The 233293-nt window shown below is 43.5% G+C and overlaps 10 protein-coding genes and 2 long non-coding RNA genes across 27 annotated transcripts; 5 read left to right on the top strand and 7 right to left on the bottom strand.

Moving 5' to 3' along the window:
• Positions 1 to 2831: 2831 nt before the first annotated feature.
• BFSP2 (beaded filament structural protein 2) lies at positions 2832 to 22909 on the top strand. The gene is made up of 8 exons (XM_052794967.1): positions 2832 to 3350; positions 11132 to 11282; positions 11676 to 11754; positions 13659 to 13815; positions 16205 to 16366; positions 21131 to 21262; positions 21738 to 21958; positions 22728 to 22909. Exons 1-8 carry the CDS (start codon positions 2895 to 2897, stop codon positions 22729 to 22731), a joined length of 1362 nt encoding a protein of 453 aa, XP_052650927.1. The 5' UTR covers positions 2832 to 2894; the 3' UTR covers positions 22732 to 22909.
• Positions 22910 to 25470: 2561 nt separating this feature from the next.
• Positions 25471 to 29608, bottom strand: LOC128145205 (uncharacterized). Its single transcript, XR_008236388.1, has 2 exons — positions 27762 to 29608; positions 25471 to 27167 (listed from the first exon to the last, which is right to left on the bottom strand). It is a non-coding gene; the product is annotated as an uncharacterized LOC128145205 (long non-coding RNA).
• A 189-nt stretch (positions 29609 to 29797) lies between these two features.
• Positions 29798 to 46739, top strand: CDV3 (CDV3 homolog). Of its 5 annotated transcripts, XR_008236385.1 has the most exons (6): positions 29799 to 30274; positions 32343 to 32422; positions 34556 to 34692; positions 35753 to 35915; positions 44568 to 44644; positions 46156 to 46739. XR_008236385.1 is itself a non-coding variant. In XM_052794927.1 (5 exons), the coding sequence occupies exons 1-5, from the start codon at positions 30038 to 30040 to the stop codon at positions 37143 to 37145; spliced, it is 744 nt and encodes a 247-aa protein (XP_052650887.1). In that variant the 5' UTR covers positions 29798 to 30037; the 3' UTR covers positions 37146 to 37444. The 5 variants fall into 5 exon arrangements, 4 of the variants coding, with proteins under 4 accessions (XP_052650887.1, XP_052650902.1, XP_052650896.1 ...); XM_052794927.1 differs by lacking the exons at positions 44568 to 44644; positions 46156 to 46739 and adding an exon at positions 37019 to 37444 and having other exon boundaries at positions 29798 to 30274; XM_052794942.1 differs by having other exon boundaries at positions 44568 to 46739.
• A 1483-nt stretch (positions 46740 to 48222) lies between these two features.
• On the bottom strand, positions 48223 to 73604 carry TOPBP1 (DNA topoisomerase II binding protein 1). Of its 3 annotated transcripts, XM_052794918.1 has the most exons (27): positions 73122 to 73604; positions 72413 to 72547; positions 71679 to 71822; positions 70719 to 70900; positions 70388 to 70581; positions 69366 to 69545; positions 68187 to 68356; positions 67484 to 67647; positions 66720 to 66967; positions 66111 to 66430; positions 65144 to 65316; positions 63906 to 64117; positions 62350 to 62639; positions 60539 to 60712; positions 59425 to 59534; positions 58185 to 58308; positions 57661 to 57807; positions 57042 to 57150; positions 56277 to 56469; positions 55239 to 55465; positions 53943 to 54106; positions 52929 to 53043; positions 52231 to 52394; positions 51186 to 51326; positions 49919 to 50008; positions 49266 to 49427; positions 48223 to 48868 (listed from the first exon to the last, which is right to left on the bottom strand). In XM_052794918.1, exons 1-27 carry the CDS (start codon positions 73200 to 73202, stop codon positions 48725 to 48727), a joined length of 4557 nt encoding a protein of 1518 aa, XP_052650878.1. In that variant the 5' UTR covers positions 73203 to 73604; the 3' UTR covers positions 48223 to 48724. The 3 variants fall into 3 exon arrangements, 1 of the variants encoding a protein (XP_052650878.1); XR_008236367.1 differs by lacking the exons at positions 48223 to 48868; positions 49266 to 49427 and having other exon boundaries at positions 49923 to 50008; positions 51186 to 51322; positions 52227 to 52394; positions 73122 to 73209; positions 73469 to 73596; XR_008236366.1 differs by lacking the exons at positions 48223 to 48868; positions 49266 to 49427 and having other exon boundaries at positions 49923 to 50008; positions 51186 to 51322; positions 52227 to 52394.
• Positions 73605 to 75209: 1605 nt separating this feature from the next.
• Positions 75210 to 83553, bottom strand: LOC128145159 (C-C chemokine receptor type 5-like). 3 transcript variants are annotated; one of them, XM_052794885.1, is made up of 3 exons: positions 83413 to 83553; positions 79432 to 79591; positions 75210 to 78755 (listed from the first exon to the last, which is right to left on the bottom strand). In XM_052794885.1, the coding sequence occupies exon 3, from the start codon at positions 78742 to 78744 to the stop codon at positions 77674 to 77676; it is 1071 nt and encodes a 356-aa protein (XP_052650845.1). In that variant the 5' UTR covers positions 78745 to 78755; positions 79432 to 79591; positions 83413 to 83553; the 3' UTR covers positions 75210 to 77673. The 3 variants fall into 3 exon arrangements, with proteins under 3 accessions (XP_052650845.1, XP_052650857.1, XP_052650835.1); XM_052794897.1 differs by lacking the exon at positions 83413 to 83553 and adding an exon at positions 83198 to 83386; XM_052794875.1 differs by lacking the exon at positions 83413 to 83553 and having other exon boundaries at positions 79432 to 81105.
• Positions 83554 to 89836: 6283 nt separating this feature from the next.
• On the bottom strand, positions 89837 to 101058 carry LOC128145145 (C-C chemokine receptor type 5-like). Its single transcript, XM_052794854.1, has 3 exons — positions 100632 to 101058; positions 93908 to 94067; positions 89837 to 93231 (listed from the first exon to the last, which is right to left on the bottom strand). The coding sequence occupies exon 3, from the start codon at positions 93218 to 93220 to the stop codon at positions 92150 to 92152; it is 1071 nt and encodes a 356-aa protein (XP_052650814.1). The 5' UTR covers positions 93221 to 93231; positions 93908 to 94067; positions 100632 to 101058; the 3' UTR covers positions 89837 to 92149.
• On the top strand, positions 98892 to 106691 carry LOC128145149 (uncharacterized). Of its 2 annotated transcripts, XR_008236359.1 has the most exons (4): positions 98892 to 98966; positions 102595 to 102689; positions 102932 to 103002; positions 106326 to 106691. It is a non-coding gene; the product is annotated as an uncharacterized LOC128145149 (long non-coding RNA). The 2 variants fall into 2 exon arrangements; XR_008236360.1 differs by lacking the exon at positions 102595 to 102689.
• Positions 106692 to 114466: 7775 nt separating this feature from the next.
• On the bottom strand, positions 114467 to 120441 carry LOC128145139 (C-C chemokine receptor type 8-like). The gene is made up of 3 exons (XM_052794840.1): positions 119880 to 120441; positions 118920 to 119127; positions 114467 to 116664 (listed from the first exon to the last, which is right to left on the bottom strand). Exon 3 carries the CDS (start codon positions 116653 to 116655, stop codon positions 115600 to 115602), a length of 1056 nt encoding a protein of 351 aa, XP_052650800.1. The 5' UTR covers positions 116656 to 116664; positions 118920 to 119127; positions 119880 to 120441; the 3' UTR covers positions 114467 to 115599.
• A 29910-nt stretch (positions 120442 to 150351) lies between these two features.
• Positions 150352 to 151615, top strand: XCR1 (X-C motif chemokine receptor 1). The gene has a single exon (XM_052788033.1). The coding sequence runs from the start codon at positions 150352 to 150354 to the stop codon at positions 151366 to 151368; it is 1017 nt and encodes a 338-aa protein (XP_052643993.1). The 3' UTR covers positions 151369 to 151615.
• Positions 151616 to 162724: 11109 nt separating this feature from the next.
• Positions 162725 to 218514, top strand: FYCO1 (FYVE and coiled-coil domain autophagy adaptor 1). Of its 7 annotated transcripts, none has more exons than XM_052794815.1 (18): positions 162725 to 162845; positions 173245 to 173429; positions 174950 to 175056; positions 176198 to 176323; positions 180572 to 180678; positions 181538 to 181681; positions 182441 to 182534; positions 182949 to 183833; positions 186632 to 186724; positions 187761 to 187879; positions 189298 to 189465; positions 189898 to 190047; positions 191519 to 191724; positions 192069 to 192213; positions 210389 to 210484; positions 212536 to 212746; positions 214047 to 214156; positions 214585 to 218514. In XM_052794815.1, exons 2-18 carry the CDS (start codon positions 173375 to 173377, stop codon positions 214658 to 214660), a joined length of 2892 nt encoding a protein of 963 aa, XP_052650775.1. In that variant the 5' UTR covers positions 162725 to 162845; positions 173245 to 173374; the 3' UTR covers positions 214661 to 218514. The 7 variants fall into 7 exon arrangements, with proteins under 7 accessions (XP_052650775.1, XP_052650721.1, XP_052650765.1 ...); XM_052794761.1 differs by having other exon boundaries at positions 182949 to 185570; XM_052794769.1 differs by lacking the exon at positions 162725 to 162845 and adding an exon at positions 163550 to 163689 and having other exon boundaries at positions 182949 to 185570.
• On the bottom strand, positions 197639 to 201853 carry CXCR6 (C-X-C motif chemokine receptor 6). Its single transcript, XM_052794828.1, has 2 exons — positions 200881 to 201853; positions 197639 to 199580 (listed from the first exon to the last, which is right to left on the bottom strand). The coding sequence occupies exon 2, from the start codon at positions 199555 to 199557 to the stop codon at positions 198520 to 198522; it is 1038 nt and encodes a 345-aa protein (XP_052650788.1). The 5' UTR covers positions 199558 to 199580; positions 200881 to 201853; the 3' UTR covers positions 197639 to 198519.
• A 3056-nt stretch (positions 218515 to 221570) lies between the features above and the next one.
• Positions 221571 to 224636, bottom strand: CCR9 (C-C motif chemokine receptor 9). Its single transcript, XM_052787886.1, has 2 exons — positions 224619 to 224636; positions 221571 to 224122 (listed from the first exon to the last, which is right to left on the bottom strand). The coding sequence occupies exons 1-2, from the start codon at positions 224634 to 224636 to the stop codon at positions 222959 to 222961; spliced, it is 1182 nt and encodes a 393-aa protein (XP_052643846.1). The 3' UTR covers positions 221571 to 222958.
• Positions 224637 to 233293: the final 8657 nt, after the last annotated feature.

The raw sequence follows: 233293 nt of genomic DNA, 5'->3' as shown, positions 1-233293 counted from the left end.
GCCCAGTGACTCATAGATTATTTCCTGCAGAGCAAACAGCCTCAAAAGAAGACACGTAGTTTCCCCTTCAACAGAACAGAAACTTCCCTTGAATTTATCAGAAATCTTGAAATCTGGTGACTAGGGACTCCCACCAATTCAGTGCTGTGGCTTTGACCACATTTCCACTTCCCCACTGTTTTATTTATCTTGTGTGCTGAGACTGCTAGTGCCACAGAATCAAGTTTCCTCATATCCCCCTCTCCTCTCTGAGACTTTCCTTCCCCCCTTAGGAATGAAACCGCAGTGTTTCAGAGCAAAATGGCATTTCAGTCCTACCCAGTTAAGCACTAGATTGCAGGCTGTAATAGTGTTAGGGGAATAGTAGGGGTGAGCAAAGCTTAAATGATGGATTAAAAAATAGGTTGTTACAAGGAGAGGCTAACATGGCACATGGAATGACTTTGCCTAAATCGATGCTCTCTCTGAGTAACCCAGAACTGTTACTGTGGGACCAATTTTCAGGTTTGCTTCTCAAATTGCCTTTTTTGTATCGTTCGGCAAGTGAAATGGCCTCCGTCCTTTGAGGTCTTGGCCGTCCTCTGCCCGCCTCTGGCCATCAGTCCTTGTAGATTACTTTCTACCTTCACTCCTGACTTCATGGGGAGCAGGCTGAGAGGCAGCAGGGAGTTTACTCCCTGCTCCAGCTGGCTGCTCTGTGCCACTGGCTGCTCAGGTTTATCGCTTGGTTGCGTGGAAGGGAAGCTCAGGCAGGACAGGGTTAGCATAGCATCATTAACCATATGCCTTGTTCAAGGTGAACCACGGCTGGTACCAGAAAAGGGAATTATAGCGGCGGCACATCTGGTCCAGCTGTTCCCACCTGCCAGCAGTGTCCCAGTGGCTGAGGTTAGTCAGAGCAATCTGACAACTTTACTAAATGATGGCTGGAATCAGACCAAGACATGAGGCATTGTCACCCCTCCTTTCTCCCTGTCCCACACGTGCACTTCTGCTGTGCCGAGGCACAAACCTGAACGTGGGCCACAGGCTTCCTAAAATTAGAAAACTGTAATGTTGTAGGGGCTCTTCTAGATACTTGATTTTCTGCTCAGAATCAGAGAGTCATGCACTGCCTCCCTGCGAGGTGACTAGGGCAGGCAGGAAGACATGGCTGTGCATGGACATGGATGGGCACTTTGGGAATATATCTTTTCACCATGGGATAAACGCTACGCAATATGATATCTGCAATCCTCATGATCAAACAATAAATGGCCTCCTGGAAATCACTGGTTGATTGTAGAGTAAAAACTTCCTGAGGGTCTTGCCAAGAGCGAAAGCAATCCCCTGAGGACCTTCATCTTCTGTTTCAACAGGGAGGTGGAACAGGAGAACGAGGTTACAGAGAACTAAATTCAGTTCTTTGCAAAAAAAGTCCGTATTTTTACATTTGTTTTCTGTATGAGGTATTGCTTTTGCAAGGCAGATTTTTTTTTTTTATTTGACACAGGGCAAATACACTGAAAATGTTATGTAAGAAATACTGGAGGATTCCTCTCATTTAGCCAGCACAGTTTGCTTGGTAATCTAAATGCAGAATGCCTAGAAACTAGCCAAAAATATTTGCAAAGCTGTGAGATGCTGCACTGTTCCCAGGCTTCACACAACTGGGAAATGGCGACCTGACCGTAGGCAGTCTCGCAGCTCTCAAACTTAAAAAACAAGTGAAACAAACTCCAGCCGTAAACCCGGCAAGCCAGGATTAGGCACTCGTGGAAGACAGGGATTTCTGATTGTATTCCATCTCGCCAAAGACTCACCGCCGCCCCTGTACAAACCTACACCACATTAGGGCAATGCCCAACATCAGCACATTACAGGCATGCCTACAAAGATGCGCACATGGTAATCCTACACTGGAACAAGTCTGGCATCCTGGCTGTGAAGCATCCCTGTGTGTAGGTAGAATAAACTATACCTAACATCGTATAGTGACATATCCCGCTGCACCACACACGCGTCCTACTTACGTACCTATAAACTACCCACCTGATTTCTAGTTGCTAAAGATAAGTGACATAAAAAAAAGAGCAGGGGAACCCCCCCCCTCCCCTGCAGTAAGTCTCAGGGATTGTTCCACCCTTTTCTTTTGGTTCACAGTTGCCTCACTTTGTCGCCAAAGTGAAATGGGCCCTTGTTGAACAGACCGAGTGCAGTTGATGATAACGTGACGTTAAACCGACTGAGCGGGGGTAGACGTGAGGGTGCTTGTTCCTAGTTAAAATCTGCTGGGTTTGGGGCAACGTGCCTTGGCTGAGTGGTGAAGCCAAAGTGCAGAGAAATCCAGAAGCTGCAGGAGGGCCGAGGGAGCGTTCGAGGCTCTGCGGCAGTGAAAGGTTGGCTCGGCTTGGCTCGGCCGTGGCCCTGCTGGCTCCTCCGAAGTTTGGGCTTTGCTAACTTTAGGTAACGTCTTGCTGCAGGAGACTCTGCCTAGAGCAAGCACGGGTGCGAGCAGCCAATGTATTTGTAAAGTACATCTAGATACCTGTGGGCATAAGGATAGGAAATCATCCGGGTGTCAGCGCAGAAAACACCGCTGGTATTTTAACACGTACGTTGCACTGAATCCCCGTCCCGCTGTCCCTGTAAACAGCATTGTGCTTTTCATCTGCCACATTTGCAGCAGCAGCAGCAGGGAGATTTCCCCTGAAATGGGATTGCTGACCCAGCGGCCACCCAGACAATGTGACGGGCGCTCCCGGGCAGCACAAAGCCCCCCTTCCAGAAAGCCGTCGCACAAAGCCGAAACCCCACGGTGAGCCCCAACCTGCTGGGCTCGGCACATCCCTCCCGCCAGTGCGGGCCGAGGCGGCCGGGCTGAGCGGCAACGCTCGGCGGGCTGGAGCAGCAGCATGCCCTTGCCGAGGCGCCGGTCGTCCTTCTTGGGGCAGCAGCCCTCTTCCGCCGCGGCCGAGGGCTCGGGACCGCCCGGCCGCCGGGTGAGCGTCGGGGGCGGAGGGAGCCTGTCGAGACCCCCCGGCGTCTACGTGGGCACCGTCCCCACCGGCGGCGTGAGCAGCTTGGGCACCCGAGTGTCCCGCAGAGCCCTGGGCATCAGCAGCGTCTTCCTCCAGGGTCTGCGCAGCTCCTCCGCCGCCGTGCCCCTGGCCCCGGGGCTGGAGAAGGGCAGGGGCCTCTCCTACGAGAGTCTGAACGGCTGCTTGGTGGAGTACATCGAGAAGGTGCGAGCTCTCGAGCAGGTCAACCAGGAGCTGGAGGAGCACATCAGAGTCTACCTGGACAAGAAAGCGGCCAGCGTGGGCAGCTGGGGAGCGCTGCGGGAGAACTGGGAGGCGATTTACCATCAGGTGAGGGCCGGAGCACTGTTGGCAGCGAGAGGGGGGACGGGGGGAGCTTCACGAGTCATCGGCAACCCTGAGCGGTGAGGGTTGATGCTGGTGATGAACGCTGCCTGATTTCAAGGCACGGTGTGCTAGACAGAGGGTTTTAAATCTATCTTCATGATAATTAGCATTATCATTTCACAGTGTGTTGTGGAAAATGCCTATTAAGCAGGAGAATTGCCTCAGGCATCCTGCGCATGGGGGTGACTGAAATGCACCCCAAGGCGCAATAGGCTTGGCTGATTAAAATGGGTGATATTTTTTTTTCCTTTTTTTTTTGTTGTTCTTAGCTGTGGTTATTACACTGAGCATCAAAATTATTAAAAGAAAACTGCTAGGACTGAATTAGTTTATCCCTCAACATGATAATATTACAAGCACGTTGTGTTTTTTTTTTTTTAATTAGCAATTCAGATTTTTACTTTATTCCCTCATTTGCTTAATCACATTTTCAAAAGCTCTATTTATTTAAAAATAATAATTACATGGCTACAAATGAGTGACTCCTTTCCTTCCCTCTGTCACCACCCCACCACCCTGTACTCCCACCTTCTCGGTACAGCGCAAGCTGCAGGTTCTCCAGCAAAGTGTTTATTGTGGGTGTGCAAAATGGTTTTTGCATTGACCTCACGGACAAGAAACAGTTCGTTTTGCTGACCAGTAAGACTTTGCAGGCTGATGCCCTGCTTGCAGCGAACACCGGGCTCTGTCCCCCGAGGTCTCGGCGCAACTCGCAAGTCCTGGCTTCCCGACTCCCAGCCAGCGGGAGCGGACAGGAGCCCCAAGAGCCGGAGCCCGGCATCTTGCACATCTCTTCCCGGCGGCACTTGTGCAGGCGCAGAAAATGCCGCCGGCGGGTCTTCAGAAAGCCCGTAAGACAACTTTAAGTTCCCTGGAACAATTGTGTGTTTTACCTTGGGCTGGCCAGAGTTTTACTCTGGTGTAGGAAAGAGGGGGCATTTTTACTGTGCGCTGCATTTTTAGGGCAGGTCTTCACCCAGACCCCTCCAAATGTCGCCTGAACCCTGAATGTGGCGGCATAAGCTGTTGTACAAAGATCATGTCAGCAGAAACGCCCAGTTAAGCACCGACTTTTAAAGTTGTTATCTTTTTGTATTGGTAAATGACATTGCTGCCGCTAAGCCTAAAAAGCTTCCTGAAGGGACCAGCTGCTGAAGGCACTGGGTGCTCTGACTCTGGGGTGCTTACGAAAAGCCATACCCTCGGACCTACCATCTCGCTGAGGTAGATGGAGACTTTGAAGTGAGATGGGGGGTTAAAGCTTTGCAGCCGCCATCCCCTGTTTTCCAGACGAGTGTCCCCTTTTGCGGTTGTAGACCTCACCTGTAAAACCTACCGGGGCTTATGGTAAAGACCGAAAAAGTAGGACCATAGTAGATACTTCAGGAAGGACTGTTTGATTTTTCTTTATACGAAACCCCAACACTGCAGTGCAGATGTACCTACTCATGTAATAATTTTTCATCCAAATTGCTTTCCTTTTAACCTTCCTTTATATTGTCATCCTGCCACCTTGCCTCTACCTCCCTTTCTTATGAGTAAAGAAGAGCAGCCCATAATGAAATCTAGCTTGAATATTGAGCTTTTCATATATAAAACCAGAAAAATAAAGCTATGTAGTAATAGCATTTGCAAGTATCATAGAAAATAAGAGAAAAATATTAGCATCATCCGTATCTATTTAACCATTAAAACACATTAGAGAATACATAAAGTTTTCCAAATTACTTCAGTTAAATCAATAAAAGAGACATCACTTAGTGGGGTTTGACTTTCTCAGATATAATCTGAGCTGTTAGGTACAATTCTGGCTAATAGGTTTCTTTGCTTTTTTATATTAAGCATCTAACCAAAAATGAAAGTAGGACCTCACCCAGCCCAAACACCGATTAAGTCACGCATCCTGGAGCTAATTGGCAGAAGTATGCCGGCATCAACACCGAAACTGTCACATTTATTGAAACAACATCAAAATCAGTTGCTGCAGAAACGGCTGCAATCACACAAAGTCAGTACCCTCCTGCCATGACATGTGCCAGTGGGAAAAGTAAAAGGTGTTCAGGAGCGAGGCGTAACAGAAATGAGAGATACCTGGCAGATACATTTCTAGATGTAATTTTTTTAAAATATATTTAGATTTTCCGTAGATGTCCACATCTGCCTTAACATGACATATCCTTTTTTCAGCCTCCTGCAAAATCTGAGGATTCATTTTGATTCCTGGCCAGCCCCGTGCGTTCAGCCAGGAGGGATGCCCAGCAGCTGTAAAACCCCTTGGTGCCATTCACATGAAGCAGCTGTGAAAGTTTTGGGGCAGAAAGCCACTTGAGCAGCCACCTGGTTTAACGCAAATGCCCATGATAGGAACAGTTTTTGAACAAGAAGCAGCAAAATACACAGTTTGGGGGCGGGGGGCTTAGACAGGAGCCCCTTCCTCTTGCCCTGCTAGTGAGAAGACAAAGATTCGGCCACGTAGGACTCTCCTGGTCCCAAAATCAGGAATGTGACGGGCCCATCTCTGCAGTGGGGTAGGAGAGAGTCCAGCGGACCTGAGGTCCCATTTCCCTCCTGCCTTTCCTGGGATGTGCTCCAGCAGCCCAAATTTCGGGTAGTTGTCCTCCCAGCAATAACAACTGGGTGCCAGCCTTTTGCCCAAACACAAAGCTAGGGGAAAAAAAGTGGCAACAAGTGCCTCAAGGGTACGAGTGGAGGGTACCTCCGGGGAAAAAAACCACTCGTGTTTCATTGCAGTTGTTGGACCTACGAATGCAGCAGGGGATCACCGACGGAAGCTGAATGATGGGAAGCCACTATCCAGCTCACAGCCTTAATTATCTGCCTGGGCAGCTGGTTTTTAGCAGAGCAGGTGGGCACATACTAATTGGGGCAGGCGCAAAATGGGAGGATTTTTGCAGGAAATGAGGGAAATGAGGAATCCTTGTGGAGAGGAATTCCTGTGACAGAAGTACAAATTCATCTCATTTTACCCTAGGCATACTCCTTTTCTCCAGGCTTCATCCCAGTTTTCTTGTGGAAAATCCTCTCTCTAATCAAATGTGTCTCTTCTGCAGACCAAGAGGTTGTTCGTAAAGGCAATTCCTTCCCACGGAGCAGGGCAGCACCCGGGAAAAGTGGACGCTTGAAATAATCTCAGAGAGTTTACAGAGAGGAGAGGGTAGCTCAGCCTCCGTGACCATTCAATTACGGCTGCGTGGGAGATACAGAGATTTGTTTTGTCTATGAGGTGGCACGTAGCACAGTTCAGATCACAGGAGTAAACACAAAAGCAGAAGAAGGAATCAACATCCTGCACCAATTTTACCACTGCTGTGACTCCTGTGCATGGTTGGGAGCATTTGAAAGATCACCAGAGTTTTTCTTTAGAGATACTTTTATTTGCACCGGCCTTACTGTCAGCATTTACTCAGTGTTAGTATTAAGCCTGGAGAATATACAGGACTGAGACCCTGAGGAATCACCACATTTGGACTCACACTCAGTAATTTATTTGCCGCGTGGCCAGGACAGCTGCTGAGTATTCCCTGTAACACACTCTGACGCAGCACAGTGCATGATCAGTGTCTGCAAATGGGTGAAATAGCATTCTGCTGCTATATGAGGGCACAACAAATTCCCGCAAAATGGCACAGAGCTTGGTCAAACACCGTACAGATGATGGCAATAAATTAGTTTTAATTATGTCCTCTCAGCCACCTCCAACAGCGTAACCTTGGACTACCTTCACATACAGCTGTGAGGTGGGGTGAGATTTCTCCTTGTGCTTAGGCAACATTACAGTTTTTACGGATTGTTTCTGTAGGAGGTATCTCCTGCTTTGAGAACCAGGCATTCTTTGATGCAGTCCCATTCACTTATAAAGCATTCGATGTAGAGATGAAGTCGTGCTTTCCTGGATGCAGCAGGAATCAGCAAAGGACCCATCAATGTTCCCAGCCTCTCTCCAGGTATTACCTTTCCCAAGGGGATGCAACAAATGCCATTCTTGCTGCCTTTGAGTTTTCCTTCCTCAGGAAAGCATGACCAAAAGCGTTACAAGTTTACTGCTTGGCACCCAAGCAGCAGGCACTGGGTTCCATGCTTTGAGCTGGATTTAGCTGTGAATTGCAATGTGTTGGAGGCAATGGGCTGATATCAACCATTTCTTTCTCTGTGCGGAAGGAAAGACTAGACCAGCATCTTCTGGTCTTTCTCCATGGAGGCATCATTTGCTTTAACTGAAGTGAACTTAAAAGCCAGATAATTTTCCATTACACGAATAATTAAACCATGAGTCATTATCACAGGCCACACTTTAGGCCACAAATTTAGCAGCATTCACAAAGGATTTAGGCATTTGTAAGAGCAGCAAAACTGTACAAAGCTATCGATAAAGCATAGCTAAGAACTTGAAAGGTGTAGTAAATCTTGCAATGCCAAACTTGATCAGATCTCTGTTAAAAATCAAAAGTAGCCAGTCACCAGGGATAAGTTCTCCTCGTAAGTGGGATGTATCACATCCCACTTTATCGAGGCCGGACTCTGCAAACTCCCTTGAAGCAGCTGGTTTTCCTTGCTGCCAGTCGTAACCCAGTAAACGGGCCAGTACGTTGATGCAGATTTTGATAAGTTTTTTTTCTGCTAAAAATTAAAATGGTGTTTTCACGTCCATAAAATCACAGTGAAATCAAAGACAATTGTTGCTGCTTTCTAGTTAAGATGTTTTATATCACAAATATTCAGCGTTAATTCAAGAGCTGAAAAAAAAAAATCCTGTTCAAAAGGTATATGTGTGTCACAGGTGCGCATGTTGAAAGACAGTATGTGACTTAAAGGAGCTATTATTAGTAATAATATTTGCATTTTGATAACACTTCCCATCTTCACTGTTTAAATGCCACATGAGCATCAGTGAATTAAGCCTCCCAGAAGCCCTGCGAGTCAGGACAGCGTTGCCTTCTGCTTTACAAGCAGAGGAGGCAATGTCCGAGTGCTTGTGGCATCGCGAGCCCTCTCGTTTCCAATGCACATGAAGAAGGGTGTTTCCTAAACTGCTGCATCATGCGTTTTAGTACGTGTGTCAGCAAAGTGGCTATGAATCCGCCTCACTAATGCTGCGTGTTTGTACCCAGCTGTTGATTATTAGGAGAATTAAATCAAACAAAAGAGCCACTAGATGGAAGTCTTACATCTCTTCTCCTCAAGCCTAGAAAAGGGCTTTCATAGCTCATGCAAATCAGGGAGAAGTTTTCAGGAAACCTGGTTTCTACGTAGAAGCTACCGTGTAATTATTTAACCTTCAGGTTCACTGTCGGATGTAAAGCGCACGCAGCTCATTTCTAGGAGAGCTGCAAGGCTAATGCCTGCTGGCTCCCACTACAACACTCATCCCTGAAGCCTTCCGAACATCAGATTTTTTTATACCGTTTTTACTTGCACAGCACAGTTCAGGTTTGTGTGCAGCTTTGGAAAGCCTCAGACTTTCTCACTGAATGTTTGGCATTAGCTGCTGGTCTGTGAAGGGGGGAGTCAGGTATTAACCGAGTCCTCAGGGGTACCAGGGCTCTGGTAGGGACATCCACTTGTGGGGCAGGTAAGAAGCCACCTCAAATGCTTCAATAAAGGCACAAGATTACTACTGAAAAGCACATTTAAAAACCAGTTTTCCACTGCACAAAGGCAGAAATCCAGGCAGCGGAAAATCACCAGCTATTCCCTGCTTCTCCTTTCAATGCAGCCCAAAAGCCATTTTACACTGGATTCAGCCTCTAAACTTAGCCATTAACATACCTCTGAGTGACACTGTGCAGCTCACAGGACTTAGTGTTACATTTGCTCGTGGGATCTTCCCAATTCCCTTAAAGACATTCATTTTCATCAGTCTTTAGGTCAGATATTGGAACCGCATGGGCTCACTGCCGGCGTCGAATGGGCTTGTTTTGACAGGGCAGCGCAAATCACAGGGCAGCGCTTCTGCTCCCTGATTTGAGTCAGGAAAAAAAACAAAAGCTTCTCTGAAGATCCACACATGTATCAGTTGGCAGGAAGACAAAATAACTTCTGCAGGAAAAAAGAAAAGGAAGAAAAAAAAAGAAGAAAAAACCCCCAAACAACCAAAAATTCAGAGTTTGGGGCAAAGAACTGCCTCTACCTCCATGCTGCTGCCATGTAAAAACTAAATGTCTTTTCTCCATCTTTCAGGAGAAACTCAGGTCTCCTGGTGCAAGGGGACCTGAGGACGGCAGAGCAGCATGTCCCCAAAGTCCCGGCTCTGCAGAAGGGACAACCCGGGGGCTGGGGAGTTAGGCCAGTGCTGGTAAAGTGGGGTTGCAAAAAAGCAGGGAGAAGGAAATAAGGGGTTGAACAATGAAGAAGAGCCAGTTCTGTGTGCAAGAGAGCACATAAAAGAGGTACCATCTCTTTGCCCACACCTACGGCTTTCCTAACATCTCAGACTCCTGTGCATTCGCTACGCTCTCAGATTTTCTCATGCCAAAACTGGGATTTTTTTACCCAGTGGCAGTATTCACAGGACCTCTCTCCTCTGTCTAGGTGCTATTTTCATGAAATGTGTTGGAACTGCATGTCTCTGAGATGGCCTATCCCTCTATCGTATCAGTTGGAATTGGCCAAGAAATCCCAGTTATTAAAGAAAAATTCATGCGATGGCATGAACTCTGTTTCCTTTGGAAGCCAAGCCCCGAGCTGGCACTGGCAGGAGCGGAGATCCAGCCCCAGGCTTCCAGCCACAGCCACCTTCCCTTTTTGCTCCTAACAGTAGGTGAGAAGTAAGCAAACCACTTTTTTTTTTAACTCTCATGCCTCCTCAGACTTAAAAGACGCAGAGTGCTTTTAACTTCATGATCTATTATGGACTTCTCAGTGTGGGGAATAGGTTATTCCTCCAGATTACTCCTTATCAGATGCCTTCACATATTTCATGTTTGTTTGTTCAAGCATCTGTAAGACATTGGGAGCAGTAAGCCGCTTTTCGTGAGGATGAGTGTTAATTACCACATAGAAATGCTTCAGCCTTGCATGTCCACCTCCACCCCATCCCCAAGCAGCAGGCCAAGGAGCAGGTAGGACCATTCTAAGGCAACAATCCCACTTGCGGTACTTGAGATAACTTGTCCAGACGAAGCCTCGATGCCTCCACATTGCATGGCCTGTTTCACCTCCGGGGAGCAGAGTGCTTCGGGGGATTTGCAATCTCATTTAGTTGCAGACTTAATTATCTAAAGAAAGATTTCTGCTTCAAGAACTCTCCTGGCCTGCTTAAAAAGCTGCTCTTACTCATGTGGTGGTTTAGTTTCAACTGCAAATCTCCTGAAAAAGACCAAAGAGGTGTTCAGCTTAGCTCCTCTAGAGTGGCGGCATGGACCCTGGCATGGCTGGAGCCCCCAGACAGTTTTTTGCAGAGATGATCGCTCTAATCCTGGTACCGAATTCAGCATGTCTTCACTCACCTCCATAGCTCCATGCACGTGTGAGTCCAGGGCAGGCAGTGGTCGTCTTTTACCTTTCTATCATTTTTTATAACGCTTTTGAATCAGAACAAGCTGATATGTCACAAGCCTTTCAGGTTTGCTCACCCCTCAAGTGCCTCCTGGGCATTAAAGATCCCCCCCCGAGCCCTAGCAATGATGCCACAGTCTTATTTGCACAATCTTTCCAAAGCATTTCACATTCAATGTAATAATCTTTGAAGACTGCCTGCTTCTCAGGTCTCATATCTATCACAAGAGCTTACAGGATCCCATCAGAGAAGAAAAACGATGCTCTGGGAGCTGAGGACGGCTCGCAGGCGGCATGAGCAACAAGTATTCCTTGGCTCACTGAAGACGACGACCCTGAAGAGGACTGCTGATATGGGAAGTAGAATAGGAACTGCATAAGTGTTACTTAAACCGTATCTAGGAAATATAAGCGGGACTTAAATGATGAACGTACCTTGCGCACGGTAACAAATTTTGCCCCTCGCGACCAGCTGACGATCAGAATAAATGTGTTTCCACAAGAAGATGAAAGCGTAGGAGCAACGAACAGTTTGATGACAAATTACAGCCTATTTGCAGAGAATTTGTGAATTTATATGTACAAACTTAATTGATTAAATTATCTGGAATGAGTCACTTGAACAGCCCTAGGCTAAAGGATTATTTTCAGAATCAAAGCTATACATCTGCTTAAGGCATGTGTATGGTGCACACAGCTAATATGCTGAAGCTCTTCATTGCTTGAGCTCTGTTGTCTCTTTCTCCTAGGTAGGCGAAGCAGTCCTTGAAAATGCTCGTCTTATGCTGCACACCGAGAACATTCAAGCCTGTGCTGAAGACTTTAAAGACAGGTAGTCTCGTGGTGGCACCTAGCTGGCCACGTTCTTTGAAACTTTGCCTTGGCAAACGCTTATTCTATAAGGGAATAATGCCTAGTGAGTAGAACAGGCTCGTTCTTTTAAGTTGAATATTCAACCACCTGACTTGGGAGGGGGTTGGTAGCAGTAAAATAATTACGATGCTAACAATGTTTTGGAAGATTTTGAAGATTTATAGTAACAAAAATGTGCACTAGCAAAATTACTTAAGCTGTTCTTTGCTAGACGAACATTGATCTCTTACTGAGAGATCAGTATTCATTCAAATTTGGGTTGACATTTTATAAAGGCAAACTTCCATGTGGTTTTTAGTTTTAATTTTCAGTACCACACAAGTAGTTTTGGAAGTAACAATCATTCTGCTGCAGCAGCTGGAAAGGTAAAACTGCACCACGACAAACGTCAGCGTGGAAACGTTACATAAGAAAACAGAAATGGGCTGCACTGATTTTCTTTGTCTTTACTGAGAGAAATGAATAGTAAAAGATGATCTTAAATACTGGCAAACTACTTTTTTAACATCTTTCTGTTTGCAAAGCTCTTTACATTTTACTCAGGAGATGTGATCCTTCTAGCTTTTACTCATAATGGACTCATTCATTTACGAGTAGTTTTTTGCAGAACCTGACACACAAACTGTATTTCAAACTAATTTATTTTTATTTGCTATGATTTTTATCATCCCTTAATTTCTGTCTCTCTCTCTCTCTGGTATTATTTTATTTATTCATATCAAAAAGTGTGTTAATCGTGTTCTTAGGTTTGCCTTTATTTCAGAAAGGTACAATTCTGAGATACTCATTTTATGGCTTTACGTCCAGCAAGCCATGCTCATATTTTAAGTAGTTTTAAAAAAGTATTTTTTAAAAGTGTCGGCTGACTTGGACAAGCAGTCTGCATAACAAAAACAATGTCAAATCAATCCACTGCATAGTAAAAGCTCCTCATTCTCACTGGGACCAGCTGCCACTTTCCCAAGCTATTGAACTCCCAGCAACGAAGGTGGCTCTCAAGGGGCAGAGTGCAGGACTTGTTTATGAAGCTGGCTCCTGTTTGACCTGCCAACCCCCTTGTCTGACCTCCCCAGCCACCAGGTCCCCAGGTTGGATGGGTTTGACACAAAAGCCTCCCACTCGAGGAGATTCGCCATGCAACTCAGCCACATTTTCAGTGGAAAGCCTAAAATGAAAAGGTACAGACAAGAGCGACGCAGCAAGCAGTGCTGTGGAATAGTAACTGCCTGCCACAATTTTCCCTACCATTGCAGCCACGGTTTAGAAATGAGCTGTTTTCTGTAACAGCAATTCTAGTTGACAAACCAAGCACTCGGATTTCCTCTTTATTTTGATACTACTGGGATTTGGCCTTAAGGAGGGGCTGGGACCCTGGAACATAGACCAGACTTCCATCAGCGTGTCCGTTAATAAAAATCATGCTCGATGCATGCGTGTTTTCTTTAACCATTGCTCTGAAAAGTTTTTATGTAAATGAATGAGGCGTTATTCTCATTGTACAGCCAAGCAAACAGAGAAAAAGCCCCCCCATAGTCATACTGTATATAAATACCAGATCTAGCAAGAGACCACATGCTTCTCCATGCTTATTCAGGAATCCTATCAGGCTGATAACCACCACAGCGCAGACTGCTAACTTGGCCAGTTTTATTACACTCGGAGGTAATGACAGGGTACTTCAGGCAGTTAAATTCAAGTACAGTGAGGCAAGTTGAGAGCAAAGTATCCCTTCTGTGTTTCTGTGCGTCTGTCTGGGACACATGAGCTAAAATTAGCACAATGGTGTCATTTAAAAAAAAATGCAGGTGTTTCTTGCTGAGCTGTGCTGTATTAAGGTTTGGTTTGTTTTTTTTTTCTCTGCAGGTATGAAAATGAGCAGCCATTCAGAAAAGCAGTGGAAGATGAAATTAATTCCCTGTATAAAGTGATTGATGATGCTAATTTAACTAAAATGGATCTGGAGAGTCAGATAGAGAGCATGAAAGAAGAACTAACTCTGCTGTCAAAGAATCACGAAGAAGTAAGTCCAGACTCGGGACACTGCAAAGCCCATGTGTGCCTGTTTCATCCGGCTGGTATCGTACATCTAGTGCAAAGCAAGCACTAAAAGCCTCTGCCTGCCATGTCTGGCTGGGGGGATTCTCCTGAAACCCCCTCCTATTTCTCTTTTCTCTGTTAACTTAAAGCACTAATCTCTGAGGCGTGATCAAATTACTTACATTTAAGCTTTAACTCTTTCTTATCTGATAAATATGACATGGAAGAGATGTCATCATTTCATTTCTTGCTAGACACCGCATGATGGTGATGGGGTTGCAGAGTCACGTATGTGGAAATCTCAACAGTGAGGTCTGATTCTCAGACAGAGATGTAAAGAGAAAACGCGTGTGCGGCTCTGGGCCTGCCACACTAATGCTGAGCATTAACCAGGTTCTTCCAAAAATACCCTGCTTGGCTTACCAAGCTGTGCAGTTCACAAAACCGAGTCTCTCCTGAACAACACACCACTGAAGCAAGCCACAGGGACAGGCAGCTAGAAGGGAAGCCCATTACTAGCCAATTTTGCAATACTTCCCCTCTTACTCATTACATTCACCAGCACTACTTGCATGAAGGTGGTTTATTCCCTTCAGCAGGATCGGACCCAAATCAGCACCTTTACTGATGGGGGCTCGAATATGGAGCTACTACTAATCCCACATTAGGCACAGCAAGCAATTGTGCTGATGCCTCAAAGGTAAAGGAGAGTTTGAATTGAGATGGGCCACGGAAGTGAGGCACTATCCTACCTTACATTTCTTATGTGTTATTTCTCCAACCACAGGATTTCAGCAACGTTGGCAGGTATATGGACACTTGGCTTGCCAAGCTGAGGTTGCTTCATCCCCTCCCTGCTTTCATGAATCTAATCCCAAGGCTGGCATTTTGCAGAAAACAATCAGTGGCTTCAGCACCACTGCAGAGCATGAGAAACATGGAAGTCCTTTTAGATAAGAGGGAAAACAGAAAATTGACAGAAATACACAAGATCCCCTTTAAACCTCCGGGTATTGCAATGATTGCTGTGAAACCAGAAAAGCTGGCACTGATGCTGTTCTCCGCCCATCTATATGGCATAAGGAGAACACCTTTCCAACAGCCTCTCTCGCTCTGCATTTAGCCAGCGAGGAGCCCTTGCAGGGTGGAAGGATGCTCCTTTCTTTACCCATTGGGAGTACCTGAGCACTCGCAGAACCACCTCAGCACAGATCTGGTTTTCTCATGGCAGCAGCACCAGGGGAAGCTGCTCAAGAGAAGCCACAGAATAAAGGCTGGAAGCAACTATTGCAATTACTCCAGCTGAGCTCTGGCACAATAAAGTCCCAGGGACTTCCCTGAACTAATTCAAACCTTTCTTTCCTCCAGTGCCCCCACACAGAAATCCATGTCGAGTCCTTTTGAAGCTTTTGCGCACTTGGAGTGGGCACATTTTGAGGTTTTCATTCTTGCAGGTTCAGAAATCACGTAATTCCCATCCACTCCCAGTATTGTCACTGTCAGGGGTCATTGCTTACACACACAATTCCCAGATGCTTTTACACTACTTTTATTGCTTAGGCCAATAGCACATATAAACAGGTTGATGTAAAAGGATTGTGGTGCCAGACAGTTCAGATAGATGCGCAAATCTCATTTATTCATGTGTTCCTGGACACAATGTACAACCAATGGGCTACCTCTAAGTGTGCAATTCTGGACACACTAACTCTCTACTGCTTACATGTTTTTGGAGCCCATGTATGTAAAGAAGGAACAGAGTGCTGTCACAGAGAAGGAGAGTGCTCTTCATCTAACACCATGCACACACATAAAAGCACACGTGGCTCATGCAAGCTGCGAGGCTGCAGAGCTCCTGCTGTTTTGCACAGCTCCTTGTCTCTCCCAGTAGATCCATGCCAACGTTACTGCATGGTGCAGCACAGAGGGAAGAGCAGGGTTTGATTTGCTGTAAGCTGTTCGTTCCTTGACCCAAAGTCCACACTGCAGCTTTACTGGCAATATAGTTGTGGTGGGTTTGGGTCCCTTGTGCGCAGCGTGTCAAGCTCTGACTGCCGGAGAAACTTGCCACTGTGGGAGGGCTGCTCCAGGCAGTGCCTTGGTGCAGGGCTTCAGTCTCCTTCCACCAAGGAGAAAACCACTTCCAGTACCCCAGACCTGCAGCAAGACTCCCCACGCAGAAGCAAGGCAAATCCACATCTGAAAAAGAAACCTTCCAGTGTACTAAATCATTAATGTAGAGTCACCTTTCAGGACCAAATTTAATTACTCTCCCTGTTTGTGGCACTGAAAGAGCTCTTCCTTGAGCCTCTCTGAAGCTACCATTCAATTGTCCAGTTCACCTTCTTTTATGTCTGTTATTTTTGTTCAAGGATGTGAAGGTGTTATACAAGCAGCTTGCTGGATCTCAGGTGGAAGAACTTGATGTTCCCCTGGGAAGTGGCCTGGACGACATACTGGAAAAAATCAGAATCCACTGGGAGAGAGACATTGAAAAGAATCGCGCTGAGACAGGTGCCCTGCTCCGTACCAAGGTAAGCACTCTATAACCAACTCCAACATTACAGGATTTGAAAAAAACCACAAAATCTGTCTGATACTCTGCAGTAAGTTTGAGGGTTGGGTGTTTGTTTTTTTCTTGCAACAAAAAAGATGGTAAAAATCTAAAGGATTTTGGTCTAAGTCCATGGGAAAATACACTCATAAACATCAGTGGCTTTCTTGGGATGCACAGAGTTAAGCAGCAGTGGAAACAGCCCTGCTGATATCACAGGTATCTGTGGGAGCCTTCTAAGGGCTCTGAAATGTTCGCTAAGAAAAACAAATGTAATCAGTTGATACCTTCTGTGTAGGATAAACCACAGTTGTTATACCCTTCTTACTAGGGCCGTTCCTCCACTGAACAATTTACAGGGGTCTATAAATCAAAAGGGCAAAACACATTGCTCTACACTAATTATGCAGCTACAGACTCCTTGCAGGTTTCTCCTTGAAACTGTTTCCTTTGGCAGCAGTGGGAAAACTAGATATTAACTTAGAAATTAAAAGTGATGATAATAGCCATTCCCTTTAAAATGGGGAATGGCTATTGTGTCCTTTCCTGATGCTGAGTCTGAAACAGCCTTTTAATGCAGCTTTTTCTCTGTCATGAAGGATCACTTATTTTCCAAAGTGGCTGGCTGAAGTAAGTATTTTTGCAGAGCTGAAGCATTAAGTTCAGTGGACAATCCTATATGTTAGTAGCCATTTCATTCCAAGCTGCCTATTACAGCAGAGCACGGCACAGCAAATCGTAACTTCAGCTGTGCTATAGAAATATTTAGCAAAAATAGCACCCCCACCACCGTTCCATGGTACAGAGCTGCCATGAGAGAAGTAGGGGGTAGTGAAGGCAAACAGCAAGAAAAAGAGCAAGAAATATGTTTGCAAAGATATATGCAAGCTCTGAGTAGGTGTTTATTTTGAAAATAAAGAAGAAAAATCCTGTGACAACAGTGATACCAAAGGTGCTAGGCAATGTACAAGAAGCTAACCAGAGGAGTTTATCCCAGAGGTCCCATCAAGTTTGTGAGTGTGCCAAACTGTTACTAAGCAAAGTTTTCATAAGGCTGGTCTGCGGGGGCCTGATCTTCAGCTGATACAGCCCAAAGAAAGTCAGTGACACAGTAATAAACTATTTGAGCCCGGAGAGTGCCTCCATACAAAGCATATGCAGCCTTGGAAAGCCAGAGCATCCTCAGTAGACTCCTAAGCTTTTCTCAGAAAATCTCTTCCTGGCCCACTGCCAGGTTTCAGCAAAATGAGAATTACTCTGATGGCACCAAATTCTTCAGTGTCCTCACTTTCCTGTCCTGTTCGTTCTGCCTCCTCCTGTGCAAACACACCCTCACAACTTTTTTCTTCCTATTTCTTTCATACCTTCACTGTCTGGTCTTTCAGCTGCTCAGAGGTATCATTTGGGGAGAAAACCGCCAGCTCATACTAGACTGATCATTGGATCCCACTATCATATCTGATACTTAACCCCTCCCTACTTGGCCATCTTAGTCTAAGCTCTTACTAGTTTAAGTTGTTCCTGTTTTGGTTTGTTTTTTTAACAGGAGGAGGAATCAGAATATCACAGATTTCTGGAAAGATCAGTTCTGGTTCTGAGCAGGTTCCAGTATGACATTCTAGTGGGTTTTGTCCCCAGATACACCTCTCATTACACCCAGATGATGCAGTTTTGTATCTCGTACAGTTTTGTATCATCTCACACAGACCTATTCAGATTATTACTATTTATACAGATAACAAGAGTTCAGCTTTTTTTCAACTAAGCTTGTGGACTTACGTCATCTTATGTGGCTAAGTTGCACCACTTGGTTATCCACACTCTGAAAAATTTGCCCTTACTCTTTCGTGACATCAGAGGAGGAAGAGCCCTTCCCTCCTCTCCTTTGCTCTTCATTACTAGTTTCTTCAGTCTCTCTCCGTGAGGTTTTCCTGCGTCCCTAGTACTTTAATTTCCTTTCTCTGTACCCACTTTCTGGCGTAGCTGTGACCAGGTGAGCCCAAGGTATTTCAATTGATGGCCTAGCACTGACTTAGATGTCAGGGCAGTATTTTTGTTATTTTTCTGACTAATTCCCTTGCCTCATTTGCTTTGTCTTCTGACTAGACTTGCAGTCTTGGCTAGATTTTTTCATGGGTATTCAGGCACCAAAACATACGGATTTACATTCATACCTAAAATGGGGTTTCACATGGGACTTTTTTAGATGAGTAAGTAACCTCAAAAGTCGAGTCCATTGGTTTGACCTCTGCACTTTTTGTCCATAATGCTCAAAACCTTTCCCTGAATTGACACAAGTGATTTAAACCCTTGTAAGGCATGCAAGCTGTTTAATGTTTTCCACTGACAAATGCTTTACTTAATGATGTGGTGCTGTTCACTCACGTAGTTTGATTCCACACATCCACCCCTGCTCATTGCTAGTCTGTATTGTGTTCTGCCATCCCTAAATCCTTCTAGTTCATGATTCATCCCCATGGCAGTAAAACTTGAGGCATCAAGCTGTTAAGCTTCCGCCATAACGGAACTAGACTTTAATCCTCCTCTTCATGTCCTGTCCCTTGACCAGCTGTTGATCCATGGCAATGCTCTGCCTGGAGGAGACGATTACACAGCTTCCTCTGTCGTCCCCTACGCTAGATCTTGTACAAGGTTTTGAAAAGTCTTGTGAATGATGTAAATTGTTTCTCCCTTCTTTGCTACTTTGCTAACATGTTCCCAGAACTCTTAAGAGCTTATCAAAGCCACTTTCCTTCTGCAGCTGTCATGCTGATCAGACTCTGGATGTTGGTGTACTACCCCTAATCATCCTTTAATTATCTTGATTCCATGCAAAACAGACTAATGAGAGATTCTGCACTCTTGCACAATGCCTGGCTCAGAGCTGTACAGATGTGCTTGAAGTCCACACAAAATGATAGAGATTCTGGAGGATGATTTCATCTCCTCCCTCCATTAATCCAGCTGTTTGTGGACACCACAATTCAGTATAACCTTTCGCTTCTGGAGCATCTCTGGAATGGGAAGAGCAGAGCCCCCAGAAAACACAAATTGCCTAGTGAAGAGGGCACAAAGACTACGCCTGCACTTCTCTACAGAAGGAACCCCGAAGCTGAGGCCAAGTGTCATGCCCAGCAGCACCCTCCACAGGGACTCTTGGGGCGACTCAGCTGGTAATCCTAGGAGGATGGGGAAACATTGTGTGTACCAAAAGCTTTTGAGCTCATTCAGTATGTGCTTACTTGCTGTGTCCTCCTCAGTATTTAGGGTCTGATGTGGCCACCTCCATCCACTCTATCTGCCTGTTCCATCATTCACATCACTAATGTTGGGTAGCTGTGACAACTTAGGGTAACTCCTGGACGAGTTTCAGCATCACCTGTGGTGAGGGCAAGTTGGATGTATACGTAGCATTCGGGCCACCAGCAGGGTAAATGTGAATGAGAGATGCCAGGCTTCAGGCAATGGGTGTAGGCTATAACTATAGATGCAAAGGCACCCTCTCTGCCCTATGCATCTTTTTAAAAAGAGGCATTCATAATCTTTGTACCATAATAACGTGCAGACTACAGTCTCCACGCAACTTAGGAGATACACGTTACTCCAGAGTGGCAGGTCCATGAGCACTAGGCTGGGTTCCCCAGGACTAGTGAGGTGGGATTATGTCTCTCTGAAGCACAAGCCCCTATAAAGTACTTCTGAAAAATACAGGCTCCGTGCAATTTGCTGGAAAGGAGGGTTTTGACGTTTGGATTGAATTTCAGCCCTCTGCAACACAGGTTCCTAAATCCTAAGTTCTGTTTGAGACTTAACTGGCACTTAAATGACCTTTTGCTCCTGAGATGATTTCATTCACAATGACCAAGGTGTGAGATTCACATGATGGTACCAAAAAAAATTATAGAAATAATTTCTGGTGCATGGTCCCAGATTTTTTTTAAATTTAATCTTACTTTTAAAATGAAAGAACGCATAATCAGAAAAACAGGACAGGGTCAAGATGAATTTTCAGAGTGGAATGGAAGTATTTTGCATAGTTAAACTTTAGCATCAACCAGAAGAAATGTAGGTTTTGACTGAAGAACTGTATTTGCTAGAGAGCCCAGAGCACTGGATTGAAAACCTTGATCTCAGCCTTCATTAAAAAGTATAGAAATTTTATTTTTACTAAGGTACCTTCTCCTTCACCTATTTTCAAGGAGCCTGACCTAAACACATATAAAAACCCACAAGCAACAAGACCAGGAAATTGCAAGAGAATATCTTAATTAAATTAACAGAAGTTATTTTTCTGACCTCTGTGATATGACTTGCTCTCTGACTCATAGAATCCAACGTGAAAAATCATGGTGTGAATACTTCCGAAATCCAAAAGACTAAGTGAAAAGACTTAACTTCTAAAAAAATATTATAGTAGAGCTACAAAATGAAAAATTACAGCAACATTTTCTTTTTATACGTAATTTTAAACATACTAGTTTGAATGCCGAACAGCTTTTGTTGACATAGCTAAAATATATACGCTTATCTGTACAAGCCACTTTACAGCAAATGCATAGAAAATACGATAATTTTGACACTAAGAAATATCCAGAATTGTTCAGCTGAGGGATTTAATATACAAGAATCAAACGTAAAGTCAGAACTGCCACAAACTGTGAAAATATTAAGTGTCAGTTTGGTATGTAAGGAAACAAAAACATCATTTGAGTAGGCTGAGATGACAGTTGCAATCTTTTACCAGCAACAGGCTGAAACGACGGCTGCCGTGCGAACCCAGGAGGAAGAGCTGGTGGAGGGCCTGAGAACCGAGTTCCATGAAACTGCCTGCAAAATACAGAGCTTGCAAGCAGAAACTGAATCTCTGAGAACCTTGGTAAGTAAGGTTGGGTTTTCAATGGCTATATTTGGTGCAAATTCAACATGCCTTCTGAGGAAAACATTCCCATCTTGGGATGCAGACTTTAGAATAAATCCCATTTTCCAGCAGATACTGTTTCCAGACATTTCTGGGCTCTTCTTGATTGATGTGGTGCACTAAGTGTACCACATTTGACAACTGAGGCCCAAATTGCAATCTTCAGTGCCTTCATACTCAATGATAATTTCACCGAGATTGCTGGGTGGGTAGTACTTGACAATGTGAAGAATATCTGCGCCTTGTAACCAAAGTAGTTCAACCTTTGTAATGATAATACACATTTTTCAAAGTAACTAAAGGAAGGAATTCTCAAAATATTACATCTCCACTTAAGCATATTCAATAGAGATATTGGCCAAACCTGAATAAAAAATCACTATGAAGCATATGAAAACTGACTGGTTTAATGTCTGCTGTCCTGCCCTTACAGAAGAGGGGTCTGGAGAACTCTTTATACGACGCCAAGCACTGGCATGACATCGAACTGCAGAACCTAGGCTCTGTCATTTCCAAGCTGGAGGCAGAGATGGGAGAAATCAAAGTAGAAACCGAGCAGCAGCAGCGGGATCGTGAAAATCTGCTGACCAGCAAACAACAGCTGGAGAAAGACATTGCTGCATATCACTGCCTTCTGGATGGAGAACAAAGCAGGTACTTGTCCTTAAAAGCAAGTGTGCCACGAGAATGGAGAACATGTGCTCCCCGGGAAGGGCTTGTGAGGTTGCTGGAAGCAGGAAGACTAGGGTGGTTCTCATGTTTCATAAGGCTGGGTGGTAGAAGGCGAGGTTTGGAGAAGCTGCCAAAGGGGAAGAATACCCCAAATCCAGTCATGCAGAGATTCCCGATGCGTTGGAGACAGGTGGTTTCCAGCACTGCCAAGCAAGAACGAGGTTTAGGAATACACCAGTAGGTCTATGAGTTTCACTTCCCTGGAGATTTGAGGTGTGAGATTAAAAAGCTGCTACAGCATCTGGGGGCTGCAGTAGTGGCTGCAAAGGAGCTGTGGTGGTGTTTCTTGCCGGGGGTGCGTTATGCCTTCCCTCTTCCTCCCACTACACAGTCCAAATATTAAAGCTGTGATCCTGGGGAAGCTCCATTACTAAGAACACAAGTTCCCCCCGAAGTCCAAGGGCTCATAACATTTGTCCTCTGGGAATAACCTGTGAACGCCTTTACAGTGGCTGGGTTGTTTGGTTGGGCTTTTTTAAGATCCTTAATCACCATCAGTCATGGAACCTCTGAGAATCTGATCCACAGATTACGACTTCCTCTTCTGCTCAGGTCAGGGAGAAATTTTTTTATACTTGGATCCTGCTGAAGTTGATGAGATTTCACCAGCTGAACTGAGGATAGTACTTCGTTCAGCAATTTTCCTATTTGTAGTAGTGACCAATTTTTTAAATTTTTTTTTTACTTTCAGCTGATTATGAAACTTCCAGCCCACAGAAGACCATTGCCATTAAAGCAAAAGAAGATGTCACTGCCAATTATATTCGTGGAAGCTGAAAACCCATCAAAGCAGCCTGCTTTATTCAGTTTGATTCAACAATCGAAGTAGGTTGTAGCTTGAACAACTTTATTAGACTCTCCTTATGCAATTGCTTTGCTTACAGATTTCAATTTACTCAAGTTGTCAAAATTATAATAAAAATAAAGAATATCAGGGTTCTCGTTTGACTTTTTTTTCATTCCAGTATTTTTCATGATAGCTGAAGGGGGTTGGGTCAAGAACATAGGCCCTCCACTTCCCAGCAAGTACACTCTTTATAGTACAAATACATCAAGACTGAACTACCCCTCCACTGTGCACACAGCATCCACGTGGAAATGGTGAGCACTCTGGTGTGTCACAAGACCATCAGCTCACTAAGGTGAAATCTAATTCGAGTAACGCTGAAGCAGTTCAAGTGTGCTATTAACTCCATGCGATTAATTCTGCAATAGGTAAGCCAGCATAAGCACTAATGCGAGCATCCCAGCAGTACTTTTAATAAACACGTTTTTAACTCTAGACTAAACTTCTGGAAAAGTTGAAGGTGCAGGAGGGCAACAGCAGTTCTGTCTGCAGTCCAGGTCACATCCTTTTACTGTATACTGAGAGTCCTAGCCGGGGTGTCAGCTTGTGCAAATGTGGTACTTTTCAATATATGGGTATATTTTTATATTTGTTTTTATATGCTTGGCTCACTTTTGATATCAACACCCCTTAATGCAGGTTGGCCAAACTTCTTTTGAACAGGCATCCGCATAGCATCAACATGTGAGTGACCCTAGGTAATTTCTCTTATTTTGGTGTTATCATGATGAAAAAGATTTGCCATCTTTCACTTCTGACTTCCTTTTATATTTTAAATATTGATATCCTCACTGTATTGCATTTGCAGTATGGTCACATGAAGTGCCAAGATGGATCCTGCATTTTCACAAGAAGGTAATGAACCATGGTCCCTATCACATAAAATCTTAGGTAGATGGCTGGCTTTCCTTCGCAAGTCCCTGCACAGGAACGAAGCTGGCCATACGTGTGTTTGTTGGATTAGGACTTTACAGTACCAACGGTTACGCAGGGTGACAACACAGTTCATTACGTGGACTCCAAAGACTACTGAGAAATGGCGTATGTTAGAGAACATAATGGCATACAGCATGTATGAGAGGTAGTCTGCAGATATCTTGATCTTTAATTGAAACAGTTTTAATGACTGATAAAATCAAATACACGCCGAACCCACTATACTTGATCCACCAGTGAATAACAGGAATCAGCACACAAGGGTTGTCAGGCCTTTCCCTGCACATTCCCCCACACATGGAAAATCCTTCCCGATACAGTTACTTGACAAACAATTCCTCACTTAATCTCTGCAAAAAGGCCATTTGACATGTACCACCTGCAAGATTTTGATCAAAATATTACTGGATTAAGAGATTACCCAACAACAACCAAAAAAGAAAGGCAGATGATGACAGATTCCCCTTTTTTCTCACAGAATGCAGGCTCCTCAGAGCAGCAATAACACCTTCTTACATATCAGTGCAGAATTTATCAAGCTGAGACTCCATCAAGAATAGTGATGATGAGAGACAATGTGCATAAACGGTGGTACAAGCAATGAGAAGGCACAGACCCTCGGGCTGTTGTTAACTAGATGCTATCTAGGAACGGTCACTTTTTGACATTAGTGAAACATAATCTCCCCCTCACTCCTGACACGTAAGAGACAACAGTTTCTCTAAGATTTCAGCAAGAAGAGGGAATTTACAAATGATTTGTGTATTTTTTCATAGCAGCCCCCTGATAAGTTTTCAGGTGTTCTTTCTCTCTCACGTGTGCTGTAATTATAGACAGCAGCTTCTATAAAGAATCAAATGAATCGTATAGCACAAAAATATACAGTGCGACATCAGATCTCTTCATTATTTTCTAGTGATGCTTCAGGTATGAAAAAACACTGCTGGCTATCCCACTGTGAAACTGTTCTTTATAAATGTCACTGACAGAGATAAACCTGGTGAAATTATGAGTCTACAATCATACTGTGATGTGAAAGGAAGGATTTTTTAAAGATTCTTATATGCCATTCCAAGTTCTTGTTCCAGCAAAACCTGGATCATAGGTTCAAAAGATCCAGCATATTTCATAAAAATTAGATTAGATTCCTACTGAGATGTTTATTCATTGGAATGGAAATAGTTTCTTGCAAAATCATCAAGGTAATCCAGTACGGGGAAACGGCTGGAAAAGAAGGAAGCATCTAAGCATAAATAATGAATTTCCAGTAGCTTTTCTCTCTATCCCTAGCAAAGACCAAAAGCCACTAAAAGATTATTTTTGCAAATAGCTCATCAGAAGTCAAATGTAGCACATCTGGCCCTTGTAAAACAAAGTGCCTTCCTACTAATGGTCTTGTGAAGAAACCTCTACTTTTACACAGATTGCCACTAGCTACCTAGCTAGCTGCGAAGCCCCTCCAGCATGCCTTGCCAACCTGAACGCTACCTAAGCGTTAATGGTCTTCACCATCCCAGAGAGATGGGAGATTGAGACCATGAAAGACTAATGGCTTTCATGACTATTTGTCAGTGCTAAGGTTCATAAACTGATTTATCTTTATATTTATCCTCTAGTTTAGCAGTTGCTATATTAAATACACATTAACACGTTTCCAACTGGTTTTCCTAAGAAAACCAAAACCAGATTTTATTATCTCCTACTACAGTATGTATCTCACACCCGTATTTCCACGTAGGCATTTGTAACATTTGCTGTTAGGAGGACTCAGGATGCAGTCAGAAGGTACAGAAAACACAATCTAACAGCCAGCTGCTGCATAGAAGAGTATTTCTGCTCCCCCTCCCTTGCTATGCCTTCCCATCACCCTGTTTTGTGTTAGCACCAACACCTGTCTGATGTCTCAGGAGACAGTTCAGGAAGCAAGATCAGCAGAAAATTAGCCCTGCAAAATGCAGGGAAACTTTCCTGCCACTCAGCTCCCTGAATCAGGCCACTGCAGGGTCAAACACGTACCAGTAGCAGCACAGGGACGGAGTGGGGAAAGAGACTAGTCAGGGCTGTAAAACACAGCCGCCCCCCTTGGCAACAGCTAGTCACTAGGTCCGATTAGCTGTACTGTCAAACCACATGCATACTTCATCTTCCTCCTCAGCCAGGCGCAGCCTCTTCTGCACCGCAGCTTGAACACATGCTGCTGCATCCTCGGGGGAAGCAGAGGGTGCCAGCCCATGCTTCATTTCACATTGCACACCGAGTAGCAGCATACCCCACCAGCTAGGAACTGGTACTCTGGCCTATCATCCTACTGTTTACATTTTAGCATAAGCATTATTATACTATTTCTATGGTTAAAAAATTATTTTTAAGGTGACTTCAAGCTGGTATTGTGTAAAATTTAGTATTTCAACAAAACAGCATGCACTGCTGCCACCACTGCCTGCTTTCAGCTGGCAGTTGCTGGTGGAGAAAGGGGCACGGTAACACTTCTGGCTGTAGAGGTCTGAAATTACAGCAAACTCTTAGCACCCCAAAGCTGATAGGAAAGTTAAACTCCTGAAGAGAACCAGGGCCCATGCTGTGGCAAGGACTCCACCAGAACCCTTCTGCAAGCTGCTCTGCACCTACGGGCACCTTCTCCAATTTCCTTAAGCAGGCGTCTGCCTAAGAGTTATCGAATGAAGTGTTCCCCTGCTTGTGCTCTGCAAATGTCAAAGCAGTTTGCAGTGCTATCACCTTCATGTTGCAGAACAGAGATAATCAGGTACGAAGAAACAAGGGTAAGACAAAACACGGGGTGACTGGAAAAAGAAGTCTGCTCCTAACTCTTGCCCAGGATTTGCATCATCACCCACAACTCACTTCGGCTTTCCTTTTTCCAGTTTCCCCACATAAATAGTGGCTGCTGCATCATTTCCCCTACATGCAATAGTGCTTCATTCCTCCATCTTTATAAAAGGCACCAAGAAGGACAGGGAAAAGCATCATGGCAAGACTCATCATAGCTAGAGGATGGCGATGAGAGGTGGACGGACACCACTGTATGCCACAGCAGGCATGCTGTAGCGTGCACGGCTAACGTGGGGGAGGAAGGAGACAAAGTCCTTGGAGTCCTCCGGGTAAACATGCACCTGAGCAGAGGCATTCAGAGCACTGTGTCTTGCCAAAGGTTGGTCACACAGGACAGTGACATGTAGTACAAAAGAAAGCCGTCTGCTGAGCTCATGCTCCCATCACAGCGATGTGGCATTCTGGATATATTCCTTGCATTACAAACATTACTTCTGCCAGTCCATACCTGCGAGCCATTCTTCAGCCAGATGTCCCCTGCATAAGTATTGAGGATTGCTGAATTTGAGAGAGGAAAAGAAAAAACAGAAACACTGACCTTTTTTTCCTGCATCTAACATTTTACAAAGCAACAATCTTAACCATAAAAGCTAAAGCAATGCATTCACAGAGAACTACAAATGCTGTGCATCAGCACATTTTCACAATTTCACATAAAAATAAAACCAGAGGTGGGAGGCAAATCCAAGCATAACTGCATAACTAATACTTCCTTTAAAGTGCCAACTGAGACATGTCTTTAAATCTGGATCTAAGCCTTCCGAGGCCTAAAATGTTGCTGCTATTTTCCATGGTTTCCACTGAGTCTTTTCCAGATATAACAGCTGAAATGTTTCTTGGTGCTCTGCTCCTGACAGGTACTAAGTTTCTAATCCAGAGTTGGTCATTCCAGCCTTGCAGTACTGTGTTTGCAAGGGACAGTGACGCAGGCACTAAAAACAGCAAAAAGGCATCAGGTTCGCAGTCTTCAGCCTGATACTAAGGGTTATCCATAATAATGCAATAAAAATATTTTACCAGCTGCTGAAATTCAAAAAAAGTGTAGCTCAGAATCAGACACAGCACTGTACTTAATGCCCGTTGTTAGCTTACCTACCACAAAAGCTGAGGGATACAAATTGTCTGCTTAGTTGCATATTATTATCAGTGCTGAGGCTGCAAGTCACAGCATGGTGCAGTGCGGAGGTATGTCAGCTTCCTGGGCAGTAATGGAGTACAAACGCAAGGGAAGACAGCACTTCGACAAAAGGAACATCAAACACTCTTTCACGCTCAGCTGTCCTGTGTCACATCTTCCACGCGACCTTCTATCCACCGAAGGGAGTAGGAGAGGAGCCCGGGTGCACCAAGGAGGCACAGAAAATGAGACTTGGCTACCAAATTTGCTTTCTACATCAGTAATTATTCTGTCACGAAATAGAAAGAGTCATTGATCACGCAGCATTCTCGGTGTTACCAGATGAACTGTTGTCCTTGCAATTTTTAGTTCTCAGGGCCTGCTCTGTAGGGGATCAAATCCTGTAAGTGCACAGAACGTCAAGGGTAGGTGAGAAATATAGGAAGAACACAGCATGACAGACATAAAAAGTGGATTGTAACAAATCTCCCAAATGCAGAACATTTGACCGTAGAGATTCAGTTATGGCTACAAAACGCTTCAAGAAGACACAGAGTATTTAACCTCTTTCTGCAATATGACAATAGCACCTCCCCTGTTTCTTCAAAGAAGCCGAGAATTATGGATGGAAAACACTAAATAACAGTATTTTCATGGACACAGATTAAAGAGACTGTCAAACACTCTCCAAAGTCCAGAAAAACTTTTCATTTATATCTTAATATATACACATGTACATAATGATTTCAAGAGAAAATATTACAAAGCATAAAATAATACTAAATAAATCAAGAATACAAACACGCTTGCTTTTATATTATTATAATACAAACCAATGCTTATTTGACAGGTAATTCTCGTTTGGGCTCACGCTTTAGCAGCAGGAACATCTGTCTCCTTTTGGTGCCTGACCAACAAAGTCAGTCATCAGAAACAATGTTTCATGTAATTATTTATGACTCATGACAGCCTGAGGCTGTTGTTCAAGATGTCCTGCCTCAAAACTTTTGAGAATGCATTTTGAAGCCACGGTGAACTTTCTAAACACCCGTGGTTTGGTTTTCCAGAGCTAAAGGTCACTACAGCACACAAAGCTAGTGGCGACAGCCTGCAGACAGCCCCTGTGAAGGTTGTTTCCCAGCAGATACTTCGCCACGGGTCAGGAAGGCAGCTAGGAAGTTCACGCCGGCACGTCCGGACATCCCAGACAGAGAGGCGTTTCAAGCCTTACTCACGCAACCACACCAATTCCCAGCTGAAAGCTCAATTACTTCCTCGCATCCTTTACCCACGACAGTGTAAGCGCACGGCCCTTTCCCGGGCGCGGGGGGGGGGGGGGGGGGGGCGGCGGGAAGAGCCTTAGTCGTCTCGGCCCACGCTAAGAGCAAACGCCACTTCGCCTCCAGAGTGGGGAGCGGGGCACGAACCCGGCCGGCCCAGAAGCCCCCGGAGCCGGGAGGCCTGGCTGAAGGCAGGGGCCGCTCCAGCGGCCCTCTCGGCCTCCTCGGAAGCAGCTCCCACGGCGCTCCGTAGGGACAGCCCCCCCCCCCCCCCGCCCACACCGGGGCTCCCAGGAAGGGCTTGCCCCGGCGCGGGGAGCAGCCGACGGTCTCCCGAGGAGCCCCGGCCGGTCGCGACCCAGCTGCCAGCCCGCCCACGGGCCCCGCCGGCTCTCCTCAGGGGAAGGCGGAAGCGGCGGAGGCCGGCGCGCGAGGGGCAACGGCCTCCGGGCGCACGCGCCGGGCTGCCCTCCGCCCCGCCCAACCGACCCCCGCGCGCCTTCCCCCCCGCCCGGCTCGGCCAATCCCCAGCCGCGCCGCCACCTCCCCGCCCGTCGCGCATTCTTACGCCGCGACGTCAGGCGGCTTGCCCCTAGAGACTTCTGACTGGCCGGCAGGCACTTCCTTCCCTTCCGCTCATTGGCCGGGGCGCCGGGGCGCATGCGCGGGAGGGATTAGAAGGCTCCGCCCCCTCCCTCCTCAGCCCGGCCCCGCGGCGCGCCGCCTACCTTCCCTTCCTCCCTCCTCTCTTTTGGGCCGTGTCAGGCGGCGGCCGCCAGCGTGGGGCGCGGAGGCCTCCTCCCGCCGGGCGTGTCGGGCCCGGCCAGCTGCAGCCGTTAGCGGCCGCGCTCGCTCCCCTCTGCGAGGGGCGGGAGGCCGCGCCGCCGCTGCGCGGGGCTCACCTGTTGGCCCGGGACGCCCCCCACCCCCACACACACACACACTTCGCCCCGCCGTTGGGAGCGGCCGCCATGGCGGAGACCGAGGAGAGGAGCCTCGACGACTTCTTCGCCAAGCGGGACAAGAAGAAGCGGAAGGAGAAGAGCAGCCGAGGGGCCGCCGCCGCCGCCTCCTCCTCCAGCGCCTCCAACCCCGCTTCGAACGCCGCGGGGGCGGCTGTGGCGGCGGCCGGGGGACCCCGCCCGGCTGAGGGCAGCGGTTCCGGGGCCGCCTCTTCCAACGCTGGCTCCGCCAAGACGGCGACCAAGGTGCGGCCGGTACGGGGTCGGGGCGAGGGCGAGGGGGAGCGGGCCCGCTCCGGCGGGGCGGGGGGAGGGTCACGGCTTCCTCTGCCGGCCCGGGCGGCGCCTTCCTGCCGGCAGGGGGCGCCCCGCGCCGGCCCGCGGGAGCGGCGCCGCCCCCCCCCCCCCCCCTCCCCCGGCCATGCGGACGGCCGCGGCCCGCAGCCGGTGGGCGGGCGCTGCCGCTGGGCGGGAAGGGCCGGCGGGCTCCGGGCCGGGCGGACTTCGCACCCGCCCTGCCCCGGCCTCTGCTCGGAAGGCGGATTGTACCCGCGTGGAGGGCGCGGGGGGGGGGGGGAGGGGCTGTGAGAGCGGTGCCGGTTCCCGGTCTGCGGCTTCGGTTCTGCCCAGCAATCCCTGGTTTGCGGGTGTTGGGGCAGGGCAGCGGCCGGAGGTGGGGAGGTGGCCTCCGTCGGCCACCTGGGTTTGTGGCGTGTGGCCTGCGGACGTTGGCGATGAGGTCCCCTGGCTCTGCAGGCGAAGCACGCCGAGCTCTTTGCCTTCCTGCCAGGAAGGGTTTTTACTGCCAGCAATTTTCTTGTACCGTATTACAGTGAAACGATGAGAGTGCGAGAGAAGCTTAAGTGCTCGTAGTTGAGTTGGTGCCTTACAGCTGGCCATGAGCTGTAGGTTTTTAAAACGAGTTTTAAGAAATGCTCTGCTGTTTCCTGATGGTGTTTAACTTGGGGAGCTTGACACCTGCAGTAGCTTTCTAAGTAGACCAAGGTCAGTGGTAACCTTTCAGCTGCTCTTCTGCTCAGTTGCTTGTCAAATAGAGTCTGATTTTGACAGAAGCTTGCGCTTGGATTAGAAATAAAGATCGTTAAACGTGAAAGGTACATTAGTTTGGAAACTGTGATGTTTCCATGGAGATGGGAATATAAGAAATCTCAAAACATTTTAGAGCTGTAGACTCACACTCTTCCAAAAGACTGAATCTTCAGCATGTGGTGCAGTAACATGAGGTCACTTTCTACTTCTGCCGTTGCTTTAAAGCAGGTCAAAAACTTCCTGCTAGAGGTTGATAATGTAGAAGATCCTAGGACAGGGCTCCTACAAGAAGCTGCATTCCCAGCTGTTCAGCAGAAAGGGGGCTATACCGTCGGCAGACCTTGCTTGCATGGTCTTTGTATTTAAAGCAATTTAACTGCATTTCATGTAGGGTGTAGGAATTATGTAAACTACTAATTAGACTGTGTGTGTCTTAAAGCTGCAAGTAGGAACATGGGAGGACTGCTTCTCTGTTCTGCTCCATTTCTGGCCTACCTTAATAACCCCAGAATCTGCTGATTACACCGTAGGACAGCTCTGCTTAGGTGGGTCCCTCTTTCCACAAACACGTGATCAAACTCCCCTCTTAAAACCTTAAAGCGGTGCTCTCCTAAGACTAGTATTCTACTATTTTTGTGTACTAAGATTGCTGTGGTTTTGAAGCTGACCTTTTCACTATTACAAAAACATTATTAAGAAAACAAGAAAGGCTGTAAATGTGGTTGTGAATGTGGAAGAGTCAAATGTACCAATATTAATCTTTGTCATAAATGCTCTAAGCTATTCCAAATGTTCTTTACTGTTTGGCTCTTGATATAGGTGATGGAAAAGCAAATCTAAAGCTTCATGTGCATTCAAGCTGTCATAAAAGCTTACTGTTAGGAAAAGGGAGAGGTCTTGCCCTTGTATTTGCCTGGTCTTGATTGCATGGTCTTGTTCCCTACTTTGTGTTGTCCCTTGGCTTCCCGCTGGATTTTTACTGTGATGATGTGGTTTTCTTTCACTTGAATGACTTTTTTGCCTGGGCATTTCTTAGCTGTTCTAGTGAGTTAGAGTCGGCTCACAAGTGCATCCTAGATGACATACAGTAAGTTAGGGGAGGAGGGAGTGGAATCCTTTCCCCTCTTGGCATTGGTGCACACGGATCAGTTTCCTATGGAACTGCACCTTCAATCTTAGTTTTCTTTGTATTATCTTAGTTACATTCTTCTTTTCTGTCTTCAGTGTAAAGACGGTAACAGCTTATATTTTTCTTCTCTTACAGGAAGAGGATGATTGGAAGGAGTTTGAGCAAAAGGAAGAAATTGATTATAGTGGTCTTAGAGTTCAGTCCATGCAAATAAGGTACTACTTTTTTTCTTTTTCTCTCCAATATAACCATTACCTATGTCTAAAAACTACGTTCTTCCTTCAGAGTGCCTTCATGGAGTCTAGTTAAACAGAGGTTTGAAGTGTTTCTGCCGACGTTCTCTTTATTTTCTAAACCTCTGTTGATATTCTAGGTCCCTCTGTTTTGGTTGGGTCTCAGATTTTTATTACAAATGCCTAACATTCCCCTCCATAAAGATAGTAAAGTTGGAATTCCTCAGAGAGGAGTGCAGCATAGTAACTCTCACTGAATCATTTGACCCCTGAAAGGGTATCTGACTCAGTTTATTAAGCATTATTCAGCATCTCAGTTTGGGGAGTGAATTCCTGAACCATTGCATTTTTATTTCAAAAAAACCCAAAAATATAGTTGTTAAAATTAGTATCCCATGACAAGATCCCACAGGACTGCATTTATAAGTCTCATCCAAGATTCTTTGCTTTTTCATTAGATTGTTCCTGTAGTCTGGTCCAAAGTAAGTCTACTTAAGTCTGTCCTGGTTAAGAAAAACGTTTCATCAGGACCTTAGTCTTAGACTGAGAATGTCACGTAATTCTCATTGTCCAGGTACTGATGATGTTCAGAATAATGCCATCTTAAAATCATCTTACCTGTAACCAGTGCAATAGATGCTTTCTTCTGCTAAATGTTTGAGCAGGTCTTACATATTCTTTGGTTTTTTTATTTTTTTTTCTTTTACCCCCCCCTCAGTTAATTAACTTCAGTTAACTAGTTCTTTTAGGCCGTTTACACGTATTTGGTCCACAACCTCTCTGTACCATTGAAGTGTCGCAGCAGATCATCACATGTATGAATGGACAAGTAACAAGTGGGCTGCTGCTTCACTGACTGCTAGTACTGTTTGATTGGAAAGCGAGTACTTTGGTTTTCCAGACAAAGGCTGGCATTCTGAATGCTTTTGATGCTGTGGCAGATTTTCAGGCATGTGGAAGTTTCTGACACAGGATTTTGTAACTGCTCAGTTAGTGGATTCAAGGGGAGAGTGGAGAAGTAAATGGAAGAAAAACCCACTGGAGGTTATAAATTACCCAGCTCTGGAGATCTCTTTGCTGAAAATAAGACACAGAGTATCGAGTGGGGGTGGGATGTTATGTATTACTTACTTTGTTCTAGCCAGTCTGTAGGCATCTGCTTCTGACTAGTTTAAAATAGAACAGTGATGTGTTTAGGCCCTCGGTCCAGCTTACTATAATTGTTACTGTATTTGGATGAACAGTGAAAGGCTGTTTAATTTTCAGAAATGATAGGTATTTTTAACTGTTCTCTGATTATTACTTATACAGAAAGCTTATCCGATTATGATTAGTAGGATTGGGTGTATTATAAACTTCTGTATTCACGCTTTGCTGCTGCTGTTCAGATCAGTGTCTTGGGTTTTTTAACAGCCTCACTCTCCGTGTATGTCCCATTATACCACACTGCTTTCTGTACTAGCTTTGTATAGCAAATTATTTTGAGTCTCCGACTATTTCTGTGCAAAATCAAATAGTCCAAATAAAATACAGTCAGGCTTTTGCATAGGATTTATCTTTAAAAAATGGCATATTTTTCTGTCTGTATTTTTTGATTGCCTCCTTAAAAAAAATCTGGGTCGGTTTGTAGGTGATATTTGTATGGGTAATATAGGAGTGTTTCTCAGGTGGTTGTGGTTATAGGGAAAGGGAGCTCAGGACTTGCTTTCTGTCACTACTTCTCCACAATTTCTTCCTCTTGAGTAAAGCAGTTTATGGAAGCTGGACTTGTAGCACTTTCCTGCTTTATCTTCTCATCACTTCCAAATGCATGATTCTCTTAGTATGAGAAAAGTCTTTAAGCTCAAAATAAGAAATCGATTTATTTCACTTAGTACAGTTTGAATTTGTCTTTTTTTAAGAACTTTTTTCCTTCTCAGTTGCCAAGTTGTGTAGCAGTGTGCCAAAAATTGTTCAGGTGGAAGTACTAATACAGTGGTTACAGGGCTAATGTAGCCTGGTTAAATCTAGTATCTTCAGCACAGCAGCCGTGAAGTCTTGTCTGTGGTGATTGTGTAATCTCTGGCAAATCTTAAACCTGTTTGTAAAATGCTGCTTACCGTTTCTCTTTTATAGTGAAAAAGAAGATGATGAAAGTGAAAAAAGAGAAGAACCTGGTGACAACTGGGAAGAGACTGGTGGTGGTGTAGACAGATCATCTGGTCCTTGGAACAAGTCAGCTCCTGCACCAGCACCTATCGTTGAACCAATTGGTAAATTTAACTCGAGTTGTTTTTTTCCCATCAGAAGTGTATCAGGTTGAATTAAGCTGCTCAGAGGGTAGAGCTCAAGGATCAGTTCCTATTCAGGCACCTTATAACATACTAATGGCTTGTTTGGCCTACTAGCAAATGAGGAAATTTTCCCATGAAGGGATCTGAGGAACTGAATTGATAGTACTGTCAGATTGTTTAAATAAACATGAATGGAGGGATTTTTATTTCTGACTTTGAAAGGGGGTGGGGGAGCATTCCATCTTTGAAGGAGATCCCTCTACTTTGCAATCTGCAAAATATCTGTTGGAAGCATTTCTGCTGATCTAAAAATATTGCTTTGACAATTAAGTGGATGTTTAACCAATATTTGATGTCTGATATGGCAGTTCTTGAGTAGGGTTCCATGGTTAGTAGTACGCTTTTCAGATCAGTTCTTTGGTACAGAGAACATGACATTGCAAAATTGATTCTTGAACTGGGATAGGACTTCAGTTTTGATTAAATACAGTTTATTAGTATCAGCGGAGATAAACTACTTAGCTGTGATCTGAGTTCAGACTATTCTCTTCCATTGAGAAATTAATTGAAAAGTGGCCTGCTGTGTGTTTTCTTGTTTGTATAGGCAAGGAGGTAGAGTTAATTAATCAGTGTTATTTCATTGTAGATTGTTACCTTAAATACGAACTATTTGGATATTCTCTTCTGTATCTGGAGAGGTGCTTTAAATAAGATTTGGCAAATATATAATTATGTGTTTAAATCTCTAGTTTTAAATGTAAGCTGCTAATAAATTGTAAATAAGGGACGTGAAGTCCTCATCAGTGGTTTTGATTCCCTGAACTTTGTAAGGCAGTATACTGGAGCCACATTTTAATTTGACTACTAAGTATATGTTAAATTACGTGACACCTGATCTCCTGCCTTGTCTAAAATATTTGCTTCCAGCACTTTAAAAGGTGCAAAACATAATTGTAAGATTCTTTTTTTTATTTGTGGGGTTTTTTTCAGATATGAATGCAAACTTACTCTCTCGTCTAAATCTTGTTCTTATAACTAGTTACAGAAACCCCAGAACCAGTTCAGACCGGTGGTGTATACAGGCCGCCTGGTGCCAGGGAGGGTGGCAGGCCACGGAGAGCACAGCAAGGACCACCAGAAATCTATAGTGATACGCAGTTTCCATCACTGCAGTCCACCGCCAAGCTTGTAGACAGTCGAAAGTAAGTACATTCCATTAAGTCCCTATTTTAACTGCCTTCTCCAAGTTCTTACTTTGTTTTAGGGCTTAAGCCTGAATCTTTCCACAGAGGAAGGAAATAACTAAGAAATTATTCTTTTTGGTAAAGAGATATGGGAGAGGTCTTAGCTGTGTTTTCCAACTCTCGGAAGGGCTTCCTGTGAAATAACTTTCATAGGACATAGCCCAGTGAGATAGCCGAGCAAGACTGCCAGTTACCTTATTGCTGACTTGCTGAAGGATTTCCCTGAAGCAGAATATTTCTGTGCTTGATAGCATCTGGTTCCCTGAGATACTAGCCATGGTGAGGCTCTGTGTTACTACCGTCAGGAGGCATGAGTAGGATGTCTTGAGCACACTGCCTTCTCACTAGAGGTGCGACGGTAACTTAAATGGAGGAATGGGGTTTAATACAAATATAAATCAATAAACTTGCTGTCTGAGCTGTGGTTTACAATGAGCCCCCCAATTTTGCTGAAGTGTTTTGTGTTTTGGGGTGCTGAAGACTTGAGTCTCATCCTGCTTTTGAGTCCTGATCTCCCCATAACCTCATTCCCTACAGAAGAGATAGCTAGGCCAATACCTAATTCACTTGGGGTTTGGGGTTTTTTTGTTTGTTTTTTCTGATTGCTGTGTTACTGACTAATACAGCCTAGCAGAAGCTTTGTTTCTTTTTTTTTTTGTGTGTGTGGCTTTGTCTGCTTCGCAAATGAGACATGCTGTCATTGATGCTTTAGGGTTTGAATGGTGCAAATTGAGCTAAGATGAAACTCTGAGTGAGCATTCTAGAAATGGGCTTCTGCTTTCTAAAACCTGTTTTTCATAAATGTGCTTAAATTTACTTTTAAGAATGCTAATACTGAAATTTAGAATGTAATCTAAATTGTACTGGGTGATGAGCTTGACTCTGGAGATAAGGTTTTTACAAGATTTGCTTTGGGAATGTTTGGCTGTTCTGTTAAAACTCTGGACCTTAGTGTTCTGTGTTCATAATGCTTTTGTTGGGATGGGGTGGAAATCGACTAGAAATTCACAACTCACAAGCTAGTGATAAGATATTTACTGATTACATTTATTTTCCCTTAGGGATAAAGAAATGGAGAAGAGCTTTGAAGTAGTAAAACACAAAACTAGAGGTAGGGATGAGGTCTCAAAAAACCAGGCACTTAAACTTCAGCTAGACAACCAGTATGCTGTGCTTGGGGATCAGTAGAGCTGCATACACAGTACAATTAAGGAATGCTTTTTTGGTAACCCTTCTACTAAGGTAACTAAACTACAGCTAACGGCTATGATGAACGTGCCACCTTATTTCTGCTGGATCTACTGCAGCAAGTGCAGACTACTTTGGCGTAAGTGATTGGTTCTCCTGCACTATGGAAGCATAATATGTTACAACTTCTCCATTGGATGTGGGGCAAATTAATGTAAATGATTGAACAAGAGTCACCAGTGTTCTTTAATTGCTCAGAAAGATACCTGCAGCCAGTGGTCATTTCAAAATCTTTTTATGTTCAGATACTGAGCCTTCGTAAAGGTTGACTACCTCAGACTTGCTGCACTCATTGTGGACACCATGTGGATCACAACTTCTGGAAGAGAAGGTTACAGCTGTTTTAGTGGCCACCTGAAACTTGAAACCAGCTCTACTGGATTCCTGTCAGAAATCCTGCAGAAGTCAGCCATTTGGTTCCAATTTGCTATAACAAAGATTTAAGTGACCTTAATGACAAACCTATTCTGTTCCCCTTCTGAGGAATCCTGTCGTGTAGCCATAGCCTGCTAGAGACTTCTGGAGCGTACCATACCACTCATACTATCCAAGTATAACAGAGCTGTAGTTTGTTTACCTTTTTAGATAGCTGTACTGAAGTAACTGCAAAACAAATTAAAACTCATTCAGTATCAGATTTGAGGAATTATGGGTTTGAATGGTCTGTTTGTGTTAGCCGTTTTCACAGTTGTCTGTTTAAGCTTTTTTTTCTATTCTCCACAAAAAAAAAAACCTGCCTTGTTTCTGGTATCAAATTGCAGTATATTTAAATAATGATGAGATGTTGTAGTGAAATAGGGTTTATTTTGTTTTTTTGTCATGAGGTTTGTCTTTTTCACCCTAAAGCACTAAGACTGACGAGTTTTGATTTGACACAGAGGTATCCAGACTCCAACTACAGTCTTCAGAAATTGTTAAAAATGAGATATGTGGCAGTAGTGATACTAGATAAAAATTTCTCCTCTATTAAAAAGTTATTTGCTTGTTGAAGAGTAATGGTTACTTGATAACTACAATAACTTAGTATGCAGAGGGATAACTAGAGCTGGAAAGCCTTATTTGTTTGGCTACTTCTGTGAAGCATGCAGGCTTTTTGAGGCAGAAATTCTCTAACTAAAACTCATAAATGGTCTTTATTCAAAGTCAGGAAGTTTAGTGATAATGGAGGGCAGTGACTTCTTTAAGTTGTCATCTCTGACTTAATTTAGTGGCAGTAGGCAAAATGGCACTGATACACTAAGAATATAGAACATTGCCTGTAACTCTGATTCGATGAATGAAACCTGTCAAGTACCAAAAGTGTCCTGCTATAACTGTTTTTGTCTTCTCTGAATTGTTACACCAGAAGCAAAATGAAATATGATAGTGGTGTGCTCCAGTGTTGAGGTTTCTCAGAGTAAATGCCAAAAAATAGACCCAATATCTATAAGAGTTGCCAATGGCAAGAAAAACAAGGGAACAAAACAAAACTTGCTTTTGTGTGCGGGAGTAGTGTGTATGTGCAGAAGATGAGGGTAGTGCAGGAATTGCCTGGTTGGGTTCCCTTTGACTAACCGCTGACTCGCTTTAAATCTACTTCTCTGAGGCCAATGGGAATTTTGCTGTTGACTTCAGTGGGGCTGGGGTTTCACCTGGTTCTTTTGTGCACAGACTAGAACTGGCCTTGCCCTTGCAGAGTTAACTGTATCTAAAACTTCTGCTAGAAGCTGCTATTAAAGAGAGGGCTCATGAGACTATTCTTAGAATTGGAGACTTCATTTGGAAACAAAACCCCACTGAAAGACTGATACCAATACCTTGGACTCTGAGCCATGTATCTTCCTTGAAAATAACATTTTTGCCAGCAAAACTGTTGATTTGTCACTAAAGATTTCTGTGGAATTCATGGTAAATGGACATGTCACTTGATGTGGGAGAAACGTGAAGTCTTAAAACACTTTTCCTGATGCTCTAAAGTGATTGAGATCACCAATGCACATGAATCAAGTTTTAGTCTACTGTATGAAGGGTAGATGAGACTGTCCATTGTACCGTCTTTATTTGAGGTTTTGGGCATGAATTCTGGCAGTTCAAGAAAACCCTGTAACAGTTTCAAATCAAATAAAATGGAAATATACATGGATTCTGGAGTCTAATGAATCTTTACCTTTAGTTCTAGCTTATGATCATACAACAGCTAAGGAAACACAGAGCGTTTGGATCTCTTAAGGGACAGGCCGTGGAGTGGGTAGTCAGCCTTATGGTCAGGTGGGCTATGTTTGAGAGCTTATAGCAGTGCATATGAGTGTGACTTTTATTTATACATAGAAGTTTAGTTTGCTACCTGTCAGAGTGTCTTCTGACTCCCACCATCTAGGACTGGTTTGAGATTGTGAATTAAGTATGAATGAAGCTTTGATTTGCTTTTCACTTGGAAGTAGCTCTGCTAAATTAAAGAATGAAAAAAAAAAAAACCAAAAACCAAACAAAAAAGCCCCTCTGGATGGTTACTGTCACTGGAGTCCATCAGCTACTGATAACTAGAGGTGTTACTTTGGGGGCTTTTCTTAAGCATATCATTCCAGGTTCTTTCTGGAGGCATAAAGGAAAAAAAATCAGAAATGCAGCAGTTTCCATAGTACAGAATGTTAAACTAATTTAAAGTGTTTCTAGTGTTAAATACCGCTGCCAGCAACTATCAAAATGCCAGTTGTCAGTATCTTCCTTATAACAATTAATTGTTCTGCATGCCTGAAATTTTCAAAGTCAGTCCTCTGTGGAAGCTCAGTATGCTTTTGAGACTCTGAAGTCCAACTTCATCTGGTTTGTTGTTGCATTCATTCCAGGCATGCTAAGAATGTCCACTTCATTCCTTCAAAATCCTTGTTGAAGGCTCATTCCATAAGTGAAGGATTGTCAGTTGTAGAAACGAGATTCTTGGTACCAGTCAGTAAAATGCAGTTGTGTGCCGCTTCAGGAACTTCCTAACCTAGCCTGTAACATGCTTTTATGGTGGTTAGTTATTAATTTCCAATTTAAATGTTCCATTTTACTGTCTCTGTCTTAAAATAAAAACACAGCTGTATAGTAGAACATTTAAATGTCTAGTACTTACTGGGGAAGGAACAACTTGGATTTGTGGTTCTTGGTGATACAGTCTGTATTTAAGGAATGTTAAAATGCCAAAACCTAGATAATTTTAATAAAGTTGGACTTCCCAAATGCCCACTGTAGGAATCTGGCATCTGTATTTACTTGAGCTGTGATAATAAATGTAAGAGAGGACTAGGTTTGCTCACACCCCACCCCCACCCTCCTGCCCAGTTCAGCTTTGCCCTGGTTAATCTTGCTCAGAAATGAAGAGGAATTGACAAAAGTGACGTGTGTCCTGCTACTTCAGTTTTGTCTTTGTAGCTAGCTTTACCAGTCATGTCCAAAGTAACTCTCTTACAAAATTTAGGAATAGATGAATTTTTAATGGTACAAATTGTGTTAGAGACCTGACTCCACAGGGACAAGGGTTTACAGTGCCTGACTGCATCTGGTGGCTCTTGGAAACTCTTTCATCACCACAACATGGCTGAGACACCTGTGCTGTTTAGGTCAAGTAAACACAATACAAATTTGATAGGGCTGCACATCTTGGAGTTTGCTTATCTGAGCTTTTGCAGTAGTTCTTTTGTCTTTCTAATTTCAGCTTGGTTGAGCGGTTCTAAACTTGCTTGTGGTTTTCTGTCAAATACCATGACTAAAATGGAGCAGATGATTCTTTTTTTAGACTAATAGGCCTTCATGTGCTTAAAAGGTGCTTATTTACAAGGTAGTAATATTATTCTTCCTAATATTGACATGGTCAGAGAAATTAATACCTCGTATTTTACATGACCAATTTGTATCGGAGGCCCAAGAAACTAAATTTTACCAAAAACACCTCAAGTACTTAAAAATACGTATGAATAGCCACAATCCAGGTTTTGTTGCCTGACTGTAATTTAGTTCCCAAATTGTCCCCTTCTGTTTTCAGCTTTTAATTTCACAAATTGGTTTTAATGGTAAATAGGGGCTTTATTTGGGAATACAAGAAAATAAGAACATGCATATTTAAATTTCAGATATATAAATTAGGTATGTACAAAGGGGGAGGAAATCTGACATACATTTGCTGATAAATTCTTCAGAAGTTAGAAAGTCAGCTTGTCTGTATCAGGATTCACATGAGAACCTGCAAGCTCTAGCAGATGGAGGAAGACATGACAGCAGAAAAGAGAACTGAGGAGTCCAATCCTGATTCAGATAAGTCTGTCTACCCTGTATCTAGAGTTTGGCTTCTGAAGCACCAAATGTAGTTCTGTTTGAAGTGAAATAAAACAGAAAGGAAGTTTTGTGGTTTTTTTTAATTAGGGAGAGTGGAAATTATGGGAATAAAACACAGGAGGTATAAGAGAGGGATTAGGAAGGCTGTTTTCTAAATGATAGTATTAAATGCATGGCCTGAGGTAGGGAGCGGAGTGCAAGTGGCTGGATAGGAGAAGTGCTGTGTGGGTCAGTGCTGCTTTCACAAGTGGCAGATCCACCTGACTTCAAATCAGCAACTAAGTGTTTCAAGTTCAGTACCTGGGGAAGGCATCCCTTTAAAGGAAAGAATTAGGAAAACCTGTACAGAGAAGGTAGAATTTTGCTTTGGTACAAAGCTGTCTAACCAGTTGCCCAAAGACAGAGCCGAGAAAGGACAAATTCCAAGATAGTTCAGCAATCTTATTAGGAAATAACTTGTTTCATACTTAAGAAAGCTTTTCACTTCTGCATGATAAAAAGCCGAGACACTAATTCAAATGGCTATGAAGACATTTCCTGCTTTGTGAAGCATCTTCTAATGGTACGTATGTCATGGGTTTATGTTCAGTTGCTTAGAACATATGTTGATATAGCAAGGTTAATGAAGTTCAATGGGCTGCTTAGCCAGAACACAAATATTAAAACCGTATCACAGTATTATTAATGAATCACCAGAAAAAGCAGTGCATCTGGAACACTGGAATGGAAAGTATCATCTAAAACAACTGTGGGCACTGAAGAGAAGCAAGCCCATTTTGTAGCAAGAGCATAGGACCAGCAGAGTGGGGTTTGGCCTTGGTTTTCCACTGAGCTGCTGTGTTAACTTCAAGTAATTTAGGTTCACTTTGCCTCAGTTTCCCCAGCTGTACCAAAAACCCCAACAACCTACCTCACAGGGGTGTTGTGAGGCCAAAGCTGTTCGTTGTCGAGGGCTGGGGCCAATGGAAGGTGCTACAGAGGACTAAAAGTTTGTATTAGAAGATCTTTATATTAGCTTTCACTACAGTATTTTAATACTACTTTGGGAAAGGCTCATTTCTACAGAACGTAATATGTGTTCTATTGAAGTATTATGTAATTAGACTTATTTTAGTATGTATGGGTAAGGAAAAAGTTCAGGCTGAGCACTCTAACTGGTATTTCCTCTCTTTAATTACCTGTGCAACCTGAGTGGTATATTAATATGAGACTTTCTGGTTTTATGTGAAATACATTAAAATCAATATTGCTATGTTTTGTAAACCCCATGACTGAAATAAAACCCTGCTCACAGTTGATAGCCATCTCTTATAATGTGGCTGTTTTAAAGTTTGTTTGAATTACGTGAACTAGAAATGTTCACTCCTGAAAGTATGTATTTGTGTCAGGATACTAAGTGGTATTTTGTAGTAGGAATGTAGTTTTCTTCCCCTCTCCACATACAAACACACATCTGTCCTACTCTTTATCCTTTCCCATATTTAAGTTGAAGTAGCATGCAGGTACATGAGAGAGAGAGTAATCTTAACGTCAGAACTTTTGAAAATCTGGTAAGAAGGCAGGCTGTGGAGGAAAGAGATGAAGGGAATAAAATAAAAGGAAATAGCTGCCCATGGAGAGGTTTCTGTGAAACAGATAAAGGAAAGAAATGATCAGAAGAGAGAACTGAGAGGGGGAAGCAGACGGGTGGGCAGGAGAGGAAGGGATGCAGATCCAGTAGAGGTGATTACCCTATTTACTGTTATCTCCCATTTTATCAGTTAACTGTAGCTGAAGGAACAGGAAGAAACAATTTTTATGAATATGCCCTTGTCTGCTGTTGCTGGTGATTTCAAGGTTCATCGCTCAGCTTTTACAGGGGGCCTCCAAATAGAAGCAGAGAACATGATGGTGGCATGCAGGCAGACAAGTCAGACCTCTGGAGGGTACTGGACAGAGATGAGGCGCAGCAGCTCTCTTACTGACGTTTTTATCATTGCAGCACCTCTAAGAGAGTTGTTAATGTGCATTAGCTGTGACATTTCTCTGTCAGGAAAGATTACTGTTAAATTTCAACGAACTATTGCAGTTGCTTCAGAGGAAATGCTTAACTAGCTGAATAATAAGCATTAAAGACTAACACGGGGCTTTTTGGAATACTTAGGGTGATGATGATGACGAGTGATATTGAGGTCAACAGATTGGTAGGTGGCTTAAAATGACTTTGAGGTGTGTCCCCCTATATGGTGGGGAGGAGAATTACTTTTAAGTTATATATCATCAATTTTCCCCTCCTAACAAATAAACTACCCTGGTCTTACTGTCTTTCCAGCTACGAAGAGCTGCTTCTACCATTCTCTTATCACTTTCTTCCCTGTATTTTTCTAATATGTTACTTTTTTTAAGGTGCTGATGAAACAGCAAATGCTCGTTGAGGACGTCTAAGAGAAATACATGCTGTAATATTTTTCCATATTGTTCTGTCTTTAATACAGCCTAACATCTTATTCGCTTTCTTGACTGCATCTACACATTGAGCAGATGTCTTCATCAAGCTGTCCATGGTGATGCCTAGATCGTCCCCTTGAAAGATCACAACTAATTCAGAATCCACCAGAGCATGTATGAGTAGTTCTAAAGCCTTTCCAGTGTTCATTGCCTTGGGTTTATTTTCTGTTGACATTCACTTGCCACTGAATTGCCATGTTTACAGAGTGAGTTAGCTTACCCTGGCAATCGCCATCTTCCCCCCAGTGCTCACAAACCTGGTGATTCTCTGTGGGCATTGGCTTTTGCCATCCGATACGCTGAAGCCTTCAGTTTCATGTATGTAATTCACTCTTCTTACAGTGATTGGCATGGCATGCACTTACTAACTATTACTCAATCTGACCTTTTCTGTTCTGTTTTTTTGTCTCCTATCTTCTGTATTGGATTTTCTTTCTAGCTCAGTTACAGCATTGAAGTCATCGAGTTGTAACTGTCTGTTTTATTTCAAATAATTTGCCTACAGAAAACTGTTAGTTAAAATGTTGTCATAAGCTTCCTTTTTTTAATTAAAATAAATCACTTATACTGTATCTCTTTCAGAGTATGTACAACCATACCAAAATGATTCAAACCATAAAAACAGGCTGATACAAGAGTACAAATGCATTGAGAAACAGGTAAAGCATATGTGAATCTGATCTCCCAGAGCTTAACTTCATTGGTTAACTCATTCTGTGGAGTTATTTCTGTCACTTGAGATCAGTTTCATTAAAACTCGATTTGAGATCTTCTCACTTGAAGTCTAGATACAACAGCCAGAATTGAGCACAAGTGAACAAGCCCAGAGCAAACTTGTTTTCAATTTCTGGGTTACTCTGCTCTTTGTTTGTGGCACAGATGAAGCAGATGTATTACTTGGTCTCCGACCAGCAACCAGCCACGCTTAGTCTAATATACCTGTTGTGGTACATAGCTGGACATGGAAATGAGAGTACAGGTTTTGAGATGAAGATGAGTGCAGCAACACTGGGGGGGGAGGCTTAGTCTTTGTGGTTTGTTTCATCTCTTCACGTCTCATCTTGTACTTTAAGGTTAAGTCTTTTAAGTGCTGACTGCTTTTACCAGTAATGCTACGTTTATAAATACAAAGGAGGTGTTGTAAGGGAAGACTCAAGCCTGTTAGGGCGTATAGCCTACCACATAAGAGCTGCGTTGTCTATCAGAATATTGTGTCACAGAGAACAGCTGCTTTCGAGGACTAACAGTGATACGTGGTTGAGAAGAATGTACCTTGGATTTTGCATCCAGATAAATGGTATCTGTTAGGTGTTCTATTACAGCAGTTACTAGTATTCTGCCAAAATGAACTGTGGCTGCTGGGGGTTTATGAAGTTGGCAAATTGGAGCTGAGGTTTTTTTGTTACTTCTGAGGGGGATGGGGGGAATACAGCAGATGCAGCAAGATTGGACAGTTGTTCGTACCCTCTCCTGCACAGCTGACTCATCTCTGCTGCTACACTCACCAAAGCCCTGTCTTGATGCTGTAAATCCATACTGTGTTACTTACTAACCACCCAGCAACCTTCAGGAGTGAATAGTTCTCTGACTGTGCACTGTGTCTTTAATCTGGGAATCAGGTAAAAGGCAAACTGGTTTTGTAAACTGGCATGACAGTGTTTTCTAGATAATTGGCTCTGCTAATTGCTTTTTCTGCAACTCAAAGCCCAGCAAAAATCTCTTGATTTGACCTTTCTTCACCCTCTAGAGTATTCCCTTCTTCTTTTGTTCATCTACATTATTACCATGCCAAGGATTTCTAGTCAGGTGCCTGAATTATTCACCACATCTTTAGAAAGCAGCTCTATAAGCAAGAACTACTGAGTCTTGGTGATGCTGTATTTCTTCAGTCAGGGCTCTAGCATCACAAACATGGCTCCATCTGTTGCAAAACTGCTTAGCAAGTAAATGTGATCTCCTTGGAGAATTTAAACCTAGACCCTCAAAAGCTACACGGGAGCCTAATTCCCACAGAATACAGCCAAATGAAGGCAGTAGCATTGGTCACAGTACAACGTGGTTCAGCTATGAAAGAGAATAGGGTTGCATGACTGGTAACATTCTAGCTCAAAGAAAACTCTCTTATCTGGACAGCAGGGTCTAGCCTAAGGCATTTTTATTTTTTTTTAAGGAAGAGATGACTGAGTGAAGAATAGTAAGAGGACATCTCTGTAAGTGAAAAAATAGGGAACTGAATTTGCTTTTAGCAATGTACCAGAATGTCTCGCCCCCACACATAACCTGAAGAAATGAAGATAAAGCCATTTTGAGTGCTTATTGTAGTGCAAAAGAAAGGACAGTGTCTGCCTGGGAAAATGGTTGGCTGGGAGCCCCATGAGCACAGCAGACACCGTTTCAGCAAAGTAGAATACAATATGATCTACTCCTGAGAATCCCTGTGTGGCCCCCACAGTTAACACAGGAACCTAATGGTGCCTGTATATTTATATAATTGTATGTTTATAGTCATAATTTAAGTTCAGAACCTGAACTATATATATTTTTTTGTCAGTAGATTTTTTTTACCCTGGTTTACCTATCATGGCTTCTGCATATGACAACTTCTAACTGTGCAGCGCACACACCTGTTGTCCTTTTGTCCCATGTTAGAGTAACAGTATCAAACTCTGTAAAGCACTTTTGTGATGTTTCCTGTGAAGAAAGCTGAAGAAAATAAATTTATCTTGGCAGCACCAAGTGAATTTATACCTCCAAGTTTGTCTTGCTGTCATTTTGTTCCCCCCGTCTCTTCGGCAACTTCAAGCCATTGCAGTGGCAGTTGGTTGGTGTGAGGGACAGCGGCGTGCTGGTTCCGGGGGGGGCTGATGCGTGTCCAATGTTAGCTGCTCCCCTTCTACCCTGCCCCCAGGATTCACAGGAACTGCACAGCTCCAAGGCTTCTTTAAAGGTTAGCTAAGTGGGTCAAGGGAGTGGTATCTTATCTGCAAAGCAAGAATAACAGTACTACCCTTCCACAGCAGCTTCTTCTGCAGACTGGAAAGAATAAAAAATACAATAAAGTACAGGACCCTTAAGTCTCACCTACTGACATCCACCTATTTAAAATGCCTGCAATGCAAAGCAGCATTTTGGAGGTAGAGCAGAGAATTGCCAGGGAAACACAAAGTTAATTCAAAATGCGATTTAAGGTGTTAACAGCAGCATTATTTTCAGTATGTGGACTTGGAGCATGTCGGTGATGTCCAACATCCACGAATAGCAAAAAGCATCAAGCTGCTACAATCAAGAAAAGCAAAGCAGGTGGTTAAGACTGTAGTCACTGCAACTCAACATCACAATCTTGCCACAGCCTAAGCCCCATGCCACCACCACCCCCCCCCCCCCCGATAGGGGCACAGATCTCACTTTTTAAAAAGAATCAAATCCCTCACATTCGTGGGCATCGCTCAGTCCCTCTTGACAACTCCTTCAGGTCATCCCAGCAGCATGTCGCAGAGCTCACTGACAAACCCTACCCCATGCTAACGCAGGAAACAGAAGCACAAAGCGCAGCCTTGCAGGTAAAGGCAAGCTGCCTTCCTCCTCTCTCTCACCTGGAGACTCCCAAGGCTTAGGCCCCTTGTCCCTGCCCCCAGCAGCAAGGGGTTAGTTCTCCCCACCTAGAGCAAGGTTCTCCAGATTGCACAGGGCTTAGATGCTTGTGTCTCCTCCTGTCTTATATCTGCAACTGAAACTGATGCAAAGACTTTCTATAGAACTGAATTCTATAGAATTCAGTAACTAGAAAACAGAAGTAGAATATGCCCCCTGCCAAATAATAAAGAGGTAAATTAAACAGACTTTTTAAAGATGTTGCACGTATTACCACAGACAACTCTGCTGGTCCTGTGCAACTGGATGCACTTCTCTGTTCAAACAGGCTGCAGCAATTCTAGCTGCTTCAGTATAGCTCCTCAGATTTCATAAGCACAAACACTTTCACCCAGACTAGCATGGTGCAACTCGCATACAGTAAGTTCAGTAAATAGAGACCCAGAGTTACTGAAAAGTCAAACACTGTGGCAGTCTGACTAAGAACAGTTCAGCTGCTGAAAACTAAGGTCTTTGTTCTGCCTCTGGTTCCTGTCACAGACTCCCAACAGGGAGGATGGTCAAACTTCACCTCTTGTCAAATGCAGTTGGTTCTATCTTTGCTGAACAGATTCGTTAGCACACTGAATGGCAGTACCTCAGCAGCCTGTTTTACAGAAATAATTTATTACACCCTCTATCAGTATAAAAATTCACAAGCCAGTTCTTTTAGTCTGGTTTCCCTTTTCCCCCTCCAACAGAAAATATCAAAAGAGGAAAAATTCATGTAACACCTAAGTCCATTGCTGTGTGAGAAATGCAACAGAATTCTTACCAACTGGTATTTTCCCCACAACACACAGATAAAAGATGTGATAAGCATCTCACAGGGTATTTAACTATTATTTATTATACAATGATGTCCCTTAACAAAATCATTAGTGGGATAGTTAGGACATTTTGGAGACAAAGTATTTTTTGTATGAGTTCTTGCCATATTTTTAGATGCTACTGGTAACCAAAGCAATCTTTCCCATGAGTATTACTGTAACATTATTTTAATCTCAGGACAAATTAGAAGTTAAAATCAAAGCTTTTAATTTTTGTGGTGAGAGTGAAAAAACATAAATATGAATTTAAAAATGTACAAGTTAAAAGCACGAATTTGCTCAGTGTATTCTGGATCGCTTGACTCCACACATTTCTCCCAGTGCTTTTCTTTTCTGGGATAATCCAGTTCCACGTTCTGTGTTATTCTGAAGGCAAGATTCAGCTTGCGGCAGGCAGTAAGACTCCATTGGGGGAGGTGGATCCTTCAATAGAGGGGAAAAAAAAAAAAAGTGGTTTAGCTCAAGAAGCTTCTGAAAAGAAAGGAACAGCTCATTAGTTTTCTAAAACTGAAAATAAAACGAACATTGCACACCTACATTTTGAATACGTTTTGCAAGCTCCCTACCCTGCAACAGATCCCAGTGCCAGCACTAGAACAAGTCATGTTATAGCACTTAACATTTGAGGCCACGGATCGAAATACTCGGTGTAGGTGCTGGTGGCCACAGCTTCTGGAAAAGGAGGCACACAACCAGTAGAGCAGCAGTCCCTTCAGAGGCTTCAGGTGGCAGGGGTTGCTGGAGGCAAGGGGCTTGCCCTGCTGCCCCTGGGGTAGGTGAAGAGCACCCGTGAGGCGAGCGCCCACGGGCACGCACGCACCTGGATGAGGTAGTCGGCAATGTACTCCGGTTTCAGGCAGTTCACTCCTTGGGCTGCTGCCTCTGCCACGTCAACCCTGGTATCCTCTGGCTTCAGCTTACTGAAGTCAGCAAAGAGATGAGTCGCTTCTTTGAAGAGAGACACAGAATGACCAGAAAACACCTATGGATTAAAGCACGACAGGCAAAAACGAGGTTTTTTTTTGTTTCTTCCCCAAGACAAATGCAGTTCATGACCTGTAATTTTGCTCATCAAATTAACTAGCAAACCAACGGGAAATAAAACACCATGTACAGCTGTGTTCTGTACCATCACGTACCTTTCAAGAAGGGTGATCCTTCTCATCAGAGGAGGCACAGAAATTCTACCCTCAGTTCCCACCAGCACTACTGACTTGTGTGACTGCAGACAAGCTGCTCTGCCTGACCACTTGCAAAATGAAGATGACATAGCTTTTTCCTCCCACCCTTTGACCATGTCTCAGCTATCCTGTATAAGCAATTTTGTTGGTTAAGACCTTTTACTCACATGAAAATGCCCAGCACAGAGTTTAACAGAAAGGAGAAGGGGGGGGGGAAGAGAGAGAGAGAAACATATGTATATGTAATTTAATTTCTGCACACCCCCCTGCCCCCCAAAAAACGCCTACATACTTTTGCTCCTCCTGACTGAAGAAGGCGCCTGAATCCCGCTTCCTTGGTTTGATCAACATTTAGGATCACTTTCCAGCCACTGAAAGCTCCCTAGATAAAAGACTCAATTTAGTCAAAAGTATGTTGGTACTAAAAAAGTGTAAACACTTAATAGATTTATAATTTGCCCCTTTCAGGAATATCCATCAGATAAAGATTTGCTACCATCTAGTTTTGTCTTTAAGTGTAAATGGCAGAAAAAAACCCCACAGAACGTACAACTATTGAGCCAACACCATACAGTCGGGCAACTTGCCACCAAGCCCTTTCACCTGCGCAGCAAGATGGGCAAACTGATCTATGACAAGACCCTTGGCAATGAGTATTTTTTCCAGAACACCAGACACTCGTTTACAGAAACACATCTTAAGAAAAACAGTTCCTTGGAAACAACATTTCCCCCCCACCCCATACCCTATGTTATCTACTCAGTTACAGTAACAACACCTAAGGCCAACTGGTAGCCTCACACAAGCACTCACTGTCGTTTCCAAGTAGGCAAGGGGTACAGAGGATTTGTTACAAGCACTCATTTTAAAGAGGTTATCGTAAAATACACACAAGTCAAGATTTATCCTGATGTGACTGAAACATCAGCAGCATTTCTACCTTTCAAAGAATACTTGACTGCAATGCCCGATTTGAGAGTTAAAAGGCTTTGGGGAGCCCAAGTCCCATTTTCAAAAATCTCACTGAAAGACTATGGAACTTGCACCGTAAATATCACGGAAGGTGCTTTAGGAAAGGTGTAAATTTGTGCCCTGTTGGAAGCGCAGCAGTATGCTCGCTGCTAGAGCTATAAAAACGCTGTCCAGAGAGCTGTATTCACCCATACGACACAGCACAGGATTTCTGTTACTGCGAGTACCAGTTGTGGTTTCCCAGTAAAGCCGAGTTAGGTTAGCTCCCCAGTCAGAGCTCTGAAGCATTAACATCATCTTCCTGGCTGAGGGACATTTACGTACATATGTAGCCACACTCCAGCTTTGCAAAACATGAACGATGGTTCAGGAGGAGATTAAGACTTTTAATATACCAGTGCTAGAAGTTTTTTAAAAACAAAATTACTTAACTAGAATATATCCAGCTAAGCCGTTTTGTTCTTAAGGCAGATTACCTTTCCCTGCCAGTTAAGTTTCCAAGTTTCTTGGTGACAATCCCTGTGCTGTCCACCCACACTGTACAACTTACATTGCATGAGTATCTAAATACCTCAACAATACCATACCTCAACAATTCCAGTTTCTTGCCTCCCTTTATGAATTTTTTTCCTCCACCTCATGGCTGCAAGTGCTAGTTTCTTCTGGTTTACATTGATTCCAGGCAAAACATTAAGTATGGAATTACTTCCCCACTCGTAATCTTCTTCCTAGAACAATCATAAGCTTGAATGACAAAGCAGTCCTGCCAACTTTACCAGCAGAAAAATAAATTTAAAAAAACCACACCAAAAAACAAACAAACAAACAAAACAAACACCAGAACAAACCCCAACTCAGTCTAGCTTTATAGATTGATTTTTTTCTGACCAAAACAGCACTAGGTAAAATCAGATAGGGCTCTTCATTGCACCTATGTACCTAAATCAACTCATGTTTTCTGTGACATCAAGTCATGTGCACAACCAGATTCATCTTGCAGTTATCTACAATGGAATTCAACAGCAGGGCAAAGCAACTCACTACTCTGGACACCATTGACGCTACATTTCTGCAGCGTCTTCCAAAACCATCAAAGTTGGTTTTGATACATAAAGATATGAACCAGTCTACAGGCATTATTTTAAAGTTAGCCTGGTCAATGTAAAAGAACTGCTAGACCCAGGAGAACTGTGAAGTAACAGTTAGGGAGTTGGAAGAGATAGTGTTCAAAAATATCTATGTACATGGTTATAGAGTTGGATTATTTAAAACTATTATATGTTCATTTATTGAAAGGATCAAGATTTAATTCCCGGTGTAACACGATCCATGTAAATTTAGCTGGTACCAGTAAGAATTTACCAAAAGGTACTCAAGCTTCAATTTTCAGAAATAACTATAAAAACTGTAGGTATTTCATTTATCCTATGCCAGGAGTTTGGTTCAGGACTCGTTTTCAGAGAAAAGCTTGCCAAAAATTTCTCAGACTTTGGATCCTCAAAAACTCCCTAGGTTTGGGCACCCAAAACTGCTAATTGGTTTTGAGAGGTGAAGTCCTTTCCTAGTAGTGCAAAATAAAAAGAAACGTGAAAAGGTACAACATAATCATTTCTCAGTAATAAGGTCACATGCCTGAACAAAGCAGCCAGCTCCTCTACATGCCTCCAGGTAGGAACGATGAAGCACCCACTTTCCAGCTGCCATCGAAGCCAAGAATTTTTCATTTCGAAGAGGATGTCCCACAACAATGTGTGTGCAAGTTGGATCAAAGCACTGTTTCTCAAGTACTATTCCACCTTGAATTGAGGAATGAATTTGATTCAAATTATTTAAGGGTCATGCTGTACCACAGAAATGAGCAACTCAAAGTGAGAATTATCTGAATTCAGATAAAAATATACTTAACTCAAATTTACACTGAAAGTATTATCATTGAAGTGACATGGGCAGAAGCTGGCAAGGAAGGAGAAGCAGCCAGGAAAGAGTGGCTCTGATAAAAATAAAGTGCCACTGTAACATGGACAGGAATGAGAGAAACACCAGAGGAGAGCAGATCCTGGGCACCCCCAACAGTAAAGAATGAGGCTGTTGTGGAGACAGCTAAAAGAAAACTGCCAGAAGACAAAACCATGCTGTTTTATGGCAAAGCTGACAGCTCACATAATAATAATATATTAAAAGAATCACTCACAAGCACAGAAAGCCATAAATTTGAGACTTCAAATCTGATGAGTCACTAACAGAAGCCCCTTTCTTTTCCCCAACGAGCCACAGCTGACCAGACACATACAGACACATACTATTTTTTACATTTCACAAATATCTGGTACCTAATTCCTCAATCAGATGGCAGTAATCAAATCTTTCTTGAGGATTAAGAGAAGACAGCTGAAATTTACGGTGTTTTTCTCGTTCTTCATCAGCCTTCTCATCTTCTGTAACAGCCTGGAAATACAGTAACAGATTTTGAAAATATGACAGAAAGATTAGGCTGACAGCTGACTATTTCTCTGCCAAACATTCTGGGTTATTTTTATATTAAGTTTTCTTTTAGCTAGGAAAAGCAGAACCAAACCTGTCAATCACTTGACGAAAAGCTTGGATCTTATCAAATCAACGTTAGGCTCCTGCTTAACATCCTCTTAGTTCCCCCTTTCTTCAGGGCACAACTGAACCAATCTGTCATAAAAACTAATCCTCCATTCATATCCACGTCAAGTTGAACACATGAAGAAATCATCATCCATCTATCACGCTGCCTCATTCATTCAGACTTCCTGTAACTTCGAGGGCCTTTATGCATTTCCACCACAGCTTATTTACTAACACGACATGTTATGCCTCTGAAGACACCTAGCTGCTGAAAGTTTGAGCATCAAGTGATACACTACGGGCAAAAGACCTAAGCTCATTTTCCTAGCCCCTTCCAAGTTCACTGTAAAATAGCAGAATTTTAAACCAGGTTTTTGGCACAAAAATCATTTTCTGTTTGTACCTAAACATAAGTTCCAGATACCACCAAGGAAACAAAGGCCTAACCTTTTTTCCAACATCCTAACATGGCTGGAGGAGTTCCAAGTAATACACACAGTAACTCTCCGCTCCAAAGCCCACCTCAGCGTTCTAGCAGGAACTAACAGGACAAAAAGCTTTTTTTGTCTGAGCAACCATTATTTGTTCAAAATCTCGAAGAAAGGGGGAAAAGCGAAATAGAACTGCACAAAATTAATCCATTTCAAGATTTTAAATGCAGATATTCACCTATTTTATATTTACTGCCAAGTTCAAAGCCACTATGTCTCTTGGAACACAAATCATCATAAATATTTCTTCATATGACAAACCTTTTCTTTGGGCTGTGGTGCCACAGGAGGGTTAGCCAGTGGGAAAGCAATGCTGGGGGCCTGCGGAGTGGGAATCAAGTGATCTTTAATTGGTGTTTCAGGATCTCTACGTACAGGATTCTTTAGACCTTCAATCAAATCTCCATCCCCAGCCTCGGGAACAGCTGTGAAAGTAAAGCATTGTTGCATGACTTGTCTTTGGCTGAATATAATTATGGATAAAGTAAAAAAATAAAATTAAAAAATAAATAATTAAAAAAAAAAAGAAGTAGCTATCCTAAAAGGACAAAACACAACTGCTGCTACAACATGTACAGTTACATTTCACCATTGCCTTTCATAAAGATGCTCTTCCTTACACCACAAACCACCAGTTGCAATATTGCAGACTCACATCCCTAGATGCCTTGCTTTGGAAAAAACAAAAAAAAAAACCCAACCCCCCCCCCCCCCCAGATGGACTAATTTCTTTGGCTAAACTGCACTGATTCAGTTGAACCAAAAAATCAATTGAATGCATTTAGCTAATTTTCTTCAACCTCCTCTAGGACAGCGTCAGTTTTCAGGAATACCTGCCGCAAGCAGAAACTCTGTAAGTAGATTGAGGGAAGGAGCTGGGGGCAGGAGGGAGGCAGTGGGGAGAGAGAAATAAAGGATTCTGCTATCTCTCAGGAGGCAGGAATGGGAAGAAAGCAAAAATAGATGAAAAAACATAACTATGTTGCTTCCTTAGTCCTAGCAGTAAACTAAAGACTTCAAAAAGAACAGGGAAGATAAATACAGTATCTTCACTGAATCCTGACCTAAGCACGTCCATCAGCAGCTCTGACACATCTGTTTTTTGGGCTCATGGGTTATCTTCTTCCTATATCTCCATTCTTCACCTTTGAATATTTCCACTACAATTAAAAAGATTTTGCTCCTGGTATTCCCATTTGAATTCCATTATACCTACCTGAATTGTTACCTGGAAACCAGCTGTGGTTCCAAAAAAAAAAAAAAAAAAAAATTAAAAATTGGAAGATTTCCTGAAGTTGATGCAGACTATTTTTAGACAAGCACTGCCTTGGTGTTTGACCACAAATGACAAATGGATAGGAAAGCTTCTCTTTAAAAAACAGCAACACATAATGGAGATCAAAGATGTAAAATTTTATTTTTGGCATTCGAGAAATGCCAACAATACTCACTTTTTTTTTTTTTAAAGTAGAATCCAAACACTACTGTATTTTAAAACTCTCAAAGATCAAATGGATGCTGTAGCAAAGAACAAGGATATTGTATTTCTTATTTTACCTATATCAGCAATCTCTGCATCAGCTAAAGATCCTTTGAAGGCAGACTCGTCCAGGTTCTTATTGGCGTTATTCTGACCTTGCTCAGTGTACTGGGAAGGACTATTAGGCCACTGAAAGTTGCTGACAAGTCTTGCTCTCTCCTCCCTCGCAGTAGGATCATCCCAGATGATCTGCTCATTCTGGGATGGCTCTGTGTTTATATCTGTAACTGCCTGACGGGACTGCCTAAGGAAAAAAGCACAGATACCTTAAATATGCATTTGCTTTACAGAAGACTACCATACTAGAAGGCAATGCGTTAATTATCACATCAACTGTAGCGTCCAAGTGACCTCATTATTAGAAAGAATGGCTGGTAAACAGGAAAATTTCAGTATAAAAGCAACTCAGGCAGCCTGGCTTTGTGAGCCTAAGAGTCAGCATAGCTGAAAAAAGGCAACCAAAATATCAGTAGGAGATGTTTTTATTATGTGTCATATTGATAAATTATTCCAAAATCAGTATCCTCTACTCTTTACTGAACCTATTAATTTGCAAATAAACACCAAGCTAAAGGAATAATTTTGCAAGATTTCCATTACTTTCTCACTGTAGCTCAGCATAGTTAAGAGTTCAAATCCTGCTCTCTGTTTAGAGAGGAGAGAAACATTCGCAGAAGCACTTTGCAGGAATACCTACTACTTGTATATGACCTATGTGGTGAAATACTGCTTTCTTCAAAATCTGTAAGAACACTAACTAATCTGAAGAGAAAGGAAAGAAGTCAGTTGGCATAATTCAATTCAAAACTAAAAAGCAATCACACTATTCTGTGATTTTTTGAAAAACAGAAGATACCTACTGTGGATTAAGATAACATTCTGATTTTATCTTGCAAGTCCAGTTAAAGATTCTGAATTGCAAGAGAAGCAGCTTAAGTACATCAGTAGAGAAAGACAATACACCTGAAAATCCTGGGGACCTATTCATGTTTCAGTGAATATCTAGGTGTGCGCAGGGAGGACAAAATAAGAGACTTCGAAACACAAATCAGTACCTTAGAGCTTCCAAGACCCTACTGCGGCCATTTCGCACAGACCATGTGCTATCAGGAGTGGTTGGAGAACCATCAAAACTGTTCCTTGAAAGGGATCCTCTTTGCCCTTGTGGTTTCACTAGCGATGTGGCAGACATGATCTCCTGCAGCTGCCTCTGGAAGTTCTCCCTCATTTCTAGTGCTTGGGTTAAAACTTGAGAGAAGGAACAAAACTTCTAAGATCAAGACTGTTATATTGTAACGAGTGAAAAGTAACTGAAATTCCAGTCAACTTCACTCCCCCCGACACACATCAGGACAAAGACAATACATTAAAAGGAGAGCAAAAGTTATCTGGGAAAAATTATCTAGGAAAACTACATATGCCCCAAGTCACCTATTACTAGACACAAGGAGAAATCTCCATTTAGCTCGCTTCTGAATTTGCTCGCATGATCTAGCTTACATCCACAACTCTCCCGTAACACATTTATTTACAAAACAAAATTAAATACGAACTTCAGAGTTTTAAAAGCAAAGAAACGGCAATTAAGTAATTTGCAACGGATGATCATGATTTTCTTGTGGGCTGTCATAGTCTTTAAAATAGAGAGCAAACCCCTTTCCTCTCATCCAGCAACAATAAGGACTAGCTGTACTTGACCACTATATAAATATGGTACCTAAAGCTTCCAGATTTTGACATTCAGCACCTGAAACTGTAGAAGGCTTATATTGATAGTTTGATGTCCCACAACTATTTTGAGAACAGTGATTTACATTTACCTCCTTTGGATTCACTTGTTACAATATGTTCTTCCCTTGTAGTAACTGTTTCCTTTATTTGGTCGGTAGTTACATCATCTTCAGCATCATCTTCATCCACTGGAATAATCTAAAAACAACGAAGACAAGCAGAATTCTCAAATGCCAAAATTTTTTGCTTTTTACCCATGTTCAACACTTGTATAAATTCTGAAGATTATTAATCTTGCCTTAGAGGAAATCTAACCTTTCAGCTACTGCAATGACAGTAAAACAGTGAACAGCAGCATCAGTGACAACACCTATTCTGCAGTCTAAATTTCTACCAAGGCAAGTTCACACCTTGGATCTCATTACCTACAAGAGAAGGCAAAGACTGGATCTACATTATTTTGAAATTGGAAAGCACTTCTAATCTTGAAATGGCTGTGTTTCCCTCCATCGCCCTAGAAGAGGAGTATTACAAATGCAGAAAAACCTTAAGGAACATCTGCAATAGCTATTATTAATTACTAGCTACACCTGATTCAGGGCATCGCTGAATAAGCATCAATGTTTTTTATTAATATATTAATATAACAATTAAGTTAACTGAATCCAAATCACTTCATAGAACATGAATGCATATCACACATTATACCTCATTTTCCTCTGCTGGTTTTCCAGTTGACGAAAGTTTACTGGAGGAGAGCCTGACGTCTTGCACTGCACTGATGTCCAGGCTCATTTTGGGATTGTAAGTGTGAGGAAAGAGAGATTCAGGAAGCCGTTTATATTCTTGGGCACTCTGTAATAACATCCATTAACATAAGATGAGAAACTGATTTGAAATAAAAGAAATTTCATGTAATCTAAACATAGGAAAAGTACAATAAAAACACCACCAAAAGAAGTACTTTACACAAGAGAAAAACATGGCACTCATTCTGGGAAACGTAGTAGAAATGTTCAGTGGAAGAGAATTTCTTTTCTCCTCATGGAGAACAAGGTAAAAGTACATCAGTGAAAACTGATTGCTCAATTTATAAATTCAAAGCAGGATGCAAAACATCAGTTCCTGTACATGTTCAGTATAAATGCAAACAGAAAATACACTGCCATACAACTGCTTTTAAGCCTCCATTTCCCCTCACTTTTAATAAGGGAACAAAGCAAGCTCCGTACCTCTAAAAGCCAGTGTTCTGAAACAATATGTATACCCCGTTCTTTAACATATTTGTACTCCTTATTGTTGTCATTTTGTCGTCCTTTGTAAATGAAGTGTGTTACTGTTTCATCAAGGCACCATCTAGAAAAGAAAACGACATACAACTTGGAAGATATAATTTCTATCAAAAAGTATCAGAAACCCAGCTCAAATTGTCCTATCCCTTGTTCATATTAAAATCTTGTTTTGCCTATTTTGTTATGCCTAAGTAAGCAATGAGCCCACTTACTTCATCAAAAAAGACAGCATTCAGTTTCAGGATAGAACAACTTCAATATCTTTTCAAAGCATTCCTGAAGTAAACAAAACTAAATCTGATAAACATATGGAAGAGGAGAGGTTTTTTTGCTTTAGCTTTTTTGTTTTGTTTTTAAGTGGAATTTCAAATCAGTTTCTGAAAAGAACATGTGACCCAGGATGAGAAAGCTTTTTCTTCTGTTGACATACTGAGCTGCAAGTGAAATACTGATCCTTAAAGCTTAAAATAAACAAAATGCGGGATTCTAACATTTAAACCAATAAAAACTAGTATTTGTTATCTAACGCAAATATCTTCAGCATTTCTAAGCTACTACCAGACATAAGAGCAACTTCCACACCATGAATGATAACGCTTATTGCAGAAGTCAGTAACAAAATACATAAATCAGATTTAGTGGGAAAGAATTGTCTTAAATCACAAATGCTAGTTTGTAGTTTCTCTTTGTGACAACCTATTTTTCCCAAGCTGTTCTAAGCAAACGAACTTAGCCATGCCTATAATCTGTAAAATAAGCAGTTTTGAGCCAGGGAGAAACACACACAAATTCAGATCAAATTCAAAATCTAAAATAAAAGCAAATTTTAAACTACCCCAAAGCAAAACGTTTCATAGTTTTCTTCAAAAAAGAAGAGAATAAAATAAATATATAAAAAAAAAAAAAATCTGCAATTCGGGAAGACTTCAGGACAACCAGTCTTTCCAAGACACACTTATCAAGAACAGAGAGACTGGAGATGTGTCGGGGAAAGATGGTCCTATTTCGCATTAGAAGCGGATGGCCTTATTTTGCAATAGAAATTGTTTAAGATGGTGAAATCTAACGTTTAGCTATAGCAAAAGGTCACGTAGATAAAGCACACTAGAATGCAAAGACTCGTATGTATTAGAAGTCACATCAGTGCAGAAGCTTAGAAGCTGTTTCTATCAGTTGATACCTGTAGTCTGCCCCAAGAGAAGCTGCTACTGCATTCAGTTCACTTTGCTTCTTACTAAGTTTTTTACTAACATATATAACAACATCGGCCAGAGGCTTGGGCTCTTCTTCCTGTTCAAAAAGCAGGGACAAAAACAGGAGTCATGTTTGGAAGGTTTCTGTATCAATAACAAAAATACTTTAATATTTAGTGTAGTATGTAGTAAAATATGCAATAACAAGAGAACTAAGATAAACACATATTCTCTATTTTTGCTGCTCCCAAAGTCCACAGTCAAAATGCAGCACTATTATCATTCCATGCACTAGGAATCCAAAAGACACAAGATTCACTCCCAGCTAGTCTCCCTAAAACATATTCTGCTCCTTCCATCACAGACCGAGCACTTCCTGAACACTGAAATTAGGGAATTATCAAACCTTATGACACAGAAGTATTTCACTGTACTGGAGTGAAAAAAAGTAAGAATAAGGAGCTACAAAATAAGAAATGACAGCCTTCCCTTGCTGAAGGCCATTAGCTTTCTTGCTGCTCCTCTACAGTAAACAGTGTACAAACATGACAAGCAAAACATAAATGCTCCCTTTCTTCCTGCATCTTTTTCTGTTTTCTCTCACTACGGTAGATTAGACTGAAGAGGCAAGATAACTACAAGAAAGGACAACATAATGTGTCTTTATAAGGGGGTAAGCAACTGATCACATCTTGTGCCTTCTAGTAAGCAGGAGAGCAGCACCTTAGAGAGGAATATAGGAAAAGGCAACACATACGTTAAAAAAGAACTCCTAGCTTTAGCCCAAGACAAAATATTTAATCCTGCTCCTCTGGAGGCTGGGAATTTCTTAAATGTGATGAAATCACTTAGCAAGTGCTTAATATTCAAGACAGTAGTACAGACAGTAGAAAAAGGTTTTAAAATTCTTTGCCTTCCAGGAGGAAACTCCTCTATCCTACCTTCCTTTAACTGCCATGAAGAATGCATAATCATATGGATTTCTACTCAAATAGATCACAAAGCACAATTCACAAACTCCTTTGTAACTTAAATCACAAAAGATACGGCATTTTCTTAATTAAGCCTATGCTCCAGAAACAAAAAACCAAAATTTCCTACCACTTCTGGCTCTGCAGTGGTCAACTGAGGGCTGGCAGTAAGAGCTACTGTATGCCTTGCGCTGTTTGCCAATGCCAATTTCAAATTTCTGCTGATGACTTCAGAAAGAGGTGTGCTCAGTTTCCTGGTTTTTTGATCAGGACCTCCTGGAGTTTCCAAAGCTGCCAGAGCATCCTACCAAAAAAGAAGCAACTGACTGACTTTCACGAACACATTGTAAAATTCTCACTCAAGTGCAAGTTTCACAAATACAGTCTGTAGTAAGATGTCATACTCCTAAACCAGGACAGCGTACTGCAGTAGCAGCTAGCAAGTGCAACTGTAGTACCATTGCACAAAAGCAGTACAAGACAATCCCAATCTTAAGAGCCTGCATAAGCAAAACAGGAAGAAGATAGATTATTAATCTCTCTCTTCACTGCCACCAATGAAAACTGCCCTCAGCGGAAAACCAGTGCCCAAACCCAGGTATTCCTAACCCCAACCAGTTATTTTAATTTACCAATACCTCCCCTGACAGGAGTTGCATATGAGTATGCGATTCTTTCTGCACCTTTAAAACACCAAGTTTCCTACTGCCCTTTTTTAAAAAAGAGAAATTTTGGTCTAGAATATCTTGCTTTGGAAAATATCAGTGGTGAACTATTAGATTTCAAAAAGCAGAGTACCAACTGAGTCACAGATTCGCTCACTCACAGAATGGTTTGGTTGGAAGGGACCTTAAAGATCACCTAGTTCCAACCCCCCTGCCATGGGCAGGGACACCTTCCACTAGACCAGGTTGCTCAAAGCCCCATCCAACCTGGCCTTGAACACTTCCAGGGATGGGGCATCCACAACTTCTCTGGGCAACGTGTTCCAGTGTCTCAGCATCCTTACCGTAAAAAATTTCTTCCTTACATCTCACCTAAATCTACCCTCTTTCCGTTTAAAACCATTACCCCTCATCATATCACTACATTCCCTGATAAAGAGTCCCTCCCCATGTTTCCTGTAGGCCCCCTTTAAGTACTGGAAGGCTGCTATAAGGTCTCCCTGGAGCCTTCTCTTCATGAAGCAGAACTAACTAAAGAGAACACTGGATTCATCTGGTTTTGTAACACACATTTTTGTTCTATTGCGGGCAGAGGGGTGAAAAAAAACGCAACAAAACAGCCAACCCACAAACAACCCCCCAAAAACCTAACAACTTTGCAGGAATTCAATGCATTGATCTTTCAGTTAAGGCCTCAAAAATGAAAAACAAACCTGAAGCGCAGATACTGCCTAAGTGTCAGGGGTTTCTTTGTTCTAAGACTAGTATTTTTTCTAGCCTTTTGTGGCCTTCAGAATGAGACAATGAACACAAAACCCCAATGCATTTTTCAATCTGCAGTAACAGTTTTGTAATTGCTATAAAGCTATTACATTAAAAACACGTCATTAAAGTAGCATTTCATCACAAAAGCAGCAAACACTTGTTTCCAAATATCTGGAGCAATTATAAGCCTTCTTACATTTCTCAGTCTCTAGATGTAAAGAACACAGATTGTGTACCGTGTGAGGTGTAGAACACATGAACGTATGATGCAATAAGCACAAAGGAGCTTTGTTAAGGACATTATAGCATCTACTAGTCAACAAATTTAGTCCACAGGTCATTGACTAGAAATATATATAAATAAATGGAGCCAGTTATCCCGGCTTATTCAAAATGGAAAGTCTGTACATTAACAGCAGGGGTAAGCACAAGTTTCTGTGCCGGTTTTAAGTTTATGCGCTTCTTTAACCCTACTGGCTCTACAAACTGAAAAATTTGCAAAGATGATCACCTTTACATCAAAAGACGGCTTGAATAACTTGTCTTTGGAAAGAAATTTTGACGGTGTATCAAGATGTAAAGATGGTTCTTTCTGTGGCAGTCCCCCATGTGTAAGGGGGGTTGTCTTCCCAATATGATGAGAGATTACAGCTTGGAAAGCTTTACTCTGGAACCTGTTGATATCAAGAGGGGTCATGGGTGGTTTTTTTCCAGCTTCAAGGAGATAAGTAGGTTGTTCTGAATCAGAAGATTTAACCGTTGCTGGTGTCTTGCTAAGCTGAGTAATGGAACTCTCCTTATCTTTAAAAGAAACAAAGAAAACATAAGCAAGTCATCTGATTTTTCTTTTAAACACAGATCTCACATACACTTTTATTTAAACAACTGAAAGTTCACCTGACCTTTCTTTCCCTAAAAAAATAGTTCAAATCCTCCTCCAATAAACGCTCTAAACTGATGATTGTATTTTAAAAGCCATTATCTTAAGTGTCTCTTCCAGTTAACTACTTAGTTTGAATTACATTGGTACTGAGCTTGACCCCAAGTGTCTGAAAAATAGTGAGCAACCCCTGGTCCGCTCACAACGTTTGCAGTTCCACACATACCTGGATAGCTCACATATGTTGTACAACAACTATCAAAATACAAATCCAAGAAAAAGATGCAATACACAATAAAACCTTCCCTTTCAACATTAAAGGTAACTCCCCCTCCCCGGATCCTTACTTTCCATGCAACGTGAAAGTTCTTTTGTATTCATGACTCTGAATCACACCTCTTTAGGTCACTATGTACACTTCCAGTCCTTTATGTCTTTGGGTTAATAGGACCAAGATTTAGCCAGGAATAAGCCCTTAAATGCTTCTAGATAAGCATGACTCATCATCTTAATAGCTCAAAAAGACTAGTATGAGAATTGCTTTTACAGTTTATTGCTCATTTCTCCCCTGACCCCTTGCTTTTCCTTAAAAATGTAGTATACAGGTAAGACGTGCCTATGCCAACAACATACCTTTTCTCCTCTGACTTGGTGACCCATATAATTAATTCAGAAGGGCACTGGTAAAACAGGTCTGCTAACATTCAGTATTAAATCACTGTAGTCTGCATCTTAATATGGAAAAAATATTGCCAAATAAAAGGTGTGAAATAACTGGAAAAGGAGCAGAAGCACCAGAAGATGAAGTAGACATGAAGGACTGAACAGAGGGGCATCATGTCATTGCAGACTAACAAGTTTTAAGCCAGATCTATCATCAATTCCCACGCAATCTACAGAGCAGCACGTGTGTCAGAAAGGACAAAGCTGAGACACTGAGCTTGATTCCCAGCTGACAGATAACAAGACTCCACTAACTCCAAGAAACTTGTAGGAAACACACAGTATCACTTCTAAAATTATGACTCAACAGCAGGAAAAAAAATGGAAAAAATACTTGGAAAAATATCCTTTAGCTCTAATACTTCAAAGGTGTTAGGAAAAAAAATTTCATCATACCTGCCTTCTTTATTGTGAAAGAACAGTATAATGACGCAATCATATTCCCTAACTTGCTAATAACCAACCTTCAGCCTCTGCATTTTCAACCAAGAACTTGCTTTCATCTGCTCTCTTTCCTGTCCTTGCAGACTGCAAAAGCCAATCTACAGTGACTGCTGGCAAATTACACTTCTTCGCAACTTCATACTTGGAGCCATCTGGTTCTCTCGCCACAAGATGGGTAGTGGCAAACATTCCCTTTTTTGCATTGGCTTTCCACACAAAGAATTCTTGGACTCTAAAATTAGATTAATAAAAACATTCATTTAGTCATAAACAAAATGAATCTAGGGCATGTTTGCACTATTATAAAATGCATTCAAGCAACAGAAAAAGAACCAGTAGAATTATCTAAGGCTATCCACTTTGCACTTTACAGCTTAACCTACACCTACAAGCAACCAAAAAAAAAAAAAAAAAAAAGTTAAACAGTAATGTTTTGCTTCTATTGGTATTGGAAACGTAACATTTCTCATACTCCAGAAGTCCTTATATACCCCATTTCCAAATCATACACTGGACCTAACATTCTTCTGCAAGATTAATGGGACAGGCTGGATTCCTTTCTGGAGCCGCCAACAAGCATCATTTCCAAATGAACAATAGTTTTCTTTATATTACAGTTTTTCTCTTACCATCAAGGACCCAATCTTCTAAGATGACAACAGGACTGAGAACTCACCGACAAAGAATTTAGTTCAAACAGACTACAAATCAGATCAAATGATACTCTAAGCTATACAATTTTGCCACTTTGTGACTAAATATGTTTTCCTTAATGTTTTTCAAAGATCCTGATGAATTGGGAGCAAATAATTCACCATCCCATCTCCTAAGAAATGGTGCACTATCACTGATTATGAGGCTGACCCAGATAGTACTGAGGAAGACGAACAATGGTCCGCTCCTGGACAACTGAAGAGCAACTCAGAAGGCCTGACGTGAAAAACTGATGGTTTTGCTCTGTTCTAGAGCAAAGCAAAAAGTTACTGAGACTCAGTCATTGGGAAATATGAGACTGAGTGTATTCTGGCAGAAATTAGGCTGTGTGAATACAAACTAAATTTCTCTAAAGGAGAGGAAAATAAAAGACCTATATAATAACATCTCACTGCTTGAGCACTAGGTTTTGTAAATGAATAGAATCCCAAAGAGCCTTTAACTCTAATATTTGTTACTCCTGTAAAAGAAGTAGTGAAATGCATAATGGATTTCATCACGCTGGCTGTCTAAGAACAAGAAGAAACAGTGACAGGAGACATACCTGGCTCCTAGCAGTCCTGCCAGATAAACCAGGGAGTCTCTCTCTGCAACAGTGAACTGGCTAAAAGAAAGAACACAGTCTTCCAGAGGGGTAACTCCTTCCATTACCGGAACTGGTGTGAAAAGTGGATTGGACTGGGGATCTAAAAGGAGCTGCTGTTCCACACATGTCATCTTAAAGAAAGGGAAAGAGATAAAAATGCAAATCAAGCCAAATAGCAACAAAGCCAACAATATTTCAGCAACTGTATGATAGCATTTATGGACTCAACAAAAAGCAATCCTGCTTCCATCATAACATCTGAGGCAAATTATTTCTCACTGAATCAGACAAATTCTTTTCTAGATCATTTAAATTCTGTCAGGTTTGTCGTACTGAGGCATTATTCAGAACTTTTCAGTTACTACTCTTCCAACCCTGGAGGCTCCCTTAAAGCATTTCCAGGTGTGATCTGAGGGTCTGTACAGATTTACTTCACAGAAAGCTACCTAGTACTGAAATATACAGCAGTTAGTCTACACCACATGCCCACTCTTGGCAAATACGGTTAGTATTTTTTGACTTTGAGCTATAAAGCTGACTTGCTCTTCTGACACAAGTTAAAAAGCTGTAAAAAGCATGAAACAAGAAAAAGCAAGCACAAAGATATCAAATGAAATCATTATCAGTCAACTAGCTCCTACAATTCATTAGAGAGAATGCTGTCAGACTCTCACATAAGCAGCCTCCGAGTCATGACAATGAAATCCTATTTAACAAGCCTGTAGAAAATGAAATGGATAAAAGGTACCTTACAGATGCAGAGGCTTTAAAGCATGCTTTCATTTAGTACATTTCTAATGAAACAAGGCTAATCTCTTCAGTATTTTTCTTACATTTAAGCCACTGACAACTCCGCATTCTGACAAGACATATTTCTAATATAGATACCTGTTTACTCACAGAACTGAAAGTGTAACTCCCTTACCAGCCACGTATTTGTGACAACATCACCAACAGTCGGCTTCACTGTGCACCCCAATAAAGGTACCACAGCATAGTCTGCAATGGTTCTGCTCTGCAGCGGCAGAATTTTCCCAGCGTTCTCCTTTATAATATCTGCAATGCAGGACTCGTCCTCTTCACCAAAACCCAAAAGAAGAAATCTCTTTCTAACAAATAAGCCTCCTTCAGCCAGTGCAGAAGACTCTCCCAAAGAACCATTACAGGCCGAAGATTGATTCTCTCCCTGAACAGTCAAGTGAGTAACATCACTGAAGGTTCTGGATGTCAGTTTTTCAACTTCATCTGAAAGGAAAAAAAAAAAACCAGAACAACCAACCATAGTAATTGCTTGACAAGAACATCAAAGACAACTCAAAATAGTTTCATGAAGATATGACAGTATTCTGCTGTTTTCAGCCAGGTTTTAGTTAAAAACTGCTCTATATAGGCCTGTTTAAATTTGATTTCTAAAACACAATATAGAAGTTAACATACTAAATGCAGCTAGCTTTTTAATATGCAAATGCTGCAAAACTCAAATGCTAATTATGAGCAGTTAACCTTTCTATGGTATGCTGAGCCTAAAACGTACCCAATGTAGAATCATTATTTATGTATTGAGAGAGGAAGTCCTCTTCAGCAGCCTTCCGGTGCTTTGTAACGTTCACAGCTTCTTTCTTCAAAAGATTGTTATTTTGGGGAAGAATTGACTTCATTCCAGGTTGCTCCAAAATTGGGTTCTCTAACAGCTGGTAGTTCAGAGGGATATATTGCTCCACTGGATGTAGATAACCTTTACTAAATGACTCCAGCAACCATTTTGCTGTTACTACATGAGGCCTATAAAATAAAGTGTTATACAAACAAGTTACAGCAGGTTTCAGAACTGTGATTCTTCTTTCCCACTCCGCAAATACTGGTATATACACACACACCTGAAGTTTGTAACTCCAACACTAAGCAAGCTTTGGGCACTTTACAAACCTCAAGATTTTTTTTAATTCTTTCAGTCTGAGAACAGAGAATTTCATACTTATTTTCTATAACGTAAATTTTATCTGCCACGGCTGGATTGCCAAATCCTTCCTCCTCAATATATTAACAAATACATGTTAACACCTCTTTTCACCAATAAGAATACTTGTTTTTCTGTTCACTGAGGTGACTCATGCCTACCCAAAAACTACAGTATTCAAGAGCACATGAAGATGTACTTATGAATACTAGCTGTAAGTCTTCTCATTTAAGTCAAGAACTATTTAGGATTTTCAAATCAATACATGTTTTCCTGTTTACAAGGTGGCAGGAGAAAGAAAACAAGGTGAAGTAGACCTTAAGCAATATAGTTATCATAACCTGTGAGCTGTCTTGTCCAAAAAGTGTTTCAGCTCATCATTGTTTTCCCCCAAAATGACATGGGTAACATCTTCGTTCAGTTGATTAAATCGAACACCACCACCGCAATTAATAAGCCTTCTCATCTTGTCCAACTTCCTGCCACTGAAGCCACACAGATAAATCTACAAAGAGAACAGAGCAACAAAAAAGGCTGTTAAAAAAAAAAGTAAAAAATTAAAAATAAGGTAGGATATTTTGGTATAATTTGTTTTTACTGCTGTAGAACACAGAAAATAGTGGTGCAGCTTCTGAGAAGCAGCAAAAGTTAAGCATTTGGAATTAGATTAATTTATCTTTGCAAATTAATCTAGCAAAACTTCAATATTTACTAATGGAATGAACCCCTAGCCAAAGTCATACAACCAGAAAAAAAAAACCACCACCCAAAACCACACACCAATTCTAGAACCCATTCACTATAGTGTGTTTAAATATATATGTCTATAAACATATAATTTTATATTTATACTACATATTTAATATAATTATACACACACACTTAGACACATACGCAAGCTACAGCATGTGGACACAAAATAAATCTGGCATTTGCTACTGACCATGGAAGCAATTTACTCAAGCAGCAATTGCCAGTGCTTCAACCTAGTTGCTTCCACAGTGTTAAGACTGAACATTTCAAAGTATACATTGTTAAACATACTCGACACCCATCTAACAAATCTTCAGGGTCTTGAAAAGAACTTATATCCAAGTTTTCCAGCTCATCAGGAAGAGGATCCAGTCTGCTGCTCATAGCAGAACTACGTGCGGTTTCATTAACACTACTTGAATTGATATTAGAAATGTGGCTGACGTCCGAAAAGGTATGATCTTTAAATAAAATTTAAAAAGATGCATTAGTTTTGGCTCATCTCTCTCCGCCTCTTCACTAAACAAAATACAAAACAGTGCTAGAAGGAAATGTAAAGTCTGAAGAATAACAAACACTAGGTAAGTATAACCTTGGTTAAACCAAGGGTTTTATTTACACACAGACTGAGTATGGTCTTACTAGCAAGAGTGCTTAGGCACCTTCTGTTTATTGCCAAATGGATGTCATCTATGAGATAGCAGCCAAGAAGACTGGTTTTCAAAGCTTTTATTCCAGTTTTGTGGCCACCTATTAGAAATACTCTTAAAAATAGACAGGCCTCTCTGTAGGAAGAAGAAATCAACATGAAGCTCAGTGATTAAGAGAGTTATATGCAGTTTCCATAATACCCAACTAGAATTCCCAGTGCTCTGTTGGTAGTGCTACCCCAGGGCTCCTGTTCACTCATTTCCTGAAGCAGTAGTCAGTAACAGGTGTTTGGAAAGATACATTTAAAGCTGGCTGTGTCTTTCATGCTACCATGTTTACAAAATGTTTTTAACTTTCCTTCTGTTAATAGCATGCAGTAAGTAAAAACAAATACATGAAGAAAAAAAAACCAGAAAAAATAATAAGGCTACTTAAAAAAAAAATTCTGTATTTGTTTTCCCCCCTAAGACTGCTGTGAGATTAAATTCATAACAGACACTTGTTTTAAACTACGAACGTATGAACAGTCGTGCTTTTTTCGGAATTAAAGATATACACCACTGATTCTTACAGACAATCAAATGCCTAATTCAAGTCTACTTTTTAAACAATTATTCACATGTTTTAAGTCTACACATGTTGGAATATTCAATATGCATAGAAGTAATCTGTTATGTTTTAAGCATAAGCAGAATCAGAACCCAAACTGTCAAACCAGCACTGCAAAAGCAAGCAGCACCCTACTAATTTGAAACAGTTGTTCTTCGTTACTACACGTTTCCTACCTTACTTCAACATATTTTAAAAGGTTTTACTTACTGTCAGGCTTGCTGGCATGATTCGTAGGTGTTGACATATTGGGTATATTACTCAGTTTTGATCCACTCTCTATTTTATATATTGTCTCATCCTGACAGAAGCCTTTTGCAATGCTGTCAGAAAACCACTGCACAGACACACAGTGCACATTCCATTTTCTGGCACATTCATACTTCTGACCTTTCAAATGTAAACAAAATAAAAATCACAAGTCACTAAAATGCTAATGTTTCAAACAGTGATCGCTGAAAGATGGCTGGACATTAAGAAAACTTTAAAATTCAAATAACTGATTTCAATGTGCAAGTTGTGTTATCCTGGACTCTTCCGATAAGTTGCTTATTTATTCTCTAAATAAAGTTAGAGGAAAAAAACCTCATTGATGGCTAGCTCATGGGTACAGTATGACAGGGAAGTAAAGCAAGGGAAAAAAAAAAAAAAAAAGAAAAGCCTTTAAAGCTTTCAAGCACAGGGGAAAAAAAAAAGGTTTAAAAAGTCCCAGGATACTTCCCCAAAGGGAAAGGGAAGGAAATTGGGGAAAAAAAAAGAAAACCCTTCCCATTCTTCTCCCAATAAAACTACAATCCTTTCATCTTCCCAAGAGGAAAGAAAGGGAGCTCTCATTTTATCTTAGTAGGGAGTTCAGAAGGCACAAAGAATAGATCAGTTAAAAAACCTTAGTCCACAACCGAATTTCAATCAGCATATAAATTAAGTCCTATTCAGCTCTCCCAAAAAACTTAGTTTTTCTTTATTCTTCCATCCCCTCTAGGATTCTCCATTTTTCTTCCCTTAAATACCATTTGGGTCTCTGGTTTTTCCTCTTTTCTTCTCTTTCACATGGCTTTAGAGCAAAGTAAGGGTGCCCTGTGTTACTCTTCCCATCAACAGTGATTCCATAAACAGAAGTAGTAAGAGCAACACTGAAGCAGACACAGAGACAGCTCAAACTCTTATGCTTATGCATATTTACCCTACTTCAACTCAAGAAGCAAAAATAGTATTTACTCTGTAAGTTCTACCTTTTGGTTCTTGAACTATGAGGTGAGTACATTCATTCATCTTGAGCCGCCCCGTATATTGCCCACCATGTTCAGCAGTGAGGCGCTGGACTTCTTTCCTTTCTGAACTACTTAAGCCAGTTACGCAAATCGTACAGCCAAGGAACACAGGACAAGCATAGTCTTCCATGTTAACATCAGTGTATCTCATTATGCTAAAGGAATGAAAGAAAGAAAAAAAGAAAATATTTTTTCTTCCAAGTAAAATCAACCAGAAAAAGAAAGCAGCCTGTACCACCATAAGAATTACCAGTCCCCCAAACAAAAACAGTTTTGTTTTGGTTTTTTATACCTTTGCTGAGACTTATCCCACAGTGTCTTAACCCAAGAGGGAAGCAAAACAGGTTTTTTCAGAGAAGCAGCTACTAAGTATTTCCTGCTGCCAACTTCCCCAGCTATAAGATGAGTTACTGACACACTGAGGTCTCTGGACACACATCCACCCATCATCTGTACATACTTATGAACTTCTTCCTGGGTGGGGAAAAAAAAAATTATAAAAAATTATCAAGAAAAAAGAAAGAACCTACATCACACTCACATTCACCTTAAAAAACAAAATCATGGATTTCAATTGTCCACGGTTTCTCCTAAAAAACTGTTCAAAAATACAAAATGGATATATATGGAAGCCATAAAAAACATCAAATATAATTTCCATTTTATTTGCATTTCTGACAAGCTGAACATAATATGTACCCTTAATAAAAATATGATAGTCATACAGTATTAGTAAAATTTTACAGATGGTTGACATTTTAGGTAGTATAAATTAGAAAGAGATATCAGAATATATAAAAAGTAAATTTCTAAGATAAACTATTTAAACCACAGCTGACAGGATATTAAATCTTTACCATGTAGTATTGAGCAACCAGAAATAGAGCGTGTTGTCTGTAGCATTATAGTCACAGACAAAATAGCAAGATTAAGTGATCCGTCTAATCAGTTAATAAAAATCCCTAACACATTTACTCCCATATTAATACAGCTGAAATCTTACATGATTATATATGTATACGCTTATGTAATATACACATGTGCATGCACAGATATATCTCTACATACACTCCCTCTTTCTCCATACAACTCTCTACATAAACTATACATAATCTACAAACCACAGAAAGACTAGACATACCTAGACACAGGCACAGTTATATATAGTATGACTGCTGCCTTAGTAATGAGCCATCTGAAGCCAAGTGACAACAATAATCAGCTAAACAATCCATTTTGTACAATGCATTACCCTAACATCTTTTTCAAGGCTGGTACAGGATACTGTTACGTCGGCCATGGTCATATTGTACACAGGACACTCAGCTCTTGGGACACATTGCTGGGACTGCATACAGTACAGGACTACCTGTGGTCCAACAATTCTACAGCCAAGCTGCAATAAAATAACAACAAAAAAAAAAACCAACAAAGAACATTAGCAGAAGGTACACTGGTATAAAGAAGGCTTTCCTTGTCCCTGAATCCTGAGGAAGGCAGGGCCCTTCGTCTGTCCTCCTCCTCCAGCATCTCCAGGTAGTTGACAGTATTGTTTTTACTTTCAGCTGCAGATTTTCAGTACAATCCTTGTAGGTTTTCTGGCCTCAGTAAAAGCAGCAGATGCTATAGCTAACATGCCAGAGAATTCCAGCTAGCCTATCTTTGTCTGCTGGACAACTCATTGCAGGTCAAACTAAATCGTGTTACTCAGGGGGTAAAAAAGTGTGAGAGCCAGCTTAGCAACTCCAGCAGAATCAGAACTGATCACACTATTTATTTTTCCATGTGCTTCAAAATAATCCTTATGCTTTGCTAGTCATCTTCTTCCCTAAATACAGGATGCAGTGACGTTTTAAAGATTTTATTGTGAATACTTCATACTGCTATTATTCAGTGCAAAAAGAGAGAAGATAGAGTGTAAGTATGGACAAGAGAGCTTCTAGAAGAGAAAGAATATAGCTAAAAGTAAGTTGATGGGTAGCATACCTTTTTGAGATGATTGAAAACAACGCCTTTAAAAGGATCACAAATGTAAAGCGATTTATCATTTTCTTTTATATTGAGTGCCGTTTCTTCTTCAAGGATCTGGAGATGCTCTTCTGACTGAAATTCTTTTATAGACTGCAGGTAAACAGTGCATACATTTATTTAACAAATCACAAATAGCCAATCCTGTGGAAACTACACAAGTACTACTTGAAACAGCTCACAACAAAGCTACCATGCCAGAGTGTAACTGGCAGAACAAAGGGCTAAAATACCTCATGGGTGTCCCCCTCATTCCCCCAACTCTGCACAATACTCAGACTTAAACATTCTTCATACAGACTTCAGGACCCGATCCTGCCACAGTGCCTTTAGCTCCCGCTAACCTCTCAAGGTGGAAAACAATCCACAGTGTCCTTCCTAAGTTTGCTTAATGCTTAGATGAGTGATCATCATCCAGACCTTGCCAGCTACATGTCACTTTGCTAAATGTCAACGGATTTTGAAATGATAGTTATTTCTTGTTCAAGAAGTAATTTCAATAAAATTGTTCTTGTTGAACAAACTTTATTAAACACTGAACACCTCTATTAAAGAAATAGCTTTATTCCCAGATGTATACATATAAGCTACATGTAAGTCAACCACGAAAATCATTTAATTAGGTAGTTCACCGAGCTCACTGAGAAAGGTGATCAACCCTACTTACCTCAAGAGCTTTAAAAAAATACTCCGAGTTCCCAGAAGACTTTATGAATTTCACAAAAAACAGCTCCTTACTACCTTTCATCCTTTAACTGAGAAGCAAAACCCAGTAAGCGTCCGACACTTGCGGCGTAGCCCAGAACCGCGCAGGGACGGGGCACACCGCCCACCACCAGGGGCTGTGAACCCCCCTCCGCCCTGCCCCTGCCCCCACCGGCCCGCCCCACGCCGCCCAGCCTCGGCGCCGACTCCGGCCGGAGAGGGGCGGGGAAGGCCGGGCCAACCGGGAGGCCCCTTCCCCACAGGGCCCCCTCCTCACGCCGGGACGCCGCTGCCACCCGACGCGCCCACCTCAGGGCTCCCGCGCACCCGGGCGGGTGCCCGGCGCCGCCGGTTTAACCACGCACCCCACCGCGGGCCCGTGCCCAGGCCCGGGCCCGGTCCTGAGCTCGGTCCCTCACCCACCGCCTCCGCAGCGGGCGGGAAAGCGGCGGACCCGCCCTGCGCAGGCGCAGGGCGGGGCGGGACGTGGGAGAGGCAGGAAGGCGCACGCGCCGCCGGCGCTGTGGGCGGGGAAGGGGTATCGCGTCATCCCGTAACCGCGCGTGCGCCCTCGCCGTCTGCCCGGTGGAGGCGGTGCTGCTGGGCGGGGGAAGGAGTTCGCTAAGGGCGGGCGCGGGGCCTATCGCTCCGCCCCCCCCACCGCCCCGCCCTGCCCCTCGCTCGCTGTGCTCGCGCCGCCGCCCGTGCCCTCGGCGGGTGGTGGCCTGTGGCGAGTAACGGGCGAAGGTGCCCGGCCTCCTCCTCCCGCCGCTGGTGTATCCCTGCGGCGTATCGCACCTGCGCAGGCCCCTCAGCTTTGCGCCCTTGGGACGGCCCGGTGCGCAGTTGAAGACAGTAGGGTGCCCGGACGGGCCTTAGCGAGCGGTAAGCTGGAGGAGATTGCTCTCCGGTCTGGGAATTGTTGCTGCCGTAGCAGGTGGCAAAAAAGGCTGCTTCCGTAGTCACGGCATCCCCCGCATCTGGCACCTGCTCTCCAAACCCCTCCCGAGTCCATCAAGGGGCTCACTTGGAATAGGTTTGGGGTGTTGGTGCTGCTGGGTTCTGCTGGGGGGACGATGGGGGAGTATCACAGCTGGGAGGGTCTGGGAGAGGTTGGAAGTGTGAGCATCCCATTCCCATCCAAGTTCCAATCCTTGATGTCTTTCCAAAGGAAATAACGGTAGGGAATGCATTTTTATACCTGGAACGTCCAAGCTATGGACAAGAAGGTCAAATGCTCTCCTTCCAGAGCAGGTGGCTGGAACCCGGACAACGTGAGTGCATGCAAAACTTGTGCAGGAGCTAAAATAAGCCTGACTTCTCCTGTATCACGCTGTTGCATCTGCCTGAATCATTAAAAGGTGACCATATGGGCCCACTCATCCAGTGGACCTCCATTCTTCGTGGCCATGAGTGTTTCCTAAGGCTTGCTGCTGTTTGCATAATATTGATGCTGCCCATCGTGGGGGTAGTCGTTTTGATAGAAGAGCCTCTTAGGAAAAGAAGTGTTTCGAAAGAGGAAAGCACCCAAACCATTGTCGGGGTAGTGAACGTTCGGTAGCATGAAACCTTGACAGGGTGGCCACATGATGGCACCGCAGCCTTAAGAACTGAAGGGAAGTGCGTGCACAAGTTTACTGTCATTGTTAGGGGTCCAGCTCTTCGTCGCTAGGGCAGATCCTAAACACACTAAAAATTCTTTTGTATGCTTACTTATTTTAGAAGCACTTAATCTTCTAGGATCAGAGTGAATTGTGTGAGATAGTGCTTTTCCCATCTGTAAAAATAAACAAAACCAAATGTAATGACAACCAAAACAGCATATTTATTACTAGGTCATTAGTGACAGCAGTTAAGATCACTGGAGTTATCTTGGTGGTCCCGTGTAATTTGATGATGCTGGTTCTTAGTCGACTTGTAAAATCCTGAATTTGGCCTGCCTGCTCTTTCAGCATTATAGCAACCTGTTATGAAGAGGAATTTCTCTTCCTTTTTCATTCTTCTGCGCTATTATAAAAAAAAGGGGGGAGGCAGGGAGAGGGTCAAAAAGTCTAACACACAAAAGTTAACCAACTTTAATGGATTGTATAATACAAAATATTGTTACAATCTATGGGCAGAGTCCTTAATTGAATGCACCAGCAGTGCTACCAAATACCGTGTGTTCCATTGTCTCCTTGAGCGTGGATCACAGTTCACTCCAGTAGCTGAAATCTGGCTTGTTCTCGTTTGCTCAAGCGTGGTCCCTTCTTGGTGAAGCGATAGAAACTCTTGATAAGCTGCTGATCCACAGGGCCACCAATCTCTTAAGTTCCACCTCTTCCCTTCAAAAGCTGCTTGTTGCTTGGAGATATCCATGCTGTAGAAGAGAACACTGCAAAGGAGCAGGGCTGGTTTTTGACATGCCTCTCAGAAAGCTTGTCAGTATGCTCATGCACGTTTGGTTGTTGTACTTTGCTCCTGCAGGGCTGGTCAAGATACATAACCTGCCTGGCGTCAAAGCCCTCCAGAGGAAGTAACTTCTTAAAGGCAAGGTGTCTTAGGGGCCAAATGAAAGCTCTTGTCAAGAGCAGAATGAAATACAAAAATATTTTTATAAAGGTATTCGAGAAGGAAAAAAAAAAAGCCAACCTACCTAGAAGTTACTGCATGTAGCTTCCTAGCTCTTTAAAAAATAAATGCATATATTTGTCATTTTTTGCTGAAATTACCCAATTTTTGCTTATACTGATATAGTTAACTATTTTAAAAGCATATACAAAGTCCAGAAAGTAACTGATGCAGAGGGTCTTAAAAAAGAGTATGTAGCTGAAAATCTTGTAAATTAGAAGGTGTTGTATACTTCTGTTATACTTCCCATGTGGATGTAGTCCAAAAGTGGTGCTTAATATGACAAAACTGAATAACTTAAGTGGTTTGATAAGCAAAGATTTCCCTATTTCACTTCCTGCTTTCACAAGCACTTGGCAATGTAAAATCTCTTTGGGGCTGTTTGAAACATTTGCCTCTTTGAAAATATTATTTAAAAGGTTATCTAGAGGAGTTGGAAGACAGAAATTGCCCTGCTGGATAAGAATAGCAATCAAAAGATTCACTTTTAATTTCTTGTGTCCAGAGTTGTCCCAACCCATGTATCTTAGGGGAAATATAAGAAATGCTAGAAAGGACAACTTGGCCTAAATCAGTTAATAGCGTGATTATGGTATGATCTTAAGCACTGGAGTATCCCCATATTTATTTCATCTTTTCTATGTGTTTCAAGTGCTTTTCAGGATCTGAGCTTTAAGGGGAAGCCCAGTCATATTTGAACATCAGTCTAATTACAGAAGCTTTTGCTTTCTGTAAAACTCCTAAATGGCAGAAAAAAAACATTGTCATAGCCCCCAAATGATACCTGCTTCTAAAACAAAAAAAAGAGATGCTCTATGCCCTTGACTCTACAGAACAGTGAATATTTTTACTTATTCATATGTTTTGATAACTTAAATGTCTGTAGCATATGCTTATCTCTAAAAACATCTGGGTCAACCCTGTTCAGAAATCATTTTCACACCTCTAATGCTGTTGTGGTTTTGCAGCCATTACGACTGCATTTATTTCATATTTTAAAGTTTTTCTCTTACGTAGGCTAGAAAAATGGCAAGCAAAATCACTGCACTAAAAAGCTAAAACCCCGTTGACTTGTTGTCCACCTTTGATCTAACCTGGTTAAAGCTCCATGTGCAATACTTTATTTTTAAAATACTGTAAACACATTGATTTTTCTGATCAACAATAGTCATTATATTAGCTTTTTAGTACAAATAGCATATAAAACATCAGTTGATTAAAAGAGAGCCTTCTGAAATAACAAACTCTCAAGTCACTTACATACCAACACCTAGTAGTTAAAACTATTATGAGAAAGATCCAAGAGGTTGGTACTCAACCATACACAAAGGAAAATATAACTTGAAATTTCAGAGTCTCTTCTAAATGTATAAGATTTTCCCATGCCACTTGTAAAGATTCTGTGTCACAGACCTCAGTAATTTAGCATTTTTTACAGAGATACACAACCAGGCTAGTAAAAGATGTGACTGAGACTGAGTTTAAATGAGTGAGATATCTTGTGTAAGGTACAGTCAAGAGATGTTTCCAAAGAACCAGTGTCAATTTCTAACCTCTAGTTCACTTCAAAAAACCTGTTTATGAGCCTGCTAGCTTATGCCCTTAGCCTTTGTGTGGTTTTGGGCCCTATAGTACAAAACTATACTTCTACATTCACAAAAAAAGAGAACGCTTTTTCTTTCCCCTACAGAATGCCACGTTAGCATATCAGGGTAGCTAATTTGATACAGCCTTTTCATTTATGTACAAATAGCCAAATGTATGAGCAAATACAGGCCTTGGTAAATATGTATTCTGTGATCTTTTGCAGCTGCCTTAGAGCCAATATCCACAACAGATTCTGCAGGCTTTCATCACAGGCTTGATTTCACAAAAGTCAATTCCACTTTTTCACTGGACACAACTTACAGTGCAGCAGAAACTTCTTGTTCTCCAGTAGATTGTGTGTAGGTGGAGCTAGCCCTTTCAGCTGTGTCAACATAGAAAACGGGACAGTATTTAGAGAAGTGGAATGCAATCTGCTTTCGGAAAAAGCTACGAAGATACTTCCTAAATTTTTCTCCAGCGAAGGCATAGATCACAGGATTGATACAACAGTGGATCATTGAGATCGTTTCTGTCACTTGGGTTGCTTTGTGCAGTTGACTGCTGCCTTCACAAGTAGCGATGGAAAATGTACCTTGAAAATCACGCAAAAGAATGCAAATGTTGTATGGTGCCCAGAAAAAAAAATAGACAATCATAATGATAAAAATAAGTCTGACTGCTTTATGTTTCTTCTCATTCCTACATTGCAGTAATGTCTTTATAATTTGTGTGTAGCTGCACATCATAATTAACATTGGAATAAGAAGTCCCAGGATGTTCATTTTTAAGGTCAGGAATTGCTTCCATACACTCCTCTGCTCTGATGGATAATGAGCACTGCAAGTATAACGTGAATTTTCCTTTTGAGTTTTGTGAAATATTATCCCAGGAACAGAAGCAAAAATAGCAACAGCCCAAGTAACAGCACTGGTGAGGATGCCGTAGGTAACTGTCCTAGCTTTTAAAGCAAACACTGCATGCACTATGGCCAGATACCTGTCCAGAGTCAACAGGATTATGAAAAAGACGCCGCTGTAGAAGCCAAGGAGGTAGACACCTGAGAGAATTCTACACAGCGCCTCCCCAAAAATCCAGTCATGAACAGCGTAATAAGCCCAAAAAGGGAGAGAAAATATAAACAGCAAATCAGATATTGCCAAATTGAGCAGGTAGATGTCAGTCATACTCTTCAATCTCTTGTATTTTACCAGGATGAGGACAACGAGCATGTTGCCTGTGAGGCCAAATATCACCACCAAAGAATAAAGCGGTGGCAAAAGTTTTGCTGCAAAGTGCTTTTCCTCAGTTCCCATGCATGGAGCTGAATCGCTGTAGTCAAATTCTGTTGTCAGTGGCAAGTCGCCTAAGTCTGTGGTATGGTTTTCCATGGTGTGTTGGTCTGGAAAGGAAGAAAAGGATGTTAAACTAGGGGAAACCCCAAGCTTGGCAGTGAGGGGAATGAAACACACTGATGTCCTCCTCATCTGGAATGCTTTTTGCTGTTAAGCACATAAGCATTACTACGTCAAGGTGTGGAAGAGAATGAAATTGCAGAGCTCCCAGGAAACCCATCTATATACCTATGAAGTCACACTGCTGCATGTTGGAAGTGTGCTGCTGCGTGTCATTTCCTAGGTGTGTGCTGTCTGGTGCATTTTTCCTCCTCAGTAGAGCCTGTCAGCTGCCTGACCCAGCCAGAAGCAGAGGAATGATGAATTTAATCCGTGGGTAGCTGGGGGCTGTTGTGCTCAGCAGTGGCTTTCCAAAGGGGCGGAGTGAGCCAGCATGGCAGCAACAGGAAAGCACAGCAGCTGGCATGCAGAGCATAGCCGTGCTCCTCCTTGGGACCTGGCCACCTTCTCGTCGTGCCAGCCCGTCTTCTAGCCCTCACCCAAGGAGGACCAGGCACTGGCAAGGTGTAAACCGGTGCCTGCAAAGGCCCTGTGACGTGGGTGAAACAGAACTGACTGCCGCTTGTTCAGGTTGTTTGTGACTTCCCGGGAGCCTTAATGCCTGTGGGAATCGGGTCACTGGGGGTGTAGAAATGACCTTTGCGCGGTACTAAACATACCCACCTGGTGGACCTGCTGTCCTGGGTGTTGCAGAGCAGCAAGTCGGCAGCGTTGGTCTGGGTTAAAATGGCAAACGCTGTGTCCTTTACAGGGTCTGGGTCAGGCGTAGGTCATGGAAGTGTGCTGGTCTTAGGTCGGTCTGGAATGAAGACGGCGTACAGTCCTGTGGAAAGAACAGGTAGGCAAACACCTTGGCAAACGGCATCAGAGATGACGGTTGCTATCAGCATAGCCTATAACAGCTGTATCTGTTGTGGCACCTTCCTGTCAATTGGAAGACCTGCCCAGTGCTCAGGGATGAAGGAAGTTTTGATTCCTTGTTCTAGTAGCTGTTTAGCAGCTGTGATTCAGGAGCTCCAAAGCTGAGATGGGCTAAAGTGTCTTGGAGGGGGTGCAGAGGCAAAAGGCGGATACAGCCATCGCTCTGTGTGTGCACTAACAGTTCTTCATGTGTAGTGGTTGTTTGATATCGTCCTTCATCCTTTGCTAGTCAGTGTTTCCAGTGAGGTGACACAGTACCTGAGGGAGTGCAGGGGTTGCCCAAACTCTCTGTCCCTCCAGTTTTGGTTTGGGGAATGTTGGAGGGAGTGGGCTTCCCTTGCAAGAAGGAGTCGCGGCCTGGGAGGTAAGTGTGCAGCAGAGCTGTGAAAGTCCTCAGGCAAGTTCTGTTGTAGTGGGAGCAGGTAAAGGCTTGCGACTTTGATGTCAGCCCTTCCTGTCGCCTCCCCCTGTTCCAAGTCCCTGGTAGGACTGCAAGCCAGATGCAGAAGCATAGCTTTGTGTAATTTGGTCTCTGGAAAGTTGAGGAGAACTGTCTTCTCACAGACCCCCAGAGAAAATGGAAGAATCCCTGTGTCCCCCATGACAAGCTGGGAAGAGGATTTTGTGAAGACGGGTGTCAGAGGGACCAAATGTGCTTCCTGGTCACTTAGTGGGGAAGTGAAATCGATGCGCTTGGTAGGCACTCAAACAGAGCTATTTGCTGTCTGGTGAAAGGGCTGCTCTTTCTTCCTGTGTCATTATGACTGGTTTTGTCAGGCACTTCATGGCAGATCGGTGGCTGTTCGTAGCAGGTTGATGGTTTTGAAATCTGCATTTTCCTGGCCATTTGATGCCTGTTCTCTTGACAAAGGCAGCAGACTGCTTCTGACACAAAAGGCTTCAGGTAGTGTGTCTGCCCCAACTTGCTCTGGGCTCCCTGACCACTCATGTAGTGCAGCAACGTTTGCTCCTTTCCTGCTTACAGCCCCACCATGCACTTTTTTCAATGGCAAGGTCTATGCTGTGTGATTGCAGATGTCTGTTGCAGAGACCACATTCTCAAACCCACCACTTCATTCTCTCTGCACTTGAGTTCTGCTAGACTAAATGTAACTGGAGAAACTCAGCCTGTGGCTGGAGTGACACAGGGTCACGCTGCCCATCTGCTTCTTAGTAGAAGCTCGTAGTGGTCCATTCTGATTTATAGCCTGTGAAATCCCTGAAGTGTCTTAAGCTTGAGTCTCTCTGGACAAAACTGTTCAGGTGAAAAGACTATTTTCTGCCCTAAGCACAGATTGCTCAAAATGCTAATGTCCTCATCTCAACTTGTGTCAAATTGGTTAACTTAGCTAAACCTAAGCTGAGGTCTTGGGGAAGAGACTGTTTGCTAGGTCTTTGACTGCTTTCCTGTGACCTTAAAAATGAGGATCTGAGTCTCTCCTGAGCTGCTGCTGAGGTTCTTACGCTGCACAGTGAAATACAAATCTGCCCAAAAAGGAGGAATCTTTATTGGAGCAAAATCTGCACCTTGTAAACAACAAGAGGTGCTGCTTTTGCAAACCTTTTTCCCGCCCCCTCCCCAGGTTCTTCCTGAGTCTGGCTGTCAACTCTGTTCCTAACAGTATCAAGAATGAGAACATCCATGTTCAGACGTTACTTTGGCATGTTGAGTATGGCATGAAGTTTTCTTCTGGAGAATGAGGAATAAGAGAAAATTGGCAAGTTTTAACAGTTTGGGTCTCAGCTTTGCCTAGATACAATTTCTTGGGGAGAAGATAAGTGCTGTCAAAATCCTCAAAGACCAGCTTTCAGGAAGCTCTGGCAATGTCTGTGAAACAGGTTTTTTCCACAGCTGTACTAACTACGTAGTTATTACAATACTGAGATAAAGGTTTTGTTGGTAAAGGAAGTGGCTGTGGCTCAGGTGTATTGACAGTAAATAAGTTGGGTTTAAAGTATCTAAGGGTTTATATTTCTTAAGTACTTTCAGCAACTCTTAGAAAAAAAAGCACCTTTATAAAACACTTTGGGTTTTTTACCATTTTTGGTTTTACACCTTTATAAAACACATATGTCCAAAACATTAACTTCTTTATTTCAGAACATGACAAGACTTGGGCACTGCGCAAATATTTAATATTCCCTTCAGCTAGATCTGCTAGATCTATGTTGCATGCCCTGACGGTACAAGTCCCTGATACTGCTTATAGCTAAATATCCCCATTTCGCATGTGTCAGTCAGCCATGCTGTATACTGGGATTATGGGATGAGGGACTGGCTGCAACACGGTGCCAGACCCAGCACATCCTGTCTTGATCATTTTGCACCTGCGTGATGCTCATGCATAAACATGGGTATGAAAAACACTTGGGTCGTAAACCCAGAGTGGGATTTTATGAGTATGTGATTGGTAGAATTCATGCAAATATTATTGCAAAATGCTGCCTCAATATTATTGTGGTAATTCTTTTCATCACAGCCCCTTCTTCTATTAACTGCTATTTCAGTGCCTTTGCTCCTTTTCCTCTGCTGCCTTGGAATGACAACTACCTCTTCCCTGCATCTTATTTTCTTCCTTTCAACCCTTTTTGCATGCTTAAATTGTGGTCTCCCTTCTGAGCGGTTCTTTCCGCTAACTGAGCCCCATTTCTCTAGGCTAGCCTTTGCTTCAGAAGCCTCTCTCTGCAAAAGTATTTACTACCCTGAATTGTGTATAGTATCCAGCACATGCTGACTATGGAAACTACAGATACTAATTTGGAAACCAGAAGAAGGAATTGTAAGTGTTTTTCTGCTTTATCCTATAATCTCACTGTTTTAGGAAACAGTGTTGGCCACTGGCTAGAATGCTTCACTGGGTTAATCGACCTGGGTTGTTTACCTAATTAGGGATATCTGACTGGGCTTATGTTTCCTGGTCTTTAGGAAAAAAACCCCAAAGATAATCCTGGAAGATCTCTGAAGAAAGAGTATTTAAAAAAGAGGTCTATATTATTTTGAATACAGTTCAGATAAATGCAGTTATTTCTAGAAATCTGCAATCTGCTATACAAATTCTGTTGCTCTGGTTGAGACTAGCAGTCATGCAGTTTTCAAGAGAAAAGCTCTCCATAGAAAAGCTGATCAAACTCATGTCACTGTTTCATGCTGAGTTTCAGGTCATAGCTCTCTATTTTTAAAGAGGCAAAGATTTTATTAAAGTCAGTTTCAGTTCATTTGCACCGTGCTGTAAAATGGTAATAATTAAAAAGGTGTAGTAAATGGAGGCAAAGTGCTAAACTATGCTGTGTGTAAACAGGTTCCAGGAGACAGAGTGTTTAAAATACAGTATCAGATTTTCTGTGAGAATAAGTATTCTTCACTCAAATAAGCTGTTTTGTCTTTGCAGTAACAGTTTTAAAATCCAGATTTCCATCATTGTATATCATCTTTAGAGAAAAAATTAGAGGCATACTCCATTATATTTCTTACTCCAATCAATCTCTAGAGATTTATTCCTTTGCTTACCTGGATCCTCTGCTCAAGTCTTCTAGTGGTTCTGTCCTTTAAAAATAGTGTATTCCATTTAAGATATCCTATTCATTTCCCCAGGGTGATTTTTAAAGATGAGTACACTGGCAAGATTCCACAAATATTTTTCACCTCACGCATTAGGCTACCTAAGCAACTACTAAATGTTAAAAAAAAAAAAAAAAGCAAGCAGCAAAGATGACTTGACTTACCATGTATCTTACAGTGCAAGTGATGGCTTGGATTATTACATCAAGAGTAACACTAAACCGATTTGTCAGTCACAAGAAGAAGGTCTAAACCACCTCTTCCTGCATGAAGAAGGATGTATCAGTTTGAAAACTTCTAGCAAACAAATCTGTTTTCATTTTAAAAAAATCAAGGAGCAGTTCTCTTTTTTCTAAAAATGGGTTATCAGATGTTACTTTTCTAACTCTGCGAGATGTGCAGAGATGTTGAAATTGTGGAGGATCCTCCTAAGGTCTGAACTCAAGGTTTCACAACCCACAGCTGTAGTTGTAGAAGAACATTTTTAGATAGTTGTTTTCTCTTTTTCATTTAGCTAACCTCTTTGAATCAAGAACAGTTTACATGAGGTTCATCCCTTTACATTTTTCTATCATTAAATTTCTTTTATGGTTTTTGTCCCTGAACAAGAAGTGGAGCTTCTAAATAAAGCTTACACTTTTATTCAGAATTACCTGCACTTTCTGTTGGCTTGCTCTGAGTTGCAGTCCTTATATTTTAGGAGATTTGATTGATTCTATTTTTCTCTAACTTGGTCTTTGTGTTTTTTATTTTAATCCTTCTCATAAGACAATGACTTAATCTATATAGTGAGTCTGACCTTCTTTTAAAACAACACTATTACTTACTTTTTGGAAGTAAGCTTCAGAAGAGCCTGATAGAATCTGATTTCTTATCAACTTATTTCCTTGTGGCTGATTCCTGTGACTTTTAGAGTTCAACTGAAGCTGCACTGTGAGCAGCTTTTTAGCTCCTTCTTAGACATCAAAGAAACCACACAGGAGGTAGGAAAGGTACAGAGGAAGCAAGAAAGAGATGGTGCCTAATCAGATCCCTAAGAACCCCTGAGAGAGAAGCCCTGAGAAGATACCTAATAAAGTGCAACCCCCTGCCTCCCCTTGACATCTCTTTGGAGGGTTCTGGAGTATCTCATACTATCGACCTAGTGAAGGCACTAAAGGGATGTCTTTATTGCACTCAGTCCTTAGTATCCTTAAAAGATTTTAAAAGGCCAAAAGCCCAATGGAGATACCTTGCTTTGAATGCTGTCATTCCTTAATGGAAGTGAAGAGAATCACAACTTCTGAGTTACATCTCAGATCTGGGGGGAGACAGTAAAAAGCGAAAAGCTCAGCCTGTTTTCCTTGTCAACGCTTCTTAATATGAGGGATTAATTAATTATGAGGTCTTTATCCCATAGGATCAATAGATTTTTCTCTTCCTTTCCTAATCAGCTGTTCCAATGAGTTCTCAAAGGGCTGGGATCTCAGCGTCAAAATTAATGGCCACTGTAGGGTATTCTAAGGGTATGTTCACACTACCTTACTTGGACTATATTAGACCCTCTATACAGTCAGTGGAAAGACCTGCTTTAAAAATGTTTCCACTACATCTAAACCAAGCTCCTAATTGCTGCCAAACTTTGCTGACAAAAACCTGCACTTTTATAATGAATTCTTATAATTCTCAAACAAGGTATTGTATCAAATTAATTTTTTAATGTACGAGTCCTAAACAGTCTACATATTGAAATTAACAGACATTTTAAAGATTTCTGTCTGAAGCCTGCTTCATTGTTCACTGTTTGTTACATGTTACTGAACCTACTGGAGACTCTAAAACCTTTCACAATCTCATACTGTATGAACAGGGGAGGCAGTCTCAAACCTTTTGTTGGACTTACCCATTTTTCATCAAGCTTTTGATTCTGAAATATGCTCTCACAAAACTGGTCTCAAACATTTGAACTAACAACAACAACTTAAAGCTAAGACCTGTGGTAGGCTGGTCTTCAGAAATAGTCCCTTGTTCCCACAGATTTCATTGGCTTTACTAATCTGTTTCATTTTGTTGCTTATAGCTTTTTATTCTCATAGCTCAGTCTGATCAGCAAGTGTAGCTGGGTTATTTCATTTACTGATCAGCACCATGAGATTGCAGAGAGTGTTGCATGCCAACAGAGGGCCTCTGCCACTCATGGTTATAGCTCCTGACGAAGGGGAATGGTTTTGGTCTGCTCGCCAGCTGGGTCTCACACCTGGGTGGCAGACTCCCCACAGAGAGTGTGAATACCTATGACACTTGGCAGCCCAAATACAGGGACACACTCTGGCAGCAAGCACCTGGACTGTGACTTTACTATCAGCACCTACACGACATGTTCAATTAGCTCTACACCAGTGACTGATTATGATTCATCTTCGTAGTAATCAGGCCATCACACTAAAGTATCCAGTATCTAAGTGATATGGCACTCCCACAAGGAGATGTCATCATTTGTGTGAAGTCTACACCAGTACTGAAATGTCTACTAGAACACATACCAGATGCTGACATACCAGTGTGACATATAAATGTCATCAGCAGAATTATGGGTACAGAAATTTGAAAATGCAACTAACAGTTTCCATTCAATTTATTACAAATTTGCACCACCTGAAGAAGAAAGACTGGGAAAAAAAAGGTCTAGGACAGAATGGCAGATACCTATCTCACAGTATGATAGTGCACAACACTCTTATCAAAGTCTATAACTACAGCAAAGCAGATCATCCTTGTCATCTGGAGAAGAGGTCTAATGAAGACATGTGAGCACACACTGGATGCATTTCTTTTTCCATTGGTTCCCCCAATTATATCTCATTTTGTTACTTGTGATATTCACAAAATCCATGTCCAAATTAGGTTAGTATTAGCATATACTTTATTTCATCAGTAATACTTAAATGTCTTTGTTTTGAAGAGGCTGAAAAAAGACATCCATCTAAAACTACTTTGTTGCTTAGGATTTTTTTTCTTATCGGCCTTTTCTTTCAGGCTCTGAGTTCTTGTGACTATCTGGTTTAACACTACTTCTTCATGTGGTTGTTTACTGGCAGTAAGATGGGGGGGGTTCCCCCTATTCTTCTGTTTTCTGTTTGTTTCTGTCTTGTAAATCTTGCACGTACATAATTATCCATTGCAGCTCATATTAATTCCATTGTCATGGTATGATTTTTGTTTTGGCTTTCCCCAAGCTACTCTTACTGAACTAACAGTGTTTCCTCATGCAGCAAGGAGAAAGAGAGTGTTGCTTCCTTCTACCATTTTTATCCAGGTTTCTGATGTATGCTGCCCTGTTTTATATATAAGGGGTTATCATAGTACAACCAATTTTATTTTGGGGCCATAGCTGTGCATTTCACAGATTTTCTCAGAATCTCATTTTTACATAGGCCTTTAATTCTCATACTCTCTTTTCAGGTACATTTATAGTACATAAATTCTAGGTCTAGAAGTGCTGTTTGGGGCTGTCTCAACTGTGAATCGAAAATGCTCCTCAGTGTAAATCCTGGACCTTTGATCAGGCAGGCTGGGAAAATCACACACCAAATTTCTTCCCAGTGGACACTAGGTCATAGAAAGGATGGATAGACAGAGTCTGTGCAATGATAAGGTATGTGCCAAGACCCAGGAACCAGAAAGTACTTTTGGGTGCCAAAGATCAGATGTAGTCTACAACGGTCCATACCTCACGATAGCGTCCCTGCAAGTTATGTGCAAATGGCTCCTTCACTTCCATCTACTTGGTTTCCATTCCATTCAAAAAGTCTGGTATCAGGGTAGGTTGTGTTGTTAGTGTCGTATGGTTAGCATCCTACTGGCACAACCTTGTAGACAGTTCTGCAAAGCTGATCGTCACTTGAAGGTTTGTGCAGTTTTGCACATTGGCCTGTGTATCTGATAATGCTGCCCTCCTCCAGTTCAGTGTTGTGGCCCCACCTTCCCAGGATCAGTCATTTCAGACTTCAAACACTCAAACCAAGATTACACTCACTGTCACAGGAATTACAAAACTGCTTGGCAGTTATGCAAACTTATATAGCATTTCTTTTCCCTACCATTCCATTTTCTGAATGAAGTACAGCTCCTAATAGGCAAGTGTCACCAGAATATGGGTACAAAGCAATGCCTTCACCCCTTATTTCTAGACAAACATCCTTCTTTGTTTTTGCCTGATTGCTATTGATATTCTAAGTGTGCCAGAATTTACTGGTTTAGTTGTTTCCTCTGCTAGCTTAATTTTTTTTATTACTATACTAAGGTGTAATGCTTCTAAGGCCACAGTAGCCACTAGGAGAAGGCCAGTAGGCATCAGCAGTTGGAAACAGCAGCAAAATTAAACTTCAGGATGAGCAGTATCTTCCTGTTGTGCCATGTAACCTGGTCAGCATTATGTCATTCTCCTGGCACTTCATTTCTTTGTTTTTTGTTAACTGGAACAAGATATCATGTAAATTTGCCCATATGTTCTTTGTATTTATCCCTTTTGTAATTTTCACTGGAAGGAGTGATACTTATTTTGGAACTTCATAACTGAAAGTCTCTCTTACTCACCTAAATCTTTTAACATTCTGCTTAAAGTATTTATCTTTGATCTTCCCATTACTCTGCCTATTACTTATTAGCCTCTGTTAAAGCTAATAAAGTCATTCATTTTTTACCACTACTTTTTCCTATTTATCCATTTTCATCTACTCTTCCTTTATACTCCATTTACCTTTATCTTATCTAAAGTATGTACACATAAGGCCACAGTTGGGTTAACAAACAAGAAAGTCTTAGGACAGGAACATCCCTATGCACTGGTTACCAGAAGTTTCACTATTTCTGTTTGTCCATTATATACTAACCACTGACAAACGAATGGCAGTGGTTATAAATCTGGTGGTTGGTTGTGAGTACTGCTCAGCACTCACCAATACCATATATGCAGTTTAGCTACATTTCCTTTGCCCTTAGGAAGTCTGCCTGACAGTCAGCAGAGTTATCTTTTGCTGTGTGGGGCATTCCTCCCCACATGCTTCTGAACACGTGGCAGTAACAGGAAGGTCGGACTCCGTCCTGTTCTGTGCACAAACTAAACTGTTTGGTTTGTTTCGGGGCTGTGCATAGATATTTGTCGAGGGCCCATGGGCATTCTTTTCATAAGCATGCTGAAAGCCTGGTCAACACATTGTCTCTTCAGAAGTTCAGTGCCAAAAATTTTGAACTTGTAACAATTTTCACTTAGCTGTTCAACATTTGTTGTAACGCAAAAATTTACTGGTAGTGTTCACAGAGGTCCTGTCTTGAATCCTTTTGGTGTTCTGGTGCTACTTGTGCACTCTCTCAAATGCCTGCTTTCGTTTCCTCAATATCTCACCAGAGCAGCTCAGATGCCTCCCAAGCACTGCAGTGGTTCTTCCTTGTGTTTCTTTTCTGCTGTAATTACAATCCTGGTGTGCCTTGCCATTTTCTAAACATACATCTAGTTCATTGCACCGTTTCTGTATACCTGCCTGCTTCTCTAGCTCTTATATACATACTGTATCTTCATCTCAGTGCTTTTCCCTGCAGACCTTGAGTTATGGAATGTTTTTCTCCCGTATGTAAAATTTCCCCTGCTTCTCTGCCAAGGTGACTTGCATTATTTTTCATAGGGACTGGGGATCTTGTTAAAACTTTCCCATGGGTAGCTCCATCCCACTGTGACCAGACTGCCTGAAGTCCTGCTAGCCTAATTTGGAGCTACACCATGCTGCAGCCACATCTAAGACTCAAAATCTGCCACAAAACTAGAGCCTTGCTTGTCTGGTGCAAAGCTGCCATGAAGGACCAAGGATTATCCCGCCTGGGCACATAACATAACAATAAGCTAATCTTTAGGTTTAGTTTGTTTGTGTTCCTGCCAGCACAAAGTAGAAAATTAAAATCAGAAAACAAAGGCAGTGGGTATAGAATTTAGCTTATCCCATGGCGGATAGATGAAAAGAGTGTGCAGGGGAGAGGAGGAGGTGTGGATTGTAGGCTGAAAAAATGAATTGGGACAGTGGAACAGGGAGGATGACATCATGAAGCAGAATCATATTTCCATATTGAACTTTGAATGCTTAAAGTTCCTTACACATAAAACTTGGGAGATCAGGCACACCACTTGGCTGGGGTCACTCTGTACAGTGCAAGGAGATCTGAAATTAGCTGCAGAAAGTCTATGGAGAATCCTGTTTTTATCCCAATATTAATAGAGTGCCATCTTTTATTGCCCTCCTTTATTTCTCCTCTTCCCCTATTTGTAACATACACAGCCCTGTTTCTCCAAATTTCACCCATCTAAAATCTGTGGCCACAGACTTTTCCCAAAGGTATTATAATGCACTCTTCTCAAGCTTATGGGTGGATAAAAGCTGTGCCAGCTACAGTAGCTTCTGGACTGGGCAGACAGTTCTCTGCTTGGTCAGTTTGGTTTCTTTTGCTGGAGTGTGGTATTGCAAGTGTTTTAAGTCCATGGTTGCATCTTTTTGCCATGTCCATTCTGAGAGCAGAGATGATGCCCTTTTAGTTACAGAGGAGAACATGGGCTACAAGGTATACATTGTTTTTCAGACACAGATTTTATTAATTTCACTGCATTGAAAACATGAAAATAGGAAGAAACGTAATTCCAACAAGACAAGAATTTAAAATAAAACACAGTGGTAGAAATAATGCAGTTGCAGCAGGTTTTGTATCACACTGAACTAATTTATGCTTTAATACTAAAAAGGTGCTTTCACTTCAGTGCAGTAAAAAAGTACAAAACAAAGGAAAAATACTATTTCCAAGCAAGAAGGTTTACTGTGAGGATAGTTTTTGGTCTTTTCTTTAGTCTATCTGTGGCTATTAACCTCACAAGGTAATGGCCAGATTATAATAGCTGATAGGATAAAAGCTAACAACTAATGGAAGCAGTGCCTTGATGTTACAAGGCTAGAGGGGGAAGAGTATTTGCACCACCTAGATTAAGGCATCTGATACCTAAATTAAGAGGCTGGCATTTCCAGGTTCCTTCTACAGCTGGACAGGTAATCTTCCCCAGAGGCCATTTAAATCATATGTCTGCTTCTGACTCAGGCATATCTTATTCTGTATTGACCACTGAAGGACCTTGAAGAGATTTGCTGTTAATTTAGGCATCTGAATCATGTGCCTAATGTTAAGTACTGCAGAATCCCCTCTTGTGTCCTTACGTTGCCTGGAGGTTAGTTGAACCTGCCCCTCCAGATTTCCATGAGCAAGGCCTTACATGCATGAGCGGTGCCCTTTGAAGTAAATCAGAAAAAAAGTTCATTTGCATAAGGAGTGCTCACCTGCACTTCCTTACAGTTTGAAGCAAGAAGTTCTCCACTATGCCCCTCCCTCCTCCTCTTTGCTAACATCATGTCCCTAGAATACCACTTCCTTTTACAGGGAAACTCCTAATAATGGCATAAGTATATGGCCATAAGATACCAGTAGACTAATGGTCTCAAGTCTTCAATTAGCATGCACTTCTAATTGAGGCACCAGTTGGCTATGGGCACTCTTCTCCTGGGAAGGCAGAGCAGGTATGTCTCCTCTGCAATTGGCTGCTTTTGCAGTTCCAAGGCTACTGTCTGCCTAGAAGTGTATCCCAAACATCAGACTGTGTACGTGAAGAGCATGTAGGAGCATGGCATGTAGGAGCCTAGCCTGACACACTTACTGCATCTGCCAGGTAAAGTCTTCCTCTACACATATGATTTACCTGTCCAGAGCTAGCAAGGCCTCCGCTCAGTACTGCGGTCACGGTCTCCAAAATCCTTCAGAGGGTGCTGATATTTTTTCATACAGAATCTTGCGTAGCAAATACCAAGGTAATTTTCATTCTGGCCTTGCAGATCTTTGCTGATGTGTTTTATTGGTTAAGTGCTGTTTTCCTTGGAGGGATATGATTTGCCAGAAACAAGCTCATGTTTTTTGAGGGTGCCTTGCTGTCTTGCTGTGCAGTCAGTAGACTTGTTGTGCGCAGTTACTTGCAAAATTGCACCCACAAAAATCACAATAGTGCTGATTAAAAGCCCACTTTGGAAAATGTTAGCAACTGAACAGAAAATTCAGAAACTGAATTTTATGACAGGCATAAAATTAAAGAACTAAAATCAAAATACTATAACTTAGTCTATAGTCAAAAGGATAATGTTTAAAAATGACTACACTATTAGCTAACAGATAAATCCTTGGGTTAAATGGCCCCAGTAAGATAAAGATCAGTCAACTCTCCCATCAGAGGAGAAATATTATCTTGATATATCTCATATTCATCCTCAAATTCTTTTTTATGGAAACATCTTTTATTCATGTAGCGAAAAGAAAGAATAGGGGGAGGAAATGAAGAAAACTAAAAGCCTCCCCCATCAAATGCCTGACCGTGTTGCAGAAAGAATACAGTCACTTCCAAAAGGTGCTCCATTAATGTTGAATACTAAACAAGTACATCAATCCTCAAAGCTTCCTCCCAGTGTTTATCTTACAACGTGCACATAACAGTAAATGGCTCTTGTGAGATGAAATATTACTCCTTGGTCTCTTCAATATTGTATTCCCCCCCGGGTAAGTCTCACGAGCATTTCTTCATTGGATAGAATTTGGGTAAAGAAACAGAATCATACTATTCTGGGCTCCATTCAAATCTTGATGTGATCCAGCTATGATGTTAATGTTTCCTAGAAAACTGACTGGTTCTGTTAAAGAATGGAAAATGCTGTAACCCCAGGGAACAGTTAACCACAAGAACTGAAGGTCATACAGCTTTCGGTAGTGGTTGACATAAAGATCTCAAATAACATCAGGCAGTCCTTAAGGCAAAGCGAGTGATGCAACATTTACTAATGTTTTGATGTATTTTTACAGTCCAGTAGAGATGTCATGCTCTGCAGTGGATGGTGTGCATGTGGAACTAGCTCTTTCTAACTTTTCACGATAAAGAGTTGGACATTTTTTGCAGAGGTGGGCTGCAACATGCTTTCGGAAAAAAGCATAAAGATATTTCCTAAATTTTTCTCCAACAAATGCATAGATCACAGGATTGATACAACAGTGGATCATTGATATTGTTTCTGTCACTTGGATTGCTTTCTCCAGTTGACCTTTGATTTCACAATTTGGGATGAAAAGTGAACTTTGAAATGTATACAAAAAAGAAGAAATATGGAATGGTGTCCAGAAGATGAAGTAAAAAATCATGATCACAAAAATAAGTCTGACTGCCTTCTGTTTTTTCTCATTCCTACATCTCAACAATGTTTTTAGAATTTGTGAGTAACTGAAAATCATAATGAGCATTGGAACAATAAGTCCCAGGATGTTCATCTTTAAAGTATAGGAGTACTTCCAATTTATTGTGGCATCGCTTGGATAATGAGCACTGCAAGTATAACGTGAATTTTCCTTTTGAGTTTTGTGAAATATTATCCCAGGAACAGAAGCAAAAATAGCAACAGCCCAAGTGACAGCACTGGTGAGGATGCCGTAGGTAACTGTCCTAGCTTTTAAAGCAAACACTGCATGCACTATGGCCAGATACCTGTCCAGAGTCAACAGGATTATGAAAAAGACGCCGCTGTAGAAGCCAAGGAGGTAGACACCTGAGAGAATTCTACACAGCGCCTCCCCAAAAATCCAGTCATGAACAGCGTAATAAGCCCAAAAAGGGAGAGAAAATACAAACAGCAAATCAGATATTGCCAAATTGAGCAGGTAGATGTCAGTCATACTCTTCAATCTCTTGTATTTTACCAGGATGAGGACAACGAGCATGTTGCCTGTGAGGCCAAATATCACCACCAAAGAATAAAGCGGTGGCAAAAGTTTTGCTGCAAAGTGCTTTTCCTCAGTTCCCATGCATGGAGCTGAATCGCTGTAGTCAAATTCTGTTGTCAGTGGCAAGTCGCCTAAGTCTGTGGTATGGTTTTCCATGGTGTGTTGGTCTGGAAAGGAAGAAAAGGATGTTAAACTAGGGGAAACCCCAAGCTTGGCAGTGAGGGGAATGAAACACACTGATGTCCTCCTCATCTGGAATGCTTTTTGCTGTTAAGCACATAAGCATTACTACGTCAAGGTGTGGAAGAGAATGAAATTGCAGAGCTCCCAGGAAACCCATCTATATACCTATGAAGTCACACTGCTGCATGTTGGAAGTGTGCTGCTGCGTGTCATTTCCTAGGTGTGTGCTGTCTGGTGCATTTTTCCTCCTCAGTAGAGCCTGTCAGCTGCCTGACCCAGCCAGAAGCAGAGGAATGATGAATTTAATCCGTGGGTAGCTGGGGGCTGTTGTGCTCAGCAGTGGCTTTCCAAAGGGGCGGAGTGAGCCAGCATGGCAGCAACAGGAAAGCACAGCAGCTGGCATGCAGAGCATAGCCGTGCTCCTCCTTGGGACCTGGCCACCTTCTCGTCGTGCCAGCCCGTCTTCTAGCCCTCACCCAAGGAGGACCAGGCACTGGCAAGGTGTAAACCGGTGCCTGCAAAGGCCCTGTGACGTGGGTGAAACAGAACTGACTGCCGCTTGTTCAGGTTGTTTGTGACTTCCCGGGAGCCTTAATGCCTGTGGGAATCGGGTCACTGGGGGTGTAGAAATGACCTTTGCGCGGTACTAAACATACCCACCTGGTGGACCTGCTGTCCTGGGTGTTGCAGAGCAGCAAGTCGGCAGCGTTGGTCTGGGTTAAAATGGCAAACGCTGTGTCCTTTACAGGGTCTGGGTCAGGCGTAGGTCATGGAAGTGTGCTGGTCTTAGGTCGGTCTGGAATGAAGACGGCGTACAGTCCTGTGGAAAGAACAGGTAGGCAAACACCTTGGCAAACGGCATCAGAGATGACGGTTGCTATCAGCATAGCCTATAACAGCTGTATCTGTTGTGGCACCTTCCTGTCAATTGGAAGACCTGCCCAGTGCTCAGGGATGAAGGAAGTTTTGATTCCTTGTTCTAGTAGCTGTTTAGCAGCTGTGATTCAGGAGCTCCAAAGCTGAGATGGGCTAAAGTGTCTTGGAGGGGGTGCAGAGGCAAAAGGCGGATACAGCCATCGCTCTGTGTGTGCACTAACAGTTCTTCATGTGTAGTGGTTGTTTGATATCGTCCTTCATCCTTTGCTAGTCAGTGTTTCCAGTGAGGTGACACAGTACCTGAGGGAGTGCAGGGGTTGCCCAAACTCTCTGTCCCTCCAGTTTTGGTTTGGGGAATGTTGGAGGGAGTGGGCTTCCCTTGCAAGAAGGAGTCGCGGCCTGGGAGGTAAGTGTGCAGCAGAGCTGTGAAAGTCCTCAGGCAAGTTCTGTTGTAGTGGGAGCAGGTAAAGGCTTGCGACTTTGATGTCAGCCCTTCCTGTCGCCTCCCCCTGTTCCAAGTCCCTGGTAGGACTGCAAGCCAGATGCAGAAGCATAGCTTTGTGTAATTTGGTCTCTGGAAAGTTGAGGAGAACTGTCTTCTCACAGACCCCCAGAGAAAATGGAAGAATCCCTGTGTCCCCCATGACAAGCTGGGAAGAGGATTTTGTGAAGACGGGTGTCAGAGGGACCAAATGTGCTTCCTGGTCACTTAGTGGGGAAGTGAAATCGATGCGCTTGGTAGGCACTCAAACAGAGCTATTTGCTGTCTGGTGAAAGGGCTGCTCTTTCTTCCTGTGTCATTATGACTGGTTTTGTCAGGCACTTCATGGCAGATCGGTGGCTGTTCGTAGCAGGTTGATGGTTTTGAAATCTGCATTTTCCTGGCCATTTGATGCCTGTTCTCTTGACAAAGGCAGCAGACTGCTTCTGACACAAAAGGCTTCAGGTAGTGTGTCTGCCCCAACTTGCTCTGGGCTCCCTGACCACTCATGTAGTGCAGCAACGTTTGCTCCTTTCCTGCTTACAGCCCCACCATGCACTTTTTTCAATGGCAAGGTCTATGCTGTGTGATTGCAGATGTCTGTTGCAGAGACCACATTCTCAAACCCACCACTTCATTCTCTCTGCACTTGAGTTCTGCTAGACTAAATGTAACTGAAGAAACTCAGCCTGTGGCTGGAGTGACACAGGGTCACGCTGCCCATCTGCTTCTTAGTAGATACTCAATTTTATTACATGGTGGGTCATTCTGAGCTGTAGTATGTGAAATTTCTGAAGTGTTTTAAGCTCGTGTCAGCCTACTCAGCTGTTTGAGGAAAGGATTATTTCCTGATACTTAACTACAGACCATAGAGCATCCAGAAGACCTAGTTTTAATCTGGGTCTTTATCTCAGTGGATATATATATAAAATAGAAATAATCTTCTTGAACAGATCTTATTGATTACACATTGTTAGAACAATTTGTGTGTGTATATGCACAAATATACATATATATATATGCACTCATATATATATATATAAAATCATAGAACTGTAGAATCATAGAATCATTCAGGCTGGAAAAGACCTTTAAGATCATCAGGTTCAACTGTCAGCTGGACACTGCCAAGTCCACCACTAAAACATGTCCCTAGGCACCACATCTACACATCTTTTAAATACCTCCAGGGATGGTGACTCAACCCTTTCCCTGGGCAGCCAGTTCCAATGCTTGACAACCCTTTCAGTGAAGAAATTTTCCTAATATCCAATCTAAACCTCCCCTGGTACACTTAGTCTTGAATGTTTGTATTTGTATACAAAGTAATAAATTTTTAATGTAGTTTGGAACTTATTTTGGGACTTAAAAACAGATGATAATTGTGGGAGTAACAGAACCAAAGGTAACTGATTCCCTACAGATTTGTCTGCTTTGCTGCCCAAGTCTTGTCTGCTGTGATGAGTTGACCCCAGCCGGCAGCTAAGCCCCCATCTAGTCACTCACTCAGTCCCCCCACAGTGAGATAGGGGAGAGAATCAGAAGGGCAAAAGTAAGAAAAACTTGCGGGTTGAGATAAAGACAGTTGAATAAGCGATGAAGACAGAAAAAAAAACAAGAGATGATACAAGGACAAATGCTTGCCACCTCCCACCACGCAGACCCAGTCTCTGAGCAACGCCTACTTTGGAAAAACTTCCCCCCGGCCAGTTATATTGTTGAGCATGACATTATGTGGCACAGAATATCCTTTTGGTCAGTTTTGGTCACCTGTCCCAGCTGTGGTCACAAATCTAAAAGACAGCACCATAAAGGCTGCTGTTAAGAAAATTAAATCCACCCCAGCCAGACCCAGTACACCTTCCCACTACCAAAATTGAGCTCCTGCCCCATACAATTCACACTGATGCTGCCTAGAAAGACAGCATGTACTGTGGTTATTTTGTTTACTGTCTATGACCTGATGGGAAATCTTTAAGCATTTGCATAGAAGTCAGATTCTCTTCACAACAAGCACGAAATATTACAAATATTTTCTGAAATGCTTTCTAAAAAATTCCTTATCCTTTGCACACAAGCAAAGTTAATCACAAAGAACTCTAGAAAACTGATCTGGCTAACAAATTCTATTGGAAACTACTGTTTGCATTTGATTTTTTTTTTTTTTTTCATTTATTGTTAACCATTTTTCCAATTTTCATGCAGAAATGAACATCTGCAGAAGCTGTAACCGTTGACAAGAAGTCTGGTTTGGGCTCTAAAATTATCTAGGCATGAACCTTCAGAAATGGATGTGGTAGCAAAGAAATCCCCAGGTTTATCTCTGCTCTTGTGCTGTAAGTATAAATGGGCTTTTTTGAGAGATTCTGATTTTGGAACTTGTGATTATTTGGCTTATTTCCCTCTTATTTTCCTTCCCCAAATTACAGATGAATATTCAGGAAGTCTTAATGATTTTAATTTGCAGGGCTTTCTCATTTACTTTATGGACTGCATGTGGCCATCATGCCCACTCTCCTGCCCACACACCCATGGCTTCTGCATGCACAGGATAGTTTTGGTTGCTGTCGTGGTTTAACCTCAGCCGGCAACTAAGCTCCATGCAGCCACTCACTCACCTCCCTCACAGTAGGATGAGGAAGAGAATCAGAAAGGTAAAAGTGAGAAAACTCATGGGCTGAGATAAGAGGTAAAGCAAAAGCTGCGCACGCAAGAAAAACAAAACAAGGAATTCATTCACCACTTCCCATGGGCAGGCAGGTGTTCAGCCATCTCCAGGAAAGCAGGGCTCCATCACACGTAACGGTGACTTGGGAAGACAAACACCAGTGCTCCCAACATCCCCCCTTCCTCCTTCTTCCCCCAGCTTTATATGCTAAGCATGATGTCATATGGTCTGGAATATCCCTTGGGTCAGTTGGGGTCAGCTGTACTGGCTGCGTCCCCTCCCAGCCCCTTGTGCCCCCCCAGCCTGCTCACTGGTGGGGTGGGGTGAGAAGCAGAAAAGGCCTTGACTCTGTGCAAGCACTGCTCAGCAGTAACTAACGCATCCCTGTGTTATCAACACTGTTTTCAGCACAAATCCAAAACATAGCCCAATACTATCTACTGTGAAGAAAATTAACTCTATCCCAGCCAAAACCAGCACAGTTGCTAACAGAAGTTCTAGGTGATTTCTGCAAACAGCAGGCAACCGAGTCAAACCTAAGGTAGAAATATAAGAGGAGAACTTTCTCTTTGGTGCCCTCCTTCCCTTCTAATTTATCTGGTGTGCTTATTATGCAAAAGCATCTAAATATATGAGCAGTCCATTAAGAGGCTACTCTCATTTCCCCTCAGAGGACTGGTTATGTTCTGACTCTCCAAGAAGTTGGGTACAGTGAAGTATGACCAAGACCTGGGCCAAATACCTGCACCCTGGACAAGAGTTCTTGCAGAGAAGATGGGGCTATAGGTTGGAATGGAGAAAATTTTATTTTCTTAATAATTGTAATGTTGTGAGCCAAAATAAATGTAATTTCATTTCTTTTAAGTTTTAACAAAGCTGCACTTACGGCAATGTCAGAGATTCTTGTAATGAGGATGTAGCTCTGAATCGTGTCTTTTCAGGTTTTTGTATTTCAGTTGCTTTGAGAGAAGCCTTGCTAGCTCTTGAGTATTAGCTGTTATCTGTAGTGTGTCACCTTTATCTATAGAAGTGTCTAGGTGTTGGTAGGACTATCAGACATTTACATGTTAGAGTCATTCAAGCAAATTCCTGAGTTGCTACACTGACTTACTCAGGGATGGCAATTATCACAGCTCAATGAGTCTGCTGTGCCGTAAAGGGGATTTGGACAAAGTTTCCTCATGGAAATTGGAACATTTGATAACTACAAGTTAGAAGAGCATCTGTGCATTAATGGAGCCACTTATCTCAAAACTGAATGACCCCCAAAGTTCCGTTTCCCTTTTTTTGGTCCAAGACAAGGTTTCTCTTTTGAAGTGTATGAATGGGTAATACAGTGCTACTCCCCCTGCCCTCACTCTCCTCCTTTTCACAAATGGCAACATTTGTCATACAGAAAAAGAAATAGCTTAATGACTTGTAGTCAGCTTAAAAGTATGTCAGCAGCCTCTAGGGCACTTTATGAGGAGAGAGAAGTATAATGTAGCACAGAATATAACTGAAACTTAAATGAAGAAGAATAATACACCATATCCTGATAGCAGGTGTTGCAAGAGAGGAGCCTGATGCTTCCTGCTAACAGCTCTATCTCTTTAACTTCGCCTTTGACTTTCCAGAACGAGTCTGTGGACAGGCAAAACTATGGAGAAAACTGTGCACAGACATGAAAGACATCTTGAGGAGCAAGTATAAAAGTACGTACTTTTCTTGAGTTACCAAGAAAGCTGAAGGAAAAGATGGAAGTGTAAACTAAATGCTGTGTGTGAGACACTGAGCTGATAGTTTCCCTCAAACACATCTTTTCATGTGGTAATGACCACAGGATTTCTTTCTAGGATATGACTGGGGAAAGACAGTCTCTTCCAAAACTAAACCTTCCTTTGGAAACCTCTTCCTCTTTTATGACAGCTGAGCATTAGAAACATCTCTTCAGAATTGCTTGCCTCCTAACTGATGATTTTTCTTCATACCTGCAGAACTTTCAAGGAAAAATATGTTCTGAGCTGGAAAAAACAGTTACAATTCTCTGTGAACCCTCAGGATCCAATTGTTTCCATTCCCCACCAAAACCAGAAAGAGAGTCTTGTAAAAATTCTGAGCTTTTCTGCAGTTAAATAGAGTCAGTCTATGTGGTCGCAAGACAAAAGAAGTAGGAGGTATTCTTACCTAAACAAATGTACAGTAAAAGAGTAGCATAAGCACTGCAAGTAAGGACTCTGAGAAAGAGAAACTTGAGGCAGCTATTAAATGTCTTCCTCCAAATCATGACTATATGTATGAGAGGGCTCTGCTCTTGTGTAGGCTAAATCCTGTGCTAGTATCTCTGTTCAAGGTTTGGGGTTTTTTTCAGTGTCTCTGCTTAAACTGCTTCAGATAAAACATCAAGTATAAAATAGAAGGATAATAGTCTGGAGTGGAGATTGCCAACATACGTCACAGGGTCATGCCCATGCTATAAGGGTCTCCAACAGAGAAGTTCAAGCTCACTGCTCTGGCACTGTCTACTGTTCCTGGCAAATGACAGTGCAATTCTCCCATGAAAGCAAATGTTGCTATAGCTGCATATTTGATATACAACCAAAAAAAAAATTATATTCTTAGGCTATTGTAGCTTTTTTGCTAATACCCAAGTGGCAAGTCTCATTTATCCAAGCAGAGGAGCTCACCTCTCCTTGGGTGTGGGAATAGTACAGTCCCAGTGTAGTACTGATGAATTTTATTCATGTAAAACCTCATTAACAAAAATTGCAAGCCAGATCATGACTGGCCATAAAACTGATATCTCTAGTTGAGATACGGAGTACAGGCTTTCTAGTGTCGTGGCTCAGAGACATCACATTAAAAAGAGGAACCAATCCCAAAGAACATATCCCTTCATAACATGATAATGAAACACCACCTTTAACAGATTAAATGCTTGAATAATGCAAAGAAACCATGTGATAGGATAGTGATGAAGAACATCTGCATCTGATAGAGCAAGATGTGGCTTAGATTTGGAGAGGTTAGATTAAGTGTGAAGGATTTCATGTCTGATCAGTTTATATTGTTAGCAGAATACATTTTCAAGCTACTGACCTCCTGGAACAGCTTTAAAACCAAGACCCAATAAGTTTCTAGTACAAAAAAGATTATCATTTTCTACATCATTTGTCCAGTTCAATTCTCTACTCTCACATTTAGCCTTATCCTGAATTGTAAGCTAGTTACAAGACCCAATTGTTCTTAAAGATAGTGTCTCTGCTTGAATGGTAGCTCTATTGCCACTGTCATTAGGCACATATACTTCCCCACTGAGTGAATCTATATCTATATATACACATTTACATGTAAAACAAGGAAAAAAATTAGCTACTCACTGATCTATCAAGCTTGTTTTGTCTGATGGTGTCTTCTTCTTTGTGAACAAGCACATAGTTAAACCCTATATCTGAGAATAGGAAACAGCACTTCCTGTGTGATCTATTGCAAAACATTATTACAAGAATTAAGGGTATGGTTCTTCTTTTCTGAAAACACTCAGTTTTCAGGCTGAGTTCAGAACTGAGGGATGAAGATGTTATGGGCGTCTACTTGTTCTGCTCCAGCTGGAACTGGAGCAGTCCGTATCTGAACTACTGCATCTCTACAGGGTTAAGGCTGGGTGGTTAAATTCCATGAAATCCTGTTCTTGGGAGAAAAAGTATTTCTAGCTGCTCTAGACATTTCTGCAGCTCAACAGAAAGTGTTATGAAATACCTGGCACACAGAATGTGTGCTTTTAAAATTAAATTCAGGTCTCCAAAATGATTGTTGAAACAACCCCACCAAGGTATTCTTCATATTCATTGTCACTGACTGACTTCTACATAATTTCTACATGGTTCTCCCTTTCATCATCACTAGTGAAAAAGAATCTGTAAGCAAAATAAGGGTATCTTTATGCTATGCAAAGCAGCATCATGTTAGACAGCATCACACTTGCCTTAGGTGAGCATTGTGAAGAGACACAAGTCAAGGTCCAGAGGTTTCAGTGCTAACTAGGTCAGGCAGAGCACTGCGGTGCTGGAGCTGCCTTCCTTCCAGTAATGTGACAAGCTCATGCAGTCTATGCCACTCTGCACTGTGTGGTGTAGACCCCTTCCTTGAACATCTATTCTAATTTTTGCAAAACCATTTGTGATGATCTTACGCTTCTAAAAGGCTGTTGTATGAGGCAGGCTGGAACCTGCAGCTCATTCCCTTTTTGATGTGGTGACATGGCAGAATTGAAAGCCATAGAAGAGAATGTGGTTAAAATGTATTTTTGCTTCAAAGGCAGGAAGTATAGTTGAGTGTACAGGCTGGTGTCATGCATTTATTTTTTTAAAATATTCACTTCACCAATGCCATTGGCTCTGCAGCTGCAACAGCCTCCAGCGTTTGGAGTGATAATTGATGCCTGTGTAAGTGATCATTATAAACCAGGACTGATGAGTAATATGGCCACTTATCTGCTCCCTGAGGAGTCTTTTTACAATTTTATAGCAAGTTATAGAAAGACTACATTTTTCAAATTTGCAGGTTTTTGGCAGCAGCTGTTGACCATTTTCTCTAAGATTACTGGCTGTTTTCCTGCAGTATTCCTGAAAAGCTGTAAGACTAGCTACAATTATAGCTGGATTTTGTCATTGCCTAGAAAATCTATGTGGAGTTTCAATAAAACCAGTGATACATAACCTGACCACATGTGTTCCAGAGAGTACAAAAGAGGCTCACACAGCTGTTTCAGAAAGAGCACCCAAGCAAGGCTTTGGGAAGAGGGGTCTCCTCTGTGATGGCTGAAAGAACATAAACACTTCCTGTTGATCTGGAGGGGGCTGTGTAGAGTTTGCTGTAAATACAGACTGCAAACCACTGAAAGCCTTCAAGCCTGGGCAGAAAGGGCCTTCCCTACAGGGACACAGTCCATGTTTTCTTTCTATACCATCTCCCTCTGGGTTGCTGTCTGGAAAGTTATGTTTTTTACTACTCAGGACACCTCTTCCTACTCAATGTACAAGCTGCTAGTTCAGCAGTTTTATTTGCAAGTTTAATCTTTTGTGAACTACTATGTCTGGTAAAGAAATACTTGGCTTGCAGGATCAAAAATCCTGCCTAAGGCACTTCATTTTTGCTGCCCCATGAAAAAAAGGGGCAGTTGCCTGGAGAAGGGGCTTGTCTCAGCTTTCAAGAGTGGGACTCCTTTGGAGTCCATTGCCCAGGGGCTACAGGTGGGTGTAATTGTCTGGGGGTACCGGAAGTAATCCTTGCCCTCTTCTCTCCCTGACTTGTGACACTGGGGCTTCCTTCTGCCTTCTTCAGGGACTTTCTGGAGTCACCAACCTCCTCCTTTTTGCTTGCTCTATCAGTTTGCCGAAGCAAAAAGCAGTTATGGCTGAAACTAGCAGAGCCTGTAAGTAGTGGCAAAAGTTTTGGAAACTTAGCAAATGCGGCATTTTGGGATTGAATCCCTCCCACGTGGGAGAGGAAAAAGACCTAGTTGTATAGCAAGCAGCCTATGCAGACAGTACTTTCTAAACAAATGTGGGAGAAAAAAAATTATACAAACCCACAAGCATCCACATATTGATAGAATTGCTAAAATTTGAAGTCTCTTGGGAATGGATAAATTCTTATTTTCATTTTCTCTCTTACACAGACCAGTCCTAGGGAAGATCACAGAAGAATTCATCCTTGGAAGACCTACATGCTAATTTCATAGTCTGTGAGGTAAGCAGCAGTCTTGAGTTTGGCGTAATGGGTTTGATGGATCCTTGTGATGGGGAATGAGTGACTCATGACTCACTTCGAATTTGAGAAAGAAAGCACAGGTTTGCACATATTGTTTTGAAAGAGTTTTAATTCTTTGTGCCTCCAGTCTGGGTGCTTAGATTGAAGACAAGTGGACAGTGTTTTCAGGCTGCCTGAAATCCAGTTGCTCTGACCTTTGAAAATCAGGGATGTTTTCTTTCTGAAATGGTAATGCAAATAATCAGAAGCTACTTCAGAAAGTTTGATCAAGATTAAATACAGGAAAAAGGAAAGATTCAAAAGAGAAGAAATATCTTATATTAGACTCTTAATTTTAGGCACCTGGGAATACATTTTAAATTGAGCTGAATTATTATTATATTATAGAGGATAGGGCCTGTTAGAAAGGTCAGATCTCCTTTTTCAAGGATGTTGGGACTCTGAAGAAATCTGGGGGAAAGGAATGAAGTGTTCATTGGTCTAGAAAGCATGGCCTGTGAGAAATGATTGGCAAAGGGCTAAATGATCTCTGGAGACCTCTCTCAGACTTTCTATGATTTTACTCTTAGCATTTTTCCTGTAAGAGTTTAGTGAGCTTTATAAACATTAATCCAAAGAACTGCCTAGGAGATGGAAGCAGAGGAAGCAGTGGGAGAAAAGCCTCCCAAAGTCAGAGGCATTGCCAGGTAAAGATTGCTTGCCTTACAAAATTAGAGAGCTGCTTAGGTTCTCCATCTATAAAATTAGAAAGAGCAAGAAGGGAAGAAAAGAGTACATAAACTTCGCCATGCTAATCAATTGAAATTCTATAGACAGGGAAGTACTGCTTGGTTGTACCAAAGAGAAAAATCATAAACGAACAAAAAATTTCTGCAACAAAACTGTCTTGAGCTGGGGCTTTCTACAAGCTGTCACAACACTACCACTGACAGAATTGAAGCAAGGGAACCAAACCATGATGTGCTTCTATTACTCCATCAACCACTGAATGTAAGAGAGAACTACTTTTTTCTGACAATAATACTGTTGTCTTAAATTTAGAATGTTATGTGGATACTGAAGTCAAGACATGGGGATACACTCAGGGCACTGACATAATTTTCCTGATTTCTTGGAAGAAGTCTCTTTTCTCTTCCTGTGGCAGGATAGGGAGAGCTGGAGACAGTTCACTGTTGGCAAAAATATTGGTAAAATTACCAAACAGATTACCTAAATAGAAATGACTGGGCCTCAGCTGTATGCCACTAAGACCATAGCAAAGATTAAGCGCTGGCCTTGCAGCTCATCTCATATTCTAGGCCTCCCATGTGGAAGGAGAAATGCTAACTTCAATCCCTGTGTCAAAGCATGTTTAAGAATTTCAGGCAAAGCAGGACAGCACAAGGAGGGAAGATGCATACTGATCGAGTTGCTTTCCCATTCCTCTGGTGTGCTTCAGGCTGCCTTTTTATGGTGAAATTGGATGTAGTATATGTTTTGTGTTGAAAAAGGAGTTCAATAAATGTATTACTGAGTCCTGTGCAGTAGACTCTTCTTGAGCATCCTCATCCACAGTAGCCCTCAGCAGACATTTGGCTGACTGTCCTCAAGATTAGAGGGATGGTCATGTGGCAACTTCAGTTGAGCACAAGAAGGAGCACACAGGAGGACTTGGTGAGGTCTATTAGTAGGTAATTCATTCCAGACTCCTTCAAACTGGATGTTGTAGGCTGTAGGAATCGTCTCTCCCACCCTTAGCTGGTAGTTGGCTGGCTAGTCTAAGGGCTCCCTCTATAGTCAAAGAATAGATGTAGGTATTTGCAGAGGGTAACCACCTCTGTCTTAAGCTACTCCACCTTAGGCTAGAATGAATCACCATATGGAGGGGGCTCTTGTTAGCAATAGAAAGAGCCTAGACACCGAGTTCAGACTAGACAGCTAACCTGTACATGGATAAAACTGAGTTATAGCCCAATCAAATGTTTCAGATAACCTGAATGAAATCTTCGGGGATTTTGGTGATGAGAAACCATTCTTTATTTTGGAAAAAGATCAAGCCAAATATTTTCAATTTGCTGTTCTTTGGCACTGAGGTGTTTTTTTAGCAGGTAAGCCTGATAATGCTGTCTACATCATTTGCTGAAGAGGAATTGACCTATGCTGTAGATCTAAAGACCACTCCTGCTGATGACCTACCCAGAAGCAGAAACAGATTTACTGGGGCACTGTGAAGACTGTGTACCCTGCTCATGCCCATGAAAACTGGGTGTGCTCCCCATCATGTCACAGAAGTAAGGCTGCAAAGGCCATCCTCTTCTTCCCCTACGTCCTCATGCCGATGCACGTGTTCTAAAGGGGCACTGTGTTTTAGAAGAGTTAGGAAGATACATAAAAGCAAAACACAGTTTCTACTGATGGCATATGAAAGTTGCATCATCAGCTGCTTAGGTGTCATAGCACTTCCTCACAGCTTTGGGGCATTTCACAGAGCCTTGGAGAAGTAAGACTTGACAACTGAGATGTAAGGAAATTGGGAGTTCAACATATTTTTAAGATATTCTGAATTGCTCACAGGAAGAACTACACAAGGAAGTATCAATGCAGTCTGCCCTTCATCTTAAACTCTTGAGTACACACATAATGATGCTTCGTTCAGTTTGCAGGAGCCATCCTCCAAGCTGAGGGACTGGTTATTCGGGGTTCTTTTTATTGCACTTCACTATCATGCAGGATCAGGCCCTATTTAATGTACGCCACCCAGACCCTTCTTGGACTGCAGAATTTTGCTTTTGCCTCATGATCATGTCTCTAGTTCTGTTAGGGTAATATCTGAGTGCTTCACAGTTATTACAGTATTTGTCTTCTCACCACGTTTATGAGATGAATCAATACTATTAGCTCCATTTTGCAATGAGGAAGCTGAAGTGCCAAGATGATGAATAACACTGTCAAGCATCTATTAATTTGGGGAACCTGGTTTGTGAACTGTTTTTCTCCAAAGCAAGGTATTATGCTGGGTCATGGTTCCCATCTGTTGTAGCTGCTGGTTCTTGGTCTTTGCATTGGGCCTTGGAACATGAGGAACACGAGGAGCACAACCTCAGAGGCTGTCTATGAAAATCTAAGTTTAAGTGGAAAGGGAAGGTGCTTAATTTATGTGCTAGAAGTAGACAAGGGTAGGTAGGATAAATTCAGGCCTAAGTGCCTAAATCCCTTGGCAGAACTTGTGCCTGCCCTGTGACAAGTTTGCAGATTCCAGTAGTATTTGTGGCACAGGACTTGGCATCTCTGAAATGTAAGTCTTCCCTGATTTTGCTTCCCAGGTATCTGCGGGACTGCTCAGTGAAACTGAATCCGAAAGACACAACCCCAGTTAGCCCCAGATGGTCTTCAGTCTTCTCAGAGACTGGCCTCACACTCCTGTGCACCCGTCTGGAGGAGCCTGCTTTATTTCTGAGAAAACTCCCCATGGAGAGTCCAGCAGCCTGAAGCCAGCTTGGTAGCCATGCTACACCAATTTATAGACATACTGAATCTGACCCTAATCATCTTCCGACGGGTTTTATTTACAGGGTGGAGACACCATTTCCTTAGTAACTTCTGTAGAGAAAATATAAGAAAACACTGGGCTTTAGGTAAGTCAGCAAAATGTCCTTTCTCACAGTCCACGGCAAACTAACCACATGACAGAGTCTGTGATACCACAGACTGTGCATGCTGTTCTCCATTCTCAGCAAATGAGGATCACTGTAGTATCTCCTGTACTATGGTGTGGTAAATTTTATTGCATTCTCCCTCTCTTTTTTTTTAAGGCAGTGCTAATTGCTGTCTCATAATAGGAATGGAAGAGCTAGCTTACAGCTTTGTCCACAAGTGAGATATTTTACACCTGCTCTGTTAGTTGAACGGTTGTGGATAGGCTGTTTGTGCCACTGTGCAAAACAATATCAGTGTTAGCCAGTGTGATATGAAGCAAAGTCCATCTGTATTTGTGAAGCTCTCAGATCACAATGCAATAGTTGTTTTATGCAGGTATATTTAGCACATGCAAACTAGTTTGCTGTTCTTGGAAGAGGTTGCGTTAAGTGTTAAGACAAAAGCAAGTCACAAATAAGTGATAAAAATAACTTCAACTGAAAAGCCATGTGAGCAAGACAATTCAAAGGAAAGCTAGTATTTCTGCCTAAATTGTACTAAAGTATGCTGGGATAAAGTCCTACATAAAACTTTAAGTGAATCTTAGCAAAAAAATGTATTTGTGTTGCCTGAAGTGCACTTGGATTCACCTGAAATCTCAAAACCAAACTATCGCTGGCATGTTTCTTTGGGGAATTAACATAGTACATTGATGCTCCATTTTACAAGACTTCTCAAGTCACAAGGTATTTTCAATATTATTAGCACTTGTCCTTGGATAGTGGAGGGGTTTACTGTCTGTTACTGTTTTTCATACTGACGAGGCACCATCTCTTATCTCCTGGTTATTCATATCTTAAATGCATCAAACATTAAATACTTACACCGTGCTCACCACTGACACTTCCAACTTCCCTCCCTCCACTCATTTAATTGAAAAAACTGTCAGGTAAGTCTAAGCCCCACAAGCCTGTGGTTTTTTCCCTGAAATCGGGGAGTCTCTCCTGGGATATAGCCTAACATTTTCTCTGCCTGAGAAAAAAAGCCTAGAAAAATAAGGGCCAAAGGTTCTGGACATCAGCTACAACCTGGAAAAGCTGTGTCAGAAAGCTGTGACAAGTGAAAACACAATTTATCAGCTAGCTTGAGAATCAGTGTGAAAGAGAAGAATAGGATGACCCATTAGGAGGGGAGACAGGCTGACCAGCTGACATTGGAGTGCACTGGGATGGATGAGAGAGGACACCTGATTATCTTCTCCATCTCAAGAGAAGGAAAGGAAGTGCTGACAGAGAGAGAGAGAGAGAGAGAGAGAGGCTGGGCGTGGAAGTCATCTAGGGGCCACCAGAGTTTCAGATTTTCAGGTTCTTAAAGAAAGTTGAAGTCAGGCAAGCTTCAGAACTTAGTGGCATTATGAGGTCATTTCAGCAGAAAATTGTAAACCACAGAAAGTTTTGTATCTCACTTCTGGGTTAATTTATTAACGCATTTGGGGTTTGCATTGGATAATGTATTTGGGTTATAATGTATTTCTAATTAAGAAAAGCAAAACCCCCACAAGGTATCAGAAAGAAGACTGTGTGAGGTATGTTTCTGTAGCCAAGACTCTAGTGTAAGGACTACAGGTAGTTACAGCGTGTGGCCACAAATGAGCAATATCATTGATTTTGGCTGATCCAACTCTTCTTCTTTATATCTTTATCTTGGATCTTTTTAAGACTGATGTCAAGCCCTGGAAGATGTTATACAAATCCCGATGACTATTGCATCCTGCCTCACTGAATTCAGTGGTGGATCTCAAACATGTGGCAGAACCTGGCTTTAAATTGGTTATTGTATACAGACCTCTGAAATCTTAGGTTTTCAGGGTGAGGCGCATTCACTCTCTCACGCCTGTTTTGGGTTTCCCCAAAGTGGTGCCATACTTCATAAATTTGCAGTGCTGCAACCCAGCATGTCTACCAAGGTGCTCGATGCTGCCTAGTCGGCCTCATCTGTGGGGCAAATGTAATGCTCACAATTCTGTTATGGGTAAAAAGGAAACACCTTATGTGTAAACCCAAGAATTTATTGTTAGTGTAATTGAACTTTTAGGACCCTAATCCAACAGTAATTATTAGTCCAGATCTAATAATCTTAGAAAAAGAAAGAAAAGAGAAAAAGATTTAAAATAGAGTAATACTTCTGGGCAGAAACTTCTTAGTAATAACAATAATAACAAAAATAATAGTTAAATTTGTTGTATACACACTTCCTAGTTTATACCCCTTTTCTAAGTGTAATGCTTTTACTCTTCCATTGCTCCTCTGAGTCCTAAGGTCAATGGCTTCAGCCTGTTGGTCATGAAAGGGTCCCTCTACACCTCATGCTCTGTCCCTACTTCTCAAGGCCTCTGCTATTATACTAGGACTGTATTTCAATGTGTTGCAGCATCATGTTCAAAAGAATAACCACTGTTTACTACTACCTGTATAAAAACTGGTTGTGCCACACAAAGATAAGCAAAACTAGGACAAATTAAATATAGGAACCTACTCAGAAGAACTGCTGTTGCAGCTAAACCAAGCAAAAATAAAGGTTCAGGCAGGTCAAGATGAGTTCAAAGCCAGGCTGGCAAGCCTCAATCCCGAGGCCTTGCACACTCCATGCAAAGCCTGTGGCCTGGCAGTAGCAATACCAGTACCGTATTACTTGGCGACAAGGCTCAGAAGACACTCGGAAAGCACAGTCTCCATTTTCAGGGTTACAGAACTCTCTCCCTTGTTACATCCCCCTGTAACAAAGGTAATATTCAGTGAATATTTCACAAGACAATACTAGGAAGATATAGTAATATCTTTCAGGAAATGTTTATATTTTTGAGCTGGAGATAGTGAGGCTAGAGGAATTCAGCAACATCTCTTTCACTCACTAACCTTCCGCAGAGGGCAGCTTTGCTCAGCCCCAGCTTTTGAGAGCCAACAACCTGGCAGGTTGATACGGAGAAGCAAAGAGGTGTGCTGTGAGGAAAGGACTGGGGACAAAGGCACAGACTTACCCTCTAGCATGTTTACAGCAGAAGAGGAATCAAGGTGCTAGAGACTCCTGAAACAGAGGAAGTGGTCCTCAGGAGTGGGAAGGCTGTGCTATGGGAAGTGCCCCAGAAGAAACAAAAAGGGGCAAAGAAACTGAAAGCTCAGGAGTATGTTACAGTAGGTTGAAAATTCTGAGTAGGAGAGTGGCTAAAACAGCTCCTGGAGTTAAGAGCAGGGCCAAGTCATAAATTCACGTTTCCCTTACCTGCTGAGAGATGAGATGATCTTTCACTTTACAATTTTATCTTCTACCATACAACAACTGTTGTTGACATATTTTTTTCCATATTCTTTTTAGACACCCTGTGCTGGGTTCCCAGCAGTTGGTGGCACTATTTGGTTTTGTCACAAATCTCGCATCCCAGCCGCAGACTCTAAGGCTTTTTCATGTCTCCCATGCCCCAGCTGTCACAGACTACTGACATCCATGTCCCTGAACTGCTGGAGAACCTGAGAGACTCTCCAAAAGCCAGTCCTGGGGACGTTTTGGTGCATGGGCTGTAATAAGTGGTGAAATGTGTTTATTTTGCACAGTTAGAGGTACATCTGAACTAGGTCCAGGACCAGCAACCATATGACCTGTTAGTCATAGCTCTCAGCTGCTGCACAGCAGAATGCTTTTTTGACCTCACAGGTTTGTGTCTCTGAAGCAGTCTCTCTATGTGATACTGTATTTACTATGTTGGCACATTTCTTATTTTGAAAGTGACTTTGTTATCTCTTCATGACCCTGAACTGCCCATTGTAGAAATTGAACTGGAAAAAAAAAGTTACTTCTAGCACCTGAAGCACTTTTTCTAGGTCTTTGCCATCTAGTAGTGTGTGTGACTTGTGAGCTAACCTTGCTACTGTGAAATAATCTGCAATGTCTTTTGAATGTCACACATTTGCCAAATAGCCTAACCTCTTGAGAGTGTGTGGTCCCAGGGCTGGAAAGCTGCCTGGCGCTGCCAGTGAGAGGGGTCTGCCTGGAGACCGCTGCCCTTAGCATCTAATGGGCAGCAAAGAACAACTGGTAGGAGCATGAATAAATTTTTCAGCTCTTCAGAGGCGTATACTCATGGTTTCCCAAACTTAGTGAGAAGATTAGCTTAAGTAATGTGGTATTATAAGATGAAGTTTAATGTGATTTTTTCCAGAGCTGTACCATCCTGAAGTATTGCATGATTTCTGACATCATTTCAACGAGTGGTTTCTATGGGTTGATTCCCACTTTTTTCATACTGCTTAAGCATCTTAAATGAGAGTTCTACCTGCGTTTTTCTGTTTAGTTTTAGTGTAGGAGCTTGAGCAGATGCAGCCAAAAAGAAGTTGAATAAATGAAACCCCAGTATTTAGTCAGAAATCAACATCCAATTTTACTCCCTAGAAGTGGAAGAGGAAAGAAAGGTAGATGTTTTCTACAACTTCTGTAGGTTGTCTCCCTTGACCTTCTGTCACTGTTCCCATCAGGAGGGCATAGCCCCTTAGCTAGGTCACAGACCTCTACACCTGCTAGATGATAAGGGCAAATCCAGATGCCAACACAGAACAAACCAGCACTTTACCCTGTTCTCACACCAGGTGCAGCTCTTCATTTTTCCTTATGGAAAGATGGGTGCTTCATGGGGCCAAAGAGATAGAGAGCAAGAGTGTGCACAGCCTCCGAGTACTGTTCCTGAACAGCAGAACCTCACTTTATGGAATTTTTCTTCTTGTAGAATGATCTCCCATGTTCACTTTTTTAATCTCCCGGGAGCCCTCATCAAATCAGACTTCTCATGACCCTAGCCTGGGGAGGTGGGCCAAATGTGACACATCTAAAATTCAATCTCACATCTTCTTAAGGTTGGGCTGTCTTATGGTAAGTCAGTACGACTGAGGAACATTACAAAACATGTGAACTTGGCAATCGCAGGCTGGAGAAAAGCCAGGAGGAATCACCAACAGCACCACATCTTACGTGATGTTCTTCCTTTTCTAACTCTCACAGTTCTCCTTTGCACTGCTTTGCACAGTTTTACTATACTTTTTTTTTTTAAAGGTCTGGTAGGTCTTTTTGAGGGTGTGCACATTTGGATGTTTTGTTGCACACTGCTAAGTGGTCTTGGACTAGAATAAGGTCAGACATTCCTGTCATAGTGTTTTAGGCATCATACTAGAAAAGGGCAGGGAAACATGAAACAGGAAGGTGGAGGGTTGTGAAAAATGTTAGATGAAAATCAATAGCTAGAAAGTTCAAGCAGGTTCAAACACATTTTAGAACTAGCTAGGGAAATGTTACATGAAAAGTGGTACATCAGTGCAACATCTGATTAGGAGATCTGTTCTACGAACAGCAATAGTTTCCTTATTCCATCCTTTTCAGAATAGCGATCAACTTTGCAGTGATTTAATGGCACAAGATTGGGCTAGATATTTTGGCATATATGTTCACATTACTACACACAGCACCAGGAAATCCAGGTGACATCAAACCTGAATGTTCCTTGGTGCTTTTGCAGTGGTATTTGCAGCTGACAACATCTTAGCACATGAAAACTAGCTGATCTGGTTATGAGTAGATTGCAAAATTCTTTTAACAATTTTACTTTGTGTCAGAACTCTTGAAACTGAGGAAATAGTGCATCTGCTACCTGCTTTATTCCAGGGAGAATATTACATCTGCAGAAGAAAGCAGATTGTCATTGACAAGTTTCTACCTAAAAAAAAACATGTAACGGAAAAAATGGCAGTGCCAGCTCCTTAATAGTATCCTACTAGTACAGTACTGCTATCCAGAACTGTTTCGGTGCATAGAAATGCAAAAATTTTTGAACATTGCTTAGTGTCTCCTTAGATTCTTTCCATCACATATAAGAGTAGCATAAAATCCTGTGGATCTGCGACATTAAAAATAAAATATCATGTTTAGAGAAGAGGCACAATTCTTCTGAGAGCTCTGCTGTGTATGAGTACTTGGGGTGATGCTGAGTATGTTTGTGTCTCTATTCTGGTAGTTCATACAATAAAAGGGGCAAAATAGCTACTTGTATTATTCCTTTTTGCAGCCACATTAGACGAGAAAGAGCCTTCTGAAAGGAAAAGTGTCCTAAGAATCCACAATTTTGATGTGTGAGAGACTGACTGTGCTTGAGCAGAGGATGGGGGGTTTGAATCTACCCTTCTGGATTCTTAAATACCAGTCTTTCAAACTCAGCAGTGGAAGGCGAGGAGGAGGAGGAAGAAACTCTGCAGTGAGTCCAGCAAAACCTACTTTTTTACTTACTTGATTAAGGCTTCACATATCATTTGGACTAAATTTTGCTATTACACACACACACAGAGCATGATTTCAGTGGGAGCTGGACAAAACAATAATAGAAACCAAAGAGTTTGGCCCTTCTCTTGTAACCCAGAGAAAATCCTTGTCTACTGCTGAAAACATTGCTGCATTAATGATGCAAGACTCTTACTGGGACTTTTTAGGTTCACACTTGCCGAATTTCATGATGGCATTGGAAGGAATTGTGCATGGCTGGGGCATATCTGGTGCGTATCACTTTGAATGACATAGCAACCTGAGAAGGGGCATGATCTTTGAAAAATTACAGTGCTTTTGGCCATCTTTTCTTTTTGATATTTGAAATTCAGCAAGGCAAATAAAACAGTTATTGAAAAATAAGAATTTAGGGACGTTATCCCTTATTCCTTATTATTTCTTCTGACTAACAAGATTGCAGATATGATCCAAATGTGTTTTTTAAAACTAGAGAGTCCTTGAATACTGTCTTTACCTAAAAGCAGTCTTTGCTTGGTTTTGGTCTTTTTTACACAACTGTTCACAGAACAAAGTGATCAGGGAAAATTGTTTGCTCTTTCACACATGCCCAATTTCAATCAGAAAAAAAGCTGCCAGGTATGAAATGATCATTCCCTGAAATCTAGAGGCCTAAAAAAGTGCAGGGGACTCTCCACAGATAGGTTATATCCGTGAAGGCAGCTCCTTGGTGCTGTAAGTCCCGTGCAGTCTGGACTGGACTGGGGCCCTCTCTTTGACCAGTCAGTTGTGTCTCTTCCCTGCAGCCAGGAAACTTGGCTCCTGGCTGCCAATTTTTGTGCTGTCTAAGCTGCAGTGATACAGCTCATTGGGAAAGTGTCAGTGTGTGAGAGCTGGCCAGAAAACATTTCCATCTTCCCTTCTCAAAATACCAATTAAAAAAGAACATATGTATAACTTCTGTTTCTTCTCCCTTCCATTGCCATCTGAAACATCAACAGGTAGGATGATGGCAAATGTCACTGAACATCTTAAACTTTTATCCAAGTTCCAAAATTCTGGCCACAGGGGGAAGATATCTGACCTGAGATGCTGGCCCATGTTTCTTGTCAGTCACTGAAGTGCCTACACAGTACAAAGAAACCACAGAAATACACAAACAGGGGTCTTTTTGTTTCTAAATACCTAGAAGTCTTCTGAGAAGTAAAACAATGTGATAATTGAGCTGCAGGGCATTTCTCATCCATTGAGGAATAAAACCCAGAAATGTTAATTACACTATGATAAATGAAAGAAGTATTTTCTATACAATGTAGCTAATGGCAAGAATATTTTGGCACTGAGGTTAGAAATGTTTTTGAAATTTTTAGGAAGCAAAAAAAATGCAATTATATCTTCAGAAGGAAAGGTAGAACTAAGAAAACGTATTTTTTATTACCCTAGAAAATACAGTCTTTGACAATACCTAGGCTGTGTTTTTCCTGGTTTCAGGTACTCTCATGTTTAACTCTTTAAATTTGCTTTACAGTAATATTACCTCAACATAAATGTTATTTTTTCACTGTGAATTTTTATTGGGATTTTGAGAACAAATCCTTCTCAGCAGGAAAGTGGAGGCAGGACTTATTTTGCCGAAGAGATCCAGGGCACCCCTCAATTCCATCAGATGTATTTTACGTGATACCGGCTCAAAAATCAGCAAAAACATCCTTTCTTTATCCTAATGTAGGCTTGTGAGTCATTAGACAGACTTCCAGGAGCCAAGACAAAAAGGTGCAGGTAATAGGTTTATTCAAAGAAAACATTTCGAAAATGGCAGAAAATAATGACGTATGGAAAAAGAGATGGACCCTGTGTGCTACATGCCATTTTGTGGTGTTTACATTTAGCAGCCAGTGCTGGGGGCACAGAGCTGGGGGTCCCACACCTCCGGCGGTGATACAGCCTGTCAGGCTGCTTTGATGATGACATATTCAGGTGATGGGCCCCTACGAGTGACCGGTACAGGAGGCACCCAGAGGCGTTGCTCTGCTGGTTTTGAAGGCATCACCCCCAAAGGCTGCTTTGGGCAGCAGCAGCTCCAGGCTGAGCCCCTGGGAGCGTCCCACAGCAAAGCAACAGGACCCTGAGCTGAGGGGCTTCTTTATCCGGGAGCTGGAGCAAAGGGGGAGTGGTGACAGTGGCTGAGGTGATTCCTTCTTTGCAGTGTGAAGTAATCCCATGCCTGTCCCCTTGCCCACCTCCCGGAGGGGTGTCCCACACCTGTCCCAGGGATGCAGGTGTTCAGGTATGGAACAGCTTCCACAAGGCAGAGCATATTTGGGGGTGAGGCAGAAGCAATGCTTTCATCAGAGGAGAAAATAAGTACTAGAGGAAGCACTCTGCTTGCTGAAACGTATCAAAAGAGCTCTAACACTTGATCCAAAATCATTCTGTGACAAGCTGGTAGGGTCACCATCTTAGAAAAGCACCGGTGCTCTTAGGAAACTAACGTCGCCTCTTGCTGTGCCGTAGTCCACAGCATATGCCAAAAGGAGGCACAGATACACTGGCCCTCCCAGGAGGACGCTGCACACGTGGGACAGCCTGGGGGGCCACGTCAGAGCTAAGGCTGACTGCTCGCACCAGAAGGCGGCGACGCGGGTGGGCTCACAGGAACCCCGCACTGTCAGAGCAGCCGGAGAGCTGGGTGGGCCCTGAAAATGACTGCCCAGCCCCAGCACCTCCCACGGGGCTGGAGAAGACACGGACACAGGACTGAAGTAGACCTTTAAGGTGGGCCTTGAACGTCACTCCGGCAAAGGCGTAGATCACGGGGTTCAGGCAGCAGTGGATGAAGGAGATGGTTTCCGTCAGCTGCAGGGCCAGGGCTATCTGGTAGCTCGCCTTGCAGTCATTGATGATGTGCAGGCTCTGCAGGGAGTCTAGGAACAGCACGATGTTGAAGGGAGTCCAGAAGAGGAAGAAAACAATGACAATGATGAAAATCATCTTGATCGCCTTGATCTTGTTCCGATTTTTGCATTTTTGCAGGTTTTTCAGTATCTGGGCGTAGCAGCAAATGAGGATGCTAAGGGGAATCAAGAGGCCTAAGATATTGGCTGCAAACTGAGAAGTGACCTTCCAGGTATTGTCGCCTGGGGGGTACGTGGAGACACACTGCACAGACTGCTCGATTTCCAGCTGCTGGCTGAACATGATGTTGGGTACAGAAGCCAAGCCAGCCACCAGCCACAGGATTAAACTGATAATTATGCCACAAGAGGCTGTCCGTATCCTCATGGCATAGACAGCATGGACAATTGCTATATACCTGTCTATGCTCATGAGAGTTATAAAGAAAATACTGCTATAAAAGCCTGTGTAATAAATGCCAGCCATTATCTTGCACATGGCATTGCCAAAAACCCACTGGTCTGAAGCATAGTGGGCTTGGAAAGGGAGAGGCACAACGAAGAGGAGATCAGAGGCTGCGAGGTTCAGCAGGCAGATGTCGGTCATTGTCGTCAGCCTTTTCCTGGTCAGGAGAACCCAAAGGACCAAGGAGTTTCCCAGAAGGCAGAAGACAAACACAAGGCAGTAAAGAATCGGCAGAAAGAGAGATTTAAACCTGCGAAAGCTGTTTCCTTCATTGCACGGAGCAGCGTTTTCATCATATCCATAGTCATATTCTGTTGTGCCACGGAACTGGCTTGTGGGATTCATCTCAGATACCTGTGCAGGAAAGAGCGAGGGATAAATGGCTGGCTGTCCTGGCATGGGACTCCCAGGGTGGCTTCTGCCTCTCTGTGCCACATAGAGCCCATGGGTCAGCCTCCAGGCAGAGAGAGACTGCAAAACGCTCAGTCTCACAGGCTGGACAAGAGCAGCTGTGCCACCCAAAGCCTGCACTTGCAGCCTGCCAATCGTTCCTATACATACGTAAGTACGAGCACTGGGACGAGCACTCCGTTTCCCTGACGCTGCCTCAGTGCCAGTGAGTTAGCACCTTGTCATTACAGTGATAGGGAAAAATTCGTGCCCTGAATAGTCGTAATGATGCAAAATGGTACAAAACCTGCATCTGATCTAAGAATCTGGATTTTCTTGTGCTCCCTGGGGTGAGGAAGCTTTTTGCCTGTAGCATAAAGACCCTTATAAAAGCATCTCAACTGAAGAGGCCATCACCCAGCAGCATAGCCACACTTTTAGCTGAGCTGATCAGGGCTAGATACTGGCACAGAGTAAGCTAGTTTTCCATGGATGGGTGCAGGATCGCATACAAAAAACCTCTGCAGCAGCAAGGAGCTCACAGGGCTACATAGCAGCACTTGCAGTGCTGAGCTCTGGGCTGCTGCAGTGAGGATGCCACTGACCTCCGGGTTAGCTGGTGAGCAGCTTGGCTGTGCCTGTTGCTAAAACAGCAATTTATTTCTCCTGCCTGTTCTGCCCAACATCAGTTTTCTAGTTTAGAGAAAACCAAAGCAGTCTGGGGGTATGTTTCCTCTCTGTCATTTCTGAAGGATTGCAATGAAGACAGCTCTAAGTATAACCTGCTCTCCAAAAGTGAGTCAGTGCTGTAGCCACCTTTTTTTTTTTTTCAGATATCACCTCATGACCCCTATAAAACGGGATCTGGTTTGCCAAGTGTTCACATTTAAGAAGTAGTGGTTCTTTCAAAAGACACTATTTCAAAGGAGTTTGCCTTGTCAATGCTAAGACATTTGCATGTTTATTGTGCACTGCACCTATGTTACACTTGCATACAGGTTGATCACCTCTTGAAAGAGCTTCAGAGACACAGAGTTTCCAGGAGGGAAGAATCATTTGTAATAATCATTGATATTAAGCTGTAGCAATAATATGAATGACAGTGATTAATTCATTAAAAGTAGAGGACATGCTCTCCTGAGTTAAAAATTGCTGCTCGGGTATACGAAAAGAGAGAGAACAGTGAAAATTTTTGTATTGACGAGGAAGGAATCAGAACTCAACCCTTTTTGCCTGGCTGTGCCACCTTGTTCAGGGAAACGGGAGGATCCGTATGCATAGCACAGAGGGGTGCTGGAGCCAGTGTTCATCCTCTGCTCCAGGTATGGATGCTGCTCATGCCTCACTGACCTGCCTCAGCTTTTCTTGGGGCACCAGGACTGCTTCCACCAAAGTCAATTGGCATGTGCAATGCCGAGAAACCTGTTACAACTACAGCACTCAACCTGATGGAATTCCTTGTTCAGAAATAACAAGTAATTAGAGAAAAGCAGTGCTGCAATCTATGTTGATAGTGTAATTCTTTCCTATACTGAGTTTTCAGCTGTAGGTAGGACTTCTGCGTTATTAATTTCAACTTTGTTTTCATGCATGAACCCCTAAATATCAAGATGTTGAGTCACTAGATAATGGCTGTTCATGCAGCAACAGATACGTGTAGAAAATATTTCCTGCTAATTCTTTTGATGTTGTGACCCTGACACACTGTGACTTTAAGCATTGCAGCAATGGGTTGCTTTTCTTAATTGCCTGTCACGGACCCCTTAAAAGCAGTCCATAGATTCAACAACCAAAAGTAACAAAAAATTAAAAAATAATGAATAGTGTGTTATAGATATTTAGATATCTATAGATATTTATATAGATATATAAATACATAGATAGATACAGATACATAGATAAAGATTTATAGATAATGGTGCATCTGATTTTGGCAAAATTCAGAAGTGTTTTTCCTGGTCTGAACAGACATTGGAGATGCTCCACTTCAGCCTTTGAGACCGCCTTTTCACCGTTAATACCTTTGACAGCTTCCAACCAGGGCACAGCATTTTCCATTTTCTCCCCTCTCCGCATCATTTGGCAAAACAGTCAAACTGAAAAAGCAGTTCTCCAGAAGGTATCAAGAGAGAGATAACTGCTGCAGGTCCCTTTCCCCTGGTTGCCAAAGTTAGCCCATTACTTTTAAGAGTAGCACATTAAATGTGGATGGACTTTACCTTTGACAGCAAGAAGCCTCTACTTCCTCAGTTGGCCCTGGTCCCCTTCTCCTTCTACTGTGTCCTTGTCCTCTCTCTCGGGCTCGGGAGTGTCCAGGAGGTTTACTCCATCGCTTGTGGAGATGGCTGAGATTTGGTGATACACAGGTGTCAAATGGGCCACTGCCAGTTACAGAATAGGTTTTGAGGCAAAGAGAAGATTTTGTAGCTGTGGTAAACAGGAAAAGAGGTGAGACGGCTTACAAACACGTTCTGTGAAACAAAAATCAAATACGGCTCTTTTTGAAGACAGTAAAGGTAGTACATGAACAGGTGTTCCCCTTTGAATGCATTTGCAAGACCCCGCTTCTTCACAGCCACCCTTGATTTAAGTGAAAAATTTAAAAGGTCAGATGTCTCCGTCACAGAACACACCCTAATAAATTTGCAACTTTTTACAGAAGCTGATATATAATTTCGAAGTTGCATTATTTTAGTTTTTCATTTCCTTAGCTAATACCAACTTGTATACCACAGTCTGATTATGTCTCTCCCAATTGGTAGTGTATTAAATCTCTCAGCAAAACGCTACTGTACCACAGCTACTGATACCTCTTTTGCAATCATTTTTTAAGCAGCTTTTATTCAAGTGGAGATATTTCAGAGTTTCTTTGCTACCTTGGGGGTTTTTTTAAGTATATTTTAGTGCACTTAGGATACATGGTCAAGGACAAATTACTGAAACAAGGATAGGCTTGAAATTTTTTATTTTATTCAATAACTTTAAATTAGTTTTGGTTTGTGTAATACTGTAAACTGTGGTGCTTTATAAGTCAGCCAAACGGTATGTTTTCATCCATTAATCTCAACAAGCACCATTTTCCTGATTTATAGGAGCGCAGAGAATGCAAGAGATTTGCCCAAGAGCCCCAAACAAGTATGTGGCAGATCCAAAGCATGACTGTTATTAAAGTTACTAACCTGCTCCTTGATAGCAGCTAGCAGCTCTAATCCAAAGTAGCTTTCCAGCTTGCTGGCTGTTGCATAAACAAATAGTGAAAGAGAGTCCCAAAGAAGAGAAGAGCTAAATACTGCAGTCAGACAAAAAAAAAAAAGTGAGAAAACGGGCTGGGGAAAAAAAGAAGGAACCTAATGAAGGACCTGTGCTAATGAAGGAGCACAGTCAGAAAGAAAAGACCTGTCCCGTGAGGTATTCAAAATGCTACCAATGACCACAGCATCACCCTGCCTCCAAGTACCCAGGTGGTCTTACTACATAAGAGAGACCAGCTCCTCTTTTTTTGTTTATTTTTTTTCAGAATTAACTTTTGAATATTGTTGTAATAGAAATTTATTTTATTCTATTCTCTATTTATTAATTATATGATTAATAATGTCAGTTGTATGTCCTGCTATTACAGACATCAGTACAACATAATGTAACTCCATTGTATTTACTGTTTTGTTTAGAAATCAGTAAGGTCAGCTTTCATTATTTCTTCTTATGATCAAAACATCAATCAATTAAAGATGCTCCCTTTTCCATTTTGCACTAGTTTGGCTGATAAGTTATTAACACATGTAAAAAATTAAACAACAGTTTGACATGAAACCAATAAAAGAATGAAATATATCTGCTTTTTAAAATGTTTATATGTATTCTAAAATGAAAAAAAAATCTTTTTTTTCCTTGAGTTATTTTCTGTTGTGTGTATTATGGTTTTGCAAAAAGATTTCAGTTCATTCAAAATGTATATTTTTTTAACTGGGAAGTCTTCCAGATACATATTTTCACCAGCCGCAATCCTGCATGGCTAGGCAAAGTGAGGCATGAAGCTGGAAGAGTGCGGCAGGGAAACATCGGAGGAAACGCTGCGTGCATTGGAGAAAGCTGAAGCAAGCAAGAAGATGCAGAGCACCTTAAAGGCAAGGAAAAGAGCTTGGATTGAAGTGAAAAAAAAGAGAAGATACAAGTGAGCAGGCCTGGTGACTGCTGTGGTTGGAGGATGGATAGCTGCTGTACTTTGGACAGACCAGAGAGGACTGTGCTGGGTGTACAGGTAACAGCCTGGTAATAAGGAGAGGGAGGAAAAAATTGTGGAGATGCCAGTGTTTTGGAGGGAAACAGCAGAATTACAGAGCCTGATGTAACATTTCCAAGAGCAGCTTTGCTATGTTTTGAGAAGTGACATACACGTTCGGGTCCCTGGCTCTGCCTGGCTTTCAGAAAGGTTCACAAAATGCCTGTGCTGCTTCTGGGATGGTCAGTGTTCCTGACACACAGCTTTTCTCAACAGAGGAAGAAAATTCATTAAAGGCAACGAAAGATGTGATTTGTCAAAGCCAGTGAAAGGAAGGGAGCAGTGACGGGTTGAGGAGATGATAAATACGGCTTTGGAAAGGCGCTGTCCCTGGCCAGCAGGTATGAGGGTGGATGGGAGGGGTGGCCCACAGCACCGGGGTGCACTTGGGAACTGTTGCCTAATAATAATATAATGATAATTAGGATGATGAAAACTAATGGGAGATGCCTAGGTTGGGGGACAGGGAAGAACTGCAGGCAGATTTTATTCTTCTCCCCACGCTGAGCCCTACTTGCTCTCCTAGAGGTAATTTGAGGGGAGCGTGGGCAGACAGAGCACTGCTGGGCTGGAGGGTGGTAGAGAGAAATAACCACTGGTGTATTCACAGATGTGGGGTGCTGAAAGCTGTAGGTATGCTAAACTTCCCTTGAAAGCTAAGAGGAGGATATCTGGCAGGGGGAGGAGGGGAGATACGCATTTCTGATTTTCTCCACCGTCAGCTATGAGCCAGGCTGTAACAAGCTGTATCGTTCCCAATGCTTTTTTCAGTCTGCGAGTAGCATTCACTTCATCCTGAGTTACACAAGGGCCACGCAGGCAAACAGGGATTTTTCTACCGAGCCAACAAACAGCCCTTTGAAGTTCATCTGAAGAGGATAACAAAGCCGAAAATGTGGTAAACCAGCAAGAGGCGGTAAAAAATGAACACAGAAGTTAAAGGTCACCTGCACTCGAAAGTGCTGAACTCAAGCGGAAAGAGGTGCAGAGAGGCTGCAAGGTGACAGGAGGAGCAGTGCAAGAGAGCTGGGCTCAACCTGGTAAAGCAAAGTCGTGGAAGGGATATGTTTGCTACGTACAGACAACCCAGCAAGGAAATGGCCAGGAGAAAAGGAGGGTTGTGTCACCTTACAGAAAGCACAGGCATATGAGAGCGGTATTTACAGGTTGTCCCTTGGGCTGAAGGGAGTTTGCTAGCGCAGTGCTGGGGCTGTGGAGCAGCCTTCCTGTGGGAGGAGAGCAAGCCAGCTGGTGTAACGTGGTCCTTGGTTAAGTGTGCGAAGGGGATGCCTGACCCGGGGGCTCTCATAGCCAGGGATGGGACAGCAGGCACCAGGCAGTCCCTCGTGGGGCCTCGGGGGTGCTGCCAAGGTGCTGGGTGGGAGCTGGAGGGCAGGGAGGTCTCAGATGTGTTTGCTCAGAACCCATCGGAAATCCACCCTAGAGTTCCCTTCTCCAGCAGCCCTGGCTGCTGCCTTGCAGCATCCTTCCAGTTGAGTTTTAGCTCGACACTAATACCAGCGCTAGCAACATCTCCTCATACTCTCGTGAGCTTTCCTGTGAGAAAGAAAAACCTTACAGCAAAACAGAGACAACTGACTGTTGGTATCTGCGGTGCTCCAGCCTATGGCCAATTTAGGTTTGGGTGCAAGAGCCGTGCCACGTGCCAGGCTCTGTCCGCCCTGCCAGGACTGTGAGCTGCAGGAGGGAAGAGCTGTGTGGCATTACCACCTTGGTCAAACTGCCAGTGCACAGGCATCTCAGTCACCACTCAGGTTAAAAACCACAGGGAAAATGTCACTGTAGGAGGAGCCTTCTGGTTTGTCTTCTTATGTTTTGACAGTGGTTGTCATGGTCAGCCTGCAGCAGCCGCAGTGGCCCCAGGCAGCGGGCGGGTGCTGGGGAGTTGCACACCACGAGACAGTGCACCACGCCATTCGTGCTTCCCCTTTAGCTGCGCCTGCTGCCATCGCCACCACAGCAGTTCTTCTATTTGCATTCTGAAGTTACAGTTTCTGCTGGTTTATCTTCTGTCAGAAAAGTTGGTTCAGTGGGGAAAAAACCCATGCAATGCTTCATACAGCTGAAGACACTGTCAGCCTAAAAGTGACCAGCACATCAGAGTAACAAAGGTTTCTACTCCCGCAAACTACTCTGAGCCCCAAGGTCAGGGAAGTGATGGTCCACTGAAGCCCCATGTTAAATGGAAAGGCTGTGGCAAATGCCACCAAAATGAATCTTGCTGTGAGACAAACGGCGTGGCCATGTCTGCAGCTCTTACAGCCAGACATATTCACTGGCTCCAGGAGATGACCCGTGCACGGTAGCTCAGCCTCCGACATTAGTCCCAGAGGGTTTTCTTATCCTGTGCTACCACTGCAGCTCCTCAGCCTGGGGGTGACAGCCAGCTTAGCTGCTGCAAAACTGCTATGCCTGCTCTTGTAGGAACCTCTCCTTCCTCCTATGGAGGTCTGGATGAGTTGAGTTTGAACGCAGAAAGGAAACTGTGGTTGCAAAAGAAGACACCACCAGCAAGAACTTGCTTTGGCCTTAGGAGCACCAGCCGTGAGCCCTGGTATTGCTCTGGCTGTTTGGTAAGGCACATGGGAGGCACCTTTCCGACACCACAGTGCAGGCTCTGGTGTTGGTGTAGCAGCCGTTAGGAAAAGATGGGAATAAAAACAGAGTAAGATACCCTACCCGGTAGGATATTTCCCAAGAAAAAAAAAAAGTATTTCCTGGATCTGCTCGCTATCATAGCACCCAGCTGGAAAGTGGAGGGCAAGTTTGCCTTGATGTGATGCTCTGCTTCCACCCATCTCAAAGTGATGGTAACCAGCCGAGTCAGGCACTCTTATCTGAGAAGAGTACTTTCCTCTGCCTTTGCTGGACAGCAAAATAAGAGCAGCTTCTTAGTCAAAAAGAGGCCTTTTCCTCTCAAATCAGCTCTCACTTTACATCTCAGAGGGTCATATTAGAAGAGGAGGGAAGAGGTGACTTAGTTCAGCAGAGGAAACAAAACCAGGATTAATTGCAACAGGGGGTGTGTGATGTTCAGAGATGCTGGGTTGCTCAGCTAAAATGGCTTGTAAAATACCAGCAGTCGTCACTGTTGATGGGAAGAACAACGACAGCAGCTCGGCTTTGCAGGAGAAGGTAGAGGCGGGGGGTTGGGGTGAGCATACCCTCCACAGCATGGGAGCAGTGTGGCAGGAAGCACCTTGATGAACCTCCCACCCCAAATTCCTCCTCCTGGCTATCTCTCTGCCCCAACAACCCTCTCCCATGTGTCTGCTGCCGGCACGGACCAGCAAGTGCCCTTCCCCAGCTGTAGCACCCTCAGTGAATCCCTTGCACGCCCCTCCCTCGGGGCAGCCGGGTACAGGCAAGGGGTACACCGAGCCCTGGGTGCCTAGGGCTGGTGGTCACCTGGGAGGTACAGAAGGAAACCCCACATAGGAGCTGTCTTTTGAGGAACATTGCCTGTTTCAGTTATTGCCACAATGTTTGGGTCTATTAGCATCAGCTGTCAACACACCGTCTTAGTAGGGCCACATCATCTTAATCAAAATTGTTTAATCAGACCATTGCCAGTGTAGAGGTGCAAATACACCATGTGGCAGAATGGTTCGTTTCCCTTTCTTAATGGGGATGACATATTTGTACACCTGTGTACAAAGAGGTGGGTGGGATTTTGTGACTGAGTGAGTTTTTGAGTGATCGGGTTTTTTGTCATCAAAAAGGTATATTTAGGTTGACTAAAATATCTCTGAAAGTGCCAAGTTGTTTGGGGGGGATTCTCCCCCTCCAAATTAGACAAAAAAAAATGAGGAAGAGTCACAATACTTTATTCTGACAAGTTCCAGACAAAACACTGCCATTTTTCCTTTTTAAATGTGTCATTCCCCTTTTTTTTTAATAAATAACCTCTTCTTCTAACCCTTCTTCCTCAAAAAGACTTCAAAGCTTAAAAAAATTTCCAGTAGAACTAAGATGTGTCTGTTTTGCTGATTGCAGACAGAAATTTTTATTTTTCTTTTCAGCTTGGTCAGCAAAAATATTGACACCCTCCACCAAAGTGGAGTAGTTATTACTGTGACAGTGCTTGTGTATGCAGACATGTACAAGTGTGCGTACAAAAAAACTATTTGGCATTACTCTGGCTCTCCTCTGCAGCAGATGGTCAGTGGAGAAAGAAAGGCTGTGAGCCAGAGAGTCCTCCAAAAACTTGCTGAGTTTGTACAGGAGAAGCAGCTGGAGGTGCTTGGTGAGGTCTGGATCAGCTCACTCTGCTCCATGCTCTGCTTTTCACTGCCGGCACCAAAGCCATACGGATTATGGCTTTGACAGCTGCGGCCTTGCACAATCGCTTAGTTTCACCAAAGCAGAAATCAGTGCATTGCAAAACTCCCAGCACAGCAACTCATTCATAACAACATCAGCAGTGAGTGGATTTTCTCACTCATGCTTTACGACAGTAATCATGGGGCAGAAAGAAGTAAAATACATCTCTTGCATATGGAGTCTTTGAGAGTGAGACTATTCTCCATCTGTCCCTTATCTGATGCTTTTTTTCTCACCCTAAAGCACTTAGGTTTTTAAGCCTTTGCTGTCCCATGCCTTCAGTACACAAGTGCACGGGCACCTCTCAGATAAGCATCTGACACTGCTTCGCCTAAGGGTGGAGAACAGAGAAGGATGCAAGCGAGAGTGAGTTAGAACAGAGAAATCACAGAAAAGAGGGCTGGATGGGACACGGGGAGATCATGTAGTGAATCCCCTGTCTTGAAGGCAGGGGCAGTGTCCCCCTGTGATTCTTGCCACGCGGTTGTTCAGCCTGCTCCTACAGCCCCTGCTTTCCCCTCAGCTCCTCCTTACAAACCATCCCAGTGCTTCGCCAGACTCACTCCCCGCAAATTTGTCTTAATACTTAACCTGAAACTCTCCTGGTATGATTTGAGTCAGTTATTTATCTTTTCCATGGAGGAACAATTCCTACTTTCTTCTAGTTGCCTTAAAATATTCTAAGATCGTGTTTCCCTTTGATCTTAATAGCTCATATTCCATCATCTTTTTCCTTTTAGGTCATGTTTTCTAAAATGTTAATTGTAGCCACTGTTCTTCTTTGGCAGCTGTCCAGCTTTCCTTAATCTTTTTTGCATCACAGTGCCCAAAACTAGACATAGAGCCCCAGCTGTGGCCTCACCCCTGGCAAAGCAGACTGGAGGAGTCACCTGCCTGGGGTGGCTGTCTTCTTTTGTGGTCACGTAGCACTGGTGATTCATGCTTCTCTTGTGCTGGATGCTGGCCCCCAGATCCTTTTCTCCAGAAGTGCTGCCTTCCCCATCCTGTGTTTGTGGTCTCGGCTGACCCTGCCCGTGTGCAGAAGCCAGCACTCGTCCTTAATGAACTGCAGCCCAGGCTTTTTAGTCTGTCAGGGTCCATTGGAGCAGCCATTCTATCCCCCACTACATCTGCACCCCTTCCCAAGGTGGTGGCATGTGTCAAAATAGTAGAACCATGCAGCAGCCCTTCATCCAGAGCAGTAACGCGCACACTGGCTTGTGCCAGGGCAGAGCGCAGCCCTGGCTGCAGGACCCTTCTGGGCAGCTCTCCTGTCCAGCAGCAACCGCTCAGGAGTTTGACCACTTGTGCACCCACGTAAAGGTTGTTTGATACGCTCAGAAACCTCGCTAGCCCCAAGGTACAGGATACCACTGCTTTGCCCGGTTGTCACGAGGCTGTAACTGAGGCTGATTTGACAGAGCTGCTCCTTGACAGATCTGTATCGGCTCTTATGCTTTTTATTTTCTTGCAGGCTGCTTATTCCTTCTCGTGCTTTCCAGCAACTGTAATTACACTGACTGGCACGCAATTCCCTCTCTGGCGTAAGCTGATGTTTCCCCACCAGAGTATCCTGTGCTGGCTGGCTGCCCAGTGCTTGCCACCAGAGCTTGGCATTGGCCATACTGGTTTGGAGCAAAGGCCCACCAGACCCAGCGCCCTGCCCCAGCAGCACACAGTCCCAGGTGCCCCGCTCTGCAGAGGGGGCAACCTCGCTGCCAGGCCAGAGCACAGCTCTGCTCCCGGCGCCCGGCCAGGCAGCGAGCACCAAAAACCACTGCACGCCTTCCTGCTGAGGCTCGGGGCTTTCTTCTCAGGGCTCGCTGACCCGTCAGGTGTGAAGTCTGCGAGCTCCGGCACAGAAACCGGGCAGGATTCCTGCCACCGCAGCCATACCGCCTAGCCCTGTGCAACACTTTTTGGCTCTGTGGAATGCAGATAAACCACATGGGGCTGAGGTGTGGGTGAGGGCACTCAATTAGCTGCTCAGTTAAATGGCTAGACTGGTTCCTGGCGGGCTTTGGGCTTGGCCCCGTTCGCACTTTCTGCCCTCCGGGAGCCACGGCATGCAGTGCAGACCACCAGACTTGCTTCTGGGTGCAAGGCCAGTGCCCGGCCGTGGCCACGGTACCCCTGCAAGGGCTCAGGCCACGCTGCCATGGCTGCACCGCTTCTGCCTCTCAGCTGGCCTCAGGCTGCGCTGGCACCGGGGGCTGCGAGGAACCAGGGGGGGCTGCGTGGAACCGGGGGGGGGCTGCGTGGTGGGAAATTCCCCGTGTGGCCACTGGCACCCACGACTGCCTCTTGAGCACAGCTTGGCTCTCGCCGCAGGAGCCTCCCGTGGAAGCCACTCTGGAGGCTTATCAGATTTTAAAAGGAAAAAAGGGTTTTGACATTCAAAACCACGCTCTTAAAACAGGGAAGCCTGTGTGGTTTAAGACCAGGATGGTGACTCGGGGACCTTGGATCCAAACCGGCACCCTGCCACTGGCAGCGGGTCCCCTCGGAGGGGTCGTGTGCCTTTAGCGACGTGCCCCGGGGCAGGCGGCTCTCGGCACAAGAGCATCTCGCAGTGAAATCTGGGCAACGGTCCCATCCCACTGGCACTTCCCATCTAGACGGCAGTGGCTACCATCTCAAAGCAGATGTCTGCACAGTGTTGTCCTGTCTTTCGCATTTTCCCCCAAGGCTCTGCTTTTGCCGGGGGTGTGAAGAGAGGCTTTGCTGGGGTGACACACAACTCCCGCAGTGCTGTGGTCCAAGAGAAGGTGTGAGGAGAGCTCAGCAACGCTGCTGATAAATCTCTATCTGAGCCGCTGGTAAACAGGAAGCTGCTGAACAGCTTTATTCTTTTTCTCATTTTTTTAGGTTCCTTTCGTCTGTTTTTTGTAGCTATTCTTTTTGCTTACTTCATCTCAGGAAACAGATTTTTCTGCCACCTCTTGCAGGAAATATGCAAGATACGAAAAGTGTTGAAAACCTCATGGTTAGCTCAACCCGCTGCACAAGAGGTGGTGAGTCAAAGGGCCTGGCAATGAAGGCATGGCAACGAGGGCATGGCAATTGCACTGGCATAAGCTGGAAGCCCACAGGTCAAAGTCACAGTGGTGAAAGTAAGGCTAAAAGGATTTGACCATGCAGAATAGAGACACAGACTTTTGTGCTGTGATTAGATGTTGCAACTCGGGGGCTTTTCACTGGTATCAGAAAATGCTTTCAAACCTTTCTGATCAGGAGAGCCAGGGGCATAGCTCTCTTTCCAGAGCTGCAGCACAAGGCTCTTGGGGAACTCATTTTCCACAGCAAAGACTCAGCAGGGAGCCTGCAGTCCACACCGGGCACATCCACCACCCACGCCACACCACGGCAAACAAGCGCAGCCACGCTGAGTCCACCTGCCAGAGCTTGCTGGGGGAGAGGGACGGCCACACGCGCGCTCAGCACCTTAGCGTGGACCCAGCGAGTCATCTGGACACGTCAGGGGCAAGCAGGACAGACAGTGCTGCTACTTAGCAGGCACCCTAGGCTTGCCCTAGGCTGCAGGCAGTAGCGCAGGTACAAAACCTGCAGGGATCAATGCTCACCGTGTTTAAACTCTCTCCCGATCTTGCATGGCGCTGCTTGAGAAAACGAGCAGATAATGAAGCCCCTGCTGCTTACAGGGAGACATGCCAAGGTTTGCCAGCAGTAATGCTGGCAGGATAGGGTGAAGCCGTGGGGAGCGGGGCGGGGGACAGGCATTCCTCCCACCACAGCCTGGGGCCGCGAGCGTGGCTTCAGCTGCCGCATGGCTGACCTTGCACTGACAGGAAGGAGTTTGCTTCATGCATCAGCCCTTAATACCTGCTCTCCGCCTTAGCAGCGAGAAGGATCCCTTAGGCTAGCCAGGGTAAAGCAGAGCTTGCACTCCCACTGCCTACACTGTCCTCCTCTCCTGTGGGCTGGGAATGGACATGCACAGCTCAAGGAAGGTAAGAGATACAGCCCCAAATGTTCTGAAAAATACCAGATCCAGTGAGAAGTTGGGTTAAAGAAAAGGAGGAGTGTCTTTCCAGTATGCAGATGCACGGGGAAAGTTTTCTTCTCATTACCAAACTGCAGTTTCATGTTTTTCTGGTGTACTGAAAGCACCAGAGGGGCTCTTGTGGGTTTCAAATGAGTGGGACAAAACTGATAAACTTTTGCCACTGCATAGGTAAAATCTGTATTTCCTGTTACAACACACAGAATTTCTTTTGCTGACTCTCTTCTGATACACTCTAATAATTCCAAGAACCATCAATATTTCCTACCTCCCCTCTTATAAGTTTGTAGGCAGAAGAGTAAAGAAGTCAGAAGTTTCGTTAACCTTTTGAAATTGCTAGGTGTGAATGTGTCTTTCCAGCCAGGACCAAACACAAGACCAGCTTTTATAGACAAGAATAATAGCAATGTGCCTGCATTTCTTGGACAGAGCAAAGAACATCTGAGAAATCCTGAAGTCAAGAGCTGAGCCACAATGCTTTAGGCAATCTTTGAAGAAAAAGAAAGCTCTTGAATTCGTCTCAAATAGTATTGAAAAATGAATGTTTTAGGTGTTTGTTCTTCTTTTGCCCCAAATGCTGATCTGCTTCCTTCATCTTTATTCTGTCAAATACATGCAAAGCCAGTAATTCCAAAACTCTAAATTCAGTAATTCTGAAAACCCTTCCCGGTGTGAGCTTTCCTTAAGGAAGAGTCCAGAGCGCAGGCGGGAGCAGTCGGCACTGGGAAACATTCACACCTTTCTTTGCCAAGGATAATTGTTGTAAGTTGGGACAAATAAGGCTTTTCTTTTTGATTACTTAAGACTTTTAACAGTAAAATGGGTCTGAAGATGGAATAGAACAACCCCCATTTATTCTTACTATATCTCATTCCAGTTTTGGAAAATTAAAAACAGAAAGTTAGACCAGAAAGTCTCCACTGTAGTGCAATAAAATAGATCCACAGTCCAAGGCAGCAAAGTGAAATCACATCGTAAAAAAAAGATGCACAATGTTTTGGGGTTTTCTTTGCCTTTTGAAATGTGAATAGGTATTCAGATAAGATATGAACCACCAGCTGACCACATATACCACAGGAGGTTAACGTTTAATGTACTTCCCAGTAAGGCATTCTATTCAACAATACAAGCGTGCTCCCAATATGATTTCATTTATCTTCTCAGTGTTAAGCTTTGCATAAAACACATCTTTTTACTACCCCATTGCACAAGTAGAGGAAGCGACTGCACAGAGAAATTACACGTTTGCCTCCAGGCTCTCTAGAAACCTGCAACAAAAAAGGGTCATTAAATCACTTGCTGTGTTAAAAATTCAGCCCTGGGAATCATCTACAAGCCTTACATCCAGACATGCTTTTAATACAAAGTTGGGGTTTGGTATATCTTAGGTCTAGGGTCCTAAACTATGCTCTGAGGGTGCTGGTGGCCAACAAGATCATGCAAGTGGCCTTTAGGTGTTACAGAACCATGTCAGAAGTAGCATTCATCACCTGTCCTCAAAATGCTGATCCCAAGGGTGCTTGGTGGTCCTCCAAGAAACTCTTCAGGAAATAAATTCATGTAGGCTTTTGGGTATGCATGCAGCCAATGAAAATCTAACTGAGGAACCTGGAAAGGACTCGGAGAGGCTGGTCTAGCAAAACATAGCCATAACTACAGTTCACACAACTCCTGTTACAGCACATCTGTGCTGTCCCGAACCACGCATTACAAGGAGCACAACAGAGAGGTCTGCCTGCCGTGTCTGACAATCAATCTAATGCAAAAAGAAAAGGCATCCAATCGTCCAGTAAACAAAAAGTTTTCAGCAGTGTCAGCAAAGTGGCCAGCTCACTGTGCGGCGACACGGCAGCACAGTGCAGAGCTGAGCCGCAGGCAGCGGGAAAGAGAGGTGGCTGGGCAGGCAGCCACTGCCCACCGCTGCCCTGACATCCCGCTCCTGCTGCATGCCCGCAGCGCAGTGCATGGGGTGCCAAAAGGAGGGGGCTCACCTGCGGTGCAAGAGCACCGGCGAGGGAATTGCTGCACATGGAGAGAAAATCATGCTCTCATAAAACGCAGCCAGCTCTGCTGGCAGGCAGGGATACCAGGGGTTATACAGAGGTCTTGAGTTTCATTTGAAGCGTTTTCAGAGAACCAGCCAGGTGAGAAAGGATCAGCCCTTTGGCCATCACCAAAGTGGGAACACACAGCGCCTGAGCTGAAAACATCCTCTATGCTGTTCCCTCCCTAGCGTGCCCATGTTTCAAATCCTTTCTCATCTCTGGCGCAGGTGCTAGTGACAGGATTACCAAAGGTGAGCAGTGCCGCAGGGCTGACAGATGCGCCAGGTCACTGTCACCCAGAGCCATGGGTGCAAAAATACAGGGATCAGCCGGGGGGGGAAGGAGCAACCAACTTTCAGCACAGCCACTTCCAAGACAGTGCAAATACAGCTGTGGGAGGAGAAGACGTGCAGTGGCAATTGGGCTTCACAGAGTCCAAAAAGCAACAGGTGAGCACGAGAAGGAAAAGGACAGGCTGTCCTAAAGACAAAATACAGCCACCGGTCAGTCCCCTTGTAGTAAAGTGCCAGAGTTTGGGCAAGTTTTCCTCAATGCTGGGTAGGTAAAACAAATTCCCATGCCTGTGAGCACTACCTACCTCCCAGCTCAGCTCTGCTTCAGCCTCCTCCTCCTCGGCCAGCGGCACACGCTTTGGCAGGAGCAGTGCAGGAGCCCAGGACAGAGCAGCTTTCAGTGGCGTGGGGCAGCAGCTGCTGGCTCCTGGGGCTGCTGGGATGCACAGATGGTGGGAGCTGGAGGCTGGCGTGGGGACAGCACGGGTTGCTTTTGGACATTGAGGCTCCCCCCTCACCGAATAGTCAGATATAGTCCAGTTTTCTGGAAAGAGTGCCTCTGTATGTTTCAATATATGAGGGCTGTTGTCTCCCTGACTGCTGCAGCTGTCAGCCAGCTTCTCTGCCTCTAATTGTGAGATGGGGTGCTAGAGTGCCCATGGATTTCATGTTACACCATTAAAATGGGTAAAATGCTCTATGCTGGAGCAACGCAGGAAGCACGGTGTGGATTCCCCAGTCCAGACAGCTACATGTTAGGTGTTTCTTCCCCTTGCACAGCCTCTTGCCCTGTGCCCCATCTACCCCCTTTGGGGAGCCCTTCCATCTCCGCTGGAGGTGTCCCCCCAGGCTCTGCCTCACTGGCCAGAGCACCCCCCCAGCCATGAGAGAGGCACATCTAAGTCTTGCTCTCACCCAGGCCTCAGACATCGGTCCTCCTCTCCCTGGAAGCCAGCACCAACCCCCAGCATGCCAAAATGCCTGGAGGCAGGGGCTGCCATGAGATGGCAGGGACCAGCACAGGACATCAGGGGCAGCCACGAGCAGAGGATGGCAAGGGGAGTCCAGGCTCACCAAGAAGAGCAGCAGGAGGAGGGATACAGACAGCCTGTGCTGACGGCACCGGTCCTGGGGTGCACTGGTCCTGGGGTGCACCAGTCCTGGAGCTCACCAGCCCACAGCAAAACGCAGCTGAGAGGTGCCTCTGCTGCCTGCAGCCCTCCAGCATGGGACATCTCTGCAGCGCAGGGTGACAGTCCAGTGAGTGCAGCCGTTCCCCTGCCAGCCCCTCACGGGTGGGAAGAGGGGGCTTCGTGTGCGTACAGCTGCTCGGCTGCCTTCATTAGCACGGGTTCAGCAGAGGACTCAAACGGACCTTAGCTCCTCTTTTCTGTCATCCGGTGTAGCATGTCAACCACAAATTGCAGACAACAGGCAAAGAGCTGAGACGAACAGTGAACCTGGGTAAAGAAAGTGAAGCTGCAGGAGCAGAAGCTTGGGGCGTGGTGAGGGGAGATCCAGGGAGGCCAGGACAGGGTGGGATGGGCAGCGCGGCACCGAGAGGGAAACGGAAAGCAGGTGATGAGGATGAACATCTTGCACGGTCCTTAGCCTTGGCCATGCTTGAGCTGATCTTTCTTTTTTTGTGCCCTGAGGTGCTCCAGTGCCTCTTCCTCATCTGCTGCACTGCACTGACCCCAGGAACCAAGCTCTGCTGCCAGTGCCGCCAGCTGGGCATGGAGCTGGTCTTCTGCGACTAGCTAATGCTTAACTTTACCTGCTGTAAACCAAGAGCAGGATCTGGCCCCAGAGCATCCGGTTCCCCTTTGTGCAAAGCCTATTTGACTACGTGCCCCGGCTTCCACTTTTGGCATTGCAGCTGCACAGCTCTCTGGCTCTACAGAGCTGGTGGCAGGACTCCCGCACACCTTCTGCTCTGCTACCAGCTCTTGTCAGCTCCTTCTCACACGCCCTGGAATTGCTACTCCACGTCCCTCCAGAAAAGAGGAGAAGTCTTCCAAAACATGCATGCTTTTTCCCATTGCCCTGTAGCTCTCCAAAGCTACGTAGGCAAAGTACTGTGAAGATCAGACCTGCCCGTGAGTGGTGTCCAGCAGGAGACAAGGGACCTCAGCTAGGTTATGGTAACTAAGGGTGTAATCAATCCTGGGAGCAAGCCAAACTCCTCCCGTATGCCTTGGCCCATGGTCTTTGTCTCCCGTCCTTGCATCTCACTCTCAGCCATTCATTCTGCAGTCATATTTTTGTGGCACCCTTAAGACATACTCGTTTCTCCAAGAAAACATTAAAAAATAAGCCAAGGTATCTCAAGAAGAGATGAATTAAGGATGTCTTTGCAAGAGCTTTGCCTTCTGGGGACATTTTCAGCTCACACCCCTATCCAGGATCCAGTTGCAGTCCCAAAGAACAGCAGGACACTGGGGGCTCCGGCCCTGATCCCATTCCCAGTGGCTCAAATTAACTGAGGAGGAAGAGATGGGACAGCGTGCAAACTAGCCAGATTTGGAGCCAGCATCCGTCCTGAGGTCCTGACCCCAAAACCCACCCTATTGAATTACCCTGAATGTTCACCATGAGGCATTAGACCCCGACTGTCGTCACAGGGCTGTTTGTGTTGCGGCACACAGCACAACAAGGAGCAGAGGTTACAAAACAGCTCGTGGGAAGGAGAGGGCCAGAGCTAAGTGTGGAAGGGAAGCCCTGGGAAGAGGAAGATGTGTTAAGGCTCAGATCATTCCTGCCCAGATTGTCCGTGCCTGGTTTTATTTTTGTAAAATTAAGAATATGTATTTTTGATCATCATGATGGCTCCAATTCCACAGCAGGACTCCAGTTAGCTCCTGTGTATTTCTCCTCTCTTTTCATTTTTTCCCTTGCAGCTCAGCAGGATAGAGACCCAGAGGGTCAAATTTGGCTGCTCCACTGACCAGAGCGGGGCTGCTGCACAAAGCACCAGGTGAAATGCTCCAGAGATCTTTCTTTCTGGCCTCATTTCATCTTCCCACCCCTGCTGCAGATCATTTACACCAACTTAGTCTGATGTGAGCAGAGGGCTCTTCGTATTCCTGACTGTATTCCTGAGACAAAGCTGCCAAGTGGAAACAGCGGATTTGGAAGCCAGCATGTGGATGTGTTTTATTTACCCCAAAGTTGAGGGACTGGCAGCCTCACTGAACTGATCCTTCTCCGTAACCCACATGCAGAACTGATTGCAACCCCAAGGGGTTTTAAAGGGCAGGTTATTCGTACCTGAGATTTCAACTTTGAGTTTCTCATTGGGAAACAGTGATTTGCTGAGGACAGCTTTTATTTTCCAATCCTCAACTCCTGCCAGCAGAGATTAAGGTGTCCCTTCTGTCCCGTGCTCCCCAGCGCCACTGTTTTGGACTAGCACGAGACCCTCCATAGGGTCACATTGCTCAATGGTGCACAAGCACCCTCTGCAGTCCTGGTCTGAGAGGTCAGGGCAAACTCCCAGACATCACCCAGAGCCTTAGTGGGACCAGCCAGGCTTCCACGACCCACCCCACAGGGAGCCACCCTAAAGGACAGGGGCTGGTCGGGTGTGGGACCTCTGGGTGCAGCCAGCCCCGTCCTCCATCACCAGCCCCGCGTGCACGGCCTCACACATCCCAGGAGGGGTGAGGGAAGAGACCCCACTGCAGGCACTGGGCATGTTTCAGCCGAGCGTCCCCCCACTCCGCTGCGGGACAGCCTGCCCCATCGCCTGGGCAGTCACCGAAGGCCAGAGGCAAGAAACCTCCACTGCCAAAAACTTGGGAAGAAAGATGAAAACAGGGCTCCCAAATCTGATTACATCTTCGCTTTATTTAACTGCCCAGGCAGAAAAGGAGAGCAAAAAGGGATAAGTGAAATAGGGTTTGACAACAACACATTGCTACAATTACAGTTACACTCTGTCAGGTCCTCATGGTGTCCCCTAAACAGGGCATGAGTCCATTCTGCCATCTTCGGCACCTGGGGAAAATGGATGGGGGGGAAAATGGGGAAACAGTAATATTTCAGCTAATTCTGATGCTTGGTTTCATGATGACTTCACTAAAAGTGCAGGAAGCAAACAAAAATGTACCCGCTCCAGGAACACGTGGTGACAATTTGACTCAGTTTCTAGAAAAGATGAGTAGGGCATTTTGTCTTCAAGCCAGCTTAAAAGCAGGTTTTAGAGAAACCTGTATACAAATGGTTACACGGAATCTGATCTAAATGTGGCTTATATTAATTTAGCTTACCTTGATGGGAGGAAGGCTTGAAGCCGGTATATACGTATGTATGTAGCCAGACTTAAACCGAGATTTCACTTGCATGGTTTTGTGGTGCTTTAACTAGATCAGCTGGTAACTACCACCCATTTTGTTTATGGTCAAAGCTTCATAACTTTTTTTTGCAGGAGTTCAAATTCCTGCCTCCAACCCCCTGTGCCAAAGCAACAAAGCAGGGTGCTCAGTGATGGCTGGCAAAGCTGGGCACTAATTTTAAACCTTTTCCTCACCCATTTAAGCTGTGCCACCTGACCTTTGCACAGCTGTATCGGAGATGTGAGCACATATTTCATCCCGCCATGGGCTGGAGAACCTGCCCAAGGGTTGCCCACGACCAGCCTGGAACGTATGATGCTCCATCCATTCTCCTCTGACAGGGCGTGAAAGGCCCCAAGAGCCCAACGGGCTAAACCCCCCCCCCGAAACTTTGAACGAGAGCTGCAGAGGCTTCTTGGGGGGGTGGATTCTTCAAGGTGTGGCTTTATTTTTGGCTGCTGCCATTTTAGGAGTTTTTCAGGCTTGCCCGCTCTCTGCCACAGCTATACTGGGATTGAGAAGTCTGGTTTTAACTAGGAGAGGTCCCTGCTTCCCCAGGCTCAAAGCTTTCTCAGCCCCGAAGTGGAAATATACTCAAAACTTTAACAAACATGTTTTCTCCGAAGTGTTCCTTTGCCATTCGAGGTAGAAAGATATTAATAAAATCAACCTACATGCAGGAAAACCACTTCCCATCTCAATTAGTCATATTTCATTTGCCAGATATCAGAAGATCTCCACGCTCAGCTGCAGAGCACTTCAGGAAAACCAGAAGAGTGAAACCTGCCATGTGCTGTGGATGCAGGCAGAATTTTTCCCCTCCTTTTGGCCTGTATTTAAATTTCTGAACTTTCTTTACATATCATAAGGATGTATATACAAGCCAGGGTGCAAACTTTGTCATTTTTCCTCTGCCATCATTAAAAACAAATAGACATTGCTCTTTCAGCAAAAAAAAGGAAAATTATACCCTGCTGCTCAGATACCTACAGGGACAGTCTCATAAAATCCTAGATGAAGAATTGAAACAAAAATACCTAAATTTCAAATAGTGCTTTCTCTGCATTACAAACTGAGATCTGAGACTCGGTTTTGTAACCAGAGGATCACAGAAAAGAAGACTTCATCAGTTCATCTAAGCTCTCCTCCACTTGAGCCCCAGTTGACTGCAGCAGGGCTATTTACTTGTTATCTTAGAAATCTTGCTGCAGCCGAGGGACTGCCCTTACGTGGTAGATAAAGTCTTAACAACTGCAGCTCTGACAAAATCCTTTCATCCCTTTTTGCCAGCTTCTGCACCGTTCCATCACCTGCCTCATGGGGATATTTAAGAACAACTGTCATTACTGTTAATGAGCACCATGGATGCACCCGGGTGGAAGCCAAGGGCAAAGTATCAAGGGTGTCTTTGAGAAAGGGAACATTGAAACCTAAGTATCATGTTATCGCATTAGGTGGTTTTTATCAGATAAAGTGTGAAAGTGGCTGTTGGTGTGGGAGCTGCAATGAACAAACATGCTATCTTCTTATCTAAAATTCAAGCAAAACCATAATGCTTTTGTCCGTCAGACTTAGCAGGTGGTGCCTCTCATTTCAGACTCCTCCTTTTTTGAAACACTGCGAGTGAGTCACTTTGGGAGGAGTTGCAGGTGGACAAGTCTGTGTTCCTCCAGCCTGGGGGCAAGCTGGGGGACTGGGGCATTGAGGCACAAGGGTGCCCAACCTGGACAATGGAGCAAGGGTGCCTTGCATCTCCCACGGGGCCAGGGCAGTCTTTGCCTGCTCAAAGAAGGGGGTTCTGCTCCAGAGGGGTGCCAGGGTCTAGCCTGGGCAGGCGGAGGTGATGGGGCAGCTCCCGGCCTGAGTCGGTGGCATCTGCCACTGCACAGCTGCAGCCCTGCCCCACGCACCGCTGAGCCATTTCCAACAGCCTTTGGGAAGTCAGGGCCGGTGGGCGACACACATTTAGCAAAATAGCTTCAGGTGGAAAATAGAAAGAAAAAAAAAAGAAGGGGAAACGTTATGAAAAGTCAACGTGAGGTTTCAGCTTCTAAATGCAAGGCTTGCCTGCCTTTGTGTTCTGCCCTTTGCGGTTTTGCTTTAAAATGATGTTTGCGCTTTGAAAAATGAGAAAACCACCAGGTAATTAGAGTGCCCTTCTGCCTTCCCCCATGAAACATCTTGGTCCCAAACAGATGGGTGTTTTTCTTACTTTTTCACTAAGAACAAACCCCAAACGTTTTCATTTCAAGTGAACCTGAAAATACCCTGTTGCTGCCTAGGTTTTGGTCCAGCTTGACAAACTGATGCAGATGCAGATGCAGATACAGCTGGTGCTTGGAGCCTCTCGCGCACTTTCGAGGAGAGACTCCGCTGCCTGGGGAAGACCGCAGGTCCCAGCGACCTCTCAGCCAGGCAGCTTGAAGGCAGCAGGGAGGAGGAGGTGATGCAGCAGCAAGACAGCCGGTCCCAGGCTGCTGTGATGGAGCTTCAGCCTGGATGGGCGATCGAGTCCGGCAGGGGCCCATCGAGGGCGACGGAAGGGAGCAGGGGAACAGAGAGGGAGACAAAAGAAAGATCTTGTCCTAACATACCACCAGCGCCCCAGTGCCCAGCAAACAGCACAAGGGGCCTGGACTCACCTACAGCCACATGTGAGACCTACTCAAATCTGACTTCCCAGCAGCTCTGCTTACCTGTGGCTGGTATAGATGTGGATGTTACCTGCTGAAGAGCAGATGCTCAGCTAAGCCTCCCTTTGGGTGTCTGCATCCCTTGCAAGGCATTTCTGGGGCTTCTGGGCGGGAAGGCAGGGGTTAGCCCTGTTCAAGTGTGACACCTATTGCTGACCCGCACCCCTGCACCCAGCCCGCACCCTGCTCTCCTCGGCAGAGCCAGTGCAGGCAAGAGGTGTGAGGAGCTCTTCTCAAATCAGCTGGTCCTCTTGCAAAAAACAGACAAATCTCTTGGCTCACGAGCCTTTTTATTTTTCCAGCTCTACTCATAGATCTAAAAAAAATCGATAATGTCTATAAAGATGCAGAAAAACTTCCTTAAACAGGCGCACACCTCACATCCTTAAGCTGGATGGAGAAGAGCGGTGCTGCTGCTGAAGGGCACGGGCAGGGTGGGTTGTCCCTGGTCAGGACAACTATCAAAGCGGACACCCCAATAACCTTTCTGGATCTTAGGGTGTCTCCTACACTGTGCATGTGGTCTAAGGAACGGCATTACACCTGAAGTCCAGGGAAGCACAGTGCTACTGGCTCTTGCACTTCTTATTTTTACAGACTGATAAATATATTTCTAATTCTATAGGCGCTGCTTTCATCTTTTTTTTGCTTTTTTTCTTTGTTCATTTCCACAAAATTACTTTTGACTTGTATATGATTTAAGTGACTCAGCTCCCTGATTTTTTTTCCCAGCACAAAGGCAGCAGAATATGAACATGACAAAAAAGGACAGTTTGCTAGCTGCTAGGAATCGGAAGGGGTCTGTTGAAGTCAGAAAAAATGCTACCAATTTACTTCAGCTGAGAAGCCCCTGGTAACTGCCTTTTAATGGAGGACCTGCCCCAAAGTTCCTCCAAAAGCTGCAGTTAGTTACTGTCATGATCCATCCATACTAATTCATTCCCTATAGTCAAGGCTCAGTTTTGTATCCCGACCGACATCTTCTACAGGCTGAGAAAAGCCTTTATCAGCCAGACTTTACCTGCAGCAATAGGTAGTATCTTCTGCTAGAACAAAAGACATCAGTGGGAAAAGAGACAATGTGGTGGACTGAGAGCTGAGCTGTTTGATATCTCAGTCACAGACGAGAGCTTGAAAGTGAAGGACTTGCTGAGGCTCACCTACAAGCAGGCAAGCTCTCCAAGCATCTTGGTTTTTCATTGTATGTCAGCTGGTCTTTAAAACCTCCTTCGGCAAACCTCACTTTGCTCACATCAACCACCTAGAGCTCCTGCCAGTTTTATACACCACGGGCAGCAGCAGCTTGCAGTACAGCTCAGCAGAAGTCAGGCTTTTCAGTGCTGGGGGAAATTCTGAAGTAAGGGAGAATAGCATTTTGTTTCAGGAAAAGAAGCGGTAGTTTGTGACAAAAAGGAAGAAAACAGAAATTGCTATGAAATAATGCATCTTTCAATGCTGGCTCCTTACAGCTGTGGTGCGCGCTTCCAGCAAGCTCTGGCATCCAGAGCTGAACAGGGGGCTTGGCAGTGCAGGGTCCTGACCCCCCTTAGGGCAGAGTTACACAAGAACTGAAACGAAGCTCAGGAGCAGTTCATAAAGTTTGCTTTACAAAGCAAATGCTTGCTCCATTTCATGAGGCCGTGATAGCACCGTGGTTTGGCTGCATCTGCCAAGAAAGAGAGGCCACCAAAGAGCCCCGGCCCTGAGTGCTTTGCATTGCACATGTCCTTCATGCTCAGCTGCCTTGCGCCCAGCAAAGGAGCAGCCGCTGCAGGCACACGGGCTGGTTTTGCAAATGCATGCTGGGTCCTGTGGGCACTGCGCAGCCTCGTAAGTGCCTGCTGGAAGCAGGGGTGAAGGTTTGCTCTTTGCACTGCAGTCAGCTCGGCTTCTGGACGAGAGGTGCAGACAAGTACGGAGGTACAGCTGGTCACTTGGGGGTGGTGGCTAAGCTATGTAGCAAAATCCAAGAGATTTGTCTCTGAGTCTCAAAGCATTTGCAGGGGAACCTGAAAGCCCTGTGCTCCCCAGGGCTGGGACACCATGGAGCTGCACCCTTGCACACAGAGGGAGTAGGTGGGATTGCATCCTGGCTTTGAAGAATGGAAATGTATTTATTAATCCTGTGTCCTGTGCAGATCCTTCATGTCATTCATGGATAATTAGCCTGAATTCACTTCCACATTATCATCCACAAATGTATTTAAAATCCGTTTTAAGTAAGGAACAATTTGAAAAGGGAATGTGTACAAGGAGACTACTTTCTAGATTATTTGGCCTTTACGCAAGCCTGGAGACTCATGCTAACAGCTCCTAATTGCATTACTGCCTTCAGCTTCTTGCCTTTTGGTTTTCTGCCCTTTAATTTGGGGAAGGAGTTAGCCACGCTTCCCCGCTCACAAACTTGATGTTCCTTGAGACATGCAACATTGGTTGTTTAACATGGTTTGAGCGTAGTATCACTAAAGAAGACAAATATACCTCTGCCAGGTGAATTGAACAGGACAGATGGCCTGAATGACTGGAGCTACCTCAGAGTTGACGTAGTGCAATCTAGGAGCTAGGGAGCATTTTCGGGGAAGAGCGTGACAACCCTTGTTGAGTAAAGTATTGTCTGCCCTCACTGCACTTACCGCAAGATCTCACCAAAGGACAGATGGCCGGAGATGTTATGAAATGTCTCAGGAACTGGAATATTAAGATTTCGTCTCGGTTCGCCCATGCTTCACACACAGAGCCCCTGATGTTACCTCCTGCTGTGGAATGTGGGCTACAGCTGACTTTTTGCTAAAGAACAGCTTATCTGGGCGGACTTGCTGCTGCTGGACACCTGCTTGCTCATACTTCACCGTTGAAATATGGGCGCACAAACTGCATGGCATGGCAGATGGAAATGTGCAGGTGTCTTCTGCAAAGTGCTATGGCTGCACGGAGGTAAAGCGCTTTGAGCTGCCTCTTACAACAACAGTGAATGTTCAATATAAGGAAATGAGCAAAATGCTAGAGAAAAAGATCTGGGAGTGTGAAAGCAAGCCAGGTCTAGCAGGATCTTAACTGCTGGGCTCAGACTGAACGTTTCGGCCAGCTGTATTTCAGCCCAAACCTTTGAAAGGAACAGCTGTGCTCACAGGGGCAGCCAAGGGAAAGGATTTGTTCTCTGAAAAGCCTATTGAGAGGAAAGCATGCACTGAGTCTGTCTGCTGGGAGGTGGGTCTTACCCAGCGGCACAGACCAAGCGCAGTCCAGTGCCACCTGAACTGCAATCACCGCAGGATCAGCTCGAGAAGCCATTGCTGCCACAGTTGTTCTTAGGAACTGGGGGAAAATATTTGAGAGGATGGGTTCCCCTCTTCAGATGAAGCTTTCGCAAACGCGCCTTGCCCAGGCCGTGCCTCTGGCCTGCGAGCAGACATGCCACACCAGGAGGAAGTGCTGGGGTTTGGGGAAGTAGCGGCTAAACCAGCACAAGAGTGTTTTTGGTTGCGGTCAATTTTTTCTGGTGCAAGTTATTAATTGCCTCATGGTTAACGTAAACAGTGCTCTGAATGTAACTAGGGTTTGGTTGGTTTTTTTTTTTTTTCCATTAAATGCAATTTATTTTGCTTTGGCTCATCAGTGTATCCAACAGAGAGTTGGGAAACAGCGGCTGTTCTCTGGAAATGTCCTTGCACAAGGAAATTCCTCCAGCGCTGTCTTCTGTAGAAAACGTCATTTTAGTTATGAAAAGCTTTGCTTCCACTAGTCAGTTCTCTTTTCCCAAAGTCTGACTGAGCCTTGGACTCTTCCCCCCACCACCATTTGAGATGCCTTCAGATTATCAACCCGACTAAGCCTCAGGCCATTCCTCTCCCCTGTTCTCCCTTGCAATCCAGTTGTTTTAAAAGCTGTTCTGCACCTGACCACCCTGCATTTCTCTCTTTTCTCTGACTCCAAATTTAACCCAAAGAACATCCGCAGCCTTTGGTACCCTCCAGAAACAGAGCCACCAGGAGCAATGAGGATTTTTTGCTGTATATGATTTTCTCCAAGACTCAAGGGAAATGAGCGGTCAGTGGTGGGCAGAGTGGTTTCTGGTTTTTTTCTTTTATTGTTTCATCTGGTTTTCTAGCATCACCCTCTTCACGGGCTGCGATGAGGAGTGGCGATTTTAGGGGGTCAGTAACTCGGTAAGGGGAGGGCAGCAGAGCAGCAGCGAGGCATGCCCAGACACCCTGTACCTCCATGGCAGAGGCAGCGCTTCGGGTCCGCAGCTCCACCAGGTCTGTGCCAAAAGTTGCCTCGTCCAAACCACTGTCAGACCACAGAGCAGCTGCTGCCCTGAGAAAAAGCAGGGACAACGCGGCAGCCAACAAAGTTAACCTGGTGATAAGCAAACGCTGTGCGGCGACTTGCCCAACGGTGCACTGCCTTCTCCCTCTGGGCACGGGAGGCTGCTCGTACGTCAGGTCTTAGTCTTCACAAGAGCTGCAGCGTGTCCATTCAAGACAGCAGCTAGCAATTCGGGCTGGCAGAAGAGGGGCTGGAATTCTATAGAAGAATACAACCCTGTTCTTCAAGTTGTCCCTGAGCAATAAAAATGAGTTCATGAACTTCACATGGAGGTGTGAGTTTTGCTAAGCTTTAGAGGGAAGACATGCAATTATTTCTCCTAAAAGTGCAATGTGCTCCTTTGCCTTGATCATTGTCTTTATTTTATGACTGTAAGAATTCGTGAGAGAATAGAATCAGCTTCTTTACACACATTTTACTTAACAGACTTCTTACACAGCTTTAAGATTGCTAATTAAATATATGGTGTGGTGTCTGGTGAGTTCTCTTAAAGACAGCCCCATCTCGCAGTATATCATTGGGAGGATACATGTACATCTACACACAGAGAGACAAGGGGTGCGTGTGGCAACATTTTGTTGGCAGCAGAAACCTGCAGATATGTTCTGCATTAGTAATCAAAATAAGAAATGGATTTGCTTGGTTTCAACTGCCAACAAACCCAGCTACTAAGAACCAAAGTGATGCTCTTTTCACGGACAAATAATGGAGCATTTATATTCTCTGTGGAGCAGATGGGAAAGTGATAAGTCATGTCACTGCTGTCTGGCCTGCGATAAATGCGCTGGTGTTTGGTGCCTGGTAGGAGAGTTGCTATTAAGACAAATCAGAATTACATGTCAGATGCAGAGATTGATGCAATCTCTTTGTTTGCAAAAAATACATTTAAAGTCTCACTTGTCTACATTGTAGAAATAAACTGACAATTTTCCCGCTCAGAAAACCCCAGAAAGCTCCAGTTTGCTGTCTCCTCCCAGCCAGTTATTACCAGAAGGACTATTTCTTCTCATCCCTGGGGTGCTCACTTGCTCATCCTGTCCTTGCATGAACTACCAGGAAAACCATGGCCAAACTCTGCCCGGCTGCAAGCGGGGAGTGATGCCCTCCTTTGCACCATCCAACCAAATTAAGGGGCTGGATTGCTCCTTCCCCTTGCCCTTGGGGAGCATGGGGAATACCCACAGCTGCAACCACACTGGCTCAAAGCCTGTTGCGGGCAACCACAGGCTGGATGCCAACCACCTCCGCTTCCAGGCAAGCCTCTTTGGCCAGGCCAAGGTTGCTTCTGCCTGAGTGTAAATGCCAGATTTTTTTTTCCCCCAAAAGACCTCTGGAACAGAGGAAGCTACAGCGAAATGGTGATAAAGGGCCCAGAGGGTGTGTTTGCAGCTCTTGGGAAAGGAGAAGCTGGAGAGGGAGAGAACATCATAACCTCTTCCTCATTGTAAAACCAGACTTGGCTGCTAATTTTACTCCCATGGCGACTTTGGATGAGGAGGAGGGCTGCTGCTTCAGCAGACCTGTGGCAGCACTTCTAAAAAATACCATTCTTTGCATGGCAAGTCCCACAAGCATTGATTCTGTGTGTCTATGTAGATACCATAAGCTGATCCTGCCTCGGCTGTAGTGGTACGTAGTATGTAAATTTGAACTTGTGTATATCTTTCAGGAGTGGGGCCCAAGCTCTTAATTTGGGATGTTTCTGCTTCCCTAGACTGAGGTTATCACAGGGCTGATGACCAGGACTGAGGGGCAGAGCTCGAGGGGGAACAGGAGACCACCAAGGAGCTTGGGTGATCGCCTGTCTCGTACCTGCCTTGTGAAACCTGTGGGGCGTTCGTGGAAGCACTGGTCTCAGAAAATCAGTCCAACTCAAGAGCAGGTTTTGCTTTACAATAGGGTAAGAGTTTCATTGAGGAGCTGGGCTTCTTGGGGCTCTGCAAAACTGAACTGGGAAAGGGAAGTCCTACTGACTTTTCGCTTTACCCATGGCCTGAAAGAGTTTGTTACCATGTGCAAAAGTCCTCTAAGGCAGACAAAAATTTGTTTCACCCAGCAGCACAGACCACACTGTCCGGAGTATGTTTGTGCTCTGGGCCAAGTCTACATCCTGGGCGTGACTTTCAGGACTTTGCTGTTCATCTCCTACGTGTGACTCCAAGGGTGTGCTCCAAGACTGACACCAGTCATAGTTAGCGTAGGAGAAACATTATTTAACACGTTTTAACTTCCTTTAAATAAAGAAAGACTGCTCCATAAACCTGTTTGAAAAACTAAAACCTCTTCCTGCCAAAAAAAGTCACATCTGGGATTTTTCTTCCTATCCCAAATTGGAACAAGAGATTGGTTAAAGCAGCAGATACCAGATAAATTCCAGTTTAGGGGAATAGAAATTCATTTTCTGATTCAACCTGTGCTGCCTGGGTAGCCAAAGTGCAAACCAGCCTGCAAAGCCAGCTAGCTTTTTTTCTCTTCCCCCCCCCCGCCAAGAAACCTGGAGAACAAGCTGTGAAGGCTGGAGGCTTTAGCAGGGGTTTGAATAAAGTGAGTCAAAAATGCTTTCGAGGTAGCTGCCATCAGTGCATGCCTTATGGTAGGGGGGCTTCTCTCTACTATATTCCCCTGGTCCTTTCCAATTAAGGTGAACTTAACCTCAGTTTGTCTGTGTAAATGCCAGGAATCTTCTCAAAAGGAGCTGTCTCAGCTGGTAGAACACCCAGTGAGGGGGGACGGGGCTCCTGTCAGTGCCCCCACTGACTGCAAAGGGAGCAGACAACTCCTCCCGGCCACTCTTTCAAACACTCAGTTTAAAGAAGAAATAAACTGATGAACAATATGTATCTCCAGCTGACAGAGGAAGTCTAGCTAAATTTTCAAAGAAAAACGAAATTGAACTAGAGGCCGCTAATAATAGCACTTCCCCATTTCTGTCTTAATATCCCTTTTCCCATGATGCTCCAAGGCAAAAAACAGCACTGCTAGAAAATGACAGCTTCTGGAAAAGCAGTTGTTTCTCGCCAAGAGTGAAATGAATGTTGAATGCCTTGCTGAGTGCTCTTCACAAGGGCAGGGATGACTTTAAACTGTAGGATGTGTTTTTCCTCTGTTCCTATTTGTCCTGACAACAGAAACTAAGGTAATTTCCATCTTTCAACCAACTTCTGCTCTCACTTGTACCATTATATACATACTGAAAACAGTTGCATGTTTTGTATTTCATATGTGATGCTAACATGTTCTTAGCCTGTTGATTCAATCGCATCAATTTTTTATCTCCTTTGCATATGTCTTAACTGAAAATCCATGCACAGCATTTCTCATCTGTAGAGTAGAAAGGGGGGGAGGTAAAATACAACAGAGAAAAAATACAGGTTCTGATACCAGGAGTTTTTTACCGAATCTGAAGGAAGAAGGAAAAGATCCAAGTGCCTTAGCTTCCCACAAGGCGCTCCTTCCCATCACTGACCTGATGGAGGGCTGCCCAGCTGGTACAAACATAATATTAAAGCACATACTTAGTCCTGACCAGCCATCCAGGAGGTCTGATGATTTCTAGGCTGGAGCCTCCATCTGTAATTGCTTGCAGCCTGCACCAGGCGACACAGCACAGCACGCTGCATCGTATAGATCAAGCCCGCAGTGCAAAGCTATGTTCACCCTGAGGACGATGAGCCATCTCTGAGGGCAGGTCAGCAGCGAGATCCTCCATTGAGGACTCACCTGCACTGGGAGCACTTGCCGGCAGCGTGAACAATGGTGGCGCCACACCTGCAGTGCCTGACACCGCAGCAAACAGGAGAGGAGCCGGATCGCACTATTTCAGGTTCCTCAGTGGACAGGAGGTGAAGAGGAAAGCTGAGGATGCCATCCTGGGAAAGGTGCAATAGCTGATGGAGGAAGAGCAACAGCTGAGGTAAGCACAGGCATCGCCTCCTCTCCAAGAGCGAGCCGGGGAGACGATGCGACCTGACGAGGACAAGGCACCTGGGAGTCAGTGGGTGCTTGGACACTGAGGAGCTGAATGTGGTGGTGGATGCTGCTGTGCGCCTTGGCCTCCCCAGGCTCCCTGGATGCCAAGGTGGCGAGCTCTTGGCAGCAGGGACTACGCCTCGCCATGTAGCTTTGTGCAGGCATGTCGGTGGCCCTCAAGTTCATCTGTCTGTGGACAGAGTGTCTTTCTCTGCTCAAATGCGGGCTGTCCAGATTTATGGCTTTGGCAGCGACACCGAGGGGGAAATCGAAGACAGACAAATGAACTTGTTTTGTGAGCTAGGGCATTAGCCGGGAGCAAATCTTGCAGCACTAAGAGGCAACCAAGAACAAGCTACTTTACAGAAGCATTTTTCTACTTTCTCTGGACATGCTGAGCACAAAATGAGAGGGAGGACACCTGGCTCCATGCAGCAATTCCTCTGGCTCCTCCCAGAGAGCAAGGCAGAGACTTTTGAGTCAGGTGTGGGTAAGATACCACGGCACAGGGAGATCTGGAGATGGAAACGGCAGGAGTTCCTGGCAGGGTTTCCAGTCTTAGCTATGTGCCTGCCTGACTCGAGTGCTTGCACACTCAGCATCAGTGCTCTCGAGGAAAATGGACACAGGAAAATGAAGACTGTTTGGACTGTAGAAACAATTTACCGCCTGACCTGTGAAGAAAATAGATGGGTTCATATCCTTTTTTAATTTGGGACTTGACTGTCATCTGACATAATCTCAAAATACCTTTGCAAAATGGCACTTTCTGCCTTGCAAGTGTTGCTCAGCTCCTGACAGCGAGCAGGAGGGTGAGCAATGCTCCACAGTGGGTACCTGGCTCTCTAACCACTGCCTGCCCTTCAGCAGGGGTGTGAAGAGCACAATAACGTGGCAGGCCTGAGGGACAGGATGTGTGCGGGTCAGAATAATTCCCAGGCAGAGGCAGGGATCGGGCCCGAGGTCTTTGCAAGAAGGTCCCTGTGTTGGGTGCCAGCAGTAGTTGCAGCAGAGGCGAGGAGCAGCCCGGCTGGCTGTGTAGCTGCTGGTGGGTGGGCAGTCCTGCCTGGGGGCTTGCTGGCACTGGGCTGCCAGCATGGGAGGAGAGCGTGAGCGGTGAAGGCAGTGGTCAGCACTGTCATCTCATTGGCCTGGTTTCAGCTGGGATAGAGTTAATTCTCTTCCTAGTAGCTGGTATAGTGTTATGTTTTGGATTTAGTGTGAGAAAAATGTTGATAACACACTGATGTTTTCAGTTGTTGCTAAGTAGTGTTTAGACTAAGTCAAGGATTTTTCAGCTTCTCATGCCCAGCCAGCAAGAAAGCTGGAGGGGCACAAGAAGTTGGGAGAGGACACAGCCAGGACAGCTGACCCAAACTGGCCAAAGGGGTATTCCATACCATGTGACGTCATGTCTAGTATATGAACTGGGGGGAGTTGGCCTGGGGGGTGCAGATCGCTGCTCAGGAACTAACTGGGCATCGGTCACCGAGTGGTGAGCAATTGCGTTGTGCATCACTTGTATATTCCAATCCTTTTATTATTATTATTATCATTATTAGTTTCTTCCTTTCTGTTCTGTTAAACTGTTCTTATCTCAACCCACAAGTTTTACCTTTTTTTTCCCCGATTCTCTCCCCCATCCCACTGGGTGAGGGGGAAGTGAGTGAGCAGCTGTGTGGTGCTTTGCTGCTGGCTGGGGTTAAACCACGACACTCATCCATGGAGAACTTTTACTCTTTGCAAAGAGGCCCCTCTGCTCCCTTGGGACAGCTGCTAAGGAGAAGCGGTGCCTCCAAACCGAGCTGAAACGGGACACGATGGTGGTCAAGACCTCAGTCTAACCCATGTATTGCTTAAGTATCATCTGTACCGTCAAGTAAAAGCAGAGGAGATGGCTGCTTGAGCAGGGACTTGTCCTGCATGCCTGAAGATGGCAGCATGGTACAGACTAAGGGCCGCAAGCACAATTTCCAGTCAGGACTGTGACTGCTGATGAACATGACAGGGCCCCTTGCTGTCACAGTGCTAAATCCCACACAGCCCTTGCCTCCAAAACTGGGTGACCACATCCCAACGGCTAGCTGGTCCCTGGCCTGTGCCTCGCTCTGGCTGACCTGAACCTCCTACCCCCATGGCTGGCATTAAAGGCAGCACTCCCGGGCATGCGTTCCTGGTGTAGACATGACCCTCCTGATGGCCAAAGGCAGCATGTCTTTTCCTGGCCATGGTGGGCAAATTCTGCCTTCGCTACTCCAAAAAAGGAAAATGTCATCGGCACAATTTTGGCCCGAGTCGTGGAGTTTCTTTCTTGCAACTGTACTTCCAAAGAAATCAGTGGCAGGCCTCTCACTGGCTTCAGTCATATCAGGATCCACACATGATGCCTTCATCGAGGATAATGTTAATTTAGACCCCAAAACATTGGTTGGAGTCATTACTGTTTTTTCTATACCTATTTTTTAGCTTAATTTCATGAAGAAATGAGGCTACTGTGACCATGTATGTTCACCTGACTGTATGTTGTCTTCCAAGCCCCAGTAACTTTTGATACTGTTGGCCAATTTCAACCAACCACCCAGTTGGGATTAAACTCCTACCTGCAGACAGGCAGAGGGCAGCACCCCCCAGAAAAGGGGTCCGATGTGAACTCTGTTCCTGTCCTGTCCTTGAGAATTGGCACACCACAGAGATGCATGGAGCACCCAACATGGGGATGCTTCCACCACAGCTTGGAGATCTTTAGATGTCAAGCAACCTCAAGACGAAAATCTGTAAGAAACACGGCTTTTCCCATTCTTAGTGCTTACGCTTGTTGATACTGGTACTGCTCAGCTTTTTAAGTTTATGCAGTGCTGAACCTTGGTGACAAAGAATCATATATATGGTGAAGTGTTTTGGAATTTGATACCGTTCCAGAAAACTTAAAAAATAGTAGCAGATCCAAAAGTCTTGGTACCTGAGATACTTACATTAAAACACAATGCACCCTCAACCTTCACGTAGTAGAAGCTTAACAGTTAGCAGTCGTCACCAACCGTATTGGGTTTAGAAACATCTTAGTTTCTGACTTCTTAAGTATTTAAGATCTTGATGTTGCTTTGAGGGTAAATCTTTAGTATCTACCTGTTCATGCTCTAATCATAAGAGGAAATGACTCCTTTCTCTCCCTAAAACAGAACAAATAAGTTAGTTTCACTGCTTCTTTTTGTCCCTTAAAACAGAAGCCCCCACAGCAGGAGTTTAGTTATTGGGTTGATTTTCACAAAAATTTTGGTTTGATTGTTGCGGTTCTTCAAAGTAGCTGCTGGAGAACAGTGCAAGATTTGCACAGACAAATGGATGAAGACCATTATCCACCCAATTCAGATGATAATTACTCATATGAATATTCTTTTAATGAAAGCAATATCTGCGAAATGGGCGACTATTTTGTATTTTACACCCATCTCACTACTGTCCTCTACACTCTGGCATTTTTGCTCAGCCTGCTAGGAAACACTTTAGTGTTATGGATCCTATTCAAATATGAAAACCTTACATCTTTAACGAACGTCTTCATCATGAATCTCTGTGTCTCAGATTTAGTCTTCTCCTGCATGCTGCCCATCTGGGCAGTGGACCAGTCCTTTGGGTGGATTTTTGGTGAGTTCCTTTGCAAAGCGATGAATGCCGTTTTCTCCATCGGGTACTACAGTGGTGTTTTCTTTTTGACTCTCATGACTATCCTGCGCTACTTGTCCATAGTGAACCCCCTTTCGACTTTGAGATCCCAGACGCAGTGCTGTGGTTTTCTGGTGAGCTTGGTTGTTTGGACTGGTAGCATATTAATCGTGGTTCCTGAGGTGATTCACACCACAGTGCAAGAAAACTTGGAAGGGGCCAAGACCTGTGATTATGCTGACTGGAAATGGAAAAAGGTGGACATTTATCAGAGAAATGTACTCTTCCTGTTTTCCTTTGGGGTGATCGTATTCTGCTACTTCAAGATACTGCTAATCCTGCTTGGAGCAAGATCTCGCAGAAAGCACAGAACGGTGAAACTCATCCTTATTATTGTGGTGGCTTTTTTCCTGAGCTGGGCACCTTACAACATCCTCAGCTTTATGATTACTTTTCCACCACCTACCTGTCAGTATCAAAAAGACTCCAACCTTGCCTTTCACATCAGCCGTAAAATTGCTTTCTCCCACTGCTGCCTCAACCCTGTGCTCTATGTATTTGTTGGAGTCAAGTTCAAGAGGCATTTGTTACGTTTATGCAGTCAGTATTTACCCTGTGGCAATGGTCAAGTCTCCAGTCCCAGGATCTGCTCTCAAGGCAAATTCCACTATGAAGGTGCGTCCATCTACTGAAGCGAGACCTAACTATTAGCACTAGTCCTGGATGAACTTTCTGATTTTAAAAGCCATGGATAATCTCTAATTCTTAGAGGCACTTCCCTGAGAAAGACACACAAATTTACTCTTTGCAAACATGCTGTGTATGGAAAGTAATAAAATAATGTATTTACAGTGGGACGGAGAGCTGAGACTGCTCAGAAATTACTTCATTGGCCTGTAAGTCTTATCTTTATGAGGTTTTGTGCGGTGAGATGGATTTTCTCTTATTTATAGTTTCTTTTCAAAAACAAAAAAAAAATTTGCTTTTTCCTTTGGGAGCTAAAACATCATGTTTTAATGTAAATGGTGTTGCATGTTGCTTTCTTGCCTGACTTAAAATACTTGGATTGTATATAGCAATGGACACATAAGTATTTCTGTAGCTTTTAATGCTTTACAGTGTTTATCAGTGCCGAACGCATTGGTTCTTTTTTTTTGGGGCTCTCGGGATTAACTGTCTTGACAATAGCTACAAGACCTCACAGTCTATGAAGTTTTCAGTGCAAACGTTCTTTTATCTGTTGGTAGATAAATATATATAAAACAAGCTTAGTGCAAAAGTAGTCTTTTGGGTCTGAAATGGAAAGTTTGGGAGAGCCCTAGAAGGAACACAAGCTGTTAAGCAGATACTTCACTAGGATATTAGTTTTTCTCCTGTTACTGCTCCTGCTGCAGGCACCTTCCAGTCTCTGAACATCCCTTCAGGCGGTTGCAGTGGATTGGCAGCCCATCTCCCGAGCAGCGCAGGAGTCTATTTGCCTCTAAATGCTCTCTCCTTCCTTTTCTCCTTTTGCCATGGTGCCGAGAAGAATTAAGCTTTCTAAAAAGGTTATAGTGCAAGAACAAATGGCTTTTTTTAATAGCAGGATAAAAATAGCTTGCTTTATTTGTAAAATTAATGTTTGGCCCTTTTTTTTTTTTTAAGGAAGCCAGAGCAGCAGGTTTTATCCTATATACTTGGATGCTTGCTGCTTCACAACTTTTTAAAAACTGCTTCACACAGATGTTTAAGTCTCTGCCTAAAACCTGATCATCAAAGTCAGCCATGTGTTTATTTTTTACATGCTTCGCGTCGGTCTAAATACCAGATATGCTCATATCTCTTAGGCGTGCAAGCGTCTGGTCTAACCAGCTGCCTGGCCACACGCAAGTCTTTTCGTTTCATGCATGCATCTCATCTCCATGGGCAGGTGGGAAGGAAAATGCAAATATTTGCATGAACCTAGCTTTGGAAATGTTGCTAAGAGGGCTAGCTGTGTTAAGTGCAGGAGTGTTTTTACATGACCACTAAAACATGATTTCCCAACTAAAAGCAAGTTGAGGGAATTCAATTCAACAGCACACATTTTTGCAACAAAACCGTTCACATTCTGATTACACCAATCAAACCTTGTGGCTTTTTTTCTCACGGAAACTGATATTCTTCTTCATGATAGCTTGGTGGGTTTTTTTTCCTCGGGCAGTGTTACACGTAGTGCGTACTCCAGTGTAGCTGAATGACAAAGCCTCTGGAAACCAGAACATTTAATTCCCTAGCATCTGTATAGTAAGGCAAGGTAGCTTTGCAGTGGCACCAAGAAATGGTTTGGCAATGGTTCTAAGCGACAGTTTGGCTTTTTGGGCAACCATCTTAAAATGTCTGTGTTGTTTCTGCACTATTTCGTTTGATCTCTAAAGATCATCTGGAGCAGACAACAGATTCTTCTCAGCTGCTGTGTAGTTTATAAAAAGCGGAAGCTCAGACATGCCCATAGTTCAATGTCCTATTTCTGGTCGTATCCAGAAGCAAGAATACCTAGGGAAAAGCATAAGACTGGGGCAAACACATATGACACATATCCAAATAGTCTTCCTAGGGCTTGCCCATAGTTTCTAGCTTGTGCTTCAGTTTAGCTGCCAGAACAAAGTGATCATATCTTGTCCCTTATCATCAGATGCTCCTTTCTGAACAAGTCAGTCCTGGTATCCTATTACTACAGTTATTGCCTAAAACTTAAAAAATCATCAAGGTTATTTATTAATCCCAGAGGGAACTCACTTGTGTTCAGACAAACCATGGAAAGGTAGAACTTGTCATTTGCCTGGTTGTGGAGACCAGCTTTTGGCTCTTGTCTCCTGATAAGAGACATTTTAAATGAATGTGGTTGCTTTTATGTGCTTCAAGACACTTTGGACTGGGGACTCAATACCATCAATTATGAAGAGGCAACCTACTGAAGGACAAATGAGTCCAAATTCTTATTCTGTTCTGGTAAGCCAGGACCACTTCATGGGCACCAGCAAATCTCTACAAGAGGAAAATGCTGTGACGATGAGTAAAAGAAGGTCTCACGCACATCATTTCAACGAACTGTCATTCAACTCATTGTCCTACACCACCCTGAAATCTTTGCTGTCCATACATTTTACATTTATCTAAAAAAAGTCAGGAAATATAACAAAAGTGCAAGAAATTGAAATGGTCCTGCTCTGCCCAGGTTTTAACAAGTTATTTATGTCTGTTTGTAGCTTGAGCATATTTTGTTATAGTATATCTGAACATGTAAAGGGAATGCTTAATGTTACCCAGTTGTACTGCTGCCTACCATAACTAAAGTAATTCAGCATGTGGAGATTTCCCCTCCTGATATAATGAAGTGGTACGAATAAACATTCAGAAATTCAGTGGAATAGTACACTGTGGCTATTGTTCTCCGCCTTTGATAACCACCTTTTAAGGTGTTTTCAATTGAAGAAGTAATTGTGAATTTTCATAGACCAATTTAGCTTGGAAGAGACTTCTGGAGGTCATCCACTCCTCCACCCTGCTCACAGAAGTTCCGTCTTCCCAGTTCAACAAGGTTGCTCAGGGCCTTGTCTTGTCAAACTCTGAAAATCTCCAAGAACAGGGACTGCATAACTCCTTTGGGTCCCTGTTCCAAAACTTGACAACTCTCCTGGTGGCTTCTTTTCCTTCCATGTGGACAAAATTTCTTTTGCTGCAACCTGGTGATGATGCCTGTTCCTTGCCTTCTCTATGTCCTTGCATGACATAATGGAATAGACCCATCAGATCTCCCCTAAGCCTTGTTTTTTCCTGGGGCTAAGCAAACCCCAGCCAATCTAATGTCCTCATATGTCATGTGCTCCAACTCCCTAACCATCTTGGTGGTCCTCCATTGGGCTCACTTCAGTCAGTCAACCTGTCTCTTGTATTGGGGGCCCCAAAACTGGATATGCTACTGCAGATGTGACCACATGAATTTCAGGTAGAGGGGAATAAAGGTTTCCCTCAACCTGATGGCAATGCAGGCTCACACACAGTTAGTCTTCACTGCTGCAAGTGCACAAGACTGAGTTGTGTTCAACTTGTTGTCCACTTGAATCCCCAGATCTTTTCCAGCAAAGCTGACCTCCAGCCAGGTGGCCCCAGCCCACACTCTTGCAGGGGGTTAGGCCATCCCAGGTGCAGTACTTTGCATTTGCCATTGTTGAACTGCCACGACTCCTGTCAGCTCATTCTTCAAGCTTGCTGATGTCTCCTTGCATGGCAGCCCAACTCAATGTGTATCAGCTGCTCCCTCTTACTTGGTTTTATGCATGAGCTTGCTGAAGGTGCACCCTGTCCCATCATCTAGGTTGATAATGAAGATGTTGAAGAGTATCAGCCTCAGTATTGACCTTCAAAGCATGCCACTCACAACCAGCCACTCATTAAGATGTCAAACCCTTGACCACTACCCTTTGAGCCTGATGGTCTGGTCAGTTTTTCATCCACTTTGTAGCCCACCCATTCAATCTATATCTCCCTAACCTGGTTACAAGGATGCTGCAGGGGACTTTGTCAAAGGCCTTGCAGAAGTAAAGGTAAATGATATGCACAGCTTTCCCCTCATCCCCAGAGCCAGTCATCTCATTGTAGAAGACAGTCGAGTTGGTCAGGCACTATTTTTTCTTGGTAAATCTGTGCTGGCTGTTCCCAAACATTTTTGTCCCTGCATCTGTCTGGTAATGGCCTCCAGGAGGATTTGCTCCACCATCTTCCAGGGCACAGGGGTGAGAATGACCTGCCTATAGTTCCCTGGATTGTCCTTCTTGCCTTTTTTTGAAAATGGGCACGACCTTTGCCTTTTTCAAATCATCAGGGACCTCCCCTGACCACCATGGCCTTTAGAGGCAATAGACAGCACCTTGCAATCATATTGGGCAATGCCCTCAGCACCATCACATGCACCCTGCCCAGTCCCACAGACAACTATATGTCCAGTCTCCTTAAGTAGTCCCAAAGCAACTCTCCTCTGCTGTGGATAGTACCCTACCCCTCTCTCCAAACTCTGCTACTAGGCACAGAGACCTGTAAGGCACTTGGAGCTATACCCATTGTCAAGACGAAATATGTTGGTGTAGCTGCCATCCTTGTTTATACGCATATGTTATTAAATATCTATATTGCTAAAGCCACAGGATATGCCCCGTGCAGGTCTGGGGATGGGCAGCCTATGCATCTCTTTCGTTCTGGGAGCTCCAGATGCTTGGAAAATACAGACTGCTCTGGGTAAAACATAATGCTCAGGGGACCTTGAATCTTTAATTTCACTCAATCAATCAACTATTATGTGGTCTAAGCAAATGCAGAACTGAGAGAAAGAAGTTTGTAAAGTGAAAAAGGAGAAATTAATTGCTTTTGGAAACCACAGTCTATCTGGGGGAGGGGAGCAGTGTCAGATTCAGTGGTCACAGTACTGCAACTGTGGTACAGTGCCAGGGGTGCCTTTACACAGGATGGCACCTCTAACCCTAATTGCAAGATACAGTTAAATGGACATACTCTTGCTGCTCTGATTAAGTCCATATTTCCACCCAGCGGGAATGGGAGAACAATGGCTTCTCCCACAAGCAACTTGGCTGGATTGGGCCCTTCTCCCTACCTGTCTTTTCAGCAGGTCAACACAAAACTGAGCATCACTGCTATAGCCTGTCAGAGCTCATGAAATTCTATTTTATCTTCTCCTTACAGTTACCCAGCAGTTTAAAATGCTCTTCCTCATCCAGTGTTTAAATAGGAAGGCCCTCTGTTAAATGGAGAGAAGTCTGACTGATATTTGCTGTACTGATCAGATGCCTACATGTTCTTCAGGAAGCAATACTAAAGCAAGCACAAAAATTAGAAAGGAAAATAATGTGTTAGCTGTCAGTCAAAATGAGAACAGACGGTAAGAAGCACCAGTAAAGATGACCTATGACGACCAGTTGTATATCATCATAAAGGAGAGACAAACACAACAGTGCTTCACTTACCAGCATAGAGCTGTTCTTGAGATTAATATCTCAAGGATACAGAGAAAATGGAGACAGACTCTTCTTGGAGTTGCACAGCAATGGACACGAGCTGCAAAGTATTTCAGTTAGGTGTAAGCACTTGTTTTTTTACAAGGGTAGTCAAATACTGGAACAGGGACACAGAGAGGTGGTTCAAGAGTCGACTGGATGTTGAGCAACCTCATCTTATTAGACCTGCTTTGAGCAGGGGTTTGGAGTAGAGACCTCCAGAGGTCCCTTCAAACTTAAACTACTCTATGATTTTTATGATTTGTAGCTGAAGCAACATTAAACCAAGTAAATGCTGCCGAAAGATTGTTTTAGTGCAGAATTCAGCCTGAAGAACATAGTCCTTTAAGAGAACTGAACACAAAATTCAAAACTGAAAAGCTAGGTTTTGATGTGCAAAATCTTCACTGACCTGTGCAATGAACACATAGTAGAAGTGATTCCTAGATGAGATTATGCCTGTTAAAGGATGGCAATACTTAAAAAGGTCTCATTTTGCTTTTCTATGTAGGTATAGAAATGGCAAGGAATACAGTTCCTGGAATGATTCATTCATGGAGATGGAAACCAGAAATTCCTGCCACATAGGGAGCCAGCACGTTTTATTGCAAGGGTTCAATAGGTACCGTGCACAAGGGAGAGGGTTGAAAGGAAGCCAGCCCCTTCTGACAGATCGTGGGCATTTTCAAATAGAAGTTTTAGGCTCTGTAAATGTTCAACATATATGCATCTTCAGTTTTAAATCAGAAGCACAGTGTAGACAGAAGATCCTGGCTGGAGTGAAGCAAAGAACTGAGAATGACAAAGAAAAATGCAGGGAGTGGAGTACTCCCTCCATATTCAGGAACTGCCAAGATACCAAATCCAAAATATTTTTGATTTTGTTTCATTCCTCCAAACAATGCTGCTTTCTGAGGTCAAGTTCTGTTTCTTGATGGCGATATCCTTCCAGCTATCTTAACCAGCTCTTAAACTCATAAGCCTTAGTATGCTCTTTATCCATGTGCCACACATCTGTGTGTATATGTCATGGTTTAACCCCAGCCAGCAGCTAAGCACCACGCAGCTGCTCACTCACTCCCCCCCACCCAGTGGGATGGGGGAGAAAATCGGGAAAAGAAGTAAAACTCATGGGTTGAGATAAGAACGGTTTAATAGAACAGAAAAGAAGAAACTAATAATGATAATGATAACACTAATAAAATGACAACAGTAATAATAAAAGGATTGGAATGTACAAATGATGCGCAGTGCAATTGCTCACCACATACCAATTGACACCCAGTTAGTCCCCGAGCGGCGATTCCCCTGCCCCCACTCCCCCCAATTTATATACTAGATGGGACGTCACATGGTATGGAATACCCTGTTGGCCAGTTTGGGTCAGGTGCCCTGGCTGTGTCCTGTGCCAACTTCTTGTGCCCCTCCAGCTTTCTCGCTGGCTGGGCATGAGAAGCTGAAAAATCCTTGACTTTAGTCTAAACACTACTGAGCAACAACTGAAAACATCAGTGTTATCAACCTTCTTCGCATACTGAACTCAAAACATTGCACTGTACCAGCTACTAGGAAGACAATTAACTCTGCCCCAGCTGAAACCAGGACAGTATACAAAAGGCTCTGGTTCATTTAAACTGCACAGTCCAGAGTCTGTGTCCTGGTTCTCCCATATCATTGCTGGTTCAGTTGAACCAGCACCGAACCAGCTCAAAATCTTGGTACTGACTTTGTCCACACAGGAGTGAAATGCAGGCAGTTGTGAGCAGCGATAGCTCCTAAACCTGATGTGCTTAGGTGGAAGTCAGTCTCAGAAGCTGACCTGGTATTAGCAGAATATTCTCCCAAGCCCCTCAGCTACCTTGCCTAAAATGCCAAATTTGCTTCTAGAGGTTTTCCAGAGCTTTGCTCTTTCTTTTTATGTTGTCCGCTTCCAGCTTTATACCTACCGACAATTATTTGTCCACCTATTCAAAACAGAATGCAAACAAATGCAAAAAGTGCTTCCAAAGCTTTCTCCCCGCAGTCACAGAAGGTCTCTGATGATGAACAGCAGCCTGTTGTTCAGTCTAGCTACAATGGTATGTTAATCCCCTGAGAGTGACCAGGGAAACTGGGAGTTTGCTACTCTCATAAAATACCTCAAGTGCCTAGTGGAAGCAAAACCCTCCCCAGCTATTATATAACTCAATTAACTCTTTAAAAAAATTAAAAGAAAATATGTAGCACATGTAACAATAACGTCAGAGAGATGGAAGGAATGCATCCAATGGACACGTACTCAGAGACCACTGTGAAATAAATATTCATGGAATCCAACAGCCACAGGAGACATTTTTTCTGGTTTTTTTTGATAGACCCCAGTTATTTAAGAGGGTTTAGTAAAGACTTGCTCTAGTCAATGAGGCACCAAAGTGGTGCCAGCATGAGATGACTGATGACAGTGTATAACTTTACTTTATGACTGTCACAGGAGAAGAGTCAGAGACCGCTCAGACATATCCGAGCCAGTAGTTAATTGAGTTCTAATCAGTAAATTTAGGTATGTAAATTGTTTAGTAGGTACAGATGGATTGGCGGTCAATACTATTTACTACACTTAAAGTTAGTATGGGATACAAAGATTATTGCTTAAGTGTACTATATGTATCTTAAACATTACATGCATGCAGAAAATGCCATTTACCAACCCATCGATGTCTGGTGTCAGGTCAGGGATCTCTCAGCCTCGAGGGGTGACCTTGAGGGGCGACCTTGAGGGGCGTCCCTACCCAAGGGGAGATCCCTGCTGCTCAGCCAGCTGTTGCGGAGGGAGAGCTCAAGGGGCCGTGATGGCTGCAGGTATCTATAGTGTCAAGTGGGTGATTTGCCGTCAGGTTTTCCACTGTGTTAATGCTCTTTATCAGCCCAGTCTCCAGCCAAACCGTTTTTTGGGGGTTTGGTGCCAAGTTCTCAGGGATAGTCTCACACGATAGGATTAAATTTGATTAGGCCTACTTGCTGAGCATCTGCCTGGACCAAAGTTCAGTTAGTTCAAACAGGAGGAGTGCATCCGTCACAATGATGAGCTAGACAGTGTGAATGTAAATTGGCTTGCCTGAATGGAGGAAACTCTTCCCGCATGAAAATAGAGCACATTTATGCATCACAATTAAAACTAAAGGATTCTATACTTATTTGCAAACTTTGTATAGAAATGGCTTCCACCAAAATGCAAAAAAAACCAACCCAAACCCAAACCAACCCACATTCAAATTGTATTTTCAGAATCACTCTAAAAGAACTGCAGCTAGCATTATCTTTAACTTCTGATGTCAGAAGTTGATTTCAGCCCTTAAATAGTTATCCTGGCTTACATTTTAGCCATATGGAACAAAACCTACAGCATGATCCTTTAATGATCCTTAATAGATGTTAAGTAGCAATTTAGTAGTTTTAGTTGATTGAGTTGGGTACCTCTATGGCATACATACACAATTACAAGGGTAACATTCCACCAGCTAATGAAAAGATTTTACCCAGTGTCCTGGTTTCAGCTGGGATAGAGTTAATTCTCTTCCTAGTAGCTGATATAGTGTCATGTTTTGGATTTAGTGTGAGAAAAATGTTGATAACACACTGATGTTTTCAGTTGTTGCTAAGTAGTGTTTAGACTAAGTCAAGGATTTTTCAGCTTCTCATGCCCAGCCAGCAAGAAAGCTGGAGGGGCACAAGAAGTTGGGAGAGGACACAGCCAGGACAGCTGACCCAAACTGGCCAAAGGGGTATTCCATACCGTGTGACCTCATGTCTAGTATATAAACTGGGGGGAGTTGGCCTGGGGGGGTGCAGATCGCTGCTCGGGAACTAACTGGACATCAGTCACCGAGTGGTGAGCAATTGCATTGTGCAACACTTGTTTTGTATATTCCAATTCTTTTATTGTCATTTTATTATTATTATATTAGTTTCTTCCTTTCTGTTCTGTTAAACTGTTCTTATCTCAACCCACAAGTTTTACCTTTTTTTTCCCCGATTCTCTCCCCCATCCCACTGGGTGAGGGGGAAGTGAGTGAGCGGCTGTGTGCTGCTTTGTTGCTGGCTGGGGTTAAACCATGACACCCAGCAAAGGCTTTCCTTTTGCTGGGATGACTGTCATTGCCTTTCCTGAGCTAGGAAAATTGACAATAATTCCTATCCAGCTTATCATAGTTTAAGAAGTTAATCAATAGACTTATCAGAATAAAAATAAAGAAGAGCAAGACAAATGGAGCAAATAATGCTTTATTTTTTTTTTTTAGGGCAGCTTCCAAAAACCAAAAATCTTGAACCTCTTTTGTTGCAAAGAAATGAAGAATATAGAAAATTCTAAGGAAGCATTGGTCAGCTACAGACCTAGTTGGAAACAGCATGCTTTTCTCTGAAGAAATTGATGTCTGTATAAACAGGCAATAATTCAATAATTAATGTCAATAATTAAACATTTCTGTAAGTAAATTTTCACTACATAATTAAAAGGAGGAATTAAAAGGGCAAATATTTGCCATGGCCCTAATCCCACTTGCCCTTGTGTTGGCAAATCTCCAGCGGACGGACAGGTAGAGTTTTGCTGGCACATGGGGTGGCTGGGTCTGTCTCCAGAGCAGATTATTGAGTGAGAAGTAAAACTGCACAAACACTTTTTGAAAACATGTAAAAAAACCTCCATTGCAGTGAAATTATCTGGGATTTGATTTATCATTATTTGCAACTGATGACCCTGAGGTTACTTTTGGAAAACACCCAGTTGTCTACAGACCAATGGAAAATGAACATTTGTTTTCAGCAGATTCTCCTGGCCCTGTACTGAATGACGCAGCAAAGCGGGCCACGAGAAGTCAGCCTGAAGATTGCTTCCAAACTATGCAAGACATCCCATTGCGTTTCACAAGTCATGTGCCCACAACATCCTTAGCCCTATAACCTGCACTTCTGAGGGCATTAAAATGCTTTTGAGCTATTGAAAACCATACATTAGGTGAAGATTAATCACCAAAACTTAAGGCCACTTAGTCATCCTGAAGTTGAGGATGAAAAAATGAGGATGATGGAGACGTGTCTGTGACTGCGTACTACATATATTTCGTCAAGCGTCTTTAAAATATGCTGCTTTGATCTTATGGCCGCCTAAGCTGAAGTTTATGATGCTAATGTAGTCACAAGCATTGTGGCAAGAATTGATGACAAACTGTTTGGTCACAAGTTTTATTTAAAGTCATTTATTTACCAAAGCAATGTGGAAAAAAAGCTAAGGAACTTAAAGTACACTTCCAAGTGCAAAACCAGCATAGCCTATTTCATATGCTGTGAAAGAAATGCCCTTTCAGAGAGTCATACGCGTTATGGAAGGGTTAAAATTTGAAGAGTGGAAGTGGCTTGCTTGTAGGAGCCTGCCGCGGGAGCCTTAGGAGTCCCGTGCCCCCCGTACCCCCCCACACCCCGCCTTAGGAACGGACCTCTGGTTCCAGTTTCACACCCGCTTTCTCCCAGTCTCTTACCGTACGTGGCCTTTATTAATCCCTACCTACGTCTTTCAGCAGTGGAAAGAGGATTTTCCTTTCGTCAACTGACGCGGACAGAAAGGAGAAATCTGCTGCCTACTGGATTTATCGAGCCTGGCTTTCATATTCACTTCAGGCGTCCGTGCAAAGAGCTTGATGAACTGATGTGCAAACAAACAAACATAATTAAAAAAAACAACAACAACAACATAGTGAACTGTCCTAAAAGCAACAGTCGGTACAATATTAAAAAGTTAACACTTCCTGACAGGAGACCTTGTTTGAGGGTACCAGAACCACCCCCCCACCCCACCCCACCCCCCCCGAGAGGAAACCGCCCCAAGCCCGCAGCTGTAGAGGAAACCGGCGATTTTTCCCGCAAAGACATATAAAACCCCTCTATTGTCACCACGGTGCTTTCCCTCAGCCAGGCCCTCCGCGCCCCGCTGAAGGTACAACGGCGGCGGTGGCCGGGCCGAGCCCATAGCGTTGCGCGCAGCCACCGCCCCGGGGGTGGGGGAGGCACCTCCAGCGGCCTCACGGGAGTTGTAGTCGGCGGGGAGCGGCGAAGGGCTCCGGAGCCTCACCCCGACCCTTCTCTCCGCGACATGGCGGCGGGCCGCGCAGGTAACGTGCGACACCCACCCCCCGTCCTCACAGCCCCCTGAGGGAGCGCGGAGGGCGGCGGGGCCGGTGGGGAGCGGGAAGTAACTTCAGCGGCTTCCACTTGTTGCCGCTCGGAGCTGGGCTCCGAGGGGAGGAGCCCCGGCGGGGACGGAGAGAAGGGGGGGGGGAAGAGAGCTGCGCCGCTGCTCCTCAGCACCGGAGTGGCCTTGGCGGGGGGGAAGCCGGGCTCGGCCTTATGGCGGGATGAGGGCGGGCCCGGCAGGGTCACCTCAGCCCGCTGTGGGGTGACCGGCTCCGCACTCAGAAACCCTTGGGGTGGCCTGGATGGTGGCCAGCGCCTAGGCGAGGGCAGCCGCCATCCAGGCCTGGTCACCTTAGGTGTCATGGTTTCCACCTCGCCATTGATGGTTTTAGGCCAACATAAACCCCGCTCTCTGTTTATTCCCCTGTCATCCAGCCCTCCAAGTCCTCCCCACCAGTCACGGCAGCTGCAGGAGGAGCAGAGTCACCCGGGGTCCTGCTAGAAACCAAATACCCCCCCGTGTCTGTGCCCTCACCCGTTATAAAGTGCTGACGGGCAAATATTTGCCATGGCCCTAATCCCGCTTGCCCTTGTGTCGGCAAATCTCCGGCAGACGGACAGGGAGAGTTTTGCTGGCACGCGGGGCGGCTGGGTCTGTCTCCAGAGCAGATGCCGGGTTTGCAGCTGGCCCTCCTCCGGCTTACGTTGATCCCGGTAATCCAGAGCGAGCAAAGGGAAAAAAAAAAAAAGGCAAGGCTTTAGTGAAATGGTCGTCCACTGCCTGTGGGCTCTGGATTCTCCTCGGGCAGAGGTCCTGTGGTGGTGAGTCGGGCTGTGGAGGGGCTGTGCTGTGTTTTGGAGGCTGGTGAGTTTGTTGCTGCTGCAGCTGCCTGTTCAGGAGCTCAGGGCTCTAGTGTTTTCTACCTGCGTCTTGCACCCAGCCTCCTGCTGATTTTTGCCTGTGCAAAGGTTTGCTTGCTGTATGGAGTTGGTCAGCTGTAGGTGTCACGCTCCTGGTTCAGCCTCTCACTTGAAACCGAGTTACTTTGCAAGTGTAAACAAAGAGGGCAGAGTACCAGGCCTTTGCCTCTTTAATGCTGAAGAGTGAAAGTGGGTGTTTGATTTTATCCAGCTCTGACTTCCTGTGCCCATGGAGGCAGGCTGGAATGAAACGTTCAGGGTAAAACATGGGCTCTGTCTTGTCAGCAACATGGCGACATGTTTTCTCTTGGTGTTTTTCTTGTTTTCAGTTCTGGTAAGATGTTGGAGGACATGCAACAGCGGAGATAAAGTGTCTTGCAGTATTGAATTTTGTGTTTTCCAGATATTACTGTTTACAAGGCAATTTCCTGAAGTCTTCCAATGATCCTCATGGGAGTCCTTGAATTTTAAAAATGTTCCAGATGTTCCAAACAGTGTTTCCAAACATTCACATTTAGAAGACAGCACTGCAGTTAAAAAGTTGTGTCTGAGATACTATGATGGAAAACAAGTGATAGTCGATTTTGCCTTTCTTGTTGTAGTATATATACTTGAGAGTGTTTGTTGTGAACATGGTTTCATTACCTCTTCTGAAGAGCCAGTTAGTTAGTTATGGAGTCTGATTTTCATGTATAAAGGAGCCTCTTACGTACACCATCTGGTAACAGTGAAAGGGTGTATTGTATTTGCAGTCCCTCTCTCCATTGCTAGAGGGTTACATAAAAGGAACAGGAATTCATACTAACATCCTGGAGGCCAGGGTCTGCTAAAACTTGGTCCCTGGGGGATCAAGACCTAACAGAATGACTAGGGAGAGAAAACTATCCAAAATGTAGAAAAAAGTGTGTGAAAAATTGCAGAAATTATCTAATAGACTCAAGGAAAATTAGTGCTGAAAATTGTTTTTAACTTGGATTGTTATTTGTTTTTCTTAGTTGATCACATTTAAAAATTAACAGTTGCCCATTTGTCAAATGAACACTGAACTCTTCTAGTATTTTTTAGATGTTGTTGAGATTATTAAACTGAAGGGAACTGTAAGACCCCAAAGTATTTTTATTGTTAGACATTATTACTTTTATTTCTTTATATTACTATGGGTTTTTTTCTGTTTGGTTTTGCTAATGCAAAGAAACTTTTTTTAGCAGCTTGTATCTAGCTTGTTTCTTTTTCATATTTTCCAGTAATAATTCCAGTTTGTCCAGGGAGTGGTGGTTGTTTGTGTCCAAAATTGCATAATAATAGTAATTTTAAATATTTTGCCCAAATGTATTCAGAAGAAGGCATTACATTTAGTAACACTGCTAAAAGGAGCAGAACCTTTTATGTACAGCATCTCAGTCTTAGTGCTTGGAATAGTCCTAGGAAACTGTTGCTGCACAGGGCCTTGATTCGTACACCCTTCCCTTTGATTTAATGCTTTCGTCCATCCCAGTATTCTCTGGTTGCTGATGGGTATAGTGATCTCAGCAAAGATATTTGTAAACAGTTAACCCCTGAGTGTGTCCACCATGACATTTAATTTAGTGCTGGAAAGGAGGATGGGCACAGGAGTGGTCTTGCTACTGTTACAAGGCAAGTTGGGTTTTGAAAGTGAGCAGGTTGGATCAGGATATCCCCAAGTAACTGCACTCATGCCAAGCCTGCGTCATCTGTGAGCCTGTCTGTTCCCAAGCGGCTCAGCAGTGGCAGTCTCATACAGGCCTCTCTTCTGAAGGCTTTTAAATCCTTGGGGTTTGTAACTCTGAAATTTCCCCTTCCCCCCAAATGATGACTTTCACTGGAAAACCCATGAGAAAAGAGGGAGAGAAGAAATACTCCCTGCTTCCTGCTGCAGAGGAAAGAAAACAAGAATTTTTGCTGTTGGCTCTGGGGTAGCATGATGCACTCAGTGGCCTGTCAGTTTGGGTTGTTTCAGTGTGGTTTTTGCTTAATGTGCTTGCCTCGCCTCCTATTTGATCTATGAGTGCGTGGCTAAAACTCGTAATTTTCAGTGTTGCTTGTTGCTAGTTCACTGGGAACTACATATAGGCCAGGATTTGCCCTAGGGAGCTACCACTGCTGTTGGCTGGGTGGAGGGCAGATAGAGTGCTACAGATGGGCAAGTTTCAGCACCCAGCCACCAAGCAGCCTTTTCAAGTACTTCTGAAACCTTGGCTTGGAGGGACAGTGTGGAATGGTAGATACAGAGGTAGAAGATCCTGCTAAGGAAAGGCCCCATTCAGAGTTAGGATGTAATGGTTGTTGCTTTTAACTATTCCAAAGTCTCAGGGGTGGCTGAGATACTTTAGTCAGGCCAAGCTTGCTGAGGAAGTTGACAAGGCTCAGAGACCAACTTTGGAGACCTGAAAAACATGAGATTTTTTGAAGGCTCCAAGCTTGTACAATGAGTGAGTTGAGTGTCATGAATCACCAATGCTCCTTTGCAGCTGGAAGTCCTCTAGTGTTTCTACTTCTGTAGGAATCTGTATGGTGCTCCTCAGAGTAGCATCCAAGCATCAGGTGCCTGGCTTGAAGAACGTGTAAGAGATTTAAATAGCTGGGTGAGTTATGGAGAAGAGAGCAGGTTTTGTGGCAGGGAGAGTACAGAGGGACATGAGGAGAATGGCTTGGAAGAATGAGAGTGCGAAGGGGAAAAAACCTTTTCACTTTTGAATGAAACCTATCTTTTCAACTCACCATACAGGCACTGAGGCAGCAGGGGTACCTTTCCCCAGGGGGAGTGAAATAGGATGGGAGCAGTTGAGGAGAAGCAAGTCTCTGGGAGAGTTACGGTTAGGTTAATTTGCAGATGCTAGTAAACACAGTGCAGCATTCCTGACATGGGGCGAGGTCTGGCATGTCCTAAGGAAAAAGGGCAGATGAGTTTGTTAAAAGTGATACTAGTGCAATTCCTGTTATCAGAAGAGTGCTCTTCTCCTTGTGAACCGACTGCTTCCTCAAATGGGCAACTTCTCTTGTCATGAGACAGGGCTGATACAGGGCTGTCTTTGTGAGTTACGTACAAGCTCATCCCTGTGGTGGTGTTTGCAGAAAGTGGTCATTTGGGTTCATGTTGTTCAACAGTTACTGATGTAAGGAGTATCAGAGACAAAGCGCTGTATTCTCCAAATGAGGGAACTGTGTCCCTGGTCTAACACATCTGTCCTGTTTGGCAAAGTTCAGTGTAATGTTTTAAAGGGGTTTAAGTCAGGTCTTAGAATGGAGGTCCAATTCCTTAGGTGCAGCATTAAAAGAAGTTGTTAGGGTTGCCAGCTTTCCCCACTCAGGGTTAAAAATTAACTCTGTCTCATGGAGTTCTTATCGTGCCACTTGTATACTGGTATCTGTTGCTTAGTTTTGATCCTTTTCTAAGAACAGTTTGCAAATACAAGGAATGGCGGGGGGGGGTTGGAATGCAGGCCAGTTGTCCACAGAATAGGGAAGTTTGCACAAAGATTATACAAAACTTTACTGATTCTTTTGTGTCAGGTTAGGGGTGCAAGCAGTATTTTGTGAATGTCAGTAGTTTGTCGTCTTATGCTGTAAAACGCAAATATCCCTAGATCACAAGGGCCTCCCCACAAAAGGGATTTACTGTAAGGAGTCCCTAACTATAAACATGCTACTTTTCTGCCAGGCATTTGCAAAATATGTGAATGTTTTTATGCACTTCATCTATTCTCCTGCTATGCTATGATACTCTGTGAATTTGTTTTTCTGGACACATGTTTTCTGCAAGATGTGTTTTATTACTAAATGTTTATACACCCGAACCCTTCAAAACAAGGTTTGTGTGTATGAGTGTGTGGGAAATCCAGCAAAGGTTTGCAGCATGGTCTCCTGTTTGAAATACTGAAAGAAAAGGACAGGGACTTTTTACAAGGGCATGTAGTGATAGGACGAGGGATAGTGGCTTTAAACTGAAAGAGGGTAGATTTAGACTGGATATAAGGAAGGTATTTTTTGACAAGGGTGGTGAGACTGGAACAGGTTGTCCAGAGAAATTGTGGATGCTCCATCCCTGGAAGTGTTCAAGGCCAGGTTGGATGGGGCTTTGAGCCACGTGGTCTAGTGGAAGGTGTCCCTAACCATGGCAGGGGGGTTGGAACTAGATGATCTTTAAGGTCCCTTCCAACCCAAACCATTCTGTGATTCTATGAAATAAAAAATATTTGTCCAAAAATGTATTTTTGTAATTGAAATGTGAAAGTTTGTCTGTGTAGAAAATGAAGGAGGAAGATTAATTTAGCAAGAAAATTTCACTTCTCGGAATGGAACCAAGCTTTAAAACTCTGAATGGAAACCTTAGCTGACATTCAGGCTGTGCCTGCCTTTTGTTTTTAATCGTCCTATTTAATGTAGGCCAGTGTGCATTTTTATCAGTCACATACCTTTATTTGCAGTGTTAAAGCACAAAGGATTGAGTTGCCCAGTAAAAGAATGTGTGTGTGTGCATGACAGAAGAGTCATGCTCTCTTTTTTGCAGTTTGCCTCTGTCCTGGTTTCAGCTGGGATAGAGTTAACTGTCTTCCTAGTAGCTGGTACAGTGCTATGTTTTGAGTTCAGTATGCGAAGAATGTTGATAACACTGATGTTTTCAGTTGTTGCTCAGTAGTGTTTAGACTAATGTCAAGGATTTTTCAGCTTCTCATGCCCAGCCAGTGAGAAAGCTGGAGGGGCACAAGAAGTTGGCACAGGACACAGCCAGGGCACCTGACCCAAACTGGCCAACGGTGTATTCCATACCATGTGACGTCCCATCCAGTATAGGAACTGGGAAGTGGGGGCGGGGAATCGCCGCTCAGGGACTGGCTGGGTGTCGGTCGGCGGGTGGTGAGCAATTGCACTGCGCATCATTTGTACATTCCAATCCTTTCATTATTGCTGTTGTCATTTTATTAGTGTTATCATTATCATTATTAGCTTCTTCTTTTCTGTTCTATTAAACCGTTCTTATCTCAACCCATGGGTTTTGCTTCTTTTCCCGATTTTCTCCCCCATCCCACTGGGGGGTGGGGGGGAGTGAGTGAGCGGCTGCGTGGTGTTTAGTTGCTGGCTGGGGTTAAACCACGACAGCCTCAGACCCTTATTTCTAGCAAACAGTTCTATAGCGTTATGGTTGTGTAGCTTTATGTATCGGCATGGTACAAAGTGAGAAAAGCTAGTAGCACAGCTGCAGTAAATTCCACTGGGACTCTGTGTTTCCTGCAACAACAAAGTACAAAGTACTTTTTCCAGACAATTAGTGGAATGAAATTGTTTAAGTCAGTGGTGTTACAGTCCTGAGTGGTAGAGATTCCTTCTCCCCGTTCTTCCTTCATCTTTGCCATGAGGTTTGTGTTCAGTGTTCTTTTGTCAGTGTGTCATTGTAGCCAACTGTAGGTCATTTATTCCACATGCTTTCCAAAAGTGTGCATTGCAGTTATCAGTAAGTATCTGCTTTTATGGGACAAATCATGTTCACATTACACAAGGGAATAACACAGTTAAAATTGGTGTCACCCATGAATGTAGGATTTGGCGCAGTATCCTCACTTGCCTGCTTTGCTTCATATGGAGTATTAGAACAGGTATAGAATTGCGGGCACTAAATAATTAAAGGTCTTGTGATACCAGTGGGGGTCATGTGATGAAGTGCCCTTGTTTGGAATGGCTAGACCAGAGTAGTTATGTTAACATGAACTATTTCCGTAAGCAGTCGAGAGTGGTGGACCTTGGTTTCCAATGAATTTGTCTTGCAGATCCAGTTTACTTTTTAACTGAATTGCCCCAAGTCTTCAGTGTGAACTCTGCTCTTAGTGTATGCTGAAAATGCACTTGGGTGGGGAGTGGATTTTCTTGATACCAGACTATAGCAGAGGTCTCAGTGCAGCCTTTTTATCGATTTATCACTCTGCCTGTGGACTTCCTCCCAGCTTCCTGTTCTGATTGCACATGGAGGAGTGTAATATTTTGAAGACCTCTACCTTCTGTCAAGATGGGCCAAAATTGACCAATGAGTTAAAAAAAAAATGTCGTTGCTGGAGATGCAGACATGCCTACAGTAACACAAAGAGGAATTTTATGAAATCAGATTAAAAGTAGGTCATTGTAGCTACCCCACTAACCAAGTTAATTACAGTCATTAAATTTTCTTTACTGTTTTGTATGCATCACACTCCCTTTCAGGTAAATCTTTTCTTTTCCTGTAAGTGGGCTGTTTCCTTTGCTTCTTTCTTTAATCTCCAGGATATCCTCCTCTGTAAAGAAGATTGTCACCCCCACACTAGTACTTATATCACCAGGAGAGGGAGCAACCACCTTCAGACGTCAGCACGCACGGCCCAGGAGTGTGAGGAGGCACTGATGACATGCCCTGTCTTGCCTTCTCTGCTGTACTCTGTGCCAGGTCCTTAGTGTAACTGCACTGATGTCATTGCAACTCTGCAGTGTTGTGCAAGTTAGTGCCATCAGCCTTAGTCAAATGCTATTATATAAGAAGTAGTGATGCATCATCTGAAAAGCTTTTGACCCAAAGCAGGTCACTCGTGCCTGGCACATGTATAATGCTGTTCTCACATAGCAGATATTTACAGGCATCCATAGTAGGATAGTAAATACTGGAGGAACAGGGTTGTGCTCTAAACAATCCTGGGCGGAATGTTCTGTGATCAGGAAGGACTAGATCAGGTGTTTACAGAAGCTCTTCCTATTTTGAAACCTTGGGAAACCAGTTAAGGTACATTGTTGGCTTTCTTTGCCATAAGAAGTGAGAGCTCTGCACCTTTCTGTGGGATGGATTGTGTTTTCTAAGAACACCTCTGGAAGGACCATGGAGGAGAGAAGTACCTTTCTGCCCATTTTGCAGAGGAGAATGCAGGTAGAAAAAGTTTCAGCACATTCTCCTTGTGCAATAGTCCAGGTCGAAAGATCCCCTTCACCTCTTGGAAGAATACGGAGTAAATGCATGTCTCATGGGTGGGAGCTGATGCAAGGAAGGGGGAAGCTGTGAGACCTTGCTCCCTGTACTGAGGAGGAAAGGGGTGACTGGGAGCAGAGAGAGAAGAGGAGCGGGCTGTGCAGCTACATGCCTCCAGCTGAGTTGTGGGCTCTGTTCAGGGTTCCCGCATTCTGCCTAGGAGATCCCGACAGGAATAGAGATGCATGTCTTACGCATGCTTTGGCACAACAGGGAACATGCTGTCTTCCCTTGCACGCTATCATTGAACTGTTGTGCACGCAGTAGTCATTTATCTGTGACTTCTGGGCAAACGTGGTAACTTAAGCAGTGCTAGTGGGGCTGGGGCAACTCTAAACTGCCTTAATCCTCCCCCAGTAAGTATCTGCTTGGGCAGTCTGCCAGGAATTATCACTTGACAAGGTCCTGTGCTGTGCCTGCCTGCTGTAGAATGCCCCATGTCCTGCTCCCTGCTGGCTGTTGCAAAATAAGGGCTCAACTCCCAACTGCCTTCTCTTCCAGGCTCTCTGTACATGCCTGCAGTTGGCCTGTTCACTGTTTTCCTAGCATGCCTCTCACATAGTCTTTGTGCTTCTGGAGCCTTGAACTGGATCTTGTTCCGGCCTTTCGGAAGGACAGGCAGGATCCCCTTGTTGGTCCTTGCTCTTTTTCCCATTTGTGTGAGGAAGAGCATTTTGTTTGGCCACACATTTTGGTTTTCCATTGCCTACATTGCACAGTCTTCTCACTTAAGCTCCTTTCTGTGACAGTTGCCAAACTGAACAGATATGGCTGATATTACTGTGCGTGCTTAGAAAAGGAAACATTGACTCACTGGGTTTGTTATTCTTGCTTTTTTTTGTTGGTACCCAAACTCAGCAAGTTGCCAGCAAGTGTGATAATTTATATGATCACTCAGTAGAATCAAGATAGGAATCTTGGGTATGTAATATTGTTGATTTGGGGTAAAAAAGTGTGTTTGTGTTTGGCCAGTCTATGCTGTGCTGGCCTTCTCTCCCTGAAGCAGCACAGTTGCAGTGGGGATTTGGCAGGCCATGGCCCTTCCCCAGACAGCACATGGTCCATGTGACAGTTGTGTCATAACATAATGACTACCATCAAAATACGGAAATGGAAACTAGCAGGTAACAAAACACAGGTATTAAGAGAAACATACTAGTAAGCCTATTTCAGAGTTTTCTTTATACCTACCATGTTTCTGTCTCTATGGCTTTGTTAAGGTTTGCTTTGTTTCAAAAAAAAGAATACGGGATCGCATCAGGACCATTTCCAAACAATACCTCGATACATAGGGTAGAAGGAGGGTCCATTTGATTCATTCAGACACCTACTGCAGCCATGCCAATTTAGTTATTTTGGGAGTGAAAGAAAGAAAAGAGAAAGGAGATATAATAATTTGACCTAACCACATTTGTATTTCAAAAGTTTGTAAGATTTTAATTACAGCTTAATTTCATTGTAGTTCACCTTGAATGATGACAAAAGCACAGAAGTGTAACGGCTGATTTTCTAAAGATTCAGTACTTTGCGTGTTGTGCTTGCTTTAAAAAGTTGGCTGTACCATTGCAGGCAGAATTCTTTGAACAGGATGCTTAGTAAGTTTCCTATGCAGTTTCTATGTGGCTTATTTTGAACAATTGTTCCCAGGTTAATGTTTCAAAGTTTGAATCCCCAGGCATGGTTGTTTTAGTAAAGTGTTTGAGGCTTTTAATTAATTTTAATTCATTAATTCTAATTAAGGGAAGATCTTATACCTAGCACTCATAGAACTCACTCACTTGTCATTGTTCTAAGCAAGGGAGGTAGTGCAAAGTATATTTATCCAGCCAGGGATGCTATAACAGAGCTTAAAATAAAGTGGTGTCCTCTTACATGTGTTAGGAACAGTGGGTTCTGAGGAGGGGATGAGAGATGTTTCTTGTGCTAAAACCAGACTCCCGTACTAAATCTTTCAGTAGCTCTTATGAGTTAAAAATATGCTCCAATGCCAGAGAATCAAACATGCATCGTTTTTTTGACTCCTTGGCCCATGCTTAGTCCGTGTCTTGAAAGTCTCCCTGAGGTGGAAAAGTCATCGTATCTTTTTACTCTGCAGCCTGTAGGGAAGATCTGGCAGAGGGTTTTGGGAGGGAAAGTCCCGTGTCATCAGAACCTCCCTCAGGGTCACAAGAGGAGTTGCATGAAATGCCAGCCTGAGCTGGGCTATAAGACTAACTGTGTTGTAACTCCAGCGAGAGAAAATTGCTTTCTGAGGTTTGCTCAGTAGTTTTGAAAGATGTAACTGAAAAAATAACTGAAATGGAAGGGGGAAATCTAGAAGGAAATACAAAGGAGGTTCCTGGAAAAGAGTTGGCCTTATGGGAATTTGTTACTAAACAGGATCTAAAATGCCAAAGCACCTCTCTTCTGCTCATTTGAGATGATAAAGACTTTAATTTTCTTTTTGACTTTTACAGAATTGCAGGTGTCACAGAGAAGAATAATCTTCGTCAGCCCAATGGTCATCAAGGATATGAGCTCTGCAGTTGTTATCTAGATGGATGAAAAAGTTAACAGCCCAGAAGAGGAGCTCCTTTGCTTTTCAAGATGGCAGCAACTAGTGGCGAAAGCCAGCTGCAGCGGATTATCAGAGACTTGCAAGGTACAGTGCCATGCTGACAGATTCATTCTGTAGGCTGGAGTGCATCCTCCGTGTTTTAGATAACAGAGAGTAGGAGTTGTGTTTTCAGTTGGGTAACACTTTTGTGCAGCAATTGTAGCAGCATAGTTCAAGGTATGTGATGCGCTCCATAGAGATGTGACTGATGTTTTTTGAGAGATGTGCTGTACCTTCTGCAGGATCCTAAATTCTTAAATCCTGCAAATTTAAACATACAAGATGAGAAATAAGTTTTACAATTTAAGAAGAAATGTATGTGGGGTGTGCATTGTGAGCTAGGACTTTGTTGGTAGGAATAGAGCTATGCTGTTACAAGACTTCATGTGAGATAAGGAGAAGGCCTGATTTTTTAGACCCGCCCTTGATAGGAAGCTGTTGTGGAGTTGCTGCTAATATGGGAAGGGAAAAAAACAGGAGGCCAAACCAAACTGGGAATGGAGACTCAGAGGAAGAGTGCTGGAGAATTGGATCTGCTGTTCTTGCTGAAGTAGAACATGCTTTCTGTGCACCAAGGACAAGTTAGTCCTTCACTAGCAGGAGCCAACCTCATTTTCCGCAGCTCTGTTGCAGGCAAAATTGGCAGCAGAATCATAACTGTTTTCCTGCTCTGTCTCTGTCCTGGTCAGCTGCCTATACAAAGATCCAGATATTTTTTCTTTTAATTTTTATTAAATATAAGGTATGATATCCACCAAAGCTGGAAATCTAGATTTTCCTGTAACATAAAAAAGGAGATCTACATGCCTGCTAACAAGTAGAGATTTTAATTCACAAAGGGTATCCAGTGGGTCTAGGAGCTAAGGCTCACTTAGGCACCTGAAATAAGTACAAAACCAAGTGGAAAGCAAGCTCAAAATCAGTAATTTTTGATGCTGGGAAGTATGCCCTTTTGGGGCCAGAGTGTCCAGGGAGACAACAGAGTTTGCTTTGAGATTTCCTCACCCACTATGGGTATAGGTTTTAGGGAAGAGGAGTTGCTGTATGCTTATTTTGGTTTGTAACCAGCACAAGCTGAACCTTCCTGAATAAAGCATGGAGAAGATAAATGTGCTGACTGAACAACTGTTCTCGTGTTACTGATCCCCTTTAGCAGATTACATGCTTTGTCCTTTTTAATTGGAATTCTGTTTGTTCTGTGGCAATACCTTAATGTGCACATGAGACAGCAGAAAGTTAGTTCTCTTTCCTCTGCTGAAGAACCAGTTAGCAATCGTCTGTTACCAATTTTTGCTAAGTGTCAGAAGGAGGTTTTGTTCTTTTTAAGAAGAAGAAATAGTCCGTACAACAGATTGACATAACTTGAGCTCTAGTTTTTTTATAGGTGGTCTTAAACTGCAAGCATATCAATAAGTTTTTTGCACTGTCATTAAGACATTTCGACTGAAAGAAACTGAATACACATGCATAATGTCCAGGCAGAAAACCCACTTATTTAGTTGTTTATGGATTCAGTGCTATATATCTCTTGCATTAGTTAACAGTTTTGGTGTCTTGTTTTAAAGATGCTGTGACTGAATTAAGTAAAGAATTTAAAGAAGGAGGGGAACCAATCACAGATGACAGTGTCAACTTGCAAAAATTCTCGTACAAGCTTGAGTACCTTCTACAGGTAAAAAAAAGTGATGTGTGTCATTTATAATCCACCATCAAAGCTAGGCCTTGTTCTCTTTTATAGCCTCTTCAGTTTGTGGGGTTTAGCTGAAATAATCATAAACATCCAATTAAGTCTCTCCTTTTTTTTTTTTTTTTTTTTTTTTTAGCAGTAAGTGGACTGAAATGTGTGCTGCTTATTGTACTTATTTCAAGTGAAAGTAAGTAAATGTAATCAAAAGCCAGTGCTGGCAGTTTGACTGAAGAATGTAAGGCATTTTTTTATTGAACTAAAAGATCTGAGCTTGATTTTAAAGATATATCCTGCTAAATTATCTTGGAAAAACTGTTGTAATGAGATCTTGACCAACAGTTTAATGCAAAATAAATACTAGTAAGCTGTTCATGGTGCAAATATAGTATTGTGAGTAATTTACAGAATTTTTAGCAATTTCACTTTGGAAATTCATTTTTATTGCATGGAAGTCTTAACGCAAAAGGCTGGTTTTTAAGCTGGATTTCTGCTTTTTGTCCATCCTCAAAATTTAAGTAAAAGGGGACACTGCTGGGCAAACCGAAATTCAGTTTGCGTAGTCTTGTGTCTACACATACTGTAATCATGTCACTGATTGCAACAAAGACATGCTAATCTGGCCTTAATCTAGGCAAGGGAGTTTTAATTGGGTTGCAGAGGCTTCAGCAGAAGCTGAAGAATCCTTTGGGATTTGAATGGTCCATGCTGCAGTCCATACCCTGGCTGCATTGCTGCTCTGAATGTGGTTTAGCTAGAGCAGGTTTTTCTGGTACGTACATGTGTGCTATTTCCACACTTGATTGCAGATCTCTCAGCAATTGGTTGTTAGTGCGTTGCTTTTGAACAGCTGCTGAATCTGCTGCAAATCTTTGTTTCGGCAGTTTTGAATGAATGTCTGTGTTTTAACTAGACCCAGAACATTATTATCTGTTATGTCTGTAAAGTAGCTTTTGTAACTGCTGGATTGCATTAGTACAGTACAGTATCTCTTCCCTTTGTGAATACATTGGCTTAAACTAAGAGGAGTCATGAACGCACACGTTGCTGGGAGAGGAGCAAAATTCCAAGTAGCTATATATAAGTATATTTAAGTTTTGCTCATTGCATTTTGTTTTCCTTGTTTAAGTTTGACCAGAAAGAAAAAAACACATTGCTGGGGAACAGAAAAGACTACTGGGATTATTTCTGCGACTGTCTGGCAAAAGTCAAAGGAGCTAATGATGGAATCCGATTTGTCAAGTCTATTACGGAAGTAAGTATATCAGTTAAGCATCATAATATGTGGCTTATGTTTTGGTATGTCTTTTCAGAGAGCAGTAGAAACTAAAAGAATATAGACTGCTTTTAACATATGGCAAAAAAAAGTTGGGAATTTTTATTTTTAATTCTCATGTAAAGTATAAAAATGCAAGGTTACTCTTTTTACTAGGGCACTAGATTATATAGAATTAGATAGCCTGACTCTTACTTAATTTGAAGACTGTTTACACAAGTGAATGGTCTTCTTTGTCTCTGGTTGTGCCCTGCCTTTTCATAAACTTAGTGCCATTTGCTCTAAAAAGGAATGAAAAATTAAGTCAAGGGTAGAGCCTACCATGTTTAGCACAGCTTACAGCAGGACTTGGCTTGAAGTGTAAGAGGAAAGATTCACCATATCTGACATTTCTTAATACTTTTTCAACGGGTCAGTAGAGTTGAGGTGGACTGACTGAGAGCAGCATTTCATCTTCTGTCTCAACTTTGTTCCTCCACATTAAAATGCATAATGTAATGGCTCAGGATGGTTGTCATTATTCCCTCAGCTAAGCTGTCATGAATAGGATAAAAAGCTTTATTTTTATTAGATGTAGTAATAAAACCTTAATCTTGTAACAGCCATGTTATGTCTTCAGCTCAGTGAGTGGGTGAAATAAGTGCTGTGAGAAGCTTTCTGTGCTCATCCTGTCTGAGCCTTTAGAATCATTTGAAGAAGAGCTTCCCTTGTGGGTAAAAGAGGTGGTGGTGCCAGCCGGCATTGTCCTGATGCTCAGCTCTGTTTGTGAGCAGTGCTAAGTTGTATTGGCAAGTTACTACTTCCAGCAGATTTCCCTATTCTCTTAGCAATTCCTCCACAGCAGCTCTAGGTAATGTTTTGAGCCATCTGAAAGACAGCCAAGATACTCTAGCAGAGGCAAGGTCTGTGTTCTCTACCTCACTTTCTTCCCTCAGCAACTTAGGCAGTATTGAATTGTGTTGTTCCAAGGTGAACAAGCCAAAGAAGGGCTCCAGTCTGTTTTACCACTGGGAAGGGAAACAGGGGAGAGCCATGGGAATTGGGTTTGACTTTCTCGCTACTTCCAGAAAGACTGGAGAAGTAAGGACAGTGACTGCTGCTGCAGGAAAGGTCCTCTGACTGTGGATACTGGCCCCTAAATTCTCGGTAGCAGTAGCCAATCTGATTTCTCTGCAAAGGTGACTGTGCTGTAGCCTTCAACAGTCTGTTCCCTGTAGTGTCACCTGCATATTACCACATGTAAAGGCTGCTTTGCTTTTTTCTCCTTCTGCAGTACCTCTGACTGTTTAATGGTTAGCATGATATCAGAAATTACTGTTTGGAAGAAGGATATTTTCTATTTCAATTTATGTGCAGCCATAGAAATTAGCTTGTAGAATCCTTCTTTTAACTTTATTAGCTTGTAGTTTAGGAATATGAACTCTAAAAAAAAAAATCACTCAACCATTTCAGATAAGGGAGCTGGCAGACTCAGGTCCAGAAATGAAATGACAGAAAAACATGTTGGTTATTCTCCTTCATGACAGGTGGAAATCAGCAGCTAATTTTTGAACCTAGCTGGATAGAACATAAAGGTTTCCAAATGTCATTTATTTTCTCACTGAACAGTACTTGTTCACTTTCAAAGATGGAAGTGAACAAGGAGGAAAGAGTAATGGCAGTTGCGTTTTAAGAATGGTCAGACATTTGACAGCATAATGCCTCCTGTTCTGCTTTGCTTGCAGTGCTACTAATATTAGGGTGCAATGATATGCTAGAGAGATGGAGCAAGGAAGCAAATAGGAATACCCTGGAAACTACCCAGCTGTTAATTGAACACAGAGCCTTGTCCTTGAGCAGGGAGTTCTGCTAGTTCCCCTTTCCAAAGGTGATTACGCTGAATACACATCTTTCCAAGTCTTTACAGCCATACATGGCACGTGCTAAGGTGCTACAGCCATACATTGCACCTTAGCTACAGTCTTTGCATTTTACATGGTAACACTGACAATACCAGACACTACCTGCCTCCCTGAATTGTAGCAGGGCTCTAACAATAGGTGGCATGGTTTTGCTTCCTAGTCAAATAGTCTTTGGCTACTTGTAGCTGTGTATATGTAAATATTTTCCTCTACTTCTCGTCACGTCATTTGTTCTAGTATCTCCATGCTTAAAAAAGGCTTTGCGATTTAAATTGATAAACCAATGGGAGTAAGGATAGGATTAATTCAGTGGCATCCAGTCTTATTTTTGACTATTCTTAAGATACTCACTAAATACGCCTAGTTAGGAAAAACACTTACAAGCTTCTGTGCACAGGGCAGGCATAGCATCTCCCTGAAGAAATATTCAGACATCTACAAGGTGAATGAGGCTGAAAACCAGTTGGGCAATTAAATTTGCTGTTTCTGGGGTACTTAGCCTTTGGGGATGATGTTATTTCACACTGTGTCCTATAGAATTCAAAACAAAAAGCAGTTAAAGGTGTTGCTTCGTTTGTTCCACATTTCATCATCCCGTTTATAAGGAACATTTTTGTATATAATGGATTGCTGAGATAAATGAGGAACCTGTGTCTTGCTTGAGCGCAGAAGCCCAGTAACAGCAAAAACAAGGAAACTGAGAGTTAAGGTATTGCTCGCTGTCGTGGTTTAACCCCAGCCAGCAACTAAACACCATGCAGCCGCTCACTCACTCCCCCCCCCTCCCAGTGGGATGGGGGAGAAAATCGGGAAAAGAAGCAAAACTCGTGGGTTGAGATAAGAACGGTTTAATAGAACAGAAAAGAAGAAACTAATAATGATAATGATAACACTAATAAAATGACAACAGCAATAATGAAAGGATTGGAATGTACAAATGATGCGCAGTGCAATTGCTCACCACCCGCCGACCGACACCCAGCCAGTCCCCGAGCGGCGAATCCCTGCCCCCCACTTCCCCGTTCCTATACTGGATGGGACGTCACATGGTATGGAATACACCGTTGGCCAGTTTGGGTCAGGTGCCCTGGCTGTGTCCTGTGCCAACTTCTTGTGCCCCTCCAGCTTTCTCACTGGCTGGGCATGAGAAGCTGAAAAATCCTTGACTTTAGTCTAAACACTACTGAGCAACAACTGAAAACATCAGTGTTATCAACATTCTTCGCATACTGAACTCAAAACATAGCACTGTACCAGCTACTAGGAAGACAGTTAACTCTATCCCAGCTGAAACCAGGACACTCGCACTTCACCACAGTGGAATACTGATCAGGAAAAAAAGCTTGTGTGGCCTTTGAGCCTACTTTCACACTAACTTTTCAAGCAAAATTTACAGTAACCTACTAACTTGAGCCTCAGCCCCTCTAATATTTTTTTTGGCTGCTATTTTTAAATCATGAATATATTTGGTGTGTGAGTTGGATGAGCAGTTTGGTTAGGAGCATGGCTGACTGGTGAGAAATTCTTTTCATCACTTTCATTTTCCATTCATAAATTGATTGCTGATTTTGATGGAAAGGCGAAATGAAACACTACTGTTTAGTGTTTCACTATTTTGCAGAACAGCAAATACTTCAGATGTAAAAGACAAAACAAAACATCAATTTCCCAAGTCAAAAGCTATAACAAAATTTAGTGCTGAGTTTTGTGATCCCCCCTATGTTGATTTAACAGCTGTCTTCATAAAAAGAGCCATTAATTTCAGTCATGCAGCTGCTCTTGGTCTGAAGTAAGAATTAGATTTTTGTCAACTTAATGGCTAAGTATTAAGAAAGGCTTTTTGCATTGTCTGGGGTTACTGTGTCTGCGGGGATGTATATTTGTATATGTGTACATCTTTGTTCTATGACTAGATCTGCCCTAAAGCTCTTCGCAGTGGCCAAATGCATCTTAAGTAACCTAAGCAGTCACTTCTGGCTTTGCTGGGCACATTGAGATTTTGCCTTATGTTGGGAATCATCCTTAGCATAGTGTGTACTCACGTACTCAGTGTATTAGATGATTCATTGGTCCAGTGATGCCTTTTATATTACTATAAAATGGACAACAGCCAGCTGTACATACAAATTCATCATTCAAAAAAGATTCCACTCAATTACAGTCTTGGGACAAAGTGTCTCTTGGTGGCAGGTCTAACTACTTCCTTTACAACTAGTGGCTTATTGTGAGGGGTTTTTGTGTCAGTATGTAGACTGTTCTGGCCATGTGTCTACATGATTACAAATGATATTTAGAATTTTCTTTTCTTGTCATTTCTCCCTTCCAGCTACGAACATCTCTTGGAAAAGGAAGAGCATTTCTTCGTTACTCCCTGGTTCACCAAAGGCTAGCAGACACCTTGCAGCAATGTTTTATGAACACCAAGGTGACCAGGTGAATAGCAAAGTACCTTGTTAACTAATGGGTGTTTGCTCAGTGTGGTCAAGCAACATAGACTAGTAGCTATTGAAAGAAATTGAAACCCTTCCAAATGGTTGGCTTAGAGAGCTGGTAATAGGATAGGAAGGATAATAGACCTTTTGGCCTTGGTCACTGGTTCGTACCTATCTTGGGCTGGTAAAGGTTGAAAGTTGTTACAGCTAAATGTGTATGGAGTGGGTGGTGCTGATGCTTCTATATGTTGATTTCAGCAGTGACATTTTTATAAGCATTGAAGGTCCTGGGTTTAATCTGCTGTGATGTACACCGTAAGGGAGGATTACTTTGGATGTGTTGCGCAAAGCCCCAGAAAGCATTTGCATGTATCTCTGGGTTGGCACACAGAGGAACAGCTTGCCCTGGCCAAGGAACATCAAAGATAGCTTGTAGTTGGTTGGAGGGGCACTGGTAGGGCCTTTTAGAAACAGTCAGATATTTGCACAGTGTATTTAACTCTATTTGCTGCTTTCTGTCCCTCATTTTTGATGTATTAAGTGTGTGCTTTAGGTATTTACTGTGTGATTATCCAGTGTATAACAAATATGTTGTCTTGCCAGTGTTTTGTCCAAGCACTGGAGCAAAAAATATTTGCTCCTCTAAAGATATTTATGTGGAATTAATTGAAGCTGTTTAATTTCATTCACATCAAAGGGATGGGATGTTCTTTGGTGGGTCTGGGTGTTTTCAGGTTTGCATTTAGAATAACATCATAATTTTTCTGGGTGGAGTGAATAATGATGTTGTGGGGTTTTTTGCAAGTGAAACTGCTGTTCTATTTTACTTATTCATAAGTATTACTTTTTTTGTTTTCAAGTGACTGGTACTATGCAAGAAGTCCATTTCTGAATTCCAAAATGAGTTCTGACATTGTGGGACAACTCTATGAGCTCACTGATGTTCAGTTTGACTTGGCATCAAGAGGCTATGATTTAGATGCTGCTTGGCCAGCATTTGCCAGGTAAGATAGAACCACTTTGTCATTTTGTATTAACAGGGCCATAAAATGTCTGCCTGCTACGGAATCTTTAAAAGCTTCTGCTTTTGAAGGTAGGAATACTTGTGTTAGTCAGGTATACACTTTCTCCATGTAATTAGTCTCTGACCAAATTGGCCTTTTTTTCCTTCAATGTACTGTATACCAGAGATCAGAGTTGATGCTCTGTAATGGAGTACTTCCAGTAACTGCAGTGTAGGCCCAGATCCCAAGCTGTCCTCATCTTCACAGGCACAAGAAGAAATGTTCTTAGCTCCTTCTGTTTTGAGAGCACGTGTAGTGACTGAAGAGCCAAGCAGTGTGCTTCACTTGCAGCAATGGTAGAGATGACAATATGCGGTCACTACAGCCTGATCCCACCTCAAAGTGGGGGATAACAAAAACTGCTAGGTCTGATCCAGATCCATTTGTATCAGTGGGAGTGTTCCAGGGCTGCATGCTGCCACCATCTGGTTGAGCCGCCACCACATAGCAATACAATTTCTTAGAGCAAAGCTGCATTGGTTCTTGTGGATGTGGAAAGTCACGACTACCAAACCCATAATCTTTTATAGGTGCCTTTGATATCCCTGTTTTGGTTTCCATCAACTTCAGTGGTTGTTGGCCCAAACACCAGGTGCAGTTATGTCTTTTTGTATGGGGTAGTTACAACTAGACAAATCTTACACGTGTATGTGTGTGCTTAGACTTCTCTTGTATATTGTTTCTCTGTGTGATCAACAGGAGGACGCTGTCCTCGCTTGGATCTTCAGCATATTTATGGAAGCCCCCAAGTCGCAGTTCCAGCATGAGCAGTTTAGTTAGCAATTATTTGCAGGTAAGCAAATTACAAGTAAATGTTTATATGGCATGGTAGACATTTAATTAATGGAATAATTCTGGAGAGCTTGGTAGTTTTACGGTGATTATGACTGTTGTAATGGTAAACTGCAAAAACAGTTCTTAATTAAAAGTAAAGGGAATTGTCCAGTAGCTGATTCAACTGAACATGCAAATCTTGCAGAGGAAAAAAAAAATATTTTCAGAAGACTGCCTGCAGATAGGTATGTTTTCATTTATCTTTTGTGAAAACAAGCCCCATTTCCTACAAGTTGATATCTTGTAGTGCTGTGAACGCAACATACAATGTCACTGTGCATTAAGAACCTGAACTTGCTCTCATTGGAGCACACCATTTAAATGCATGTTTAATACTTCTTAAACTTTCTGGTTTTCCCCTTCTGTTGTTTAGGCCCAAGAGTTTCCCTCCAGCCCTGATGCAAATAGCTCACTAAATGTTGAACACCTTGAGGGCTTTGAAGAGATGCGTGTAGAACTTGACCAGGCTGAGCTGAGGCAGAGGGAACTTCAAGATCGTATTCACCAGCTAGAAATGGAAAACCAGGAGCTCCAGGCAGCTATCGGCCTTCAGAAAGAACAAATACAGGTAGAAAAGGAGAAGAGCAATAACTACAGTGAGGAGAACTCCCAGCTGACAGAGATGATCACAGAGTTACAGAAGCAGTGTGAGGTCTCGCACTCCACTCAGAGCACTGTTCATGACCTGCAGAAGTGCCTACAGTCACTGGAACTGAATGCAGTGGAGCAACAGAAGGAATATTCAACAAAGCTGGAGCAGCTGGTGACTGGCAAGGAAGACTGTGCCTCAAAACTGCAGGTGTTGAATCAGGAACTGGAGGCCTCTAGGGCTTTGGTTGCTATGAAGGATCTTTGCATTGATGAGCTCAAAGCCAAGCTGAGTTCCACAGAACAGAAGAACCTCAACCTCCTTACAAAAGTTGATGCTGCCTTGGAGGAAAAGGCCACAGCCCACTGTGACTCTGCCCTCCAGGTACGGGCACTATTAGAGAAGCTTCAGGAGACAGAAAAGGAAAAGGCAGATATGCAGAGACTCAATGACGAATGTGCGTCTCAGCTGAAAGCAGCAAGGGAGGAGCTGCAGCTGAAAGAAGAGTCACAGAAGGAACTGGAATCCAGATACAATCGCCTCACTGCTGACTCCAAAGAAGAGAGTGAAAAGCTGCTTGGGAGCCTGGAAACCATGGCAAAGGAAATGGATGCACTTCAGCAGGCCCTGACCCTGAAAGAAAAGGAGATGGCTGAGCTCCAGACCCAGGTAATGGGGTCGCTGGCTCAGGTGGGGTCAATGGAAAAAAATCTTGAGGAAGCAAGGAAAAAAAAAGAGAAACTTGAGGAGGAGTATGGTAGGAGGGAAGGAGCATTGAAGCAGGAAGCCCAGTCGCAAGTAGAGCAACTTGAACTACAGGAGAGTCGCTTAACAAAGGTGAGTCAGACTGTGTGTAGCCTTGAGGAGCAAAACTGGAAACTCTTGGCTGAGAAAGAGCATCTCAGCCAGAAACTCAAGGAGCTGGAGGAGCAGATGGAGCAGCAAAACTCTGCAGTGAGTGAAATGGGTGAGGAGAGCAGGAAGCTGAAAGTGGAGAATGAAAATTTGCACCAGTCCAAGAAGAAGATGGAAGGGAGGCTGAAAAATTTGGAAGCTTCTAAAGCTTTCCTGGAATCTGAGGTAGCCAGGCTGAGAGCCTCTGAGAAACAGCTTCAGAGTGAGATAGATGATGCCCTGGTGTCAGTAGATGAAAAAGAGAAGAGGCTCCGTGGTGAGAACAAACAGCTGGATGAAGACTTGCAGAATGCCAGGAGGCAAAGCCAAATTCTGGAGGAGAGGTTAGAGGCTCTGCACTCAGACTATGAAGAAGTAAAGCAAAGAGAAGAGACCACCAAGGAGTCTTATGCCTCACTTGAAGGACAGCTGAAGAGTGCCAAACAGCATAGTTTACAAATGGAAAAAAGCTTAGGTACCTTGAAGGAAAGCAAAGAGTGTCTCCAGTCACAGCTTGCAGAGAAGGCAGTAGAACTGCAAGGCATGGAGAGCCAGTGTGAGCAGCTAAGAGCAGAAGCTGAAAGGCATAGAAAGAAAGCAGAGACTCTCGAGGTAGAAAAGCTCAGTGTTGAAAAGACATGCCTTCATCAGACAAAGCTTATTGAATCCCTCACATCAGAAAAGGAATCGGTGGAAAAACACCAACTACTGCAGGCGGCTTCACTGGAGAAGTTGGCAAAAGAGCTGGCCTCCAGACTGGCCATGAGTGAAGAGCAGTTGGAGGTCAACCGAGGTGAAGTGTCTAGGCTGCAAGCAGAAGTCCTTGACCTGCGAGTCAAGCTTCAGCAGACCACTGATGAGAGAGAGCAGATGAGAGGTGAGCTGGCAATCACAGATACTGTCTTGAGTGAGCAGAAGGTGCTTGTCCAGCAGCTGAAAGAGCAAAGTGAGTCACTCAACAGAAACTATGTGCAAGAACTGGTCCAATGTAAAGAAAGAGAAGCAGCGCTGAAAAAAGAGCAGGAGACAGCAGCCCATCAAAAAGCTGAGCTGGAAAATAATTTGCTGAACCTGAAGGAAGAGCTATCCAAGGTTAAGCAGTACTTGGAAGTTGCTAGAATGGAAAACGAAGAAAACAAAGATCTCCTCCACAGGACCAACACAGATATGGCTGAACTTGGTATTCAGATTTGTGCCTTGACCTCTGAAAAGGTGGATGCAGAAGAGCAGTTAGCCCAGGCCACAGAAAGGCTCAAAGAACTGGAAGAACAAGCAGCAAAGCAACAGGAGAAGCTGAAGCTTGATGTCTTTAATCTGAGACAGGAGAACAATAGCCTGCAAGAGAAATTAGAGGAGGCTCAAATATGTGCTGCAGCTGTCCCAAGTCTGCAACTGCAGCTGGAGACAGTAAAGAAACAGGCACAGAGTTTCCAAGAAACAAGCCAAGAAGAGCTGTCTGCAATAAAATTTCAAATGAGCACAGAGATTCTAAATTATCAGACAAAATTCAAGGTAAATTAATGTGATTATTATAGCTGAAGGAGCTGTGCAGGATTTCCCCTGCTTTACTGCCTGCTGCAGCAATTACTGCGTGAAATCCTGAGGTTTGTGTTGGTCAGGCTTTCAGACTAGCACACAACTAACCTTAGCCTGGGAATCTGAAAATGTCTCTACACGCATGACCTAAGCCTATCTGAGGTAAAATAACTCTTCAGAGTTTTTTGGAGATGTATAGTATGGCCATCTGAGCACAGTGGAGAGGCCAAGTGATATGGAAAAGGCAGCCAGTAATGGAGAGGGTGATGATTTCTTATGTTGGCACTGAAGGTGGTGTCTTCTGTAACTTTTCCCTCTGGTCACAGCTGTGATTTTTATCCTTTTTGGTAGGAAGGTTGCAAGACCTGTTACCCACGCCCGTAACACTACTTCTCCTTAAAACTGATTTTGATAAAAACAAACTTAGACTGAGACCAGATACTTTTGCAGTTAATTCCCTCGTGTATTTTTGCTTTCAACTGCTCAAGGTAGCAGCCAAGAAGATCAAAGTTTTGCTTCCAGAAAAACGTGAGTCAGCCCTGTAAATGTGAAACAGCACACCTAAAGGCTGAAGACTTTATTGTGTTTGTTCTGCCATTCTGAGATAATGTCTAAGACTGGCAGTTGATCAGAGGCTTATGCCACTGGTGATATGCAGAAATCCCACGAGTTTGAGAAAATAGCATACATTTGTTTATGTTTCGTTTTCATAAGGGCTTCTTAAACCTCAGTATGATTTGGGCTGTCTCACTGTCTTGAGCCAAAGCATTTTGCAAGTTGGGCCTTCTTTTTGTTGAGAACTGTAGTGGCCTATAGGAAGTTAACAGCAAAACACAGCTGGTCTGCCACCACAGAGGGGAGTTTCCTTGAATCCATGAGTTGGGTGTTTCTTTAGCTGTCTTTCCTGAGCCTGTTAGTGGTGCTGCATTTATCCCATACACGGCAGTAAGAGTACTCATGATTCACAATTGGGAATTTTGTAGGTGAAGGTATGGCTGCTAAAGGAATGCTAACTCCTGGCTCAATCTCTCTGCTAGGCTGTCAGTGAAGAGTGTGGGAAAGTGAGAGAGCAACTTGAGGAGCAGAAGCGACAACAGCATGCTGCAGAGGAAGAGATTGCGGAGTTGCAAGTAGGTGCTTGATCTGATTAAAAGACAGAGGTGTTTGTGTCAGCAGGCATTAGTGTTATAATTAAGAAGGCAGGCAGCATTTCTGATGACTTGCTGTGGGTCTGATAAAGCCCTTGAATAAATACGGGTGCTGCAGACAAAATACTCGGCAGCTAAAAGTTAGCCACTGAAACAGAGATTACGAAAAGCACAATGGCACATAGGATTTGTCCTGCTTTGAAAGCTAGTCAGGTTTTATGTAAGACCTGGTTATGTGTACACTTCTTAAATGGGGGTGCAGGTTTAAAAGGTGTCTGTCTTAGGCCCTGCATGCCCACTGCACACAGCCACGTGTGTGGATCCAACTGTTTGCAGGCTGCAAGGGGCACTGAATCAGAGAATTAATCTGGCTGAGAAATAACACAGCCGGAAAAAAATAGTTTTTTCACAATGCGTTAATCAAACAGTTGAGTTAGGAGGGTCATACTGAGGTGTAAGGAATCCAGAAAAAAGAAAGTTAAGGTTTTTGAACCTAGCCCTGCCTGCTAGCAGAAATATATGTACACCTTTAAATGCAGTTAGGTATGTTCCCTGAGGACTGAGTTTGGCAGACTTCTCTGGAGAGGTTAGCTGTGAAAGAAGTTTTTACTTCCATTGTCCTTCATGTTCCATATAGCTTTAATAAACATTTTCCCCATTTTTAGGTTTTTTTTTTCTTTTGAAAATTTTAGGTGGTGAAAAAAATTTTAGGGCATATTTTACCATTATCTTTGAGAGATTTTCCTTGATAAGGAGGCAAAAGCTCAACTGATATGGACTAACAAGAATTACAGGCTTAATACTGTCTTACTTTAGAGTCTATCCCTTATTCAGTGTGACAGAAGTAATCAATCACTAGTACACAACTAATTAGTGTCTGCTTATACAATAATATCTTAATTGGTGGTTTGGCTTATCTGATTCTTTTAAAGCATTGTTTATGTGTCTTGGTAATTGTCCAATGCTTGGTAAAGTGTTGGTTTTGTATGTAAGGAAATACAGTAATTTATTTCACTAGGCTGCAAACACGAGTTTATCTAGAAAGCTGGATGAAGCAAGAGAGCAGCTGTCTGAATCGGAATCTGCTCGGCTGCAGAAGGAAGAGGAGGTGACGTCTTTGAGAGAACTCTTGGAAAGGTGGGAGTTTGGGTTCTTTACACAAGCTGTTAATTGTAAGCCAAGCAAGGGGCCAGTGACCAAGGCGTATTGAAAATTGCTGTGGTGTATGAAGTAGCATATGCCACGGGGTTTATATAGGGTAAATAGTGCATGGGCACTGAGGGGGAATATCAGATTGACACTTCAGATGAGAAATATGTAAATTACATAGAACACATGAATGCAAGGTTTAGGTTTTATTGTATTGTTAATTTAGCTGATGACATAAATAAATTAATTATATGTTTTCCGTTATGAAACTGAAAGACATTTTATAACCTCCTTTTACCTTATAGGTTAGTCACAAAATCAAAACACCAATACTGTCTCTTTTTTTTTTTTCATAAGGAATGGAAAATTTGTGCTTTTTGACAGTTTGTTTTTTTCTTTCCTCTCCATGAAGTTTCAGGGAGTCAGTAAGAATTATTTGAATTGGACCACATCCTGCCTGTCTGTCAGGTTTCTTACCAGTTTCAAGTATCTAACGTAGGCTGTGTTTCCAAGGTCTGTAATGTGGGCCTGTGTGGTGTGGATTATCTGGCAGTCCAAAATAGATCTTCATGAGACATGGGCTCACACAGAGTCTAACGGATTAACCAAAGCCTATGTATTTTTATATTTTTGTGCTGATATCATCTGTCTTTGTGGGAAGACTGATGATTCTTTATCTATGCTGAAGGTTGTCAGTACAAAACCTAACTCATCAAAATACTTGAATTAGCTGAATTGGCTGAGTGAGTTCAGACCAGCTCAGCCCTTCATGTTGTGTTGCTGGAGCATTTTTGATCCATTGCTAGGACTCACAGTACTGAAATTACCATATATATTGTCAAGCCAAGACTTAAATTCTTGGAAGCTTCCTGGGGGCACTTCTTTCCACTGACTGTGCCGTGAACTGAGTTGTCTTAACCTTTAGTTTTTTAATTGCATCTGTGCTAGAAGAATATAGTGGGAATCTGGTTTGCTTCCCTTTTGTGAACATGAAGGCTATGGAGGAGTATGTGTTAAATGGCCTTTTTGTGTGCTGTCTGCAAATGCTGGGCAACCTGTGGCTATAGGACTTTCCCTGTTTAGCTCAGTTTGCAGTTGCTGATGATCTTAGCTTCCAAGGACACTAATTTTGTTCCCAGTGTGGTAGCTGTCATAAGCTTTGCTGTAAGCAGAGCATCCAAGAAATTGCTGATTGCTGACTGTATTCACCACATAATGGATCTCTGTGCACTTTCAGTGATGCAGAAAACTGGAGATATTCTGGCTAGCTATAAAAAATATGTACACTGAGAACAATTTCACTGAAACTACCTGTTTATCAGGGTGGAGGACCCCTTTCTTCCATGGGGAAGACTTGAACGCACATAAGCTAAAAACAATTCTTAATTGCCGTTGTATTTGATCAGGATCCAAAAAGAAGCTGATGAAGCGAAGGAGAAGGTCCTGGATTACAGTGAGAAGCTCAGCAAGGTGGCAGCAGACAAAGATAGCAGCGACCAGAAGTTATTTGCTGAACTGGATGACCTGACAAGAACAAAACAGTTCCTTGAAGAACGTTTGATAGAACTTATCAGGTTGGCATCAAAATAAACAGCAAGCAGAAATTAAAATCCTAGCTTAGGTTGTTAAGGGATACTGCCTAGGTGGTTCAGTCTTGTATTCCTGAATTGAAGATACAGGTAATGGCCACGTTCATCAGCAGTTGAAATTTTGCATTTCCATAATGCCGTCAAAAATATAACACCCAATATTATCTCCTCCTTAATTTACTGTCTGTTTTGCAAAAATATGTAGTTCTCTGCATGGCATGTGTTTTTAATGCCCTCCTTCCGAAGACCTTTGGTAGGTTTCTTGATCTATCTATATTCCTGAAAGCTCCTCAGAAGTTACAGCAAAGCAATTTTTACTGTGAAGCTTTCACCAGCATTCAAATTGAGGTTGGTTAACAGTAAACCAGCACTGATAATTTCTATATGTTTTTCTTTCTTTTAACTGTGTCTCTGCAGAGATAAGGATGCTTTGTGGCAAAAATCAGATGCTCTGGAATTTCAGCAGAAGCTTAGTGCAGAGCAAAGGTGGCAAGGGGACACAGAGGTTAATCATTGTTTGGACTGCCAGAGAGAGTTCTCATGGATGGTGCGCCGACACCACTGCAGGTCGGTTTGTTGAACTCCATTACGCTGTGCAAAAGCAAAAATCAGTATGATTGTTTACATGGATGAAATACTTCTTAATGTTCACAGTTCGTTGGTCAGAATCATTGATACAGGACTTTGTACAGGCTGAAAGAACACATGAGATCACAAGGGGATAAAAGACATTAATGGAAAGGTCCCTGGACATGTATTAAGGCAAAGATCTGGTTGCAACTCTGACTTGGGGAGTCTGTCAGTTTCTCATTTCTGGAAATAAAGACAATCACACCCTACACAGTGTGTTTCTTTGAAGGGCTTTGGTTTTAATATATTTATTATGCACTGCTCTGTGCATGCTGTAAGCGATATTCACTAAGATGGTTTTGCTAGTGCGATAGAAGTATTCCAGAACAAATCCAATATGCTGTGCAATTATAAATTTGGTTGCTTACACTAGGTATGTTGAGAAATAATTACTGATCATGGAGTAATCTTTTAAAAAAGTCAATATTAAATTATTTCCTATACAGTTAGCCTGCTTGGAGTTATTAGTTATCCTATCTAGATTTATTAAAATATTTAAGTGGATGCATTTCAGGGTCTTAGTGATATGTTTATTTTGGCTCTTTACTGTTCTTTATCCTTATGACCTGATTCATCGTGTAAGGTACGTAGTACTGGCACTGTTTCAATTACAGATGAATGTAGGGAACATTCGGTGGGGATTAATGAATAGTGAAGTCATTTCTGGTAACAACTTCCAAATTACTCATTTCTACTAAAATCTGTGAAAGCTGCTCGTGTTTTCATCTGCTAATGATTTAAATGATTATGAAAAACAAAACCAGTGAGGCTTCATGAGTAACAGTCATCCCTGCTGGGTGCTTTTCTTCATTAAAATCTTAACGTGTTCATTAAAAAGTAGTTGACAGGTTTAATACTGAGAGACTGCAGAGCAGAGAGGGCAGGAGGGATGAATGTACATATGTGTCCAATATTGTTTTTTCTTCCCTGTCTGAAGGGGTGAGGAGTGATTACTAAGTAGAGAGATAACAGACATGTTCTTACAGTCCTTACAATCAAATAGAGTTTTGCTCTAACTGAGGATGAGATTTGGCCTGTGTAATATTATTAAGTACATTTCCTTCATATGTACTTAATATATGTATTATTTATTTGTATTGCATATTTGTGGGTATTTAATTGTTTTATGTCTTTATATTTAAACGTGGGGGGGTGTTTAGTATTTTTATGCTTTTTTTCTGATTTTCCTATTTATTAAGTGTGAATGTGAATTTCTGTCCTCTGTCAAGAAAACTTGCTTCACCTCAGAAAGCAGCACAGTCTGCATTATGAGTTCTGCTGTGGATGTAGCATTCAGGCTTTTGCAGAGAACAAGACCATTATGACAAAGCCCCAAACTCTGTCACGTAGATATGTTCCATCTGTATGTGGTACTATTCTAACACCTTTGGTTTCAAATCATTTCTAGAATGTGTGGTCGCATTTTCTGCTACTACTGCTGCAACAACTACATGGTGACAAAGCCTGGTGGAAAAAAGGAGCGTTGCTGCAGAGCTTGCTTTAACAAGCCTAGAGTCATTGTGGACAGTACAGATGACTCTGGATCCAGTGCCAACCAGGAAGGATCACCAGCGTCATTGGAATCGCCTGTGTCACCATCCGAGAGGGCTTTTGGTTAGTGTGGTGTTTGCATGCTGTGGAGAAATAAGTAGGGTTCTTAGACCTTCTCCAAGAAACCACATGGTCACCTCCTGATCCAAGGACCTGCATGTTCCTGGAGTGTTTTCAGGGTGGGACTGGTCCCATCTTTGAATTTGATTGGTATTGACAGAAATTTGTGTATATATTAAATGAGTGTCAGTCAGCCTGAGGTTTTCGGTTGGTTCTAGTAGTTACCTAATGCTTCTGTAAAGGCAGAGGAATGACCCAGTCTTCCCCCTTAAGGGTTTTGCTCATTTGTTTTCCAGACAACCAGCTAATACTGTTTATGTTTCTTTTCATGTCCTTTTATGGCACAGTTGCAAGTGAAGCCTCTAAACCACCAGATGATGCTGCATTTGATATAATCACTGATGAGGAGCTGTGCCAAGTACAGGAATCAGACTCTCTCCAGAATGAAAGTCAGATGGAGGGAGAGTCTCTGGATCAAAGCATGACAGATCTGTGAGTAAACACTGCTTCATGGAGAGGGGACTCTTTTGGGTTTTGTTTGGAGTGCTGGGGTTTTTTTGCATTCAGTGGAGATAGCCAACCTCTGCATAAAGAGAAGACACTTCTAGTCCCTGCAACATGTTCAGTAGACTAGCACAAAATAATTTTGCACAGTCAGCATCTAATCTAGTAAATCCAAACAGCTCCATCCTCTCCCTCCACCTACTTCACCACAGCACAGAGGAGTAGTCCCAGTTCTGTGCTGTCATCAGGCCAGCTGTCACCATTAAAATCAGCTTGCAGGCCACACTGGATCACTGGTCATTCACACTTAAACTGATAATAGGACCTAAGCAATACTCTCTGTCAAACTCACCATTACTTAATATCAAGAGAACAAGGAGGTAGGGAAAAGATAAGGATAGATGTGCTCTTTTTATGACGGGTTTTATTGAACTGAATGTGAAATAACTGGTCTGTGTCTGTAAGATTCCTTACTACTTTAAAGATAACAGTTTACAGCAAAGAAAAAGAACAGGAATTGTGTCGCTAAATCTGGCACAAGTTTGTTCTTTTTTTCTTAAGAAAATGAGAGTGAATGCAGATTTCAGTCTTTTTTTTTTTTTTTTAACATCTATTTCTGCATAAATTAGCAATGAAGAGGATCTAAGGCCATCTAATATCCGAGTACTTGGTTTGCAAACTTCATTGTAGTATTATAGTTTAATGTATATCCATGTTTATACAAGACATTGTTTTACTATTCTTCAAATATTTTCAAATATTTTCCAAAAATTCTGTTCTGTAAAATATATTATCTTTCAAAAACTTTTATGTATTTGAGAGAAAAAAAAAAAAAGCACTTTCACCTAAATTCTGTACTTGTTCTGCTTCTGAGCGGAAAAATAAGCGTGATAAATCTAACTGAATGCTAAACTGAAAATAGCGATAGAGTAACCAGCCTCCTACTGGGAAAGCAGATCTAGACTCTTTTGCTCTCAGCAGACCTGTTTCTGGCATAAACCATAGTAATTTGCAATTTGGGTAGAAGGCAGACTGTACAGACTTGTTTATTTGGAAAAAAAACTTTTCAAAATTCTACATTTTTGGGTTTTGGTAAATAAGTTCTGTGTATTCTGCCTATTTTGTATACAGTTGACACAGTATATTCATGTTTATCATGCGTTGGGCAGACATGAACAAACTGAGCTTCATAATGCTCTTGTGAAGTTAGTATTGCCTTTGTTTTGCAAAGGGACGATTTGCAGTGGTGGATTTTTGTTTGTTTGTTGGTTTTAAGAAAGAAAAAAAAGTGTAATGTACTACTACTTTGAATTCATGCTGTCTGCAGAGGGGATATCACAGGTGAGTTAGCTCTGGAGAATACAACCAGGAAAATAGAAATAAGTAATAATTTTTCAATTTGGGGTTGGGCTAGATTCATCTTGTCCCACAAAGTATTCAAGTTGGAAGGAAGGATTGCCACTAACGATGGAATACTATTCTTGAAGGGCACCCATGCAACATCCTACTCGCACCATGTAAACTTTTAAAGGCTGCCCATCTCCTCTTGTTCACAGATTATAGGCAGGAAAGCCAGGAAATAGTGTGTTATCCTCTGTTGCTCTTGGTTCATCAGTTTTACAAGCACGGGGGGAGAGTCTTACTATAGTCATGCTTTGAGCTTGAGACATACTTTGCAGAGAATGCGGACCACACCTGCCCTTCCCGTGACACTTGTAACGTTTGAAAGGTCTCACTAGCCTGAACACTGGAGAGGGCAATGGCTGCCTTACACAGTGGATGACTTGAGCATCTCATGTTGATTGTGTGGTTTTGTGTTACGGGAGAGATCTAGAAACTGGTACATGAGTCAGATGATGGTGTGGCATCTGTGGTACGTGTTGAAGAAAAAAAGCAGAGCACTGTGTTGATTATGGCGGCACAGAAGTTTTCTCACTTGTTTCTGTGGTGAGGAGTGTATGTGTAGCTTAGCACACGAGCAGATAATATAATGGCATACTCCTGGAGAAGCTGGCATCTTGTGGCCTGGATAAGTGCACTATTCACTGGGTGAAAAACTGGCTGGATGGCCGAGCCCAGAGGGTCGTGGTGAATGGGGTGAAATCCAGCTGGCGGCGGGTCACGAGTGGTGTTCCCCAGGGCTCGGTGTTGGGCCCTGTTCTGTTTAATATCTTTATTGATGATTTGGATGAGGGGATTGAGTGCAACCTCAGCAAGTTTGCAGACGACACCAAGTTGGGAGGCAGGGTCGATCTGCTTGAGGGTAGGGAGGCTCTACAAAGAGATCTGGACAGGCTGGATCGATGGGCTGAGGCCAATTGTATGAAGTTTAACACGGCCAAGTGCCGGGTCCTGCACTTCGGTCACGGCAACCCCATGCAGCGCTACAGGCTTGGGGAAGAGTGGCTGGAAAGCTGCCCGGCAGAGAAAGACCTGGGGGTGCTGGTTGACAGCCAGCTGAATATGAGCCAGCAGTGTGCCCAGGTGGCCAAGAAGGCCAATCGCATCCTGGCCTGTATCAGGAACAGTGTGGCCAGCAGGAACAGGGAGGTGGTTGTTCCCCTGTACTGGGCACTGGTGAGGCCGCACCTCGAGTACTGTGTTCAGTTTTGGACCCCTCACTACAGGAAAGACATTGAGCTGCTTGAGCATGTCCAGAGAAGGGCAACCAAGTTGGTGAGGGGCCTTGAGCACAAGTCTTATGAGGAGCGGCTGAGGGATCTGGGGTTGTTCAGTCTAGAAAAGAGGAGGCTGAGGGGAGACCTTATCGCTCTCTACAACTACCTGAAAGGGGGTTGTAGTGAGGTGGGTGTTGGTCTCTTCTGTCAGGTGTCTGGAGATAGGACAAGAGGAAATGGCCTCAAGTTGAGGCAAGGGAGATTTAGGTTAGATATTAGGAAAAATTTTTTTACTGAGAGGGTTGTCAGACATTGGAATGGGCTGCCCAGGGAAGTGGTTGAGTCACCATCCCTGGAGGTATTCAAAAAGCGAGTGGATAGGGTACTCCAGGGCATGGTTTAGGGGGCATGGTTAATGGTTGGACTTGATGATCTTGAAGGTCTTTTCCAACCGAAATGATTCTATGATTCTATGATTCTATAATGCGACATTTGATACCGTGGGTGTTTGATGGTAAACATGCCAGAGCCTCTATACTGAATATGAGCGAAGGTTCTGCTGACCCTCTGTCCTGTCTTTGGCAGCAGCCCATAGCAGATGTACTGATAATTTCCCAGTGTTTTCTCCCACCTTCTAAGGATCTGCACTTCAGGGGCTTTCTGGGCTACTGGTTTCACTGCTGCAGATTTCTTGGCTGTACTGGACTGGCGGACCACCTTGACTTCATATAGACCTTTGATCTTCTTTTTGAAAGTGTCCAGTGAAATGTGGCCTGATTCCTATGTGGAGACTTCAGGTAGTCTTGAAGTATAAATAATAATCCACTGGCATGCCAATAACGTTCTCTTTGCATGACATTGAATATATGGGGTAGAATTTGCTTTGATATTGTGCCTGGGGAAGACACAAAGGATGCAAGATCATGGTTGCTAGATGCATGTCCGAGGAATGCATACAAATAAGTAAGTTTTCAGGCCAGACTTCTTTATTGGGATTCTACAGAAAATAGTCCAAGCTATTCATTTTTTGCCAGAGATTTGAACTAATTGGTGCAGCTCTAAAAGGGAGGGAGATGAGCAGCCAAGAGAGGGAAGAGAAGGGAGGCTGGCTGGTCCAAATAGAAGATCTGCGGTAGACATCCTCTGTTGACATAGTTTCTTAAGGTCTTACTCTGGCTGAGTGTCTGGCTGAGATTTTCACACTGACCTTACCTTATTCTAAGTGTAAGTCCTTGCTGGGCTGGAAATGCAATTTGGTGCTCAAAGCAGTGAATTATCTTAAAGGACATTTTCTTTTCCATTTGTCCCCCTTTTGGTGTCCACTGTACTGTTACTCTGGTTTTCGCTTGTTCTCTTCACTTAACCCTGCCCCTGTAGTTCTTTCCTTGAAGTGACATGAAATGATTATGACAGCATTACTTTATAACAGAAAATTTTGAGAGACTGCCTTTATTGGTATGGGTCAGTTGAGAACTAAAAAAACCTCATCTTGGTCATGAGCTGCAGAAGTATGTGGCAAGGTAAGATAGATGCTGTACCAGTATAACTCTGTCTGACCTTGAAGCAGCTCTTGCCTAAAGGTTAGGATTAGGCAGCAGTCACTTTATGCTTTCAGGTCTGTTATGTGAGTTTGGAGCAACCTGATTGAAATCTTAAGGTGAGAAGCTGAGAAGCTATGCAATTGCGGTACATCCTGCTACTTCAAGGCTCATGGGTTCTCTTTTGAAGTGTTGTATTTTTAAACTCTTTTATTTCTAAAGCTTTCACATTTGCAGACTGTGTTCTAGAACAAAGGTCGGGATATTGTATAGCACTGGGACAAAGTCCTCAGAGTAAACCAGTGCACTGTGTTTCCATTTTAACATATTGCAGAAATTACATGCCTGCAATAAATGTTGCAGCAGCAGAATCAAGATCATAGACGGCAGAAGTGTTTAAAAAAAAAAAAAAAATTTGACACTATCCTGGTACGGAAACAAAGAGTTTATTCACACCTTGGTACTGCTTTTGGTAGAAAGGACATCTCAGCCTGTCTGCACTGTGGTTGCTTTGGTTTGGATTCTTTTTTTCTTAATGACTCATAACACTCTTTCCTGACCTAATTACAACTCACACAGCTGGGCAGGGTGCCAGCATAGCCAAAAGGGGGAACTGCATGTGGCCTGAAGCATTTGCTGCCCTGCGCAGAGAGGAGTGGGACAGGAGTACCTCTCGCCACACTCTGCTGGCAAAGCCTGCCTTTCAGCTGTGTGTTGGGATTGCAGCTTTACTTGCTACACAGATGTGGAAGCCCAGCACGTTCCTTCCTAGTTTTGTTTTTAAGGGTGTTGCACCATTTCACTATGGGAGAAACGAGAGATTGCGTAGTAAGGAAAGGATTGCCTAAGCAGCTGTTTACCAAGCGGAAAAAGGTGATGTGGACACAATGGTGCCGATAAGGGTCAGGTACCACTGAGCTGCAGTGATCTGGCAAGAAGCACTGAGTGTTAATGGGCAGAAAAGGAACATCCAGAGTGAGCATGGTTATTGCAAGAATGGTTTGAAACAGGTTAAAACTGGTATTTCAAAGCTGTAACGCAAAGGACTTTCAGCCTTTGGGCCAGACCCAACGCTGCCTTTACCACAGGCAGCCCACAGCTGCATAAAGCCCTCCCTCTGCTCCTCTCTGACATCCCTTCTTTCTTCTCCCTACTCCAGTCTCCACCCCTGTTCTGCTACTCTCTGCAAGAGCTTTCGTGTACTTTCTGCCCCTGTCTGCACTGCCCTCTGCGCACCTTTTTGCCTCCCACTGGGAAGTGAAAAGGCCAGAGGTGGAAAGGAGGGACTGCAGGAACAAGGAAGGCAAACAACTAAGGAGTTTCATGGCAAGGGAACCAGGGTGCTGAGGGGATGCCAGGAAAAGCAGACTGGAAAGATATCATGGTGCAAAGAATGTGTGGGAATGACGGTGTGAGAGTTTGCGTCTAAGGAAACACTGCTCAGTGTTAGAGCCCATGGGTGGTATGATATCCCTTGTGTTGACAGGGGGTCTAGTCATCTGGCAACATGAGCTCTGTTATCAGAAGTAAGATACAAAGATGTGTATGGGAGATTCAGACCATGAACCTGATAGTAGATGGAAGGCAGATGAAAATGGTGCTTTATTACAGAGATTTTAGATGAACGCTAAAGGAGTGTGCATGGAGACCTCCCAAGTGGAAAAATATAAAAAAAAACCCCAACCACACATGAAACCCAGCATGAAGATTGAAACATGTACGTCTTTAGCCGGGAATTCTCATGAAATGAATGACCTGAACTAAAATTTGTAATATCTTTGAAACAAAACTCATAAAGTCTTTGGTTAACAAACACCTTTCATGGAAAACCAGCAGGCCAGAGGTTTGGTGAACGTCTTCAGCCTCTCCAGAGCCATGAAGTCCAAGTTAGCATTGTCATGAAGAACTAAGTTTTATCTCATTGTTTCTTATACCTTTTTAAGATCTTCTGCACAGTTAACTCAATTACCAGCTTTGTCTTAGAATCAGCTCTGACTAGGAAAAGCAGGAAACGCTGAAGTATCATGATTAAGATGTCTTTACTAATGGGATTGTATTTACTCTTTCATGCGAGCTACCTATCTCAGTATTTACAAAAAAAAAAAGCTGTAAATAGTTGCCACATTTTCTAGGCAGTTTTATAGCTGGTACATGCTTGTTGCATCTGCATTATTTGAGGCAGTAAAAGTTTTAGAGCCTTCTTCTTCAGTGGTTTGCCACTGTTTAGCCATAACTTGCCGTTTGACGCATCTTGAATTTTTAATAATTTTCTGTAAGTTCCTCCTGAATTTCACCCCCATGAAGAAATACAGAACAGGATTAAGACAGCCGTGGAAATAAGCAAGAGCTTCTGTTATAATGATTGCATATTCAAAGCTGCTGTTCAGGTTAAAGCTCCAGTCTATGATCTTTATCAGTCTCAAGAAAGTGTAGGGTGACTGAGTAAGAATAAATATGGCAACTACAGAAAATATTTTCTTTAGAGATTTGTTCTTTTGAAAACTCCTGGCATGCAGTAAGGTTCTAATAATTAGTGAGTAGCAGATGATCATGGCTAGCATGGGAATAAAATAGCCAAGGGTCACTTGGATCACTTCAAGAACCATTTCTGTGTGATGGTTTGGGTATTCTTCCTGGCATATTGTCTTATCAATACTAAACACCTCACTAAAAATAAACTGTGGTGCAGCAAATGCTAGTGAGATCACCCAGATCAAGACACAGATTAATTTGCCCCATGTCATTCGTTTGGTTTGACACATACGTGCTTTGGTTGCAAAAGTAATAGCAATAAACCGGTCAAAGGTGATAGACGTTAGAGTTAGCATTGAAGTGTACAAGTTCAGAGTATACAAGCCTCGTATAATACGACATGCCACGGTGCCAAAAGTCCACTCCTGAGCAGCAGAATATGCCCAGAATGGCAGCGTCCAAAGGAAGACCCAGTCAGCTATAGCCAAGTTCAGCAAAAATATATCTGTCAGCATCTTCCGTTTCTCATAGAAAGCTAGTATGACAAAGACAAGTGCATTTCCTGCTAGCCCAAGGATGAAAACAGCCGAATACATACAAGGCAGGAAGACTCTTGTAAATGTGTGAAAATTCTCACTTCCATTTTCGTTGGGATCAATGATGGAGAAGTTATAATAAAAGTTGGCAGCATCTGTAGTTGCCATGTTGCCTTCTTTTTAAAGGCAGCCTGTAAGGAGACACGTTGAGATTTTTTTACTCAGCAAATAATTAAATCCTAATGCATCCAGGAGACAGACAAAATCCTAAGTGCTAACAGATAAAAGTTGTAGTAAAGCATCCATGACAGACAAAAGCAAATATACTCATTTGCTGAAGAGGATTGTCTTGACAGTCAAGACCCAAACACAACAGCTGGTGGATTTAAATACATCATCTGTTACCAGATTTATACTGACGGGGACTCAAAACAATAAACAAGACAATTACAAAGACGCTTCTGAAAGCAGAATATGGATTAAGCTTTCAAATACATCACTGGTTTAGTGTTTGGATCAAGGGTTTCTGGGGAAACCCATGAGAGAAACAGAATTTGTTTTGCCAAATTCAGCCTTTAAGCTCAGGTTGCAGGCTCTAAGCATCAGAGTCGTTTGGCTTGGGTGGGACCCGTCTCAAAGTAGGGTTTGAGTCTCAGTGAGTGAGCACTTTAGAGCTTGTGGTTCAGTTCAGCCTTAGCTCATTGTTTAGATGTTAGTCACATCATCAGATGGCGGCACTTCTTCCTTTCCCCTTCTCAAGTGACTTACTGGAAACATGGTGGATTTTCATTAATGTCTCTTCCACGTTTGATTTTGGTTAATCTGTTTCAAGCATTTGTATTGCTGTCAGAGAGAGGAGTGACCACTTCTCTGTCAACCCCCCTCCATCACAACCCCCTTGAGAGCTGCTGCAGTATTGAAGTGTCAGCTCTCCTTGGCAAGGGTCTGTTTTCTGTCAGGGCTGTGCCAGCACATAAGAGTAATGGCCATAAGAGTAATAACCAGATTTGCAAGCTGTTTACCTTGTAAACAAAATATTTTGTGAGACAGGTTAATGGGGTTTTCAAAGATCTAGCCTAAAGTTAAATGTCCTCTCTCTTGAGCTATAAAGAACATGTTTCTGTGAGAGTAATCCCACTACAAGGTATTACTCAGCCTAAGATTAGCACAATTCGCCTCTGAATCATTTAGATTGGCTGAAAGGCCTCACCTGTGTGAGTTATAATGTACAGCAGATTGAACGTTAACTGAAAAAGTAGTTTCTCTGGGGCCAAGAAGCAGAGCAGGTGCAGTCTGTTACTCACCAGATAAGTACTATAAGACTGTGTGCCCCTTTGAAAAGTTATTGGCTCCTTATAAAATAGTTTACTTTTCAATTCAGATGGAGGCCAAGTGTAGCATGAAGGTAACAAGCAAAAGTAAGTTAGGCTCAACAACATCAAGGAAAAGTATACTGAAACAAATGGAAGCACTGTGTTTTATTTTACATACCCTTTGCAACAGCAGTCAGCTGATGTTTCTTGCCTCTTGTAAAGGAAAAGTGTTTTCCTCTAAGCTGAAACAAATTACTAGGTACTCAGTTATGTAGTTTGACAACATAACATCACGTTAGTAGCCTTACTAAAATAGTACAGTTCTTTCTGGTTGCCAAGCTTACTGGAGATTAGCCTTTAGGAGAGTCTTAGTGACTCTTTAAAAGAAGAATTTTTAATACCCGCTTTTAATCCAGAATAGTTTTTTGCCGTAATAAGATACAGCATTCACTCTCTGGACAGACCAAAATATTTTAAAATTTAACTAATTTTTTTCCTATTACATTAATGTTCTTCACAGGAACTTTCAAATTCAGGCAGTAATACCCTAATTTGGTTTTGGTGAAAGCAGGTGGGAGTTTTACTATGGATTTCATGTGGAAGCCAGGCTAGGATAATTGTTGAACTCCCACTGTGAAGGATTTTCTTCTATACAAATAGCAGGCACTGGCTTCTGATATTCTTGTCTCCCCCACATGCTGACATGAGCAGATCTGCATATCGACAGAGAACAGGATGCTGCAGAAGAGATCTTTCTGAGTTAAAAATGTTTAATATGTCATATGCTTTATATTTCTCAGTTAGCTGGGCTCCTAAACTCTGAATTTATGGATCGTGTTTTAGGAAAGAGATGAGGTGACTGACACCATCAAACAGATAGCAAAGGATTAATGGGAGTCCTTGAAAGTGACCTTTCAACTGATGCTCTAGAAATTTATTTTCTTGTTACATTCTTGGGATCTTAAAGGTCAAAAATCTTCTTTCTTTTCCTTCCTTCTCATGTCTGAATATAGTCATTTAAGTTCCTTCTTGGTTTGACAGCAGGAGAAATGAGTCTTAAATACCTGACTCATTACCAACTCCTCTGCCAAAAAAAAAGAAAATCCTACATGCATAAAATAGGTTAACCTTGCAGAACTGTACGCTCATTTTTGAGGCAAAGTCAGGTGTTGCAATTCCTAGCCCAAATCTTTTTGTTTGTTTGTTTTCTTTTCTTTTTTATGCTGGAGAGCAATAAGGAGCTGAGAGAGCCGCTAAAGCTGAAAACTTTTTAATCTCAATCGCTGCGTTCCAGACAAGCTGAAGTTACATCTCAGAGTTGTTCAAGAAGGCTCTCTTAAAAGCTGATCCTGTATTATAAGGCTGAACAGTTTCTGGATCAGCTGACCACCCTTGCCAAATATTCTCAATCTTTGCTACTGAAAATGTGCCACAAGTGTGTATAATGTGGTATGGAAGTTAAAAATGTAGGGGGAGACCCTTATCTTCTGCAGACCAGCCTCTCCAGTCCACTAAAATACAGATCAATAAGCTTTTTCCTTCCTCCCCTCCCCCCTGCCAGTGGATGGTAAATTTTAAGAGTCCAGCGATTTCCTTTAAAAAGGCTTTCATTTATTCATGATGCATTGTAATTATGTTACCTGATATTTTTCTAGCTAGAAGCTCTTAAAGTATCCTGCTTGTTACTCACACACCTAAGTTAGAATCCAGATTGTATGTTGTCTCAAATGTCAGTGCTGTTATGCCTAGTCAGACTGTTCATGGAGTTATTCCAGCTTTCCTCAAAGGAAAGAACAGTAGTAATCCTTCTACCTGAAGTGGGATAGTGGGAAAGCATTTTGTTGGGGAGGGATGGAGGAGGAAGATGATTCCCTAGTCAGGAGACAGCAAGCAGGTGAGTTTATTTGCAGGGAAGTGTTGTTACAGTTCATATGGACTGAGTCTAGGTTCTAAAAAGGTTTAGAAGTCTAATAGAAGCTTAAATTGGATAGGAACAACATCACGGGTAGAAAAGTGAGCTAAAGAGAGCCATGCAGTGTCCAGTGTGTTAATACAGGATTTGCTTTGAGGTCTGGTTCTCTTACAGTTAACTCTCAGACTGATGAAATGGAAATGCAAGCAAGTAATGGAGAGTCAGAACATGCTATTCTGGTTTGCCCCACTACGCATAGATAGATAGTTGTCCTGTCACCAGAAAAAGGCTGCTTATCATTTCTACCACTCTGGGAACTGGGTGTCCCAGGAGCTGGTAGTCTCAGTGTTACAGGGTTTTTTTCCCCATTTGGTCTCCATGGTCTAATTTCTGTTGTGCTGATCAGCTATCCTGCTTTAGTAGCTGCACCTGAAAAGCAGGGTGTAAAAAGCAGTAATAATGATCTTGCCATTGGTTCATTTCTGTTGTCTCAGGCTTCCAAACAGAAAATCCAATATATATCAATCTTTTTTAAATAAATCTAAATAAAAGTAATTTTAGCAAATAATAATAAACAGTATAATTTGCCATCACAATAAATACAGACTATAAACAGAAAAATGGCAAATAGTGCTTGTCAACATCATGTGATATGCCTTACTTAGAAAACATTACAAAAGGGTTTTGAGATTGTAATCAGAAAAGGTGAAATTATCTCATATATATATTTGTTGGAAGAGATGAGAGGTTTTCAAGCACATATCAGTTGGAAAAACAGATTGTGGAGCATAAATGGAATGGAGATGATTAACATATACCCTCTGAGTTCCAGATATCCAAAAAATTTGTCTAAAGGTCTTTTTCAAAAACTAGCAAGTGTAAACCAAAGAGCTACTGCAATAACAAGGCATTGGAAAAGATTTAATAACAAAACTAGAATGCAAAATCAGTATCTTCAACAGTCTGAATGAAACCCCATACTTTCTCTTAAATTTTGCATATCAGGATGGAGGATATCTATGATACTAACAAAATCTTTCAAGTTTGAATATTTCTAAATGTTAAAGCTTCTTTTCTTTGTTATTGTTTTTTTAAACTGTCTACCTATTCACCTGAAGTCAAGAAAATATTCACTTACTAGACGATGTCACATCTTGGGGGAACGCAGTCATCTTATCTTTCAAAGGAAATACGAAAGCAGCAGTTTGCTTTATTTATCAGTGCTGAAGCTTCTGCCACTGCCTCACAGCTTTTGTAGTTGTTGCTGACCAAAGCAACATGATGTGAAGTTACTCCTTTGTTTTGATTCTTGAGTGATACTACTACAGATATGATAGTATGAACAAGCTGTCCTCTCAAGATCCAGTTCAAATTCACTTACATGTGGCCAATTGTCTGAAATGTCCAGAATCAAATTGATTTTTCAAAAATTATTTGCTGAATTAAAACTTAAGCTGTATTTACCACTTACCTTTTTTAACCACTCATATATTTTGTGACAGTACTGGATTTTCTAATTCCTTCTAGTTTTTCTGTTTTTTCTGGGGCAAAAATACTCTTAGTGACAATTTTCTCTCAGGTTTTTTGCCCATCTGAGATGAACTAGAGATGGCTAGAAATATATTGTGTTGGTGACCATCCCCAAGTGAGTTTTTTTACCTTTTAAGGCAATCTCAGCCCTAGTTAAAATTAGTACATGTGCTAAATTTTCTTTCAGTCAATGGAAGCTTCCATTGACATATAGAGGCAGGGCCTCTATACATTTACAAGGGAGCTGGAGGGGGCCTACCCTGTGCAGGGGTGACTGTTTTCACTTGCAGCAAAGCCAGGGGTGGGAATTGACTTATAGCCTATGGGTACAAGATCTGGGAGAGAAAGAGTTGTGAGGAGGCTCTTCAGAGGGTGCAGGGAAGTAGAGGTGCCTGGGCAATGCTGCTCGATGAAATGATACAGTACTGTAATTAGGGACATCTTTTGTGCACTTCTTGTAACTAAACTACATGCCTGGCCATCACCACAACTCGGTGTGAGCTATAGCTTTCATTTAACCTTCACTGTGGTATTTCTTCATAGGAGGAGCCCAGTACCTGCACATCCCATAAAGCAATGCACTGCAGGCAGTGTATGTAACATTTCAGGTGGTTTCCTTAAATGTGTTTCCTAGCTGTGTTTATCAGCTGTGCCCGCGTCCCTAGTGAGCCTCGCTGCTCTTGATAGCCTTTGGAGACTTATCTTCAGGAGTGGTGATTAGTGTAGAAAAGTAGAAGTCTCACTCACAGACAGATTCTGCAAGAGAGAGAGGCAGTATTCAGAGAAACTAGCCTGTGCAGTTAGATCTTTGCAGCAGCCTGTGGTACAGTAACTGGAATGCTTCTGCGGCTCTGTCCTGTAGAGCAGTATGCTTGTACCTCTGAGTACTTGAATTTGGTACCTGCAAATGTGTATTAAAAAAAAAACAACACCAAATTTGACTTAACCCTACAGCATCATCTGCTGAAAGAAGACTACTTAACACAAGAAAGGTAAGGCCCTGTAATGCTCTTTAAAATTGAGTTCTCCCTTGTGCTTCATTGCGTGTGGCAGCAATTCCTCTGTCTCCGAGAAACAAACCTGCAGCAAGGGGCTAAATATTCACAGACTGTTCCCGTCAAGGAGGGGAACAATAGGTTGCAACCACCACCTGCTTTTAGCAGTTATTTTCAGATGCAGAATAGGGTATGAGGATGATAAAGCAGTGGCAAAGCTACGTGGTAGCATATGTACCCTAAACTGGTGTGAATGTCTGCCTTGGGAAAAGATAAAGTTCCCACCATGTTGCAGAGGGCCAGCAATTGCCCATTTCTGCCAGTGAGGCCCATTTAAATTTCTTAAAACCAGAAAGCGTTCAGAGTCACTTTTGAAATGTCTTAATCACGCATTTATGGAGAGCTCACTTGAGCTACTCTGTCAGCCTGGTTCACAGTGACCTCATTGCAACCGCTGCTGCTTCAATCACCAGAGATGCTCCTTTCTCAGACTATATGGGTAGGGATGGCTTCCCATGGAGACCAGTACCCTCCCAACATCCATTTGCCCTTATCCATACACGAGAAACCCTGGGATCATTTCTGTGTAACTTTTAATAAACTCTTTATCGAAGAAGACTGCAGTATCGGCAGTATTCAACCCTTTATCATGCAGTCGGGATCAAAAACACCTCAGAGATACTTTATTTTGGCTTCCTAGCCTAACTGTAATTTGACCTCTTTCCTCCTTTGTTTCATGAACTGTGTTTCCATAAAATATTTGTTGATGGCCTGCTCAAAGAAGCCCTCTTCAGCATAGGAATGGTGAGGGCTGGTGCTGTGTGTGTCTGCATACATGTAGCTCTGTAAGACTGGATGGCCTTCCTTGGTTTGTCTGTGGTATACCTATTCTAGCATGACTGAATTATCACTGTAACCTAGGAATTATAGTAAAAATAGGGGTGGGCCGTGTGAGTTTATCTCAGGGAGAGGGCTGAGAGGCTGGCTGTTACTCCTGGACAGGTCAGTCTGAAGAACGTTTAATGGTATAGTTGTGAAGCCCCCTGTGTGCAGAAACCCCACCGGCTGCCAGGAACCTGCAGGCCCTGGGATGGAGCAGCCTCTGCAGAGGTGTAGGCTGGGCAGCAGCTCTGCTGAAAGGGCCTGGGGCTCCTGTTGGTGTGAACGCAAGCCAGAAACTGTCTCTGCTATACCTCTCCTATAATTCTGCCTCAGTTTCCCTGTAATAGCCTCTAAAGAACTGTGCAAGGAGAAAATTCGAAGGTATCTAAGAAAAAAACAGCTCGTTTTTGGGAGCAGATACCTCACCACTGAAAAAAGCTAGGGTTACCCATAAAGCTGGCTGTAACCATGGTGACCTACAGACTGTGCAGTATTTAGGATCTTTGGGGGAGCAGCTTGCCAGTATTTCTAGTGTTGATTCTGATAGTCATCTGTTTGCTGCCTCCTGCTGGGGAGGAGACTTGAGAGCACCCTGGTAATCCCGAACTGCTTATTTTGAAACCTGTTACCTGAACCTCTTGCAAATGCAGCCTTTGACTGACAACTGAAAGGTGTCTTCATCTCGGAGCCTTTGCCAAACCTCTTTCATATCACAATACTAAAAAAATCTCAAAAGATTTTGCATGTTGTCCCTTGAAGCACAGAAATATCCTTTGTCATGATTGTTTCCCTAGCTTGCTTTCTCTGTATGCAGCAGTTGCCTTTGGTCTTACAGATAGAGAGTAACCAATTTTAAGGCAGGGGAGTCCTTTTGGGTTTTGTTGGGTTTTTTTCATACAGGATGTAGCATAGTTAAATCGTACATTTTTTTTGAGAAATGGCTGGGATTTCCAATGTACCAATATGCAGGTCATCCACAGCGCATAGTGGTGGATCTTCATGTCCATCCATTATTTTTTTTTTCATCAGCTGTCAGCATGATGCTTTCCCATCCCTACATATGTCAGGGTTTGCCCATGACGTTTCCATCCCCTTCCCACCCATACACACTCCTTCATGCAAGATACTGTCTTGCACCCTGTTAAGAACTAAGTGAACTCTGTATCCCCCATGCTCCATCCCAAATCATGCCTCTCTTCTTGCCCATGCCAAGGGCTGTCTGTGCATCCTTTCTTCTGATCCTTCACCATCCTCTTTCTTTTCTTCTTTCTCTTGTTGGGCTGGAGATAGAAGGCTGATAACTAAGTTAGGGTGCCTGGGATGAGTATGACCTGCTAGGTAACAGCAGGCCCGCGAAATCACTGGTGCACTTCGGCATAACACCTTCAATTGTTTCTTGGCATTAGAGACATTTGCAGAGGTGCTTTCTGGGCTAAGCAGCTGTTAGGGGCTCTGTACAGCCTCCACTCTCTGTTTCAGGTTTCTGGCTTTCACACAGTTCGGTGAAGTTCTGGCCCTGGATGACTGAAGCTCTCTCCAGAAACCATTGCACTGCTGACAGGCAGATGCTTATGGGATTTCACTACTCAGCCACATGAATGCAATACCTCAGAAGCATAGCTACAGCTGCCAGAGCTCAGGTGTTTATGAAAACAGAAAATTGTCGAGGGCAGAGTTGAACTAGCTTTCTTTGGGTTTTAATTCTGAAAGGGACTTCTTATTTCTAACTCCCAAAGCCATTCATGATGTTGGTCACAGTATTTTTAGTATCATTTGTAAGAAATGCTTTCCATATATAAGAACAGGCACACGGGACCAGACCATCCAGCTGAGGGACAGTGACCAACAGCAGATGCCTGAGGAAGAGCATAAGAACAGGACAAGCATGCTTCTTCAAAATGCTCCACCAGCCTCCAATGATCTGTATCTCCAGGATTTGCTGAACCAGAGCTGTTCTGTTCTTGCTGTAGTGTCTTTTCCATGCTTCAGTTCTTCCTGCTTTTCAGCCCCACTTCATTTCACTCTTAAAAAGAAGAGAAACAGTCCAGACTGTTTTAATAGATACACCAGAGGGTGCATATTTATAAGCTGGGGACCTGGCAAACTGCAGGATCATCCTTAATGCTGCCACCTAGTGCGAATAGGTTATGCAAGAATAAATTCTCCTGTCGGGGACAAGAGCTCCATTTAAATCGTGAGACTGTGTTTCTTATATTTTCTACATAGGCTACCAGACCTCAGTTTAGACCGTTGGACTCAATGGGATATCATAAAGAGAAGGAGGATTTGCTTTGTGATTGTAATGTGCTTGGGTTTCAGAGACAAAGTACGAGACCTAGTGTTCCCTTAGTCTATAGTGAGTAGGTGAATTTATTGGTTAGAGCAGCCAAGTGGCAAGCTAACCACCTAACCAAGTGCTAGGTTGCAGCAGCAGGAATAAGGAAAATCACGTTAGAGGAGAACGTGAAAAACGTATTGGTCCTGGGATTTAATCTACATTTCAGGGTCCCAAAAGAAAGGAGAAATTAATGGATTAAATAAGGAACTCTAATGGCATTGCATGATAAATCATGGAGTTTGACACTTCTGGGAAGCCTGTAGTCCTGTAGTTCTCTTGGTCTGTATGAATTCAAGGCTGTGAAATCAAGGCTGTGTACCTATCATGGTGGGAAGGGATGATTCTGTGGATCACAGGATGAAGTCTGTTGCGGTTCCCACTGTGCAAGCAAAATATCTGTATAGCTTTACAAGTTTAGTTTTCTGGGGTTTTTTTCAGAATCAGTTTTCTTATATAGTTGTATAAACATAGTTAACAAATTATTTGTATCACTCGCTAAGTATTTGCATAGATGTTTTATTAACCTTTATGGACCAACATGTACTGTGTTGTTGCTACACTTCAGTTGGCAGGTAGTGCTTGGTTGTAGCTGAGGTTTTGGCACTTAGTCACAGGTTTGAGTCTTCCCTGCAGGTCACAGCTGTCTCCTTAGTGTGTTAACAGTAGTGGTATGACTCTGAAGAAGTCAAAAGTTACCCAAGAGGCTACAAGAATAAGAGAACACGAGTTCCACTGATAACAGTGCTTTTTGAGTTCAGGAAACATGTAGATAGTGGGTGCAGTCTAATTTGCAGTTATAACAGTAAATTCTTCCTGTTTCCAAACAATAGTGTCACCCCACTAGACTCGCACGTGGTTGCATGTGCTGACACAGTATATTCAGATGCTGCTAATGACCAGCTGAAGGTGCTTTTACATGGAGATGTTTTCTCCTGCTCTTCTACTCAGCAGTGCTGCTTGTAGAGCAAGGTCCTGTAGGATTTTAAAGAAAATGCTAAACTGTGCATTGGTTTTCAGACTTTGGTCTACAGATTGTGTGGCAACTATGCCCTTGCTACATGATTACACTTGATGGTTCAGAAGCGCATGTAAGTGATGTTACATTTTATTAGATTCCGCTAGTTTTTGGAAGGTTGGTTCCCTGTGTATAAGAATCTTTGGCATTTTTCTGTGAATGACAGCCTAATTGTCTCAGTTATCAACCTGCTGAGATGCAGAGAAGCAAAGTAAGTATCAGTTAGAGAAGCTCTAACTTACTTGGAAACTACCAGCATCTGTTTACTGACTCTCAGACTCATTCTTCTCTGTGTCCCAGCCCTGTAATTCGTAGCTGGTGCTACTCCAGTGTTCACCCAGAGCATGCACCCTTTTTGAGGTAAGGAGTGGATGGCAGGTTCTTCCATCTACTTCCTCTGCTCTCCTGGACACATCATGGTGGGGAGGAGGCATCCTGCTTCATCTCATAACAGCTTCTTTGGTGTATTTGTGTTTGAATCATCCAGTATTTCTTGTATGAAAAGAAGATAAATGGTGGTGATCCTACAATGATAAAATATGTTTTGTGTACCACTCTGAGTAAGGAACTGGGTAATATGTTTGTAAAACACCTGACAGATTAAATCTAGGGCAAATGTCATATCCCTGTGCAAGCTTTGTTTAAGGGACAAGTCCAGACTCTTTTGCTTGTGTCTGCCGTTGATCAAGATTTCCACCTGCCAGGGAATCTTTAAAACCTGGCAGCGTCTCAATAGGGAATTTAAGAATGTAGAAGAGATGTTCTGCATGTATGTATTCCTCTTAGCTCATGGAACCAGGATAGGAAGAGTTTTACATTTGTGCACAGTGGTTAGCAGAACAGGGCTGCAGTTTTGCCCAGGCAGTTTTGTCACTACAATGTGCAAAATAAGAATTCTAGAATTTGGCATCATGACTGTCAAAACGTTTCTATTTTAGGAAGGGGTCAGCATGCAGATGGTATTTGACCACATACTACTCAGAATCACGGCTTTCCTTTTTTTCCTTGTCCTAGAAACAGCACGTGTAATTCTTCAACCTTTGATGAATCAGAAGAGTGGCAAGTTGCTCAAGATGCTGAGATATGCTTGTTGAAGTCAGGAGAAATCATGTAAGCAGAACAATTTCATTACTACCAGGCTGAAAGAATAAAGGCTGAGCTCAGATATCAGATATGTGAGGACAAGTCTTACAGACTCCTGGAAGAGCTGATCGCTTGTGTGGCACAGTAGAATTTGGGCTGAGGAAGAGCAGAGAGTATAGCTCAACTACGCAGAGCAGCAGCAATGAGCCAGGTCCTCTCCCTTCAGTCCTGCAAAACTTTAGTCCAAGTGGGGAATAAGAAGGGAAGATTTGGGTCCACATCACATCACAAAACCCTCCTTCCTATTCTTATTGCAGGAGGTGCTGTGAACAGGAAGGGGGCTGAGAGAGAAGGCTGTGTAGTTCTAGTAGTCTCTGGAAGAAACTGCAAGGGCAAGTCAGGGAGTGCAGTGCTAGTTGGACCTTTGTCATGGGGAGGGAATTCATGGCCTTTTGGAGCATGTGTCTGTTATTTATTGGCGGCCTCACAGAAACTGTCTTGCCTGCTCTGGTTGATATATGCCATAGCATAAAATGTTGTAGAGAAGTTGTGGATGCCCCATCCCTGGAAGAGTTCCAGGCCGGGTTGGATGGGGCTTTGAGCAACCTGGTCTAATGGAAGGTGTTCCTGCCCATGGCAGGGAGGTTGGAACTAGATGATCTTTAAGGTCCCTTCCAACCCAAACCATTCTAGGATCTATGATCTATGTTCATCTGAGCCTTTGCTCAACCTCTGTGAACTGTGTGTGCACAATTCTCTGCACATATCCTGCTCTGAAATTAATAGTTACGTGCAGTAGCAATACAGCTTGTCACTTACACAGCCAAGGAGGGAATCTAACATATGAAAATGCTGTGACTTGGAGAAATTCCCCTTTGCTCACTCTACCCTTAAGTCTAGCTTTGAGATTTTGGCTTAGTTATGGGGAAGGTTTTAAACTTTTGACTGCAGGGAGATAAATTAATCCATGTTTCAACCTTGTTGCTGCTGTTCAGAGAACAAAGTGAATGAAGCAGTAACTGAAATCATAGCTGGGCTGTAGGGCAAAACCAAGAGTGATCATTAGTTTGATCACCTGAGACATCCCAGCAGTTACTTCAGCTAAGAGGAAGATGTAACAAGGTAAGCAAGACTTAATGTAAAGCTTCCTCTCTGGCCAGAGTACAACAGTTATAGTAAATAAGCTGTGATCCCTAACCACTGTGTAGTTATGGTTGGAAACTGAACTCCTCCTTACTCTAGAACAGCAAATCATCATGGTGACTGTGTGATACCTTCTGGTAAATGTGTTGATTTTTGATAGCTGCTGACAAACAAATCACAATACTGTGATTTACTGTGAGCTCATTGATTTGGAAACAATTTATTTGGCCTAAAGAGTGATATGTTAGATGAGTTTTACTTAGGGTAATGTAGGTGAGATCCACAGCTCTTAGAAATTACAGGTTTCCCCTGAAGAAGGCAAGCAGCATTCTCCTGTTTAAGGCCCTCACTGTTCACAGTCTGAAATAGATATCAGAAGGAGACAGGCTAATATAATGCTTCATGACTCGGGATCATCTGGGTGCTGAGAACTTCCTTTTTAATTGGAAGTACTTTGAGTCAGCTTTTATGTAGCTTGCTTCGGTAAAGCAGACCAAGCTGTAGCATTAGGTGCTTCAGAGGATCTAAACAGAGCTGCTGTTCACATTCTACCCATCTGTCCCCTCTGTACTGCTGATCCCTATTTCCTGTACAAATGATACCTGGAAAGGCGAGTAAATTAGGTGACTAATTTTTATTTAAAAAGAACAGTAGAGGGCAGCAGACTTTTTTTTAATCGTAGTAACTCTAGTCAAAATGAAATAAGTGAATAACATCCCCATTTGCCAAAGCAGTGAAAGTGCTTGATATCAGTCATCTTTTCTGTAGTTCATGCTTTCATCCAAGGCTGAATTTTTCCCACATCTTGTGGACCTTTCCCAAAGCTGCTGTGGAGTCTGCCTCAAATAGATGGAAAATAAAAAGCAATGATTATTGTTTCTGTCTGAGTAAGAACATTGGATCTCTTCAAGTAATTGTATTTTTCTCCTTCACAGGATCAAATTACCCCTTACAGTGGAAGAGATCTTAAATTTTGGGGAAAGTAACAGAGAGCTGTTCATTAAATCCAGCACCTACAGTATCATTCCCATCACAGTGACAGAGATGGGGCTAACAATTAGCTGGATCTTTTCATCGGACCCTAAAAGCATCTCCTTCAGCGTTGTCTACCAAGAATCAGAAGACACACCACTGGATCAGTGCAAAGTAAGGCCTTTGTTTCTTTACTACCTTAGAGATTGTAGTATACTACAATCAGCTGCCTAGAGGAATCAGCAAGTATAGCTAGAAAGTCTCCACAAGAGTGCCAGTTGCTATTGCATTAAGGACTTGTTTCTCCAATTAAGCCACAGTTCTCCTGAAGGTAGAGCTACATCTTGAATTATTTGATGTTGCCTGCAAAAGTTGAGTTGAAAAGCACTGTAGCTTCTATTGGTTGCATCTGAAATTCACCCGCTATTATTAAGCAAAAATAAAAGTCCAAGCCTGCAAAATTCTTCTTTTTTCCCTCCTCAGTATTACTTAATTTGTAAGATGCTCAGAGCTGATCTTGCCAGGCTCTTAAGCAGGGGCCACAAGGAGGCAGATACATTGATTGGGTTACCTGCATTTCTTACAGTGAAGCATGTATTTAAGTGCCTTGATGGTGTGCGAAATCATGTTGCCAGTGCCCAAGGTACTAGTTTTTATATGCACTGTCCATATTTCGTGAGGATTATGGATTAAGTGAATCTATGTTACTTGGCTCATTGCAGTTTTAATGAAGACAAGGCAGCTGCTGGTTTAACCAGCAGGTGGTAGGGGGAGCCCTAAGGCTGTGATTTTGCTGGGGGAATAAAACATTTATTTAGCGTGTGTTAATTCACTCCAAGGTAACTAACTCCACGTAAAATCTCCTTTTTTCTTCAGCTGAAGGCCAAATGAAGAGTGAATGTTGCTTCCATTCTGATCTATCTATTTGATAGAACTTTGATTTTTATAGGGTTGTCCTTGATCTACGTCAGCTGCTGTTCTGACAACTGTCTCTGCTAGGGTTTTACAGTAAGATAGATGGTTACACACAGTTTTGCTGTAAACTTAGATAAACAATTAAGATTTGCTGAGAAAGGTTATTTTTTTAATACAGAGAGTATAAAAGCATATATTAAAAGACATATTTAGCTAAATTGTGCTCTTGGATATATTTGCGTAGATTTAATGTAGCACTGCTGATGTTAGTAAACTTGCTTAGATTAACGTTAAAAAGATCAGGATTTGATTCTATCTCTAAAGCAGAGATTTATAGCCATAGCTTAACACTGTAAAGAGGTTGTCAAAGGAAAACAGATATCTCACAGTGAGACTTGAGTTTGGGCGAATTTTTAATGCTAATCAGTGAAAATAGTTTTGCAGGCACATATGCACTTTGGGAGTTTCAAGACAGTTCAAGTCTAAATATTTTTCTGAAGGCAAATGTCAATTTATAGGGCAAATAGCAAGTTTCATTTTGATTTTTATTGGATTCCAGGTTCTTATTCCTATGACCCGCTGCAACTCTCATAAGGAAACTATCAGAGGACAGGTCAAAGTCAGAAACTCTGGAATCTACACGCTGATATTTGACAACACATTCTCTAGGTGAGTGTAAAAGGTTGAAAGCTTGGTTTTACAGACGGTGGAACTGATCAGATATACCATTATTCTGTCCTTCAGAAGTAAGTATGAGAAATTGGTCCTGGCTTGCCCAAAGATCTTCTGCCTGAGTTTTGGTTCTAGTTCTTGTGGTTTTTTGTTCCTTCCATAGCAGAATTCCACTCTTCTATCTCAGCCTCTGAGAAGGTAAACAGAAGCGAGCAAGTAATTTGTGACTCTTTCCAGGACAGTTTAGTCAGGATTGTCATCTTACTCATAACAGACCTGACAGCCCTTGCGCAGGCATACTGCTTTTTAACACCAGTCTTTTTTTTGCCTGAGTATAAACTGAAGGATTGAGTACACTTTTAGGGCTTCCTGTCTAGTTGACTTCAGCTAATGTGATCTTCTCCCTCTCTTTTGGTTTTTGACAGGTTTATCTCAAAAAGAGTGTTTTATCACTTGGCTGTCGAGCGACCTGTCATCTATGATGGAAGTGATTTTCCATAGCCTTGAATATACTGTGTTATTTTTAATTAAATTTTTAAGAAATGCTATTATTTATGTACATGTAAGCATTACGATTACCACTGTGTTTGAAGACTTTGAAACTATGCAATAGCTATAATGCACTTAGAGAACATGTATACACTAAAAAACGGAAGCCTTTTTAGGAACACTAATGGTTCTGTACTGTGTACAGATTGCTCAAAAGCCATGTTGTTTGATTTAACAGGTCAAATAATGTTCCAACCAAATTTTTTTCAGTGGGGAGAAAAATAAGTGTGGGGTGTCTAAATGCAAACTGAAATTTTGTACTGGAAATTGAATTACTTTTCTTCCAAAAATATCCTTCAAAAGGAAATTTAAAGAAAAATGCGTATTTTTGTTGACCTCTTCACTGAGGAGTAAACATAACCATTTCTGTTCTGCTCTAATGCTCTTACAGTCAGAGCAACAACTATGCAATACTTCAGTCTTCACAGGCATATATTGTAATCCATCTAGAGTTTTTTATCTTTTCCAAGTTTTATAAACAGCAAACATAGGGTTTTTTTACATTTTGGGCTAAGATTTGGTAAGTCTTAACTGGCTTTTACAAATGCTTTGGTACTGGATACCAGTTACAAAACAATACAACATGAAGCAGCAACTCCTTTCACTTTTGCTCACCGTACTCTGTGAGTTGGTCCACTGAAACCAGTTGTTATGGTGTGTACCAGTGACAGAATCAGGAGTATTATTTGCAGAATAAAGTACCACTCACTGTCTGATATTAGGAAGAGGAGCATTCCTTTTTCCTGCTTTAGCACCTTAGTCATCAGCATTCACAGGAAAGCAGTTTCTGAGGAGGTCAGCAGTCTCTCTCTCTAGACCGCATGGAAGGTAGCAATAATGTTTGAATTGGTCTGAAAAACTCCATCCAAACCCAAATGCATATCCAGCCCTGATGAGTTCTCCACCCAGTGTTAGCGTATTCTGTCCCTTTCATAACCCTTGCAGTTGCCCAGCTGCTAACTTTCCATCTCGGATTTGGGGACAGAGCTGGCTGTAAACACTGCCTTTTAAGGAAGACTGGGTTCTCATTTATACAGAATTTCCATGCAAACCATCTGCTTTCTCTATAGAATTTCAACTTTTTGTCAAAATATCTGAAAGCAGATTTTTCTCTTAAAAATTGCTATCTTCTGATGGAAAGGCAAAACATTTTGGCAGGAGAAAGGAGAAAAGCTCTTTCTCCCAACCAGCCCTCCTCATCATTTTAGGTGTGTCTGATTTCTAATGTTATTGTTCTCCCAGGGAAACCCCAGCCATGGAAGGTTTTAGTGCAGCAGTTGGTAGCAGACCAGCTCAGCCTGCCAGGAACCCTGCAGACTCTTGGTGGCAGCTGTAGCTGGTATACAGGGGTCATGGTGGGAGACAGAAGATAAAACATGAGGGGAAGGAAGAAAAAAGGGCAAGCACAAGCTGAAGTAAATGATTTAGGGGAGGGGAAAGAAAGCACAGGGGCAAACTTGTAAATGTAAAAACAAGGGCAGGGAATTGGAGGGATCAGCTTGACTAGGGAAGGAAGTCAGAAGAGTCCGGCTGGTGCTTATGTGTTGCTGGTCCAATCCATTACCTGTAGGGGATCTCCTACAGCAAAAGGCTGGTTGTTTAAAAGATGGAGATCACAAGACAAGTGTTGGACATTTACATAGTAGCAGCTGAGGTGGAGGGAAATTTCTGACGATGGGAAAGAAAAGAATACTGCAGATGAAGCTAAAGGTTGCTAATCATTCATTCCATTTGTTAACATATAAATACAGTGATCTTGAAAAAGACTGTGAAAGAATGACTACCCTTCATGGAGCACCTAGATTTTAGGTTGCGTGTAGAGGGCTTTCTAACAGAGCAAATTTTGTTCTCTGGGTGGCGTCAAGCTGACATCAGGTGGCCTTTTCAGCTAGGATGTCTGGCTCACCGGTAGCTTTCCCTTCCCTTCAGACACCTCTTCTGCATATTGGTGGTGTGCTCCCCAGCCTCTGTCAGGCAGAGGGGTCAGTGGAAGGTGCAAGCTGGTTTATTCCCCCTCCTGAGGGAACAGGCTCCAATGCAGTTAAACCCTTACCTGGCTGCATGCATGAAAATGAGATGGACAAGAGACTGAAGTGGGCTTACGGATCAGTTCATGACTTATGGCATATTTCAGTGTTGAAGCTATGTTTTATATTTAATTAGGCAAGAAGAGATTATTTATTGCTTAAAAATGGAGTACTGTGTACCATATGCTATGCAGTTTCACTGAGCTGTTACTGAAGTCTGCTGTAGTTTTCCTTTAAGCTTTTAGGTGTGGTTTTTAAAAGCATTTTGCTGTTGTTTTAGTTAGAATACTAATCTTACTAGGATATCTTTCTTAAAATGCCAAATGTAAGGTAAAGGGACACTGTCAAGTATCTTAGGCCAAAATATAACAGCTCTGCTCAGAACTATTTGAAATATCTCCATTCAAAATCATTTGACAGACTTGCCTCTGGATTTCCTCTCTGCATCCCAGTTCTTAACATTTTTTCATCCTGTGTCAAATATTTTTAAGCCACTGTTTATGTAGCTCTTAAAGTAATTGGCTCCATCTAGTAAGCCAGATGTTTCCCTGCCAGTTGTTCATGTAGACAGTCCTGAGGCTGGCTGAAGCATATGTTTGGGAGGAGGGGAATAAAAACACTGGGTTGTTTTTATTTAGCATTTGAGTCTTTATGGTACCTTTTCTTTAAGTTTTCCTGCCCCGTGAGAGTAGTTTTATGGCTGTTTTCCTCTCTGAAAGAGGACTAAGAGTGGGAGCCAGAACCTGTAGAAAAGAAAAGGTTTGCTTCTAACCAAGGAGAGTATTTAAGAAGGAGAAAAGGTTTCAAAAGAGGAAGTAATCAGACTGGTAAGGTACAGGAGTGCAACTGTTCAAATCAGCTGTTGAAGAACAGGAATCCCATCATGGAGTCTTTTATACCTCAGAGGCTGTGCAGAGAAGACAGTAAAGAACCTGTCATTAGTACCGACCTTTTGTTTGAATGTCCCAGACAGTTTATTACTGGGGCCATGGAAACCCAATAAAGGACTTGGCACAAGTGTAGGTTTGTGCGAGAGATTATTTCATTCAGGCCCCTTGTACCTCCATTCATAAAGCACTTGTTAATGTGAGCTGTGCCAGGAATGCTGATAAATCTGTTTATTTACAGGTACTCAGGTGATTTGTTGAATTGGGCCTTTTGTTATCTGCAGCAATGCAATTAAAAGAAAACAAATACTTACAATCGATCATGAAGTTAATTTAAGGGGATGTAACACTCATGGGACAAAGAGAGTATGCATTGTGGTCAGTATAAGCAATTGGATGGTTTTTCTGGGTGCTGGAACAACGGAAGGTAGTATTTTTTGTTATGTAGAGGTTTATGCAAAGGCAAGAACATAGTTGCTTTAAGAAGATGACAGTGTTCCTTTACTCAGTGTTCCTCAATGTTGCTTTATGAAAAATCACTGAGATGTATTGCACAAGAGTGTACCACGTTACAAAATAGCAAAGCTACAAAAGCCTGACTTTGCTCCTTTTTTAAAATTGAAATTGCACTACAGTTTTAATTATGCTCAATCACTGAGACTGTAACTTGTTCAGAAGCATCTTTTGGTCTTAACTGCCAAAGAATTGCAAACCCCATTCACATCAAGCTTCACGCTCCAGATAGGGGAAAAAGAGATTTATGTATACCAGCGTCTGGTACAGTTACAGAGATGTAGATGGTTGTGTACTGGAATGTTTCTTGATGCTTTTTTTTTTTCCCCCCTTTTTTAACCTCAGGAATTAAAAAAATAAAGTTCTGTATCATTGAGAATGTGTCCCTTTTCTGCCTCGTAGAGATAGCTTTGTCTGGAAGATAAATCAGTTGATTGTATGATGTACTTCTAAGCAGGAAAAAGTTTTACAAAATATGGAAAACAGAAAATAATTTGTTATGCTGGTGGAGAAAGGCCACGTCTGTACAGTACAACAGAGCAACAGCGGACATCCTTAAATAAGTACTAAGTGAGCCGGTCCCCAAGCTAGAGGACATATCACCCTGTCCTGGTGGCTCGGAGCAGCTGGGCCTCCCCCAGCAAGAGCAGAGCCCTGTGGCTGAGAAACACCTTCGTCTGCCTTTGCTTCCCCTCAGAGGTAAAAACAAAGCAGCCCCAAGGACAGCAATCACACTCGCTGTCATCTATGACACAAATCAGCACTGTCCTTCAGCTCAGGGCTCCCATCTGGTTTTCCCCAGGTGCTAGCCGGGTCTCTACGCCTGGGTTACATTGCGTGGCTGTGGGAGGGAAAGAAGCGCTGTGTGAGTTGCAAGTGCTCTTCACGTGTTGCTGTCGCCTCCATGATTGCATCTGTAGTCCCAGCCCCCGGGAACAGGGCAAATGTGTAGGCTTGTCTGCACTGCTGCAGCCATCCGAATGGGGTCAGGAGGACGACGGGCCCTGTCACGACCAGTCATCGCTGCTTTTATCGGTGATTTCTGTTTCCTCATGGGAGTTTCCTGCTGGGGTGGAGGCTGTGATGCTTCCCCTCCCCATGCTCCAGCAGCAGCACCAGCCCCTGCTCCATGTTCAGAGGCTTGTTGCTGGGACAGAGTTTCCAGCAAAGCCTAGCCTGCAGTACATGCGTCAGTGACCGCACCTTGCTGTACAACATCTCTGCAAGGGAGGCTTTAGCTGTTGAAAGCCTTTGTTTACATCTCCAATAATCCATGTTTAACCATACCGGACAATATCTCCTCCCTTTGGTGCTAGGGGCAAGGCTCTTCCAGCCCTAGTGCTGCCTTACGGAGGGTCTTAACCCACCTCTTTCTTGGCCTGTGCCCCAAGAATTGGCCTTGGCACACTCAGTATGACATTCTGCCATGGCGACCATGTGAAGCTGCCACAAGACAGCAGTATCCTCTCCGTTAGCCCTTGAAATGTCACACGGACACTCTGAAGTCCAAATACAAGGTTTCAAAACACATATGGTCCAGGAGGCTTGGAAAAAACAAGCAGCACTTGGGGGGTGCTGGGACGGCAGTGTCTGGTCAGTTCAATGATGGATAAGTGATCCAGATTGTACTTGGAAATGGTGGGTTTGCACACACCGAACTCGGATCGATGGTTCTGGTTTTGGGCTACTCTATCTACCATGACTTCAGTGATTCTTGCAGCACCAGTCTCTCACACCTTTCCATCGTTTTTCGGCTCTCTGGAAGAGGCACTCCTATAAAGCACGTCTCTCAGGCAGGAGCAGGCATCAGTTAGGCGGGTTTGCCTGCAGAGAGTGAAAGTTTCTCATCGGTTCTCCTAACTTCCTCTCTTTGTACCACAAGCAGGCTGGTGCCACGCTACGTGACTGCCTGCACCGCGGTCGCAGCTACTTCTGAGCCCTTGACCACTGCGCATCGATGACAACCTGAAGCTACTGCCATGGCTGTCCCCGCTACAGCTCAGCTCCCAGCCTTTGCATAGTTTGAGTGCGTTATGCCAATGGGCAGGTCTGGCCCAGTTCCCGCCTGGCCAAAATCTGGGGTCCTGGCACGCTTATGGCTCTCTGAAGTCTGAGATGGGGACTAGGAGTTGAAATGAAGGGTCTCAGGGTGACGATGCAACGCTCAGGGCAGAGACAAGCCGAGCTGCTCCTTCAAAGAAAAGGGACAGCAGAGGAGACTGCAACTCAAAACTGGGAATATCTGGGAAAAAAATGACCTTAAGGAGAGGGGAGGGGAGCTGTGGAAGATCTTAGGCCTCTCCCGAGATTTCCAACAACGGCTCAGTGAGTGTCCTGCTGGAGATGTGGGTAAGGTGCAGGCAGCGTCCCATGGGTGGTGCGAGGGGCTGTGGGGCAGGGGAGGCAACACCCCTCACCTTCCGGGAAACCTCCCCTCCTGGGAGACAGCATCAGCTGAAGCCTGGGGACACCCTAGGGAGGCACAAGAGGGATTTCGGTGGGATAAATCCAGCTAAAACCTTGGGGCAGAGGGACAGAGGAGCCCTGGGAGGGCTTGGCCACAAGGAGCTGTGCTGCTGCCAGACAGAGGCCCCCCCAGCAGACAGAAGAGGGGGTAATGGCAGCAAACACCTCCGCGACCGAGTCCCTGCTGTGTGGTGGCCGGCAACAAGGGACCCCACCGGGGACGAGGCTGCAGCCGGAGGGAAGCAGCTTCCCCACCAGTTCGGGGGCTGCTGGCAGCATGGGAAGCCACCAGTGGCTGCTGGACCACAGGCAGCCTTGGCAGGACAGACCCCACGAGGGAAAACCCACCCTGGGGGGGGGCTGGTCCCCCCAGCAAAGCGGAGGGGAGCAGCCTGACTCAGAGCGGGACATGTGTGACCCCGGGACGACCCTGCCGCCCCAAACTGCTGAAAGTTCATCACCGTTTCACCACCCTCAACAGTTTCACTCGCCGACCAAGCATGAAAATTTCCCACCGCGTTTCGTGGAGCGAAGAAGCTTTTACCTTCTCTGAGAAGGCCCCGAAATTCAAGTTCCCAGGGCTGGCGGGATGCTGTGCAGGGAAGAGGAGCTTGAGGCCACCGGGCAGGAGCGCAGGTCGTCAGCAGCAAAGGTTTGCACGCTTGTTTGTTTGCATGACTTGAGGGCTCTTCTGGGGCCGGGAGGACCCTCTGGGTGGGACCACCCTCAGCCCCAGGAAGGGTTAGACATGTGAAGTAAACCCCGTTAGCAAAGTTTTCCTTTGGCCTTTTTCGGGAGGGGTAGGTCCCATCATTGGAAACAGGTTATGTGTACAGACCCAAACCTGGGAAGGACGTGTGGGCAAGAAACAACCAGTTCATCCCCTTGCTGTATGTGGCGGTGCCTTTATTTAACGGAATTTCAGCTTCCGTTCGCACTGAGCTCGACACAAATTGCAAAAACCCCCCCAAACCCTTCTTACACCTATGGTAAAAAGTACATACAACTTTCACCTTTTTTTCCTCTAAGGAGAAGGTTAAAAAAATTTTTTAAATCCTAATAAACATATACAAAACTAGAACCTTATCTGCTCAGATGTACTCTATTAGCTAGAAAAGCAGCCAAACCTTGCAGAAAGCTTGTGTTTATTGACGCGCTTTAATGATTAATGCACAATGAAAATACTATCTTCCTGCAAGAAATAATTACCAGGAGGCAAACTAGGTTAAATGTGATTATTTAAAAGAAAGCCCCCTGAGCACTACAATTTGCGATGGAAGACTGGGAGGTGCAGGCTACAGTCGGGCAGGACAGGTGATGCCACGTCCCTGGGAGGGGACGAGCGAGGGGGAATGGCCACGCGGTGCCCTGCAGCCTCAGGTTAGGTTTGACACTTCATTACTCTCTGTCTTACTGGCCGCAGGCTAAATATATTTTCTAACCATTAGCAAAGATATCAGTGCATAACCAGTGGTCTGTTGAACCATGGGTTTGGGTTTTGCATTCTGGTTTACTGTGGCTTTGCACCATATGGCAAATATCTCCGGGACAGACAACTCGATGTCTTTGATGCCCTTGAATTTTTACTGTGAGGTGCAATTTGTCAATACAGGGAACCACACAAAATGCCAGTATCAAAACCGGAGCCGTAGCAAATAAATTGTACCCAATTTCACCTTACACCACACAGCTAAAATATAGGAGAAAGATCTAATTCTGTAATGACCACTTTATGAACGCGAACGATTGGCTTTCCTTTGCAAGAAGAACCACACATGCAGCAAAACAGACAATGTCTGCACAGGCACAGAGAGCAGCATTTGACTGTTGCAATAAACCAGCATAGGAGCTAAAGGCTGTTGTCCTTTGCAGCGGAGGGGACCTGGTGTGGGTGCAGGCAGAGCTCCCGGGTCTGGCCACCTCTGTAGGAGACCCTGGCCGGACAGCAAATGAAGGCTGAACCCCCTCCTCCTGCTTCCTATGGACGGGATGGGTGGTTCATCTCGCTTCATCTGCCTCTGTTGCTGCCGTAGCTGGGCTTGTCACCTCTCTGCGAGGCCTGTTATTTCAGGCTGTGGTCTGAGCCACAGGTGGGCCGGGTATTTACAGCTGTCACAAAGATAGCTTTTAAGCTCTATCAGTTCTGCTTACAATAAGTGTGGCTCCATTTTGCTGCCCTGTGCCGAAGGTTTCTCTTCCTTTCAGCCTGCAAGCCCAGGCTGGGTCCCACGCAGCAAGGACGGGTTGCGCGAGGAGCCCCCAGCCCTCCCCGCTCCTCTGAGACGGTCTTTGGGGTATTCGGACAGTTTCCAAAGAGTTTGGTGCTCCTCTGGCGGGGAGAGAGAGGAGGGACTAACTTACAAGAGGACTTGGCAAGGTGGGGGCATACCGGATGAGGTCAAGTGGGTGCTGAGGGTCAGGGAGCTTCTCACCCGCTGCCTGCCCAGCATGGCAAAGGACCAGTTTGAGCTGTGCTCCTGACTGTCGCAGGCAGAGGAGCACTGCTCTTGGCCCCTGCTCCGGCAGCAGCCGCTGCTCTGCATCATCCTGCCCAGCGCCGTCCTGAACCGCTCTCCAGCAAAGACGTAGAGGAAGGGGTTGAGGCAGCTGTGGAGGAAGGCGATGCTCTGGGTGACCTGCAGCCCGACGTCCAGCCGGTTGGCAGCCTGACAGCTGTACGCCACCCTGGCGTAGGTGTTGATGGCTTTGACCAGCAAAACAATATTGTACGGGAACTGAGAGAGGAGGAAAGCGGTGATGATCATGGTGATGATCTTCAACGACTTCTGCTTTTGGAATCTTTTGGCTTGCAGGAGGGTGTTGATGATAAGGGCGTAACAAATAACAATCACAAGGAACGGGAAGAAGAATCCAATTGTGACTTTCAAGGCCAGGACAGTAATTCTGAAGATCGTGCTGATGTTTGATGGGTATGTAATTTTGCAAACTGTTATGTCACCCACCTGCGTGCTTTGGCTGTACAGGATTTCTGGGATGCAGAGGCTCATGGATGTCAGCCAGACAGCCAAGCACATGAGTTTGCTGTGCAGGAGCCGCCTTTGCTTAGAAGTTTTAGCTTTCATTGCCTGGACAATAGTGATGTACCTGTCAAAGCTGATGCAGGTTAGAAACAAGCTGCAGCCATAGAAGTTGATCTTATACATACTGTTGACGACTTTGCACATGAAGTTCTTGAAGATCCAGCCATTGGAGGCAGCCTTGGCCCAGAAGGGAAGGGTGAAGAGGAGGAGCAGGTCCGCAAGGGCCAGGTGCAGCAGGTACCGATCCATCATGCTCCTCCTGAAGCGGTATTTGCAATAGACGAGCACGACCAAGGCATTTCCCACTGTGCCCACAGAGAAGATGAGCCAGAAAAACACCGGCAGGAAGGCTCGAGCGAACTGCCTGACCTGCCTCTTGTCGCACGTGATATCTGTGTCATTTACCAGGTTTCCATCCAGGGACAGCACCGTGCTGTCATTCCTGTAGTAATCCAGGCTGGTCTTGCCAGGGTGGGTGACCTGCAATGGGTCAGCAGGTAAATTTGTGTTGAGAGGTGGCTCAATAAAGCACAAATTTGCCCCTCTCCACCAGATGCAGTTGAAGATCCCCAATATATTCCATTTTAGATGGGAAAGTGCAAAGGCTGCCAGTGAAACACAGTGCATTTCAGACTGCTTGAAGTGTGTGGCACAGCAGAGGCTTATAAAAATGACCCGTTGAGCAACAAACTCTTTACAAAAGAGCAGTTCATCACCTCCAGCCAACTTCAGTTATTAAAATGGCAGGTGGTGAGAGCATTATCTCTGTCAGATCATTCAAAACACTGTTGGCTTGTCAGCTTCAAATACATAACAAAATGCAAAATCCTCAACTCGGAAAGAGGTGGGGAAGAAGGCTTTGTATTACTGCTATGGTGGGATGGCACCGTTGGCAAGAGAGAGGCAGAAAACTGATGGAGGCAAAGAGGGGGGAAAGAAAAACTGAGATTACACAGCAGCATTGCCGTATACTCACTACACTTGCAACTGCCATCTTCAGCCAGATGTTTACTCAGTCTTAAAGGAGGCTCCGTAACCTGGAGAGGAAAGATGGGGGGAAAACAACTGATTTAAAACAACTTTGAAGAACTGTGACTTTTCTTTCTTCTTCTTCTTCTTCTTCTAATAAAACCTCAACCCTTTGAAACGAGTCTGGCCAGGAGACAAACAAACGACACAGAAATTGATGTTGCTGGTTTGAATTATTTAGCTGCTTCCATTTTACAAATTTACATTTAGCCTCCATTAGGTCTTCAGCTTCTCTATGGCACTGTGCTGATTAAGTTCTTTGATGTACTAGAGTCACTGTGATCTCATTTTTAATAAGATGTAGACTCCCCAGTGCGCACATTAAAAAAGAAAGTCATCTGAAAGCACCGTATCTTCCAAAAGATTCGTGAGAATAAATCAAATGTGTCTCTTAAATTAACAAGTACCTGCCTTTAGTATTAGTTTGCAGTGTTAAAATATTTGCATCCTCTGCAGTGACTGATAATCTCTGCCTGCAACATCTCTTTCTTATCTGTGAGTTTAAGTGCGATGCTCATCGCTGTTGGTCCGCAAAGCAGTTCATTATGCCTCAGTAAACAAGAAAATACTGTTTTTCCCTGCTGCAGGTTGCATTTCAAGTCAGTCTACCATCTACCAGCACCAGCACCAAAGGTAGCTGAGCCTGGTGGGCTCAACGTAAGTCACACAGTCCTAAACTTTCAACCTGTTCTGCACCAGCCCAACTGTGCTAGTGCCTGGGGATGAAGCCCAGGGACAACATGAGGTGGGTCCTGTCGGTGCTACCGGGGACCTTCAGCTAGCACAGACCTTTCCTCTGGTCATCAGTGGCTTCAAAAGCAGGTCAGACAACCGAGAGATCACCTTGCAGAGCCAAACTTCTCACCACAGCAGCAGCTGGACGGAGCCAAACCTTCCCCACGGGGAAGCAGCCCATGTTCACGCTCTGCCTTCCCTCCGGTTGCTCATTGCGCACTGACTAAAAGCCCCTTCCCTGGTATTATTTGGGGCACGAACTGATGCACCATGCCATTCCCCTCCCCAGCCTGCCTTAGGGTTCGCTGAGTTAGCAAGTTCATCAACAAAGCCAGTTTACTGTAAGCGGCTACTTTTAGGGTTGGCGAGTGCGTTTGCAGCCACGTCTCTGTGTTTGTGGCACCCACTGGCCCCATCTGCCTTTGATCCCTTCGCCCGCTCTCAGTGCCGAAGTGGACGCTTGCAGCAAATATTTGCAGGGCTTTGGCATCTGGTCAAAAAAATTTAATGCGGTTGTTTTCATCTATTTAGAAATGAGTGCGTTCAGAAAGCACAGATTAGGGGCTAATCCTTCCATTTTTTATCTTCATGAAGCGACTTTAATGAATATGAATTATTTAGGAGCAAGGCTGGCAGCATGAGATCTTTGCAATAAAAGAACATGAGTCTAGGTACAGAGTGTTTGCTTAAAAATAGATCGAAGAAATAAAACCAGTCATAAACATGTGCTCTTAGTTTTTAAGTTTTCTATCAAGATACAGGTCTCCACGCAGAATTATGCTGGTCCCTGGAGTTTCAAGTACAGATACAAATTTAGTACCTGGCTTTTAACAGTGCCACCTGTACTCTGTACATAGTAGTTGAATTTCTGTTGCACAAAACTTAAAATACATTTTTATTTGACTTCTTTCCAAAGCAGACAACCAAGGAAACTAAGTGGCCAAATCATACTAATGCTATAGCATGGCGCAGAATTTATGCCAGTAAAAACATGCAAGCAGACAGAAAGAAACCACCTGTATAATACCTATAAATCAGATATACCACATGTAAATACTAAGATGTAGAAATTAAGGCCAGTCATAGCCATGCATATACAAATGATGTTGGACAGGTCTGCTGAAACAAGTGGAAAATACACAAAACAGCAAAGTCTCTGGCGACGACAGCCCCACAAGGGTTTTTCCTTGTCCCCGTCCCTGTCCCTGTCCCCGTCCCCATCCCCGTCTGGCTCCAGCCCAGGCAGCAGTGTGGGCACAGCAGCAGGCCGGAGGGGTGACTGACCCCACTGGGTGCCGGCAGCGAGGGTGCACCCACCCTGGCCCCCTCGTCACAGCAGGCTCGTGCACATCATGGTAAATACAGGGCGAGCCGAAAGCTGAGCTGGATTCCTACCGAGGAATTCCAGTCTGAGGAGTGAGGTGTCACGACCTCAGCCGCAGCGCAGAGGAGGCAGCGTGCTAACCACGGCGGCCGCCTCGTCTTGGGGTTTTGCTTTGCCGTTGCTGCTGCGCTTGTTATGGGCTATATTAATAGCAACAATAATGTGGGGCCAGAGACAATGAGCTTTCTGATGTTCTAGCCAGCACCCGACTTTTTTCTACGGTGAAATTCACAGCACGCTAAAAGTTGACAAGCAACAGCCTGTCCCTTGAGATAAGGAGGGGCTGCTTATTAATCAAAATTAATTTGATCCCTTTTTGCTTATTTTGGAGGGGGGGGAATGCGGTTTCAGAAATTGCTGCGCTAAGCATGTGACTCATCCTTCTCAGCTACAGGGCAATGTCAGACCTGCCGTGCTCCACCTGCTGCAATGCCACGCTTCAGAAACTCCTCAGCAAGTTGAAATCTCAAAGCAGCAGAGCCTTGTCCCCTCACAACAGTGCAAAATTTGGCTGTCGAGGCCAAGACCTGCCACATATGACCCAGAGGTGACTGTGGCCAGTGGCAGGCAGGCAGTGAGCTACTGCTTTCTCCCTGGTACCCGTTTCCAAAATGTCATTGCAGCATCTGCTGAAGGATGCAGAACTGTGCATCCCCTGGGGCTTTTTTATGTTGTTTTCTTTTAGCCATCAGACATCCCTTAAATTGCAATCAAAAAGATCATTGTAACTGGGTGAGTTCAATGGCAATTTTTTCTTTTTTTTAAAAAGCAATTTGTAATTTGGTTTCCTTTCCACGGAGGCTGCATGTGGAAAGACAGACATGAATAGTGGAGGAGGGGACTCACCGGGACGGTCGCTGCAGGGGGGTCAGCCTGGATGTCGCACCCAGCAGCCGCACCACCGCACACGGTGTTTGCTCTTTGCACCCACGTTTAAGCTTTGGGCTTTTTGTAGGCTGAGGTGGGTGTGTGCTCCCAGGACCCCAGCCTAATTAGCCCTCTCACAGGCTGTTTTGTCTGTGGTTTCCATGGTTTAGGTGGCTCAAACACAGATGGCAATCTTCTCTTTCTTTATTTTTTCTTTGTTTTTTTCCTGGTAAGCTCTTTCGATAGCAAAGGGAAGACCTCTCATACCATCATTTTTTTGCTCATGTGGATCATCTAGTGCAGGGCAAATCAGAGGCTGCTCCTGGCGTGGCTGTGTCCTGCTGGAAAATGCTTTCACTGGGGAAAAAAAAAAATCCCCAAACAAGAACTGGGTCCCTCTGGACACCCACCAGTGTCCCCTGGGGAGGCTGGGAGAGGAGTGAGGAGCCAGGTCTCCTGCTGCCCACTCCAAGCTGGCCCCCAGGCACAGCTCCCCACGGCTGCCCACCAAGGCTGCAAGCAAGCAGGGGCCGGGATCGCAGGGTCTGCGTGATGCCCCGCAACACCAGCTGCTTTGCAAGCAGAAGAGAGCAAAATGAAAGGACGCCAGCTTCAAGAGGAAAGGCCAAACTATTCCTGCCACAGAAACTGGGGAGACCCAAGGGCAGGACTGCAGGCAGTCACATAAAGTCCCTGCTGGTGGCACGTCCTATGTGACAACCATCCAGCAGAGTGTGGCAGGAAACATTTTGAAGAGGAAGGCAGTGAGAAGTGTTTAATAAATATGTGAAATCGCACATCTTATGTCTTCTTCCTGGCAAGCTGGCATGCAAATTACAGTGATCTAAATTCCCCTCTCTTGCAGGAGGTCCGAGCACCATGGGGTTTTGCTTAAATGCTGGACGGTGTTCAGCTGTGACCAATGCTTGTTTGACTCACACTTCAAGAAAATTTCCAAATTGCAGTTCAGGCTCAGTTCTAATTATGGAGAAAACAATGATTTGAGCTAGGTTTTAGGTTGGACTCAGCTGTCACTTGGCACCACACTCCAGCGTGGCATCCCCTTCCAAGGGGAAGGAGCCCAGGGTGCTCCACACTCCACTGCAAAACCCCCACTAAGGTGTCTGCGTATCTTTAATAATTAGTTGTCATCCTGAAACTCTTCCTGAAACAGGCGTATGTTTGTATGCAATGATACCTCTGTACAGCATGCGGCCTCTCTCGCCTCCTGGACCCCTGGGTAGGAAAACAGCGGTGGGGGAGCAGCTCTCAGCTAAACCCTGGGCACCTGCTAAGGAAAGCATAGGTGTGAAAGCACAGGCATAGCTTCTGGGCTCAGGCACAACTTACTCCGGGCTGGCAAATGGCTGCCTGCCAGCAGATCCATGGTAATTACCCCTAATTCAGGCTAGTTTGTCCCTCGGTGTAATGCAAGGTGATTCAGCACTGGGAGAGCTACATTAACTGCAGTACGGTAAAGGCATGCCCGTGGGCAAAGCCTCTGATGCAAAGGGTCTTCACATCCTTTGGTGTCTCCTTCATGAATGTGAGCCCTCACGCTCTGGATTTAAGTGACTTTAATTAGACTTAGCTTAATTCTCCCTAGAAGCAAAGTAATAAGTATAACTTAACCTACCCACTTCACACAGCCAGTTCCACTGTCCTAGAAGTCCCTGGGCAGATAAATCTCCAGACCAGAACATGGGCAGCTGCTCATCCTGTTTGTTCTTTTTCTGCCACGTGCCATTTATTAAGTGAGTGTCACTGACAACAATGGCATTTTTGTCCCCAATGGTAGGAACAGAAGCGAGAGAACAGCCTGAACCTTACAAATCCTCTTGCCAAATTTCTGCCAAACCAGTTCCCTATTTGCATCCTTGCTCAGTGCCATCCACAGTTAATTCATTTTGAACCAAAACAGATCTGGTGCAGTCAGTTCTTGTGATACCAGCATGAATTGTGAGATAACCTGTGATTTCCCTCCAGCTCATGTCATTACAAAACTAAGCGTCTCTGTTTTCCTTACAAATATATTGCTTTCATGCTTGCCAAGAGAACTTGCAAGAGAAACACTTTTTTTTTTTTTGGTTTAAAGTAAGTGGGAAAATGAAAACCACCAGCAGTTCTTAGATGTCTTCTTTTTAACTTCAGGGTGTTTACTTTTAAGCACAACTTGGGGATGATTTTTTAAGCTCCTCATTTAGTGCATGTACTAATGGCAGAGACGTACTCAGCTTGATGTGCTGATCAGGTGCTTGGAAAGATTTGGCAGAAATAGAACAGAACTTGGGGTTACACCCTCTGCTGAGGCTAACCGCAGTGAAAACTGCACTGTGCTTGCACTACATCTGTCTTTTAATATACCTATTTTCCCCTCCGCAGGTAAAAGGAGGACATTAACCTGCTTCTCTCTGAGCAGGCTGTTTTACTGGTTCAATAGCCCCTCAGTTGGTCTGTTCAGGAGAGGCTGTGGTCACGATTCGCCGTCCTCTATGAGGAGAATATTTGCACTTGGGGAGATCAGTGCCTCTTGCATGCAAGCGAATAATGTTATCTAGGAACTTTCTATAGATCGAAACACTTGAGGCAAGTCCTAGGAACATAAGACTGGACATGACAAGTCACCTCAGCTCTTCCATGTTTCCCCAAAGTGAGGCAAGACAAAGCACCTGGGCTGTTCCTGGCAAGCAAGAGTTGCTTTCCACTGAGTAATCACATCTTCAAGCAAAGAAAAGAAGACCCTGCGTAATATCATCCCCACCCTAGACACTCACAAACACTTTGCAAATCAAAAGCATGGTTCTGTAGATCTTTTCAGCATTTCTTACTCCACCAGTAACGCAATTCAGCCAGGTTACTTGCTTAGGTAGACTACGCACAGGGTTTCCTGGGGCTTTCCATACCAAGCTAACAAAAGGGTGTTCTTATTCCCATTTCTAGCGGGTGTACAGAGTCATTACAATGATCCAAAGTGTTTGCAAGTTCAGACATAAATTTTGAGATGTGTGAGACCTGCCTGGTTTGGTTGCTTTTTTCTTTTTTTTTTTTTTTTGAGGGTACATTGCGTTATCCTAACTTCCCCCCAACTGACCCAGTTGCGGGTGGAAGCGCAGGCAGCACTCCTTGAATTTGATTCCAGACGTAACACGCTGGGTCTCCAGAAAACAAAGTACCTACAACCCGCAGCCACCTGCAACGACAAAGGTCTGAGTCCCTCCCCGCTGTCACAGAAGGTCGCCTCGGCAGATGCAAGGTTAGATGCTCCAGCGGGGAGCCGGGCTGCCTTGGTTGCAAAGCCCCATCTCTCTCTCTGACTTGGTATTTCGAGAAAGACGGATTTGACCTTTTTAACGGTGCTGAAATCTGTGAATTACTAAACTCTTAGTCTAGATGGATTAGGTGTTCTTTTGGGGCTAGAATGTGGTTTTCTAGATGTGATGAGTTCTCATTTTCTCAAATTCTCAAAAAAGCGTTTAGCCATGAGTTTTTCAAAATTAATTTTGCACAGTTGTTCCAGGCCTTTGTTCACTCAAGAGAATCTATTTAGGCTTCACCATTTTAAACTGCATCAGATCATCCTGGTTACACATACGTTTTACTAACTGTATCTATTGAAATGTTTTACAGGGCCAAACATGATTTCTAGTAAGGAGGATTAATGGGTTTAATTCAGTGAATGATGTCAGCACGCACAATGTTATCAGTGCTTTTGCATAAGAGATTGGTGATGTGGTAATGGTAAATCACACTTGTGACAGCAGAAACTGTGAATTAAGTGTGCTTGCACAGGGGCGGTTTGCGTGTACAAATACTCAAAAGTGAATGGTAACAGACGATATCATGGCCAAAGCCAATAGGTTATGTCAGTTGTAAAAACAGATAGGTAAATAGTCTTAAGATTGCATTTAAGGAATCAAGAGTCGTAACACGGGGTCCTTCTCGTGCTCCTTGATCAAAAAATTGAAAAAGATTAAAAGTCCAATCATGTCAATGGACTAATGTATTCATTATCACAGTTTATTTTGAAGACAAAACCATTGTAATAACTGTAAAGAACACAGATACATCTAGTGCACTACATATGGAACTAACAAGTGTTGCTAATAGGCACATTACAAACAGATGGGCTATATTATATACTATCTAATTTCTACCATCTCTACAAAAAAATTGTAGAACTCATTTTTTTTATGGCTGCTGTGAAAAAATGTTGAAAAAAATTGTGTAAATAGATTATTACCTATGAATAAAGCCCATTAAAATTGATTTGTAAGGCCATGATATGAGTAAGAGACTGATCCTTCCATGTTTTTTAAAATGCTTCACACTGCATAAACTCTTTGTACTGGAGTCCACATAAATGGTGCTGTTGCTGGGAAAATAACATTTATTTCATTGTTGTATCATCCATCTGTTTCTAAAGATAATTATCGCTGTGATTTCTGTTTGCTGCTTCGGTTTTGGTTGTTTGCCTTGTGGAGCACAAGCAAAACTAAACTTAGGAGTGTCCAGGTTTCAGTTTTATTAAGCACTCAGCGTATTGTATGCATCTAACACTAGAACGTTATAAACAAGTTTATACTGTTTATAAACAATTTCAGGTTCTGTCATGTAAGGGCTATTAGTCCATATTTAAAAGCTATCAATCTTGTCCAACTCAAGAATTTGCCATGGTTTCCCTAAGAAGAGACTCCAGCAGTTCCCCGGGGTACTGGGTCCAGTGCCGGGCTCCGCAGTATAAAAGAAGAGATGGACATACTGGAAAGAGTGCAGCAAAGGGCCACACAGACGGTGAAGGGCCCAGAGCATCTCTCCTATGAGGAAAGGCTGAGAGAGCTGGGACTGTTCAGCCTGGGGAAGAGAAGGCTCAGGGGAATCTTACCGATTTTATATAAATACCTGAAGGGAGGGCGCACAGTGCACAGAGCCAGGCTCTTTCCAGTGGTGCCCAGTGACAGGACCAGAGGTGATGGGCACAAACTGACACACAGGAGGTTCCCCCTGAACACCAGGAAACAATTTTTCACTGTGAGAGTGACGAAGCGCTGGCCCGGGTTGCTCAGAGAGGCTATGGAGTGTCCCTCCTTGGAGAAATACGGAAGATGTCTGGACACGGACCTGGGCCACCGGCTCCGGGTGGCCCTGCCTGAGCAGGGGGTTGGAGCCGATGAACCCCTGAGGTCCCTGCCAGCCTCAGCCATGCTGTCACACTGCGATCCGAGCGTCCACCCTGTTACACCAGAGCAGCGTCGGAGCGTTAGGCTACAGAATGGGAGGTATTGGGTGTCACAGGGTTACGGCAGTGGTATGAACCAGGACAGACCAGATTTGCAACACCTCGTGCGATAACACAGAATGCCAAGATCTCAGTGCAGAACGGAGCTCCTAAACGAAACTGCTTGACCAATTACAAAGCTCATCAAGTCACACCCACTTCCCTTTTATTATGATTTTAAGGGGTTCCCACTCATTTTGCTCACCTCCGTCCAACTGCCAGGTCTTCCCTCCCCAGGAGACTCCCTCCCTCTTTCAGGTCTTAACAGTGAGAGAAGCAAAGAATCCCAAAAGCTGAACAACTCTTTTATTTCCTGATGGCATCAAGAAAAAAAAAAAACAACCGACCAACCCCAAACCCC

Source organism: Harpia harpyja, chromosome 1, assembly GCF_026419915.1.
Source record: "Harpia harpyja isolate bHarHar1 chromosome 1, bHarHar1 primary haplotype, whole genome shotgun sequence".
NCBI lineage: Eukaryota > Metazoa > Chordata > Aves > Accipitriformes > Accipitridae > Harpia > Harpia harpyja.
Note: the sequence above shows the minus strand (reverse complement) of the source record. Positions and strands in the feature narration are given on the sequence as shown.

Excerpts from the sequence above, each read along its gene's own strand:
- LOC128145159 (XM_052794885.1), bottom strand. The coding sequence starts at position 78,744 with ATGGAAAACCATACCACAGACTTAGGCGACTTGCCACTGACAACAGAA.
- CXCR6 (XM_052794828.1), bottom strand. The coding sequence starts at position 199,557 with ATGGCAACTACAGATGCTGCCAACTTTTATTATAACTTCTCCATCATT.
- BFSP2 (XM_052794967.1), top strand. The coding sequence starts at position 2,895 with ATGCCCTTGCCGAGGCGCCGGTCGTCCTTCTTGGGGCAGCAGCCCTCT. Across the intron at positions 11,283-11,675 it reads GAGGACTGCTGATATGGGAA|GCGAAGCAGTCCTTGAAAAT; the intron begins GTAGAATAGGAA and ends TCTCCTAGGTAG. Across the intron at positions 16,367-21,130 it reads GTGCCCTGCTCCGTACCAAG|CAACAGGCTGAAACGACGGC; the intron begins GTAAGCACTCTA and ends ATCTTTTACCAG.
- LOC128145145 (XM_052794854.1), bottom strand. The coding sequence starts at position 93,220 with ATGGAAAACCATACCACAGACTTAGGCGACTTGCCACTGACAACAGAA.
- TOPBP1 (XM_052794918.1), bottom strand. The coding sequence starts at position 73,202 with ATGAAAGGTAGTAAGGAGCTGTTTTTTGTGAAATTCATAAAGTCTTCT. Across the intron at positions 70,901-71,678 it reads GCCTTGAAAAAGATGTTAGG|GAAGAAGTTCATAAGTATGT; the intron begins GTAATGCATTGT and ends TTCCCCACCCAG. Across the intron at positions 69,546-70,387 it reads CATAGTTCAAGAACCAAAAG|GTCAGAAGTATGAATGTGCC; the intron begins GTAGAACTTACA and ends TACATTTGAAAG.
- FYCO1 (XM_052794761.1), top strand. The coding sequence starts at position 173,375 with ATGGCAGCAACTAGTGGCGAAAGCCAGCTGCAGCGGATTATCAGAGAC. Across the intron at positions 176,324-180,571 it reads TTGTCAAGTCTATTACGGAA|CTACGAACATCTCTTGGAAA; the intron begins GTAAGTATATCA and ends TCTCCCTTCCAG. Across the intron at positions 214,157-214,584 it reads TTTGACAACACATTCTCTAG|GTTTATCTCAAAAAGAGTGT; the intron begins GTGAGTGTAAAA and ends GGTTTTTGACAG.
- CDV3 (XM_052794927.1), top strand. The coding sequence starts at position 30,038 with ATGGCGGAGACCGAGGAGAGGAGCCTCGACGACTTCTTCGCCAAGCGG. Across the intron at positions 34,693-35,752 it reads ACCTATCGTTGAACCAATTG|TTACAGAAACCCCAGAACCA; the intron begins GTAAATTTAACT and ends TCTTATAACTAG. Across the intron at positions 35,916-37,018 it reads AAGCTTGTAGACAGTCGAAA|GGATAAAGAAATGGAGAAGA; the intron begins GTAAGTACATTC and ends ATTTTCCCTTAG.
- XCR1 (XM_052788033.1), top strand. The coding sequence starts at position 150,352 with ATGGATGAAGACCATTATCCACCCAATTCAGATGATAATTACTCATAT.
- LOC128145139 (XM_052794840.1), bottom strand. The coding sequence starts at position 116,655 with ATGAATCCCACAAGCCAGTTCCGTGGCACAACAGAATATGACTATGGA.